This window comes from Hippopotamus amphibius, chromosome 7, assembly GCF_030028045.1.
Source record: "Hippopotamus amphibius kiboko isolate mHipAmp2 chromosome 7, mHipAmp2.hap2, whole genome shotgun sequence".
Classification (NCBI taxonomy): domain Eukaryota; kingdom Metazoa; phylum Chordata; class Mammalia; order Artiodactyla; family Hippopotamidae; genus Hippopotamus; species Hippopotamus amphibius.
The window spans coordinates 37,925,358-38,190,086 of NC_080192.1; the positions used below are offsets into that span (position 1 = coordinate 37,925,358).

General features: G+C 35.1%; 1 protein-coding gene across 1 annotated transcript; it reads right to left on the reverse strand.

Moving 5' to 3' along the window:
* Window positions 1-5,409: 5,409 nt before the first annotated feature.
* PTPRQ (protein tyrosine phosphatase receptor type Q) lies at window positions 5,410-202,930 on the reverse strand. Its single transcript, XM_057740406.1, has 45 exons — window positions 202,877-202,930; window positions 202,416-202,527; window positions 201,507-201,733; window positions 199,089-199,158; window positions 193,985-194,184; window positions 192,637-192,886; window positions 190,934-191,062; window positions 188,030-188,176; window positions 181,913-182,085; window positions 172,689-172,869; window positions 171,132-171,293; window positions 170,854-171,033; window positions 170,146-170,253; window positions 169,353-169,634; window positions 160,324-160,506; window positions 159,865-159,966; window positions 156,070-156,190; window positions 144,422-144,582; window positions 143,567-143,712; window positions 139,465-139,633; window positions 137,674-137,964; window positions 137,134-137,409; window positions 136,578-136,729; window positions 132,168-132,309; window positions 129,225-129,494; window positions 94,306-94,629; window positions 76,740-76,861; window positions 71,526-71,712; window positions 68,198-68,442; window positions 65,601-65,667; window positions 62,482-62,640; window positions 61,701-61,923; window positions 60,073-60,146; window positions 50,645-50,744; window positions 47,781-47,909; window positions 32,263-32,289; window positions 31,528-31,609; window positions 28,341-28,431; window positions 23,375-23,451; window positions 15,944-16,078; window positions 15,623-15,748; window positions 14,632-14,780; window positions 11,162-11,297; window positions 5,693-5,816; window positions 5,410-5,447 (listed from the first exon to the last, which is right to left on the reverse strand). The coding sequence occupies exons 1-45, from the start codon at window positions 202,928-202,930 to the stop codon at window positions 5,410-5,412; spliced, it is 6,903 nt and encodes a 2,300-aa protein (XP_057596389.1).
* Window positions 202,931-264,729: the final 61,799 nt, after the last annotated feature.

A 264,729-nucleotide genomic window follows, 5' to 3' on the forward strand; every position in this document is an offset into this window, starting at 1 on the left:
TGCCATTTATTAGTGATTTCTCTTTCACCTCAGTTGTTATCTCTTTTCTGATAGAAAAAATGGTCAGGGGACAGAATTCCACATCAACCTCTGATAAGATATCTTGTTACATAATAGTTTCCTCCCTAAAGTGCTTAATTCTAAGTGTAATTTTTAGAAAACCAAGACTTCATTTAGAGCAGGAGTGGTTAATTCGAGGACAGTCTTTTGTTTTTTACCAAATGTGAGAAGGATCTTCAAAAACCTAAACCACCAAAGAATGTTTGCAAAGTGTTACCTAGGTTTACTAAAAGCTTTCTTTCTTTTATTTTTTTTTTTTCCTTCAGAGTGACTCTTTATTTTTTATTTTATTTTTTTTGGGGGTACACCAGGTTCAATCATCTGTTTTTATACACATATCCCCGTTGGATATGCATTTTTAAAAATTTGTCTTCTTTAATTATCCTCATTAATATTGTTTTTAGTGTATGGATCTTGCAAATACTTTGTTAAATTCTAAGCATTTCATATTTATGGATGCTGTTGTTAATGGTATTTTTAATTACAATTTCCAGTTCATTGATTAGTATGTAGAGATAAAATCGATTTTTATATCTTGATCTTATATCCTTTAACCTTTTTAAAGCTATTTATTATAACTCACGGCTTTTTTTTTATAGCTTTCTCAGGAATTTCCTCATACATAATTATACTCTCTACTCATATAGACAATTTTGTTTCTTCATTTGCAAACCTTATTCCTTTTGTTTTCTTTTCTTTCTTTTTTCTTTTTTTTTTTTTTTGCTTTATTGTAATGGCTAGAAACACCAATACAGTGTTGAATAGAAGTTGTGAAAGTGGGCATTTTTGCCTTTTTCTTGCTCTTAGGATGAAGGCCATTAATATTTCACCATGACATTAGCTCTAGTTTTTTTTTTTTTTTTTTTGTATTTGCCCTTAATCGGGTTCAGGAGGTAATTTGAGTACTTTGAGTATGTCATTCCATTGTCAGTTGGCTTGCATTGTTTCTGAATAGAAGCCAGAATATTTTCTCATCTTTGAAACCCTCAATAGGTCTCTATTTTCTTTGTTGCTTTTAAAAATTTTGTCTTTATCGTTGGCTTTCAGTAACTTGATGATGATGTGCAGCTTCCATCTTTACTAAATGTGGTCTCAGGCACATCTATTACCTACATTATATTTATCTGTAATATGGGACACTGCAGATCTTAGAGGATTTCATAAGGATGATGGGTGTAAAATATTCCAAAAAGTTTATAATTTACTAAAATGACTTCTCAGTCTAATACTTTCAGTAAAAATTAAAGTAATTTAAGATTGTGATTCTAAAGAAACAATCCTGTTAACAAGGGAGAAAAATGCTTTTCATCACATTCTATTAAGTTGCAACTTTGTTTTCAAATGACTATATTGCAGACAGTGATTTAGTATGTCCATTTAACACACCTGAAATGGAAATTTTCTTAATTTGTTTTCCAGATCACATTTTATGTTATTTGTATACATGTTTATTCACTTTAGTCCAAACATTCCTTGAGAATGCTTAGTCATCCATGAAAAAAAGAAGTATCAGTGATTTTATTTAGCAGAAGTTAGTATAACTGCCATAATTTTCTCTTTAATGTTTGCATGTGAAACAGACATACAACCATGGAACTAATATCACAAATATAATACAATCTTAAAATGGTGTGCATTATCTTACTGATAAACATTGCACACTGTCCAACCTCGGTGAAAAATTATCTTTGTGGAGTTCTCTGTACTTTTTGAAATACTTTCAGATGTGTGATCTAATCTATTCCTCAGAACATCTTCATAAACTGATGGGTATATGAGTCTTGATTCCAAGTGGAAGCTCTATGCATATTCATGGTGTCATATACCATGAAATATTACTTATTCTAAGAAGGCAAGCTGTTTTTGTCAAGATTATGCTTTATAAACTTTTCTTATCCCACATTTTAACTTCTTAATATCATTCAGTTGAGAATTTCAGATCATTTTGTGTTGCTGGCATCAAAAACAGCACTGTGAGTTTTCTACAAAAAATGGACCTATCACAATAATGTCATGGATGTGTAGTTTGCCGAACTTAAATTTCATTTTTAAAATCTAGTGTTTAGTACCAGATGTGAAGAGTGAATCATCATCTCCTTTACAAAGAGGGCAAGGTTTAATTAGCTTTCTCAAAAGACTTATTATACATTTCACCTATAAAGTGAAAGAAGAAAATTATGCGTTTTAAAGCAGGATGAAAGTAGAGGTGATACCCACAGCTGCTCTCGTTTCTGGCAAACCATTCTGAGAGGCTCCAGTTTCATTTGGTTCAGATGAAACACATGTTGCTCATTTATTGTACATATGCTTCAATGTATTTTGACAAATATGATCTAAAAATGTTACAGATGTTCCTTATTATTTTTATTTGCACTTAGTAGCCAGCTATAAAATTTGGCTGTAAACTAGCATTTTCGCAATATAATTGAGAGAAAATTTAGTTGTCGTTAATATGTAAGTTTCAATTCAATTTCAGTTACAGTTTTGTGATGTAGCTAGTGGGCTATACACATTTAACAGGTGCTCTGTTATTTTTTTGATAATGAAGACAAATCTTTTTTAACGTGGTTCAGATAATTTCAGGTGGAAATAAAATTATTCTGATCCTGTCTTTTAGAGATTTGCTATTCAATGTATGTCCCGAGCTCAGGCAGCAATATTATTACTTGAGTACTTTCTAGAAATGAAGAATCTTAGGTCCTATCATGGACCTACTGAAGCAGAATCTGCATTTTAACACAATCCCCACATGATTTGTATACACATTAAAGATTGATAAGCACTCTTTTAGAGGAGGCCTTATATTAACACTTTTATATGCACACACATGCATATACATGAGTCAACCTATTCTGTTCTCTGTTTTATATAGATATTATAGAAAATGGACTGAAGTATTTATTTTCTTATTTAATATATTTAAAAGTAGATTCCCCATGTTTTAAAAAGAAAATTATGTGTCAGCCCATGATAATATATATATATATTTGTGTGTGTGGTATACCAGGTATACATATGTATATAAATATATACATGTGGTACATTTATGTATCTATATAAAAATACATATCTGTATTGTGATATAACTGCAAAATTTTTTCTATTATTTATCTAAGATTCTATTCATATTACCTGTACTTCCATGGATGAAAGTGATAAATAATTACTTATATTACCATTATAAAGTCTTAAAATTTTAATAGCAGCATATTATAGGAAACATTTAATTTTTCTTCCAGATTTGGAAGTAAAACCACAGAACAAACTTATACTCTTCTCAGCTCGAATTACCAATTTTGTGTTAAGGATACAAATAATCCCAGTGCTTGTATTCATGTATGGCGAATTTTAGATCTGACATTGAATTCAAAATTAATTTTCTAGATGTGTCAAATTAAAATTTTTAAATTGCTCGTGTTAGCAGTTGTGGATGTGGGTGTTTCTCTAATTTTCTTTCCATCATATACTTAGTTTGAAGATTAAACCTTTGTCTTTCTTCTATTTTCCATTTTAGTTATTGATTACACTTCTAGAAATGTGGACTCCTGGCAATAAGACCTGTTAAACCAATTATAATAAAAATCAGAAAGAAAACCTCTTTCACAAGCATTAAAAAAAAAGTAGATTCCCCAGTACTTTTCACAGGCTGTTATCTGCCTTCCATGAATATAAAAATCCATGTCAGTAAGTACTAGCTTACCACACATTTTCAATGACTGACATATGAAGCAAACTGAAGAACTTCTCAAACTTAAATCTTTTAGAGTTTTCGTCATTTCTTATTGTTTTCTGTAACTTTCTGTAAACTTTTGGTTGGAACATTAATGGATTGTATTTATTTGCACACCCTTGCCATAAAAAACAGAAGTATTACTTTTAAGACTATAGGATTTACTTTCTTAGATAATAAATTCAATTTTAAAATCGCTGTCTTTGGATACCTCAGGAAATAATTATATCTTAATTATTTATACTACATTATATTATATTGTACTTATATTCTTCATTATGTTATGATAATTATTAATTATATCTTAATATGTGATACAGAATCAAATTTATGTTTATAAGGACCTCTGAAATCATGCTGCAGAGTAACTCAGTTCCTGAAAATTCAATTTTATTGGCCATAACATTTTCTATATGTATATTCCAGCAGAAATAAGCATAAGATATGTCTTACCATAAAAGAAATACAATAATTAATACTATTTTCTGACCCTTAATTGAAACCTATGACAAAATAATTTCATATAGTTCAAAATTTACTTAGTACATTGTTACTGTCTAACAAAAAGGAGGGTGAATTATTTTCTTCTAAAAAAATCTCTAATTGTCTGCAATCTGGTTAATTTCTTTGTGTTCAGTTCCACCAGATACACTGCTCAATAATCAGCCTTGGGAAATGAAATAAAGATGGTTTTATGTAATCTATTCATAAGTCTCTGGTTGGCACCACAGCAGCACATCATTGGTTTACAAACTTGCAACACATTACATTTTTATTACTATTTTCATACATTTCTGCTGAAGAAACCCTTCAGAGTTGCTATTAGGTTGACTACATACCTAATGGACAAATACTGGTACATTTAACTATTTAAATATACAATATAGTGGTACATCTTGTTCCCGAAAATGTAGAAATGTAGACAGGCTAGAAGAGTACTCAGCAGCTTCATATGAGCAATTGCGCTGTTTAATTTTTCCTTTTGTTTATTCAAACTAAAGATTACAGTGCAATCGAAATAGCCCTAAGTGTACCCGAAGAGCTACTGTGTGTTGTATAAAGGCTAAGTAATCCCGGCAGTGTCAGGGGGTTACTGTTCAGCTGTTCGAGATCATGAGATGATATCTCAGCACTCATAAAACAGAGGATTCAAAACACAGGGGCATACATGGAAGTACAGATCATTATGACAGTCCTGGAAGTTATCCACGAGAAAAGTCAACACCCTGGAGGCCAAAATAACACTACTGAATCAACATTTACAACTTTTGTTCAAGATCAAATCCAATATGTAGGGAAAATTCACATTGAAACATTAATGTAAGTATAATAATAACTTTATATTTGGCTCAGTCCCAAAATACAGAAGGCTTCAAAAATCTCTGGGATATCTCTTCTTAAGCATTTTAAATGTATAATATTTATTCTGTACAAAACAGATCACTACCCTGAATTAGCTATTTCCTAGAACTATTCATAAAATGTCAATCCATTTAGCAAGGCACAGTGAGGGGAGCATAGAGATTTAAGATTGCACATTTCAATTCAGAAGAATAAGGGGGTATTTTGGCCCCTGGGATTTGAAAATACCTTCCAGTTGTAATCTTCGGTGTGAATATTTACATGGTGGTTTCTTCCCATTCAAGCTCAACATCACCTATAACATAAAGTAACGTCACAAGAGACAATTGAAGTTAACGGTTCAAAAGATTTAGATGTTTCATGACAAAAATATAGTGTACATGGAAAGGCTATTATCCTAACCTGGATTAGAGAGAAATTTAAAAATTGATATGTGTGCTAGCCAAGCTTCTAAAACATTTTCAACATATGGTTATTATGAAGTTAACACTCCTTCTATAAGTGGTAAAGTAGTAAATTGGTAAACATTGCATCTGTTACCTTCCATGGTGTCCAAAGAGTCCATCTTTTGAAGTGCTGAATAGTTAACAAAACAGATGGGCTGATTATTTCCTTTACTTGATAAGAGATCCAGAACGCACTGATGTAAAAAGATATACTGTGCCTAGATACCAAAGAAAGGGTGGTTAAATAAATGGATGGGGTAGGGATTTTTCTTATGGGAGGGGCAATAATTTTACAGTGAAAAGTAATATTGAATTCAACAAATGTTAAATAGCTAAGTTAGAGGCACAGAATTTACCATGAATATAAATGATTTTCTATCATTTCAAACATAAGGTTTGCTAAATTCCTGTGGCTTTTTGTAGTTTCCAGTTTTTTTAGATACTGGTCATTAAATACCAAGTGTTCATATGTTTTTCTTACTGTGATTATAAAAAGTAGCAGATTATATTATTTAAATTTGTTTATGAGTTTCCTTTTTCCTGTTAGGCACAATTGAGTAATTTTTCTTATAAATACTTTTCTTGTTAGAATGGCTGTTGGAATGCAGATGCTAAATTTACTTTCAAAAGCTGTGACTGAGAATATCTACACACTGTCAGCATATTTAAAATATGTTTAACAATTCTGTTAATCACCCAACATTTGGCCTACTTAATGTCAAGGATCTGGTCTCTATTTGTAAACACAAGGCACAACTCCTAACATTTCATCTAAAGTTTGGATTAAATTCAGTACCATCTGAGTTTTTTAAGTTTATTCAATATAATTCAATAACCTGTTAGTATTTCTGGGTTTGGACTTTCCCAAAGGTAGTTAAGGTTTCATAGAAAAGCACCCTCATTTTTACATAGGGAAGGTACCTGAAGTGAAAGAAACATAACCAAGTGTTACACACACACACACACCTGATTTAAATAGAACGTCCTCTAAAGTGACCATCTTAAGAAGTTATATTCATGTCTATTTCTGCTGTACCTCAAAACCTTTTTGGAACTTCTCTATTGAAACTGTCTTCAGAAGCTGTTGGTCATTATTAGCAATACCTATTTCTTCATGGATTACAAAATGTTTCACAAACGTATCATCACTGGAATGTCAGTTCTATGAGGACAGAACTGTGTCATATTCACTGCTATATTCCCATTGCCTGTAATAGTACCTGGAATGTGGTAGTTGCGTAATGAATGTTTGTTGACTTAGCCTCATTTAATTCTCATGGTTAGCTGATCTTCACCATTTAAAGACAGACTTGATTTGGAGAACATCCAGAAGTCATTAGGGATCAAGTTTGTAAGTGAGGTAGATGGTCAAGTTACATAATTCAGTTTTGGTAAGAAATGAAGGATTGTTATAAGCTAATAAAAATTCTATTGAAATTGCTGTTAAATTTCTTCCCAAGGTAATTCCAAAAGAGTGTTTTAAAATATACATCACACAGGGGGTAACATTATTGGCAGAAATATATCGACATAATTTCTTTGAAAACAACAATCATTTAAATTTATGAGTTCTGGTATTTAAAAAAACACATTTGAATTTGAAGTCACATTTGATATGTGAAACTTCTGACTGTCCCAATCTCATCTTCTCCACTGGAAAGAATGATGGGTGTAAACTCTGCCAGCAGGGCAGGCTGAGCTCCACAGGGCAGTACTACATTTTCCAAGCTCCCTCTGCTGTGGTGTGTTATTGCCAAAGAGGCAGTGAAGAGTTCAGTTCCCGTTTCTACCCTAGATAGTCCTGTTACCTTAAGAATTAAACTTTTCTGATGTTCAGTTTTCTCATCTCGGGGATCAGAAAAGCTATGTTGTGAGATTTAAGGTCAGCCATATGTGTGTGTATATACATATGATATATATATATATATATAAAATCTGCCAAAAAAACTAGGCACCCAAACTATATTATTCTTTTTTCTTCTACCTCAGAAGTTTACATTAGTCAGTTTTCAAGAGAACCAGAGCAGGAAAGGGATTCATCCTGATTAACCTTTATTTGAGGCAGAAATAGTATCTCAGGATATTATCTCACTGCTGCGTATTCTCTCAGAAAGCTCCTTCAGATCTCTTGGGGCTGCTGTGAACTGTGTTTTGGTAGACAGTGAAAGAACTTTAGGTACTCTCCAGGGTCTGGGCCCTCTGGTGTCTTTTAGCTGAGGTTCCCACCTCCCCAGCCCTGGCCATGGCTACTGAAGTATGTGCTGAGACAGCATTCTTTGCAGAGATTGGAATCATTCCCAAGTGCAATAGAAGAAAATAAGAAACCACTCTTGTGCAAGGCAATGCTGGTTTGTAAGGACTGGAGCCAGGATGTGGTCATCTTCCTTTTTTGCATCACAGAGAAAAGACAGTAAAGAGCATAGCTTCTGGGAACAAAGTCGGGTGAAAGAGAGCTTTGGAGTACCATGTTTTAAGCAAGGATCTGGGAATTGTGACATATCATTTACAAAATAGAGGCTAGTTATTTAGTAAACATGGATGTGCCTTAATAACCTCTTATGGAATGGTTAACCATACTTTTCTTGGATATCGTTTAAGATGTACTTATTTCAAACACGCCAACTAATGTTCATGACTTCTACCTATTGATTCAGTGAATGTTTATCAGGATTTTAATGAACTGCTACCTTTTTATCCCAAAAAGCAATTGGCACAACTGTATCATCAGACATTTACAGCATGCTTGGTGCTTTAGATACTTTCTTATCTTTAATACTGACCATAAACTTGTGAAAAGTGTAACATAGCTATTTTACAAAATAGAGATAGCTCAGAAAGGTTAATTAAAGTCTCAAAGGCAGCAATTGGCAGGACTGGAATCTGAAATCAATTCTCTGACTCTAAAATTCATGCTCTTTCCATTCCCCTACCCAACCTACAACATTTTCCTCTGGCTGTTGTTATTCCAGCATAATGTATGAAGTTTATAGCATATATTGAGTACTCAATTGTGTGAAATTATTCACAGGCACTCTTGAAAACACTCTTTACAAAGTTTGGTTCCACAAAGTTGTAGAGCATGACAAAATTCAACTTCTGTTATTTGAAGATCGAATCTGGTCTCTAGAAGGACATAATATCCCAATCATTTCCCCCCCTCTAACCTATCCTAGAGAGCCAGCCAATCTCGATCAATGCCAAGAACATCGATCACCCATGCACATGTGTACTCAGGGACATGGGAGGAAAATGTTAGTTGTTTATCCTTGTTCTCAACTAAAAACAAGAATTTGTGTTTTATAATCATTAATGGTTGTATTGACATTGAAGCCCTTAAAAGACGCCTGGATAAGAAACAGCTACATAATTTGTGGGAACCACTACAAAATGAAAACATGAGTTTCCTTACTCAAAAATTATTAAAGATTTTCAAAACGGTGGCAGCAAACATTAAAATAAGTGCAAGGTCCTTTTGAGTGTGGGAATCTGTGAGACTGCATAGGCTGCATACCCATGAAGCCAAGCCTGGATGACTTCTAAGTTTCCTAAGGGAAGAGTGATGCTTCACCCATGTGCTCCCTTTCAGCATATAAGGGAATGCATGTGGATTACAGTACCTAGTTTTACGTAGCCATCACATAATTGAAGTGACTTAAAAAGATTCCTACAAAGAGACTGTGAATTAAAGGTAATATTTATCAGGCAAACAAAATGAATGACAAGAAAATGGCAGGGCTGACATTTTTCATATTCCTAGAATAACCATCTTATAGCCTTACTATGAGGTGAAAACAACACTGTAATCAGATCTGACAAAAAGCTAGATTACTTTTTAAAAAATGATAACTTAAAATATGTATTTAAAACCACCATTGAAACAATTATTTTCTGCTAAGTATATATTTTATCTTTTGAAAATACCTTATGATAATATAAGGCATCACTGTTAGCAAGGTTGTCAAAATTGCTTATTTGACCTTTATCTCATGTTTTTCAATTTCTTGTGTATGCTACATAATTGCACAATCAGCATTTTAAAGATAAATATATATGTATTGGAGTTGAATGCTCAAACATTTCTCCTGAAAGGGATGTGCATTCCAAAAAGTTTGGATGTCTCTGGTCTAGAGCAGTGTCTTCCTAAGAACATTAATGTTCCATGACATGGCATTATAGGTTTTGGGGTCAAAAAGGGTTCAAGGATTTCATAGTCATATAAGTTTGGGAAATGTTGTCTACAAGGGCTCTGTATTTATAATTGTCAATGCACATTAGCAGAGAGGCTCTAATTCTAAGAAATTCTTTCTCAACTTATTTTAGCAAAGAGCCTGTTTTCTCACACTTTTAATGACTATAAAGCCACTTGTATTTTCTAGTAGGTAGCCTGGAAAATACCATTATAGAAGATCTATATATTTACTGTGAGAAAAATCTCTGTGTAGCATAAAAATGTCAATCCAAAGATAGGACAAGAAGATCTTATGTATTATAGTTAGACAGACTTGGGTTTGAATTTTAGCTCTGACTTTTTTAAGTAAGTAATTTATTGATTGGCTGTGTTGGGTCTTCGTTGCTGTGCACAGGCCTTCTCTAGTTGCGGCAAGCGGGAGCTACTCCTTGTTGTGGTGCACGGGCTTCTCATTGCAGTGGCTTCTCTTGTTGCAGAGCATGGGCTCTAGGCGCACGGGCTTAGTTGCTCTGTGGCATGTGGAATCTTCCCAGACCAGGGTTCTAACCCGTGTCCCCTGCATTGGCCGGCAGATTCTTAAATACTGCGCCACCAGGGAAGTCCCAGCTCTGACCTTTGAATATCACTAAATATTCCTGGAAATGTGCTTCCCTTATTTGTAAAGCAGTGACAATAATACCTAGTCCATTGATTAGTTTCATTGGCCCTGCCTTACAAATAAAGAATTAAATAAGATAATACATGTAAAGGATCTAGTATAATACTAGGAACCTACTAGACACTCAACAGGGTTTTTAGTTTCATTACCATTATAGTGTATGATTTTTTTTTAATGACAAAAATCTATTTTTTAAAATTATTTTTGTGTGAAAACCAGAACGACAAAACAAACAACTCCCAGTTAGTTGACAATATGCTATAACAAACATTATTAGTACTAACAATAAAAAGTGATAAATATGGACAAGTGAAATACATAGAACCCTGTAAGTTACTATTTTAAACTTTTCCCAATTACAGCTTCTAGCATGTTTACAAAAGAAATTAATTTGATTCATCTGAGTTTCCCAGACGCTAAAAGCACATCCATTTTATGAATTATTTTCTATATGCCTATCAGTATAAACAAGTTAGGATGAGTAGTCAGTAACAGTGCTGAAGGATGACTGGGGCATGTGGGTTTCAGTTCTCATATAATCTCCATCAACTGCTGTCATTAGAGCCCACCCCCACCCAGAGGTTTATAATGTAGGAAAAGAGAGTGTGTGCTTTGCAAATATAGTTCAAGTCCATGTCTAACCATATCACTGCCACTAAGATCTTCCCAGGCAGAAATTCTAGAGCTGATACTGCTTGAAGTTTTAGATATCTTACCAGATTTTGTACCATGCACATTCTTTCACTTCTCAGTTCGGCTACTAATCCATATATATCCACAAAATCATGATCATTTATATGTTGTGTTAAGTGGTCCAGAGCAATGAAAACTCCAGTTCTTCCAACTCCAGCGCTGCAGGAAGAGTGAAATTACATGCAAATTATTCAGCAGGAAGCTTGTTCATGTTGATGGTGATGAGGAAATAAACTATGATAGCACTAAATTATCAATAGTTTTTTTTCTTCTGTGGAGGTAGATTTTCTGTGCAGTTTCTCTGGATTTATGTTGTTCCCAAGACTGTTTAGACAGAGCAAGATGACTGTCATTAATATTCTATCAAATATTTGAGTTTTTTTAACCAGTTGAATTTTCCCTCTTCTTTCATAATATTTTAAGGGATGTAGTTGGAGAAGTATGGGGAAGATTTTTTTAAAGTCATTGAAAATTATTAACACCAGAAACTTTGTATTGAATATATTTTTGGTTACCGATAGGAACGCTAAAGATGAAAATGTCAACTATAATATTTAGCCCATATAGGACTTCCTCAACATAGCACTGATAAATAGAGTCTCATGTGTTCTTTTCACTTTCCTTAGAATTTTCTTTTCCTTCTTATAGGTAATAAAATTGGAAAGCTATTTCCTTTTAAGAAATTAGTTTAATACCAAAGGACAGGCATGTGCTACATATACACTGTTAATCGATAAACCTGATAAGATTTATTCAGAAATTCCAATTAGAAAGACAAGGCTCCTAGGTACTTAAATGGTTAATATAGGAAGTAAATCTGAAAAAAAAAAAAAGACATTTGAAAGGTCACCTTGTCTTATAAATGTCACTTTGAACATCACGAAACTGCCATTTTTGTAGGTAAAAAATATTCAGATGTCGACAGTGCCTATGACTCAACCTAAGAAATAGCATTACAATATAAATCTGACCACAATAATACACACACATGTGCCCCAATGGAGTGATCAGTCATTACATCATTCAGTGTATTTTGAGGGTCAGATACTGTCCTAGGCATCTGGGCTACAGCAGTGAACAATACAAGGTCCCTGAACTTAATGGAGCTTATATTCTAGAGAAGGGAGAATGGTAGTCCACACAAAAGAGAAACATTCATAGGATATACCCAGCGGCAATAAGTGCTGTGGAGAAAGATAAATTAGGTTAAGGAGGTAAAAGGTGACAGGGGAGGATAGGGTCATCAGAGAAAGGTTCTCTGACAACATAATATCTGAAAAGAAGCTTGAATAGGGTTAGGGAGTGCACCACGTGGCTACCTGGGAGAGGAGCTTACGCCCAGAGGGCTCAGGAAGAGAACAGATCTGAGTGGGAGACTGTTCTGCGTGTCCAAAGAAAAGCAAGGAGACCAGGGTGGGGAGAGTATGTGAAGAGTGATGGCGGGGCAGGGATCAGAGTGTTTGCTGTTGGGTTGAATGTGGACTGTGAGAGGAAGCGGAGAGCCAAGGATGAGTCTAGGGTTTCTGGACCAAGCAGAGTGGACTGCTGTTTACCAAGATAGGGATGAGAAGGAGCGAGTTTTTGGAGATTGACCCAAGTGTTCCTGTTTTGGGTATACCAAATTTTCAGAATGTTGTGGTCATTTAGGTTGTCACATTGAACTGGAAGTTAAATGTGTAAGTCTAAAGTTGAGGTGAGAAGTTGGGGTTGCAGATAACCATTTAGTAGACAGTTTTAAAATGATATTTAAAAGATGATTATTAATATATGCATATTTTTTCTCTGGTCTCTTATCTATTTAAATCACAAAGGAGGAAACTACTCTTTTTTGAGGCTGTAAGAGAGAAGGTGCTTTTCTTTTTTAATGGATTTTTAAATCTAGTATTTGAATCCAGTGGTAGTGTATATGTAAAATATGGAGAAGCTGAAGGCAGTTTACTGTCCATTTTAATCATCAGTGATGCCAGTTTTAAATCAATCACTGACTTTATAAGCAAACTGTTATTCTATTTATACTATATTCTGGTTGTTAAAAATTTTATGTGACTGGAGGGGATATGGAATTGGGAGGGGGGTAAGAATGAGCCTTTTACTTTTAATTCTATATGCTTTTTAAATGTAAAAAGGTATCTCATAATGAGCAAGCATTTATATATTACTCTTATAATTTAAAAAATGTAAAATATTCCTGGAAAATATAGACTCATTGAAATTACATGTTGAGTTTTTTCCTCTAAAAAAGTTTAAACATTGGATGGATTAATATTTTCTTACATATTTAACCACATTAATTATAGTATATTCACATTAGAATAATTATCCATCAGTTACTTGTTGGAATTATTATAAGTAATAATTACTTTATTAATGTGGTTAAAAGATTGTTAGTGAAATTTTTTTAATGTAGCAAAAGATACATAACATAAAATTTACCATTTTTACCGTATTTAAGTGCACAATTCAGTGGCATCAAGCACATTCACAGTTTTATGCAACCATCACCACTGTCTGTTTCCAGAATATTTTCATCATCCCAAACAGAAGCTCTATATTCATTACAGTAACTCTCCATTTCTCTCTCCCAAGTCCCTGGTAAACACAATTCCACTTTCTGTCTCTATGAATTTACCTCTTGTAGGTACTTCATATATAAGTGGAATCATAATACAGTATATTATCACCCACTTTTTCTCTAATTTACAAACTACAACTGTTGAAGAAACTCATGTTGAGATTGATTTAGATATATCATGTTAGAAATCATAGAGCATATCAGCATGTCCAGCACTCTGAATGCTAAACAACTGTAAGCTTTATTTCTTTTTTGGGGGGAGTATTGGTATTTCAGTGGTATAAAATACCAATGAAAATAAAGAGGGGAAAAATCTTAATTTATAGTCATATTCTGTTTATCATCTTCAAAGAGCTAGGTTAAAGAAAGATATTTGAATAGTTTATAAAAATTTAGAATCATGCTTGTGTCGGTCACTTAATTTGATCTTTAAGTTCATTTGCTTCTTTGTAACTCAAATCTAGAAATTTGCTTTTATAAAAAGTTTAAATTAGTATAGTAGACTAATATCAACTGAGATAATGAAGGATCAGATGTTTATTCATAAAATTCAAAAAATTCTACATACCCACACTCATGGACATCAGTAGTGGGCTACAGATTTTTTTTTTTGTTTTTTCTTTAATTTGAAGGCCTTCGAGAGGTATAATCCAGTCAAGATTTCAGGAGAATTCCTGTACCGGGATATATATTTTCCCTTGCACACAGTCATTACTCATTTTATCTCTGCCACCTAACCTTTTATAAACTAAATCTTGATTTGTTATAACCAGTGAAATATCTGAAAATTAAAAGCTGAATTGAATCTACATTAACATTCTGCCAGAAAATCAGTGCTGTTGTGATAATAAAAAGGTCACACTGAGTTTAAATACCATTTCTAGTGTTTCATAAAAGGTCCTAAAAATCTCTCTTTTTTACCTGCAGTGAACAACCATAGGTGTGGTGTCATGTGCTCTGCTCGCTCGAACCAACTTCACAAAGTGAACTAGAGGGGTACTGTTTTCAGGAACCCCATGCTCAGGCCAAGCAGTAAAGTTACACTGTCGAATGGTCATGCAATCCCCATGCTAGACAAAATGACAGATTAAAGAAACATGATAAAATTATTTAAGTATCACAATGAAGTTTGAAAACAGCTGACTTCCCAGGTTTTCAAGGTGATCTTTTAAAATGACATTTTACCAAACAGAAGAAACTGTGTTTTCATGATTTCCTATGAAAGAAGTCTTCTACTATTGCTACAATAAAGAAAACTGCCTTTCAGTATGAATGCAAACAATGAGAAGGCTTGCAAACAGATGATAATGTAGGATATATGTATTCAAATGTAGTGTAACATTTTGTGACACCAGAATAGTAGATTTTGAACAATTTTGACCTAACAATTTAAACACACTCACAAATTATTCAAAACACAAGTATAGAGTATCTGATAATGTCATAAAGTATAAAGATCCTTACATCATTTTCTGTGTTTATAGGCATTTACATTATATAAGTGTGATCCTATGCTATCACTTCTGTGCTGGTTCTCAATTAAATAGAAAATTCAATTATTAGGATGTAGACACAGGTGATTTCAGAAATTCTGTTTTTAAATCAAATTTATAGTTTCTTCATAACATAAACTTGGTGACATAGTTGTTTCCTCCTTTTTCTTCCCCTTTATACCTAGGACTTTGATATTAACTCGTTAATATGAACTTTAACTGTATAATTTGGAATTAAACATAGTGACATAGATATTGAAGGCAGAATGCCAATTCAAAACTTCTATTTTGAAAATAATAGAAAAGCATTATTGAATATACAGATATTAAGAAATATGTCTGGAAATTAATTTTACTTTAGACATTTAGAACATTCATATTTTATATCATGTTTGACTTCCCCTCCTTTTTTTTTTCACCCTTTCAATTTTCAGATCTCTGATGGTCCAATCTATTTGAACATCCTCCATTAGCTTTGTAATCACTATATCTCCGAAGACAGTAACTGGTTTGTTGTCCTCTGGCCAATACTGATGGCATCTGATCTGTATTCAGAGAAAAATCACCAGTCATAAGAACCATCGTTTTATATATATATAAAATATCACAGTTATCGCTGCTAAGATAAAACTGCCTTATAGATGTCCAAGTCATTGATGACTCAAAGTATTAGCTAAAATTGTCACACATATGTTAACACAATTGTAAAAGTTCTGTGAAAGGATTTTTAAATAACTTACCCGCCCTTTTTCAAAACACTGTGTTAGCATTACTAATGTTTTTGCTCTGGTTTCCCACACCATTCTCCAGAAGTCCCCAACTGTTCCTGGTAATGGACCTTGAGTAGCAATAAATTCATTTGGACATAAGTAGCCCTGGAATGATATAATTTCAAGACTGCATCAGTATTTACATATATACATATATAAAATATTTTTTAGTTTCTGAGCAACATATGAAAAAAACATACTAGCTGTAAGGTGACCTAATACTTTAAAATATTGTATATGTTTGAATGTTAAATAATAATAGATACTCAAAATTTCCAACGTAAAATTTTAACCTCACAATGTAATATACTGCACAACTAAATAACTGTTCTTAAAATTTATTTCTAACTTTGAATAAAACAGTAAAGACTAAATAAAAGTAATACCACTTTATGGCAGACAATATGCTAAGCATCTTATAGTTAATATTTCAATTAATTTGTTTCTTATAAAAACCTTGTGAATTAGAACTATTATTATCCTCATCTTACAGATGAAGATACTGAAGCTAAGAAATGTGAAGTAATTTGCTGTAGGTCCCACAGTTGGTAAGGTAGTCTGAATCCAGAGCCAGCTGTCTTATCCACTCCACTAAGTTATTGTCATATATTTAAGGATTGTGCAGATATTTTCATACTCCTCCTCCAAGAAATTACTGATCTATGTAAACTAAGGCATTAGCAATTATTCTCCAGGGCTCCAAACCAAGAGTAATGTGAATAATAAGAAGGTTCATTTAACTAATGGAGGACTTGAGATTTGTCTCAACCCTATTATGACAGCTCTTATAGATTTTATCAAGTTATTCTAAAATTCAGTCCATTCACTTGGAATGTAAGTATGCCACTTGAGTAGTGTCTGTGGATTTTTCTTAAAGAAAGGTACTGTATAAATAAAAAATATTGATGAAATTACATCTATTTCTAGCATCAAAATATTTTCAGAAATGAGGATTAAAGGTGAATTTCATTTTTAATTTGGAATTGTCTCAGTAGCGAGAGAATATAGTATTACACAGAATAATATACATTTTAAAGCTTAAAAGGCCCTAAAATCTAATCCAACCAGTTTATTTTACTTTAAGGAATAATGAGCCACTTTAGGTGATTTTGCCAAAAGCACCCAGTGACAGTTTCCGGGATAAAATCTTGAGTCTCTTAAATAAATTGTATGCTAAAGCATTTCTGTGTTTCCAGTTTCATTTGAAATATGTAATTGTTTTACATATACGTTTTGTGTTTTTTTTAAGGTTAAAAAAATAATATATAGTCAAGGTAGAATGTTTGGAAAATTCAGAAAAATACGTAACACAATGTGGAATTTTTTTTCCTGCTATTTTTATTTTTTATTTATTTTTTAAAGCTCTTTATTGGAATATAATTGCTTTACACTCTTGTACCAGCTTATAAGGTACACCAAAGTGAATCAGCTGTGTTTATACACATAGCCCCATATCCCCTTCCTCCCGTGACTCCCCCCCCACCCTCCCCGTCCCGGCCCTCTAAGGCATCACCCATCATAGAGTTGATCTCCCTTTGTTATACAGCAACGTTCCACTAGCTATCTATTTTACAGCTGGTAGTGTAAATATGTCTATGCTACTCTCTCACTTTGTCCCAGATTCCCCTTCGCCACCCCCCCCCCAACCTTGTGTCCTCCAGTCCATTCTCTGCATCTGCATCCTTATTCTTGCCCTGTCACTGGGTTCATCAGTACCTTTTTTTTTTTTTCTAGATTCCATATATATGAGTTAGCATACAGTATTTGTTTTTCTCTTTCTGGCTTATTTCACTCTGTATGACAGACTCTAGGTCTATCCACCTCATTACGTATAGTTTCATTTCATTCCTTTTTATGGCTGAGTAATATTCCATTGTATATATGTGCCACATCCTCTTTATCCATTCATCTGTTGATGGGCATTTAGGTTGATTCTGAGTCCTGGCTATTGTAAATAGTGCTGCAGTGAACATTATGGTACATGTTTCTTTTTGGATTATGGTTTTCTCTGGGTATATGTCCAATAGTGGGATTGCTGGGTTGTATGGTAGTTCTATCTTTAGTTTTTTTAAGGAAGCTCCAAACTGTTTTCGATAGTGGCTGTACCAGCTTACATTCCCACCAACAGTGCAGGAGAGTTCCCTTTTCTCCACACCCTCTCCAACATTTATCGTTTCTAGATTTTTTGATGATGGCCATTCTGATTGGTGTGAGGTGATATCTCATTCACAGTGTGGAACTAATCTGTAATCTCACTATCCAGAATGAAGCACCATTAATATTTTAGTCAAAAAAAATATTTTAGTTAATTTCTTTACAGACTTTTAATATGCACATTCCTCCATTCAAATAATATTTGTGAATACCTACTGTGTGCCAGGCACTATTCTAGGAGCTGAGGATTTATCACTGACTAAAATTCCTACTCTCATTTGTCTTATATTCTAGTTAGGAGAAATAGACATTAAGCCTATTAATAAGTCTATTAAATAAACAATTTACATAGTTTTTAAAAGTGAAGTGTTGTGAGAGAGTTTTCAGAAAATAGGGTATTCAGAAAAGACTCATTGGTGAATTCTGAGGAAAGACTTGAAGCAGAAAGGGAGTAAGCCCTTCAAGACCCAAAGGAAAAGTATTCCAGGTAGAAAGTCAAGTGTAACAGCATTAAAGGAGCGATGTGTCTGAAATGTTCTAAGAACAGCAAGTGGCTGGAGTGAGGGGGACAATAATAGAAGGCAACATCGGAAAGAACAAGGGAGGAAGGATAACAGTGCTTTGGACCCTAGAGTAGGTAATTATAAGAACTTGGTTTTTTACTCTGAGTGATATGGAAAGCCACTGAAAGATTTTGTACATAGATAGTGTATGGTTTAAGAGTTTTACCCTGGTTTCTGTAAGACAAGCTGATAGTGGTTTAAAGGAGAAAGAGGGGAGAGTAATGAGAAGGTTATTGCAACAATCCAAGCAAGGGTGTAGTTTGGGTGGTAGCAGTGGGGATTGTGAGTTGTGATAAAATCTGGATATATTTTGAAGACGGAGCCAAGAGAATTTGCTTATGGATTGGACACTGGGTATGGAGTCAATAATGATTCCAAATGAAGATAGGGAAAACTTCAGGATGTGCAGACTTAACTTTTTTTTTTAATTTAAGTACAGTTGATTTACAATGTTGTGTTTCTTGTGTAAAGCAAAGTGATTCCGTTATACATAATGTAATATGTATTCTTCTTTATATTCTTTTCCATTATGGTTTATTACAGGATATTGAATATCCTTCCCTGTGATATACAATAAGACCTGTTGTTTTACCTATCTTATATATAGTACCTTATATCTGCTAATTCCAAACTCCTAATTTATCGCTCCCCTACTGCCTTTCGCCTTGGGTAACCATAAATTCGTTTTCTATATCTGTGAATCTGTTTCTGTTTTGTATGTAAGTTCATTAGTATCATATTTTAGATTCCACAAATAAGTGGTATCATATGGTATTTGTTTTTCTCATTCTGAACTACTTCATTTAGTGTGACAATCTCTGGGTCCATCCATGTTGCTGCAGATAGCATTATTTCATTCTTTTCTTATGGCTGAGTAATATTCCATTGTATGTGTGTATGTATGTATACACACACACATACACACACATATGCCACATCTTCTTTATCCATTCACCTGTCAGTGGACATGTAGCTTGCTTCCATGTCTTGGCTATTGTAAATGGTGCTGCTGTGAACATTGGAGTGCGTGTATATTTTGGAATTAGAGTTTTCTCCAGATATATACTCTGGAGTGGGATTGCTGGATCATATGGTAACTCTGTTTTTAATTTTTTAAGGAAGCTCCATACTGTTTTCCACAATGACTGCACCAATTTACATTCCCACCAACAATGTAGGTGGGTTCTCTTTTCTCCACACCCAGGATAAGCAGATTTAAAAGGAAAATCAAGAATTCATAATGGACATATTAAACTTGAAATCCCTTTTGGATATTCAAGTGGGAATATAATGAAGGCGATTGGGTATATGAGTTTGGAATTCAGAAAGAAGTCCAAACTAGAGACATAATTTCCGAGTAGTTAGCAAATAGATCTTACGTAAAATCACAAGAATGGTTGAGATCATCAACAAAATGAGTTTGGAAAGAAACAGTAAATTGAAGGATTGGGCTCTAGATAATTTCAGTGTTTGGTGGCCGAGGAGATAAGAGAGAACCAGTGAGACAGATGAAAGAGTCAAAGCTGTAGATGGAAAATTGAGAGAATGGTGTCCTGAAAGCTGAATGAAGAGAGGGTTTTAAGGGTGAGGACAATTAATTGTAATCGATCAATTTATAAAATGTTTCTCCTAGTTATTTGCGTTTCCCTTTTTCAGGGATTCAATGGCCTTTGGAACTATAATCTTCTGTCAGAGTAGACCAAATCTAATGTTTCTGATATGATTACAGCTCATTTGCATCATGGCCTTTAATCTTCAGTCTCTAGCTATGGTAAAAACTATCCTCAAATTGAAGTAATTTCAGGCATCTCAGGTTGACAAGAGAGAATTTGGGGTGGCAGGTTGGGGTCTTTCTCTTGTCGCATTACATAATGTCCTTATTGTTAGCTTTCTTGAAAACATTTCTAAACTCACGTGTACAATTAGTGGTTATTTACAAGGATACAGTATCTGTTTTCCTCCCTACCTCTTTCCCACAGTCTATCCTTAATCAAAAATTTCCAGTCTCTCTTGGAGTCCTGGCTTCAGGAGCATAATTCCCAAGAACAGCCAAGGGCAGAGAGATAAACATACAGTAATCTAATTACAGACCCGGGCCTGGATTTTCCTAGTCTTAAAGTACATCCTTCAGACCACCTACTGGTCTTCCCATTTCCCTTCCCCAGACTTCAGTGTTTTTCTTTTCCATCTAAACACTAGTTATTTTGCTTTCTTCTCTACCTCCCTCTATAATTCTTCTCCCTAGTCCTGCAGCTTCCAAAGAAATAGGAACCCAGAGGTTCATTTGTAGATGGCCTGTCTTTTGCTCCTGGAACAAAAGTGTTCATGAAATTTCAGATGGAGGTGAGATGCGACAAAAGTGGAGAGTGGAGGGAAGCTGAGGTGTCAAACATTCATTCTGAGAAGTCTTCACCATTTCTGAGGTGAAGACTGCCTGAATTTGAGGATGGAGAAGTGAGAGGCCACTAAGGTATTATGATTTTGTCTGTTTCAATCTGTTCCTGACATCCCAGACAGAGGAGATTTCCCCAAAAGTGAAAGCAGTACAGTATACTGCCCACTCCAATACTGAAACCTGATAATATAAATTGCTTTCCATCTGGGCCCGCTTACCATGTAGCTCAGTAATGATTACGCATGTCATTATATGTGCATCATAGTGACGTTGTTGTAAGATTTATTATATTACAACATCACTTGACCACAGCAGAATATATATACATATATTAATATATTCAGACTTAGTTTACTGCTCATCCTGCATTATCATCTTATGGTTATTTCCTAACAACTTACAATATTTAGAGAGAACACTGGGGGTTTGTGAATATTCCTTTGTTTATGTAGTCTATGTGATTCAGTTATACCCCCTAAAACTGTCTGGTTGCATTCCAATCATATTCATATCCTATACTGTCATCCCATAACTGGTTGAACATTATAGGATATGAGCTATTCATTTGTATCTACTTATTGGTGAATAAAAATGATACGAATCAATCGAGCACTGATACAACAGTTTGTTCTTGCTCTCTTCTATGGTATCACAAAACATATGATCATTAGAGCATTGATTAAGTTTAAATATCTAAATGTATATATACCTCATTCTACAAATCAAAGTAAAACTTTCTTCATGCTATAGGGTTTTGGATACAATTAAAATTGGTAAGCACAAGGATTTCACCAAAATCTTTAGAAAAGAATTATATTTTTTTGGGAAATCAATGATTTGATAAATGAATAAAATGTGTTATCACAATAGTAAATTTGTGTGGTTTTCTTCAAAATAGATTTAAAATTCTAGCACAAAAATAGGATGAAATTTAAAGGATGCCTTAACTTCTACAAACCCCCTGTTACTTGTCCTATTAAGAAATCTCAAATGCTCCCATTATTCACTTCTTTCACAATAAGACTCAATATATAACTGTAATTTGGAGTAATTATCAACCAGCATAAAGTTTAGAATGAATTCTTCTTTTCCCTCTTAACAGAGGCTTGGGGAGAATGGAACATAGGACAGGTTATGATTGATGTTGGGGAAAGGAGGGAGCATCACATAAGCAGAACCCTAGTGGGACCAAACGAAATGGCAGGCCTGGGTGAGAAGACTATGAATAAGAATAAAACAAAGCAAAACAAAACAAAACAAAAAAAACAAACCAATGGGGATGTGGGCAGTAGAGGAAACCTCCAAGTGTCTGTAGAGTCACAATGAGAAGCATGATTAACCCTGCTACACATTAGAATTGAAGTCTGTGGTGAAAATATAAGGGAGCATACTTGTTTTTAAAAAACAGCAGTAGATTTGAGTAGTTCAGCATTAGAATCATCTGCCTTAAGGAGGAAGTAGGTCAATCAGTGCCAAGAGAGGCTAATATCTAATTATCAGTAATTTTTCAGAAAGATTTCCTGGGTGAATGGTTGGATTAAGTGACCACAAGAGCCATTCCTACTCTGAGATTTCTTGATTGTGTCAACCCAAGTGGACTTCTTGGGTGCCTCTAAGGTTTCTGTGTACCTTTGATAGTGGGGAGCATTGAGAGAACAAAAGAGCCATAGAGAAGGAGAGAGAGAGACCCCTAAAACACTGGTTTATTTAATTTTCAATCCAATGCAGCAAGCATTTATTATCTGTGATGTGCAACATAGTATATTAGGCATGTCAGCATTCACCCTATGTTGGTTCACTTAAGATTTGTTTACTGAATAGCTACAGTGGAGTGCACATTTTATAAGTAGCTGAGGATGGGAAGAAAATGGCATCATAGTCCCCTTGAAGGACTGAAAATCTAGCAGGGAAGAAGAGTATAATAGGGTTTTATATTATATGGACATGACTGTATATTTGATTAATTTTTCTTGGAAAGAGAGGTTGGCCGACCTCATTGTGTACAGACAATATTCTGACAAACATAAGAAATAGTGGAAAGACCAGGGGATATGTAGCTTGAAGTTGTACATCTGCCACTTATTAGTGAAATGATAATTGGGTAAACTGCAGTCTCTGTTTGGAGCCTCCATTTCCCCATCTATAAAATGGGGCTACATAATGTTGTAAGGAACTGGTACATTAAATTCATAGAGGTTGTAATGAATTTCTTGTTTAAATAGTTGGAAAAGTAATGTTATTGCAGTATTTATGTTTTATAATAATATATATTAAAAAATAGCAACTTACAGAAACATAGCTGGCATTAATATAGTCCGATCCTGGAATGCTAGCATCAGCTATCAGCTTCACTCTGTTATTGTTATCTAGAAGAAAATATAAGAAATTAATGCTAATTCACTTTTTAAATTGCCACTACTTTCTTATTATAATAGTAATACAAAGAAGTTCATGATATAACATCAAAAAATTACAGATGGCTATAAAATTTTAAAATAGAATTGCCCTCTTATTCCATATTTCCACTACCCAGAGACAGTGACTTTTAATATGTTCTTCTACTTATTTCCAGGATTTTATATATATATATTCATAAAAAATTAACCATGAGTGGGGCAATATACACTCTTCCACAAAATATTTATCTGTCTTTCCATATTAACATAAACAGTGATATCTAGCTCATTATTTTAAAAAGCCGTATAGTATTTCAGTGTTTGAATATAACCTACTTATTTACCTCTCTAGGATTATTTAAACTCATCTCATTTTGTTATTATAAAATGCTGAATAAATAAATATAACTGAACTTTTTGCACATATTGGAGTCTATTTGTAGAATACATTACCAGCAGTAAAATTCCCAAATCATATTGTGCATCTCAAATTTTGAAAGATATTGACAAATTGTTCTCAAATTACACCGTTTCACTCTGAACAAAAGTGCTTGAACAGTTCAAACAACTGTTTCCTCTTACTTTCACTGCCATAGTATTAAACATTTTAATTTATGACCTTTTGATACATACAAATTGATGTCTCAATATTTATTTTGATTTTCTTAAATATGAGTGAAATTGAGCTTCTTTGCTTCTGTCTTGGCCATTCTAAATACCTGTTCTATTAATTACATTTTCATATTATACTATTTTTCTATTTTTAAAAATACACTAAAAATGTTACATGTATTGAACTTTTCTTTTGGTTTGTCATTTGTCTTCGCCTCTTTCTATTAACCAACTTATATGATAGCTATCTTGCCATACATAAAATTTATATTTGTAATTAAATTTCTCATTATTTTTCATTATGGCTTCTTGTGTGATACATACAAAGGTCTCTGTCACACCAGTATTCTTATTTTCACAAATTCATTCACAGTTTCTTCTGGAACTTTAATAGAGTTTTCTGCTTTCGTTTTAAATATTTTGATTTTTGACCCATTGGGCTTTTTTTTTTTGTTTTTTAAACAGAATGAGGTAAAATCTTTTATTGCTTGTTTGTTTTGTTGACATTTGGAACAACAAATAGTCCATCCTTACCCCCTTGTTTCAAAACACTTCTATAATACACTAGTTTTCTCTATGTGTTTAGGTCTATTTCTGGACCATTTTTACTCTTCCCTTAATTTATCTGCCTATTCTTTCTTTAATACCAAACTTTTAATTATTATTCTTTAGACTATTTTAAGGTATGGCAAAATTAGATACTCTTTACCCATTACTTTTCTTCAAAGAAAAGTATCAAAAATTATTTTTTCCTGAGAATTTTTACCAAGTTGGTATTATAATTGAAATGTCCAGTGCTAATTTTAACTAGACAAGGGAATTATATAAAATATCTATTACTGCTTAATTATTTAGACTTTTTTGTTTTGTTTTGTTTTTAATCTTAATGGGAAGGCACTCAGTAGTGGAGGAAAAATAGGTAAATGGGTTTGGGTTTGAATTCCAGATGATCTGTCTACCATTTACCACCTTGGGTTAATTGCTTAACTTCTCTGTTCCTTTGTTACCTCAGCTATAAGATATATTTATAATATTTATTTTGTAGAATCCTCTGAGGAAAACTTATATGAAAGCTTATAGAACTTATAAAGCTGTATAGAACACAAAACACATTTTTATGTTCTTAAAATTAAGCACATGTTATATGGTAAATGACTTTGCTCTACCATTAGTAATTATAATGACCTGACCAATGTGTTTGAATCTAAAGAAGGGGGATTGTTCAAGTATATTTATGTGAATGATTTATGTACCAGAGATTTTGAATTTGGTATGATCTGTCTATTTAAATGACATTGTGGCCAGTCATGTAACTATGGAAGGGAAGCCATCAGGTTTCTATTCACTCGATATGCCTGCTTGTAACTATCTGAGTCAACAGCAAGCTAAACTTTTTTTCATGGTGTTGAAACACTTCTGAAGGTCATAGTGTCCTGTCAGACAGAGATTTGGAAATCTCTTCTGCACGCATTTGCTGCTAATTCTAGTATCTTAAAGCCCTGTAAGCTAATATCTTCTAAAATGCACTGTGATATTTGAAATCCTACTTCCTACATTACTCAGGGGAAATAATGAATCTCACTTGGCTGGCTCAAGTTAAAATTCAGACTGTATTGAAATGAATTTATTCTCTATGGGAGAAAAAATCATTTCTTCAGCTTTATGGCTTCTCTGCAAGAACAGGGGGAGAATATATTTAGTTTACACATTTCATTTTCTTATTCCATGTATGCGTGTGTGTGTGAGAAAAGGGTCGGTTTGTCCATATAGGTGGATGTGAGTTTACATCTTGTCTTCCAACCCAGGTTAGGGAAGTGGGTTTCTTATCTCCAGACCATAGACCCTAAGGGCCTATTACTAAATTTTATTCACCCCAAAAGTTAGAGGATTTTAAAAATAAGCAATCTATTGATTACTAACAATCATAAGAAGTAATATTTATTTGAGCGCTTCCTGTGTGCCCACTTTCCTGGGCAAAGTGATTTACATGATTATTTCATCTACTCCTTAAAGTTATGAGGTTGACATCACTAAGTAATACGTCCAGTCACTAAAGTAGTTAGTAGGTAAACAGAATTGCGGCCAAGGAAGTTTGATAAGATGTGACCCATATGTTCTCAGTCATTTTACTATACAGCAGGCAGTATGTATTAGTTGAATTAATAAATCATTCTAATAATATTCTTGAAAAATATTCTGCCTAACAAAATTATTTCTTATACGACCTCCAACTCTTTAGGAGGGCAGTTAAGAAAAAGCTTTCCCCTAAAAATCCGTTAAAGGATATTGAGTATGGATGTAGTATATTAGGAAAATTACCCTAAGTTTTCTGTACTGAAATCAAGAAGAAAGCAGAAAGCAGTCGGACATTATCCGTTTGATTCTAGAAAAGGTGAAAAATGCATGCAATCTTTATAATATTCCAAAGCATCCTTGATTTACAACATAATTCCATCACTAGTTATTTTTTGTCTTAGCTTTAGATATCGGGATAGTCTTACCCCTCAGTTCTCCTTGTTGTTTTAAGGATGTCTATTTAGTTACATTGAGCACTCGTATTCTCTTCTTATGCTGTAAGAGCTAGCAAGCGAGCATTGTGTGACTTTATGGCCATTATGTGAACCCAGAAAATAATGCATTGAGATCTTAAAAGATGAAAATGTCACATTTTCAAAAATGTCTAACATCAAATTTTTATATAATTTTTAGAGTCAGATACTCTTTGGTCTTTGGAAATAAGTTAGATATATTTGATTTGCTTATATGTAGTGATGTACATTACTTCAGTCAAATATATAATTGTAAATAAATATTAAATATTCCATAGTAACTGTCCTTCAGTCAGACTATAGTATTTGTTTTCACAGAATATCACTACGTAAGCATGAAGCAGAGGGTCTGAAGAAAATTTAGGTATAGGTGAATATAAAAACACGAGAATTTCCATATCTCTTAAACTTATGATGCATCCAACACAAGTTAACACTCTGAAAGGGAAAACAAAAGGACTTGTTAAAAAAGGTCATGCCACAGGACTTGAGAGATGTAATACTAGCACTCCTTATTTCCTACAATAATGTCTTATTTGTCAACTTACTCTTAAAGTCATTTACCTTTGATTTGTTTTGTTCCGGGAAGGATTTTAGGTGCTTAAAGCTATTTGTATTTTCATCCTTTTCTAATTCTTGGGAATTAACAGATTCCATTAGATTACTACCTCCTATATCATGTTTCCCTAAATTTGTTTACTTCATGCCTCTAGTTCTAGAATAACAGAATATGGTCCATTTCTTCGTATCCATAGCCTTCTCTAAGTCTGTGTCTTTCTAGACAGAAGAGTTCAATTTTTATGCGTATGAAATTTTCTCCAGTATAGTTTTGAAGAGGCATAGAACATAGAAAAATATCAATACACTAACTCTAAAATTAGGAATATTTAAAACTCTAGATTTTGAAACAAATTGACAATATTTCAGAGCTTAACAGATAACACTTTTTAATTTCATAATATAAAAATGTATTGAATCAGAATACAGTTAGTAGGAACATATGTTGAAAAAATATATCAAACATATAGCTATTATTAGCAGAGGAATGTTGTTTTTTCTTTCACATCACTGCTAAGTCTTAAGGCAATAATATGGTTTCTTTTTTTTTATATCAGTATACACATTCTTTTTAGTGACATATAAGGAATAATAAGTGTAGTATGTAATGTGGTTTCTTTTCTTCTTGATTGAAAAATGAAGCCATGTTTACTATGCTAAGGCACAAGCCTGCCTCCTTTGTAAAGCCAACCCTGGTTAAGGATACGTTTACTGTGATCTTCAACGAGTATTTTGCAATGCATTTTTTAATATTCCTTAACAAAGCACTGCCATGCTCTCAGAGAAACTAATGCACAAAGTTACGTGTGAACTTTCTCTTTTCATTTGAGAACTAGATCTGTAGGAAGATATTAGAGAGGTTCGTTACTGGGGTTAAATTACAAAGCTAAGAAACTACTAGATCTACAGTTTCTTACACCTGCATGAGTGAACCTTGTGTGAACAAGCTGAAAACCATGTACATTAACTTTAATAAATTTTAACAAAGCAAAAGAGATACAATTTAATAGTTGCTAATAAAACGCATTATTATAATTCAATTAATATGTAAAATATACTTAAGAAAAAATGCTAAAATGCATTTGGCACAGATTTGAAAATGTTTCATTATCTATAACCAGGAATAGTATGTACACATACATGGTTTTATGTTTGGAAAGCGGTTTTTTGCTCTGTTCCAAGGCAGATCAGCATCAGTTGAAGAGAGATCCTGAAGAAATTTTGGTAATTCCTGTGGATTGAAGTCATTTGCAAAGTTTAGATTTATTTGAGAGGTAAACAAGAAGTTCCACTTAGTAAAAGACTATTCTTTATTCTAAATCCTTTTACTTTTAAAATAAAAACAAATCTCATAACTGCAGAAGCAAGGTCAAATTAACAGTAATGGATTTACATGAACTTTCACTGAAGATATCCTGAATAGAATTGGTCAGTTGGGCTACTGCTTTCTCTGGCATAATTTCTTTGTCCTTTGGGAAGCTCTAAGATGTGGCAACCATGTTAGTAACTCCTTTTCATACTTTACTAATGGTTTCATCAAATACACACTGTGTATGATTTAATATTTTAACATTTACTTAGGGAAAGGGAGTCAGTGATTTATTTTTTGTTTTTTTCTCCTCGGGCAGTGTGATTTCATGCCTATTAATTGATACAACATTGGTCAGTTTGAGAAAATGCCAAAGGTCAATTCATGTTCTCAGTGGGCATTGTTAAATCGATAGTGGAATGCAAAGGTGTGATAAAGAATTATCAGAGGAAGGGTCAAGATCTGTTATGGACATTTTGGTGAAAAATCATGATATTATCCATTCATCATTAAGAATGCTGGTGCAAGAAAATATGTTCATTATTTTGTTGAGCTGATGATTTACATTTATGAAATTTGTATTTTCCATATTAGAAATGTCTCAATTTACCCAATTCCTTAAAAAGTGTTAAAAGCAAGGGTTTCTGCAACTTTTTCAACATTATTCTAAATTATTTAATTGGATAATTTTCCCTTCTCCCTGATTTTTCCTCACAGAGAATTCTGGGCAGTCTTTTGCATGTCTGTGTATGTGTTAGAGAAGAGGGACAGTGTTAAGCATCTGAATTCTGGTGTTTTGGCACCAAATGCTTAGAAAAAAATTTTTCTACCAAGTGAGGAATCCTAGAACAGCTTCCTTGTGTCAGGTTTTGGGAGTATATGTCAGCATATTTATAAGACACAAAGAAATGGAGGGGGAAAGGAAGATGAACTGGAATCACCTGAAAAGTGGTTTTTATATTCTGTAGTTATAGAAGTTTCCATTTATAGATTTAAATGACTATGGCCTTGATAATTAATACCCAATTACTAGGTTGGTTGTTTGGATAGTAGTGTTACACTCAGTGGTCTTATTCTTATCGGAGCACACAGGGCCTCAACCAACCTTTCCTATTTAGCTCTTTCTCCTACTGTTCCCACTTTTTAATGGGATCACAGATGAGTGGAACTGTTTTGCATCCTTATGCTTTTGCATTCATTCTCTCTCTCTTTTCCCCTTTATCTGCTCATTGGACTTCTGCTCCATCCTGAAGTTCATCTGGCAGGTCACCTTTTTGTGAAGTCTTTTCTGATTGCTATCCAGAGTCGATCCTCACTTCTTTCTGCATGTCTCTATCATGATATGGTGTTATTTGGGGGTTTTTTATACATCTGCAGTTCTTATCATAATATGAACTTCTTTATGGTAGAAGTCATCATTATGATAGCAGATATTTGTGCCAGCCACTATTCTTAGTATTACACACATTCAATCAGTTTAGTATTCACAATTCAGTAAGACAGATACAGCATTTTACAAATGAGGACACTGAAAAACAGAGTTTAAGTGATTTGCCCAAGGTCACTTAGCTGTTAAATGTTGAATCCATATATATCATTGTCTGTCACATAGAGGAGCTTATTAATATTTAAGGTATAAGCAAATAGACCTGAGTTACAAGTTTTATCAAACATATGCATCAAATATGCATTTACTAAAATAATTTTGCTTTAAAAATTAATACAGCACCAGGGCTAAAGCAGTTAAAAACCATGTTCCTTACATATGAATATACCTTTACATATATACACATAACCTATATATTTAAGTAAAAAAACCCAAGTATTTAAAACCATGATCTTTAAAAAAGTTAAACTTTTTCAGGATATTATATGTGAAAATGTTATTGCTAATAAAACTTTTCATCTCAGTCATGTATAATGTAACTATATTCGCTCCTATTCTAGTGAAACTATCCTTTTGTTCCTGAAAAATTGAGAGTTCTTGCTGTATAAATGCTAAGAAGAGTTTCATGGTACCATTAATTTTGTTAAGTCCAGACCAATATTACTTAAGAAGCATAACCAAAAAGCTGTAGGAAATACCATTAATCTTCTCACATTTTTGTTATTATTCCCTGGGAGACTGAAATAATACAGTCCTGAATTCTTCAAGCCAATTATTTGATTCTTTGTTCACACACTAAAAAATTCATGAAAAAATAGAAATAAAGTTTTCGGTAACATTTAGAAATGTTTTATTTTTATAATACAAAATAACAATCTAAGTTAGGAAGGAGGCTCACAAGTTTTAAAATAGCTTGTAGATCTAATACATGCCTTATGTTTTAATGTAATTTCAACTTTATAGATATATGAAATGCTAAAAGCAATAAAATTAATCTTAACTTTAAAATACTGTTAAAGTGACAGGTTCTGTTCTCCATAATGTGATATAGCATTTATCCATGATCACTTAAGTAATACCTGTGTTTTATAGACTTATTTTTATCTGTTTTTTATTTTTAGACAGTTCTAAAAATAACATTTTTTTAAATAATTTCTGGAAACATCAAGTTTGGTTCTCAGGTTCATTTATACCACTCACATAAACTAATGTTAGGCAAATATGAAATGGAATTATTTAGTTTCTAAATCTAAAGTAGTTATTTAAATATAAAACAGCATTTATGGTACCACCCAAACCTCGTACACATAGAAAACCCGATGCATACAGCATTCTAGAGTCACATCTACATCTGGGTGACAGAGCAGAGAAAAAAACGGGGCCAGGCTGCCCTTGCTGGGGAGGTCTGAGGAGGAGCACCTTTTCCTGACACAGTAGGTGAATAATTCTGTTCAGGTTGCACCAGAGGCTGCCCAGTGTAACCTTACTATCCAAACAATCAACCTGGTAATTGGGTATTGATTATCAAGGCCAGAGTCCTTCATGGCCTTGCAAGTTTAAACTGGACATGAAATGTGACACATGAAACGACTGGAGGTCTGGCAATGTTGTGACAACTGCTAGTAACATACCGAAAATTCTTCTTGAAACTTTAGGTTGTTGTTTGTGCAAAGCTCTTCGACATGTTGCAGGAAGGATTTCTTGCTTATCGGCCTCCAGGCAAAGAAAGGTGAAAATGGAGTCATGTTAGGTTGAGTTCTTTCCCTTTAGCATGGGCACTGCCTTTACAGGTGACAAGTCAGAGGACAAGGGACATTTCAAAAGCATACTGCCCTTTAAAGTCACTCTGTCACATTTATAAAATTAGCTTTCCCCCTTTAAGTTCACTTTCTGTATATTTCACAGTACAGAAATCCTTCAAATTTTAAGTGACTTTAAATGAATGATTTAACATTTTAGTGAAGAACGTTTTTCAAGTAAATGTAAGGGCATAAAGTTATCATTGACTCCTAAAGCACATAATACCTCTTTGTCATACAGAAAACATTTTATACATTACAGGGTTTTAGAAGATATAAAATATTGCAGTGACCTCATTCTCATAACGACATGGTTTTTAAACCCTAAGGAGTTTAAATATCCCTGTATTACTTCCCAAGCTAAAATACAGACATGCAGGCTTCACCCCAGAGAGAGAGAAAGCATTTCTCCAGTTACCATGCAATTAGTCATGCTTTTATGATTTATATCCAGCTTGGAGGTTTTTCTAACAAACATACAAAAAAGGAACCACACATTAAGATACATCGAATCAGGGAATCTAGAGTTGATATTCAAAAAGAAGAAAAGATATTTAACAAACTTACTTGATGGATTTTCTATAACTAAGTAACCTGCAACAGAGATTGTGTTAAATGCATTATGAGTTGAGGGTACAGCTCTTTCTGAAAGAGTTCTAGATTAAAATCAGAAAAGGAGGATAAATCAGCAATGTATGTAACACGCTGTGCCTTTAACTAGTATTTGATCATTATTTTAAATTCCATGTCATTTTTGAAATTATATTATTTGGACCCAAATATGGCCAAATAATAACTGGGCTACTTTCTCAAGCTAAGAAAGTACTCTTTTATATTGTTAGGCATTTGGGTCATTACATCAGAAACAGGTCACTTTTTAATATATTGCATAGTATTTATTGGTCTAAAAACGTTAATATGAATTAAATTTTTTTCTTTGTTTATAAAGAGTGCTAAATCAGGGAGAGTGAATCTTTGAAAAATGACATCAAATTGCCTAAGTCTTGTTTCATGAGTGAGTTTTCATGAGTATATATGATAGTCATTTCAGTTATTTCAGATGTACATATCTTTTGTGACAGTTCATTGGTCAAGTTATTTATACTGTGAAAAAAATTGAAATAATTTTTAACAGCTAAATAGACTGTAACAAATTCAGAGATGGGAACATCTTTAATAACATTTGTCATGCACAACAAATTAGCACTGCAAAAAACACAAAAGGCACAAAGTATGATGAAATAAAATGAAGAACATGTACCTTTATGACAGCTTTTAATATTAAAAACTTTAGGGATGATTTTACTATATTTCTTAAGTGACAGATATTTACAAGAGGATGTGGTTTTTGAAGTAAAGGACAAACAAAAAGATTGAAAAATGTGGCTTAAATACTATGAAAATGGTCACAAAGGGGTATGTTCAATGAAGAAAACATGAGTCAAAAGAGTGTATTTTATTACAGTACAGGGATTGGTGAAAAATAAGGAGGTGCTGGAGCAAGTATTATCGAGAAGAATGGTAGAATACTTGATTAATGCTATAGGTGTCCCCAGGCAGAAGGAAGTGTCTCTCAGCATCTTGGGGTATAACCTAGTAGAGCAACCCATAATCACCATAGCATCACAGTGATAAATAGCAATGTTAGAGTGAAGTCTTGGTGGAGGGGCTTGTGGGCTTCTCACAATACCTTAGAGTGATTCTAAGGATGCAACAGAGAAATTCGAACTCTAACTAGATGGATATGGAGATGGCTGAGTGGGATATTGAATCAGAAGAATCCTTAATTTGGGGTCAGGAAAACAGAGTATATGAATTGGAGGCCCTGGAAAGATTTCTGACACATGTAGTGGGGACTGAGGCCACAGTCAATCCCCTTTGAAAATAATTACCCCTCAGCAAAAACCAGCCAAAAAAAAAAACAAACAAACCCATGAGCTAGACTCACACTACCCAGTCCCTTTAAGATGCCTGATGCTCCAATGTCCCTATGCCATGATATTCCTCGGAAATAGGAAAGGAATGAAGGTCAGGTTGAGCAAATCTTAATGAATGGAGTTTAAGATAGAAGTGATGAGATACATGAATTGGCAAGATCATTTTCCCTGCTGCCACGAGAAATAGAAATTTTAGAGTTGTGTGGAGATCATTTTTATAATAGCAGGGAACATTATTCAGTTTGTGACTGGTAAAATTCAGACACTACAACTGATTGATGACAGGCTCATGGTCCACCTACTTAAGGATTGTCAGACAGTCATCCTGTAGTGGGGAGATTCTCCAGAGGATCCAGGATTATTTGAGGTAGTACTGGCAAAAATATTTTTACTGGGCTATCTAGAATGTGAAATAGAGCTAGTTTGTAGAGCAAGAAATAGCTGAAGCACCAGGTTATTATTCAAATCCTTGTGTATTTTCATTAATGATCTATTCTCATTTAGAAATTATGATTAATACTTTTTAGTCAATTTCATTTCGGTGAAGAACTCCACAAAAGGGTGCTTTTATTTTACTATTATTTTATTTCGCATTTGAAAGATCTCTCTAGAGATACTGATTTTAAACTGTAACTGGCTAGCTGTTGGATTTGGGTGGGTACTTATGAATTCTTTTCTTATAAAAACACAATGCCTTTTTTGGCTGCAAATACTGATCCAACAGTTATTATCTTGAGCAAGTTACTTAATCTTTCTTAGTTCCTAATTTAGAGAATAGAGCAAATATATATAAATCAAGCTCATATATATTAAATGCTAGGAAACACCCACCCCTGGCTTTGGAAGCAGTGCATAAATGTTAGTTACTATCATTAGTGTTATGATTGCTATTTCTAGTTTTATTGTAAAACTCAAGCTCCTCCTACTGATCTGTTCTACAGTTGATACTGATATAAAGAATGACTTTGTTTCTAAAAGAATATTCTAAATTTTACTCAAAACTCAGAAGACTAGATTGCACTAAATTTAGCAGCAAGATTTCCTATTGTATTCTTCCTAATCAGAGTCCCAGTATAAAGCGTGATCACAAATATTTTAAAGCCAAGTTTGGTTTTCTAGTTCTCAATTCAAATTCTAAATAAATCCCTAATAATATAAAGGCTATAATAATTGGGCTTTCATATTATCATGTGAAAGCACTTCTAATCTTGCCTGCGTTTATTACATTATTCCTTATAACTACCCTTCGCATTACCCTGTTTGCACTCCAGATATTTTCTTACTCTCAGGTTCTACCATTCCAGGTGTTTTCCCACAACCGGATTCTGCTGATTGCTTAATAGCCGATTCAAGTGTTAACTCCTCCATGAACCTTACCCTGTTCTATTACAGAGAAAATAATTTCTTCCTTCTATGAAACTAAATTTCTGTGGACAAATCACCTCCCACCTTCTATTATGGCTATATAAGTACATATATTAAGGACACATGTATTGAGGTTCATGTATGCTTGAAAGCAGGGGAAGGATTTAACACTTGGCCTACTGCAAGTCCCTCATAAACTTATTTGTAGTAGACAGTGAATAAATCATTGTTAAAGATACAATTGTGGATGAATTGAGACTAAGAGACATAGTAGGCTAAATACAACTGCTCTGATTATTATGAGAGAATATCTGAATTAAATGAATTTTCCACAAAGATATTAAGCAATTGAGAATTCTCAGAAGGTCCATCTAAAAGGTTTAAATAAGTATGATCAATAGATGTATTAATAAACAGTATACAAATCTAAATAAAGCCATATCAGATCCTCTCACATTAGAAGTTAATAGGTGCTAGATAGAAATTACATGAACAATAAAATCACTCTTGTCTACACAAGTAATTAAAAAAATAGGTTTTAAAACATAAGATCTGTTTGGCTTTATGTATTTTTCAGTATCACTCTCTTTATCTAAAACCAATCATTTTACATAAGCTATTCTTCACATTTGTATTTACATAATGTGAGAAACAAGGCTTCTAATAGGCTTTTTTTATGTAATTTTCCAGTCTATGCTTACCTTACGTTTATATGTGAAATGAAATCAAAATACCTATCTGGATAGCTTAAATCAAGAAGACATTTTGGCATAAATTACCTGTTTGAAATAAAATTAGTTTTTTTGTTTTTGTCTGTAATCCGCATGTCATTGCCTTGATAATTAGCCTCATAGTCTATGAGTGTATTTTTCTCTTAAGTATTGGCTGCATTCTAAATTTTATTCTTCTTTGAAGTTTTAAAGTTTTATTTGTAAATAGGAAAAAACAGTAATTTGGACAACTTATGCAGGGAATTAGAAAAGAAGGTGGCATATAATATGAAGAAAATGCATTGACTTGTTACTGATGAAGAAATTAAATTCCTTTAAGGAAAATTATTTGGTTAGATAAGCATTAAAAAACCTCATAGAAATTAATGTATATGAAAATCAACAATGTTATTTCAGAAGGTGTGCTATTTTCAAATAAAGTGATCTATGGAGACACTCAAAGAGACTCAAAAAACTTTTTTATTAACGTTTTAAAAAAAACAAAAAATTGTTACATGGAGAGCATTTTAGACTGGTATAGTACTCTTATTATTTTATTCACTTACAATAGTGAAGTATACTGTCAAATCATATTCAGTTCATTAGTGTATAAATCAGTTTGGGAATTGTCCAGATTTCAACAAGATAACTGACCATTTTCCAATATAAAGGGCTAACCACTTATTATTATGTGAATCTTAGCTTAAATCCTATGCCCTTTTGTTGAAAAGGGTATTATTTCATGTCTGGGCTTATTTTTTTTTTCAAAGTCTATCAAAAACTTAAATTCCACTCAGATTACTCTTGACTGATCCAGAGAGGAACCATTTATTTATGTTGGCAGTGGTGATTGAAGACCATATTGTCACAGAGACTCAGCTTTACCTCAGGGTCAATTAGTTGAAATCTATAGGGAATTAAAATATAGTGCAAATAGAGGGCCATAGATGATAGCCTATAGATGAGCAGCTTAAATCAGCATTACCAGTGGCATAGGACAAATTGAGAAACTGTGTTTTCTACTTAGTTAAGTTAGGTTAAAAAGAACCTCAGATTTTATTGCTTTAATGTAAAAATATGTATTTGTCACACTAACATGTACTTCATATTCAACTAAAGATTTTTGAAGAAACTGTCTTTCTGGTAAAACATGTTAATTGATCTTTCCAAGCTTTGTAAAATATTGAGTGTGAGGTTTTTAGTTTATATATTTCAATTCACTAATCATTCCAACATATACATTTATTTCTACAATGATATTCTGTTACTTATCCAAAGCATTTACTGTAATGCTTTCAAAGGGATCTTAATTTTTGTTTTTTCCTATTGTTTTTATGTGTGATAGGCTTTAAAAGAGTATCCTTTCAGACCCTCCTCCTTTCTTTTGTCAAATCATCAATGACTTTTCTCTGGTCCTCAATACAAATAAAAAATATTATCCCAACCAATGGCTAGTACTGTACAGTTGACTCTAAAACTTCACTTTATAAGGTAAACATGCCACCTAAATAAGTAACATGTTTTTCTCATGTAATTAGAAAAATAATCAATTAGTAAGTGATACCTAAGTACTTTCTCAGCATGTCTCCTTATATCTGTAGGGACAAATAGGTTTTAAAGGAGCTTAGCTCTTTGAAGGGCAGCTCGTTAGAGGCAGTGCCCCTTCCTTTTTCATCACAGTATTTCCAGTGCCTGACACTTGTAGGTGCCCAATTGATATTTCTTTTATTCAGAGAAGGTGAAATGGACTTTTAAATACGCATATGAAAGCAACATTCTTTCTAACGTCAGAGGTGAGAGAAGATTTCTGGGGTGGCAAGAGTTGAATTTTCCTTATTACTAATCCTCTCCATGTTAGCACATGTGAAAACAAATTCTTGACAGATTCTTATTTTGTAAACGACGTATTCTAAATTAAAACTGTGGTCATCAACCTAGGACAATAGGGCAGAAGCAATAGAGAGGATGAAGAGACTGCCAACAGCTGTGTGAAGAGATAGGTGAAGGTTCTCAGTGAGGGGAGATGAAGAGGAGACAGATGACTTAACACCATCTAAAAAGTCCTGATAGCCTGAGCTGTTAGCTTGCCAGGCAGGTAAGCACAGAAATTCCTCTGTCAGGGATTAGAAGGTGACCTCAAAAAACTAGATTTGAAAGAAGACCACACCTGTTTTAACTATCGTGATTTATGTAGAGGTGTTTAAAAGTTCTGATTCACCCAAACTATTAAGTTTAGTTCTATCAAAGTAGAAGCTCTGACTGAGCAGGACACTGTTCATTGATTCTAGGAGAAGAAAATGTGGTGATAGAAGAGAGAGAATGAGGGTTTGATAAAAATGGAAGCATTTTTCTCTGAGATACTAATGGCATAAAGCAAAAAATAAAAGTGAAAGGATTTTGTTTAATGATGACAAAGAAAGAACACTGAGCAGAGTTGCTCAACCAGACTATTTGTGAGTCTGGAATGCTGAGAGGTCAGCTTTGAGTGCTGGCTGCAAATGGATATTTTCTGTGTGATGTGATCACTGAAATCTTTAGTTCAAGAGTATCTTACTTTGACAAATGTCTGAATCTAATCAAGCAGGTCCTTTGAGGAAAATGTATCTTCATGAAACTATTTTAATTCTGTCAGTGGGAACTTGGCAATTAGTTAATAAGAAACTAAAACGAGGTTAGCTATGAGTCCAAAATGCAGAATGTGATTAGAGTAGAAAAGGGCCTGGCTTCCTCGGTTTTAATCACGCTGAGTACTATGCACGGTCAGTGAGAATGTCAGGAGTCTTGGCCCCATCCAGCTTTGTGGCTCATGGGGAATAAGTCCTCTGTAGTAGATCTGGGATCTTGAAATCAAATGCATTTTCATTTTCTGCCTCCATTCATATCCTTTACATGAAAAAATTGAGTATCTCTGGGGCATTCAATCAATTGTGGGGTCCCTGCTAATGCTGACATTTTGCTAGGCTATCTTCAGGATGTATACAGCGATTTTTATCCTAGGATACAAATGGCATGTCTGGGCATTAGGGGGTGCCTGAAAGCATGCACAGTTGGCTATCCATTGGTCAGGGTAGAAGTCAAAATTCTATGAAATGTGCTGCTGGGTGTATGCCCCTGAGTCAGAGGACAGGGAATGTCATCGTTTTGGTCCTTACAGATTACCATCTGCAGTAGTTGAAATGAGCTTGTGTGAAGTGTGAACCCAGACTCCACGCATCAGAGAACTCAACTCTTGTGTCATCATAATAATAGGACAAGAAGCATGTGAAGAAATCTAGGTAAAAACTTATTTTACTATCAAAGTTAACATGTATAACACAGCAAATTCTTAGGACATGCACATTGTGAGTCAATGTGCATTTTGATTAAGGTTAACTTTACCATATCAATAGCATGCAGCATCGCAGAGGACACTTAGTAAGTAGAAGGTTTAGAGTATTTTGTTTTACGTTTTTTTTTGGCTTTGGAAAAAAACAGCATATTAAATAACAAAACACTTCATATCATGTATTTTAAAATACAGAGCACACCACCTAAAAAGATTAAAATAATCACAGCAGAGCTCTGCATCTCCATAGTAACTTACTGGATGACAAAAATCTCCTTTCGTCTAAAGAAAAATGAAGAGTATCTGGAAGTAAAGATTCATTATTTATTTAGTATAAAAACACATTACATTGTTTTTGATTTGCTGCTATAAGAACATGAGCATTAAATACCTTAAATTTCATCCTACTGTAGTACATTTCTTGTCGCAAATCCACATTTTGTCCAGACATTTCTTGTCTGGATTCACGTATTTTTGCCATTGCTTGCAAAATAGTTTAAGACAGAAGTAAAATTAATGACCAGAATCTGTCAAAGAGCTGGTGGCAATTAAAATGCTAATAATTTTACAAAGAATTTCATATATCCGTCAAATTTTATGTATTCTTACTGAAGTCACAAGAATTGCACTACTAAAGATTTTCCAGTTTCTGCAAGATTGAACCTACACTAAAATACCATCATTCCTTTGCCCCATATCACTAGAGAATAAGTAATTCAAAAGAAGCAGTTCTTCCCTTAGGATCATTCTCTGAATAGAAAATGCTACTTGAAGAAGGATATCATGGGCCCTTATCTTATGTGGGTTTATACAGATCTCATCTAGTATACTTCAGAGTTAAATACACATGCGTGTGCGTGCGCGCACACACACACACACACAATTATAGGTGTATGTTGATACTCCTCAATCAAACTGACCTGGGCTATCATCTTGACTGTCCTGTTTACTAGATGCATGACCTTGGACAGCTACCTAAATTCTCTAGGCATCTTCTATTTTTCATCTGTAAAATGAGGGTAAAGAGTGCCTACCACAAAAGATTGAATGAGTTGGGTGAGATCATTACATACAAAACTTAACAGATAGTAATTGCTCATGAACAGTAGCAATTACTGTGTTAGTAAACCTTGTATATGAAAGATTGGGGTCATTTTTAAGTTTACAAGTAGTATAAATAACAATAATACCAGTGTATTTTGCTTTACAGTTTACAAAACACATTCTTAGGATTCTTTTAAATGGTAAGCTTCCTGAAGGCATACATAAGTAATAAAAATTTGACATGCAAACTTCTAAAGTTATTGAAGGAAGAAAGATATTCTTCAAATAGCCTTTCAATTCTTTGCTTCATTTAATTGAGAATTTTAATTCCATTCATGATTACTTGATTGTGTCTTGAGTCTTTTTTTTTTTTTTTTTTAATGGCTGTGTTGGGTCTTTGTTGCTGCGTGTGGGCTTTCTCTAGTTGTGGTGAGTGGAGCACAGGCTCTAGGCACACAGGCTTAAGTAGTTGCGGCATGTGGGCTCAGTAGTTGTGGCACATGGGCTTAATTGCTCCACAGCATGCAGGATCTTCCCGGGCCAGGGATCGAACCCCTGTCCCTTGCATTGGCAGGTGGATTCTTAATCACTGCGCCACCAGGGAAGTCCCTTGAGTATTAACATAATGCACCATTACATTCATTCAGCTAAAATAGGCAAGATAACTAGTATGGAATGGTGCCCAAAATCTGGGGGGAAGAATTGAGGACTAGAAGAAAAGGAATGTCTGTCAAATAAGAATATTAGTGACATTGATTAATATTATTCTATTTTTCTTCTGATTTAGTCACCAGAAGAAACAAAACTTCTAACTTAATTAGGTATAGAAAGGAGACAGTGAGAATTAAAAAATTTTTAGCCAATAGTATCTTTATCTTTTGAAAATTCTGTTGGGTTATTTAATTTTAAGTGTTATGACTCCCTTGGGAAGGCAACCTGTGTTACAGTTAAATTAGTTAAAAGCAAACCACAGGGTCAGTTAGGCTCAGCAATGTTTTTCCCTTTAAAATTATATCTTTATTCCTTTAAACTTTCCCAAGAGTTTAATCCTAGATTCAATATAGGGTATTTTTTTAGAAATATTGGTAATCTGTACAATTAAAATATTGTATTTTTTCAACTTCACTGGAATTTTTTTAAATTTAAGTATGGTTGAATTACAGTGTTGTGTTTCATGTGTACAGCACAGTGATTTCATTATATATATGTATATACACACACACACATATATATATATATTTTCACATTCTTTTCCCTTAGAGAGTGTTACAAAATATTGAGTATAGTTCCCTGTGCTATACCATAGGTCCTTGTTGGTTATCCACTTTATATGTAGTAGTGTGTGTGTGTTAATCCTAAACTCCTAATTCATCCTTTGCCCCTCCCTTTCCCCTTTGGTGACCATAAGTTTGTTTCTATGTCTTTGAGTCTATTTCTGTTTTGTAAATAAGTTCATTTGCATCTTTTTTTTTAGATTCCACATATAAGCGATATCATATGATACTTGTCTTTGACTTACTTCACTTAGTGTGATAATCTCTAGGTCCATCCATGTTGCTGCAAATGGCATTATGTGGTTTTTTTTATCACTGAGTAATATTCCACTGTGTGTGTGCATGTGCACTCGTGTATATATGTCACATCTTCTTATCCATTCATCTGTTGATGGAAATTTAGATTGCTTCCATGTCTCAAATGTTGTAAATACTGCTGCTCTGAATACCGGGGTGCATGTATCTTTTCAAATTAGAATTTTCTCTGAATATATGCCCAGGAGTGGGATTGCAGGATCATATGGTTACTCTATTTTTAGTTTTTTAAGAAACCCTCCATACTGTTCTCCATAGTGGCTGCACCAACTTACATTTCCACCAACAGTGCAGGAGGGTTCCCTTTTCTCCACACCTTCTCCAGCATTTACTGTTTGTAGGTTTTTTGATGATGGTCATTCTGACCTGTGTGAGGTGATACCTCATTGTAGTTTTGATTTACATGTCTCCAGTAATTAGTGATGTTGAACATCTTTTCATGTGCTTTGTGGACATCTGTATGTCTTCAATGGAGAAATGTCTATTTAGATCTTCTGCCCACTTTTTGATTGGGTTGTTTGCTTTTTTGTTATTGAGCTGCATGAGCTGTTTGTGTATTTTGGAGTTTAATCCCTTGTCAGTCACTTTGTTTGCAGATATTTTCTCCCATTCTGTGGGTTGCCTTTTTGTTTTGTTTATGGTTTCCTTTGCTGTGCGAAAGCTTTTAAGTTTAATTAGGTCCCATTTGTTTGTTTTTATTTCCCTTACTCTAGGAGGTGGATTAAAAAAAGATATTGCTGTGATTTATGTCAGAGAGTGTTCTATCTATATTTTGCTCTAAGGGTTTTATAGTGTCTGGCCTTAGCTTTAGGTCTTTAATCCATTTTGAGTTGTGTGTGTGTGTGTGTATGGTGTTAAAGAGTGTTCTAATTTCATTCTGTTACATGTAGCTGTCCATTTTTCCCAGGACACTTACTGAAGAGACTGTCTTTCCTTCACTGTACATTCTTGCCTCCTTTGTCATAGATTAGTTGACCATAGGTGCGTGGGTTTATCTCTGGACTTTCTATCCTGTTCCACTGATCTGTATTTCCATTTTTGTGTCAGTACCATACAGTTTTGATGACTGTAGCTTTGTAGTATAGTCTGAAGTCAAGGAGCCTGATTCCTCCAGCTCCATTTTTCTTTCTCAAAGATTGCTTTGGCTATTTGGGGTCTTTTGTGTTTCCATACAAACTGTAAAATATTTTTGTTATAGTTCTGTGAAAAATGCCACACATTAATTTTATAGGGATTGCATTGAATCTGTAGATTGCCTTGGGTAGTATAGTCATTTTGACAATATTGATTCTTCCAATCCAAGAATATGGTATATCTTTCCATCTGTTTTTATCATCTTCAGTTTCTTTCATCAGCGTCTTATGGTTTTAAGAGTACAGGTCTTTTGCCTCCTTAGGTAGGTTTATTCCTTGGTATTTTATTCTTTTTGATGTGATGATAAATGGGAGTGTTTCCTTAATTTCTATTTCTGATCTTCCATTGTTAGTGTATAGAAATGCAACATATCTCTGTGTACTAACTTTGTATCCTGCAACCTTACTGAATTTGTTATGCTACTAGTTTTCCGGTGGCATCTTTAGGGTTTTCTATGTATAGTATCTTGTTATCTACAAAATAGTGACAGTTTCACTTCTTCTTTTCCAATTTGGTTTCCATTTGTCTTTTTCTTCTCTGATTGCTGTGGCTAGGACTTCCAAAACTATGTTTTATAAAAGTGGTGAGAGTGGGCATCCTTGTCTTGTTCCTGTTCTTAGAGGAAATGCTTTCAGCTTTTCACCATTGAGCATGATGTTAGCTGTGGGTTCTCCATACATGACCTTTATTATGTTGATGTATTTTCCCTTTATGCCCAGTTTCTGAAGTTTTTATCATAAATGGGTGTTGAATTTTACCAAAATCTTTTTCTGCATTTATTGAGATGATCATATAATTTTTATTCTTCAATTTGTATCACTGATTGATTAGCAGATATTGAAAAATCCTTGCATCCCTGGGATAGACCCCAGTTGATCATGGTATATGATCCTTTTAATATAATGTTGGATTCAGTTTTCTAGTATTTTTTTGAGGATTTTTACATCTGTGTTCATCAGTGATCTTGGTCTGTAGTTGTTTTTGTGTGTGTGTGTGGCATATTTGCCTGGTTTTGGTATCAGTGTGATGGTGGTCTCATAGAATGAGTTCAGAAGTGTTTCTTCCCCTGCAATTTTTTGGATGTTTCAGAAGGATAGGTGTTAATTCTCTAAATGTGTGGTAGAATTTGTCTGTGAAGCCATCTGATCCTGGACTTTTGTTTGTTGGAAATTTTAAAATCACAGATTCAATTTCATTACTTGTAATTGGTCTGTTCATATTTTCTGTTTCTTCATGGTTCAGTCTTGGAAAGTTGTACCTTTCTAAGAATTTGTCCATTTCTTCTAGGTTTGATTGGCATGTAGTTGCTTGTAGTAGTTTCTCATGGTCCTTCGTATTTTTGTGGTGTCCGCTGTAACTTTTCCGGTTTCATTTCTAATTTTATTAATTTGGGCCCTCTTCCTTTTTTTCTTGATGAGTCTGGTGAAAGTTTTATCACCTTTGTTTATCTTTTCAAAGAACCAGCTTTTAGTTTCATTCATCTTTTCTATTGTTTTCTTTGTCTCTATTTCTGCTCTGATCTTTATGATTTCTTTCCTTCTAGAAACTTTGGGTTTGGTTTGTTCTTCTTTCTCTAGTTGCTTTATGTATAAGATTAGGTTATTTATTTGAGATTTTTCTTGTTTCCTAAGGTAAGCTTGTATGGCTATAAACTTCCCTCCTAGAACAGCTTTTGTTGCATCCCATAGGTTTTGGATTATTGTGTTTTTATTTTTTGATTTCCTCCTTGATTTCTTCAGTGATCCAGGCTCAGCAATTTTAAAGAGACAAGTCTACGTTACCAGTGTGTGTATGCTCATCTTGCTAATATTTCCTGCTAGAAATGTTTCTCCCTTCAGTGTGTTAATGGCTGTGTTTTGAAGGAGCCATCACAAAACGTACTTTTGTTCATTTGTTTATCAAATAGCAAAACCCAAGAGTTATTTTCTAATCTGCTGAATGTGGAATAGATGAGCACAAATATTAAGTATTCTTCCTAAGAAATACAGCTTGTGTTCACTAAACTTATATAGAAAATGTGCATAATGAAATGTCATTATCATTCTAAATAAGAATTTAAAACATTTTCTTGGCATATCCCAGAATGTTCTCATGGATTTATAGAGTATTAAATCTTTGAATTTCATTCTCTTTCAAGAAGAAAAGAATGAGAGAATTCTTCAGGTCCTTTTTGAAACAAGGTGTAATATAATCAAATCCTGAGAGTTTATACATATAAAAATTATAGGAAGAAACTTAAAATGTATACAAATATACACGCAGATTATAAAATAATTTCTTAACTACAAAACCGTAAATCCAAAAGAGGATTAGTACGAACTATTGTAGTGACCATTTTTGGTCAACTAGATAACAGCCTAAAATTAATATTTTAACTACTGAATAGATATTTTATCATTTCTGTTCTGGACATGTTAAAGACATATAACACTGAGAAAAACTGCAAGTCCAATTAGCATGAAGAAAGTGGGAAGCTTGGAAGGAAAAGAATATGCCTATGCCTCAAGTAAAAAGAGCATATGTTAGTTGGGCAGATTTAAAGGAAATTCTCTACTTTCTTTCTTGTAAATAACAAGGACATATGACGTAAGTTACTCAGCAATTTGGACGCTAACTCAAACTCCTTGATTCTTCACTTTTGGAATCTACCGTCAGTCTTTGTGGCTCTACCCTCATCAGACATTGTATGGCTTGAATAGATGTAGATTTTCCAACACCTGAAATACAGGTGAAGAGCTTTAGAGCCTCACTGAAGAATGACTGCATGCATATGTGCACATGGCTAATTATGAAAATTACTCTTTTTTCTAGTTTTATTGTCTAATGTATTAGTGACTTTATTAACATGAAAAACCATCAATAATAATTTGTAGATAGATCTCTATAATGAAAATAATTCATTACCCAAACCACATGATAGTTATTTTAATAAATTTCTGTAGTAAATCCAACAAAGCATATAGTATGTGCGATTAGAATTACTAATAAGAAAGTTTTTACAGTCACAGTTACTAGAATCATAGCAAATAAATGAGAAAGCAAAAAGCATGAAAACTAAAATTTCTAACTTTGCTATGACTAGTGGTAATATATACCAGTGTTCTATGTGCAAAAATAGATAAAAATTATTTGAAGTATATTTTAAAGGCAATTCTACATCCATTTACAAATAAAGTGACATATATAAACAATCTATACAGTATTTGCCCACCTTTTCCATTAGCTGTCATGACAGTCATTGTTTAAAAAATATGTATCTTATTCCTTTTTGATAATTGCTGTGTTCAGCAGTGGAGTAGGGGGCAAGCTGTGAAAACACATAGAGCTTAGGGGATCTGACCTCACATAGCCTCTTTAGAATGGTAACCTCCTCAAAAAAGAATACTTTCTCCAATACTGACTGGCTTTTTCACTTTAGCTCCTAAAGATCTACTTACTAAAGACTTTTGGGGGATTAATAAAGATTCTTAAAAAATGCTGTAAAACTGTTTGGTTGCTTAGAAATTCACATTTTAGTATGACCAGACTCAATTGCACTCAAAGATTTGTAGTTTTATCCTTTGTACACTTTCATGTGTTGAAGAAAGAGATGGAGGTCCCAGGCCTGAATTGAGAAAGGAGTGTGGAAAGGGAGTTGGGCCTACAGGGGTAAAGGATAAGAAACTTCCTTTTACTATGCAGTACGACCCTTATAGAACTGAGACATAGCCTAATACTAATAATGCTCTATTGCTGCTATGATATAACTTTGGCAAGTTACCCTACAAATCTATTGATCACATATAGAAAACTATGTCCTGGTTAATATGTACCCATCTTACACATAGTCTTTGGAGCACTATCCATTTTAGGTAGGAACAACCTGTATTAGAACATAAAAAAATGTAGGTAAATATAAAGAAGTTTTCATATCCAACAAACCAAATTTCTTTGTGATTTTGAATAACTGAAACTGAGTAACTTTCATTTTGTAGCATGTGGAGGGACCTTGCTTATCAGATACTTCCCTCTATAGCACATATTAGATATTTTCACATATGCTGGAAATAGTTTTGCAAAGTCAATCTATTAGGTAAAGACCAGCTTTGGTAAATGACAACTATAAATGATAAATTCCTTTTTAAGTTTAAGATCTTTGATGACATGTTTTCAGAGTTAGTAATAATTTCTAAAAATTTAACACAATGCTAAAATACTTTGTAACAGTTGTCATGTGCTTGAAAGCATCACAAAATATTGAGGCTGATAAGAATCTAAACTTAAAACAGTCTGATGATCATTTTTATAAAATAATTTTGTGAATTATCTTAATAGAAGTTTTTTTAAGTATGCCAACATTTTGAATAATTTATAACTTTAAAAGAATCTAAAATTATCTTTACAATTAAGCACTCTCCTTTTTCCAATACATATTGATGCCATATTTAGTACACATGTTTTTACTTTTCCTTTCAACGGTAATTTTCACTTTGTATTTAATTCTTAAATACTAAGCAATTTAAAAATGAAGTGTTACTATACAATTTAGACTTTTAATGTAATTTTATACTAAAATAAGGAGCTATAAAAAAGGCTTTTATAAAAATATGAACAATATCAAGTAGTTACAAATTTAACTTAATTTTTGATTAAAAAATGTAGACACCTCCAGAAAATCCAGTGTAAAAAAAAAACCAATCATCTAAAGAGAATTATTAAACATAATTTTAAAGGTTTAATGTGTACAAATATTTGAGGGAAAAAAAAGCTTAGTTGAACATTAGAGTCCAAGGTTCATATTGAACTCCAAGTATTGGGAAGATTAAGTGATTCTCTGAACACCAGTGAGAAGTGTGTAGAAGATGGAGGTCACCCTTTGAAAGAAGATCTCTGTGACCTGTGTAAATAGGAGCCCCACAAACACTTCCAACAAGCATAGGTCAGAATAGGGTCATGGCTCCAGGCCCTCTGGACCACTGTTCGCCCAGAGGAGTGTGCTCACCGCGTTAATCTCTCGTCCTTCAGTTCCAGGTCTGCCACTGTGATGAGCTGATCCAGCTTGAATTTAGTGTCAATAATTTCTGCATCCCGAGGAGAGTATGTCCCACCTTCTTTCTGCTTCTGTCGAATTCTAAAATAAGTGTAGTGAAGTCCAAGAAGGGAATCATAGAAAGCACATGAAATTATATTTAGTTTTCTTTTTAAGAAAAGACATTAGTCAAATAATTTCTTTGTTGGGATCACTTCTCTGAATATGTTGCAGATTTACAGCTACTCAACTTCTTTTTCCCTGTTTTAATTCCATAGAGTGTATTCTACTCTGACTCTTTAACATGCTGTTTTTAATGAGAATTAGTTCATCAAAGCCCGAGCCATTGGCACATTTAAAGCATAGAACAAAGGAGACTGAGGCCGTGAGCTTATTTCTCCTCCCTCAAGATATCTCACAGATTTGTCATAAAAAGGAAATATGCCAATGTGGAGATAGCTCACTGCAGTCAGCATCAGTGCTAAAAGACAACACTCCATTGTTTTTGCATACATGAAATGTTTTCACATATGTGAAAATACATAAAATGTGCTTTGAATAGTCTCATTGCCTTTTTATAAAAAAAATTGTCAAGTATATAATATCTAAGTATAATGTAATTATATATTCTATATAATCTAAGAATATAATATATAACTAGAAAACTCAGGTTCAAAAATGTCACATAAATCTGAATCAAATCAAAGTCTCTTCATTTTGAGCCCTTTATGTGCTTATTTTTATATGACATGGTATAGTACAAAGTAATATTTAGCTATTCTCTTTTGTACTTCAAAAGTGTAATATATATTATGATTTATGTGTTGAGGATGATATAGAAAGTATAACATATGGTCCTTATGCTCAAAGACATAATTTAGTTGAGAAGTAGGATCTAAATGTAGAAAAAGCATAAAAAAGAAAAAAAAACTCAATACAACTTATAAAACAGTAATTGATTAGTTATATAAGTGATTACCACTATTAGTGTTTAGAGGAAATAAAAAGGAGGATTTGACTTGAGCATCCCAGGAGGAGGAGGAGGTGCACATTTCCGGTCAACTGAACAAAAGCAGAGCTGTCTGGAAACCTGCGGAGCGCTCAGGTGAGAACAGCCTCTGCTGGCTGAAGAGCCGGTATGTAGGAAAGTTGTAGGGAATAAGAGCGGGCCATTTCTTGCCACAAAAGGAGCTCATCCTGTAAAGAAACGATCTTAGAGCGGAAAAACCAATATGAGTGCAGTGGGTGCACATCCCTCGGGGACAAGGACCATATCTTACACCATAAGAGCTTAAAAGTGCCTAAAATAATGATGTTCTCTCAGCATCTTCTGGCTGAATCTGAGAACACTATCTGGTATAAGAAAAATATCTTTCAAGAGCCCTTCAAATTATCCATCAAAATGATAATTTAAAAGATTTAAGATGAAACAGAGGATGCTTGGCAAACAGAATACAGGACAACATTCTTCAGATAAAATAGAGCCTATGGAGCTACTTAGGAAATTAATATAACGGTTATTTTTACAAACATAAGGTCCCTTTAATGCAGCAGTCTACCTTATGAAACTACATTTTAGAATCACAGCTAAGATTTCCCCCAAGGTCCTATAAACAACAGGGGAGTTGAGAGACTGATACTGAGAAATTGAAAGGACACTTAGAAAACATGGTACAGATATTTTGGTAAAGTAAACATGAGAAAGGGGCCCATCATATAAAGAAGTTGGACATTTTTAAAATGTTGTCCTTACTGGAAAAATGATCTCTTCTGCACAAACTCTAAAATTTAGACCTGATTAAAATATTTTTAATTAAACCTTTCAGAGTTACAAAATACTCAAAAAGATGTAGACAGCCTGGCACTTTCTACTTTTGTGTGATCATTTTATTGTCGCTTAGTTCTGCATCCACACTTCTTTGCCTTGCTTTAAGATATTTGGAGCTGGACTCCGTAACATTTCTTCTTTGCCAGGTGGCAGGACATTAAGCCTCGTCAACAGAGGCCACTACAGTCATCCTGCAAGTCAGTAGGGTCAGGGAGATACCTCCCTTGAGTGTTCTAGTGCTGCATTATTATTATTCATTGTGGAAGCCCAGTAGCCCACCTGGATGATCTCGAGCTGCTTCTAAAGTTCATGTTCTCTCCATTGGTGAATGATTCCAAGTAGCTCCAGCCCACCCACAGTCAGGCAAGAGTGGGCTGTTTCCTCTGTCCCATTCCAGCCTGCCTACCCTCCAGTAATGATGGGTAGCTTCTACAGATCCGCTCCAGCCCCTTCCTCTCTCATATTTCTTTGCCCAGTGACAGGCTGCATGTGCCTGTGGTAGCCATTCCATGACAAACTTGGGAGTGAGACTTCTTCTAGATGTTTGTTCATTTACTGTCCACTCCCCCTTAGCCTAGAGAGAGCACCTTTGTTGCATTTGCTATTTCTGGATCCCTTAGTGTTTTCTTTGACCCCTTTTACTAGTTACATATTTCTACTAGTTAACAATTCTTCTTTATTATTGTTTCCCATTCAAGTGGCCATTGTGGCTTCTGTCTCACTGGATCATGACTGAATGATGTCCATAGAGCAGTGGTCCCCAACCTTTTTGTCACCAGGGACTGTTTCCACGCAAGAGAGGAGGGAGCAGTAAATGATTCAGGAGGTGCTGTGAGCGATGGGGAGCAGTGGGAAGTGGTAGAGGAAGCTTCGCTTGCTTCCCTGCTGCTCATCGCCTGCTGTGTGGCCCGGTTCCTAACAGGCCATTGGACTGCTACGGGTCTGTGGCCCAGCAGAGTTGGGGACCCCTGCATAAAGCATCTTAGGAATAAGTACAAATAAGTCTTACCTTGCAAATGCAAAAATAGCTGTTCCAAGAAGGATGATTGAAAGGATACACAAAGTGACTGAAAGTATAATCTCTACAGTTCTTTCTGAAAGGCCTTCACCTGAAGAGGAAGAAGTATAACATTATCATTATTATTGTATGGAATACTATATTGGGTCTAAAATCAGAAAAATATTTTTTGGCATATTTCTCATTAATGCTAATAAAATACACAAATATGCTTTTCTTCTAGATCTTCTAACTTTGGGGCTCCATCCTTTGTCCTCTTCTTTTTTTCTATCTAAACTCACACCCTTGGTGAGCCCATGCAGCCTCATGGTTTTTATTTTAATTTTCATCTGTATGATAACTACTTTAATTTAAGGAACTCCCAATTTATATATCCAATTGCCTACTGTACAGCTTTACTTAGACGTGTAATTAAATTTAAAAATCAAAATGTCCAAAGCTGAACTCCTATTCTTCCCTCCTTTCTACCTCTTAGTTGATGGCAACTTCATTGTTCTAGTTGCTCAAGCCAAAAGTCTTGGAGTCACACTTGACTTTCTCTTTCACAGAACACATCCAAAATCTCTGAGGAAATCCTGTTGTCTCTATTTTCTAAGTATATACGCTTTTCACTGAAAGAAACTAGGGAAACTTGGAGAGATAGTAATTCAAAAGTGTAATTAGGGAACAAAAGGAATTTGGGACTTCAAATGGGGCAAGAAAGCTAAGAAACTATCAAAGGCTAATGGTATGGAAAGAAAAAAAGATCTTGAGGTTCCTTCTGGCCAAAGATGGAACAATTTAAACTTTATAATGACTAAAAACTGAAACATTGAAATACAGTCAATATAAAAGTCCAGGAGTTCTAATATTCAGTGAAAGAGAAATGAAAATTAAACCAAAAAATACTAATTTGTAACCTCTGGTTTTAGCTAAACTACTTTTTTTCACTCTGAAAATTTGTAATTAAAGGTAGAAAATTAAGCATTTTTCCCCCGGCTCTCTCATATGAACTGTTTTTTATGAATTAAAAAAATAGCCCTAGTTAAGGAGATAAAGCTCCTTACTAGAGAAGAATTGTGTTTAATAAATGTGGAAGAAATAATAAAATTAGAAATTAATTTTTCATTTCTAATGAAATAATCGACTCAGGTATAACAATCATAAAGGCATCTTTAAATAATTAGGAAGAGGATTGATAGGGACTTGGATATTTAGGGAATGTCAAATGATCGCCTCACAGATTATTTGCTGGTTATAACAAGGGAAGAAACAACTTTCCAGTGAAGGATCATGCTGTCATTGCCATTAAACTTACTGATCAATTTTTAAATCAGTGAAAATCTGACAACCAGATATTATACACCTCCTGATGTGAGGTATTTTGATCTATGCAGCAACACCTGTAAAGAATCCCTGCCAAAAATGTTCATTGTGAATATTTGAACCTTTAGATCTTATCTCTAGTTTATAAGAAAGTAGGGGAAGGAGCTAAAAAATAAAATGACCAGTAAAAAGCAATCAGACAAATTCAGAATATGGAACCTCCCACAGGAAAACTCATCTGGTTGCCTAAATGAGTCCAGGGTATAGGGGGGGAAAGAAGTCTGTTCTAGATTAAAGTAGATTAAGAGACACAATAATGAAAAATGTGTGAATCTCTTGTTTGATTCTGTTTCAAACAAACTATAAAAAAAAATCAGAGGATGATTTGAAAATATATATGGGTTTACATAATATCAAGGATTTATTGTTAATTTTGTTTAACTGCAACCATATAATAAAAACATACTTATTATAATATGCTAGAGTATTTTGGAGTGGAATACCTAATGCTTTCTGTGATTTACTTTAAAACTTAAGAAGTAAATGACATGCATAAATAAAACATGTGGCAAACTTAAAAATTATTAAATTTAACAGGATATTTGGGGGTTCATTATCCTATTTGAAACTTCTGTGTAAGCTCGGTTCACTTCGCACTACCTCTGCTGCAAGCATCCTGATCAAGGCCACCATCCTGTTTTGCATGAATTCTTAAGTCTTCCTGTATCTACCCTTGTCCTCTTTCCATCTATTCTCAACATAGTAGCAAGGGTAATGCTTTTAAAACATTACCTCTCTATGTAAAATCCTCCCTATCTCTCACAGACAAAAATCCAAAGTCCTTCCAATGGCCTCTTAGCCATAGGTTGATGGCCTCTGGTCCCTCGTTAACTCTCTGGTTCCCTGTTATCTCTTTGCCTTCCCTTCCAGTCTCCACCTTGCTTACTACTCTGGAGCAGCACTGGCCTCTTTGTTGTCCTTGGGACACACCAGGTCACTCTTGATATAGGGCTTTTGGCCAGCTTCTTTCTGTGCCTGGAAGGGTATTTCTCTTGTAGATCTGCCCATTTAGCCATTTCATTACCTTCAAGAATTTGCTCAAATATCACCTACTCAATGAAGCCTACAATGACCACCTGTTACTGACTGAATGTATATGTCCCTCCAAAGTTCATGTGTTGAAACCCTAATATAAATACAATGTAATGGTATTTAAGTAAGGAAGTAATAATTAATGTTATATGAGGTCATAAGCATTGGGCCATAATCCGATAGAACTGGTGTTTACTTTTAAGAAGAGACACCAGAAAGCTAGTTCTCTCCCTCCGTGTGCCCATACTGAGGAAAGGCCATGTGAGGACATAGCGAGAAGGAGGCCTTCTGCAAGCCAGGAAGAGAGCCCTCACCACATACTGAATTGGCTGGAACCGCACCTTAGGCTTCTTGCCTCCAGAACTGTGAGAAAATAAATTTCTGTTGTTTAAGCCACTCAGTCTGTGGTATTTGGTTATGGCAGCCCAAGCAGACTAAGACATTACCCTATTTAAGATCGAAAGCTACAACTCCTTAACTTCCTGCCTTCCCCTTTCTACCTCCTCTGTACTCTGTTCTACTTCTTTTCTCCATAGCCCTTTTTAACATTTTATAATTCATTTATTTATTATCTTTATTACCTTCCAGAATGTAAGATCCCTGAGGACAAGAGTCTTTGTTTTATCCAAAACTGTATTCCAAGTCCTGACAATAGTATCAGGCACGTAGCAAATGCTCAATAAATATTTTCTAAATTTACTGATAAATAAAAATATTGATTTTTGAAGTAGCAATTCTGGCCATGATCATATAGTGGTTAGTACTCTGTGTTGTGAAGTAGGAATTAAAAATTTTCAGGTTGACGATAAGTCATTAAACCAAATAAGAATATGTAAGTTATTAATCAGTTATTTTGATGCAACTAGTAATTATAATTATAACCAATTTTAAGTTATATAACATAATTTTATGTAAAAATTATTAAAGTCAAGTGACAAAATAGGTTAACTCTGTGTAAAATACTCAGGGATTAATGTTTCATCTTTTTTCCCCTGGATTGGTGCTTAAGAAATGTTAACAATAGGAAAGAGTTTCTTCGGCTGTTCTGCATGGTGGATTTGAATGAATACTGTACCTTAAATAGTTATCAGAGTTTCATGGTCATCTATAATCTCCAGCTGAATTTAGAAGACTCTAAAGGAGCATGTAGCTCATAAAGTATTTTAGATATACTTTTTTCATGCATTAAAATATAAATGGTTCGTTTCATGAATTTTCACATGCTGACTCCTAATTGGGTATGCTTGGGAAAGGAAACATGAGGCTGAATGAAGAATCATCTTTATCAGGTAGTACTGAGTCACTGGACCTTGGAAACTACTGGGAAAAAATGATTTCATAGACCACAAAAAATTTTCAGATTAGATTACCATTTCAAAGCACTAGCCAAGTGAAGTGAGGAAATGACATATAATGTATTAATAAACAATAGGTAATCCTCTGGGCACTGTATTACAAATGTACTGAAGGACAAAATGTACTATGATTGTCCAGTACAAATTTTGATTTACTGCTATGCATGTACCCACAGAGCATTACCAGTACAGAATGAAGTCACTTTATCCTTTCACAGAAAATGGAACTCTTTTGCTTGAAAGTATAAACATGATTCTTTTTTGTAACATGTACAAGTCATTTCCTGACTAGACTTAAAATCCTATGAAAGGTCAAATTAAATTGTTTTATTTGCATAACAGAATGTACTACTCTAAGCAAATCATAATTATAAAGCACTGCCTAATTTTCATAAGTATTATCTTTTGATTAAAATTATCATTATTTAAACTTAGCTTATGGATCTGACTTTTTAAGCCAGTTTTATATCTCTAAGAAGAAGTTTGAATTAAATGAGTTATAAAGGTCCTAGGACAATGTCTGGCTCTTGATATAGATACATATTACATGAATAATAATATTAAGAAGATCTTTCATCTTAAAACAAGTTCTTATGACAGAACTTAAGTATTAAAAATTTTTTCTCTTTTAGCCCTGTACTGGCCATCCAGGATATTCAAAAACTGCACAAAGAACTTACTAAAAGTCATTCCATTTCATAATTCAAGAACTATATATTAAAATGCCCTACATAAATGTTATTTTCATACATCAGATTGTCAGAATATTAGAAGTAGACAATAAACAGTTGTTTCCAGGGTGTAGAGAGAAGTCACACTTACTATTTAAAAAAAAAAAGGAATTACTGCATTTTTATGTGTACAAACGAAGCATACTTGTATATAAACGTTAGCCTCGAAAAGCTAAGATGAGAAGGTGAAAACAGAACAGCTAGAAATAATTTAAAATGTTGAGAAGAGAAAATGGTATAGCAAGGATAGGAAGTCTGTGGGAACAGAAAAATCACTGATAGTAATGAAATCGAAAGCTCCTTGGGCACTTAGTGATTTCCAGACAACACAGTACAGTGGTTGCAAGCACAGCGCTGACTGGAGACAGACAGCCTGGGTCTAAAAGCTTGTGCTGCCACTTCCTAGCTCTGTAACCTTGAGCAAGTTGCTTAAAGACCCAGCTTCAGATTTCTTATCAGTAAATTGGAGGTATCCATAAATAGGAAATCATGTGATAGGGTTGTAGTGAAAAATACATGAGGTTATATAGAAAAACACTCACAAAGGGCTTGGCACGTAAGTAAGCAGTGTTTTGTATCTTAACTAATAACCTTTCATATTCATTAATCTGTTCATTCATCTGATTTCATCTCCCAGTTAGCTTTTGAAACAGATATTATTCTTCTCATTTTGGAAAAAAGATTGCATAAGTTAATTTGTTAAGTAACTAACCCAAGTTCACATAAATTCCATATATGCCAAAACTGCCTGAAATATGCTTGTCTGACTGCAGAGTTTTACAAGGTTCACCATCACATTACCACTGCCTCGTTAATATCATAAAGCTTTCCCTGTTCCTCTGGTGCTGGTATCTTGGGGGCAAGTGATCCTTTAGCTGCAGAAAATACATAGTGACTCCCTATTTCTGTTCCCAAGTGAGCATATTGGAACCTTTCATTGTTAGCACAGTAATTAAGTGAGAAGTGTTATGACCAAAGAAAACAATCACAGAGTGCCTTTGCCATGGGTTTAAGGTTTCATCTTGTTCAGCTTTAATGAAGCCCTGTGAGGTGCAGAAAGGAGTGTCTGGTTTTCAAATCACAGGAATCCTCTATAATTAAACCTTGTAATCAAAACATTGCCTACAAGCAGGTTCCATAAACTGACGTGCCTAAGCAGGAGTCTTAAAAGAGAATTTAAGGATTCTTGTGAATTCTGTTAATAAAAATCCTAATGCTCAATCCTGAGTGAAAACAAAATCAAGTAAGTTGTCCCCATTATTCCTAAGGCCATAAAGATGTCCCCAAGTGCAAACTCCCCTTCCACCTTATCGGTCCTCATTCAGCAAAGCCCTGTCTGGCCCCTGATTGCTGTTAGCCTTTTTCACTAAACTTAAACATTTTAGTCCATCAGTGATTTTTCTGCCCCTAATTTTAACATCCAAATAATAATATATATATAGGCATATCACTGTATCAAAATGATCTGTCTTGTAAGTGCATGCCCTATATTAACTTAGAAACACAGCCTTGCAAAGGCACTTAAATCCTGAAGATTGTTTTGATAGGCAACTCAACTTGAAGCTCATTCACTGCCTGTGGTGTGCAAAATACCAGTGAATGACTGTACATCCAGTGGTGGTTTGATGACCTAAAAGGGACCTAGACTTTTTTCACTGAAGTGTGAGATACACACATGAGTGTTGGACAGGTCTGGTACAAATGCTGGGAGCCACTAGCCTCTTGCAAATGCTATCCTATATCCCAGTACATGATACATTTGAGAGAAAAAAAGGACTCAAACTTGCTTTGTACTCTTATGATGACACCAGGGATGTTATACTAATGCATTGTACTATTCGCTTGCCCTCAGTCTCACAGCCATGAAACCATTCTTGCCACTGACCACTGACCACTGTAGAAACAGTCAACTTTATTTCCTTTTTGGGCCCTTCTACTATATGCTCCTCGGCAATGTTCTTTTTCCAAAAACTGTATGACTCCATGCCTTTATTAAGGTCAATTATAGACCAGCACCTTTTCTGGAGGGTGCTCTTTGGTGTCTGACTCATCAGAGTGAATCTGATATACACAGAACAAAAATATTCAATAGCCAGGTAAAAAATCAGTGTGAGGCCAGAAATCAATAGTGTTACATCCATTAACCAGGAAAATGCTGGGCTACTTTGCTGGATATCAAGCTCCAGCAGTACATGCCACATTCCAAATGTGAACATTTCATTTCACTACAGCTGAGGGTTGCACTTCTTTTAATTTCCTCTGTTCCTGCCTGACATTGTTTTACTAGCTACAAATAACTATCTAGATAGCAGAATTCCGTGTGGTCAGAGTAAGCATAAGGGAGCAAAAGCCTATTATAAAGCTTCTATGCATCAGGAGAGAGCCCATGGAAGGCCACCCCAAGGAGGAGCTTGAAAGGCTGTCCTAGTGTCACTGGTCTCCAAATAACATATGAACCCTGAAAAATTGATTGTAGATACGTGGGACCGTTCCTTGTCACCACCCCTTACCAACCCAATGGCACTCCACCGACTGCACCCAGTCTGTTTCCCCAGTCCCTCCTACTCTAACCTTGGCAGGATCTGGTGCTCTACCCTTCATTACACACCTTACATCCCCTTATACTCCTGCTGTTACTAGGGCACACAGACATTAGCACCTGGGTGACTGGGGTGGTGGTAGTGATTCCAAAAGTGGAATCAGAGAACTGATGGTGTATTTCTTCTGTCTTCTAGAATTACTTATTGTATTCCACTGCCTTGGCTGTGAGAGAAAAGAAGACAACGAAGGCCATCGCTGAGGAACATCTTGAAACTACCTGTGGCCATAGTGATGGATGAGGCCCACCCTTGGCCAAAGGAACGCCATTTAGCAGAATTTGGGAACCACGTCCCTGCACACCATGGTTCCTGATGCTTGGCTTTCCCTCTTCTTTCATCCCTATTAACCTAGATGTCTCAACTTTACCTTTCAGATAATTGACTGAATATGTGGTCCTCATGTCAATGATCTTTATAAAACCAGCAAGCTATGAGATGAATAGCACATAACAAATAATACAACAAAGTGATCTCTTTTTAGCACTGCATCTACAAAATGTCACCTCTCTAAGACATATGAGCTAATCCACTTGTTCTGTGTTTCTTATCTTCCATCATAAATACACCGGGTCACCATTTAGCTGTGATAACATGTAGTTTCTGAATGCTATAACCTAAAGAAAGTTGTCTTGATGCCATCAAAACATTTACTGTGGTGGTGGCAGGGTGTGATAAACTCACCTATCAAACGAAGAAACGCTTGACACAATTTCAAAACCACAGGTCTAGTCAGCCAATTTAAAAACAATTGAATTATTACGTAAAATTAATCAAACTAGTGATTTTACGGAATTAAGCAGACAGCATAGCCAACGAAATTTATGTTATTCCCCCATAAACATTAACGTAGGAAACCATGTGCCACTTCATTTCTTCAAGATCCAAAGTTTCCTTAACTTACGTGGAGGCTGCAGAAACTGGCTTTTTATACAATTGATGTTCTACAACCAGATGAGAATTTCTAACTAAAAATGGTGGAACATGTTCTGTCTTCTTCCAGCCATAACTATCACTGAAATTTATTGCATTCATAATATACCGTGGGTGTGAACAACACACGATGTTCCACACTCTCAAGCCTGATACAGAGGAAATACGAAGTTGTGATTTCCTCAGAGAAATCCTAGGGAAACAGTTTCTCCTAAGGAAGTATATTTTTAAAATCTTTCATTATAACCTATCCAAAAAGAAGCTATTAAGCATTTAATATTTTATTAAATATAAAATATTAATATCTTTACCTACATTATTTTACTAAAATCTTTCAAGGCAGATAACATTCCCATTTTCCAAATAAGGAAACTGAGGTTTATAGAAATTATTTTCTCCAGTGGTAGATTTGAATCCAGGTCTAAATCCTGCATTTGTAGTGTAATGGTTATAACATTTATGCCAGCAGAGCCACTTACTTACTTAATCTGGGCCATGGTTTCCACATTTATGAAAGGGTTTCTGAACCTCAGCACTGTTGATCACGGGTTAGATGATTCTTTGCTGCAGGCCTGTCCTGTGCACCGTAGGACGTGCAGCAGCACCCCTGGCCTCTCTGCCCACTAGATGCCACTAGCTCAGCCCCCACAGTTGTGACAACCCAACCAAAAATGGCTCCAGACGTTCCCACATGGCCCCTGGAAAGTAAGATTGCTCTGGTTGAGAACCACTGAGCTACATTAAAGGACAGTTGTGAAGGGTCCATCAGTTAGTACATACAAAGGGCCTCAGAGTATGTCTGGCACAGAATATTTACTGTTAGATATGTCCATGGTGAAGGAGGAGGGGAAAGAGAAGAAATAGAGTGGGGAGAAGAAGGGGGAGAAGGAGGAGAAAAGGGAGAAGAAGGAGGAGAAAAGGAAGAAGAATCAAATATATTTGCATATGACTAAATTGTATTTATGTTTTCTTCAGGCATGACTGGGTGGATATAACTGAAAAACTCATGAGAGAGTTGATCAAAAAGAAAATAAAGACTGGTAAGCGTCTAGCTTTTAGGATTACTTCAGGAAAATTTTCATAATCCTTTTTCTTTCTTATGACGTAAAAATGTTTTACATATAAGATTACATATTAAACAGCCAAATAAACATTTGCTTAGTGTAACATTCCTACACATCAGACCAAATACCATATTGAAATCTATGTCCAGGTTTGAATAGATGGAACATTCATCACTTAAAACAGTACTACAAATACTCTTTTCTCCTTGGGATAATTAACCTTGAAATGATTTTATACTTGAGAACATTCAGCCATGGATTAATACATTTCCTAATGAATGTTACAGCTGTGATTAGCGTACTGAGGTTATAAATAAAATTAAACTACAAAATACGTCTTACCTAAAGTCTTAACAGGATCAGAGTAATCAGAGTCAGTAAATTGTCCCATGATATTTGTGGCTCTAAATTTAAACCTATGAAATAAAAAGCAGTTTACATACCATACAACTATTTTTTTCTGTGAATAATAAACAGCTGTGAAAAAGATATATTTTTGTTCAAGAGAAAATTAATTTACAAAGTATAAACTTGAAAATCAGTCACCATCAGGACAAATAATATCTTTACGTGAGATGAATAATTACCTGGGACATGGACCTCCTGAATTTCATGAGAGAGTGACTAAAAATCTGACCAGAATGAAATAGTCAGCAGGTTAATCAGATGAAGTAGATCACCTCCCTCATAGATTTATTTGGTTGAAAGCACTGAATGTCTGCATAAGCACACTTTATAAAATATAACTGTTGTACCTCAGCCACCTTTGAAAATGCCAGTAAGCCAGATTTAGAATGGACATATAAAACAACTTGTTCAAATGTAAACAAATGAAGAAGAAGGCTTCTTTATTCTGCATGTGCATAGCTGTATTTTCACTTTCTGCTCTTTCATGACATATGAAATAGAAAATGGATGCAGAAGAAAATCAGTCTTAAAAATCACTGGATGATTCTGTCACCACAGAGACAACCGAAATTTACCTTATCTTAAAACTATGAACCTACAAGAATTTTAAAACATAAAACCAATCTACATTAATAAATTGCACTGCATAATTTAATCTCAAATTCTTATGATTTTATGGATTATAGGAAATGTTTTGGAAAAGTTATGCAAAATCAACAATTCTTGAATAGATATTAAACTTTATGGTGTATCATTTCTGTAAACTGTTACTGTATGATCATCAATTTCAGGCCATAACTTAGTAACTAAAATAATTGTACTTAATAACAGATGATAGAGCATTCTTTTTTCGAATGCCTAACTTCTCTAACTTTTCTAACGTTAACTTGTCCAAGGATGTTTATGAAGAATTTAATAGTGCTTTAACTAGCAGGCACTATTCATGACACAAAAATAATAGTCAATTTAGTAGGAGAAAAATAGCCAATTTAGCAAAGCATTTAATAAAGCTAAAATATCACCATTGGTTTTTATGTTAGATTATTATAATCTACACAATACCAAGTATTAAAGCAAATTGTAAAGATTTCAATCCCTCATTCAATTGTTTGATGGTATGAAGAGCTGAAAATGATTGCTGTAAGTGAGGTAAACTGAAGCCATAATTAACCGAAAGACTAGGATCATGTTTCTAACAACCTGTACATTAGCATGCATGGCAGAAAAAGGAGTGAAAAACACACAATATTACACGTTAGTCACATTACCCGTTACAGAAAGAATTAAATTCTCCTACCTCTGTTCTCCAATTTGCACACTTTTTCATATTGCCCTTAGTCACTTACATGAAACCATAATTACTTTTAAGCTTGCCTACTTTCCCTACAACTGTGCATTCATGGACTGTAAGGACAGTGCCTTGTTGATCTTTATCATGCATCAGCTCACGACACGTCATGGTGCCAGCGCTTACTGGAAAGATGAAGGGAGGGGTAGATGGATGGATGAAAGTTGTCAGCTAGCTTGCTAACCTGATACATAGAAGACACAACTATACTTACAAGTATTGCTTTTTTGGTTTCAGAGGGCCATTGCAGATTTTGTCTTCATTGCCAGGAATCATACATGCATTATCAGCACCTATGATGTAAATTTCTTCATTGCCACTAAACTTTGTCTTTCCCTCTGTACACGGGGGATTAGGAAAACCGTCATTTGTGATATATGGCCTTGGTTTATTAAAATATGCATCATACCACTTTGTTACATTTCCGTCATGCTGAGCTGTTTTCAGAAAGAAAATAATGATTACAAGTAATATCCAAATGTATTTTCACATTTATAAGGGGTGCTTCTGTAATTGCATGAGGAAAATCTGGATGCAATGTTTGGCACTCTGTGAACCACCAGGGATGATTCAGCTGATCTACCTGGATAAGAAGGGAACTCTATCCATCCCCATCACACATGAACCCACAGGCACTGTTGTGGAGAATGACTTCTCAGAGAAAAAACATTCCTCAGTCAAGGGTAACTCTCTCTTTCACACCTACAAATAAGCTATCCATCTTGCTAAAATCAAAACAATCCTACCAGCATATAGAATAAATAAATCACATATTTTAACCATGCCTTTTTAAATTTTGGTAAAATATTTTAGGCATAAATTAATGATCAGTAAAAATAATGATATAAATTAATAATATTGACAATCTGTCAAGCGCAAGAGATGTGCAATAATCAGGAGTCAACCTTATATTACTAATTTCGAGTTGGAAAGTCTTTAGCATTCAGCAATTCACACGCTACGATTTAACACGATAAGCTGGCATGTGATGATACCTCCTGCTTCTGCTACAAGCACCTGTACGTTTTTGATTGGTCCATGATCATCATTGTAGTAACATATTGGCATCCTGATTGTAATTGTTGTTGAAGTCACAAGCAGTTTTCCTGTGGCATCATAAATAGGGGTTGGTTTGGTTTTGGGTCGTGCTGGAGCTGTAAACAAAGAAATATCACTGCCAACTGATTTTTTATTTCTGCAGAGAAGAGAAAATCATTTTGAATTCTCCTTTCATGCAGGTAATTTACAGATAAAGTGATGACATATAAATAACAAATGAAACAGATTTTTGTTTGCATACAGCAGATATTTAGCAATTATTAACTGCTAATGATATAATTATATATTTGAGACTTGCCTAAGATAATGGTGCCCAGGTGTGATTTTCAGACATCTGACTTCTCTTCATATATTAAAAAAATTCAAACTATATATAAGTAATTTTCACAAATGTATTAAATCATACTAATATTTTAGTGTTCTTTTTTTTCTTTTACTTCCTTTAGCTGGTTCACCAGTTTCTATTCTAATCATGCTGGGAGCCCTGTCCTCCAGTTATCCATACCAGACACCTGGATAATATCCTCTCATATTTTTCTCTACGTTCACATAATCATATAAAAATTCAAAAAGTCACACATAATGGATTCTTCTCACTGTTTGATATGCTTTAATGGGGCTATATTAGTATTTTAATTACCCCACATATTGCTTTTATCACTTAACTATGACTTGTGTAAATCTAAGTCACCAAGTACAGGCCTAACTCATTCTTCATAAAGACTATGTTGTATATCACAGTGCAACTGCATCATATTTATTCAATCATTCATCTAGTGATGGAATTCACTTTCCCTTCAGGTTTTGAACATTTGCTTCACTAATCAGCCTTATACATTTAGCCTTATTTACTGATCCTTTTATTGCTATGGAATATATTCCCAAGGGCAGAATTTCTGGAGCAAAAGACACATATACTTTTAACTTTAACAGATTTGCCAGAATAATTTCTAAAAGTGCCATGATAATTCACATTTTATGGTCAATGCATACAAGTATCTCCAAAATCAATACCTGTGGAAGCTCTGTTTGTTTCATCTTACAGCCTTTAGAGCATCAGTAAACTGCTTAATCAAACTTCAATTCTCATATTTATAAAATCTTTTTAAAAAGCCTCTCGACAATGCCATAAATTTGGCAATATCATTTCCATTTTGCAGATGAGGAAAATGGCCTCATGCCACATAGCTATAAGAGGGAAACATCAAAACTTGAACCAAATCTGACTTGACCCTTTAGCTCACTCCTCTGAGATATAAAGGTGGTGATGATATTAGATGTGTAGGAAGTTTATTGGGGAAAACATCTCTGAAGGATAAAGGGGCAGGGAGCAAGAGCAGGTGGAAAGATCATAGACCTGACACATGAATGGAGAGAAGGAAGGAAAGAAAGACTCAGCAGGAAGGATTTCAGGGAGTTCTGAGAAATTTTGAGAGAGGCCACTGGGGAGTCCTCAAGACAAGGTTTCCAGTTAGAGGAATCTGGCATTGGACAGTGCTATCCAACTTGATATTATCTATTGTCACATGCAGATTTAATGAGAACTATTAATCCAGTATCATTCCATGTCATTAATAAAACCATGCACATTACTGGAGAAAAATTCATTTCTCCAGGACCGCCACTGCCACCAGTACTCATATAGCTTCTCTAGATAACTCGTCTTGAGACTGTCTGCCCTATGTAAGGCATGGAAAGTCAGAACTAGTGATCTTTACTTGAGGAGGAGTGGAGTATCTGAAATGGGAAATTTTACTAAATAAATATAATGCATCTATTGTTACCTGTATACTGAATATATGACTGTGTCTGCCACTGAATAACAGAGAAATTAGGATGGTATGATGTAAGCAGTAAGTAAACTCTTCTTTATGAAATCATTTTTAAAATAGCTGATATTTTTGAAGACTATGTATTTGTACATTCCAAGTACATAATTTATCAACTAAAAGCAAATAACACATAAATAGTATTACAGTTATATAAACTACCCATTGATGAAAAAATAAAATATATCAACTTCTTCTTATAGTGAATATTTCTTATTCTGAACAATGCTAGTTTCCAGACACTGTCCCATGGCTTTCTCAAAGATTATCTCTTTTAATCCTCACAACAACCTATGAAGTAGGAACGACTATTATTGCCATTATACAGGCTTCTAGGCATTAAGAAACTTGTCCAAAATCAAACAGGTATTGAGTGGCCAATCCAGGATTCAACCTCAGCAGTTTGACTCGACTCAGCCTAAAGCTGGCACTTTTAATCACTGTGCCGTGCTATACTTACCAAAGACTGAGAAAAGCTGCTTTTGGTTTTAGAGAGAGGAGCATCAGGTGGAATTCTACAAAAGGTCAATATACTTTTTTTTTTTTTAATCTCTCTGCAGGTCTTACACAGGTTTTTACAGAAGAGCAAAACTGAGTGCATATTTTTAGTCTTAAGAAGAGAAGGCACCCTGAATGGCTGAATGCCCCTAAAGTCCTCTTAATAATCTTTTATGGGTTTTGTGGAACTTAATGAAGGAGGGAGTCTCCAAATTTTTGTATATTTTCTATGAAAAAAATCGCTGTCACTAATGAATTGATAGATCTACTTTACAGTCAGAATCATAAAGTTGATTATCTGGTAGTTTAGTAAACACTGTTTGATTAACTGAAAGGAATCTGACTTTCAAAATAAAGATCAGTCAAGGAATCTAACTAGAACTAGTCAAAGTCTAGTCATAGGTAACTTAAAGGAGCTTTCTTTTCAATAAAATATAAAAAACATTAAATACAATTATAAACTTTGTCTCCACAAAGTTTAAATTTAGCAGAAAAGAAATCTAAGAAAACAGTGGGCATTCTTTAACATGGTAATATGTACCATGATTTAGAGATTTTAATTATAGCTTTAATAAGCATACATTATTATTTATTACCTAATGTATGCTTATTATGTGCATATGCACCATTTAAAAGCTTAACTACATCCTTAATTCTAATACAGAATACAAATTATAATTACTCTTTGATTAAGACAATAGCATTTCATCGGAAGGCAGCTCATGTACCTTTAATATCCATGGTTATTCTCATTTGAACCTTTGGCCCTGCACCAGCACTGTTGATTGCATAAACCTAAAACAAAGAAACATCTTGTTATTATTTTCAAATTATTGCACAGGTGTATGTATAACTGATTATGGTTATATGTCATTTTAAAACGACTGCAGTTCTGAAAACCGTATAGTCTGTTAATTATATTTTCTTGCACTCAATATACTATATGGAGGAAGAACATTAGCAATAAAAATAGTTCTTACAACTGATATTCTGGTGCTAAGCCCTGACAACAAAGGCTGAGTGACCTAAACAGCCCTATTACAGAGACCAAGAAAGATGTGGCTTCAGTTTGAACCCGTAGGAGGAAAGAGCAGAAAAGTCACTCTGTCTACACTCTTCATCTACTCTAACATCTGTTCCTTCTCTCTGTAGCTAGGTAACTCCGGCTTTCTTCAAATCTATATTGAAGACTCCCTTTTTTTCCTTCTCAGAGATGAAACCTTATTCCTCAGCCTTCCAGTTTTCCTGTATTAAATCATCCCTCTGAAAGTTGGCCTCTATGCCCTGCTTCACCCCTGCCCCAAAGTATCTGACGCTATACCCTGCATAATGCAGCACATACACATAAAGCATTTCTGTTTGTATCTACAGAGGGTGATTTACACAAATGTGAGTCCTTTCAATTAACTTTGTGCTTAGGAGGCTGCAGACACAGGCCCTACTTTTATTCACTATGTAAAATAAAGACTGTGTTCTTGGCCAGTTTCATTGTATTCAATAAATATAATTCACAATATATCTTTATTGGAATTAATAAATTTGTTTCATACATTAGTGGCCCACCCTCCAGCCCATGGATAGTTTCGGAAGTATTTTGATTGAATTAATGATATATGTGATGTGGTAGGTAGAGTAAATAAATCAAGCCCATAAAATGTGGCTTAAAAATACCTAAAGGAAATATTTATTGGTGGATGTAATTTTAAAAAGTACTCAAAAAATAAAAATAAAAAGTACTCAAATGAAAAGTGATGTTACGAACTGCTTAATTATTTTTATTTCTTTACAATCTAACATTTAAGTGAGATAATAAAATTGGGCAGTGCTTCTCAACTTGCAGTGGGCAAAGAAGTCTTGCAAACCCTGTTAAATGAAGATCTGTAGGGTTTTTTTGTTTTTTATTTATTTACTTATTTATTTATTGGCTACATTGGGTCTTCGTTGCTGCACACAGGCTTTCTGTAGTTGCGGCGAGCGGGGGCTACTCTTCATTGTGGTGCGTGGACTTCTCATTGTGGTGGCTTCTCTTGTGGTGAAGCATGGGCTCTAGGCGCACAGCCTTCAGAAGCTGCGGCACATGGGCTCAATAGTTGTGGCTCACGGGCTCTAGAGCACAGGCTCAACAATTGTGGCACATGGGCTTAGTTGCTCCGGGGCATGTGGAATCTTCCTGGCCCCAGGGATCAAACCTGTGTCCCCTACATTGGCAGGTGTATTCTTAACCACTGTGCCACCTAGGAAGTCCCTGATCTGTAGGTTTTCATTCAGTAGGTTGGAACAGGTATGAAGAAGTTACACATTTCTAATAAACTCTCAGATGTTGAGGACACTACACTTTGCAAATAATCAGATTTCTTTTTCTTTAAATTATGAATTTGTCATACTTTATTTCCTGTTTTTTTCTTTTATTTGCAAGAGCCAAAACTATTATAATACTTGCTACCTACCATAACTATTAATATCCTATATAGAAATTACTATTCTTATTACTAATGTTTCAGATAAGTAAACTGAGGCATAGATTTGAGGAAATTGCCCAGAAAGAAATCAGCAGAGCCAGAATTTGAACCTAGGTCAGTTCATTCTCTTAACTACCCCCTTCTCTCTAACAGATCTTCTACCGTGGGGATCCATTTAATGGTACGTGCAGGAGGAATCCCAGCAAGTCAGATTATATAATGAGATATAAAGTGCGTAAGGGAAACAACACAAATTATTAATGACAGTTTTCTGATATTATTATAAAGAGTTGATAGGAAGATTAGTTACGGAGCTACTTAAATGTATACAGTGAATTCTATGTTGCTTAGAAGATGATTTTTTGAACTATGCGATTCTATTTGAAAATTCCAAGACATGGTACAAAAAGTGAAAGGATGAAAGAAATTGTGTATGCGTCTGTGTATATGCATGAACTGACATAAGTATTTACTTTAAAAAATGTATAATTTTGAATGAAGATATAAGATATTAGTTTTAGTAATAGATGTGTGAAATACATGTGAATTTCAATCACATAAGTAGTAATTTCTGTCTTTTGCCTTTGAAATTTGCTTTTCCATTTTCCATTTATAATCACACAGAAACAGTTTTCCTTTAGGCAGAATTCTCTGTGCAAACTTTTTTGTTATTTACATATTTTTACAACACTTGCTGTATTAAAATAGGAAATCAGCAATTTTGTTTCTCCAAATCTGTTTTCAGTTGGCATATCTTAAACAATCCCACAAAAAGATAGGAAAAATGTATTATGTACATAAGCTGCAGTATTTTTGAATGCTGAGTTTGTAAGACAGGTGAATAATTAAAAGCGATGTATACTTACACTGATGTTGTATGTATGTCCACCTTTTAGTCCTTCTAGCATAGCAATGACAGATGTGTCAGTTTTCTGGATAATACTGAGGTTGTGAATCTGGACAGCCGTAGGATCATCTTCTCGGTAGACCAAAGCTTGATACACTTGGATATTTCCATTAGGTTGAGAAGGAGGAAGAAATGTTAACTGAAATTTTGTAACTTCATCTGGTATCTTCTGAAATGTCATGTTGTTAGGTGGATCCTTAGGGACTGAAATGAAATATTTAGCAATTAAAATTTTTTTTTAATTTGTATTCATTTTGATCTCCATATAAAACTGATTTGCTTCAAATTTCTGTTTATAAAGAGTATTATACAGATCATTTAAGCCATTTAATTATGAAAGCAAGCCAAATGGCTAATGCATTATAGAATCATTGACATCTATAGATCACAGAAATCATAACAGTTATCCAATTTATTTGCTTATTTATTTAGTCTTTTATATGTATTTAGATTTTTATACAGAATGCATTTCTTTGACACTCTGAAGTTAAAAATAGTGTAGACTCACAGGAAGTTGCAAAAGTCATACATACAGTCCCCTGTAACTTTCCCCCATCTTTCCCCAGTGGTGACATCTTACATAATTGTAGTTTAATATCAAACCTGGAAACAGAAGTTGGTACAATAATGTTAACTTGACTATAGACCTTATTCAGATTTTTCCATTTTTCAAGCTTTCCTGTATTTGTGTGTAGTTCTATGCAATTTAATCCCATATACAGATTCCTGTAACCATCACCAGAAACAAGATACAAAACTATTCTATCACCATAAAGAAATGTCCTCTTGTTCTCCCCTTGTACTTGCACCCCGTGCTTCCCCACAACACTCCGTAGTTTTGTCATTTGAGAAAGACAACAGCACAATGACCTTGAGGTCCATCAGGACTGTTGTATCAATACTTCATTCTATTTTTATTGCTGAGTAGTGTTTCACTTTATGGATGTACTAGAGTTTGTTTAACCATATAAGAACATTTGAGTTGTTTCCAGTTATTTTATTGTTATTACTAATAAGTCTTCTATTAACATCCATATACAGATATTTGCATGAACATTAAGTTTTCAATTCTCCGTGATAATTGCCCAAGAGTATAACTGGTGAATCATGTGGTGAGTGCCTGTTTAGTTTTATAAAACATTACCAAACTATTTTTCCATTGTAGCTATACCCTTTTCGATGCTCACTAGCAATGTATGAGAGATCCAGTCTTTCTGCATCTTTTCCAGCATTTGGTATTATCACTATTTTAAAAATCATTCTTTTATCTGTTGTAGTAGATGCATAGTGATATCTCATTGTGGTTTTAATATGTATTTCCCTAATAGGTGATGATGTTGAAAACCTATCTTATCATGAGTTTCTTTGCCAATCATATTTTCTCTCTGGTGAAGTGTCTGTTCATGTTCTTTGTCACTTTTCTAATTGGATTCCTTTTAAATGTTGAATTTTAATATTTCTTTATATATTCTAGATATTCCAGTTTATTTTTTTTTAATTTTATTTATTTATTTATTATTTTGGGGGGTACACCAAGTTCAATCATCTGTTTTTATACACATATCCCCGTATTCCCTCCCTCCCTTGACTCCCCCCTCACCCTCCCTCGAGTCCCCCCCCAGTTTATTTTTGATAAGTTACCCTAACATAAAACTAGCTAAATGTCAATAAATTATTATTTTAAAATGATACACGAGGATAAAATTATTTTATGAATAATTTTATGAAGGACTAGTTTTTGTTGTACTATATAATTAGTGTTCTTTAAATAAATGACTCATTGAATGAACATATCTATTTTGATCACATTGAAATAGATATAATCTTCCATTTTAAGTAAAGAATTTCCATGAAAAGGCTGTTAATATTTGGCTGTCAGTGGTTCAGATATTCAGATATTCTTGCAAACATCCCTAGAGATAGTGCCCTACGGCAAACAAAAAATAATAAATAATAGTGAGAAAAAAAGATAGAAAAGCAGGTAAACATGTTATTGTGCTAAATATCACAAAGTGAAAAAATGCATAGCTGAAATAAAGGTTAAATTGGTTCAACACACGTTTTCACAACATTTGCTGTTACACATTTTTATGATACATAAGAAATTTTTTTCTTTTTATAAGAATTGTTTCTCTAAAATTAGGATCAGCTTTAAAGCTGAATAAATGAAAGAATTATCTGAATGCTAGAAAGAACTTCCTATCCTCCAAATATCTTTCCTTTGAATGTAAAATTCTACTCTTAGAGGTTTAGTAAAAATTTATTAAACTATGATATCCTTAGAAGAGGCAGCACATTAAGGTTTGCAATCAACACTTTATGGTGTGAACGTGAATAAGTTTAGCAGCGACTTTCCTCACAGATAGGTAGAATTAGGGAGAATTGCAAACAGTATAATAAGAAAATAAGTACCTGGAATACACAGGGCCACAATGGAAACAAGTAGAATTTTAGGGTGCTGAGGATAAGATATACTTTTCAGTTTAGAACCATACGTTTATAGACAGTAGAGTATATAGCATAATGAAAAGACTAGCTAAAAATGTTTTTACCTCCTATACTTACCTTACAGATAGCAACAAATAGACTATAGCAACACATCCCTTCATGTGTTCTTTCCAAAGACATACCTGGTGGCAAAGAACGTCAGGAGGATGGGGCAAGCGAGTTCTGGGAAGCTGACTTTCCACCTTAAATTCTTATTGGTTACAATCTTATTATTCATTCAGACCCTGTTCATAGGAACTTGAGGAAATCTGTACGGATTCTGACATTTATCAAATAGATTATATAATAAAACATGTCACTTAACTAAGTGAAGAAAATAGACATGGTAAACGTAGCCTGGGTTCTAATTTTGAATTCTAGATTATTTAATAATAGTGTTATTACTTTAATGTGCATTTAAACCATGGGAGAGAAATAATTAAAATGGAATTTAAGTGACGCTTTATTGGCTATAGACAGTTGGAAAAATCATCTCTTAGGCAAGGTAACTCAACTTCTGAAATAGTGTTTAAATAAACGCAAAAAAGTACAACTGGGTACCTTATTATGAATTTATTTTTGTGTTTACAAGTATCGATTATCCTACAAAATTCCACTTTGCCTCAAAAATGTAAATACAAAGCTTCACTTTTGTCAGTCACAGTGAGTCACTGAATTTTATACTTATATGCTTAAAAAGTTTCTTGTAACACATATGCTTTGTAGGGTAAGGTGTGAGAAACTGTAAGAAAGACTCCTAATTCAGTCAATTTTTAGCAATGATGAAAGATACACCTTACCTGATTCGAAAGTAGTAACAATCACTTCAGCACTTGACTTTCCTTCCACATATGCAGCACTAATATTTCCAGTGAATGCAGTGATCACCACAGAATACCTTGTGAATATTTTCAAATCTTTAATTTCTATGGTTTTATTTTCTTCATTTGACTTGATTAAGGAAATATTAAATTCATCACTGTCTACCTATAGGAAAAAAATAGCTAACCATTAAAGGAAGCAGCACTTGAGATACAAATCACTAAAACATAATCATAGAAAGCTATGTGTGGTACATTTTTCCAGTCAAGATTTAAAATTCCTTTTATTTACAGTTAGACGGTCCTGGGAAATCCAAAGTGCTACTTTAACAGTTTACTAATTAGCAATTATTTCAACAATTGAAAGTAAAAGGAAAAAAAAAATCAACCAACCACAATTAATCACAACAAGTAGAAGTCATCTCTGCAGTCAATGAAACTTATACTCCAGTGTTTTATAGAAGAAAAAATATAGGTTGGTACCCAACCATCAGGGGTTTGAATCCCAACCTGGTTAACTCCTGTCGCATTTGATAAGTCATTTATGCTCTCTGTGTCTTACTTTCTGTGTATGTAAGATTGGAGTGATAATATCTATTAATAGTATTTTGATGATTTAGGAAAAACAGATCTGAAGTAGCTGGCACAGAAATTTGAATTTTCTTTTACCATGACCAACAAAAATGACACACCATTTTGCAACATAATTCAGGATGTGTATGTGTGTTTGTGTGTATGTGTATTCTTTGTAACTGAAAACCACTTTTCAGAAATACAACTTCCTTCTGAAATGCGCTTTGATATTTTCTGCCCTTTTTAATTTTATTCCAATTCATTTACAAAATGCTTGTCCCAATTGAAGTTTGGAAAATTGATCTAGCACCAGGCAAGGCACTAGGTGAGGAATCAGTTCATTAGTGTAGATGTTATAATTATTAAATGTGTACAAATGAGTATGCTTAGGTATATTAGGTATAGTTGTATAATTTATTAAAACATAGTCTGTCTTTGATGGAAGAGTCTGGCCTGTTCCCTGTAGGGATTAAACACAACTAAAGTTTCTAGCACTCTCTTTCGTGCTAGAAGGGCTTTTCCTGAGATGAAGGACAGAAAATTCGAAATCGTATTATGCCTGCTTCTCTCAGGTACTTGACTTGAAACACTTAAAAACAAGTTGGATACACTGTCCTCACGATCAAGCTCACTTTCAACTTGACCATCTCTCATAATTTCGAAAGATTTTTTTGTTCAATATGTTCTTCAAATGCTCTTTTCTAAGAGCTTTATTTTAACTAAAAAAGATGTTGCTATGAGAAACACAGCACAAGGCGGATATGTGATATCAGTATTGCAAAAACTCAAACAGATCAAACCATGTTGAGACAGAGCAGTGGGGGAAGATGTTCCACTTCTAAGATGGCAGAAAAACAAATCCGTGTAGGAATCCAATTGATCAGGTGCATGGACCCCCTGGTAGAAAGTATGTGTGTATTTAATCGGTTGTCAGTATCTAAATATCACATACAAACCAGGCTTTTTAAATTTCCCCTAAGACTAGGCTTATATTCATGCTGGGTAACAATTATCTAAAGATGAGTGACAGGTTGCCCCTATAAACGGGGCAGGGGTTGCCAACTCATCAATGCCTCACCACTTAGCTTCATTTTGACCACTCTTCATGTTCCTTGCCTGACTAGCTATTTCAGCTCTGATTTTAGAGAGTTGAGCTGAATTCCTTACGATTCCATAGCCACTTGGTAGCTGAGATAGGATTTGCTCCCAGGTCTTTGAAGAGTCCAGACCTCTCTAAACTACCACGTGGTCACAAGGCCTGATCTTATAAAGTAAAATTAAGTTATTCCAATGCCTCCCATTAAAAAATGGATAACAAATAACAAGTAGTAAAATATGAAATAACATGCATGTGATCCATATCTTAAAAAATATATAGTAAAATTCAAAAAGAATACTGGGCTCTCACATACAGAATGTAGAAAAATTCATTTTCTTTCTTTATTGAACCTACTGTGTCTTTGCTATCATTAACTATTATTTGTCCGCTTACCCAGGACTGAAACCTCAGACCTTTATGATCCATCATTTCTCTTCAATCAATTCCAAATTTGTTTACTCATATTTGATCATCTATTATTATGATGAACTGTCTCGCATTTTTTTTGAAGTGTGGTTGTTTTATATACATTGTTAGTAGTTAGATTCTGGTTCTGTTTTCCTCTCCTTTCCCTGCCTGCACCCTTTCTCACCTAATACATCCCCATTTATTCTTACATCCCAGAACAAATTTAACTTTTTCTGTGCAGTCTCCTCTATATTCTATGTCTCCCATAACAGAAACTTTAATTACTTTGTTACTTTATATTCTAAAAAGACTGTATACCTCACACTCTATAATTAGCTCTTTATATTCTGGTGTCATTCTCTAGAGTGTGAGCTACTTGGAAGCAGAACTTTGTTTTCTATCTTTGTCTTGATGAAAAGAAGCTACTCAGTGAGTATTTGCCAAGTTAAAAAACAAAGGGCCACAAAATGCATTAATTTCCAGTAGAATCATGCAGGATGATATCTGAGTGCATATATCTTTATTCGAAATGTCAGTTTTTGCTTAATTTGAGTCCATTCAGGGAAGAGTTTATGCCCTTGTGGCAAAGGCCAGGCTGCATCATAAGTCCTAAATTCAATGACATGTGTTCTTTGGCCTGAGAGCCAATGACTTTTGAAGGTAGATAGTTACATATTCATGAAATGAGCTTCGGATAAACTCTATGAAGACAATGACCACGTCAGACTTGTTCATACCCAGCACCTAGCACAAGGCTGGCATTTGAATGTACTTAAAAGTGTGTTGAAAGAATGAGGGGAAGAAGAAACAAATGACAGCTTAGCTCCAGAATCCCAGGAAACTGTGATGTGTTAGAATCTGTTTGAATTTTTGCTATCTTTGATCCCAAGGGGTTTTGGTGAGCATATATTTCAATTTGGCAAATTTTATTTGCTGTTTGATGGTTTTTCCTATCTTCCATCACATCATTGTCTGCTGGTTTTAGCCAGGTCTTTACTGTTTGAGAAGTTAGTTATCCTCTCTGTGCCTCAGTTACCATTTATGCAAACTGAAGATAATATTTACATCAAAATGTTATTAGATATGAAAAGACAATGTATATGAAGAGGCTAAGTACCTGAAACAAAATAAGCAATTACAATATTAGTTATCTTTGCATCCTTCTCTCTTTCCCTTGCTTATTTTTAACCTCAGTAAGAATGCTAAGAGAATGAGGGTATAAATCACTTTTTTAAATGTTTTATTTTTCCCTCCTTTAAACACAACCAAATTCCAAGAGAGAGCTATTTTCCCTAATAAAGTGTCTTTTACTTGATAGAGCACAGCGTTAACATTTTATAATTTGCTTTTAACGCTAATTCCCAGAGCATTTGTCATTCGTGCTGATTATTTCTGGCTAATTATTAACTAAAAATCTTCACAAATATGCTCTCAAAAAGGAACATAAACTGAAGAGTGAATGGGAGAACAAATGTATCAATAATCCCTTAAGTCTTCTTTTAATCATAAGTCTTTTGAGACAGAAGTATTTCCTTTAAGAAATAATATAAAAAATAATATAATTTTTAATATAATTTTAAAAAACCATAAAAGTTAAAAACGAGATGGATAGCAACAGCAAGAAGGGAGGAGAATTCACCATGAATTACCTAATTTAATGCATCAGATGCCACCGGGAGACTGCTCATCAGGCTTCGTAAAGCTCAAGCAGGTGCCAAGGAGATATTTCCAATTCTAACCCTAGCAAACAGCTCTGCATTTTTCCATTGTGGAGCACACTGTTTTAGGCGAAAGGCTTGACTCTCATGCTTGGGTCTCCTTCCGTCTGGATGGCTACTCCAATTTGGTGTCTTGAGAAGCCTCTTATTTAAATATTTGTATTTCCCAGGAGACTGTCCTTGGGTTAGTTCTTACAGAAGTCTTACAGAAGAGTCTACATGTTCTCTAGTTATCTATAGTTAATCTCATCTACTCATGTGCTATAGTTAATCTCATCTACTCATATTATTTCATCTATCACGTAAACACCAGCATTTCCCAAGTCTGGGAATACAAACATCCTCTCCTGAACCACAGATCCATAGGTAATACTGCTACTGGGCTCTCTTCACCTGCAGGACTTCCGAGCATCTTAAAGTCAGTACATCTAGTACTGAATTCATGCCTTTCCTCTACAAATCTGTTCCTCCTCACAATTTTCCAAGTCACATATCTTGAAGTCATCCTTGATTATTCTTTTCACTCACCATCCACAGATTTTTTTTTCACCAAATCCTGTAGATTTAAATTATTTTTCATTCTGCTTCCCTCACTCAATTTCCTATGTCCTTATCTTTTCTTGTCCAGTTTTACTCTTGTAGTTTCCTGTCTCCTTTCTGAAGTTTGCACTCCCAGGACTTCTCTAAAACTATTCTCTACCGTGTGACCATACTGATCCTGTAAAATAGAAATCTGTATCCTAACACTGCTCTAATTCCACAATTGGCACCCCACTGCCCTTATCATGAAACCCACACTCCGTAACATAAGTCTGCCTCCAGATCTAGCCTCATCTCTCAGCCTTTTCGTCTTGAATGTTTTGACCAAGGATGCCTGAGCTACTTGCTTTTGCTAATTTTTCACACTTCTATTACCATTTCCTTTTCATGTTCTGCTTCAATTATTTTCAAAATCAAGCCCTGATGTTATCTTATTTGGGAGATATTTCTTCTAATGCTTTGTCCATTCTCTTTTTGTATTATGAATTCTTTTTCACCATATTTTAAACCAATATACTATTATCAACTTAACCTCATTTATATACATCATCTATACCCTGAGGATATATACAATAATAACCATGGTGATAATACTTCATTTATATTTATCAGCACTTACTATATGTCAGGCAATATTTTAAGTTCTTTATGCATATTTACTAACTTAGTCCTCAGAAAACTTCTGTATGCTGAGTAGTATCAATCTTTATTTTACAGATATGGACACTGAAATACAAACAAGTAAGCTGCCTGAGGTCTAACAGAGCTGAGATTAAAAGTCAAAGTCTGGTTCCAAAACCTATATTCTTAATCATGCCTTATACTGTCTTTTGCAGAAGGTAAGACATGCCTTACCGATTTGACATCTATCAAATAGAATGTTGGTCCAGTAATAACAGCAGGTTCACTCCAGCTGATGTTGATGCTGAAAGGTGATGTTGCTACTACATACACATTTTCAGGAGGACCATCTGGAGCTATGAAAATAGAAAAAAATCAATTACCTTGCTACACTGAAGCTAGTATTTGCCACAATATGATAATAGAAAAGACATAAAAAAAGATAATCATAATAAATTAATTATACATTGATTTATAGTTCACAGGGTGCCAAAAGGCATTGGCAAATCAAAAGATGTAATTCCTTTCAAAATAATTACTATACATAAAGAACTTCCATATGAGAAATTAATGGTCATAAGTACATGATTTTTAAACTTGAAATAACACTTTGAAAAGAAAGCATTACTATTGCTAAAATAAATCTTTTTGAACAAATAAATATTTTATTTTAAAATAGTTACCCTAACAATGTTGTTTTAAGAAAGCCTGCAGAAATATATTTGACTACAGAAAAGTGGAACTGGTTGAAGTGAATTATATTTAAAATGTATTGTCTTATAAATGTATCAATAAATTGTGTTGGTTTATTGTTTACACTGAGGGGGGTAGCATAGGAATAGGTTATACAACTGATCTTATTATTACAAATGTAAACGTTTCCTGAATTCATTATGATTTCAAACAATTCTTTAACTTGTCTTACTTTTATTATTGTTGTTTTCCCTCAAGAGTGCAAAACAAGAGATAATATTTTAAGGAACTGACGGGTGAAAACCCGTGTTGAGATTTCGATTTGTGAAATGACGAGGAATTAGAAGAGTTTTCAGTACGTTGAAAAGGATTTAGTCACAGTTAACTTGACATAGACATCGACCTAGAAACACTGCTGTACACATCTCTGTCCTAGCGTGGCCCCTAGTCAACTCCAGAGACATTAAAAATGGGGAGATGAGCATTTCCCAGCATTTCTGACTTTTAAATCCACATGAACAAACATTACTGAACAATATTATTCCTTAGATCCTGAGAAGGTGTAAAGAAGAAGATAAAATATTCATTTCCTTAAATAAATTTATAACAGCAACAAGCTGTATGATCTTGGTCAAACAAAATTTCTGGACCTCAGTTTCCTCTTCATATGCATATTTCACAGTGTTTTAAAAAGAATTACGAACACAAAATGTGTGAAAGAAGCCCCTTAGTTTAGTGTTTGGTCCTTTTGGTCAATTAATACAAACTATTATAACAAAGGGTAAAGTAAAGAACTAATTAGAAATACAAATAACCTACTATGAGAGGGCAAAGGACGAAGTGGTGAGTACAGATGGGCAGGGAATCAAGGTAAAGCTGCAGAGAGGAGCTGGGGATTGAATAGACTTGGAAACACGAGAAGGATTTCAGTAATCAGAAGGGCAGGTTTGGGGGCACTTCTTTGCTAAGAGGGTCATAAGCAAAGCCACCAAGATATAAACAACAGGGTCCACAGACAGATAGAATTTTATTTCTGCAGAATGGCTTTCTATGGTAATCTTATGTTTATTATTTTATACACTGAAAAATATCACTCCAAGAAGGGGTCAACACACTTCAGCAGACTGTCAAAGGAATCCATGGTACAAAAAATTTCAGTATCCCTAAGTTCAAGGAATAGAGCTATCACAGAAAGACCAGTGTCCACAGAGGGATGGGGCAGGGAAAAAACCTCAAGTCATTTGGGAACTAAGTCAGGGAGCACTTGATTATTATGTTAAAGGGTTTAAAGTTCAGTCTCTAAATAACGGGATGTCACTGAAAGTTTTGAAAAGGGAAGTACTTTTCTAAGATTTAGAAAGAAATCTCAGGCAGTCATGAAAAAAATAAGTGCTCTGAAGCAATAAGTCCAGATAGGCTATTTCCAAAAAGCCAGGTGAGATCTGATGAGACCTGAAAGTAGAAGCGTTACAGCAGGTAGAGATAGGAGATGAATCCCAGAGTCCTAAAAAAATTTAATAAAAAGAACTTAAGGGCTGACTAGATGTGAGATAGAGGATGTAGTAAAAGCTAATTCATATATTAATACTGGGGGAGTATTGATAGAATTCACAATAACAGCACATTCAGGAACAGACAGTAGTTTTGGTAGGGATCAGACTATGGCAGGAGATGATAAATTTGGATCTGCACTCATTGTCTGACATACTCACAAGGATTGAGATGCCTACCTGGCAATTGCAAAGATGAGCCTAGAACTAGGGAGACAGGACCAAGATGGAAAAGGGGTTTTAAAAATTTTCAGATAATTCCTTACAAATTGGGATAGTATAAATATGGCAAGTATATCTGGCTCAGGCGAGTCACAGGCACTGAAGAAAGTCAAAAAGTTTACTTCAACACCAGGTAGGTATTTAAGATGCTAACAGTAGTGACAGTCTTTGAACTATGAATGAGTTATTGGTACTTAGAACATTTCCAAGACAGATGATAGTGTGTATTTTGGAATTTGGGTGCCCAACTCAGCCCATGAAAGTATTTTTTAATAGGAGCATTGAAATAATTTAAAGTAGCATTCAAATGTTACTATAGAGGAATTCAGCAGATAAAAGAAAGTTTCTGTGCGAAAATGCCTTTGGTGTGACACATACTTCCTACTTGTACATTTCCTGACCTTTGTCCAATACTCTGAATGTTGACTCAGAGATCCAGCCTATATGGCATCCAGGGGAGAGAGTGAGAAGAGGATGCTCCAGGATTCAGAGGTGTGATGGGCTGAGAGGTGTTAATAACAGTGACAGAATTAGGTACATAATTTCTCTGGTGACTAATGTAGAAGAGATCATGGAATCTCAGCACTGCATGTCCTGAGATCTTCAGTCTTATTCTAACTTTATGATCCTATATTTAGGAAAAATGCCTCAAATTGTAGCATAATTCATTTAGATACATAACAAATGAGAGCGGTAGGAGGTCTCCTGCCACCCGCACAATTAAGTGCTTTTGGATGCCTTCACTGAATAAGGCATTTCATATTCAAGAGTGGCAACTCTCTTTCCTTCCCAAGCTGGACATTCCTTAGAAATGTTGTGCACCCCTTAACAAGTAGCAGCTTAACAAACAGCAGCTCTGAATCACTTTACTCACACTGTTAAATGAGGTGTGGATAGGCTTCAGGACCAGGTACACCATTACGGATCATCATTATACACTTTCCTCATGGAGAAATCTGCTTTGAAAAACCTAAGATGTCCTGTGTGTTTCAATGGCCTAATTCCTGCCTTTGACTCTGTAAAAGGGGAATGGCTAGAAGCTAAGCAAACCTTTATTAAGGTGTTTATTAATCAATAATTAATATTTTAATTATCTACCCTTTATGAATGTTCTTGCAACACCTGTCCTCTAATTCTGTAAGAACCATTGTGGAGAGGAAGAATTTCCTGACAGGCCGCACATCTGAAGTGGTATGAGACAGGACAATATTTCAGCCTACCTTTCTCTTTATTTCTGCCCAAATGTTCTGTTGGCTTTTAGGTGAAATTTACGCATTTATCCAACCAATAAATATTTATGGACCACCTGCTATGTGCCAGGGACTGGGAAGACACCAAGCCTCTAGAAGTGATCAGGGTAGTTGTAGACTATCCACATAGAGCTTCCAGTGTGTACCTGCTCTTCCTCACTCAACAATTGCTTATTGAACACCTACTCGAGGCAGGAATTTGTGAGGTGCTGGGGAAGAAGGGAAAGCCAAAGAGACAAAGATCATGGAATCTCTATTTCAGTGGAGGGAGAAAAATTATATTATAAAAAATTAGATAAATATGGGGCTTCCTAGGTGGCACAGTGGTTGAGAATCTGCCTGCCAATGCAGGGGACATGGGTTCGATCCCTGCTCCAGGAAGATCCCACATGCCGCAGAGCAACTAAGCCCGTGTGCCACAACTATTGAGCCTGCGCTTTAGAACCCGTGAGCCACAACTATTGAGCCCCTGTGCTGCAACTACTGAAGCCCACGCATCTAGAGCCTGTGCTCCGCAACAAGAGAAGCCACGGCAATGAGGAGCCTGCGCACCACAACAAAGAGTAGCCCCCACTCACCGCAACTAAAAGGAAGGCCCGCGCACAGCAAAAAAGACCCAACACAGCCAATAAAATAAATTAATTAATTAAAAATAATTAGATAAATATGTAACATACAAGTAAATTATATACTGTGTTAGGAAGTGATAGGTACCATGACGAAAAATGAAGCAAGGTAGTTGGGCTGGGAATGTGGATAGGAGTTACTATTTTAAAAAATATGGTAGTCAGGCTATGCCTCTCTAAATAGGTGACATTTAAAGATTTGAAGGAGGTGAGGGAACATGGGAATGTTTGAAGAAGTAGTGTCACAGGGAGGAGAATGGCCAGTGCACAGGCCCTGAGACAGGACTGTGCCTGGTGTGTTCTGGGAATAACATGGACTCCAGTGATGCTGGAGCCAAGTAAGTCAGAATGAGAGTCAGAAGCCAGAGTTTAATAAACTAATATCCTGAACTAGAAGGAGCCTCCATAGATTTTGATGCTTGGTAACTCACTCATTCCAGGAAGATGGGCCAAAATGCATTATATCAAAAGAGGACAGGTAATCTCCAGAATCCTATTCTAATACCTCTATAACGTATATAAACTCAATGGCTGTCAGGACTGACTGCACTTTTAAACTTAACTCATTCTGGCAGGCAGGCAAGGTGGTACATTATTGTTGCCCAGATCACATGGACGGCTTACGGAGAATTTTCTGTAATAAAAAAGTTGATGAGATTTTTCTGTGACTAAACTGATGGCAGCTTGTTTTTAGAAATATTTTCAGGAAATATTCTTTTATGTCTGTGTATTCTCTGCTCTGTAGTTTAGATCTTTGGGGTCTCAAATGAGGACAGATTCAAAACCATTTCCCAAGGAAAACCTTATCTAGTCTTGAAAGTATGTCTGTAGACCAGCTCAGAAAGCAGTATGCCGCCTTGCTTCAACTTCTCGTCTTTCATAGTAAAATGTGAACCCTGCAATCATTCCTTTAATACCAGCAATCAAAGCCCTCATCTGGGAGTGTCTGCTACCCCAAGCAGAGCTGAGAGAAAAATGACATTCAAAGATCATTCATGGTACATACTAACACTTGAACTACTAAATATTTTAAGTTCTATGCACTAATCAATCATTATAAAAAGGCAGGTATTCAGCCCCTCGCTGAGCTGTGCTTTAATTCTTGAAGTTTCCTAAAGTTTTTTTCTTTCTTTTTAAGAAAAACTCACTCTTGATAATATTTGCCTTTTCAGTATACTTGATGAAATTTCCTGTTTTGTTACATGTGTTCCCTGTGTTAAATCCTTTATGAAATATTTCTCTTAGAACATATTATATTAATCTATATACTTGAAGATTATAATATGATGGAATAAGAACTCCTAAATCTGAAATAAAAAACAAAAGTAAACACATACCTAACTAAACTGATATATGAATATATTATACGCATATAATATATAACAATGTATATTTCATCTCTGTAAAGCAATGAAAGATAAACATTTGATTGACGGATATTTTAAGAGAAATATTTAGAACACCAAAATGCTCAAAGTATACTATAAAACAGCATCTAATTATTTTAATACTGTCCAAATATTATAGTGTACTTTTAAGCAAATAACATTTTTGTTTCTTTTAGGCAATTTTCTCTTGGAATTTATCAAAATTCCAAAAATGCATAATAAAATAATTCTGTATTACCTTTCTCTTTTATTCCAGTGTGTAGTACACTATTATTAGAGTTACAAAATTACAATTATGAACACTTAAAGCAATAAAGGTATGGGGAGTTGAAAATATGCCAGTTTAAAAGCTTAGTAATATATAAGCATCTTTGGGAGACTTTGTTTGTCTCTCCATAAACTGTCACATTCTGATTTAGGATTGTTTGTGAAATGAATCTAGTCAGTAATGGGCCAAGATATCACTATACCCTTTCCCTTATAAATCACAGCAATTTACTCAGTAGGAATGATCTATCCTTATTCTCTCATTCCCCATAATCCAATCACTTCCTCTCATAAGCACTTTTCCCCTGGTTTTCGCAATAATGCATTTTCTGTAACTAACAACCATCATTTCCTGATTATCATGCTTCTATCCTTGCACAGGAATGTGGGTCTTATGTGGGTCAGGGTCATCTTTCCCATCCATCTGTGTCCCCATGCTAAGTGTGTTAGCTGAAAGGTGAGTCTGGATAGACCATCATTTTGCCTAGTACATATAAAAGTTTGACTACCCCCAAGTCTATGCCACTTTGATTAAGAACCAACAAATTTTGGTGTGTCTAATACTATGCTTTCAGAATAAGCACATTCAAAGAGTTATTAGTAACTTTGCCTTCTGCGGATCCCTGTAAATTTTATTTAATGATGAAAAATGTTGTAGACAATACTCTATGGTTTTTAGTGCATGCTATAGTGACCTTCCTAAAGAATAAACATAAATAAATAAATGACTTGACAGCAACTCAAAAGACAAAAATTCTTGAGCTCTGTACACATGTGTGACTTACATTGTCTGCTCATCTATTTGAATTTAAGTTCAAGTTTATTTAAAGGTCCTTCCCTTCAGGGTATTTTAGTTTCAGGATTTGATACACTGGACCATCAGATTCCTACCTACCGTCATCACTAAAGGAAGGGTTCCCATTCTTTCTCAGCTTATACACATATTAACAGTCTTAGATCCACACCATACCTGAAAGAATCTGCTTTAAGTTTTAGATGTCTCTCAGGACTAAGGGAAATCTAATTGGCTGGGTTGTTTGGGTGGATTTCTTACATCTTAAACAATTCAGGGCATCAAGGGCCTTGAAGAAGTTCAGCAGTTAGATTGACCATATTGACACAGGCCAAGACCATCTCAGGACACATCCCACTGGTTACAATACTGCACTAATTGGCTATCCTTTGCTGGTGTTGAATGTTTCCCTAGAGCCCAGTGATTTCACTGCCCAGTATGAGATACTACTGTTGGTGTATGAAATATTTCCTACCCTTTTACAAGACTTTAATTTTGTTTTATAGTTATATTTCCCAACAGCAAGATAGTAGAACAAAGGGAAAATATTACAGGCGTAAGAATCTGACTTATTAGACTGTTTGATGAGTACTGAGAATGATTCATGGATGCTCACGGTATTAGACTTCATTGTGTGACCACTTTCTCTGATGCTGAATAAGTAATTTTCTGAGTCATTTCAGCCTAGCTTAAGTGGGAAAAAATTCAAAATTCCAAAAAACTCTCACTTCCAATACTAGCCATGCCAGGTAAGAACGAAAATATTCTCATATTAGTTCTATTGCTTTTAGGATCAGATAACACAACTTTTTCTAGAGTAGCATTACGTTTATAAAACAACTTTCTGCAACAGTGGTTCTGAGAATGTGGTCTCCATACCAGCAGCATCAACATTACCTGGGAAGTTGTTGGAAAAGTAAATTCTGAGATCACACCCCTGACTTACTGAATCAGAGGACCTGGACAGGGCCCAGCACTCCATGTTTTAACAAGCCCTCCTGATGATTCTAATGCCTGTGGTACAAGTTTAAGAGCCACTGCTCTACAACATCAGGATACCATTGGAAAAAGCAGTGGCACTGCTCTTCAGATCATGTGCCCAATGATGAGATGTCCTGGTAACAAGGTTGGAAAGGGGAATTAAATTACTGCTTCTGTGAAGACTAGGGTTGTAGTTAGTGGTGAAGGGCTTAGGAGCTGGTGATAAACATGGAAATATGCATCCAGCCAACAGACACTCCACAGACTGGTCTCCTCCTAACTTTTCTGTATTTTAATTCTGAATAAATCGTGAAGAGGTTTCTCCCTACCATCACTCCCTCTCATTCCCAGAGTTTCTAGAGTAAGAATAGGTCTCCATGTTCCATAAGAACATAAGAAAACGTCATCATTTCTATGGTCCCTTGAAGCTATGTGTAGGAACAGCCTGGAATAGTTCAGATAAGGCCATCACCATGACAAAGTGTTAGGGCTGGGATAAATGTTGCTACTTAATCCTCCCATTCATTGTATGCAGGTATAATCAGGGTAAAGTAACTATCAAGGGTATAATTAAAGAGAAAAGAAAGGAAAAATGTAGTTAGAGGTTATGTGTGTTAGGGCAAGTCTCACTTAATTTGTATGGGAATGGAGATGGTTGGATTATGTACTAGAAGTTTGTACACTGTCTCCAGGTCTTTCTTAGTCTCAGTTTTCAAAGCTAATAAAAATCACATACTGATTACCCTTTAAATTTCCTTTAACTGTTTGGTTTTTAGCGCTTTGTTGAAAAAGACATTTCATTTGTTCATACAAATGGGGATTTTGAATTATTTGTATTTATATTTTGGAAAACTTGCTTAATAATCTGGCAAAAGGGGTTGTTGTTTTTTTTTTACATTAAATATAGAGTGGATCTAATCAAAGTTACGAGCTTTTACACAGCAAAGGAAACCATAAACAAAATGAAAAGATAACCTACAGAATGGGAGAAAATATTTGCAAATAATGTGACCGACAAGGGCTTAATATCCAAAGTATACAAACAGCTTATACAACTCAACAACAACAACAAAAACCAAAAAAAAACCAAACAACCCAAATGAAAAATGGGCAGAAGACCTACAAAGATGCTTCTCCAAAGAAGAAACACAAGTGGCCAACAGGCACATGAAAAGATGCTCAACATCGCTAATTATTAAAGAAATGCAAAACAAAACTACAATGAGGCACCACCTCACACCAGTCAGAATGGTCATCATTTAAAACTCTACAAATAACAAATACTGGAGAGGATGTGGAGAAGAGGGAATTTTCCTACACTGTTGGTGGAAATGTAAGTTGGTACAGCTACTATGGAAAACAGTTTGGAGTTTCCTCAGGAAACTAAAAATAGAATTACCATATGATCCAGCAATCCAACTCCTGGGCAGATATCCAGACAAAACTCTAATTCAAAAAGATACATGCACCCCTATGTTCATAGCAGCACTTTTCACAATAGCCAAGACATGGGAACAATCTAAATGTCCATCAACAGATGAATGGATAAAGAAGATTTGGTACATATATACAATGGAATACCACTCAGCCATGAAAAAGAACGGAATAATGCCATTTGCAGCAATATGGATGCAACTAGAAATTATCATATTAAGTCAGAAAGAGAAAGACAAATACCATATAATATTACTTATATGTGGAATCTAAAATATGACACAAATGAACCTATCTATGAAACAGAAACAGACTCATGGACATAGAGAACAGATTTGTGGTTGCCAAGAGGGAGGGGGTTGCGGGAGGGATGGAGTGGGAGGTTGGGGTTAGCAGATGTAAGCTATATGGAATGGATAAACAACAAGGTCTTACTGTATAGCACAGAGAACTATATTCAATATCCTATGATAAACCATAATGTGAAAGAATATTTAAAAAAAGAATGTATATATATATATATATATATATATGTATAACTGAATCACTGTTGTGGAGCAGAAATTAACACAACACTGTAAATCAACTATCCTTCAATAAAAAATTTTTAAAAATCGAGTCGAATGCTTTACTAGTTTAATTTTATATGCATTCTGTTATTTCCTTTAAATTATGGTTTCCCCTGACTATCTTCACCTTGTAACCTACTTAGCACCCATCCACCTCTTAGTACTTGCATATCACCATGAGGTTTTGCCCAAGTCTTAGTCAAGATCTAAGGGCACAGGCTCTACCCTAGAAATGAATGAGGTTTATGAATGATGAATCAATGTGTGTAAAGTTCTTAGAATAGTACCAGCACACAGTAGTAAACACCTGATAAGCTTAGCAATTGCTGTCACTATTCTTAACTCTCCAGCCAAGGGGTCTCAGCTCAGTTACTGGGCCCAACCAAAAAGTACTCTAAACTACCAGACATAGCAGTCCTATGGTTTCTTCAGAAATGGGAGTTTTCCATAGTCAAATCAGAGTTCTCCCTACTTCCTTAATAAATGCAGAAGAAAACAGAGCTAAAATTTTGTTGGCCTAGGGCCTAATACTGAGGCAAACCTGAACTGAGCTTAATGACCAGAAATCACAAAGAATTAAACCTACTTCACACTTCTTTCTGAACCAAGAGAAAGAAGATTCTCAGAAAGGCAAAATAAAGTCAATTCAACATGAGATTTGAAGTTTGAGATGAGAAAGTGGGAGAATTCATTGAATTTTTAAAAGATAAAATACAGCTAGCTATTATTGGGTGAAAGATTTTTTTTCCTCATTTTTTCCTTTTAATAATCAGGCTTTCTATAATATTGATGATTTAAAAAATAATACAGTGATCATTCTTATCCTTTGATTTTTAGCGATTTTGCTGAAAAATAGTGCTTCTGTAATAGGACTTCAAAATATTTTTATTTATATTCTGGAAAGCTGCTTAATAACCTGGCAAAAGCTCTTTTAAATTAAATATACATTTGAATGCTTTAATAAATAATTTTACATGCTTACTATTACTATTTCTTTGAATTATGATTTCACTCAAATATCCTCTCTTCGTAATCATACTTAGCAGCCCAGATTTAGACATTGTTCCCCTTTGTTTTCTTCATGGACTATCAATCACAGTTTATTATCTCAGTTACTCATTTAGATACTGTTAAAGCTTCAATCCACTCTGAAACAGACATTTACTATTTACTTTCACTGTTTGAAATCCATCTCAATTTATTATAAGCATACTTCTTTCCTATATGCAGTAATTCATACCTCATGTTAATTAAAGAAAAAGAAAAAATCAACAGTATAAAATAGACTGATTTTGTGAAATAAAAGAAGCGGAACACGTCAAACATGAATAGAAACTGACTGGGAGAATTTTAAGAACCAAGCAAATATTTGAAAGACAAGTTATAGACAGAAAGAAAATCTGAAGAAAAATAGTATGAACTATTTTGCAATGTGGAGAATTTTGACATTGAAATACTTTCCAGTTAAAGTCAGATGTCTTCCTTGAGTCCAAATGCCATATTCATTCAGTCTTAGATATTGAGTAGGCATGAAGAGTAGAAACCTACATAAGACATGATTACCCGGTCAGCTCTGCCTTTAAGGAGCTCAGAATTCAACAAGAGAGAGAGATAAACAATTATGATGTAATACGTTCAGTATTTAGAAACAACTTTTGGAAGGTGGGAGTGGACAGAGGAATTTGTAGAAGGCTTTGCAAAGGAGATGTTTGGTCTCCTTTGCAAAGAAGAGGCAGTGGTCTCCAAAAGAGGACTGAAAGGACAGTTAGAAAGAATAGCAAAGATTCTGGAGCACAAAGGAGAAAGAGCAAAGTATGTGTGGGGAATATAAGCAAAAATCATAAGTAACTGTATAAAGCATACTAAAAATATAAATTTTACACAACAGGAAAATAGAAAACTACCAAAGATTTTAACAGAGGAATAACAATACGTGTATTCAAAAACTGTGTTCAGGTGGAAGGTAGAGAAAATGGGAACAGAAAGACCATTTAGATATCTTTTGTAATAATCTGAATTTAGAGACTCTTAACAGAGAAACATAAACAAATTCAAGAAATATTTATCAGGGAAATTCAGTGGGACTTAGATATGAACTTGGGGATGGGGATGGCTAAAAAGAATTAAGAATGATTCCTAGATTGCTGGCCTGAAGAATTAGATGAACAATGGTACTGTATCGTGAAACAGGGAACAAGCAGGTAGGAGAAGGCTTGCAGTGGGGCAGGAACAGTGGTAGTAGGGGGTTTGAGATGTCTGTGGAAACCTAAGAGGTCATACCAGTGACTTCAATCTACAGGTCTAGAAGAGAGAGATGTTGTCTTGAATTACACATTTGGGAGTCTTAGGCAACTAACTTGAAAGACTTTCAACAGCATATAATTAATTTTGCAGAAGTACAACCATCATCTCTAGAATAAATTATATTCACTTCCTTTACTAGCAGCAGGATAGAGCCTATTCTAAAAAACCACTGCCACCAAATGGGCTTCTTCATGTCATGAATTGTATTTTTCTATTTATTTATGGCTAACATCCCTTCTTATCATTGTATAATTGCTTCTTTATAGAAAGGAGACTGTCTACCTCTATTATGATAGCATTCACCACATTATAAGTGCATTACACCATTTAGAATATATTAAGAAAAATAATTGAATATATAGTAACTCATCAACAATATCTCATTTTTAAAATGTTAAGGAGTGCTTTGCCCTTGATTTGGTTTTTCTCCTTTTTAAATCATAAAGTTGCATTCCTTGGAAGCTTCTTTGATGAGGCATGTTTTGCTGAATTTTTTTTAACCTAACAGATGTTTGGGTAGTTAAAATTCCTCATGAGTATGGTATCCTGTGGTTTTCACAACCTAAGTGTTACCCCAGGAATTTTCCTTTCTTGCTGTCTTCCAGTCCTGGTGGTCTATAGGAGATGCACATTATAAGAGTCCCATTTCATTCCATACTAATTTCACACCCATACTCTTTTAAAGTTGTACATTTCCTCAGCATTATAAGTACCTATCGTGCACCACAGAGATATTCAGCAGCTTCCCATTCTATATTCCTCCCACACACACAACTCAAATTGCTTTTGAGTATAAGGATAATGAGAAAACTAAGAGAGGAGTAAAATAATCCGTAAGATTTTAATGTTTCAAGTTAAATATTTCTGCTACTTGTAATTTCTGTGCTTATGTTTGTATCTATACACACTCAGCATGAAGTAGAGAGTAACGACTATTATACAGATGATTTAAGGAGAAAAGCAATTTGGCTTCAATTATCTAGATCGGAGTACGTGGGAGAAAGAAATGTTAGCTTGAGCTGGCTGAATATTGTTTCTTTTATTCACTCCAGTGTATAGTGGCAGATCTAGATTCAGAAAGTAACCCAATTTAATTCTCAGCTTGCATTCCAACTTTGCTCCCTGCATCTTCAATTTGAGTGCTCTTCTTTATGAGCTCAGAGAGAGTTAATACAACATATTCTCTTATTCTACAAGTCATTTTAGAACATTTTATAATATTTATTATTCCGACAGGGTGGTCTTTTTATTTGAGTTATTCAAATGTTGAATAATTCGACCTCAAACTAACCATCAATTGCTAGTTCCTTATCAAAGAAGCTCCAGGTTTTGATAAGAAGTTCTGGGAGGAAGTGCTTGGGCACAACTTGATGCCATTTGAATAACAGGCACAAATATGAAATAGTGATTTTATACTAATTTATATTGTTTAGTGTTTTCCATAATTCAGAGAAATCATTCATTTTCATATTTTTATTTTCTTATATTGCAAAACAACATAGCATTTATTTTGGAATCAATGATAGATAAAAAATTTATTAAATTTCTTCATCCAAATTCCTTTTTATGCTCGCAAAATGTTTGTAATGCTTCTCATGTTTGGTATGCAGAATCAACATCTAGGCATTACTTACTTTTAATCTTAAAAACATTACTGCTCTTTAAGAGAAGTTGTTGCTTGACTGTTCTTATTTCTCTTATACAGTGTGTTAGGTCATTATATATATTGTGGTGCAATAATATATGTAGTGTCTTTTTGTCTTTCATATAAGCATTTGATATGAAATGGCATTTATCTCAGAGTCTCTCTCCTTGGCTTAATAAATAAAACTTTTTTACTGTACATTTATGAAATTCAAATATATTTATCATTAGAAAAATGTCCCCTTCATTCCTGAGACTAAATGAAGAGTGACCAACTCATTTTCATAACTTTCAAAATTAAAGTAATTCATTATTCCCACCCCCATATGAATACTCAACTGAAAAGCTAATAAGTTTGAGAATGCCAAGAAAAATAGTCTGTTGTCACAAATTCTGAAGTATATAAATCTTTTCACTTTTCTCTCTTAATCACAGTGGTAGGAAGGCAACTTTCCATGTATCTCCTTTTCTATTTTATTGACAAAGAATAGAGCAGAAAATTAGTTCTTAAGGATAAGGAAAAAATAAAAGGGAAGAGGAGTAGCATAGAAAATCCACTTAACTACTGATACATTTTTTCACACCCAAGAATTCTCTGATGGAGAATTCTAATTGTGGCAGTGAGATACTAGACCGAGAGAGAAGAGTCCAAAGGCACTCTTTGGACAAGTCATCAAGTAAAGATCTGGGAGCTGGAGTGAAAAAGAAGCCAAGATTATCCTGTCCATTACATCAAGAACTAACAAATCAACCAACTAACCACCAATGGCAAAGGAACACATCCTAATAAAAGTAGAAAAATAATGCTATTTTTTTTCTAAAAAAAAGCTCACACTGATTGTGAAATATTTGAAATGTCCTACCATTATTCTTTTAGACTAGAAGAAGCAAAGTGGAGTAGTAGGGAATTGAAAATGACCAAGTTCTAGTGAGTGGGTCATAGACCTGACTCGGGTGGAAGCAATGACATTCAAGTGGAAAGACTCCCAAATTTTCAGAATAAGAATGAGGGATTCTTTAAAAATCCAACTTGCCAGTTTCATTTACCAGCTTTTGAATTGGTCAGGTTATATGTTGTTTTATGCTAATTGAACATCTTCCACCATCCTGTCTAGAGTACTTGAGGAAATGATACATTAGAAATTCCAATTCCTGGCTCACTGTAGCAGGTAGAAGCAGTTACTATCCAAGTGAGATGCTTCATATGGGAGTAGGATGGGAACGCTTAGTGGCAGCAGACGCACAGGCATGATCTACTTTAACCAAAGGTAACAAATTAGCTGCCTACAGGCCAGATGTAGGCTACTGATGTGTTTGGTTTGAAAAACTAAATGTTTTTGAATTTAAAAATTTTGTTACAGCAAGAAATTGACTATTTTCACATTAAAAAATATAACTTTCCTATTTCTCTGAAAACATCCTAAATCCTAATAGCGTAGCTTCTCTGTAAGACAATAACCAGCCAGAGGTGTCTAGAGGTTGCCCCTGTGGACAGCGTAATCTGTTAATCTGCCATGGTTTCCAGCACTCCCAGTTGCCTTACATCAGCCAGCTTCATTCATTATGGTACCTGTCTGATGTCTTCAGGGGACTTTCACATGTATTCATTCAGTCAGTGTCCCATTTTTCTATCACTTGTAATTTCGGTTATTCTTACTGGCTGAAGCAACTAAAATTCCTGACTTTACCTATGTTCTAATTGCTAAGCATTTGTTTCTTTGATTATAATAGTTATTTCTTCTCAAAATTAATAGGGTCAAAACAACCATAATTATTGACTAAACCCCACCTGAATTTGATTTTTCCATATTTTCCTTTCCTTTGTTAGGGCACTGTCATCCTCTCTATCCCCTGCATTGGTAAACAGTTCATCCTGCCTCACCCATTTTAGCTTATTCAATAAAGTTTAACTCGTTCAGGAAATGTTTATGGAGTGCCTACTGTTGCCAGGCACCTTTAGAGTACTTGAGGAAACGATACGTTTAGCAATGGTCAAGACTGCTTCTAAAAATAAGCAAATACATACAAATAATAATGATCAGGTAATTATAAATTTTCATTAAGATTAGATGATATTCTAGAAAAAACTGCACAGCTCTTTTAGATTGGGTGGTCAGAGAAATTCATTCTGAGCAGGAATCATTCAAGCAGAAGTATACATTATAAAAAGCTGCTCATGCAAAGATGGACATGGGAAAACAATGCAATCCAAACGAACAGGGAGTGCAGAGTCCCAAGTTCTAGGACTTTAGTGTGTTCAAACAACATAAAACATATCCAGTATGAAGGGAAGAGAACTGTAAGCAGGGAAAACGATGATGGATGAGGTTAGAGTGTTAGCTAAGAGCCAAGTCACACAGGGCTTTGTTAATCATGTTAAGAAATTTAAATTTTATTCTAAGAGCAATGGAAATTCATTGAAAGGCTTTAGACAAGGAAGTGACATCATCTGATTTACATTTAAAAAGATCAGCATGAAAGTTAAGGAGGTCAGTTAGACTACTGCATTGGTAGCAGCAATGAAGGACAGGAGTGATATGACAGTAATACAAATGGAGGCATGTGTTTACACAGCAGGGTTGAAATAAGTCATCGGCGAGTAGAAGAGGAAAAGAACGCTGCCTAGATTTTCATTTTCTGCATTTGGACGATGAAAAGGCTGTGTTTAGACCATGTTTCGAGAGGACATTAGACAACCTGCCCAATGACGTCGGTCGGTCTGGTAAATATACTGATTGGGTTCTAGGGAGCAGTCAGAGCTGGCAATAGATACTTGAGAGTAATCACTATATAAGTAGACTTTAAAGCCATAGGACAAGATAAGGTCACTTAAGATCTCACAAGCATTGTGTGTTGATAAAGAAAAGGGCCAACTACGTTATGTCTGAACACTCCAACACTCAGATTTAAAAAATGAGACAGAGGGCTTCCTAGGTGGTTGAGAATCCGCCTGCCAATGCAGGGGACACGGGTTCGATCCCTGCTCCAGGAAGATCCCACACGCCGCGGAGAAACTAAGCCCGTGTGCCACAACTATTGAGCCTGCGCTTTAGAGCCTGTGAGCCACAACTATTGAGCCCATGTGCTGCAACTACTGAAGCCCACACACCTAGAGCCCGTGCTCCGCAACAAGAGATGCCACGGCAATGAGGAGCCCGCGCACCACAACGAAGAGCCCCCCACTCACTGCAACTAAAAAGAAAGCCCGGGCACAGCAAAAAAGACCTAACACAGCCAATAAATAAATAAATAAATTTATTTTTAAAAAAATGAGACAGAGAGAGGGAGGGAGGAAGAGAATGAGAGAAAATAAGCAAAGGAAACTGAGAGCTATCAGGGAGGAAAGAGGAAAACTAAGAGAGCCGACCTTACAGAAACCAAGAGTCCAAGAGCCACAAAGAAGAGAGGTTGGACAACTGTGTTGAAGGCTGAGTCGTCTGTATCTATCTCAAATGTTGAATTGCATTAACAAACATTATTTGAACATTTACTATATAGATATCATGCCAGGTACTCTGGGGAATAGTAACAAGAGACACAGTTGGCAACCTAAAGAATGAAGCCTCTAGATCAAAGTTTATTTCATTATTTACAAAGTCTACAGCAGCATCTATTTGTCACTGAAACTCTTGTGTGTGTGTAAGCCTAAAGTCATTGAAAAGGTGGTAAAGCCTGGCTTAAAAGCAGCACGGCTTCCAGATATGAGGGGGAAATGTAGGCTTAGACAAAGGGTACTTCATGACTATCAGTACAGCCTAATGAGAGACCACATAGAGGGCCTATCGCAATGCTTTTTGCAATATAAGATCCTAGGATCTTGGTACAACTCTGGGAGTTTGAGGAAAGCCCTACTAACGACTGAAATTGAGTTTCCCGTTGGGATTCAACTCAATTAAAAAAAGTGCTATTATGCTTAATAATGTTGTTTAAGCAAGTAGGGCATCAGTTAATTTTAAAATATAAAACTAAAGTTACAAGAGCAATCTTTACCTATATGTTGAATGACGTCTACGGAAAAACATTTAAAGAGCTTTTTCTTGAATGCAAAAGTACATACACATACACCGGACAATACTTACGAGCAGGCAGGGTTTGTGTGAATATCCAGCTTGAAGCATTGCCATAGCCGGCATTGGTGCTGGCAGCCACTTGGAATCGATACCACCTAAATTTCTTTAAATCATACACTGTCTCTTCAGTTAGGTCAGCTTCGTAAAGGTATTGAATTTTTTGATATTCAACACAGTCTTCAGATTCCCATTCTTTGCATTTTTGAGCCCGAAGTTGAGTGGTAATCTTGTAATTTTGGAAGTAGCCAAAGATAGTGTCAGGTCTCGTCCATGTCAATGTTGCACTAGTCGACTGAACGTTAGAAAAAGCAATATTTGTGGGAACACTGGGAACTAACAGTTAAAGGGGAAAAAATGGAAAACAATGGGAATTATCAAACACTGTGTGAACAGGGGGAAGAAACAGGATTTACGAATATTTCTTTACTCTGCACCTAGTGGTGATCTCTTATTACAACTGCCCTTAGATTAATATCCCCACATTTAATGAGCAGAAACTTAAGGTGATGCTTCAGAGAGAAATGTTTCAAAGGGTTAGGGCAGAGGTCCCAAGCCCTGGGTGAGCGAGCGAAGCTTCATCTGCGGCTCCCCAACCTCGCATGACCGCCTGAGCCAGCCCCAGCCCACCCCCTGTCCGTGGAAAAACTGTCTTCCGTAAAACTGGTCCCTGGTGCCAACACAGGTAGGGGACTGCTGAGTTAGGGGACAAGAGAATTGTGATGTTTCTATTCCTAATTTTGCTCCCAAATTCACTCACAAATTGCTCATAAAACTTTTTGTTTCCTTATGTAAGCACTAGTACAAAGGAAAATTGCATGCTCATATAATCCTATGCACTTTCTGAGGTATGGTCTGAGTTTTTAATATTCAGTTCCCAAGAAAGACATTCTTATATTTAAATGATTAGATAAACACAAGCACATCCTATAGATAGTAAATGCTGGTTATAAAATAATTTAAATGATTATTGAATGAATGAATATTTTATACAATTAGTTAATTTTTATCTTGCACATATTTAAAATTAGTGAAACCCTTTCTAGAACCTCATCAAGCACATTGACATTAATACACAGAATAAGGTATCTGTATATCACCTACCATCACATGATCCTATTTGGAGTCATTTATTACATTTCATATCAATCACTGGTTTGCTAAATGCATATCGTGTGTCAGACTCTGAGGCTGGTGTTAGGAAATGAATATATATATACACATAGGCTTATGTCTTGTTTTCAAGAAACAGCCACTTATTAGACAAGTAATATAAGCATGTTATGCTGAGAAATATAAAAGAACAATGAATTAAATGACACGGGAACTTTTTCCAACCGTGCCTGTCCTTGTATATGTGCCAGGACTTTTGCTCAGAAGGCTGAGATAGGGAGAATAGCAATGACTTGTGTGAAAATCACACGATTCATAAAAACTATATGTTACTGCACACATTAAAGATAAGAAAATTAATAAATAAATGAGTTGGAAAATTCATTCATAAAAAGCTCATTCATTTCTAAACAGCATATTAATTCAGATTTCAATAACTGCCTAATGAGCACTTAATTTATGCCACGTACTACCGGAGGTGCTGGGAATGCAATGAACAAAACAGACAAACGTCTCTACCCTTGTGTGATTTATATTCCGGAGGTGTATACACAAGTATAAATAAGTATTATGTACAGTATTCTGGATGATGATTTGTGTTATGGAAAAAAATAAGAAAGGGAAGAAGGAGAAAGAGTTCCAAGGGTAGGGAGATTTTAAACTGAGTAGTCAGAGAGAAAGCCTCACTGATTAGGAGACATGAAGTTCCTGATGAAGGTGGGGAAACTAACCATGTGAATTTTGGAGGAAGAACATTGCCAGCAGAGGGAAATGCATGATTGCAGGCCTATGTTGGAATCATGCCTAGTGTATTTGAAGAATAAAAAAAGAGGCCAGCGTGGCTAGTATGTGTCGAGGTCTGAGAAGAAACACTGAAGGCTCCATTGTATACGACATTGTAGAATTTTGTTCTGACTTCCACTTGAGCAGAGGAGTTAGAGGCTCTAAATTATGTTTTCACAGAATCACTCTAGCTAATGTGTTGAGAATAGACAAGGAAGAGAAGGGTGAAAATAGTGAGAGTAACTAGTAGGCTATTGTAATGTCAATACAAGAAATCAGGATGGCCTGGACCAGGATTGCAGCAGCAGAAATGAAAGGAAGTATTCAGATTCTGAATATGATTTGCAGAAGAGCCAGCAGGATTTGCTGATGTGTGACATGTGAGGTAAAAGAGAAAGGAGTATAAGAAAGCTCTAAGGTCTTTGGGTTGAGCTAACAGAAAGATGAAGTCACCATTAACCAAGAAGGGAATGACTGTGGAAGAAGTAAGCTTTGAGGAGTAAGATTAAGAATTTATTCTGAGCATGTTAACTTTGAAATGCCTATCAGATACCCAGAAGGAGATGCCAAATAATAGATGGATGCATGGCTCTGGAGTTCTATAAAGAGGTCTGGACTTGAGTTAAAAATTTGGATTTCCTCTTAATTTTTTACGAAATTATCTACAGACCTATTGCTTATATGTTTGCCTAAATCTGGAGGAAAAGAGAAAGTCTAATGCAATGGAAAACAAATAGTAGATTACTTAAAGCCATGTGATCAGATTCAATTTGTCTGTTTTCAAATACTAATATTAATCATCAAATCTTACTGTATTTAATTGAACAGTAACCTTTAAAAAAGTAGCTTTACAAACAGAACACTTGATATATGACTTACAACGCAATCCCTCTTCTATCTTTAGTTGTGCATAAGAGTAATTAGAGGAAAAGTTATTTTACAGAACAATTACCTTTATAGATGAAGGTTTAGAACTGGCTAAAAAATAGAATTTTCATAATTTATTGAAATCCCTCAGCCACTAAGTTTGAATTCAGACCAGTTGGAGATGAAACACATTTTCAAAATATTCTAACGCAAAGCAGAAAAATACAACTGATTTGGGGGTTCAGGAAAAATTTTAAGAGAAAAGTTTGTGAGAGATTTCACTAATTGTAAAGGTAGAGATTCAAGAAGGGAGGTGATGTGATCTAAGCCAAGTTTGACTATAGCTTATAATTCACATTGGCAATAACAAAAAGAAATAGTCTGGGGACAAACTATGTCACAGGATTATAGATAGATTGTCAGGCAATGGAAAGCTACCAAGGTGTCAGAATGAGATGTTCAGAAGTACATTTTATCAAGTCCAGTCTGATAATTGCAAACAGGAAAAGGGAAAAATTCATAGATCATTTGATTTGTTCAGCAAAGATGAAATAAGAAGATAGCAATAGGAAAGAAGTGAATATTTAGATCTATTTTGGTGGTAGAATCCATAGAACAGGCAAACGAATCAGAAGATCACAGAATCAGAATTTGAAGGCAGCTCAGAAATGATCTTGGTCAACCTGTCTTTTTATGTCTGACTTTTAAATTAATTAATTAATTAATTTTATTGGCTGTGTTGGGTCTTTTTTTGCTGTGTGCAGGCTTTCTTTTGTTGCAGTGAGTGGGGCCTACTCCTCGTTGTGTTGCGTGGGCTCCTCATTGCAGTGGCTTCTCTTGTTGCGGAGCATGGACTCTAGGTGTGTGGGCTTCAGTAGTTGCAGCACATGGACTCAATAGTTGTGGCTCATGGGCTCTAAAGTTCAGGCTCGATAGTTGTGGCACACGGGCTTAGTTTCTCCGCGGCATGTGGGACCTTCCTGCAGCAGAGATCGAACCCGTGTCCCCTACATTAGCAGGCGGATTCTTAACCACAGTGCCACCTAGAAAGCCCTATGTCTGACTTTTACAGAGGCAGACGTCCCCCAAGAATTTTGGTACATACACCTTCTTCCAGGTTTTTAACCTATCACTGATAGGTGCTGATGCAAAACAAAATTTTGCAGCTGTAATTAAGAATCTATCTCCTTTCTTCTGACTGCTGGCTTCGCGGGAATACGATTCGGAAGTTAAGGGTTTATGCAGGTGCAAAGCGCGCACACCAGGATAAACCAGCACAGTTTCCCAAGAAGTGCAGAATATGAACACAACTCAGCTCTCAGTGTCATTCAAGGATGTAACTGTGGAGTTCACCCAGGAAGAATGGAAGAAAATAGGCCCTACACAGAGGACCCTGTAAGAGGTGTGATGCTGGAGAACTACAGCCATCTTGTCTCATATATATGTTTAGAAATCCCTAAATAGGACAGATGCATTGGGAATGCACGGAAGGACGCAGTCATTCCCACAGAGAACCAGCTGAACACCAGCAGACGGCCTCGGACACCGGAAAGGGCTGCGGAGAACCTGACATAGCCGACTGAATATTCGTCTAATCCAATACTTGGACATTAGTCTGAGGCTTGGACAGTCTTCTATAAACACCTCTATCACCAGGACAAGCAACCCCAAAAGCTTGGACAACCATGAGGAAACAAAGAAACACCATGCAGGCAAAGGAGCAGGAAAAAAACCCACAAGACCAAATAAATGAGGAGGAAATAGGAAAAATGCCTGAAAAAGAATTTAGAGTAATGATAGTAAAAATGATACAAAATCTCGATAACAAATTAGAGAAAGTACAAGAAACAGTTCATAAGAACTCAGAAAAACAAACAGCAATGGATAACAAAATAACTGAAATTAAAAATACTCTAGATGCTCTAACCAGCAGAATGACTGAGGCAGAAGAACGAATAAGTGAGTTGGAAGATAGAATGGAAGAAATAAACACCACAGAGCAGGAAAAAGATAAAAAAATAAAAAGACTAGAAGACAGCCTCAGAGACCTCAGTGATAACCTTAAACGTACCAACATTCGAATTATAGGCATCCCAGAAGAAGAAGAAAACAAGAAAGGGTCTGTGAAAATATTTGAAGAGGTTCTAGTGGAAAACTTCCCCAACATGGGAAAGGAAATAATGAACCAAGTCCAAGAAGCACAGAGAGTCCCATACAGAATAAACCCAAGGAGAAATACACCAAGACACATATTAATCAAACTAACGACAATTCAACACAAAGAAAAAATATTAAAAGCAGCAAGAGAAAAGCAACAAACAACATATAAGGGAAAACCCATCAGGATAACAGCTGACCTTTCTACAGAAACTCTGCAGGCCAGAAGGGAATGGCAGGATATACTGAAAGTCCTGAAAGAGAGAAACCTACAGCCAAGAATACTTTACCCAGCAAGAATCTCATTCAGATTTGAGGGAGAAATCAAAAGCTTTCCATACAAGCAAAAGTTAAGAGAATTCAGCACCACCAAACCAGCCTTACAACAAGTGCTAAAGGAACTTCTCTAAGTAGGAAACACAAGAAAAGGAAAACACCTACAAATACAAACCCAAAACAATTAAGAAAATGGTCATTGGAACACACATGTCAATAATCACTTTAAATGTCAATGGATTAAATGCTCCAACCAAAAGACACAGACTGGCTGAATGGATACAAAAACAAGACCCTTCTATATGCTGCCTACAAGAAACCCACTTCAGACCAAGGGATACATATAGACTGAAAGTGAAGGGATGGAAAAAGATATTCCATGCAAATGGAAGTCAAAAGAAAGCTGGAGTAGCAATACTCATATCAGACAAATTAGACTTGAAAGTAAAGACTATTAAAAGAGACAAGGAGGGACACTACATAATGATCAAGGGATCCATCCAAGAAGAACATATCACAATGGTAAATATCTATGCCCCCAATATAGGAGCACCTCAATACATAAGGCAAATGCTAACAGCTATAAAAGGGGACATCGACAGGAACACAATTATAGTGGGAGACTTGAACACCCCACTTACATCAATGGACAGATCATCCAAACAGAAAATAAATAAAGACACACAAGCTTTAAATGACACAATAGACCATCTCGACTTAATGGATATTTATAGGACATTCCATCCAAAAACGACAGACTACACTTTCTTCTCAAGTGCACACGGAACATTTTCCAGGATAGATCACATCTTGGGTCACAAATCAAACCTCAGCAAATTCAAGAAAATTGAAATCATATTAAGCATCTTCTCAGACCACAACGCCATGAGACTAGATATCAATTACAGGAAAAAAACTGCAAAAAATACAAACACATGGAGGCTAAACAATTCACTATTAAACAACCAAGGAATCACTACAGAAATCAAAGAGGAAATCAAAAAGTATCTAGAAACAAATGACAACGAAAACACAACAACCCAAAACCTATGGGATGCAGCAAAAGCAGTTCTAAGAGGGAAGTTTATAGCAATACAGTCCTACCTTAAGAAACAAGAAAATGATCGAATAAACAACCTAACCTTACACCTCAAACAACTAGAGAAAGAAGAACAAAGAAACCCCAAAGTGAGCAGAAGGAAAGAAATCGTAAAGATCAGAGCAGAAATAAATGAAAAAGAAAGGAAAGAAACCATAAGAAAAATAAATAAAACTAAAAGCTGGTTCTTTGAGAAGATTAACAAAATTGATAAACCATTAGCCAGACTCATCAAGAAAAAAAGAGAGAAGATGCAAATCAACAGAATTAGAAATGAAAAAGGAGAAGTCACAACGGACACCTCAGAAATACAAAACATCATGAGAGACTACTACAAGCAACTATATGCCAATCAATTGGATAACCTGGAAGAAATGGATACATTCTTAGAAAAATACAATCTTCCAAGACTGAACCAGGAAGAAATAGAAACCATGAACAGACCAATCACAAGTACAGAAATTGAGGCAGTGATTAAAAATCTCCCAACACACAAAAGCCCAGGACCAGATGGATTCACAGGCGAATTCTATCAAACATTTCGAGAAGAGTTAACACCTATCCTTCTCAAACTCTTCCAAAATATTGCAGAAGGCGGAGCACTCCCAAACTCATTCTATGAGGCTACCATCACCCTGATACCAAAACCAGGCAAAGATGTCACAAAAAAAGAAAACTACAGACCAATATCACTGATGAATATAGATGCAAAAATCCTCAACAAAATACTAGCTAACAGACTGCAACAGCACATTAAAAAAATCATACACCACGATCAAGTGGGGTTTATCCCTGGGATGCAAGGATTCTTCAATATACGCAAATCAATCAACGTGATACATCATATCAACAAATTGAAGGATAAAAACCATATGATCATTTCAATAGATGCAGAAAAAGCTTTTGACAAAGTTCAACATCCATTTATGATAAAAGCTCTCCAGAAAATGGGCATAGAAGGAAATTACCTCAACATCATAAAAGCCATATATGACAAACCAAAAGCCAACATTGTTCTCAATGGAGAAAAACTGGAAGAATTCCCTCTAAGAACAGGAACAAGACAAGGGTGTCCACTCTCACCACTGTTATTCAACATAGTTTTGGAAGTGTTAGCCACAGCAATCAGAGAAGAAAAAGAAATTAAAGGAATCCAAATTGGAAAAGAAGAAGTAAAATTATCACTCTTTGCAGATGACATGATACTATATATAGAAAACCCTAAAGACTCTACCAGAAAACTGCTAGCACTCATTGATGAGTTTAGTCAAGTAGCAGGATACAAAATTAATGCACAGAAATCTCTTGCATTCCTATACACTAACAACGGAAGAGCAGAAAGAGAAATTAAGGAAACTCTCCCATTCACCATTGCAACCAAAAGAATAAAATACCTAGGAATAAACCTGCCTAAGGAGGCAAAAGATCTGTATGCAGAAAACTTTAAGACATTGATGAAAGAAATCAAAGATGACATAAACAGATGGAGGGATATACCATGTTCCTGGATTGGAAGAATCAACATCGTGAAAATGACTGTACTACCCAAAGCAATTTACAGATTTAATGCAATCCCGATCAGATTACCAATGGCATTTTTCACAGAACTAGAGCAAGAAATCTTACGATTTGTATGGAAACGCAAAAGACCCCGAATAGCCAAAGCAATCTTGAGAAGGAAAAATGGAGTTGGTGGAATCAGGCTTCCTGACTTCAAACTATACTACAAGGCCATAGTGATCAAGACAGTATGGTACTGGCACAAAAATAGAAAGGAAGATCAATGGAACAGAATAGAGAACTCAGAAGTAAGCCCAAACACATATGGGCACCTTATCTTGGACAAAGGAGGCACGAGTATACAATGGAAAAAAGACAGCCTCTTCAATAAGTGGTGCTGGGAAAATTGGACAGCAACATGTAAAAGAATGAAATTAGAACACTTCCTAACACCATACACAAAAATAAACTCCAAATGGATTAAAGACCTACATGTAAGGCCAGACACTATCAAACTCCTAGAGGAAAACATAGGCAGAACACTCTTTGACATACATCAAAGCAACATCCTTTTTGACCCACCTCCTAGAATCATGGAAATAAAATCAAGAATAAACGAATGGGACCTCATGAAACTTAAAAGCTTTTGCACAGCAAAAGAAACCATAAACAAGACTAAAAGGCAACCCTCAGAATGGGAAAAAATAATTGCCTATGAAACAACGGACAAAGGATTAACCTCCAAAATATACAAGCAGCTCATGCAGCTTCATACCAAAAAAGCAAATAACCCAATCCACAAATGGGCAGAAGACCTAAATAGACATTTCTCCAAAGAAGACATACAGATGGCCAACAAACACATGAAAAGATGCTCAACATCACTCATCATCAGAGAAATGCAAGTCAAAGCCACAATGAGGTATCACCTCACACCAATCAGAATGGCCATCATCACAAAGTCTGGAAACCACAAATGTTGGAGAGGGTGTGGAGAAAAGGGAACTCTTCTGCACTGTTGGTGGGACTGTAAGTTGGTACAGCCACTATGGAAAACAATTTGGAGGTTCCTTAAAAAACTACAAATAGAACTACCATATGATCCAGTAATCCCACTCCTGGGCATATACCCAAAGAAAACCATAATCCCAAAAGAAACTTGTACCATAATGTTTATTGCAGCACTCTTTACAATAGCCAGGACATGGAAGCAACCTAAATGCCCATCAACAAATGAATGGATACAGAAGATGTGGCATATATATACAATGGAATATTACTCAGCTATAAAAAGGGATGAGATGGAGCTATATGTAATGAGGTGGATAGAACTACAATCTGTCATACAGAGTGAAGTAAGTCAGAAAGAGAAAGACAAATATTGTATGCTAACTCACATATACGGAATCTAAAAATGGTACTGATGAACTCAGTGACAAGAACAGGGAAGCAGATACAGAGAATGGACTGGAGAACTCGAGGTATGGGAGGGGGTGGGGGGTGAAGGGGAAACTGAGAAGAAGCGAGAGAGTAGTACAGACATATATATACTACCAACTGTAAAATAGTCAGTGGGAAGTTGTTGTATAACAAAGGGAGTCCAACTCGAGGATGGAAGATGCCTTAGAGGACTGGGGCAGGGAGGGTGGGGGGGAATCGAGGGGGGGGCGTCAAGGAAGGGAGGGAATATGGGGATATGTGTATAAAAACAGTTGATTGAACCTGGTGTACCCCCCAAAAAAATAAAAAAAAAAAAAAAAAAAATCTAAATTGGTTTACTTTAAAAGAGGAGGAGATAATCCAGGAGGCCTGATTTTATAACGAGTCCTTTAAAACCAGAGAGTTTTCTTCGGCTAGTTACAAAAGAGGAAGTTAAATACTCTAAGCAAGAGATAAGATTCAGCGTACAAACATTTCTCCACTGCTGCCTTTGAAGAAGGAAGGGGCCACCTGATAAAGAGGACATCTCTAGGAGCTGGGAGGACAGCCCTTAGCTAACAGCCAGTCAGGAATTGGGATCTCAGTCCTACAACTGTAAGAAACTGAAGCCTGCTATGAAATATGTGAGCTTGGAAGAAGACCTGCACTCCACATGACAATACAGCCCATGGATACCCTGATTTGACCTTGTGAGACCTTGTGAGACCATGAGTAGAGAATTCAGGTACAGCATACCAGGACTCTGACCTACAGAACTGTGCTAATAAATGGGTGTTGTTTTAAGTCACTAAGTGTGTGATAATTCATGACATAACAATAGAAAACTAATACAACTCTCCTCTACCAAATGATCAAATCTTTACTTATCTAGCCTATACTCAAAATCTTGATGGGCTTTATTTTAAAATTGATTTCCGGATAGCTCTATTAGTTTGTACAGGCTTCATTATTTTGAACTGATATCTACTTTCCTATAAATCCTAGTTCTACACTGAAAACCCACCTCAAATAGGCCTAATGCTATTTTCATCTCCACTTTACCCCAACATATATACCAAAGCTCTAAAAAGGGTTTTATTCTGCAATAATATCAATAAAAAGATTGAGCAATTACCCCAAAATATGTATTTATATACATAAATGCCAACCTACATATTAGACTGTGTCTCTGAAGGCCTAGATTCTTAGAGCAAAATAGGCATTTAATAAATATTTTTGAAAGTATGAACAAATGAATAAGAGGGTATAACAGGAGACTTGACTTAAATAGATGGTAAGGAAAGGATTTCCTGATCAATTGTAATTTAATCAAGCTCTGACAGATAAGATGTAACTTCCCAGGTGAAAAACATCAGGATGTGTTAAGACTGTGAGGAAGAAGAGAACATGGTGTATTGGAAACACGTAAAGAAGGCTGCTAGGGCCACAAGGAGATGAATAGGAAGATAGAAAGTTGGAGATGTAGGCCAGAATCAGATAATGTCGAGCCTTGTAGACTGGATTCAAGATTTTTAGTTTTACCTTAAGTGCAGTGGGAATGCTTGATAAGTTTTATATTGACTTTTCATTTGCATTAAAACCAGACTCCGCTCTTCCCCATGAGAGCCAAGACTATGGTCCAGACATTTCCCTTTCTTTCCAGTCTGTCAATGACTACCCCTTTTGTGTTTCAATTTCCTTTACCTAGGGTTTACTAAGCAACTAGCGGTGGGAGGAAAAAAGGATGCATTAGCTATCCAATGAACGGGGGAAGGCAGAGGTGGCTACCCTTTCCCCATATTCCAGCAGGAGGGATGAATAGATGCCCATGGCTCTCTGACCAACTTTTCTATCTCCTCCAGTGTTTAGATTTTAGGAAAGAAGATTTTAGTGGCAAAGTTTGCCACACAGTAAAAAATTTTCAGCAGGTTAATATTGGTTCACAGAATCCACTAGACTCCAAATAAGTGTTACAGAGAAGAAAAGGTCTAAATAGGACAGTAATTCGACAAAGAAATTAGATCCATACAATAGTTCAGTTTTAACCTGGCTAAAGGAAGAGTAACAATATTTGCAATTGCTTTCCATATGACAGGCACAGGGATGGGCCTTGCACAGGACACCCAGACTCTGGTACTATGGGCACTCAATAAGAGTGGATTATGTGAATAAATCACGGTTCATGAAACAGTCCTTCGGTTTTCGTGTGATACAAAATTTTGTCCACATTTTTCACTCAAATGTATTCATAAAGATGAATCAGAAATAAATCTAATCCGAGGCCAAATATACAGCATAACTTGTGGACAATTTTTTTTAACAAGGCTACCTCAGACGAATGCATAAATGACCAGCAGTAAGCCTCATTTATATCCAGCATCTTCTCTTTTGATGAACTGTGTGTTGAACTAGACTATTTCAAGGCAACTGCCCTATTGAATTACAGATACAAAAAGGATTACACTCATTTTAGCATGGAGAATCAGATTTCCATTCTTTAAGAATGACTAAAAACCTCAAACTTTTTCTATCCACAGATGGTACTCATTTGAACACATCATTCCATGCTTCCTGGAATAATCATGCAGCTTGCTTAGATTTTCTAAACATGACTGAACTGTGATGAAGCGATCAACATTCTCTGCCAAGGTATTCCGTAAATTACATTTTTATTCATAAATTATTCTTATCGGTGAAATACTTTCATCATGGTTGAATTGAAAGTCTGTAGATCTATACAAGTAAAAATCTGTTACAGTTTTAATGCATGTCAGTTTTTAGTGATTATTAGTATATTCCACTTAAAGATGAAAATGTGTATAAAATGTAATTATTCTCTAAACTTCTGAATATCAAGTATTAGAAGCAGCTAACTTCTTATGATAGGAGGGTAGTTTGTATTGACTTCTCACTGACCTGGTTAAGTATATTAACATGGAAGACCAAGTTTCCTTAATTCTTTAGTCAAGACTATATACATTTATCTTCAAACACAGATATACTCTCTTTTAAGCAAAACAGATGTCTGAAAATTTTATATTTATAAATATTTATAAAACTTACAAAAGTATCAGCACAATGTTTCCTAGTTTATTAGGAATATTTTTGTCTCTGCTAATTTTGAACAAACACACAAGGTACAAATGTGTGATCTGAGCATACACAAACAAAAGTACAATTTACTAACACTAACATAATATGGATCAATATAAACACAGAAATGCCTGAAAAGTTGAGTGCAAAGAAAATTTTGCAAATCAGATATAAATCTTGCACTAACCTGAATTTAATCAATATCATTTACTAGACATGCAGATTGAGTGGTATAAACCCTTTTCAATAACATATAAAAGTAACTTAGCTAATAGAAACTATCACAAATAGAAGATGCCAAAAGGAAGGCTCAGTGGAAGGAGAGGATCTGGGAGCTGTCACTTGAAGGAACAATTGGTGAGATGAGGGAGAAATAATGTTTAAGTAGATTAATATAGGAAGAGATAAATGGCAACAAGATGCTTGTCTTGGTCTGGGAAGTATACCAAATTGAAGAAAAGAAAGTCTAAGGAAGTCCTAAGAAAATAGTTGGGGGAGCACTATCAAATGTGTTATTATTGAAAGGCACTGAAAGTTTGAGAGATGCATTTAGATGACTACAGCAGGACATAGAGAAAAACCAACAGAGATTCATTGGTGACGTACAAACTTAAAGAAAATCCTGAGCCTCCATATAGCTAGTTATTAGGAAATGGTAAATGTGATAGAAACTGGTTAGATACTGTATATATGCAGTACAACGTAGACTACAATAACAAAGAATAATTAGGAATAGATCTAAAAGGCAAAATAATAGCAAAAATGTGATGATTTACTGGGCAGAGAAAACTATAGGAGTAAACAAATGGAATAAACCCAGGAATTAGGTTACTAGATCAAATGTACACTGTACACTTGCTAGAAGTAGGCTATGATTTGGCTCTGATGTTACAGAAAGTAATACAAGGGGGAAAATTAAGACTGTAAATCTCTGTGACCATAAATAAAGACAAATTAAATGAACAAGAAACGTAGTAAGCTCTGATATTGAGATCAAAGATATATTTCTCCCCCAAATCACAGAAACAATACCATATAATTTAATAAACAATATCCTCAACATCCTTATATTAAATACTAAGTATGTTTAACTTGGCTCTTTCTTATAATGTCTCTCAATGTGGGTAGGTGGAATAATTACCAAACACATTTTTGTAAAACTATTTCTTCATAGGTTCTAATTATTCAGTTCAGGTACACTTCACTCTGTCAGTCTGGCTTAATCCAGAGATAGATTTTGGAGTGGCTGAAGCAAAATTTACCAAAATATGCTACATAAACGTGATTTTAGTTGATATTACAAAGCTGAGAATATGCAAAGACGCACTCTTATTAGTATGCCCAATTAAATCATTTTAAAGTATTCCATTTGCATGAAAGGGAACTGAGAAAATATCTATAAACAGGACTAAGGTTTTCTAAAATAATTTTTAAGTGTCTTGTCACAGTGCATGTATAGATGGACAATTGGGGATTCAAAATTCCATGGACCATAGCTATAATAATATTAGTTTTTAAACCAAATATTATTGAAACATAACTTATTTATAAAAATATCTCAGTAAAACTTGTGGGGGAAAATGTCACTTTTTTTGGGAGAACGCAACAAGGAAAATGATGATACATATTCTATTTGGAGGCAAAGTGAGCTGATTTGTTTTATAGAGCCATTGACAGCTCTATATAGCAAGTCGTCTCGTGAGAATATATATCAAAAATGACAACTTTGATTTGAAATAATTTATCACAAGCAGTTCTTAGGGGAATAATTATACAGCAGGATTAATCATCTATTAAGACCACTCTTATAACACCTGGAGTCTAAATTGAACCATTGACATTGATGAAGAAATGAGAAAGACATACTGGTTAGTGTTGATTTGCTCGAGGATGGATATGAGTAAATAAAATGCTAGTTTCATATCTTGTTAGCATGAATAAATAGAGCCATCTAGGGAGGAGAAGCTTAGGTTAGAGGAAGAGCTAGGAAAAAACAGTTTGGGATAAATATTTATATATAAGCTTTGAAACCATGAGAGTGAATGAACATTTAAGGGGGGTAGTATTTATAGTATCAGAATAGCAGATGATAAAAAAAAAATACTGAGTCTCTGTCAAGTCAGTAGTTAATCCAGGGTAAATTAGAATAGGAAAAAAAGATTATAAAAAACTCACATAAGCCAATAATGTCAGGCATACATTGGCACTTAAGAAATATTTAACAAATGAATAAATGAACAAACGAATGGATGGATACATGGATATATGGATGAAAGCATGGATTTCAAGAAGAAAATATCACCAACACCATCACTAATGTTAACTGATGAACAAATGTCACCAATGCTGATTATAATCAAATGCAACTTAAATCCATTCTTTTCTAAAGACCGGCTGTACAGAAAACCTTGATAGAGTAAACTATACAAAAGGAGTCCTGGATCTAAAGTTTGGGGAAAGCTCTGTAAGACAGAAGAAGTTGGATTTTTGAAGAATTCCATGAGAGAGAGAGAAAGAGAGAGAAAGAAGAGAAGAGAGAGAGAGAGAGAATAAAATGAAAGGAGAGATTTAAACAGAGAAGCAATTGATAGAGGAGAAAGGATCAAAGGATAGAGTGAGACTGGAGACACTGTGAAATAATGTAGCCAATAGAAAAATTCCAGATTGCCAAAATATTTTTAGGAACAAAAATACCGTTTAATCTAAAGTCATGTATATTATTGTAATGTAAACCCTTCCTCTAGGTACTCACAAAATGTTTGGTAAGGCTCTTATACATACAAGTGCACAGTGTGCCTAGAATTGTCAAAAATTTTTGAAGTAGTCAAAAATTTATATAAAAATATTCTATTATCCAAAACTAATAAGTTTGAGGGATCTGTTCTGATGATGCCAGAATAGCTTGTGTCACACTAATCCTTCTGCAGATAACAACTATAAACTCTGTGGGGGGGGGGGGGACAGTTTCTGGCTTCTGGTGTCAGGGAATGGGATGGAGGATTGCCAGAGTAGTTGAAGAAGGAACAAGCCACAAAGGGGTTAGACCCAATTCTGGGTGTAAACTCCCCAGAAATCCTTGGCCAACCTTATAATTGTGAAAGTATGAAGGACATGCCAAGAAGCAAAGTGGAAAGCAACAGATGAAAAACTTACTAGAAATTTTAGTTGCTTCCCAATGCAGAGGAGATAAAATTCAGAATTTGAATCCCACCAAATTAAGGAATTGGTCAACAGCAGGCAGGCCCCATTATAAAATCCCAAAAGGGCCATACATTTACTTTGCTTTATGTCCCAGGATTAAGGAATTCTTTCTATAAATAAGGTTGAAACCAAGGTCACACATTTACAAAACTATAATTCAGTAATTTAATGACCTATTAGAATAAAAAACCAACACCCTTCAAAAGAAGATAACAAAATCCAGTTTCTGCACAATGTCACCAACAATGTCCAATGTAAGTTTAAAGATAACTAGGCAGGCAGGAAAATTACTACCGACAGGAAAATGTGACTCGTAGTCAGGAGGAAAAACTGTTCTACAGAAAGAGATCACAGGATAATGCAGGTGTAGCAATTAGCATTAAATTAATTTAAAGAAACTACTGTAAATATTTTATTTGACTTAATGGAAAAAAAGCAAATGGGGAATTTCAGCAGAGAAATGGAAATAGGAAACCAAACTAAAGGGAAATTCTAGAATTTAAAAGTGTAATACCTGATATGATATGGGATTTGGCTAACACCAGATTAAAGAAGGCTGAATACAGTCAATGAACATTACATCACATCAATAGAACTGCAATCTACAGAACGAAGGAAAAAAAGTGAAAAAATTTAATAAAGCCTCAGTCACTTAACAGGTTAGAATTAGAGTCCCAGAAGAATAGAAGAGGGCAGAAAAATAATTAAAAAATAATGGTCCAAAATTTCTTAAATTTTATAAAACCATTAATTTACCAATACAAAACTAAGTGGGCCCACAGCAAAATAAATGCAACAAAACTCACACTAGCCATATTATTGTAAAACTGCTTAAAAGTAAAGATAAAGAAAAAAATCTTGAAAAGTGCCCCCAAAGTAATATTTCTTACACAAGAGCTAATGATATAAATGGTAGTTGACATTTCATCAGAAATAATGAGTACAAGAAGACAAAGGAATTACATCTTTAAAGAGAAAAATATTGGGTAGAGGGACTATCAACCCAGAATTTTATATCCACAGAAAAAATCTCTCAGTGAAAACAAACTAAATCTTTCTTCAAATAAGTAAAATCTGAGAGAATTTGATGCTAGCATACCTGCACTAGGATAAATTCTAAAGGGAGTTCTTTAGCTGAAAGGGAAATGATATCAGATGTAACTCATAACTACTGGAATAGAACACCAATATTAATTACATGGGAAATATATGGTCTTAATTTATTTAAATGTCTCCTGGCTCTGTAAGTAAAAATAATACCATAAATTGTGGAGTTTACAACGTAAATATATGTAAATCATTTAAATATATAGATATCAAATGTATGACAAAATATATGGAACTGTACTTTTGCAAAGATCATATACTTTATGTGAAGTTGTACAATATTAATTTAAATACAATAACCGAAGAAATTATATTGTAATCCCTTGAGCAACCACTAAAAATAATGACAAAGACGTATAGATAAAAATCCTATAAAGAAATTAAAACAGAAAGCTAAAACCAGACAGTTAACCCAAAGGAAGGCAATAAAGAAAGAACAGAGGAAAAAAAAGAGCTAGAAAAGAAATAGCAAATAGAACTAAACTAACTTAATAATGACTTTAAATATAAATAGATTAAATGCTCCATTTAGAAGACAAAGATTGTCAAGATAAAAATAAAAGACCCAATTATATGTTTCCCACAAGAGACATAATTTGTCCACCAGACACACAGTTTAAATATGATACAAATAACTCAAAAGATAGAAAAAAAAAAACAAAGCAAACAGTAAACTAAAGAGCATGTGCCTATATTAATATCGGACTAAAGAATCTTTAAGACAAGGAGTGTTCTAATGATAAAAGAAATACTTTATAATGATTAAAGGGTCAGTTAGGAAGTTACAATTATAACTACGTATGTGTTTAATAAAAAAACTTTGAAGTACGTGAACCAAATACTGACAGACTTAAAGAACAGACAAATCCACAATATATTTATAATAGTTTAATATTTCCTTATCAATAATTGACAGAATAATTTTTGCTGAAAAGTGGTAAGAATATAGATTTGCAAAACATTATCAGAGTGAACTAATACACAGAACATTATGGACAACTGAAGAATAGACATTGTTTCAAGTGTGCGTGTAAGAATATTCAACAAGATAAATGATATGCTAAGCCATAGAAATTGTCCCAACCAATTTTAAAAAATTGTGTTACAGACATATTCCCTAATCATAATGGCAATAAATTAAAATTGATGGCATGCAGATATCTAGAAAAGTCCAAATATTAGAAATTAAACATATTTTTAAATAACCACAGCTCAAAGAAGAAATTTCAAAGGAAATTAGAGAATATTTTTATTCATAGTAAAGTCAAAATTTGTGATATATAATTAGGAGATTTATAGCTGTAAATGATTATATTTGAAAGGAAGAAATGCTTAAAATCATTATGTAAAGTAAAATAAGCTAGCTACAAAAAGATAAATACTGTAAGATCTCACTTATGTGTGGACTCTTAAAAAAAAACTCATGGAACAGAATAGAACAGTGGTTGCCAGGGGCTGGGGGAGAGGAAGGGGGGTAGTGGGATGTTGGTCAAAGGGTACAACTTTCAGTTATATGAATAAGTTATGAAAAGCTAATGCACAGCATGGTGACTATAATTAACAATGATGTATTATATACTTGAAATTTGTGAAGAGAGTAGATCTTAAGTGTTCTCTCCACACACACACACACACACAAAAGGTAAATATGTGAGGTGGTGAATAGGTTAATTAGCTTGATTGGGGGAATCATTTCATAATGTATACATATATCAGTGCATTGCACTGTATATCTTAAATATACACAAGGTTTATTCATCAATCATAGCTCAATAAAGCTGGGGAAAAAAGACAGAAGTAAAGAAAAAGATTATGATCTATATCTTCATCATAAAAAGACAGAAAAAAGAGCATATTAAAAGCAAAATATTTAAAAGGAAGAAAATAATGAAGATCAGGATTAAATGAATTAGCAAATAGATAAATAAAAGAGAATATTAACAAATTCAAGTTAGTTCTTTAGAAAAATTAATAAAATTCATAAACACTTGTCAAGCCATATATAAAATTATACTGTATTTGATCAAGTGTGGCCCATCCCAGGAAGGTAAATTTCATTTAATATTAAAAAAATTAATCATATTATTTACCACAGTAACAGAATAAATGAGAAAAAAGCATATGATTGTGGGCATCTACAGACATCCTACAGCAAACATCGTACAAAATAGTGAAGGACAGATGCTTCCCCTTTCAATTAGGAACAAAGTAAGGATATCTACTTTTACTACTTCTATTTAATATAGTATCAGAGAGTCTAGCCAGTGCAATATAGTAAGAGAAAAAAGTTATAGGGTTTAGAAAGAAAGAAATAAAAATTACCCTAATTGTAGATGAAATGACGTTTTTAAATGTAGAAAATTCTAAAGCAATATATAACAAAAAACCTTCTGGGACTAATAAGCAAATTTAGCAGTTGTAGGATACAATATCAATAAACAAAATCAACTGCATTTCTAGATACTACTTCAAACAACTGGTGATGAAAAATAATTCTATTTCACATAACATAAAACATTAAATAAGAATAATTTTAACAAAAGACATGTAAAATTAATTTGCCAAAACTACAAAGCACTGCTGAAAGAAATTAGAATCTAAAAATGGAGACATATACCATGTTCATGGATCACATAACTCAGTATTAAGATGGCATTTCTCCCTGAATGCATAAGTAGATTAAATGCAATCCCAATGAAAATGCTGGAGAGGGTGCGGAGAAAAGGGAACCCTCCTGTACTGTTGGTGGGAATGTAAATTGGTACAGCCACTATGGAAAACAGTATGGAGGTTCCCTAGAAAACTAAAAATAGAACTATCATATGACCCAGCAATCCCACTACTGAGCGTATACCCTGTGAAAACCATAATCCAAAAAGAAACATGTACCATGATGTTCATTGCAGCACTATTTACAATAGCCAGGACATGGAGGCAACCTAAATGTCCATCAACAGATGAATGGATAAAGAAAATGTGGCACACATATACAATGGAATATTACTCAGCCATAAAAAGGAATGAAACTGAGTTATTTGTAGTGAGATGGATGGACCTAGAGTCTGTCATACAAAGTGAAGTAAGCCAGAAAGAGAAAATAAATACTGTATGCTAACTTATAAATATGGAATCTAAAAAAATGGTACTGATGAACCCAGTGATAGGGCAAGAATAAAGATGAAGATGTAAAGAATGCACTTGAGGACACAGTGTGGGGGCGAAGGGGAAGCTGGGACGAAGTGAGAGAGTAGCACTGACATATATACAGTACCAAATGTAAAATAGCTAGCTAGTGGGAAGCTAAAGCTGATGCATAACACGGAGATCGACTCAATGATTGGCGATGACTTAGAGGGGAGAGATAGGGAGGGTGGGATGGAGTCACGCGGGAGGGAGGCCATATGAGAATATATGTATAAATACAGCTGATTCACTTTGTCGTACAGCAGAAACTGGCACAATAGTGTAAAGCAATTGTACTCCAATAAAGAGCTTTAAAAAAATGCCACAGGGTTTTTGGTAAAAATTAACAAGGTGATTCTCATCATTAAAATTTATATGGAAATGCAAAGAACTAAAATAGCTAAAACAACCTTGAAAAAGATTAAGATTTCATTTTTAGAACCTACACTACCTGATTTCAAGATCTGTTTGTTATAAAACTGCAGTAATCAACACAGCATGGTATTCATAAAAATAGACAAATCAGTGGAAGAGAATATATTCCAGAAAGAGATTCAAGTGCATATGATCAACTGATTTTTGACAAAGCTACCAAGGTAATTCAATAGGGAAAAAGAAAGTCTTTTAAAATAGCTTTGGAAAAATTGAATAAATATATTAAAAAGGAGCTTTAAATCATACCTCATACTACACATACATACAAAATTCGAGATGAATTACGGATATAGATATAAAAGCTAAAACTAAAAAATTTCTAGAATAAAAGACAGGATAATATCTTCATGATCTTGAAGTAGACAATATTTCATAGTACACAAAATGTACTAATGTGAAATTAAAAATTGCTACTTTGGATTTCATCAGAATTAATCTGCTTATCCAAAGGTACCATTAAAAAAACAAAAAGTCAAGCCATTGACTAAGAGATATTTGTTATACATACATCTAATACAGGATTTGTATTCAAAATATATAAAGAATTCCTATAACTCAACACTAAAAAGAAAAGCAACTCAATATTAAATGGACAAAGTGAGAGAGTAACATTGACATATATACACCACCAAATGTAAAATAGATAGCTAGTGCAAAGCTGCTGCATAACACAGGGAGATCAACTTGATGATGGGTGATGCCTTAGAGGGCCAGGACAGGGAGGGTGGGAGGGAGTCTTGGGAGGGAGGGGATATGGGGATATATGTATAAATACAGCTGATTCGCTTTGTTGTACAGTAGAAATTGGCACAACAGTGTAAAGCAATTATACTCCAATAAAGAGCTTAAAAAATTAAAATTAAAATTAAAAATAAAATATATGAACTAAAGACTTGAATGGAAACCTCTCCAAAATAATAAAACAATCCTCACTTTGCAAGTTCTAATATGCTTGAATTTCTGTTTTTATGGTTTAATTAAACAACACCTGTCTGCCAATAATGGGTTAAACTTTGTTACCTTTATATATTAACTATGATTTCTAATGTAAATTATAGTGTACTAAATGTTATTTTTGTTGCTTTTTCATTTCCTATATATTTATAACTGACAGTAAGAATTTTCAATGTAGTGACAAAAAGTTTTGAAGGTTCTGGAATAATCATCATTTTCCCTATTGATTATTAAGGATGCTTTGCACACATTTTACAGACAGTTTTACAGTCATTTTTATGGTCCCACACTACCAGGTAAAGCAAAGACTGACTTTATACGAATTATCTATAACCATGTTAAAGGATTTAACATCATTAGTCATCACTGAAATGAAAATTAAACTTACAATAAGACAGAAGTTCTTTTATACCAGCTAGACTGTCTAAAATTAAAAAGACTGATAACACCAAATGCTGCTGATACTGAGAAATAATTGGAACTCTCATACAATGCTGTTGGGTGAGTATTTAAAATAGTACAACCACTTGAAACACATCAGTTTCTTAAATAAACATGCATCTGGACTATGACCCAGCAAGTCCACAAAAAAGTTTTATACCAAAGTATCTATAGCAGTTTTATTCATAACACTTAATTTGGAACAAACCATATGTACATCAAAAGAAAACAGACACACAAATAATGGGATATTAAAATGATGGAAAATAATTCAATAATAAAAAGAACAAATTACTGAAACCCTCAACAACATGAGTTTCACAATTATATTGAAAGAAATAGACCAGATATAAAAGGGTACATATAGCTCAAGAACAACTGAAAGTAATCTATGTTGATTGAAATCAGGATAGTAGTTGCTTTGGGGAGCGGGTGTCCAAGGGAATTTCCTGTGGAAGATGGAAGTATTCTATATGTTGTTGAGTGGTGGTTACATGGCTGTATGTATGTGTGGAAATTCATTTAACTGTACAATTAAGTTCTGTGCATCTCACTATATAAAATAATTTCCAAAAAAGAAAAAAATTTCCCATAATTAGAAAATGTTAAAGAATGAAAAGAGCTTTCCCACTTAAATGTAACAATAATATTCAAAGTAAGTTATACATTTACATATCAACAGAAAGTTAAAATACTAGAAACTAATACTTTCTAGCTAATATAAATCTAGACATTATGGACAAAATTATGAGCTTTATTGTATTTCTCATATATCCATACTAGAAAAGAAGCCTTATAGATTAGTCCGAGTATGTCAACAACTACTTTTAATTCTCTTTTTGTAACTGTTCAATCTTCAGGCAAATTTCCCAACAGTACTTGTAAGAATAGCATTCTATCCAGCTTCTAGGGAGTATGTCTCACACAGCTAATAATTTCTCCGTAATAACATCCTAAATACAAAGTTAGTTTTAAATTTCAAGGCTAAACTTTAAAAAAGTGAGGCTGTCATACATAACAAATATTAATGTAGTTACATTTTAAAAATTACTAACGGAATCTTGGCTTTTAAAAAATCCTATCTAAGGACACGGGGTTGGGGGGGTGGGGTGAAGGGGAAGCTGGGACGAAGTGAGAGAGTAGCGTAGACATATATACACTACCAACTGTAAAATAGCTAGCTAGTGGGAAGTTGATATATAACAAAGGGAGATCAACTCGATGATGGGTGATGCCTTAGAGGGCCAGGACAGGGAGGGTGGGAGGGAGTTGTGGGAGGGAGGGGTTATGGGGATATATATATAAATACAGCTGATTCACTTTGGTGTACCTCAAATCTGGTACAAGAGTGTAAAGCAATCATATTTCAATAAAGAGCTTAAAAAAATCCTATCTGAAGGAGGCTAATTTAATTAGTAATAAATGTCAGAAAATCGGGCTACTGATTTTTAACATATCCTTTAATTGGTATAGATTTCATTATTGTGATCCATATGGAATTATACTTATTATCTAACACTGAAAAGTGTTTTTAAAGTAATAATTCTTCATAATAAGGTAACCAGGCACCGAACTAATTGGTGAATCAAGGATGCAGTGACTAGGAGGTGGTGAATATTCAAATTACAATGATAGCATTAATATACTAAGAAATGTTAACTTATCTGAATTCTGGCTGCTCTTTATGCATGTCTTATATTTATAAAATAGCTTCCTCCCCAAAAGTTGTTTTCTTATATACCATGAAACTTGTAATATATTGAGGTTAACAATAATTTGCACAATCTACTAATTTTAAAGCCTTTTCTTTATATTCATATTTCATTGATTTTTAAGTTGTCTAAATTCATGTAATATTATTAATAAAATTTTGCTATAATTAAAACTCATTTATTCTACATTTCAGAGTTTTTCCACCATTAGTACATGTTTTCCCCTCAAGTTTATAACCTCATAGAAACAAGGAGCTCATTCGTGAAGCTTTCAAGTCATATGATTACCAGAAAGAAAGAAAGAAGAGGGGCTTTTGCATGCACACACATGCATAATTTACTTAAAAAGAGAAGTAAAAGAGAATAAGAAAAAAATGAGGTGAAATGGAGGAGGAGGTTGATATGTAAAGGCTGTTATGAAAAGTATCAACTACAGCTGCATTGGACAGGAATGGAAAATAGGGTAATAAGATATGCCCCAGTTCCTAAATAAGTTAATAAAAATGTTGCTTGAAGAACAGCTGGCTTTAGCTGGAGCTGGGATGAAGAAAAGAGTGGTTGCCTGGAGTCTACTTAATGAAAGGTATTAGAGCATCAGTGGGGTCAAGGAGAATTATGAAGAGTAACTCAGATTCGTTATTTTACAAAAGGAATTACACTTAAAAGGACTTTTAAATTTATAATTTAGAATTTGATACCTAAGACACAAATTCATAATAGCAAACGTTACACCTTTGGAAGTGATCCAAGATAAAAATTGTGATATGTGAATAGAAAGTATAAAATTTCCCAGAATGGCTTCAGTATTTTACAGATCTTATTATATTAACTCATATTCTTTTTAGTATTATAGATTAAGCACATATTTGATAAAAGAAATTGAGTTTTCCCAAATTTTAAATCCATATATGGACAAAGGTATGTACATACATATATATGCATATACATACATATATATATATCCCTGCACAAATTAATGAAATTCACATGATGAACCTGAATTTTCCCACTCCATAATGACTCTATTTAGATATTGTGAAGTAATGAGAAAAATATTTTAATTCCAATAAACACAAATGATCAGTTGAATTTCTAAGGTAAGGGATGTATCATAATATAGTAGAAGAGTTCTGGATTAGTAAGAGTTCTGCTAATAATTAGTTAAAGCACACTTAGTAGACACTAAACCTCTGTGCTTCATTTTCCATGTTTGCAAAATGAAATGGCTGAATGGGGTTATGTCTGAAATCCAATGAAGATCTAAAATTACACAATTCTAAATTTTAAAAGCACAAGAATATAATTTTGTTTCATCACAGTCTTCCCAGTAGTCTCTGGCATAGTACTTCACATGTATTTAATAACTTATACTTGAATATATGGATAAAAAGGGTACCACATATGATATTAAGCATACCCCCACAACTGAACGTCAGGCTTTGAAGAAGATGGAGTAGACGTATTCTCCCAGTTCCCTCCACTAAGTACAATGAAAACCTTGGATATTAAATATAAAACAAACATAAGAAGACTCTGAATGGTGGTGAGAAGGCAAAGCAACTAGGGAACTCAGGACCCAGGCAACAATGCAGTGGTGAGCTCCCTGGGCTTTCTTTTAGCCTTGTATATCCCCAAGGCCAGCAATCTCCAAATGCCAACCAGCTCAGACCAAAAAAGCCTCAGTAACAGCCTCCTCCCTTTAACAGAGTAAAACAGTGCAGCCTAGAGAGACAGAAAACTTTTAGATAACAACAACTCTACCCAAAAACTACAGAAAAAGGCTGTGGTACCTGTCCCTCCCATGACAACGAAGGTCAAATGAAGAACCTAGTCTTCTGCTTTCACTAGGCAGTAGTGATGTACCCCAACCATCCTTGATAGAGTGAAGCAAAATAGGGAGCCAGAACTTTCACTCTTTCTGGAGGTAGTAAGACCCCTTCATGTGTCAGTGGAGAATATGCAGGAAGAATATGAGGCACTCCTACCCTTCTTAGTGGAGGCCTGGTAGGCAACCCTCTTTCTCATGCCCATCCAGCATCCTCCCCTTGGGTGTCAGCAGAGGCCAAGTTGGAAATTTGGATTTCTACCCACCTCTGGCAGTAATGGAGAGGTGCCCTCCTTTTCTCTACCAGAGTGCTATCAAAGGAAACCATCACAAATTTAATACCCTTAATAGTTATGACTATTCAAATAATCTATTTCATATTAGCTGAGCTGTGGTCGTTGCGATTTTAAAGAGTAAGTTCATTTCCTCTAAAGTGTAAAATTGTTGGTATTATTCCCATATTATCCTTTTGATGTCTGCAGTGTCTGTAATGATTTCATTCCTAAATATTGGTAATTTGCGACTTCTTTTTTTCTTTGTCAGGCTTGCTAGAAATTTCTCAATTTCATCTTTTCAAAGAACCAGCTCTCTGTTTAATTGATTTTTCCTACTGTTTTTATGTTTTCAATTTCATTGATTTGTTTTTATTTTTATTATTCACTTCTTCCAGTATATTTTCCTTTTCTTTTTCTAGACTCTAGTGGAGGGGTGGGGGAGCTTAGATTATATAATACTCGTAGATCTGAGATGTTTCTTCTTTTCCAATGTATGCATTTAGTGCTATAAATTTCCCTTTCTCCACAGCTTTAACTGTGTTTGAAACATTTTGATATATTGTATTTTCATATCAATTCAACACTATTTTAGTTTACTATATCTCTTTATGTCTCTTGAGACTTCCTTTTTGACAAAGGTATTACTTAGAAGCACCACTTTTTGCAACTGATTTGATATACATTTCAGTTCCAACTTTGCATCTTGAGAGCATGTAAACATAATTTTAAAACTCCCCCAAAAGAGATCTCCACGCCTAGATAGTTTCACTGGGAACTCTACCAAATGTTTAAAGAAGAATTAACACCAATTCTACACAATCTCTTCCAGAATTAGAAGAGATTTGTATTATAAAGTATTCCCTGATACTAAAACTAGACAAAGACAGTGAGACTCATCAAGAGAAAAAAGGGACAGGGCTCAAATCAATAAAATTAGAAATGAAAAAGGACACCACAGAAATACAAAGGGTCATAAGAGACTACTACAGGCAACTATATGCCAACAATCTAGAAGAAATGGACAAATTCTTAGAAAGGTACAATCTCCCAAGACTAAATCTGAAAGAAATAGAAAATATGAACAGACCAATCACAAATACTGAAATTGAAACTGTGATTTAAAAAAACTCCCAACAAACAAAAGTCCAGGACCAGATGGCGTCACGGGTGAATTTTAACAAACATTTAGAGAAGAGTTAACACCTATCCTCTGAAACTATTCCAAAAAATTGCAGAGGAAGGTATACTCCCAAACTCATTCTATGAGGCCACCATCACCTTGATACCAAAACTAGACAAAGATAGGGAGAAAACAAAAATGAAAAACTCCACAAAACTACGGACCCATATCCCTCATGAATATAGATGCAAAAATCCTTAACAAACTATTAGCAAACAGAAATCAGTAACAAATAAAAAGAAGCACACCATGATCAAGTGCAGTTCATTCCAGAGACCAAAGGTTTGTTCAATATTAGAAAAATCAATCAATGTAATCCACCATATTAACAAGCTGAAAAAGAAAATTACATGAACATCTCAATCAGTGCAAAAAATTTTTTTATATAACATTCTTGAAATGACAATATTCCAGAAACTGGAGAACAAATTAGTGGTTGTCAGAGGGTTAAGATGAGCAGAAGTACAAGGAGGGTAGGCAGGAGCTGGGTGTGGTAGAAAAAGGCAACATGAGAAGTTATTCTCATTGAAATATCCTTTATGTTGCTTGCATTGATATAAATATGGTGGTTGTGATATTGTACTCTAGTTTTATGAGATGTTTTATGATTGGGGGAAACTAGATAGAGGGAACACAGGATTTCTCTATATGATTTCTTATCTATGCATGTAAATCTATAACTATCTCAAAATAAAAAGTTTAATTAAAAAGTATACCACAGAAGACATGCCTTTCTTGGATATTTTACCACATAATTGTCTAAAAATAATTTTGTGGCTGAAAGTTTCTACTTAAGGCACCCAAAGTATGCATATTGAGTGTTCATTGTGTCTCTCTCACTCTTCCAGGCCTGTATATTGATTGATTGATTGATTCATTCATTCTTTCATGATATACTTACTGAGTATCACGTATGCGAGATGCACTTCTGGGCACTGGAAACAGGTGTGAACTGCACAAAGGAGAATCCCTCTTCTCACGGAGCCTGCATTGTAATGAGGGCAGATCCATAGCCAATGACACATACGACAGAGAAAAGTGAAGCAGGAAAGAGGGATAGAAAATTCTAGCTGGGAGGAGTTTCAAATTCATAAATAAGTGAGATCCTCTTTGAAGAAGTGGCATTTGAGGGTGAATTTCTAAAGATGAAGGAGGAGACACATACATTACTAGGGAAGAGAATGCTAGGTTGAAAAAGGACCTTTGGGGCCATTAAAATAACTGTGGATTTTATTCTTTGTGATTTGGGAGATTCAGTAAATTTTTAATGAACAGATCCTTCTCCATCTAAAGAGATCACTGCAATGTTTTAGGAAAATGGCCAAAAAAACCATCACTGTTTTCAGAGTTCCTTATGTTGCTTCCTACTCTAAATTTAGCAGAGTTCCCAATTTTCCATGATATTGTATTCAAACTTCTGCTACAATTACACAAAGCAAAGTCCACTTGAGTTACTCGCTCTCACCTCCTGTACTCTTTTCAATACAAAACCCCCTAGGCAGACTTCCATCTCAGCCTGACCCCTTGCATTACATTCCTTTATTTTACTGAGTGTTTTCCCTTGCTGTATCTTGGAATTCTTATTCATTCCTCTCTCTCGATCTCACTACTTTCATGAATAGTGATGGGGCCACAGAGTGGCTTACCATGAGTGCTTTAGAATACCCCATTATCTTCAGATCTCCCAAACCTCCGCCATCTAAGAGTGCTCAAATAAAAAGAAGGATGTTCTCTGATATGTACAATTGACATTTTCTCATAGTATACTGAGGAACAACAAAAAAGAATATTTAGAAAACTTGGCTATTTTATTGATCTATATCAGGTAATCTAAGTAAACATCAGTGTACCTGACTATGAAATTCAAGTTTCAAAACCATTTTCATCATCTTCTAATTAGGTTACTGAGTCTAAACTTCTCCTATAAAGCAGTTCTGAAGCCACCAATGAGCAACATCTAATTCCTACTCCACTTCTTCAATACAGCCTTCAATAAAATGTATTTCTCCTGAATTCCTATTTGAGTCAATCTTCAATCCACACAACTGACTAACATATTTACGTGGGTTTGTGTTTAATTGCTCTATATTTATGAGAAATGTCTTTATAATAATGGTGGAGTTATTTGGACCTGCCGAGCCAAGATCATCAATGCCATTTGGGATTCAAACTTGGGTCTTGAACCCCAAACACAGCCTGGACATAGTAAGCATGTGAGTACATATTGGTCAAATGTCCACCATACCAAAGTATAAAGAATGCTTTTCATCAGGTGTTCACTCTTAAGGAAAACATTATATTTAATAATGTCTATACAAAATATATTTTGTAAAGCATTTGAACTTCAATTAAAGTAGCAATGTGACAGCTATTTCTCTCTGATCCGTGACAGGCAATTATAATGGCTTTTGTGCTCCCCGCAATTACTGACTGGTAAGTAGAATGTGCCAATTCACTTGCTTAAGAACAAACAGGATCACACAATTTTCTTGCATGTTTGACTTCTCATCTTGACTGAGGAGAGCAATGTCAGTGGGATGCAGACAAAGGAAAAAGTAAACTTTTGAATTAGCACATTAATTTGCAACCTTGAGGAACACTTTTACTGCCCACATTCACTGTAATAAATGGTACTTAAGAATGGTCTGAATTCTTATAAATGGTATAAATATTTTATTTTTTTAAAAAGCTGGTAAATGAAAGGCAGATTTAGCCATAATCACAGTTTACCCAGTAATCTCTATGCTGCTCACAGAGTTCCACAAAATAGGGATCCAAATAAAGTACATAACAAATACATTTCTTAAATAATTCTTAGGGGGATGGTGGTCATGGCTTTGTACAAGAGGCTTGAGAGTTTTCATATACACTATTATTAAACAGTACAAGATATCTGAAAGAACCAAGAGTAGAAGGGGAAAAAAACAGGGAAATTAAACACACTCCCATTCACTGCTGATCCACTAATATATTTGCAAATTCAGTGGACTTCCAGTAGGTTCCTCTAGGTGCCTAATATCTCCTATTGCACAAAAAGAGAATAAAGAAATCACTGCTGAAAAGAATATGCCTAAAAACCACAACTGCATATTTCACTTTCCCTCAATTAAGTTTTGGGCATCCAAGGGATATAGCTTATTTTCCTCTTTTAATTCTAAATTATTGAACTTGGAAGAGCGTTGAATAAATCCAAATTGTAAAATTATCTTCCAGAAAAAAGGAACAAGTTTTCAAACTCAATATTAAATTACCACATTTAGGACCTCCTAGGTGGCGCAGTGGTTAAGAATCCGCCTGCCAGTGCAGGGGACACGGGTTCGAGCCCTGCTCCAGCAAGATCCCGCATGCCATGGAGCAACTAAGCCCATGCACCACAACTATTGAGCCCATGCCCTAGAGCCCATGAGCCACAACTATTGAGCCCATGTGCCGCAACTACTGAAGCCCACGTGCCTAGAGCCCGTGCTCCACAACAAGAGAAACCACTGCAATGAGAAGCCCACGCACCACAATGAAGAGTAGCCCCCGCTCATAGCAACTAGAGAAAGCCTGTGTGCAGCAATGAAGACCCAACGCAGCCAGTAAATAAATAAAATAAATAAATTTATTAAAAAAAATTACCACATTTACTAAGATTTGAAAATAATATGAAGAAGTGCATGCATTTTGAACTAATTTGCGATCTTAAAAGTTAAGTCTTGTATGCATGTGAACTTGCTGTAATATTTGTATTGGTACATGTAATATACCTGGACCTAAAATGCTATTAAAACGACCAGGTTTTGGGGCCTTCATCTGTATTTGCCCTATTCCAACGTGTTTGACTGTGACAATGGAAACAATTTAGACATTGAACACTAACCTCCTCATAAATTCAGTCATCATGATGCATGTTTAACTGTGCCCAATATGACCAAGTTACACTGAGAAAAATACCCAATAATCCCTGGAAGAAATGTTAAGGTCTGACACTAGGAAGTGAGGGAGTGAGCCAAATTTGATTTTACTTTATGTCAAAAGTAAGTACAGAGTCAGTGACTCAGAGCTGACTTTACACTGTGACTAATCTTAGACAATCATCAATTAGAAGTTTGCAACAGCTATAAAACTGCTTCCATTCTGAACAATGAATCTCCAGTTCTTACTAATGTCTTATCAACAAACAATTCATGTAAACCCAGATAAAAGCAAATTATTTACCTAACAAAAATTGTAATCACAAATACAATTACATAGTAGATCTGAAAATTAATTTTAAAGATAAACAAAGTATTTAAATATTTTTGAAGCAGCAATTAATACTCATGTTTCATATGAATGACTCTCCTTAATTGAGAAAACTTTTACATTTGTCTGGGATAAAATATCTATAATTTTGCCTGATGGAAATGTGGAACTAATATATTGCAGCGGAGTAACACCCTTACGAAAAATTATTAATTTCATGAGAAAACAATTCATTTTTTTCTTTTACAAAAACTTGAGTGCCTATAACACCCAAGGCTCTTTGCTATGAACTGTGAGTAGAACAAAGACAAATAAGACATAATCCCCCCAAGCAAAGAGTGTACAGTGGAATAGAGTGGTTCTCAAATTTCAGCACTGTCTCCCCCCATATATCTTGTTTAAAGGAAGATTTGTGAGTTTTATTTTCCAGACTCTGATTCCATAGGTCTAGAATAGGGCCTCAGGGATGTACACTCTGATGCAGGGAGTCAGAAGTCCAAACTTTGAGAAACAGTTGTCTTTAGTAATAAGGGAGTACATAATATATAGTACAATATGTCTAATATCATCCTAATTCATTGATTTAGAATTCCTTTAATCTCCATTCATGTGGTCTTTTAATCAGGAGTTAAAATCCAATTCAAATCCTTAATTAAAGGACTTTTTTTTTTTTTACAGAGACCTATCCTTAAGTTCGGGTGGCTCTACTTTGATTATGTGTCTCTGTTCTACTAATTGAACTTCTGCTTCATTCCTGTGACTGAGCAGTCACCTTGAATACCAGTGGAATTGATAATAATGAGTCCTCTGCCTTGTTTTCTGAGTTCCAAATCTTTCAACCATCTCAGAATTACAGTCCTGTCTTTTGTTGCCAGTTCTCTAGGACTCAGCTCCTATTCAATTATCAAGACTATTTTACCTGGTACTAGACCACCCTGATGCAGACCACCTGCCTGCATTTGAACATATTTCCTTCTCTCAGACTCTGCACAGCAATGATCTGCTGCCCACCCACTGGGGAAACACCTGCTACCCCTTTCTGGACCTCTCTGACACTGTTTGCCTGTCCTCACTGCTACATATCACCTGCCATCAAAATTCCTGGGTAATCTAGTCCAGTAATTCACAAACTTTCCAGAGAATCATCAGAGAGATGTGTAAAAGTACAGATTCTTGGGCTTCAGCTCTTGAGGCTATGATTCAGCCAAGTCTAGGGTGAAGTCTAGGAATCTGTAGTTTTAATGCTTAGCATGTCATTGAAGACTTAAACACACACTCACACACACACATTTAAGTTGGACTTTTAAGAACTAATGCAATTTTGTGTGACGTAGAAAGGGAGCAGGACAATATAGCCACAGGATGCAAAGCAATCAGATCATGAAAAAATATTGAGTATGTTTAAAGAAGAGAATCTAATCAATTATTAGCCCATAGCAGGTGCTTAATAAGTGTCTTTTGAATTGAATACATGAAATCTAATGTGCTGAATAAATAAAGTTTGGCAAGAGGTATCAGCTATATGAAGAGATGCAGTGGAGAAATGTAAGAATGAAAAGCTAGACAGAAGTCAGATCTAACTGGTAATGAATTCTGGGGTATTTTGTACACAATAAGAATGAATAAAACATGTGGAGTATTCTGGGCCATCTCTTACACATAGCGCCTTTCATTATCACCTCTATGCTTCAGATACCTAAATCTCCATGTCTACTTCTTACCCTTCAGGTAATAAAATTCAACAGCCAACACATAAATGGCCTAAATTGTATGTTAGAGCCAATTCAATCAAAGTAAGTAGACGGAAAGATGGTACTGATGGGCAGGCTGGATGAGTATGGGTGACAAGACCACTTTAGGGTATTATTACAGGAAGCAACAAGTCTGATATAAAATGGGGGCAGTCAAGTTGAATGAGAAGGGGCAAATTACAGAGCCATGGCAGAGATTGAATTGATAAGCTCTGACTGTATGTATGAGAGATGGGAGGAAGAATCCCTTAAAAATGTGAGGCTTGATCCCCAAATGATTATAAAGAACAGGTATAGAAAAGTGAGGAAGAGAAGAAGAATTCATGTTGCATAAATTCCATTTTGAAAATGTTTAGGGTTGATATACCAACCAGGTCCTCGGTAGAAATTTTCTAACAATTTGTGTGGCTGTCGGGGTGTGTGTGTGTATGTGTGTGTGTGTGTGCACACGTGCATGTGTGCACATGTGTGCACAAGAGACAGAGAAAGAACATAAAATGCAGGAGAAAGGAGATTAAATTGATGGAGTTATGGGATTTCTGTGATGGTGCAGTGGTTAAGAATCTGCCTGCCACTGCAGGGGACGTGGGTTCCAGCCCTGGTCTGGAAGATCCCACATGCCGCAGAGCAACTAAGCCCATGTGCCACAACTACTGAGCCTGCACTCCAGCGCCCAAGAGCCACAACTATTGAGCCCATGTGTTGCAACTACTGAAGCCCGTGCACCTAGAGCCCATGCTCCACAACAAGAGAAGCCATTGCAATGAGAAGCCCATGCAGCACCACAATGAAGAGTAGCCTTCACTCACCGCAACTAGAGAAAGCCCAAGCACAGCAACAAAGACCCAATTCAGCCAATAAATAAATAAATTTATAAAAACAAATAAATTAATTGATGGAGTTATGTTCTAGAGGAGACATGAGTTTGAAACAAAGATGAGCAGTTAGATTCCTGAAAAGAGGAAGGCAATGACATTCCCAAGGAAGGCTATCTTGAGAGCATAAGTAAAGATATGGGTAAATTTTGAAGGAAAGCAAATCAATATCTTTGATGCTATTAGTAAAATGAATAATAGCATCAAAGATGGATGACAGTGGGGGTAGACCATGTTCAGAGCAAGAGCAGAATTTTCCTATGGAAAGTTGATAAAGTGTAAACAAGGGGTGTGTGATAGATTATGGAGGAGTTGGGAGAGTTAGAGAATAGCTGAATGAGGTAGAACCATTTACATTTTCTCCAGCACTATTCATCAGCCAGCATCTAGTGAAAACAAACAGTGGGGTCCTTTCGGAGTTGGGAATCTCCTGGAAGATGAGTCACAATGACATGGCTTGAGATGTAAGGAGCAAGAGATAGTTGTTGAAATGCATCCATTCCAGATGAATAGAGAAAACACTGAAGTCTCCAGAAATGTTGCATTGAAAGGAGGAAAAGAAAAAGATGCTAAAATCAGAGAGAAAGTACACCATGTCTTGAAGTTCTGTGGTTTATAGCCTCAAAGATAAAAAAAAGTGGAGTAAAATTGGGTGATGCTGATTTCAAAAAGAGGAAAGGGTTAAAAAATATTTCGAAGATAAGGATCTAGATGTGCCAGAGGTAAACAATTATGTCAATACCTACAGTCCTCACTAGAGAGGGCCTCCAGGGAAGTACCGTTATCAGGAAGGAATCAAGTTTTCATTTATATGAAGAGGTACAGTATTAGAGAAGGTAGAAGATGAAGGAGATTATTATGATAGGAGGGATCACTGTTAGGGAGAGTAAGAGTTTTCTTCTTTATAAGAATAGAGCTTAGTGACCTAGATATTTTTATTCCAATAATACAAAAGATGAAGGCTGGTATGAAGAGAAGAAAATATATAAAAGTGAGTCTGACACTGCAACTTTGGAATTCAGGGAGGCATCAAGAATACCATAAAATCAATTAAAAAAAATATATGTGTGTGTGCATGTGTGTTACATATTCATTCCCTATTTTAAATTATAATAGAGCATAACTCAGTAAGTTTGGTATTTGCATAATAAGAAACAGATATGTGTAAAAACACAATGAAGCGGATCTTTCTCCTTTTTCATTCTTTCAATCTCCCATTGCTGTGGAGGTGGTTCACTGCATCACCCAGCTGGTCCTCAGGTAACATGTGGGATAAAAAAGTATGTGTTATATTTTTTAATATTTCTTTTATAGTTTTAGATAAATGTGCTATAAAGGTTACAAATGTTACTGACAAACATATGACACAGTCCGGGAACCATTTATGTGTTTCAGGTTAGTCCACTCTTTCAGGTAAATTACCTGCTTCAGATCAGTTACCTGTTTCACGTTAGTTACCTGTTTCAGGTAGCGTGCTGATGTTGCATGTGCTTTCATCGCCTTCGCCAGCTGAGGTTGAAGCTCTTATTTTAAAGACATACGAAGTATTGGCGAGAAGTTTCATGAAAGTATACGTGTGATCTTGGGGAGAGATTTTTGTAGCATTCCTTTCAACTGTTATCATATAATGTGTAATTATTCCGTTTGCCTTTTTGGGTGGATCCCACTTCAATAAAGCAGACTGCCAGCTAGTTGCCATACACTGTATGTTCTGGACAACATCTGGAACTTAAGAGAGAAGCAAATGCCCAAAGTTAAAATTTATACACATGTAGTAAATAAATTATTTCACCATGCGATTGCTAGATAAAGTCATGTTTAGAGACAAAATAAAAATTTAACATATCAACCTTTCAATGTATACTCAAAAAATTCTTAACATGGGCTGAATCAAGTGGCAGTTGGCCCATTTTCTGTTACCATGTTAATCCTTACAATACTGAATCCATCACTGACTATTCTTCTAGGCCCAAGCAGCAATCACAACCTCAAACCCTCAGAAGCAACTGTGTAACCAGCCTCCATCTCAGGCAGCGGTTGAAGCCTGCCCTCTTTATCTCTTAATGGGAAGGAGCAGTCTTAGCCATACGTTATGATGGAACTTCTTAATGCAAAACGTAGACGTAGGTGCCTCACTGATGTGGCACAGCTGGGCCTAGCAGTGCCAGGAAACATGTAACTAAATTCGGGGTTTTGCTTATATATTTAGATGGCTTCTTTGAAAGAATTGTGAAGACCTGATCAGCACTTTTAAAAAATCATTGGAGGGAAGATTGAAATCAGCCTCAATTTTTAATTCAGTCCCAGTTTTTTCTAGAACTTCCCTGAATTTACTTGGCAGTAACCCAATTTCTTAGAGGCCCACTATATTTGATAGATCTGGTGGAAGAGCAATACCCCAGCCTACCAGAGTGATCCTCAGAGTGGGTACTTCTCAGGAAAATGTCTGATTATCTAATGTCCCCTAATGTTAGCAGAGCTTTTTTTTTTGTTACAATAAAAAGAGGATGCTATAAAGAAAATCTAAATATAGTCAATTTGTGCGGTTCAAATAACAAGCAGTAAAAAGAAACGACCTGTCGTGCAAAACATAGTTAGTTAAAGAATATTCAAGTAATCGTTGACTTGTTCACATTTCTCTCCTCTGGCCTAAATTTCTGTCTTTACCAAATCCTTCTTCCTCTGTAAGGTAAAGGCGTCAAAACTAAAGGAGAATAACTTAGGGGGTGTGTGGCATTTAAAATGAAAGAAAAAATTCCTCGGCTGATCCAGGGCTCTCACAGTTAAATACAGTTAATTATTTGCTTCCTTATTTTCAAAAACATATACCAATATTTTCATAAAATAAATGAACAAGAGACTGTTGACAATTTTCTTAAGTGTAGATTATAAACCTGGATTTTGTGAACATCTATTTTACTGACTCTCTAAACTTAAAAACAATTAATTAACCAGCTGATATTTTAACACTTCAAGCTGAAAATTTTATTTAACCAATCAGGGTATAGGATTTTGTGGAATTATTTTATTTTACTGGTAAAAAAAATTACTGGTTTACGGAACACTGTCTGCAAGATCAGATTGATTTTTATCAATCTGATGTGGGCATAAATAGTTAAATTTTTTTTTTCTTTACGGGTTTAGCATTTTTCTATAGTATCACTCATTTATGATATACATTTCCTACAGTCATGTGCACTTTGCCCTAGAGGTCAAAGGCTGACATTCCAGTTCAGTTTCTTCACTAATTTTCTCAGCCCTTTTCATCTAATCTGCCTGAATCGTGGCTTCTTCATCTGAAATACGGGACAGTAATATTTTTTGAGTACTTGTATGTCCAACACTCTAATAAGTGCTTAATGTGGATCTTTTCAAATATTTTTCACAACAATCTTTTGGGTGGCTACTGCTAATGTGTGTTTCATTTCAGTTAAAGATATAGAGGCTCAGAGGAGTCACGTGCCTTTGCCAAGTTTATACAATTAGCAAGCCTCAGAGGTTGTATTCAAACAGACACTGACTTCAGAGCATGCACTTTTACCCACTATAAATACTATTTACTTAGCCTATCTTCTAGGCATGCCAGGAAAAAAAAAGTATCAAGTATTCATAAATTAATGTAAAATGGTTAATTTATCAGTAAGTGGTTTCCAATTTCAATTTAGAGTCACTAAAACGAAAAGAAATGCATCCAGAGGTATAGGGAAGAAGTGACTAGAACAGGAGGATCTTGTGCTTATTCAAAATCATTGACCAAAAAAAGAGTGAGGAAGCGTTTCCTTTAAAAATATGGTCCAGTGGAGAGAAGGAAAAGTATTAAATCATTAAAGCAGTTATAAATTAAAACCAGTCAGTACACATTAAGCTGTGACATGTAGGTGACACACAGGTAAGTTGTTTAATTAGACCAATGGGATTTCATAGTCTTTGTAGTCCCCTCCACATGTTACAAATGGACTGTGGGAAAGTAATAGCTTACACACTGACCAGTGCTCTTCCAAATGTCACAACACATCTTCTTTAAAAAGTTACAGTTTTTTTTTTCATGAAAATATAAATCAACCTGTTAAAAGTGATTAATGGTTCATTTCTCCTTTTTTGCCCAGCTATCTCGGATGGTACCAAGAATTAGGTAATTTTTACATATATCTGGAAGCCTACTTTGTTCCTAAACTAGTCTTTTATTTCAACTTCCTCAGTTCAAAATGAAAAGCCATGTGTAAATATATATCTATTTGATTGCAGACAAGACGACCCAGCCTAGCCTTAAAGCACTGAAATTCAGCTTTCCTCTGAATGAACAGTTAGATACTGATAGTTAGTCACAAAAACTGAGAAAGGAAAGGGAAAATCATTAAAATACAAAATCAAACATTTTAGGATCCAAAAACCATGTCTAACCTGACTCTTGGGTTGTGAATTTTACTATGTTACTAAATTGATTGCCATTTCCGACTTTAGTAAAGGCAGATATCCTGATAGAATAGGTGCTGACTGGTTCCAGTCCAACAAGCTTGGCTTCAGTTTGAAAACCGGAAATATTCTGAAAAGCAGAAATAAAACTCTTAGTCACAATGCATCATCAAAAAACTTATTTATAACTGGAAGAAATATTTAAAACATCAACATTATGTCTTCTGTGTGTAACCTGTGATTTAGTAAGCATTGGTACTTTTAATTAAAAATTTAAAAATTAAACATTTTGTGCGTGTCCTCCAGGGTGTTCTCAGATGATGACACAAAGATGAAGTGGACGACCCTCTCAGCCCTGAAGAATCTCATAATTGCCATTTGTTTAAAGCTGAAGTGTTTTGTTTTCATTTTGTCTCCCTGATTTTACCTGGAATTACATACTGATTACTTCCTTTAATTCTGCTAAAATTAAAGTCCTCAATTGAAATCCAACTTATGAGTGGTCAGTGGTACTTAATTTTTCTTGACTTCATCTAAATTCATTTTTTAATTCTCAGTAGCATTCTCTGTCAATTAATTTATTCGTCAGCTATTGTATCCTAGGCACTGGGAATACAGCAGTGAATGAAACAGAACCTCTGCTCCTATGAAACTTAAATTATGAGTTTTCCCAGACAACTCCTAAATTTCTAATTTTAGCCAATCTCTTAGGAAAATGAAAAAAAGAACAAAACAGTTATCACAGTTATTCAAAAAAGGTTATGCTTTCTCACAGAAAATTTTACCATCAAATATATAGCCTTCATTCAAAGAGAACTGTCCCAACCAGAAGAGCACTTAAGATTAATAGTTATCTTACGGAAAAAGAAGACAATCTCCTATGTGGTATAATTTTAAGAATATTGTATTATATCTGATCCAAAATATAAACCACTCTGACATATATATTAAACATTTCAATGGCAGAAATTTAGCAAGAATACTAATTCTCAGGGCACTCACAGTTAGAATCATATTTTAAATTAATCTCTTCCAAGTCATTGACATACTTTATGAACTCACTGTATTATACTATTTCCTTTCATTCTTTTGCAATTACTATTTACAAAGCACACTGTTAGATAACCAGGAGATTATAAAGATATATAAGACATGGTCCCTGTCATCAAGGAACTGTTATATTAATTAGAGAAATCTACCAGCAACTGCATACTCAGAAGAAATTAAACACAAACAGGTAAATGTTGACTTGGGTTAGGAAGGGTGAGTACCCAGAGAAATGACTGAACTCAATAGATTATAATTAAAAGTGTAACTTATTGGATAGTGGACAGACTGACAAAGTAAGTTGTAAGATGGTAACATGGGTAAGGAATATTTCCAAACATAACAGTTAGAACAGAACTTTTTACTGAATAAATAATTTCTTTCAGTATGTGTGAGTGACCCACGTTACCAGCAGACCTGGGTCTTATAATTATCTCCAAATGGATCAAACTGGATTGACTGGGATGGCAGGAACATTTGGAGTGGTCCTGGAATTATACCTCCACAAACTCACATATAATTTGAAAAGATAAAAAAAGAAAAGGAAAGAAAAAAGAAACTAATAGTTGGGACACAGAGGTAGCTGAAAACATAAAGGAAAACAGAGCAACACACTCATAGAGAAAGTCACACAGAGGGAGGAAAGCCAATAAGAAAACTAGATGTTGAGAAAGGAAAAAAGATGGCATGAGGATACATTTTAAAGGAATGTGAAAGAAAATAAGGTTATGAAAATTAATGGAAGACAAAATAGACGTAAAAAGGGATAACTAAAAGTTGTAGGTTTTAAAGGAAAACTACTCCTTCCACCCCAAAAAGGATATCTTTAATACTTTGTGATATAAAGATTATATTTTTTGCTGCTAGTGAAATTTCAATGGTAGCATTTCTATTGAGAAAACAGATGTCTAAAAATCTTAGAATATAACTTATTCTCACATTCAGGTAAAGGAGTACTCTCATTTCAGGCTTAGTGCTATTACAATGTTGAATGGAATTTGTCCTTTCTAAAACTGTACAAAAACAACAATAGCTACCCTGTTTATCATATGCTGGGGATTGTTCTAAATGCTTTATAAAGATTTCCCTTACGGTCTTCACTTTTTAATGGATGCATCTTTACAACTCCCATCTTACACTTGAGGAAACCGAGTCATAAGAAGGTAAGCAACTGCCCTAAGGCAGCAAGTCTCAAAGGCAGGGTTCTAACCAGATAATTTGATGCAGAGTTCTGAATTCATGACTATGCTAATGATGTTGATGGTAGAGGTCTCTGTTCTCAGGAAAAGATCACACACACACATCCACACTCCAATATACATACATGTATTTTGGATTTGGGATCAATATAAATATGATAATAGAGACTATTATCTTTAAAATACAAACATAAAAAATGATTTATTTTCCCCTTTGATAACTACTTACCAGTGATCCATACAGACAAAGCACATTTTAAGATGGAAACTATTAAGATTAGACTGGAAATAGATACTAGAGTGCTAGAGACTTAGTGCCATTAATGGAATTTCACAGTGCTGGGAAACAGATTCCACATTTATGAAGAAATACAATTTGAATTCTACTCGGCCTATCAGATTTTAAAGTAATATCTTGATTTCCAAAAAGAAAGTCATGATTCCTTATGACATAACCTTACTCACTGCTTTTGATTTTTACTATTCACTTTGTAAGCTACACATGCTAAAAAAAAAAATGATTTACCGTAAGTAATAAATTATAATGCATGTAATATTGGGGACAATGTTTTTTATGCAGAGCTTTTGCAGTCTCCTGGCTGCAACTAAAGGGCATTCCAGTACTTCATTTGCCTTTGGGAAAAAAATAAGAACAGTTTCTCAAATAAATGCTAGTTAATTACAACATATTTTGGCAATTAAATGCTAGAAATCATATAGTTATATTTGAGACCCTTTGTTACATCAGTTCTTCGGGCATTTCTCATTGATTCTGAAACCTAAAAATGGAGGCGTGAAAGGGTGTTTAGCATTGAAACTAAGCAGAATTGAAAGAAAAAGAATAATGATAATATCTTAAAAGACCAATTAGTGTGGGATTATACGCTATCTAGGAAGGTTAACAGAAGTCCAGTATAAACACTTTCCTGAACAGGTTAAAGACATTCACTTGGTACTTCTTTTAACAACAAATACAATAGTCCCCTCTTATTCACAGTTGCATTTTTCACGGTTTCCGTTACCCACAGTCAACCATGGTCCGAAGATATTAAATGGAAAATTCCAGAAATAAACAATTCATAAGTTTTAAATTGTGAGCTGGTCTGAGTTGCATGATGAAATTGCAAGCTGTCCTGCTCCATCCTGCCCAGGGTATGAAGCAACCCTTTGTCCAGCATTTCCCACCCGTTAGTCAGTAGCCTTTTTGGTTATCAGATTAACTGTCAGCGCAGTGCCTGTATTCAAGTCACTCTTATTTTACTTAATAATGGCCCCAAAGTACAAGAGCAGCGATGCTGGCAATTCACAGATGCCAAAGAGAAGCCGAAAGGTGCTTCCTTTAGGTGAAAAGATGAAAGTTCTCAACTGAATAAAGAAAGAAAAAAAACATATGCTGAGGCTGCTAAGATCTTCAGTAAAAATGAAGCTTCTGTGAAATTCTATGAAATTGGGAAGAAGGGGAAAAAAAGTATAAGTCTTGCTGTTGTACCTCAAACTGCAAAAGTTATGGCCATAGTGTGTGATAAGTGCTTAGTTAAGATGGAAAAGGCATTCAATGTGTGCAAGAAGATGTTTTGAGAGAGAGAGAAAAAGAGACCACACCCACATAACTGTTATTACAGTTTGTTATAATTTTTCTATTTTGTTATTAGTTATGGCTGTTAACCTCTTACTGTGCCTAACACATAAATTAAACTTTATCATAGGTACAGATGTATAAGAAAAAACATAGGACATACAGGTTCAGTACTATTCATGGTTTCAGGCATCCACTGGGGGTCTTGGAATGTATGCCCCGCAGATAAGGGGGAGGACTGTAGAAATATATTACACTTAAGACAATAACAGGTTTTAAATAGTCTGAAAAAATTTACTGTATACTTTCCAGCATTAACAAATGGTGCAATTATTTATTAACTTGTAGATATCCAGAAGTTACAAATTCTAAAAAAAAAAAAAAATGCTCTATGAGGTATTCCACTTCCATATTTGACAAATGTTTTGCTGTGTTTTCTGCAGGTATCCTTCAATTGTAGGAAACCAAAAAGATGGTTCTTGTGTTATTTAAAGCAGTCCATTTTCCCCCTGTTGTCAAAATATTTTAATTTCTAAATTTTTTTGAAATAAACATATGGTGTTATAATCAACCTACCTTATAAAATATAGTATCAGTTTCATGTTCATGAATTTTTAAACTATATACTTTAACAATACCGCCTGGAACAGGACTCGGACTCCATTTCAGCCATACAAGGTCTGAAGTGTAGTTGACTAAAGTCAAATTTTGAGGAGGTGCTAAAGGCACTGTAGGAAAACACATTATAAAACTTATATTCATAACATTTTTAGCAGAAAAATATCATCGTGACTCTAGCTTCTTGAAGACACTAGTTAAGAAAGATTTACAAACTGATCATATTTTAATTTCAGAAATAAAGAGCATAAGTAATCACGCTTTTGTACTTGGAACTCAGTAGTTCCAAAGTAGCTTTAAACAGAACACTTTGTTCTGAAGCTCAAATTAAAAAAAAAAAATGTTCAGCAAAGCAGATGAATAATTGTCAGCCTGTTGCAAAGCAGATGAATAACTATCAGCCTGTTACAAATAGACAATCAAATATCCTTTCATTTTCCATGCTGTTCCTTAAAAAGAGAGAGCAAGTGCTGCAACAGTGAAATCATTGGAAGAAGTATGGATTCTGGCTTACCTGACTCATCTGTGTAAAAGAAAAGAACACTGGAAGGACCGAGTCCTTTTATAGTTCTTGCAGCAGCAAAAAAACTATATAACGTAAATGGTGAAAGCTCTTCCAGTATTACATAGTTATCAGAAGTAACAAAAGAATAATTCTCACTTGGTCCTTGTAAAGTTAAATCATAACTTATTATTGCACCGTTTGGTTTTACTGGGGGATCCCACGATAAGAGAACTGAGGTAGAGGAAAGGTTTTTAAAAGTGTTGATTATTGGTGAAGTTTCTGGGACTATAAAAGAAAAAAAGAATATTAAATGAAACAAAAGTGAATTAGCATCAAAAAGAAGAGGCTTTAATAATAATGGGACAAATTTATCAACAGGTAATTATTTCAATTAAGAAACTTTGAGCTTATTGTATGTCTTGAAAGGCTAATTACTTAAGAACAAACAGAATCTATGTAGTGATAAGAATAATGTTTTCTATCAGAAAGCAATGTAAATAAGAGAATGCCAACAATCTGCTTAAGGGGCAATAAAAGGGTCCAGCCTACCATCTTCTTCAGTTTTGATGTGTAGTTGGGCAGTATAGGTATCAGAGAATCCTTTTTCTGTTGATGGAGTGATTTTTAATATATAATCAGTATATTTTTCCAGATTATCAAAATACATGCTTCTCTCATACGTAACTAGAGGTGGTCTCACGTGGCGAGGAGTCTGCTGTGAGCTCAGAGAAACATAGTAGTAGACTAGACCATTTGGTTGAGACGGAGGGCCCCAGCTTACATTTACTGCAGTTGATGAAATGGACTCATAAGTCAGGTTTCCAACAACTCCTTCAGGTACTATGATAGGTAATGTGCAAAATATAAAAATCATCAGTCACCCTAAGTAAAATGTTAGTCAATTCACAAAATGGAGGATAATTGTTGAAATGGCATCTACTGCATCACCAGCTCTTACATTATTTAAATCCACATGTGGTAACATCATCGACTAAAAAATATCTTCTAAATAATTATATTAAAGTTATATTAAAATAATTCAAAATAAACCCTGTCATCTTTAATACATGTGAGAATTGTTTTATACAGTATTTTCTTGGCTTTTCTTTCCTACAAGATGGAGATTGAGTCTGTGTATGAGATTATGAGTATGTGATGGAAATTATGTGTATGAGATTACGAGCATGGCGTGTGTGTGCATGTATACTCAGATATTTAAATATTTTGATAAGGTATATCATCTAAACAATATTTTTAGTTCCTTTCTTCTAAAGATCATCCTTATTGTACATATGAAGTCATCCAGGACCTCTCACTGGGAATAGTGCACAGTAAGTGTTTATTATTCACAGTGCTATACTAATAATTGATAAAATGTTATAGTTTAGTGAAAACCCTGGGAGAGATCTGCATTTAAAGAATGCCTGAAATGATACTGACCACATATTGCACTAAACATTTTTGCTAAAGACTCCTCAAACTTATATTTCCATATATTTTATCATATTTACTGTGCTGATCAATGAGTTAACAATTTAAAAGATTGTTTCAACAGGGAAAGCATTCACTCCTCATACTTAAAGTATCTGTCAATGTATAATCTTCAAATAATAAACATGGAATTTTACTCTCAGCAGAAATTTAGGTCAATATCATTTCTCAGTAAGACACCAGTCTTTTAAAAATAAATGGACCACAGAAACAACCACAAGAAGAGAGAGACAATGGTCCGTGTATCATCGTATTCTTGAAACTGAAACCTGAAAAACAGCAAGAGCTTCAATCATTACAGTTTTCTGAATACTCAGCACAAAGAGGATTCTGCAGAAGCCACAAACGAGAGACTTCCAGGGTTAAAAAGATATCTTGGGCATATTAGTCACAAACACAATAAGAACAAAGATGCTGTATAAAGTCCTTTGTGGGTTCAAAGATTGAAAAGGAAACAAGTTGCTAGAGAGAAAAAAAATGTCATTTCTAGAGCAAGTGGATATTAAATATTGGAAAAATCCATCCACATACGCAACAGTATTTTTCATGCTCATAACCGATGGCTGTGACATCTTTCAAAGCAATAAAAGTGACAGAATTTTTACAAATGGATGGTAGCAGTCTTCATGAATAGAAAAGTCTGTTACTATTGTAATAGGATGACATTACATTACATTGCAATTAATATAGCTATATTAAATGCATTTTCAAACTTCCATGACTGGTTAAATGTGCCTAAATAAAATATAGATTTTATTACCAATACATACAAATAGAAAAATTCTGAAATAATTATAAAGTTTTAAATTAATCCTATTAAAGATTAATAAATGCTTTTCGTTTACATACTGTCTTGATCTGTGTATACTTGAACTATGTCACTGCTTTTATTCCCATTTCCAACTGAAGTACTTGCTGTTACCCAAAATGTATAGTAGCTGAATATTGCCAGTTTATCTATTATTGCAGATACGGTCATATTGTCAAAGTCATTGGTTACTTCATGGAGTGTAAAATTCTGAAAAATAAACATATTGTTTTCATTGTTCAGAATATCTTTTTAGTATAACATGAGCATTTCAAAATTATTATTCATGGATTGGTTGCCTAAGTATTTTAATATGTTAATTTTTTGAGGAAAATAAAGAATAATTTTATTGCAATAATTAAACTGGAAATATGTTTGTCCTAAAAGAGGAACAGATGGTAGCAGTCTTATTAAATCAACACACAGAGTAGCAAAGAGTAAAATCTCCAAGCTTAGCTCCCCGGGGGGAAAGTCCAGTGGAGAACTGGAAATAGGCAACGTGCTGCTCAGTGTCATTTTCCCTTACGAGACATTCAAGTATTTTTCAAAACACTGACTATATACTTTTAAACAAGTTTGGGAGTATTATAAAAATTTTAATTTTTTTCTCCCTAGTAACAGCACAGGAATTACGAAAGTGTTCACCTCTTTCTATGAACTCAGATGGTTATTATTCATCTTTCATAAGCCCTCTTTTTTTCTACAATCATGTAGAGAAATGGGAAGGCAGTTGGATACACTCTCATAAGTGCTGAGTAAGAGAAATTTTAAAATTCTCTTGCTTGACTCCTAATTATATTTGTCCCAAGGACTTTTTTGATAATTAAGGAATTGCAATCATTCCCTCCTTGACCAAATTTTAAATCAAAACACATAGTCAAAATCAATTCTAAAATAAAGGAAAAAAGACTTCTTTAAAAAGTCATGTAGGTAATTAAATATGAATTTTAAGTTTGAATAATTTTATAATAATGTCTGTCTATGTCAAGAAATCTGAATCATTCCAATCTGCACAAAGCCCTTGGAGCCCAAAAGACCTGCGTTCAATTCTGGCAGTAGCCCTGGATAAATTATTTGATCACAAAGCTTCTTCTCCTTCAGCTGTAAAATGAGAATAATCATTTCCACTTCACAGAGGGCTTTTGAGGATTAGATGACATAAAGCATATAAAACAATACCATCTCTGGCACACGATAAAAAACCAATAAATAGTAAAAAGTTCATTTAAATTAGTAACATAGGATAATCAATTTGAGTAAAATTTATAGTTATCATGGTTCTGCAATGTATCAACAAACTAAATTCAGCAAATTTTTGTAGTTCTTTCCCAGTACAGGGAGCGGGGGAGAGTGTCATGAAAGATCTACTTCAATTTTGTGGTGACTCATTTAGGAACAGACAAGTTAAAACATTATTAATCTCACACAAAATGTGATCTGTGAACTTTAATATCTTCCAACACATCTACTTTACACATGGCATAACTGGCTTACATAAGTTATCTCTTAAAGTATTAATGTAGCTTTTTGATTTTTCTTTGCTATAAAATTTATTCTGATTACCTATGACCTTGATGCCAATTAAGTAAAACAAATTATTTTGAATTCCCCAGAAGTTATTCATGCTGAGTGTGAGTAAACATGCACAGACATGTAACAAATTTAGAATTAGATCAATTATCCAGATGATTATTCCATTCATCTATTTATTTTTGGAAAAAAATGTCCTGTGGCTCAAATGATCTAATTAAGGCTTATTCTTTGTGTATATAAATACAGTCGGAAGGTATTTAGTAAAAACTTATCAAATTTGATTCATCAACCAGTACTTCACTGAACACTTTTTAATAAAAAACACTATGTCAGGCAAACTGAGGAGACATAAGTGGGTAAATGTTAAAATGTAGAAGAGGTAATACACTATACAAATCACAATATACCACCATTGGAGGAGGAACAAGAGGTATTGCCAAGTAGTAGCAAAGAGATTAAATTCCACAGAGGCAGAAGAAGGAAAGATCACTTCATGACAAACTCAAGAGCTCCAGAATTGTAACTAAGTACGGAAAATGATGTTGGTCTGTTATAATAATTTTATGTTCTATGATTAAAACATTTATTGAGCATTATGATACAGTACCAGAGGACTTCAGGGGATGGAAAGACAAGTGTCACATACAACCCTTTTCTTCACGTTATTTGCTGTGGGATGAGGCAGCTAAGATAAGTAGCAGATATCAGGAACAGAAAGCAGATATGATGTGCCACGCATGAGATATGCTACAAAGTTCTAGGGGAAGAAGAAAGAGAAGGAAGAAAACAGCCATACACCTATTCTGCTATATAATTTTCATTCTGAAGATCTCTTCTATTCTACCAATTCAAAATAGAAAATTAAGTAGTGAAGATATTTATGCTATATTTAACATTAACTTTAGAAATGAATTAAAACACAGATGAACTTCAAGGAATATGAGAAATGTTTTGACATCATTAGCCTGTGCCCTCTTGCAGCTGTCACACTTAAAAGCATTCTTAAGATAATTTAATAAAAGATTACATTTTCTAAGATAGATGAATTGCAAATGGTATCATATTATATACTCAAGTTTGAATAAGAAGGTTCATAAAATCATGTGGAAATCATAGTTAAACATTTAATTACACTTAATTACTTAGATGTGGACAAAGAGAACCAAAACAGAATCAGATACAAGCAATAAAGGAAACTGTACAGAGGCAAAACATTTGCTAAGATTCAAAACTACTGAATTTTGAATACTGAATATTGGTTAAACGCATGAAAAAAATCTGCAATTTGAATGGCCTCTATGACATAATGACACATTATTAAATTTGTAAACACACTGTAGTAAAAAAAAATAAATTGCATACTAATCCCCATTCTTCCCCAAATACAGCAGAACAAAAAGGAATAGCAAAAAATTGTTTGATGTACAGAGGTAAACAGGTCCTCTTTTCTTATGCAATCCCACTCTTAGAGAGGGCCTTGAGCAGAATATAAAAATTGAACCAACCTCTGGACTGTCTTTTACTCACTGCTGAGTATGGCCTAGGACAGCTTACAAAGTTCTGCTCTGACCCTATTCATTAGTCCAAACCGTACTAAAGCATACTTTAGTCCCAGAGATTTCTGCTCACATGAACTAACTCTAGTGGCTAAGCATGGGCTGTTAATGGAATTAGGCAACTTAGAGTTACTAAGACTTATCTCTATCCTCCTTCTACTTAAAAGGATACAAACACTTAATAATGGTCAGAGTCATAATCAACATGCAGTCAACAGTTCCTACCAGTAAGGTACATATTCTGTAAATTGCAGTATTTCTTCTAAATTAGTGTTTTCCAAATTATATTCCAACTCTCCCCATTCCTGATTCAATCACAACCAGTCCAGTTTTATTCTTTTCCTATACTAGAGTTCTGTGAAATAGTTTAGAGTAATAAAGGAATTCAGCTGAAAAATTAAAACAATTTCTCCAAGTGAAATGCATTTCAGCTACTTTTATAACGACTATTGTTCAAATCCCAGAAAGTGTCCATCTGCAAAGTGTACAGCCCTATCACCGTGCATACCTCAAGTTAAATAAGCACATTTTAGTAGTTTCATTACATCTGACACTAAGTAATAATGGGGATGAGGATGATGACGACCCCTCCTGCTAACAACTGAAAACATTTTTAGAACTGAAGAAAAACACACAAACACATCCAAATGTGAAAACCATTTATACTATACACAAACAAAAAGAAAAAAGTTTTTAGCTGAGAAATAATTGAGTGTAAATGACATCATTAACTCTCTAGTGAACACGTCTTGGAGAAGTGGCCCTCAGGGCCATATTTATATACAGAATTTTTAAAAGGTGGCAGCTTCACTGTTGGTAACACATTTGAAGCTGATAGAGAAACGTGTGTGTTTGAGTACATGTATGCGTGCATAGACAGACAGTTTAAAATGTACTTATTTCTCCACCACATTTTTCTACATCAATGGCGGTTCTCTAAAATGTCTACACAAAATTCTCAATGTAAGATAAACGACTTTTTCTACCACGCCAAGTCTTTATCAACAGAGCTGAAGGATGTAAGTCAAGAAGTAGGAGAAAACTCAGGTCTTACCTGCACAAAAGTACCTGAAGTATTTCTGTAATAAACAGAATAATATTGTATAACCCCATTAGGCTTTGAAGGAGGCGTCCAGAAAAGAAGTATTGCTGAAGAACTGAGGTTTGCATAATAAACATCTCTGGGAGGATCACTTGGTGCTAGGAAACAAACAATCAAACCAAAAACTGTACTTGCGTCTCTAAAACATGTGTGAAATGTTCTAAATGTTACCTGTCTTTGATAAGTTATGATAATTGTTTTAAAAATTAAGGATAATATCTAATTAGAAGTCAGAAATGAAATCCATAAGGCTCACTGGCCCATCCCTGTAACACTCCACTACAGCAATATCCAAGCAGAGGACAGATGGATTCCTTACTCATAAAACACTATCCCAGTTCTAAAACATACCTACTGTCCTAGATTTGAAAACAACATTATGACCAGTTTCCAACATAGAATACATAATATGAAATTCTAATTTAACTTCGAATTTTGAAATTGAACAATAGAGGGCAAAGGCAGAGAGCTGACCATGTGTTTCACTTTGTTTCATTTAAAAACACACTAAATACTTACTAAGGGTTGAGTTCTGAGCTGAGTGCATTTACAAATATAAATTCATTTAATCCTCATAAGGACCCTGTGAGGTAAGTAATATATTGTTTCCATAATACAGATGGGAAATTGAGGCACAAAGAGATTAACTAACTTTCCCAACATCATGTAACTAGAGAGTGACCGAAAAGCAATTTTGCATGTAAGCAGTGACAGACATTAGGTTTAATAAGACATCTTTGTATATAATGCATTTTTTTTTTCTGAGTAGGATATTCTTTTACTTGGCCTACATCCATAGGAACTCACCTCCCTCGGGTGTTCGGAAGTTAATGATATTGCTTCTCATGTTCCCATCACCAAATCGGGTGCTAGCTGTCACATAAGCACTATATTCAACATTATAGTCCAAATGTGAAAACTCTAATGATGTTTCGGTTACATTAATAGTTTTTAATGATGATCTATCCCTAAGAGGAAAAAAAAAGGATTATCTGTACAATTGGCCTTGAAATTAAACTTACAGTTACATTTTAAGCACAAGTACATTAAAAATAAGCAACATTTATGCGCAGATATTAATCCAGACTAATGGGATAAAGATGCTACTTATCCTGAAATGCTTAAAAGAGCGAATTTCAGAATAACTCAGTGAGTAAATTCTTTTGTTTTTAAATATATTCAGTAATTCAATCAAGTGTTAATAGGATGTTCATATTAGAGTTTGCTTGGACTGTTTTTAATGGATCTCTAGGAATTCTGTGTATTCAAAGTAATTACAGCATTCTTTTTCATACCAATGTTTTAGTTGTTCAAATATTTGTTCTTTTGAAGTGCTGGGAAAATCCAATTTATACCATATAATTTATCAAACACATTTTACATATATTGTGCAAAAGTAACATTTATTCCAGACCAATTCAAATCCATTTCAAATGATAAATACCTGAATAGTAATATCTAAAATAATGAGTATGGGTTACCTTTTATTTAATTAGAAACAAGATTTAAAATAATATATGTATAACAGAACAGGAAAGCAAAAAGCAGAGCTTACATCTCTCAGTCAGTTTAAATCTTAAATGTATCTAAAAAATCACTTCAGAAAAGAAAGTAAATATTGACTCAAACTCTCCAAGTAAGTACCAAAATCCCAGGAGAGGGTGGAAATGTCTAAAGAGCATACTGTTTCTAAGTAACACAGCACTACAATTAATTTCAGTGATGTTAATTCAGTTTCCATAGAATTGGGTGTAGATTAGAATCTAAAGAGAGAATATGTTTATAATGGTGCTGAAAACTGTGCATTTTGAAAAGAAATTTAGATTTTTAAGAGCAATAAAATTAATTATTAAAGAATTTAGATAAGAAAATATGATTAATATCACAGAAAAGATACAGATCTCATGTAATCTCATTTTTTTCTTCTTTAGAAACACAAGGCAACCAAGAGGTAAATGGATAATTCCCTTTGAATATAAAATGCTTTTTCTTTACCACTGAAATATCTGAATCCTTAGATCATTAAGGGGAATAATAGATTTTAAGTGAATTAAGGATATCCACAAAGAGATACATTTCAGCCATGGTTTTACCATTACAAAAACATTAATTCACTCTAAATACAAGTATGGTTATCTGAAAAATAGCTGGAAAGCTTACCATAGTGAGAAATATGGATTCAGAGTACACGATTGGAGACAGGCAGGATTAGCCAGGCAATTCAGTAATTTGAAACAGTTTCATCAGACATCTTTTTGCAGAAGCCATAGAGAGAACTGAGTTTTCTCTTTGACTTCGCTGAGACTAGAGGAGAGAACCCTTTAAAACTCTTAATGCTGTGGCTGTTAGGCTATTAGTCTGAGAAAGATGCCTTGTCATGGAAACTTTACCCAATTCCATACTCCTGTCATTGGTCACAGGTCATTAGAACACTACAATACAGCTAACCCGATTCAGATCTCTAAAGCTACAAAATTAGCTAAAGCAACCTAATTGCATTATATCTATTTCAAACTTTTCTTTTCAAGCATATTTTTAATAGTGTCTGCTGCATTGTGTGACTACCTTCTCTCCCTGATCTTCACAGAAAATATTGCAGGTAAGAATCGGCCTACAATAAGAAAAACCCCAATTATGTTCCATAGATAACACAGAATCAAGGCAATTGCCTGGAAAACGCAAGTCAAACATAAATTTTGTCTTAAATATGTGGATAGTTCAGTAAAAAGAAGACAGTCTTCATAAATTATCTGAATAACAAACTCAATAGTCAACCTCAGTTAGCATATACAGATTGAGTTTCCACATCCACTCTGGTTTATCTCCAGAGACATAACAGTGCTAACAAAAATTTTTCAGATACAGATATGGCTTGTCTGTTTGGGGTTTGTTTGTTTTTCTTTTGGAGTTTCGAATTGTGGCTGATATTTTAATAACTATGGTAGAAAAATATCTGAGCACAGATAAACTTCAACTGAAGCTTCAACTTCTGATGCGAGTTCAAAACGTTTCTTGGGTACATAAGAGCTGGTTTGCCATAAAACTGAGAACCCAGAAGCAGGAAAAGGAGAGAGAAGTGATGCTGTTCCCAAGGACCTGACTCCACCGTCCTTGCTCTTATGCTGTTGCCAGACTGGAGGAAACACACAGAAACCTGTGGGCTGAGGCCTGAGCTCTTTGCTCTCAGAAAAGCCATCTCATGAGCTATCCTGCAGTTCAGAGGGTCACTTCCACCCATGCATGAGAAACCCAGCTTTGATGCTGCTGTAATCAGCTGTTACTCCTGGTTTCAGCTGGTTTAGTTTAAAAATCTCTGTTTTGTTCTTATTAGTTTAAAATATTATAATAGGATTATGATGTGTTCCACTATAGTGTTTTATTTCTAGCTATAAAAGTATATCTTCTATATCTTGATTTTTCTCTTATGTTAATAACAATTATCTATACCACTATTTTTTTTAAATGCCTAATTTGGATATATCATAGTTCTTCAGTCTTCCCTCTATAAATTAATATTTAGGTTCTCTCCTTTTTTTTTTTCTTTAGTTATTACTAACAACGATGCAGTAGTCATTCTTACTCAAATATCCTTCCATAACCATACTTTTATTTCTGCAGGTTAAATTCCCAATACTGTGAGTCAAACGGTTTCATAAAATTTTCATTTTAATGATAATTGATAAATCATTATTATTTGGAGTCACAAGTATGCAAATTTTTACCGCCAGTCTGGATATTAATCTTAATTTCTGCAAATTTAATTGACCAGGAATATTTATTTAATTTGCACATCTCTGACCATGAGTAAAATAGATTAGCTTCTTATTGGTCATTTGCAGTCCAATTTTTAGAATAACTTATTCATACATTTTCTTTTATATACTTTTAGTCTTTTAAATGGAAAACAGTATATGTCAGGGAGTTAAGGAGGCACTGTTCTTCTAGAAGGTGTTCCAAATGAAGAAAGACAGATACCTTCCCCACCCTTTCCATATTTAGTAATAAGATGTATACAATCAATATTCAGCAAAATTCACTGAGCACCTATTTTACCTAAGGAACTATTAAGTGGATAAGAGGCCCTACCCTCAAAATACAGAGACAACGCAGTAAATAATTATAAAACAGTTCATTAATAATAGTGTGATCCCCTTAAGGACAATAATTTTTTCCCCTAGTGGCTAGAAGCAAAGAAAAAGAGAAAGAGATGAGTGAGGAAATTAATTGTGACCAAAGAGCGGCAAAGGAGAATAAAGCGCAGCCCCGAGAGATGCAGGAAACTATTCACTACAGAGTGAATTTGTGAGGTCTGAGAGTAGAATAGGGAGTTGAGGAGGGAAGAGGAAGAGAGAAGGCCCACCTGACAGAGCAGGTCTAACTTACATATCCAAAGTCATAAGCTGTGTGGAAATGGAAGGAACATGACTGCCACACAATACTTAACCTATAACATAGATAACTTAGAAAATCAGCCAAACCTCTCACACAGTGCAGATTTTAAAACTGAGAAAAACAAAAACAACAAACAAACAAAAACCTTAGGGAGTCTTCAGTGCTATCATTTTACTGATTTAATTCTATAAACTCAATATAACATTTTTAATGCCTTTTTCAATGTGAGAAATCAAAAGAATTCGAATGACTGAAATTATTCTGAATATATACAAGATGGAGCTTTTCTGTTTGTCTACACTCATTGGTAACATCGAGAAAATGTCCTGGGATGAAATTAATGGAGTCTTTAAGATGAAGTTATTTCCTAGTTAACTTATACTTCTTTTCAAAGGACGGACCACATTTTGACATTTAGGGCCTAAAGGAAATTCTAGAGCTTAAGAGCAGTTTCTTTGCTCTGCTCTACCAATTCCTTTGCTCATTTCTTATCACAACAAGACTATGCTAAGCAACCATTGCCTACGAGGAATCGTGAATACCGAAACCATATGGAAAGACTTACACAAAATTCCCCATTAACCCAACTGTGAACGTGAATTGCTTCCTAGACTAGGGTTTGAGGCTCTTTGAAAGGTCATGGTCTCAGTTCTAACCTTCCGCATTTGATATTTTGTTCCATGTGGGCAATCTACCCTGATGATACATCCGTTCCTGTACATTCCAATAAATTTATTTTAAAAACTTTAATCTGCTATTATCTAAATATTCTACACTAAACCTTTCACTCACTAAATACCACTCCCCCAAATAAAGGATTTCAAGAGGCATTTACTTGACTCTATCAAATCATTTTCTCCCTCACATGAACCAGCAATTTCACTAATTTTCCCACTCTAAGGACACTGGTCTTCTATGTTGCATTTACTCTAGAATATTTACTCTTCACAGCTGGACTGTATCAGGACGTTAATAATTATGTATCAAAGAACCCCAAACTAGCAAGGCACAAATAGCTACACATTCTACGATCCTAAAGCTTTTCTAGAATCTCAGAGAAAGTCTGTCAAAGTAGGGTATTCATTTATTGTTACTCTTATTCCTGTTGTCATCATTTGGTTGGTTGGTAGATTTCATTTGATTTGGCTTGGCTTTGTTTTGTTTGTTTGCCTTTAGCAGAAAAGACACATTTACAAGATTAGAGGAAAAAGCCACTATGAAGAATGATATTGACGCTCATTTACACACTTAGAAACCATCCTCTTGAAGCCAACATAAGGAATCAGGGTCCAGAAGACAGGAGGAGGGACTGTACTTAAGCTGGAGGAGAAAGATTTCATCCCCTGAGAATGAATGTAATCCCTCAGGCCATAATAAAGACTTTGGATTTTATTCCAAGAGTAATGAAAAGTCCTTTGGATGTTTTCTCCTGGGTGTAATATGAGTAAAATAATATTTAAAAATCCCATTCAATACTGAGATTCATTCTTCTCTCTCTCTAGATAGACAGACAGATAGATCCTCATTGTGTCCTCAAGTCTCCGTGTAACTCTCCTACCCACCCCTCTGTTTCATCTCTTTCCACTTTCCTCCTGTGTCATTATACTCAAGACACAGGGCCATCTTGCTGTGGCCCACACTAAGCTTCTTGCTGTTAACCACACTTGATGAAATTATTTGAGTTCCTACATCCAGTTAGTACACTCCTGTACTGTCCAGCTAAATATGTCATTACATTGCTTAAGCCAATTTAGGTTGCATGCAATCACTCGAAACTGAAAGAATCTTGACTAACACTTATTCCCACTGTTTAATAGTTTCTCCTATGCCTTGACCCTGAGTATTTGCACCATCATCATCACTCCTCCCTGGACTAGCTTGCTTTGTCCATTTGCCATTTAAACTGTGGGGACCAGTAATTCAACTGGTTTATATATGAAACAGTATGATTATCCTCTCATAATGGATAAGGTCCATCAACTAATACAGACCAATATCAAGCCAGTGTTTTTTTTTTCTTTTTGGTACAAGTATGCCACATGAGTTGATGCACTAAGCTTAATTTATTATAACTCCATTAGTCTATCACAAATGCTGTTATCAAACTAAGACTTCCCTAATCCTATAAGTATACTGTTGAGTTTTTAGAACAAAGACCAATTATGACGCTTATTCCTAGTGATTTGGGGAAAGCATGATTTGGGAGTAATACAGATCTGGTTATGACTCTAGCTCTATCATCTACGTCTGTAATCTTAATCAACTCCTTAACGTCATCAAGACTTAATGTGCACAACTATAGAATGGTGATAATATTCTCTGCTTTATGGTATTGCTGTGAAAAAACAAATAAGAAAATATAGGTAAGAAACCAAACACAGCATTCATCCCCAAATGTCAACTACTACACTATCGCAAGATGTTTTGTTTCCCAATCACAATCTTTCCCAGCTTTGTACATTTCACAAATATGATGAGAAGACCCCTGAAATTGAAGGTATGAAAACTCAAGATCCACACAGACAAAATACATGACTAAAATGATTTAATTTAAGACAGAGTGTGGTGGGATCTGAAGTTAACTGCAAAGCAAATGCTCTACCTAAAAACTGCCTCTATTCAACCCCAGCTGATTTTTTTTCCCATGGGGAATATGGCAAAAGAATTCTGATTTTTGTAAGAAACAAAGGAAGCTGAAGTTTCACTAGATATCTACTCATTTTAAAATACTGACATAATTATATTCAGAATTTATTAGCAGGTAGCTGGCCCAGCAAAGCATGGGTGGCCTACCGGTAGTTTGTGTGTCACCTCAGTACCCAAGCTTCATCCAAGTCATTCATGAAAATGATTAGCAAAAAAGAGCTGAGACAGAGCTCTTAACATCCCACTAGAAACCTCAAGTTAAACGATCAAAAAGCATCCTTACACTCGACCATGCCGTCCATCTGTGTTTGTATCTCCCACCATCCAAATCCGGCCCCACTGTTTCATTTCTACAATGCTGCTTATCCACTTCTTGACACAGTTCACTCACACTGCCTCCAAGCCTTCATATCCTGTTCCCACTGAGATGTTCTCCTGACTTATCAATCTGTTTTTACCAACTTCAAATGGGAGGTAAACTCAGGAAATTTGAAATGGCCCCCTTCCCATTCTGATTATTGATCTATATCATATGTTCAAACCATTAGGTAGTTTTAGTAGAGTGAAAATCTTTTAGAAAACTGGAAGAAATAGGACTAAGCATACCTTTTTAACATGACGAAAGCCATTTTCAAAGGTAAGCTTTTAGGTTACAGGGGAAATTATTTGACCAGTGATATTTAATAAAAAGCTGCAGTAAAACTGTTTTGGCTTCCTAATATATTGCTCAAGTATTATACGAATTATTTTTATATAATTTATATATATATATTTTAAAATTATTTCACATGGGCATATTTTATCTCTAATTAGTCTATAATAATTTAAGGTTCTACATATTTTTTTATCTCCCCACAGAGTTTAATAAACATTTGTCTGACTGACTGATTCAGAGTTACTTCTCATAACAACTGCTCAGAAGATCAAGAAACATTTAAAAGCCAAGGTTTATATATAAACTAGAATTTTCAGCATCATTTTCACTCCACAGTCTTTTAACTACATCTTATGGGCCATTCACTTAAAAGTTTTATAAACAAGGAAGAAAACTACTGTTACATTTTACTGAGAAGCAAAATTGCTAAACAAATCCAAGTTGAATTCAACTATAAAATAAATAAGTTGTATAATCAGTTTACTGGAATACCACACCACAATCCAAAGTGTATTAAAAGAAAAAGTTTAAAGTGGTCTAATAAAAATTCTTTTATTTAACAGTGGTTGCCCTAGGAATGAAAGGATTGTCTCTCATTTGAAAACATGCAAACATAATTTAACAGCATAACGGAGGAAAACGTGCTACTTAGATGACAAAAGTTATTTCACAAAGCAAACTTTAGAAGAAAACATTATTTTAAAATGCACTAGGTTAAAGCAGATTCCAGAACACACTATCTACAAATCAAATGTGACTCACACAATAGTGGTTATAAAATTTTTTGCGCAATAACCCTCATGAGCTATTTTGTAAAGAAATACTCATGACAAAGGGAGGAGTCACCCTGTGTAACAAATATAATAGGTAACCTGAAATCTGCAGACATACTGAAAATAGCAAATATCCAAAGATGTTGTTCTTAAAAGAATTTGGTAGTTACTGAAAGAACTAAAAGAATGGAAATCGAGAATTGTGAGAGAAATATGGAGCCCTGAAACCGGGAGCTCTGCTAACAAAGACAGCCACCACTTACACAGTATTTTAAGAGAACAACACACACAATCTAGTGGCAGCACCATGATTCAAACCTATGTCTCTCTGACTCAGAACACAGGTGCCTTATATGAGGGTACATGTCTCCTATTCTCCCAATAAAACTGATACGTCAAGAGTTCCGAAAAACCATTCGTGATTAGTGGCAGTGATACGAAAGAACCCAGGATTATGACTATCCCTTTAACTACAGTGGTTCCAACAGGTATCTTAGGTAAGAAGATGCTGGAAATTTTAAAATATCTCTGTATATACTCCATTACCATTTATATATTTCAGTCTATTTTGGATAATATTCTTGAACATGCTAAGGTGTTTTTCCTTTTTTGTTTTTTCTTTGTAAGACCTAATTCTATCCAACCGAAGTTTCCATTGTCTGGAAAAGCATCACTACTGTTATGCAGAAATGGAAAGACAGTAAGTTTATATTAAATTTTTAACTCTTAAAATATATTCTTCATTCATCCATCCATTCAACAAATATGTAGCCTTGGTTACAAGCCAGGGGACTTCCCTGATGGTGCAGTGGTTAAGGATCTGCCTGCCAATGCAGGGGACACAGGTTTGAGTCCTGGTCCGAGAAGATCTCACATGCTGCAGAGCAACTAAGCCTGTGCACCACAACTACTGAGCCTGTGCTCTAGAACCTGCGAGCCACACCTACTGAGCCCGTGTGCTGCAACTACTGAAGCCCACGAGCCTAGAGCCTGTGCTCTTCAACAAGAGAAGCCACTGCAATGAGAAGCCCACTCACCACAATGAAGAGCAGCCCCCACTCACTACAACTAGAGAAAGCCCACGCAAAGCAACAAAGACCCAACATAGCCAAAAATAAATAAACAAATAAACAAATAGATGCTTAAAAAAAATTACAAGCCAGGTAGTTTTCTGTTCCAGATACAGCAATGAACAAACCAGATCTTGAAGCAGATAGGATCTCAATCTCTCTCTGTCTCTCTCTCTTCTCTCACCCTCTCCCTCTCTACATGTGGTGTGTGTTTGTGTGTGTGTGTGTGAAATAAAGCCAAGTTCTATTGAGGAAAAAGTGTTTTCTACATTTTCTTTCTATATCGAGAGTCAATTCTGCATAGTTTTAGACCATACAGTTTTATAATAAGTCATGGTATAGAATGGAGGAAGCATATGCAAAAAGAAAGCTTTCAGCAGTCAAGAGAAAGAAAAAGTTTTGCACTACTAAGAAAAGGTGAGAGAAAGAACAGGACAGAGCCTTCAGATGGGAGTGTCCTGGGATCTTAAATTGAGGGTGGGGTGGTGAAAACAAATGAATAGGTTTGTGAAGCAAACACCAGCGTAGAGCTCCTTCTTCTCAGGATGGAAAGGAAAATGGCAAACCTCTTAGAAAATCTCTGTCTTCAATATGGCATTGCTATTTCTAGTAAGTAATCATGTCCAGTAATTACTTGTGTCCTGTAAGATCTAAGGGCTCTTCTAGCAGACTACCCAGAGCTAGGGAATGGCATGGAAGTCTTCTTCCCAGTCCTGCACACTACAGATAGGTTCAGAGAAAACAACTGAGAACATCTAGCTCCCTGAGGGTTGAGACAGACATGCTAAGAGAGCCAGGGCACCAGAATAAGGCTGAGGTTGGATCAAGGCTAAAATAGAAAATAAAAACCTTGAAAATAGAAGCTATGATGGCAGACGGGTCTCAGAATGATTCCCAAAAGTCAGGCGAGAAGAGCCACAATATCCCAAACTTGAGATCCCCTCATCCCACTTTCAGTGAGCTTCATCTGTACCTAGAATCCATCTTAGAAAGTGAGACAGAAAAGGGATACCCCTTGAAAGAGGAGAGGAAAAGCACTACTGCGGAGCTGACCTCACGCAGCGTGATCACTGTGTAATCACTGTGTAGAGTAATGACATCGTTCTCACAGTGTAGGGCTGGAACCCCAGCCAGAAAAGTGTCGATTCTCATTTTCATTAACTTTTGTCACTTTCAATTTTATTTCTAACTTAGCAAATGGTGTCAAAAATCTCAGAGTTTTCACCCTTTGATTAAAAAATCTAGAAGTCATCATTGATTCCACTGACTTGTTTCTCTTTTCTTCTCATTCCCACAGCCAATCACCAAATCCTATCAAGCCTTCTTCCTAAATGTAATAAAAAGCTGCCCACTACTTTCCTTCATCCCAATATCATCCAGACTACTAAAATAATCTCCTACCTAGTAACCCTGTTAACACTTTTGCCCCCTACAATTCATTCTCCATAAGGTATCCAAGGTGCTTGAAATTCTCTAATAATTCCCATTACAACTGAAATGAAAACCAAATCCTTACAATGGCTTAGAACCTGATCTTTGTTGGCCTCCTACCCTCCAGTATAGCTCTCCTCTGTCTCTCTGTCTCCAGCAACACTGACCTCCTCTATGGTCTGCAAAACAACACGTGTGTTTCCCCACAGAGCCGATGCGGTTGATGTTCCCTCCTTCTGTAGATCTTCACTTGACAAGTAGCTCCTTCTTGTCATTCAGACCACAACTCAATGCCACTTCTTCAAAGAGGACTTCCAAAACATTCTATCAAAAGTAGCCCTCTTTCCCCTGGTTTGCCCTCATTTGTTTATTTCTGGGTATATAATCCACTTATCTCTTCAGAATGTAAGCTCCTGAGGGCAGGGGTCTTGTTCATAGGTACATAGATACTCTATCAATATTATTGAATGAAGGAATGAAAAACTAAATCGATAAATGAATGAGTAGGGTAATACAGCGGAATGGTTAGCTTTTCTCCCTGCTTCTCTTCCCACTAACACTCCTCATGTCACTCCCAATTTTGCCAAAGATTAAGCACAATGACTAGGAATCAGGCAATGAAGAGTATAGGACATGTCCTAAGGAGAATTACGCAAAGGGTTTAAAGAGGGATTGGCGGAAAAAAATCCTAATTTAGGAAAGAGAAGAACGGAATTTTTTTAAAACAGCGTAGCCTCTCACTCAATGATGGACCTTCCAAGTGAGGAATGTAAAAGTAAGAAATGCCTGTGTTCTATAAAGCATTGTGTAAATTGTATTTTCTGAGTTGAAATATTTAAAATACACTAGGAAATATGTTACAATGTGTAACCGGTGAATTCTTTTATGAGGATTTATATTAGATCAAAGTGAGCATTTTTATATATTGAGTTTTCATGAAGCAGTACAGCCACGTTACCTGATGAGAAGCACTATAGGATTACATCTTTTTCACGAGTGACTAATAAATAGGCAATTAGGGTAAAGGTGATCGGTAAAAAATAAATACACTGCTTACATTTTGATGGAAAATTGACCTTAAATAATAGATTTCTGGAGAAATATCTTTGACTTAAATTTTAGTTTAAATTATTCTCCTCAAGGAAACTTAAAAAGACAGTGACATAGACAATATTGGAGTAAAACTGAAAGCCTTTGTATTCACTTAAGCTGACCAGCCCATGACGCTGAAGGGCAAAAGTTTAGTGTAATTACGCATAATACATATTTTTTTTGTTTTGGTTACAAAAATCATACTATTTGAGTATGCTGGGACCTCTACATAATATGGGAAAAAGTTGTTTCTTAATAAAGGCATATTAACTAGCCTATTAATAATCAGATTCCTAATGTACCTTCACAATCTGAAATTTTAAAACTGCATTCCTATTATGTTCCAGATTAATACTTGTTCTCAGAACTATTTCCAAAAAAGAAAAAAATTCTTACCAGACATAAACTGTGTAATAGAGGATAATTCCATTTGGCTCCAGGGGTGGTTGCCATGACAACTTCACCGTGACACCAGACAACTGTTTTACAGAGAAGTCTTGTGGGGGAGAATCAGGAGCTGAAAAGTTAGGGTATAGGATAATGCATTTTATTAAACATATATAAGAAAAGATTAAAATAGAAATGCACAAGATTTTTATTATGAACTTTCTGGTAAATGAATCAAGTACAGTGCCTTTCTCCATGGGCTTGGGAGACTGTTTACTTTCAAAATGAGATGATAAAAGAAGATTTTGCATGGTGGTGTTAGAACATCTGTTTCTGTGATTCAATGGAAAAAAATATTTCATGAGAAAAAAAGAACAAGGGTTATCTCACTGTGATTCACCTACTGTTCAAGTACATCTTGGTAAACTATCATCCTCGAGTAAAAAGAAAACTATTGGGGTGAATAAATAGGCAGTAAAAGAGCTCCGCAAACAATAAAAAGAGATGGGAAAAGACCACGCATCCAAGAAGTGGGAAAGTGATGGGCATAACATTGTGAGAGCAATTAAGATGACGGACCTCACAAAGGAAAACTATATTCCTCAGTTTCAGCAGCGTCATTAAACTGTGAAATACTCTCAAAGTCTGTTCACTGAGTCTTCAAGATTGAATGGTTTACAAAGGAAATGCCAATGGAGTGCATAAACAAGAATACAGACATTTTAGGGTCTACTTCTAATTGTACCATAATAGTGTAAGAATTCAAATATTTTGGCCATTCTGGATTGAATAAACACTAAAAAAAAATTACTGTAAACTAATTAGCAAGTTTATATTTCCACTTCAATAAAACATTTAGGATGGCACTTCTCAGCTGCTATATAACAGCATAGTCGTGTCTTAGAATATTAACACACAATTTTTGCATGTAAAAGGGTATAGATTACTACAATCTTGATCACTGTTTTAGTTATGCATGGAAAGGGAACTTATAGCTAATAGAAATTCTGAGAATTTGTTCAGATCTTTGAACAATGTTAATTTATAGCTTAGAATTTGCACAGATCACTTTTTCCAATAATCTGGAGAAAATGCTGCCCGAATTATTAGATTTTCTTTCTGATTTTTGGAATAATCTCAACTACTGTGTGTGTGTACATACACGTGTGTGTGTATTTGCATTATTTTGGTAACAATGCCTTTTTATAAAATTTATGGAGCAGAGAAAAGCTTTATGAGATGAGTTCTACAGAATAATGGTGACAGCTGTATTTACATTTTCAGTTGGTATTCTCTCTGGCACTATAATAGAAATGCTATCAAATATTGATTATCACAAGAATCCACACATCACTTGCACATGTCTTTTTCCCCAAGATACGAAGTACCTCTAACTGAGAACTCTCATTTGTCAAAACAAACACCTACAATATTTTTTTCTGAATACCACTGAAAATGTAACTTTTGTTTATTCTTGGAAAAAAAGGATTTTAATCAAAAGTAGCACTGATATAGAACATTATATGTTTTAACTAAGCATTATTCTTCTATAATATGCTTTAAGATGTCTACGTGGAATATCCGTTCTTGGTGTTTTATATTTAATCTTCAATATATTCTTGGGCATTTTCTTTTTTATGTAAAACATTTTATTGCTAAATAAATGTAATTAACATGCCTTTTTAAATAAAATACTGCATGTCTACTATAGCAGACTAAGTTTCAATCATTTTCGCATTTGTTAAAATAACCTTTGTATTCAAAAGTACAATCTAAAAAAATGAAGTTGGAAAAATTAGAATAAATAAATGCAGTATCTTTTGCAATCTATCCAAGTCATCGTGACAGAGCATATGAGGATAGACAAGAAAGGTCTTCATCAGGCTCTCGCTCCCTCTGCTCAGCGTGACCTTTCCTTTCCCTCACCCTCCCTCTGCTAGTCTTTCTTCAGGTCACAGCTTAAACATAACTTAATCAGCTACATTTTCCTGGATGCTTCAGAGTAGCTAAAGTTCCTTGTTTTTTTGTCCTGGTGAACACTTATACCAGTAATCAGAATAATAAAAATTATTTGTCTACACATTTGTCAAATTTAGATCTCTTCTACTGAACTTCAAGCTCCATGAAGGCAAGACGCTCCTACTACCCAATAAAGCAAAGCTTCTTGGGCCTTTATTCTAGATTAGCTGTAATTCTTCTAAATGAGGTCTTGTTCTTCACCCTGTTCCTTAGCAATTATTTCAATGACTGGGCCAAGGACCTAGATGGAAGTTTATCATAACCTGTCATTCTTAACAGCCCAGGTAATTTGGATGCATAGTATAATTTGAAACTATTGACTTGAGTGGTAATAAACTCTGCCTGTTCAAAATATATGTTCACTACTAGTCTAGTTTCCTTCATACAAGACCTCAGATTCTTACTATAGGAACTATTTCATTAGATTAGAAATAAAGTGGGTACTATGTCTATTAGGGCATTGCTAAAATGATTTAATACATCTTTCTTAGACATTACCTACGATTCAAGGAGAGCTAACTTTCTTCTCTAGCCTTTAGTCATTGTCTCATTGGGAACATTTATTTATTTGGTTAATTTTCACTTTGAGAGCAAGAAGAATCTATGAGAAAAATGAAAATTTGGACAGGTAAGTTTTGCTGAAGAAACAAGCACGGTAAGTAGAGGCAATAACTAAGGAAGACTAACCCTTGAGAAGACTTAGAAACTGGGTTAATCAGTTCTAAGTTTCTGGAACTGGGGGTAGAAACTAAGATCTATCAGTTTCTAACACTGGTAGAGCATCTTACCAGGATCCTTTCGTGAAGTAACTTGGTAGAGGGGAAAGTAGAGAGGGACCTGAAATGGGGGAAGAGGGTTTCTGAAGTCTTTATTACTTGGAGTAAAGTAAGAAAAATGCAGAGAAAAGTCTTTCTTCTTCTAGAAGTACATAACGTACATTTTGTCCTGGTGAATGACTAGAATCTGAACATCCACAGAGTGCAGCTTAGTGTGAATTTGGGGAGACTTGAGAGGGTGAAAAAAAGATACTCTACATGTTACATCCAGACCTACCCCTCATGGCAATGGGACTTTCTTTTACAGAAGAAAAACAACATTCTCAAAATATTCAATGTAGAAAACAAAATGCAAATCCAAATCCCAAATATATCTCTCAAAAGTAACTTTCTTAGCATGATATATGCCTATAACTTGGTGAAGTAGTATTGAAAGTGGTCTCAGTAGTAAAGTTGATTTTATTCAGGTTAGGAAAAAGTATGCTTAAATATTCAATATGAAGGCTATTAACATTCAGGAATAGCATCTTGGCAAATTATGTAGAGAAATCTGGAAAATAGCCTGAACTCATTAGCAAGCTCATCGTAATAACAATAAAAAGGTTGCAGCTTGACATAACAGAATCTACTACAAAACTTACGTAAATGTCTATTCTTATGAATGTTAAAGTTGAAAAACACAGTCGTAACATACACTGATTCATGTTCAAACTATTCACACCAACATTTTAGCCTTAAAAATTCCCGTGGAAAAAAGATATTACTGATTTTTTACAGAGCATGGATGACTTCAGAATAAAAAATGCATTTTATACCTGATTTTACTGAACATAAATCTGACTTTGCAAGCTTCTTTTAAACCATGACAATGAAATCTCTGTATAAAGCTGGTACAGTACACAAGTGCTACTCAAGGCTGGGAAATTCTTACATTAAATCTTCATTTTATATACATGTTTTCTGAAATGTGATGAATTCAAAATACATCATTATTCACTGCTACACTTACCATCTTCTTCAGTCAGCACACTTACAGGTGCACTCCGAACTCCTTCACCTTTGAGTGTACTAGCTGACACCTCAATCATGTATTGTGTATACTTCTTCAGTCCTAAATAGCAATAAAATAGATAAGACTTACAAAATATCCCTTAATTATACCCAAGAAGCAAACTATGAAATGTCTCAACACTCTTCCAAAAGTAAAAACTAAATGAAAATGTAGTTCTTGGAACAGTAACTCCTATTATGAAGACAAAATATTAAAAAAATGAGGAAAAGAACTGACTTAGCCTTTCATGTGACCGGCAATAAAATCCTAGTTTATTTAACCAAAAAGCCGGAATTGTCACACCCTGTATAAAACTAATCACACTTAACCATTTCTAATAAAACAACAAGCTAATATTTTATTGTGGCCACTCTATCAATATAAATGTAAATATCCAACATGACATATATTTTTTACCTTTAATGTTCTGGGTCAGAGAGGTTGTATTTATAGTTCTTTCCTCATTTCCGTTACTTTTCTTGACATAAATTGTATATTTTTGTATAATTCCATTGGGACTATTCGGGGGAAGAAATGATAGCTCGATCTCTCCAGAGGAAATATTTTTGTAAGTAATATTTTCTGGTGCACTATCGGGCACTGGAAAAAACACAAACAGACATGCATAAAACAATGCCACCCTAGTAGCACATGCTGCTGAGGTGTTCACCCCAATGGATTAGGATATGTGTATATGAACACTAGAGCGTGATTATAATAAACATCCTAAATGCAGTAAAATAGAACTAAATTATAGGACTTACAACTGTACAAGACAAATTCCATTGCAAAGAAAATTCATATTACAACTCTACAGAATAATGTTTATAGGATATTTTTATTAAAATACTTGAGACTATATTAAACTGTCTTACATTGCAGTACATGTAGATACAGCAGTCCCTTGGTATCTGCAGTGAACTGGACTCCCACTCCCACCCCCTGTGCGGATACCAAAATTCAAGGATGCTCAAGTCCCTTATATAAAATGGCACAGTATTTGCATATAACCTATGGACATTCTCCTGTATATTTTAAATCATCTCTAGTTTGCTGATAATACCTAATACAATGTAAATGCTATGTAAATAATTGTAAATACCATGGAAATGCTATGTAAATAATTGCCTGACAGCACGCATCAAATTCAAGTTTTGCTTTTTGGAACTCCGCAATTGTTTCTCAAATATTTTCAATCCACAGCTGGTTGAATCTGTGGATACAGGGCCCGCAGATACAAAGGGCTAACTGTATAAGAAGGAGGGCTGAAAGACACTTAAAAATTGATTCTGCCTTTCATTAATAATAACATATAAATGATTAATAGATTAGATTTGATACACAACAAGACCTATGATAAGGATCCTCTCCTAGATATAAGGCTGCATATAATGACCTGGTAATAAAACAGTCTTCTAAGGATACAGGATATCAATAAATAAAACTAGTTTTCTGTATCTACTACTGTTCTTATTATATTGAATGTAATGGCCACAAAATGATTCTCTACATATATTCAAATACTAATACTACATGTGGGATTCCAATTCTGCCAAAACATTGGAATAAATAAACACTAAATTGAATGACTATTATAATTAAAAGAAGTAAAACTCTCCATAAAATTAACATTTTTCTTGTAAGGAATTGTAGAGCTGACAAGGAAGTTAGAAATCTGTGGTGGTCCAAAAACAAAAGCAAAAACAAAACAAAATAAAATAAAACAAACAAAAAACAAAGTGAAAACAGGAATCCTGAGATGGAAGCTGGTACTGAAGTCCGCTCTGTCTTGGAGGGTACAGGTCAATCCTGATGACTTTGAGTTTCTGTATTAACAGCTGTGTAGAGTACCAGAAAAATAATATAAAGCCTTGGGCCAATAGAAGGGTAAAGGATATCCCTGCATCAAGAGGTGGAACCCCAGAAGAATAAAATTTCAACCAGGGCCATGATATGGGCCAACCCCAGGGGCACCTTGAATTCTTCTGCAGTGTGCCATAGAACTCATTGAGAGTGGTAGCTCCTGGGCTTGTGTAATGTGGTGCATTCACTCTCAAGGACTCGGCGGGTGAGAAGTAAACCCACCGTGCAAAAGAGGCCAGAAAAGTAACTTCTTTCCTCTCACCACTCCTCTGGATGAAGAGGTGGAACAGAAAGAACAATTACACATTTCTGGAACTGCAAGCCTATCCCTATGAGCGGGTGTGGCCCAAATCCATGGTACCCATATAGACTGCAAAGACCTCTACTGCAGATTAGAAATTAAAGTGAATTTGTAATACTGAGTTTCCATTACTCAAAAACAACTAGCAGAAGCAAACACACATCCTCTCTGGAGAAACTCAACTTCAACTCAGTCCACATACATTTCCCGTAGATACAGTCTCAAGGAATATGAACTCACTGATGAAAGTCATGAAACACACAAGCAAATCAGGTACCAATAGTTAAAGCCAGCAAAGAAAAAGGAAAAAATACACATGCACACACTCACACACACACATACACAGAGCAGTCAGACTTCAAAAGAATTCAGATATTGAAATTATCAAAGAATAAAAATACAAATGTTTAATATATTTCAAGAAATCAAACATTTGAAAGTATGAGCAATTCTTAGATAATAATAAATAATATAGATAACCAAGCAGGCTTGAAAGAGAACCAAATAGGACTTCTAGAATAGAAAAAAAAATTTTTTTTAATTCTCTTGATGCATTAAAAAAAAAGCAGATTAGATAGTGAAAATTTTAGCAAAAAAATGATAGTATTGAATAAATTATCAAAAACTAGCTCAGAGAAAAAGTGTAGAGAATATAAAATGGCAGTTAGGAGACATAAAGGATATACTGAGGGGGGTCTAAGATAGTAGAGAAAATGAAGAAGAAGAAATATTTGAAGGGATAATGGCTGGGACTGATCAAACTTGTTAAAAGATATCAAGCTTCAGAACAAGGAATCCCAATAAATCCCAAGCAAAATTAAAAAAAAAATCATATTTAGACACATCATTGTGAAAGTACAGAATTCCAAAGAAGAGAAGACCTTAACAGCACCAGGAAGAAAACAGATCATCTACATAGGAATGACAATTAGACAGAAAAGTGACATCAATTGAAAAACTACCAGAATTCTATACCCAGAAAAATTAACAAGAGCAAAATAAAAACACATTCAGACAATTAAAAACAGAGAGAAAGCCATCAATGCAACCTCAATAGATGGAACTATAAACAATGCACTTTAAGCAGAAAAATATTTGCTGGGGATGAAAAATCATAGTTGGAAAGATAATCAGGTTTAAAATCACCTTCATACAACAATAACAATAATGACTAACTTGAGGGTTAAATAATGTAAACTAAATATGTACATATTATTGCCATTATAGAGTCCTGCTATAAGTCCTTTGCTTTAAATGAAAGAATAGAACCTTTTTTATTGGTAGTCTAAATACAATGGATATAAAAAATGCAACTAATAAATTTAGTAGAGAAAATTCAAAAGCCTTAAAAGTGTAGAAACAGTACCCCCTCTCTCCCATTGTTACCTGTTATGAAGTGTATTGCATCTAAGGCAGACTTAATAGGAAAAACTGACATAAGAATGTTGATATTTCTGAAACTTTGGGAAGAACTGTTATTCAATACATAGCTCGATATAGCAATATATTCCTACTATCCCTTCCTAAACACTCAAAATCTCTACTATCTTTCCAAGCCAATGCATTAAATCAAGAAAAATCCTCAACAACATTCTGAATGTTTTCTTAGTCTTCTGGCTCTAAGTGAAATCTTGGACCTGCTTGAGAACACTATGACTTAGCACTGCTGGGTAACAGGTAGTTATTTGTGTTTCTCTCATCATCCCTATGACCAAAGGGCCTGAAAGTCAAGTATTTGTTTGTTTGTTTGTTTGTTTTGGCCATATCCAGATATGTTCTTCTTTCTTCTTCCTGAAAAACTCGAGGTGTTACCCCTCCTTTAAGACAATCATCTAGTGGTATCTTCCACTTCTCCAAGCATCCTAAAAATTTTATCCCTACTTCCTTTCTACCACTCTCATAGATGTCAGCATTGATGGATACGATCTATGCAATTCCTTGAACTCTTGTATTCCTTGAGCTGCATAATTCCAATAATCTTTCCTCCACTTCACTCTAACCACTAGCTTTCATGGCAACACCTGAGGCCTTGTCATTACCAATAACTGCCAGTATTCCTCTCTTTGGCAACCACCCACCTTTCCACCTGACTGACCCTCGTATTGCCAACCCAACAAGTCTTTGACCTTCAACAAATCTTCACTGTCCATCACCTCCCTTACATGTTCATCTCCCTACTTAGGGTCAGAGTCCACAGTCTATCACTGAAATCACTCCCTAGCAGTCTCCAGCAGGTCCTTTTTCTATCTTGCTTTTCTTGTAAGTTTCCAATTTAGGTTAAAATGAACTCGGGGCTAGTTCTACATCTGCAATGTAACAGCTGAAAATGTCTGAATAAAATACCACTCTATGTTCACTAGCCTCATTTTAATTTATAACCACAAATCTCAAATCAAACTTTTTCACTGCTTGGCAGCCTATTTTTTTTTTAGTTAATTCAGTCTCCTACTCTATTATGTATTAATATGTTTTCACCATCTTTTCTCTCCACAAACATCCAATATCCTCTCCTCCTCCTTCTTCAAAGTTGATAAACTTGCTTCTCATTTCATTGAGAAAATAAAAACATTGAGGAGAGGACTACATATGTTCTTACCACTCATCTTCCTTTAACTGCCTTCTCTCCTTATTCTTTTCTAGAACATAGTCCACTTCTGCACTAGATTCCACTCCATCTACCTAGTCAGACTTTAGACTTGACATTCTTTCCTCTCCGTTGTATTCTTAGTTTTTCTCTCTTCACTGAATTATTTCTATCATTGTATACATTGTATACATGTGAACACACATCAGCTATTACTCCATTCTATCAACATTCCTCAAAATTTGCCTTTACTCATTTTCTCCACTTTGTGGCCTATCACGCTCTCTTAGTCCTGCCTCAGTTAGGCATCTCCCCCCCTTTTTTAACCATGAAACCTACTGTTATGGAGTCATCAACGACTTCCATCTTGCCAAATCACTAATCAACTGCACGTCCTCATCTTACTTCACTGTCAGCAGCATTTGACATAGAAAATAAATTGCTTCTACTTTAAAATATCTATTCATTTGACTTCCAAGATATGACCTTCTCCTGATTTTCCTCCTACCTTACTGCCCACTCCTGCTAAGTCCTTAACTGGCTCCTCCTTGACTTCCCAAAGTCTCCATGTCCTATTGCCTGAGGACATAGCTGTATACTTCTTTTCATCTCTATCTACACTCACCCTGATGTGACTTTACCTCATCCCTTGACTTTGAATACCAGAGATGTGGTGATGCCTCTGAATTGTATATTCAACCTGGATCCTTTCCCCGAGTTTTAAACTTATACGTCCAATTGCCTTCACGACAGGCACTTGACTATTTCAAACATGTTAAAAACATGAACTCCTGAATTTTCTCCAACCTGATCTCTTCCCCAGACTTCCTCATCTCAGTAAATGGCAACTCCAAGGTACTCAATCCAAAAACCTAACGGTAAATCTTGAGTTTCCTCTTTATTGCCACACTCAGTATATTCAGCAGCAATCTTTGAAAACTGCAAATCATATCATGTTCTTGTCTCCTAATTCTCCAATAGCTTCACATTAAAAGTAAACACCAAGTTTCTTAGTTTACCCAAGAACCTGCATGGTCCACCTCTGCCTGTCTCTCTCCCTCCTCATCTGCTAATTCTATCCCCATAGCTGATACTGCTCAAATGACAGAAATGTCCTGCTCTTCCTCAAACACATCAAGTGCCTTCCCACTTCAGCAACTTGGTAATTGCTATTCCTCCTTCTGGAACGCTTTTCTTCCTTATCCTCATCTAATTAAATCTCATACATTATTAATATCTCTAGGCAAGTATAACCTCTTCAGAGAGGCCTTTTCTCAGTCTTCTCTCTCAAATAGCCTGCTCACTATTCCATAACTCTTTTCTTTCCCTGATATTTTTTCTTCAAAAAATTTGCCAGTACCAAAAATCATATATACTATTTGTTTACTGGTTTATATTCTGTGACCCTTCTAGAATGTTAAGTTCCAGGAAGATAGAAATTTTGCCTTATTTACTGCTGTCACTCTAGTGCCTAGTTGAGTGGTGGCACAAGACGTGGAATCCATAAAAATCTGTTCAGTGAATGAATAAATATGCTCAAAATGATGTGGAATATATTTAAAACAAGAAAGAAATGTACAGCTAAGGAAAATAAGTAAGATTGAATTGAATAGCTCTTTAAGTGCAAGGGAAAAAAAGGAACTAGTGATGCTATGCTTGAATTTTATAACGCAGTGTAACTTCTGATTTTGAAAAATTCTCAGTGGAATTTGCTAAGTTGTCTCTCTGGAGTTAACTGCCTACCACCAGTAGTCAGGATATAAATATGCATCCCTGACCCCAGGCTGATATCCTTTGCATTTTTATTCATTTATCCTTAGGGGATAAGCAACGCTGGATCTTCATGGAAAACAAAGCAAGGCAGACTTAATGACTTAGTGATTTTGGAGAGTAATGACGCGTTTGAAAGTTTTCTGAAATAGCATAGTGTTTCCAATTGTAGAAGTATCATGTAAAATAGACAACTCATGAATAAAAAGTAATTATTATATCAGTTGGAATAAGCTGGCTCTATGAAAAACTGAAAAAAAAAAACAACTTAGTTCATGATGCTCTTAAAATAGAAAGTGGGAGGTTACCTCGAGTATGCCGAAAGGTTGTGTGGCATACACAGTTTTAATATTATATAGTGAAAGTAATAAATGCCATTAATTAACATGAATAAATTTATCCATTAGTGAATGTTGCCCCAAATCAGACTTATTCACGGCCTTTGGTTAAAGGCTTACTGTAAAGAAAATCATGTCTTAAAAAAGGAAAGAAAATATACATATACAGATCATCAAAGGGTACTTTGTATGGGAACTTCATGTTCTATATGTGCTTATTGTGCCCTAAGGATGAGAAAATATAAACTAATCTCAAGTTTGTTTATTGACGGCACATTCTATACTTAAAACATACATAAACATGCAAACACACAGTTAATGCACACACACATACATACACACACATGCGAGATCAATCTTACATTGATCTTTCCTGCTTGAACATAAGAGTATTTTACTTCCAAGCATTAGTAAACTCTAATTCCCCAATCAATCTAAAACCTCTGAATAACTTATTCTTATTTGTAATTAGCAGCATTAACACATTACTGAGTTAGCACAGCTCTCAATTCCTCATGAAACAATATTGAAACGTGGGATCTTGTTTTTTATAGTAAGAGTACAGAGTGTATTTATTGTACTTAATAAGAATATTGAGCTCTGGGAACAGACAGTTGCTCATGAGCACATCCTGCTTCAAATGACGTATTGAGACTCTGCTTAAAATTCTAGCTTCCTCTTTTGCAAAAAGAACTCAGGCTGGTGGCTCAATTGTAGCAAACATGATCTAGGAAAAGTCATTAATGTAGATTCCAATGCCTATGAAACACCCAGTAATTAATATTAACTTTAGGAGGGTGGAAATTCATTTTCTTTTATAGTGCTAATATAGCCCAGTAAGGGTTGGTATATTCTAAATTATTTGCTGAATATTTGTTGAAAGGATGAACCTCTCAGACCTAAGTTTTTCATTAGGAATGGAGATAATAATACCTTATTGCCTTATTCTAGAATTAAAAAGACAATTTTTGTGAAAGCTATAGAAGAGCCCACACATGGTATGTTGCAGGTAATTAAAACATGCTTCTTTCCTTGACATGGTGTATAATGAAACCAGGTAGAGTAGATATTTTTCTCAAAAATACTTATTTTAAGTATAATATTTATAAAAGCAATGAAGCATGCCAATATATATAATATCAATTAAATTTCACTATAGTGGGTAACTTATGACGATAAAAAATGTTCTTTTTAATTACTCTCTTATTCCTGCCGTTGCAACTATTGTCATCCTCTATGGTCAATTTTATGTCATTTCATTTTATGAATTTCTGTGACTAGTCTCAAGAGGATACTTTTGCTTAAAGGTAAGCCACTTTACTAAATTCCTAATTCTTCAAGCTCAGGGACAGGGCCTCACTTATAGCATCTGGTTAAACTATAAGAAATTGCTCATATTTGGCCAATTATGACATATAGGAATAGCAACCCCATATGGTTCAGCCAGTAACTAAGCAATAAATATTTATTTTCTAAAATGTAGGGATAAAACAGTAACTTTACATTTAGTTTTAATTCTAGGCATGCGCTAGAGAGTCTGCCTAAAAGTGGTGCTCCAATATATGATAAGCATAATATAAAAGATACACTAAGATTATCAAGCAAATGTCTTGCTTTGTGCTGCTTGCTCTTGTATCACTGAAACTGAACACAATTCATTCTTTGCTTGCATTATTTACTTTATATGGGATACATCCCCTGGCCACCCAACAACCTCTATAATGTCCATTCCACCTGACTCCTTAAGATTCAGGTCAAATGCTACCCCCTCTATGAGGCTTCCCCAAGCATGTCCTTTCTGTGCTCAGACTCTGCGCCTCTATCTATATACATACCTCAAGAATGTATATAGACTATAACAGCTTCATCAAAGAACGTATTTACAAAATAATCAAATTATTTTTATTTAAAATATATTTAAAGAAACCTTATTTTTCTCTATTTTAAAGAGAGAAGAGTTTACGTTATCCAACTTTGAGACAGCTTATGTACTGTGTTAACATAACTGATAATATAATTTCTAAGTAAAAACAAATTCAATCACTAAAAACAGAATGTATATAGATATGTATGTGTGTCTATACACACACATACATAGAGAGAATTTATGTATCTGTAGTCTCTACACATCTATCTATAGATATACATCTACATACATCTTTACATACATGTACATAAACACATATATGTATAAATATAGATACATCTATATCTATAGCTAGATGTATATGGATGTATAGAGAATGTATATAGATTATATATAGTATAGGAGTCTGTTCTTATGAATGTGTCCCTCTATTACCTAATTTGAAAGCAACCAAATTTACAGGTACGCTGAAAGGACCTTTGATTTCTCAGCTATTTCATTTGAAAAAAAAATCTCTGATTTTTATTCTGGAGTTCCCTTATATGTAAATCAGACTTTAAAAATTCGCACAGCAAGTCTTTCCCTACACTTTACCAGAAAGAGCATTATCAATTCCTGGATCATACAAACCAGAATGACAGACTTTAGGTTATGTAAAATATAAAAAATATGGCAATTATCTATGTTTACTTCATTAATATGTATTAAACAATAAAAACTTACCAGTCTCAGAAGTCCTTACAGAGAGTAAAGAAGATAACTGATTGCCATGACCAAATCTGGTATATGACCTTACAGAAATGTTATACAGGGTGTAAGGTTTTAAGTCTCTTAAAATTATGTTTGTTGTTGAGGTGTTCTTCATGAATAAGGTATCTATGTTTTTATAGAGCACTTCATAAGCAACAGTAATCCCATTGGGTTTCTCAGGTGGCAACCACTTCAAACTTATTTCAGTAGCAGTAACATCAATAACTTCAACATCTTGAGGTGACGATTCTGGTTCTGGGGCAAAAAAAACAAATTTTAAATACATGTATTTGTTCACGCTTATTGCTTCAGACACTAAAGGCAGCATGAGGTAGATGGCGGTAAGCATACAACACCACTTGCTTCTTTTTATTAAAACTGCACCTGATGGCTTCCTAGGTGGTGCAGTGGTTAAGAATCCGCCTGCCAATGCAGGGGACAATCCCTGCTCCAGGAAGATCCCACATGCTGCGGAGCAACTAAGACCATGCGCCACAACTATTGAGCCTGTGCTTTACAGCCCATGAGCCACAACTATTGAGCCCACGTGGTGCAACTACTGAAGCCCACATGCCTAGAGCCCATGCTCCGCAACAAGAGAAGCCACGGCAATGAGGAGCTTGTGCACCACAACGAAGAGTAGCCCCCACTCACCACAGCTAAAGATAGCCCGCACACAGCAAAAAAGACCCAACACAGCCAATTAAATAAATAAATAAATAAATAAATAAATTATTTGGAAAAAAAACTGCTCCGATATTCTTACCGTCTTCTGGAGTTCTCACAAAGATGTCATTTGCTTCAGACAAAGAACTTTCTCCAACGTTGGTTGAGGCAGCCACTCTCATTTTATATTTTGTGTATTTCTTTAACCCTATAAGGACAACAGGCAATTTGTTTAAAGTCCTTAAAATAATATTCTTGGATTAGCGCCACTTAATACAGGACTAGTGGAAATAACTTATTTGGGAGATTGGTTCTCTAAATCAGCCTCCTTATAACCCCAATCTCTCAAACTTCCTTGGGATGAAAGCCTTTCCATCTGGATGATGTTTTAGTTTTTTCCTAAAATATTAAGGCAATAATCTGAAGCTGAAGAAATAATTTTTGGCACACTGTAAGGAACACAGTTGATTTGGCACAAACATCACGTCAGCTCCATTACTTCAGCTGATTGTCACATACAATCAATCAAGCCTTCAATAATGAGTTATTTTGATGCACCAGGCATAAAATCCCCTTGGTTAAGCATATTCTTAGGATACCTGTGATCTGATGACTTTATCTGCAGATAAATATAGTTTAGAAAACACATCTAATCCAGTTATTTCTGCAAGTATTTTTCAAGATATCCATGGGAGCACAGCACAGCAAAATCTGGAACGATGCAACACGTGCCCTGCAGTGTTAAATGCCATAGAGAGATGTGCATTTTCCATCAGAATAAGAATGTCAAAACAAAACTTTGTTCTACCTGTTATGAGAAAGCTGTTATCTATAGTAGTCATCTGGAATGCTCTGTTTGTATCCAGTTCCATTGCATAAATTGTATAATGAGTTATTTTTCCATTAGGATATTCTGGAGGATCCCAATATAATAAAATAGATGAAGAACTAATATTTTTATAGTTTATAACTTGAATGGAGCTTGGCACTTGAGAAGAAGAATGAACAATTAATATGAGTGAAAAGTATTACAATGTACAAGAGGAATAGTTGCAGGTAATTATTTCAAAGGAAATACATTCTTACCTTGCTCCCGGGTCCTAACATTGAGAACCGTTGGTGGTCCTTCTCCCATGATGGTGAAAGCAGATACACTAATCATGTGTTCAGTGAAAGGTACAAGTCTCCTGATAACATAAGACAGCTGTTCAGCAGCAATGTCAGTGATATATTGATTCCTTGAAGTTCCTATTTGAAATCAGTTTTTAAAAAATTAAAAAGATGTTTGGCTTTGTGATCAAAATCATTTTTGCTCACACAGTGAAATTTTAAACTCAGTTTCACATTATTCATTAATCTCTCCATATAATCTGTTATATGAAAGGTAGATATATAATTAAAAATAAATATGCAGTCTATATCCCAACAATACACATAAATAGTTTGTGATAATATAGTTTTGCTAGTTGTTATACACTATCCCAGAACAAGAGATTAGTGTTTTGAGAAAATACAACTTTCTAAAAAAGACAGGCTAGATTTTTTTCCAAAAAGACCATTGGGCAATAATATCAAATTGAAATATTATAAAACAATGCTGCATTATAATATTAAAATCATAGAAATAAGATTTTATTTGGACTCAAAATTCACCACACATTTGCTAAACCCATTAGTGATTTAAAGCAAGCATGCTTATAAAACTGCCACATAAATATGTCTGGACAAGGATTTCAAAAAGTGTTACTGTTTTTACATATTCAGAACTTGTGCTTACAATAATTTAATTAGCATTTAGGCCAAACAAAATATTTAAGGAAACTTTCATATCAGAAATCATGGGCCTCAATTTTTAGTGTCTTCTAAAAATTGTCTTCTTTGCTCAGGAAAAACAGATCAGTAAATGAAATAAACATACATTGAATGCAATGTGATACTTTTGCCTAATTCCACCATCAATAAAATAACACTTTTAATTTGGAATGGAACAAATACCAAATCAGAGAAAAGGCAACAAGAAAAAAAATTTTTTTTCTCACTTAGCATTTTAGAAAAACCAGAGAGATAATTTAGATCTGTGTCTTCTAACCAAGTATTTTTAATTCCCTATATATGACACTCTCCTTTTAGAAACAATAAGATCCATTGACCCTGAAGAGCAAGTGTATACACTAATGACATCACCACATCGTTGGGGTCACCTACACCTGTTTATCACCCCATGCACTAGAGTTGTAACTTTCTGACCTATTTACCTTCAGTGACATTTGAAAACCTATTAGTCAAAAACTGCAGAGAGTGTGAGGCCTGTAAATGATTTGAAGATATGTTAATCCCTTCCCATCACACCTGCTTTGGCAACTGTAACAACTGATTGTCTATGCAGCTTGGCTAGAGACTCTAGGGTGCTACTTTCTCTGGGAGGAAGGTCAGATGGGTTAGGAGGGGCCAGCTCCTGCCTGTGTGGCATTTCCATTTGCTGCATGAGGTTATCCGAGAGTTAAAGAAGAAAAAACTCTGACTCCAGCCCATGGACCATTAATAATCGGTTTGAACTCCCAGCTAAGGTTCATATCTGTGCTAGCTAGTACTGGTGGTTTAAATACATTTCACAGAACAATAACAACAAAAAAATGCACCTACCAACTGTTGGAGGCTGGTCTTCAGCTCTGCTCCTCACAGGGAAGTTACTACGTGGATGACTGTTATATGCAACTGAAGCAAGCGAGTACAGCTCAGAAGACATCTCTGCCGAACCCTCCAATAACCCTGCCATTGACTCTACTACGTTCACAGTTTCTGGAGCCACAGGGTCGTTTGTATACTGCAATTGAAATATACTGCAATTGAAAGGCCACTTGTGACAGTTACGCTTAATAATGGCTTTGATCAAGCACTAGTTTCAGAAACTAGTCATTTTGGAATCATGCTTTTTTAAGATATTATTTCCATGACTATTGTCTTCTTTACATTCCAAAATTTCATTTTTAAGCTACTAATAATCCTGCATCACTGTAACCCATTGTGATCCATTCCATATCTTAAGAGACCAGTACTGTATTGTGGGAAGAAGGGGATAATTTGTTTCTGACTTAAGTTAGCGTCTTTATAGTAAAATTAGACATCCTCGTGCAAAGGTTTCATAACCAAAATATTTTAAGTGCTCATCCCTCAAAAATAAGTGTTCTAGGCATACTGCCTTATTAAGATGTGTTTTGCTTTGCCATCTACATGTCCTCATTTGTATACGAGGTGTGAGCAGCCTGCATGCCTGCTGGATACATGCCGATAATAATAGTTTAATCTATAATCGAGTGAAGTTACAGCCAAGAACAAAATTACATGGCAATAGGTTTCAAACAGAGTTCAAGGCAGACCTATCCAAGGCTCTGGATCTAAGGAATATTTTGGGTAACTGTGATTGTTCCTAGATGCCATAACATACCTCCTAAGTGTCGAGTTCACCAAAATGGCAAATAAGGAAGTGAAAACAAAACATCAGGAGCAGATCACGGATATACACAGTAGAGTTTTATGTTGGGACAAGAGGACTCTCTCCCTTCTTTCCCACACAGCATAACAGATTGAAAGAGAATGAGAAAATCTGAATATGGTCTAGGTTTTAAATGATACCAAAACAATATTAGTGACTGTGTGATAATGGAATTATTGAATAAATTTAAATGTCCATGTTTTTTAGAATCCATACTTATGCACATAAGAGTAAAAAGATATGGAGCCTGGAATTTATTTCAAAATAGCCCACATCAAGAGCAACAACAACGAGAGAGAGCAGAGGCAAGAATGGCAGCATGCTGATAAGTACTGAATCTAGGTGATGGGTTAATGGGGACACGTTACACTCTTTTTTTTCCATTTATACCAGTTCAAAATTTTCCAAAATAAATGGTTTTGGGGGAAAAAAAAAACTGTTACAAGAACTACTCTCTTTTTGTCATTTCCTTTTCAAGTTCAGCTTCAAAACTCACCTCCAAACCCTTTTTTAAAAAAAGAAATTATTCTTTTCTTTCTCAGTTCCCTGCTCATGTACCCTCAGAATTTGTAATTAATTCATGATATAGATTTCATTTATTTATAAAATTTTGGTACACCTGTGTTTTATTTACCTTACATGTTTTGGGGTTGAATTTACTCCTAGAGTCAAAAACAGGCTTTTAATTCCTTATTAACATAAAGCACTAAGTATTTTTAAAAAAATAGTAGGTGAGCAGGAAAAATATCAGGAAGGCAGGAAATCTGAAGGCAGTGTACTTATTTAACTAGCTACAAAGACAGTTCATTTAAATTTTAACTTTTATGAGAAATAAAAGAATGGTGAAAAGATGCAAGGATATCTCTAGTTCTCCAGATGATGTTTATAAAATAAAATTATCTAAACCTTGTTACATCTTTAGCCAGAAAAGTATTGTGATAAAAAGCAGGGAGATACCAGTAAGATTTACTCTAAAATTATTGTGATAAAGCACTCTGGATAAGAACCTTATATGGGACAAACTAAAGAGCTTCCATTTTCCAAGGCACACTTCAGCTCTGCCTCCACTGGGAAATCAGAGAAGGCATGAATCACAAACACATAATTCAGAGATGCTCTGGTATTCCAGTCAATAGTTTATGCCTGAACCACACAGCTGTTTCCACTATCAATCAGCCACCCTTTGAGAATCCAGTGTACAAAGCATTATAGAGGGTACAACAGGGTAATACAAAGAATTTCCCCTGAACTATGATTTTGCATTAAATCTCTCAACACTTTATACCAATGTCAGATAAACTTTTGAGAGTTAAACCACAGTAGCCCATCAATTAACTAAGTTAAGCATCTTTGTTGACAAACTACTGTTTCAGCCTAAGAGCTGATCTGAGTAATTTTGACCATCTGAATTTTCCAAATTCATTGGAAAGACTCTCCCTAACTACAAACGATTTGAATACTGGTTTCGTAAAAACCCAGAATATTACTAATTATCACCAAGTGTGCCATGTTGTGAATATTTTCCACACTTTGCCTCTTTAAAAAAGGAATTAGGATTTGTAGAGACATGGATGGACCTACAGACTGTCATACAGTGTGAAGTGAGTCAGAGAAAAACAAATATTGTATATTAACACATATGAGGAATATAGAAAAATGGCACAGATCAATGGTTTGCAAGGCAGAAATAGAGACACAAATGTAGAGAACAAACATATGGACACCAAGTGGGGAAAGTGGGGCAGGCGGGTGGGCGGGCGGAGGGGGAGGGCGGTTGGGGAGGAATGAATTGGGAGATTGGGATTGCCATATATACATTACTAATAAGAAAAAAAAAACAAATTGTACACTTTAAATATATGCAGTTTATTGTACGTCAATTGTATCTCAATAAAAGTTCTTAAAGAAAAAAAGGAATTAGGTATTAGGTTTTTCAAAGGATGAAAAAGAAATAATTTTAAGAACAAAAATGATGGGAAAGAATCAGAACTTAAGAGAGTAATGAGAAGGGACTGAGAAGTAGGAGTGGAAATGAGGGATAGAGAAGGGAATAAGGGCCCATTACAACTCGCAAAAGTTTGGACTCACTGAGTTAGCCCAGCATCCTCAACCTCAGCACTAATAACATTCTGTGTTAGATAATTTTTTGTCATAGGGAGCTGTCCAGGGCATTGTAGGAAGTTTAGCAGCATCCCTGGTCCCTACCCACTAGAAGCATCTTCCCAGTAGTGACAATGAAAACTGTCTTCAGAGTTTGCCAAATGTTTCATGGAGAGCAAAACTGCCCCTAGTTGAGAACTGAGCTAGGGAATGTCACAATTCATCAACATGAAAGGCTTCTCATATGCTACCTAGGAATCTTTGGAATCTATATGAAAGAATCAGAAGTCTTCAGAGTTAAGTTCCTAATCCACCTGAAAAAACCAACCTGATTCTACATGTAACAAGTCTTCATTATAGCTAATGTGATTTTATTCCAAAAAAAACAACAACACAAAAAACCTCTATTATGTCTATCAATTTCCATTCACTAGAAGTCTGTTCAATTGAATTAATGAAAATTTTGACTTATTCTTGAGATGCTTCTCTATTTTATTATAAACTGTAACGTGATTTGTGCTATTATCAACCAGTGGTAAAAAGCAGTTTATAATTAGCATAATTTTGGAAACCTTCTGGTGGATATTATTCTGTACATTTTTTGGGTGACAAATCCTTAAGTCTTGATCCTATTTATGTTCTTAATGCTCAATAAAGTAAACTTATCTCAAGCCTTCCTTAACTACTTTCAAGTCCTGTCCTCAGCCTCATTCTGAAGCAAGTGGCCAAGCATTTAGCTGGCTTTCTTCTCATGTTCCTCACTGACAAACACTGATACACTTGAGAAATAGGTTGGATGAAAAGATGTATCTATACAAATCTCAGAAATCTGTAACACTACATAGCAAGGCAGGGTCTTTGAGGAGAAAATGCCCCAGGTTTCGATTAGAGTAACAAGCACAGGATGAGATCTGAGTGTGAAATTCAACTAGAGAGCAGTCCACGGAGAGATGACTTTAGGATTTTTCTAATTTTTGTCTTAGCAGAATGAGTCTCCCAAAGAAATTAATTTTATTTTTTTCATCGATAGAAATAGAAAATTTACACCAAAGGAGAAAATCATTCTGCTCAATTTGGCTCTGGTCAAACTACATATGGAATATTGTGTTCAGCTGAGAAAGAGGCTCATTGACAAATTGGAAAATATACACAGGAGGGTAATCAATAGTGAAGGACCTGGAAACCATGACTGATGAGAAACTGAGGATGTTAAGAGAAACCATGACCCTTATCTTCAAATGATAAAAAGGTAAATCACTGTGCATTGTTATTACTACAGAGATTAACATTTAAAGCTACTATGTGTCAAGTGCAGTGCTAAATACTTTTACCCATGTGATATCACTTCATTATAATCCAAAAGGAAAGATATTATTATCTCCATTTTATAGTCATCTGTTCAAGTTCACAAAACTAGTCATAGCAGAGGTAGGATTGGAACACTTTTCCCTGATTGCAAATCCCAAACTCAAAGTCAATATAAGCTACTGTGTGGGTCTAGAGAGGAGAGATGGGACAAACTGGTAAACATTAGAGGACAAATATTTCAGTCCAAAACAGTTAAAGAATAGGGTAGTTTCTTATTTGTCTATGTATGTTCTGGACCCATCATTGTGCCTAGAATTTTAGTTACCTAATAAATGCATATCTGTTGGACCATAAAGAAGCATAGTTTAAAATTTATAGAATAGGAGCTGCTTTTGTGGTAGTGGATATCCTGCTGTCAGAGTTGATCAAATATTTTAGCAGAGGCTGGATTCCCAATCATTTATTAGGCATGTTACAGATGACATTCATATATAAGCTTGGAAGTTGAAATAAAAGTCCTCAAACCTTGAGACTGAATTTTCTAAGGTATTTTTTCAAATATGTATTTAAATATTGAGAGTAAAATCTTATACTTATTTCAGCATGCTTAAATAACCCCTGTTTTTTAAGAAACAAACAAGTCATGAGAGGTCACTGGAAAAAATTTCAATAAGGGTGATGAGATCAGATCAAGCCTAGCACAGGATCATTATATTTTAATACTTTTTTTTAAAGTATCACCATCATGATATACGCACATGGCTAAAAATACAAGAGGTGATGAAGGACTTACAATGGAAATATTTCCCTGTCTATACCTTCCCAATTGCAAGCCTTACTCTCCAGAAGCAACACTTTCTTTTGAGATTTTGAAATCAATGTTTTGTTTATTTTTAATTTGAAATATAATTGACCTACAACATTATATTACTTTCAATGTACAACATAACGATTCAATATCTGTATATTTGTTGGAAGCAACACTTTTAATCATTTCTTTTTTCAGTTCTTATGGTGTTACTTCTAAAATCACTAGCTAATATGCTTATAACGTTCTGTTAAGGCTCACTTACTTTGGACAGTATCAATTGACTTTCTGCTAAGATAGTAAAGAATTAGCTTACTTAAATAGATGCATATTCACGTTCCCAGTCCATTCTCATTTTTTATTTAGTTACTTTCCTAGTTTAAGTAATAGACAAACCTGGGAAGATTATTCTCACCGACACATGAAATACAAGACAGTGGAGAGACTGCAGTGCACAGCCTCTCTCATGATCCCTCCACTGTCCTTACCTCCTATTGTTCATGCTTCTGTATAATTCCTTCCTCTTGGGTGGGAACTGTGATTTGCATCTAACCAACGGAATAAGGCAAAAGTGATGGGATGTCACTCCCATGGTTAAGTTATATGGACTCTCCTCACTAGCTTGATGAAGTAAGCGGCCAGGTTGGGAAAGTTTTGTGGCAAGAAACGGGGAGACTCCTATTACCTAGAGCTAAGGGTAGTCTCTAGTCAAAGGGCCAGCAAGAATCCAGGGCCCTCAATTCTACAATCAAAAGGAAATTAAATCTGACAGAAATCTACGTGAGCCTAGAAGTAGATTCTTCCCTAGTCAAGCCTCCAGATGAGAACACAGGATAGTAAGCTCCTTAACTGCAGCTGTATGAGACCCTAAGCAGGGAACCCGCCTAAGCTGTCTGGATTCCTGACCCATAGAAGCTGTGAGATGATAAATGTGAGTTGCGTTAAGCTTGTGGTAAATTGTTATACAACAATGGAAAACTAATGCAGTAAGCTAACAAAAATAGTCCTGGCAAGATTATGCAATCCTGAGCTGGGGTGGGGACACAGGAATGGAATATAGAGGTACAAAGGTCACATTTGGGAGGCAGAAATAACTGGCCTTAACATTGAGTGGCTACTGCATGCTAAGTATAACCAAAGTCAGAGGTAATCCCAAGGTTTCAAGCCCTCATGTAGAGAGGATAATGGTGCCATCATCCAAAAAGAGAGGCATCAGGCATATAAAAATGCCATAAAAGTCTCCCAAGTGCTTAGACAATGACCTCCAGATCAGAGATCTGTGGTGTGCCCAGCTCAAAGGGTTAGGGAATTCTGAGCCTGTTATTTAGTATCTGGGTTTCAAGTCAGCCTCTCTCCAGGCCTTGTTCTTGACCGCTAAAACTATTAATTGCCTTTACAGACTTTCTTCTTGTGTTCCATGGGAAACTTTACAGGTCCCCATCACTGTCCCAGGATCTCTGTCTAGTATCTGTCCTTCATTCCAACTTCATCTCCTTGTTCCAGTCAAGAACCAAGTCCTGTTATCCTAAAAAGGATGCTTTTTTGTTTTGTTCTGTTTTATAGGGGTAAATGAGTTTAAATGTGGTAAGCCCTGGCAGAGCTTTCCCACAAATGATTGTACTTAGGGATGCAGAGTGTCAGGGAGAAAAATCATCACGGAAAACATGGCAGAATAGTCGTGTAAATAGGAAGCAGTGATTGAAAGTGTGAGGCTATCAAAAGAAAGCATAATGACATGGCTGAAAACAGAACTCCCTGGAATACCCTTATAACGAAGGAGTTAGAAAACTGTAAAAGAGCTAGCTTTTTTATCTTATTCATTTTTTCATTGCACAAGGCCAAAATTTTTGCAAAGTCACAGTATATGAAAGTGGAGCAAGTATTAGGGAGAAAATAGTTGTGTCAAAAGTTGGAGAGTGGGAGGCAAATGGATGGATTTTGGAGGAGACGAGGAAAATGAGGACAGTTAAAAATATATAACCACCTTATTTGACACTTACGAGGTCACTGGTGACTTCTAACAAGATTTCAAGGATTTAAAAAATTCTTGAGACAAGGTATGGAGGCTACACTCTGAGAAGTCTGAAGAGTGACTAGAAGGGTCCTTATCCTACATCAAGGTCAAGAAAAAAGATAATAAATGAGTGCACTAAGCCAGGCATTTTATCTGCTACCTTCTTTACGCCTCACTTTGTAAAGAGGGTATATAAGCTCTGCTTTAACAATGAGGGCAGCTAGTCTCCAAAGGTTGACTTGTCCAAGGTCACAAGGCTAGAAAAGGGCGGCGCCAGGGCTAGGCCCTGGTTCACTTGGATTTAGAGCCTCTGTCATGTGTCTTCCCATATCAACCTCTTGAAAGGTGAACCCAAACACCAGTCACACGGGGAGGCAGGTTTATCAATAACGGGCCTGATCTGATGAAGAAAGATACAATCACAGAAATAAAGAGAGGTAAATGTCTCCTTTGATTGAGACCTAAGGAAACTAATATTGGGTACCAACGAGGGTGAAAGGTCCAATGCCACGATTAATAATTACAACAGGTTACAATTATTTAGCACCAAAGTTACCATATGCCAGGTATAGTTCTAAGCTCTTTACACACATTAATCCATTAAATCCTCACTAACAACTCTGTGTTATAGGGACTCTTATAGTCCCTATTTTAGAGAAGAGGAAACTGAAGTTCAGCGAAATCAAGCCTACTAAACCATCAGTAAGGGCAAAACCAAGGTTTAAACCCAGCATTCTGACTCCTAGGTCCACGCACCTAACCTCTCTGCTTACAGCCCAGTAAGCGGCCAAATTAGGATATAAACCCAGATTTGTATAGTACCAAAGCTCACATTCTCTCTACTATGTCACAGGGATTACAAATAATATAAACAGAGGCAGAATCATAAAGAAGTCTTTCTAGAATCTCTTAGTTTCAAGAGAAAAAGAGGTGTGGCTTATCATGCAATAGATGTCATTAGCAGAAGTGGGAGACCTGACATCCAGTCCTGAAAAAATGAAGTATCTAATCTAAGGCCTCCTCAGCAGGAGCAGAGGGTTAAGCTTTTGCCCTTTGCTTGAGTGGTCAACTAGAGTATCAGAGAAAGCATAAGTCAACCTCTTCTGCACAGAGGAATGAAGTCAACGTTGGATTAACCCTAGGCCGGAGATGTCAAACAACTTGGAGTAGTAAGTCCTGGGTGGCCAGGATGCATTACGCACATAGTAAGGTCAACTTTCAGGCAGGTGTCAGAAATGGAGGAAGGCTGGGACTAGAAATAGAATGGACAATATATGTGGAGAAAAATAACAGTGCAGCTGGAAGCAGCAGTGATTCTGAACCAAAGGAGTGGAACCTAAGTGCTAAACAACCATCAGGTAGTGGTGCAGTGATTAGTACACTCACTGGTCCTAAGCATATTTAACTTTTGTGAGCCCCGGGAGCCACCAATATCTGGATGCAACTGGTCTGGAGTCTTAGAGGGAATTCACAGGTGAACAGCTGGCTGGATGAGGTGAACCTTCATTCACAGTGAAGGAAAATCACTGCTGCCTATACTTTTCCTAACAGAAACAAAGGGGAAAAAAAGCCTTCCAGCGCGAATAGAAGCAGGCACTGTCTTCTTATTTGATATCTATGAAATGATTTCATCACTCTTATTTAGCTATTTGATTTGTTTAATCAAATGTATATTGCTTGTTTGTTTTTAAATGAGACAGCTTTGAGAAATCTGGCTTCCTAAGATTAAGCAGGACCAACCATTTGTCAACAACAGCTACTAAAATCACTGTGCTTTCTTTGGCAACTATTCCAAATTGCAAGCACAGCCTTAGAAGGAGTATTTAAATCATAACAGGAGTTTCCAAACAATTCCTTAACTTAATTACCATAATAATATTCACTATGGAAGTACCTTTAGTCCTGCTTAATTGCTCAATTAACATTTTTCATATGCTGAAAAAGAATAATAGCACTTTAATAATATATGTCCTAAAATGAAATATGATGAGCTAGATTATCAACATAGCCTAAATTTACTTCACTTTGTGCTTTGAAGCTTGTCAAATATTTTATGTTTGTGTGTTGGCAAAGATTTTTCCAAGTTATCAGGGCCGAAGCCAAGTAGAAAGGACTCCTCAAGATCAGAAATTAAAGTACAATACCTCATCTTTTCCTGTGAGCAAAGTATTTTCCAAAATTACTCCTGTCTCAGAATCTGATACTTTCACTCGATATTGGTTAATGATTCCATTTGGTTGTTGTGGTTTCTTCCAAGTAATTCTTATTTCTGTGGCTTCTACTTCTGCAACTTGCAAATCAAATACTGCACCTGGAACTAAAAAGAAGAATAAGCAGAGGTAAATTTAAAAATACGTTCTCAAGTTTTTAAAAATTCCCTGAATTCTTAGTTCATGATTGAAGATATATAAGCAATTCTATTAGAAAACAGACTAAAACAATTTACTAATTTATTAACAATTAGATTTGTATCAGATTCTTTAAAGTTAAATTTCTACACATCGTTCTCAAAATGTACACAAGAAACAGAATAACATGGAATAATTTTCCCAAATCAAAATGTCACAACATTTGTTCAAAACAAATTAGTAAAAATTAAAAGAGAAAGTTGTTTATGACTGATGAATGCCCATTACAAATCTTGAAGGCTTTACAAAAATTACAACATACCAAAAGATAATATCCAGGACTTGCTAGGTGGCGCAGTGGTTGGGAATCCGCCTGCCAATGCAGGGGACAAGGGTTCGATCCCTGCTCCAGGAAGATTCCACATGCTGTGGAGCAACTAAGCCCGTGTGCCACAACTATTGAGCCTGTGCTCTAGAGCCGGTGAGCCACAACTGTTGAGCCCATGTGCCACAACTATTGAAGCCCATGCGCCTGGAGCCTGTGCTCCGCAACAAGAGAAGCCACCCACTACAATGAGGAGCCCGCGCACCACAATGAAGAGTAGCCCCTGCTTGCATCAACTAGAGAAAGCCCATGTGCAGCAATGAAGACCCAATGCAGCCAATAAATTAAGTAAATAAATTAATTAAAAAAATAAAATAATACCCAGAATATTTTGAGTGCAATTACATGTAGTTGGTAAACTCAATTAGGCAATTTTTAATTTATTATATTAAATTGTTTGAAGAGTTGATTAATTTTTGTCTGCTGATTTTACAAATTAATTATGTGACTCTCAAATTTCAGATGCCTCACTCTTCACAGTAGTAAAGAAAAAGAGAAAAACAATTAGTTAAAGATAAAGCACCAAGTACTTAAATTCTAGTTAGAAAGTCACCAAGTGGTGATCATTTTGTAATGTATAAAAGTATCAAATCACTAAATAAATAAATAAATGTATGTATGTATGTATGTCACCAAGAGCAACATTTAGGAAACCTCCCAGAGTCACTGGAGTAATGAACCAGAATAAACCTGCTCTGGGCACTTGTCCACTTTTGTTTATAGCTCACTGATTATAAATAGCCAATTCAGCCCTCTACCTTTAGTTTCCTTATCTGTAAAATGGGTGTGATTAAAACTTTCCTATCACTATACAAGGTTACTGTAAGGAACTAATTCAAAAGATTATATAATATGTTGGTTCAAGAAAGAGAAAATGTGATGTAAAAATATTGTCCTTTATGATTAGGATGTGGTCACACATTAATTCCCTAAGCTGAGATATTTCACATAGTACAGGCTTAGCAAACCCCAGTTAGAATAAAGACACATTAGGGGTATAACACAAATGAAGAATGGCTCTGTTCTTCCTTAAGATAACAAAAAGGAATTGAAAATTAATGTCACAACTCCCATCAATATTATTTATAATTAATGAACCTAATTAAGTTTAAGTTAACCATGTAGTAAATGACTGTAACCATGTAGTATTCCATCTTACAGATTAAGAGTTGGGTATTTCTTTTTTGTCTCTATGAAGTAATCAGTTAAAAAAAAAAAAAAAAACTCCCTAGGTACTGTAACAATGTAAATATTTCTAAATGCTTGTTGACTAGTGAATGGATAGATGGACGAATTCTGGACTAAGAGGGTATTATTTATTACAGTCAAATTTCCAGTGTTCAGTATGGGTAAAACCTATGCTCAAAACTAAGAGACAAACATAACATGGGTACACCTACAAATTGCCAATTATCTGAACCTCCTTTTCTAAGGACATATCTCTATATAGAAGGATAACGTTTTAGATTGATTTTCCCACAGTTGTTCTTTCTAATCTGAAGGAAAAACAGCTTAACCTTTGAAAGATTGAGGAAGAGTTCTAGGCTAGAACCCTACAATCACTGATTGACTCACTCATCATTCAACACACTGAGGACTCATCATATGGTCACCGTTCTCGGCACTTGAGGACAGAGGGAGGAATAAGACAGATAAAAGCCTTTGCACAAGTCACCTCTGACACGTTTTATTTCATTAACAAACATTATTCCTAAAGCTTATAGTTCTATCATCATATTTACCAAAATACATTTTTCAAGAGTAGAGGACCTTTCCAATTAAGCATGTAGTGTGAAAACAACACAGTCATTTAAATAGCAAAATTTCAATTCAACCTTTGACATTTTATTTTGAGGTCACTATGTAGATGGACTCTTAGTCAGTATTGTATAATAACATAAATCAAAGAAGAGATCTGGCACTTTTCCATTTAATTTGAACTCATGTAGAATCTCAACTGAAGAAGCCAGTTTAATAACTATGTTGATCAGATTCGTCAGGTAACTAAACCCTGCCTACTGTAAAATAAGTAAAATGGTCAGTCCCATTTGATGCAACAAAAATCACCCAGTACACCAGTATATTTAAATTGTACTGTCTCTTATTCTGTTAGACAAACCTAAAAATAGTAGCAGACGCTGTTTCTTTATCTTCTAATTTCTATTTTTCAATATAACTTAATAAGTATTGCCCCATGACACTAATGCCTAAAATTACAATCTAAGATTAAGTGGTTCTATATTACTCTAAAAAATGTACCCCAAACTCATGTATGAATGACTGTAAGGCTATCTCTTTTTTTTATGAAAGAAGAAAAAGCTTAGGGGATAAAGGAAATGGAGTAGACAGCATCATATCTTGTCTTTAGAAAGATACTTGATATGTTACACCACAAATTCTTATGGGGAAACCAGAGAAGTGTGGATTAGATCAAACTCCTTTAATATTGATACCAAATTAGCTCAGGAAAATCAAACACACAAGGCAATTATTCATGGTTTGGCATCAATTTTGAAGATGTTGTCCCCATGGGGATGACCTAAGAACAATTCTCAAGTCAATACATCTATAAATTTTACTAATAAATGGGAAACAGAGTATACATATGATTGGTAAAAAATATTCCAAATGATTTGGAGTTTTCAAATGAAAAACTCCTAGAAAACAATGACGTGGAGACAAATGGCATTGGGGTACAGAAAATACATTAAAATAACTTTTGCCATTATCTAGCAAATTAACTTCCATTAGAAGTGAATTTTGCAAAAATCTATAGAAAAATAAAAGTCATGGAGAATCCTGAAAAACATAAAGTTGACAGTTTCTCAGTGATCTCCCTACAAAGATATTACTACTATTTGCAGAAAGCAGCATATTGAAAAAACTGAGGACAAAAGTTTTCACTTCCATAGTACTTGCAGGGGAGTAAATATGGATTTCAGTACTTTGTTTGCTTTCAAGAAATGATGCTAACCTCCTTAAAAGATATTTGACACTAGTGGCAGAGAAGTGTTAGGGGATACTGAAGCAACAAAATTTACTTAAGATTTTTTTAACCCCAATACAAATAACAAGAAAATCCTGTTGCCTATGTTATATTCAGCAGATTGTCTCATTTTGGAATAGGCAACTATGATATTTTGTAACATTGGAGACTATTAAATTATCATTTTTTCCAAAACCATCTCATCTTCATGCCTATGTAGAAATCTGAACAGTAGAGTATTAAGTGATATGTAGAAACATTATGAAGCACACAGGATAACTGTTTTAACAACATCATGTTGATTTTCTTTGATTATCAAAGTAGAATACGGACCACATCATTCTCAGGGTTAATGAAACTGGCCCCATTATAATGTGAAAGCACATATGTTCTCTAAGAAATGAATTCAATATTTTTCTATGAATAGCTGGAGATTTATTAGTCCCTCAGTTGTCTTAAAATATATTAATTTAAAAGCTGGTCCTAATTAATTTTTTAAAATAGACTATAGACGACTTTTAAATACAGAGAAGAAAATAGAGTAACTTTAATTAGAACACACAGAACCCTGTTGTATTAATGAATACCAAGAATAATCTAAAATTAAGGTATCAATTTTCATGGAAAGTATATAGTTCTAATGAGTTATTAGATTGGTCTCATATAATTTAAAGATTCCTTTATGGCAGAGTTTTAATTAGTGGGGCCAGGATTAATTAGTGTTGTCAGAGTCTACATTCACTGCATTTGCCCCAGCTTTTCCACCGGAACTCCTACAGCTGAACTATTCCTTGAGCACTCCACAGAGAAGCAGGCATGCAGAGGTAAGAATTATGCCATGCCTGCCCTCAGAGAAACCTACCTGTCGCCTGAGAGTCACCAGGATGTGGTCTACGTAGTGAGAAGTTCAAGAGGCAGTAGGATAAAACTCAGGGTAAGCTGCTCATTATACAGGGCAAATAGAGTCATCTATATTCAAAATAACTAGGTGTGAAAAATAACCCATGTGAAATATCCTGAACAATGCCCCTAAAATTCTACTTATTGTTTTGTCAATAAAAAAATGCAGACATAAAGAACGGGAAATAAATGCTCAAATGGTATCCCAAATAAACAAAAAGTGCACTGTATGTGGCAAGGTATTACCTATTTCCCTATTTTGGGTCAAATGCTGTAGGCCAAGAATGATGACAATAAAACACGAATCTTAAATTGTGGATTCAGTTTAGGAGCATCAAAATCGGCTTGACTTGACAGAAGATTAAATTTGTTTAATTGCATAACAGGAGACTAGAAATCGGTCAATTGGGTTGGTTGAGCAAAGACCAAATTCATGGGCTCTAAGACCGACGAGGGCCAGACTGCTCTTTTGTGTTTGACAGCCATCCATAGATCTGTCTAGATTTCTTGAAAATGCTTAAGAGCAGGTATAGGTGAAGGTGGGAAAAATTTCAGGTCTAATGGAGAAGACGTACAATGCGAAGACTCTTTTGATAGAAATGCGATGGAAAAATTTTGATATGAAAACATGGGAACATGTTGTTTATGTGTGTGCCTCTCTTCTTTTAACCTATGTATTGATATCATACACACATTAGGATTTTCATTTGAAATCAATATAACGTAATTTTTACATTCTTTCGATAGCAAAATATTATCAAGCGTTGTTCTTTAAAATGGGGGAGAAGTACAAAATTCCCTAATAGTTGCTGCCCTCTCATGGTCAAACACGTGAATGATTTATCTGATCAAGGTACGCCCAGCCCTGTGTGTGCGTCTGCGTGTGTGTGCGCGTACGTGTGTGTGCGCGCGTACGTGAGTATTTAATTCACAAGGTACTGTATGCTAGCTATCACAAAATCTGAAAACTTCTGGGTGAATGTGATTGTAAAAAAAATTATGGGTTTTCCTAAATAATTACAATATCTAAGTAGAGATGAAGGCTGTGAGCAAGTTTGGTGTGAGCCCAGAAAACAGGTTGTGAAATATGCTAACATTTTCTTGAACACTACTGTTCTCCAAAGACTGTGATGTTTAATCTATACAAATAAAAAGTTTCTTCAGGAGAAATTTTTAAAAATAATTTCAGAATATTCTGGGAAATTTGCATTATGTACTTTCCAGGAATCCTCACTTGCTTAGAACATCCTTTTGACTATAAATATACTTTGTTATAGGCATTGTGGGGTATATGGATTTCTCTGAACACTATTTTGTGGGAAAATAGTCTACATTGAATAATGTGGTTTACATCGTGTTAAATGTGTTTATTTGTTTAAAGTCCTCTTGAGAGTTTGCCGGTGTTCATTGTGAATCATGCAGGCTGATACGACATGTGCTGGTTCCTGTAATGTTTACTTGATCTTTGGTCTCTTATTATGAAGCACACTATGGGTTTAGTGTTCTGAGGAACACGTTCAGAATGTAGTACTCTGATAAGGAAATAACGTGAATTAGGTAAATATCAACCAAATGGCTTCTAATAAAATGTTTAACCAATGGATTAAAATTCTCATTAACACACTAGAGGAGGTGTTCTTACCTTCTGGAGGCGTGAACACTGAAATATTTGATTTGGGTCCAATCCCTGCGCTGGTTTCAGCCGCAACATACACGTCATACATTGTAAATGGTGTTAGATTAGTGAATGCAAACTTAAGGTCTTTTGTACTGTTATCCAAAATTCGACCTGCAAAAAGCAAAAGAAGTCTGGATTATTTACTCTTCAAGCATGTAATTCCTCTCACATTTAAGAATAGAGCAATTAAAGTGTTAACCTATGCATTAACATTCATTATTAAATTTAAAAAGTGAATATACTTTAAACATTTAGCTTAGTATTGCATTGATTTCAATTTAATTAAAATGGGGAAAAAAACCATGAAAATCTTCCTGTGTTTAAAATTCCTTTCATGTAAACATAAAGCACTGTTAACTATCATGCTATTTTTTGACATATTTAAAAGGAACACATTAGGTTTTACCAACACAAAAACAGTGACAGTGTTTGATACTCAGATTCATTCAATTAAAATGCCAAATGTTCTTGCTATATTCTATAAAAAGATATATTTAGAAAATTTCTCTAGTTTAGCTTCTGAGCAAAATTTCTTAACTGAGCCATCATCAAAATTCCTTAAATCCTCAACTTTATCCCTGAATAGTTCTTTCCCTTTCTTGCGCTGAACCCTGCCTGTTGCCAGAGACCCTGCTTTTGTTCCCTGCAGCCACCCTGAACGGTGGTGATCAATTTTTCCCCACAGCCCTCAAGTGACTAGACCTTCAGGAGTGGTATGTGTTCTCCTTGCTCCCTTTTGCCCTGTCAGACTATTTTAGCTCCCTCCGTAGGAAAGCCGACAGCTTTAGCTCTCATGCCATCAGTGACATCCACTGACTCCCACCGTTGCAGTCATCTTCAGACCGCAGGGTCACTCACTCTCATTCTGGATGGTTTAGCTCCTGCTTCAATGTCACTTTCTTCAAGGCTACCATCTTAATTTGTAGTGATTTCAATATCCCTAGAGATCATCCTTAAACCACTCCAAGCTCTCCTTACATAATCTAGTCCTCCACCTAATCTCAGTCACCCCCTCACGGTCATAACAGACACTGCTATCACCAATAACTGCAAATCCTCCATTATCTCGATTTCGTGCAGCTGTCTCTGACCACGCTTCCTGTCTCCTGATCAGGACTCTAGAAGCCAGAACCAACAATTCTCTAAGTCCACCTGGGACCTCTAATCCATTGATCTTACCACCTATTTTGTTTTGTTTGTTTCCTCACTTGATGTCCACTCTTTATCCAGCCTCAATGTCATTGTCAGTAATAATCATTGCCTTACACAAGCCCCCTCTTGTTGGAAAGAAAAACACAAATTCACTCTAACTGATATCACCTTGTTCATTACCACCCTGCAAATGAACCCTAAATGGTACCCAGCACCTTACTCAACTTTAGTATAGTCACTCTCTACTCTTCTAGATGAATATTTACACTTTTTCTTCCCAGTTGATTGTCCTCCTTCTCATTACACTGGAAAATTTAATCACTCAGAAAGATGTACCACATACTCCCACCAACACAACTACCTATTTACAGCATCCGCACCCATAAACTCTGCTTTACAACCTGTTACAATGGACAAACCACCTGGATTCTTCTCTCAAATCAATCCCTACGTCTGAGCAAAAGATCTCATTTTCTGCCTACACAAAGACATCTTTCCAATAATTCTTGCCTTTCTCATATCATTAACATATCCTTTTTTCTTTATTCGCATCAGCAAACAAACATTCTTTACTTGTTCCCTCTGAAAAGAAAACCTGTCAACTCTGCTTACCCCCCACCCCCACGTCCCCCTTCATTCACTGCTTCATTTTATGGCAAAACTCAAGGGTTGTCTATTACCCACTGCTGCAATGCTCTTCTCCCGTTCTGTCTTCAATCTACCCCACATACTCCATCAGAGCTGTTCTTAAGATCGCTAATGACCTCCATGCTGCTAAATTCAGTAGTTACTAAATACATTCTCTTGACTTATCAGCTTCACAGATAAAAGAGTGCTTTGCCAAAATTCTGTAAAATAATACCAATAGAAAAGTTGTGTCTGGGTATCCATGTGTGTCTATGTACTGAGGGGGGAGGGGGAGAAAAGGACTACCATATTTTTAGGCCTGCAAATATTTCAGAGTTTTAGGAGCATAAGGTACTCAGGGATGAGCAATAAAGGTTACTCGTGTGACTCATGATAGATTCCCAGAAGTTTCAAAATGAATAACTTGGACATTTGTCAATTTTTCCACTCTTTCAAATAAATGATAACGTGAGTTTTTGTTATTTCACTACTCTTTGAAATAAACTTATTTCATAGAACCACAGAGTCCAGATTATAAAAGAATTATCGAGTTTACTTAAATTCCACTAATATAGTTTTTGAACCCCTTAAAACAGTCAACAAGTGGATGTCCAGCTCCTCCTTGTTCATAAAGATGGGGAATTTGCTACATTATGAAGTTGCCCATATTACTTTTAGAGAGCTCCAATTATTAGAAATGTTTCTTTCTTCTAAGCAGAAGTCTGATTTAATAGAACCAAAGCACATTGTTCTTTATATATTTGCAGTCAGAGTAAGTCAAGGTCCTCCTGTTCAAATATTTGAAGACATGTATCTCCTCTAATACTTCTCTTCTTGAGGGGTTATCCCTTGTTCTTTCAGCTCCTTGTCATGAAATATGGGACATGGACAATGTTTTATCATCCTTATACTTATTTATGGTTTTAAACAAAAAGTTCAAAGAGCCCTAACCTTCCTTATTACTTTTTTATTATTTGCTTCAATTATAGGGTCTTTTAAAAGTAGCTATATTTTTAAAAAGTTTGATAAGAGTAACATTTTATATAATTCTTACTCCAAAAGGTAAACACAAAACTGATTAAGACTTACCTGATGGTCCATATAATTCAACTCTGTAACTAAATTTTCCTGTTACTATAGTTGGTGGGTCCCATGAAATTGAAAAGGACTTCCCTGTAATGTTGCCTGTTATACAGTTTTGTGGTGGTCCTTCAGGCACTAAAATGATTACAGAAAAAAAAAGAATAAATAATAGACATTTAAAATTCAAAATCACCTTATTAAATACACAAAATAAAACACAAAATCAGAGGAAAAAATAAAATGTCATACAGCAAAGCGCTTTTTTTTTTTCCAACTTACGAGAAAGAAAAAATAGGCTATAATTGAAGAATTTGAATAAGTGGTGGACCATTAGATAAACTTCTTATTTGCAACAATTACTATTTTTACTTAATGCTGTATATGATTGCATAGGGTGTTTCATTCCTATATAGTTCATTGTACAGTTACATTGTCTTGAAGCATTTATACGTATTGCATTCAACAAGCCCTGGGCACCTGGCTTTTGATAAAACACAGGTAGAAGCGGCAAAGAAATAACTCAACCTTCAGAATCTGTTGGCAGTGATCTTACTTTTTGTATCAATATCTATATTTGGTTCTGAGAGGAAATTTATAACCTACATTCTAATGTAACATTTGTAACAAATAAAGATAATAATGACATTTTAAAATAGTCTGTTTTTCATAGATGTTTCTACATTAAAAAACTTTCTTTTAATTGAAATGAAACATTCCAAAAATTTTTTAAAACAAAGTTCTTGTCTACCAAATTTCACTTTATGTGAACTTCATGAAATTCTTTCTTTTTTTTTGTATGAAAAGGAGTATGGAAGAGGAAACGATCTGATTGAAAGGTGTTTAATTCAAGAAAAAACTTCAGCTTACATGTAATTAAATGATAGGACCTGACATCTATGTAATTAGAAAAAAATACTATGTTTTAGTGAAATTACCCTACCAGTAATAATTTCCAGTAACCTCAAAAATTATTGATCACAACTGAATTTCTGATACTATATATTAATATGACATTATGTAGTATGGTTATGTGTGTGTGTCTCTCTCTATATATGTATATATATGAATGCTGACATATTATCATAATTAAATATATAAATACCATACCTAGAAATATGTACTCTTAGAATGTAGTAGTAATAATAATGTCTAATCATACTCATTTAAGTACTAACACTATCTCCATAAGGAAGATACTATTACTGTCTCCATTTTTCACACAAGGAACCTGAAAGAAATACAAAGAGGATACAGGTAGATATTTTTTGACTACTGCTTTTATCTGATACTGAATGTTAATTGCATGATATTTCTGCTCCTGCAGGTGTTATGTCCACATCTAGCAATAGCAATATCAGTGAGAGAAGTCATCTACAGATGACTACCGAAGATGCAGGACAGAGATGATTACGAAAAATTGCTGGGGTCACAGAATGATAAAAGCCGAGCTTGGGATCAAGGCTGTTAGCTCAAGAGTCTCTTCTTTCAAATCTCCTTTCTCATTTTAGATGCTTATGTTCGTATCATAAAAGAGTATTGAAATTGAAGATGCTCCAGAAGAGATACCTATTATTTGTTATTAGGGAGAAAAAGTTACTGAAAGGGAAGGAAGGTTTTAACAAAAAAATCTACATTTAAAAAATGAAAGTTTATTCTATGAATAATTTAACTTTTTTTCCTACAAAAAAAAAAAAAAAAGGAAACCATACCTGATTCTGGTGTTCTGACGATTGTACTATCAATATAACCTGCTTCAGTTGTAACAGCAGAAACTTCAAAAAGATATGTCGTATAAGGTCTCAAATGTGTCACTACAAAACTGATAGGCTCTTTCCACACAGAGCTAATCTTACTCCGTGTCAACGTGCTTGATGAGTACGTGGTACGCGATGGAGGCGTAATTCTCCCAAGGGTTGGAGAAGAGCTGGTTGTACTCCATAAAAAGGATTCATTACTCTCCTAGTGAATAAAATAAACATCAATGGGAAAATAATGTGGTATCACTTGGTGATGATGATAAGGGTAATTCATTTTTTTATACTACAAATATTATTCCTAATTTGTGTGTGTATGTGTATGATTGGGTAAGAGTTTAACAGATTAACTTACCCATTATAGCTACAAACAAATCTGCAATTGTCAATACCATCAATACCACTGTCCACAGTTTTCGGACAGAATATATTTATTGCATTCTTTATACCTTAATCTTTCTTATGAGTAGGATTTCATGTGGCTTTTAATAAAGGGATAACTACAGGAAAATCATCAAGAATTTTAAAATTCACATTAAAAGTGCAAGAGCCACAGAGATGAAATGCTTTCCCTTTTGTGAAATTTCAAACTTATGCCACTTTCTTACTGTTACGATCATTTTTCCTCATACATATTCAAAAGATAAAGCTAATAGAACATGTGTGTATATGTGTGTATATGTATTTATGTGTATTAGAAATATATCCAAATTAAAAAAATATTTTGCGACTTCCATAACTTAAAACGTTTAAAAATAATTTTGTTTCTTCATCAATAATATCACAAACATAACCAAAATTAACTGTAAAAAAGCATTATTACGCTACTTCCAGGGATTTCCCATCAATGACTAGAGTAGCAACACATTCTTCACTAAAGATGATACACAACAAAAACAGTCTACTTCTACAAGCTTAACCTTGATATACCCCTCCCCTCCTCTCCTGTCACACAGAAGTATTATCTTTTTTCCAGTGATCCCCTACGCTTTCCTACTTCAGGGTTTATAAAGTATCTTCCACCCCACATAATCTCCACCTATCCTTACCCCAAGGCCTATCACAAATGCCATGCCTATCATGAAGGCGTTCCAGAGCTCCCTAATTGATCTGACATCTCACTCTTAAATTCTCAAACCCTTCTCTTATTCTAACTTGACTATAGCCAATTGTATATGATACTATAAGTAATCAAATAGCTAATAATCACTCTGGTAAAATATACAGTATCCGGATGCTGGAAACTTCAAGATGTAATTTACCTAAAATTTCTGAGACATAGAAAATGTTCCATGATACTTACATTACATTCTGGCAATTTCCCAGTCAAAATGTCCTCTACTCTGATTGAAACATCTTTCACTACTATCCCACTCCTGGCATGTTTGACACTAATCTTGAAGCTGGTAATTTTGCCATTTGGTTGCTGAGGTAAATACCAAATCAGGTTTACTGCAGAATAGTTAAAGGCTTCGACCGTGAGATTTGCCACTTTTCCTGGAGCTGGGGAAGTGAGAGGGATTGAAGGAGACGAAAAACACTGTTAAAAAACTTAGAATGGCATTTATATAATTTTGAGATGTTACACTTCCCATGTTATATGAAATTAAATACATAACACATTGGATAAAATCTACTCGGGTAATACTTTTGAAACATATTCTTGGGTATACTTTTTGAATTGACTTTTGCCTAAAATAAAGAACTGGAAATTGGGCCCACACAGTTGCGTTTAAGAGGCAAAAAAGCCTTACTTCAGGATTATTTGGCCAGTACATCCATCAATAAACTATTTCAAATAAGTCTGAAAAAATATTCAATCAATAGTTGCTTGTGGTTATGCAAGTTTGAATAATGAATATCTTACTTTCTGAAATACTTTCGAATTATGTAAATTCCTTAGATAATGAAGTGGCAAACTCAAACAATTATCCAACCATTCGCACCAGAAAAGCACATTTCTGGAACGTATGTAAATATCTAGTGTCTAATATAAAATGGATACCAGCCAATTGACTGTGATTATTATATTTTGACTTTTATACACCCTCAAAATCAACTTTCATCAGAATTCATACTTTGTTCTTAATTATTAATAATCTGCATAATAATAAGCTATATGCTATTTTAGTTGGGATGAGACAAACATGAGGCCAGAGTGAAGAAAAACATTGCTTATTAATTCGAGGTTAATTGTACAAAACTGACAAAGTAAATAATCAAGGTCATTTAGAATATACAACAACCACAACAAGTCATTATTGAAAGAAATAAAAACAAAACAACATGTTTGGGGGTAAAACAATATAAATAATAGTAGAAGTGCCTAGAATTGAGAAATCAAACAACTAGAGTTTAGGTGCACATTGTAGAGAAGAATACCAAACTGTGATTTGTAAATGAAACCGTATAAATTATATAAGAAAGTTAGGTCCTGAGCAGGACAGCTGTATGTGAATGATATGAGTTAAACAGTAGAAATTAAGAAAACAACAGCTGCATTTTAATGGAAAAAAATACAACAATTTGGGAGGATGATTAATCATTAATAATGGATGGCATAATGGATAGAAATTTTTTTCTTCAAGAGAAACTGATCAATGGAATTAAAGCTTAAGAAGTACAATGGCAATATGAAAACTCTGATACTAAAGATTTAGCACTAAAATTTCTTTTGGATGGATAAAAAAAGCAAAATGTTTGTCAAATATATGATGCCATGGAATTATAAGAATCAAAGCTTTTATCACTAATCTTAATTGTTGTTTTAAGTTTCTGATTTGTCTAAAGTATGCAAATTTTATGAGAATGCCTGAAATATATATCAATAACGGACTGCGTACAGGCTGGCACGTTTCCAAATTGGCCTTAACAACAACCAGGAAGAACTGTCCAAGTGTACAGAAATTTGAATTTATAAGGTAACCAAACCTTTATTAAATTCTAAAACATGATTTCAAAATATCTTTTAAAGTAGACCAAATATATTAGATAAAAATTAATTAAATCTGTAATACAACATTTAGTGAAAAAGAGGTTATTTTTATTAACTTAAACTTACATTATTTTTGCCTCAGTAAAGTCTGTCTATGTGTTTTCCTTTTTTGACTTCACAGCATCTGAAGACTAATTCTGGCTCTTTTCTCTAGCTGACAGCTCTTCCCCTACTTTAAATATCCTAGTTTCTACTTCTGGATTTTTAGGTACCAAAATCCCATCATCTCTTGATATTTATACAGTAAATTTATCAATCTTGACCTAAAGAAAGATTCAATACTAAAGTTCTAAAAAATTCTGTTTATAAAGTCACTTCATCTTTCAGATAAGTCTTCTGCACACTTTGAAGGCATATCTAGACAAGTAACTTGTGTAAATATATAAGCATGTGAAACTAACTAAAACTTTTCAAAGCGTACACTATACAAAACATGCATTTTCTTGAGCCAGAAAAAAAGCTTTCTAAGTCAAATATAGAGACTTCTAAAAGAATTTTCCTACATTTCCAGGGATCCATCAGGTTAGAAATGAAGGTACAAGAGATATTTCTAATATTTTAAAGCTAAAATTCTGTATTTGTCTGAAATAATGCTGTGTGGGAAGTAAAAAAGTTGAGATTTTTGTGCTTGTGGATGTGGTATCAGCTCAGTACAGTATAATGGGTTACCTTTATACTTCAGCAGTATTTTTATTCATGGAGAAAGAAATTATTTCTGGTTTAATAATAATAATGCAATTTATTTATTCCACAGAAATTTTTCTTAAATTTAAGTTCTGTGTAGCATAAATAATAAAAAGGAGTCCTTGAGGAAGAACTTGGATATAACTGATCTAGCTAAATTTAGATTTACATTTTTACCTCTTGACATTTTTTTTTAAAAAAAGATAAGACAAGAGTAATTATGTGATTATGTAATCTCCCCAAGAAAACACAGCAAGTCAGAAACAGAGAGAAACTCCTGTTCCAGGATTATTTTCATGCCATCCTGGAGTGTTAGTTTGTCCCAAGCATAATTTGCCAAGAGAGCAAATAACTCTAGAAATTATATCAGTTAGCAGACTATAAAATATATAAAGTTCAAAATACTGTCAAGTTGAAATCATTATCTGCATGTACCAGGCTTTATCAGAAGGTTTATCAAGATGAGAGTTTTACAAAAAGACCAAACTATTTGCTAAGTCATTCAAAAATTATTCCAATTATTTTCCCGAAAACTAAAAGCATAAGTAATACATTTTCTTTTATATCCTAGTGAATATGTAATTTTAAAATGATAATTTTCCCAATTTTTACTTATGCTAATAATCTGAATGTCAGTTGGTTCAATATCAACAAGAAAAATACCTCACGAGTCATTAATTTCTAATTTTAAATAAACTCTAGAATTTTCTCTTAATTCTTTCTATGGCATAAAGCATGCATTCAGATGCTTCTCTCAATGGGGTCTCAAATAAGAACTGGGCCATGGTGCTTCCCTGGTGGTGCAGTGGTTAAGAATCCACCTGCCAATGCAGGGGACATGGGTTTGATCCCTGCTCCAGGAAGATCCCACATGCTGCAGAGCAACTAAGCCTGTGTGACACAACTACTGAGCCTGCGCTCTAGAGCCCACAAACCACAACTACTGAAGGCTGTGTGCCTAGAGCCTGTGCTCTGCAATAAGGGAAGCCATCACAATGAGAAACCCGTGCACCGCAACGAAGAGTAGCCCCTGCTCGTGGCAACTAGAGAAAGCCCGTGTGCAGCAACAAAGACCTAATGCAGCCAAAATAAAATAAAATAAATAAATAATAAATAAATACAACTCTAAAGAAAAAAAAAACTGGGCGATAAAGCTTGTTATGTGTTTCTTTTAACATTGACGATTGCCTAACCCTCTCTAGATATACGAGGCCCATTTCAATTTATCCCTTTGGCAATGAGCCACTGGATGTTCTTATTTTTAAATGTGTAGAACATTTATAGTTGCATAAGATTATAGAAATTGTTTTTATAGCACTTCTCACCAATCTATTACTCAGTAACTCATTTATCTTATCCCACCAGAACATAAGCTCCACAGGAAATATTTGCTATTGATTGGAGATGCTATTATTTATGCCATTTTTCTATTTATTTGTTCTGACTGTTTGCTATTATAAATTAACAACTGAATAACTAAATAAATAAAATTACCTCCATTCCATAACAACTTATTTTTATCACAAAGCTTATGTTCTACTAGGCTAATATATACAATAAAAAAGTTAGCAAGTAAATGTGTTATATGTCAGGCTGGTCCAATGGAGAAAAATAAATATGTTGGAAATAAAGATGGACAGAAGGAAATAGGGGCTATTTTAGAAGATGTAGTCAGGAAAGGTAAAGTGAGATCTGGATCAAGTGGGGAGAGATTTCTACGGATATTTAGTGAAAGAGTATTCCAGTCAGAGGGTCTAGCAAGAGAAAAGACCCTAAGACGAAGATCTGTATGGCTGGAGCAGATGGAGGGAGAAGAGAATGGTAAGAGATGAAGTCAGAGAGGGGAAAGGGCATACAGAGCACTGTAGGTCATGCAAAGGACTTAGGTTCTTGCTCTGAATAAGACAGGAGCCATGTTAGGAAGAGAGAAGTAACATAGTCTAGCTTCTGTTTCAAAAGATGATGTGGCTCTTGCATGGAGAGTAAACTATAGGCAGGTAAGTTGGAAACATGAAAACCAGCAAGGAGACTTGTGATTGTTCAGGGAAGAAATGATAGTGGATTACATAGAATGATTAACAAATAGGGGTGGGATTCAGGATATATTTTGATACAATGCTGACAATATTTGTTGGTAGATTAGAGTGTACTAGGAGAGAGAGGAATCAGGAATAATATCAAATTTTTCCTCTCAACCACTGGGAGAATGGAAGTAGCTTCAGTTAGTTTGGTAATGACTGCAGTTATGCAATAACATGATAACCATTATAATCCGTATTTCCATAAGTCTAATATCATAATAATACTTATGATTTGATGTTAAGAGGAAAAGGCAGGATATAAACTTGCATAAATGGCACAAGCCTATTCTCACTAATATAGAGTCACAAAGACATATATTCACAGGAAAAAAAGGATCAGCCAGAAAGGGACCAAAGGGTAATCGGGTTTTTTACATAACAGGGCCATGGATAACTTTCATTTTGGGTTTTATTTTTGTTTTTTTCAAAGTTTTCTAAGATAACACAGTGTTTTTATAATCAGAAAGAACAATATATATTTTAATGAATAAATTTACTATCCAAGAAGACTCTAAAACTGATTGAATGGCCATGCTGTTGAAAATTTTAAGCATTTTAATGCCAGATTTTGTTCATATCCCTATTTATTTTAAATGACAAAAACTGATAATGAAGTTAATTCAGAAAAAAAGACTTAGGAAAATCACCACTTTCTGCAGTTTGGAAGAGAAATGGGTCACTAAACACTCCAATGCCAGCACTGTTTTCAGCAGCAACCTAGAATAGACCAAAAGAATTACATTCAAGCTTCATACTCTCTAATTAAACAGAATCTGAAATAATAAAACTTTGATTTGTCCATAAGTTAAATGATAAAGATACTTTCCTAATTCCTATAATACTCCCAAAGTGGAAGTAAATATAGAGCTATTCCATATTTCCATTTCCCTTAAGGATATATTTGCCACATACTTTAAAACAACAGATTTCTCAATTCCTGATGGAGAAATTAATAATCAAGTTTAATATCTATTCATAGCAATAACAATTTCAGTTACTATTTAGTAAGCAACTTCTGTGTACCCAGAAATTGATTAGGGATTTTACACATCTCATTTTATCCACGTAATCAAAATAAGAGATATTATTGTCAACATTTTACATATGAGAAAACTGATTGAGAGAGGTCAAGTAACTTGCCCCAAATGACACAGGAATAAGTGGAAGAACCAGAATTCAGTTGAAGTTGTGCTTATTTCTAAAGCTCAGTCTCTTTCCATTATATTCACTCTATGTAAGACACCATGATTATTTCTGTAATAAACATGAGACCATATATATGGTATCTGACTTTAGAGTTTACAATCTAATTAGGCAAATAAATACTCAGGAAAACAATTTTAAAAATGAGTAGGTCATTTAATCATTTAGACTAAATATTCTAGAATTTAAAGGATGGAAAAATTGTTTTGGCTTGAATAGTCTAGTCAAATACACTAGAATAGACAGAGAAAGTGTCATAAATGAGAACAAAACTCTTAAGCTTTTCCAAATGACATAACTGGAGCCAGACAACCTTGGTTTAAATTGCAGCTCTACCAGTTCTCAGATGAATAGCTTTGGGCAGTCTGCTTAACAGTTCTAAGTCCTATTTCCCTTTACTTTAAAATGGGAATATTAACGTATCTATGCCATAAGATTGTTCTGAGGACTAAATGAAATAACACATGTAAAATAGGATTTTCCCCATATCATGTAGATTTGATATCTACATTTGAAGATATCAAATATACCATGTCAAATGCCCTTTGGAATTCTTCAATGGCTAACATTTATTTGAATAGAGTAAAGGGCACAACAATGATTTATAAAGTGTGGGATGAAAAAAGAGAATAAGGGCTTCCCTATATGCCTGAAATAAGAGAATTCAAACGAATAAAACTTCAAACTCCATAAAAATAGATCTAAGCAGAACTAGGTTGGCTAAATCACTTTTCTATCAGTAATAGCTTCTTATATCACGTGAAAATGCAACCTTTATTTATTATCCTGAATAGTATATCTTAACATATAAGTTAATCTGAATGTGGGCTTATTGATAGAAAATATCTGCATCATACAGTTTCCAGATATCAGAAAAGGGTTGCCTACTCTTTAACTCATGTTTCTGCAGGGAAATAAGCATCAAATCTTTGATTCTGACCAGTGTATAAGTAAAAGTTTATTTTTTTCTTTTATCCTTTGGGGGAATCCCTATTCTTGATATACGGTCTCCTTTCTTATTGTATTTGATTCTGCAAATAGGCATACTTGCAACAAGATTTTAAAAAGGCAAGTATCTCTTTTTTATCACTTCTTCCCATCTAGATGGCCATCTCAGTTATGTATGATCACATACTTACACAGCCTTTTCTCTACAGTCAAGATTCAAGGAACGTATTGACATGATACTAAAAATAGGGAGGCATGAGAAGATACCTGTATTGTTCACTGTCCCCTGGAAATACCAGGCATGTCTCTGAATTGTAAACATTTTCATAGGGCCTAACTAATTTTAGGACTGCTTTGTAAGTGCTCTTCTTTATTTAATATTTAAATAAGATGTTCTTATATTTTGCATAGTTAACATTGTAAAGGCATAAAAGTTTTTATAAACATAAAAGACACCATATGCACTCAGGAAATATTTGTTGAATGGAACCAAAATGAATGAATTGTTCTTTGAGAAACTGGTTCTTTAGAAACTTTCAAACCATTATCCAAAATTTCAATAACATACATGGAAATACAAGAGAATTAAGAGAAAAATAACAACTCTAACTTCAAATTTGATTAAGAAGTAGAATATATGTGCTTATAAAGCCTAAACTATTTAATTTAAACTTTATTTTTTAAGAGTCACTAAACTAATGCTTTTTTAAAAAGATAAATTATATAAATACACATAAAAATGAAAAGAGAGTATAAAATTTGTTCAAGTTTTAAAAGCCCAGGTGGGCAATGAGGCCATGACTCAGACGATCATTCTTCAGTCACTTGCAGCAAAGGCTTGACCTGGTGGAATAAAGCTCCTTCACTTTTAAATTAATGAATATTTTAATACTAACTATTTACAAAATAATTACCTTGATTTCATATGTTGTTCCAGGATTAAGATTAGTAAGAAGAACTTCCAGACTGTCTGGCTTTGCTCTAACTTGTGTGTATGCTGCTTGCATCCACGGACAAACTTCCTTATATTTTACAAGGTAAGATATAATCCTTCCATTCGGGTTAGGTGGTGTATTCCAAGATAGAAGAATCCCAGCAGATCCAACTCTTTCCCCTGCTAGGAAGACTGGAGGCCCTGGTTCTATTTAAAAAAAAAAAAAATCATGTTGTAATAAGGTTAAACAATTATTGTATTTTCACAATCATATGTAAGAAAAATATTTACAAATTGTAGACTTTTGAAGTTCCCAAAGACTAATGGTCTCATAAGTGTAAGTTTATCCTCCCTAGAGCTTTGTTACCAGGAGAAAAAAAAAAAAAAGATTAAATGCTTTGGGGAATACCAAAAACATTCTTTCATAAAGAATGTAAAAAATGGAATGCTACTAAATACTACATGCCAAATAGACTTTTAACGCCAAAGCATTTTTTAAAAAAACTTACTTGATGCAAGGCTTATACACAAACACTAAGAAAACAAGAACCAGTCTTACAAACTGAATAATTCTTTCAGAGCAAGTATAGTGAGTTTATTTTCATGACTTTGTATTATTTAAATATTACCATTAACAGTGTCTTTGATCCATTTCACAAATAAGTATAGAAAAATTATCTTTGCCCTTTGAAAGTAAAGGAAGATAACCACTAGAATGCAGGTTCTAAACAGATCACTTTCTTAAGTTTCCATTTTGCTTTAATTACTAAACTGTTTTCATGCATCCAATGCACATATTGCCAATGTAAATATTTCCATCCAATAGACTAATAATGGCTCCAAGTACTTTGTAAAAAAGAAAAAAAGGAAATGAAAAACATATACTTACTTGTCACATTCGTTGTCACTGTTCTAGTAACAGGTAAGCTGTATGTTGTAGCAGAAATGGAAGAGATGGTTACAGCGTACCGTGTACCAGGAACGGCATTAGAAACATCAACCTAGAACACCAAAAACAAGCGATTGTGTTAAAATTCTGAAAAGCAAGAAAGCTAAAACAATAAATCTACCACAATCAAAAAAATAAAGTAACACTTCACTACATAACTCTGCACTATTTAAGGTATCACAATATGTTTCCTATTACTGTAAAATATAAATTTGTTATATCACAAAACTATTTAGCAAATAACACATAATAAAAACTTATAAAACATACTGCGTTATCAAAGACTAAATCAGTATTTCCGTCTATCCTAGTTCATTGTCACAAGAAACAACTATTTAAGAGTCTTAAGAAACCTACAGTCCATTGCTTAGCCCTGGCATTTAAAAGTGTGTATAAAATACCTGTGTCTCTGAAGTTCCAATAAAAAGTAAAAGAAAAATGATAAGAAAATCCATCATTATTACATTTTTCAGGCAGTGGAATCACATTGATAGCTCTAGAGAGAAATGTTGCCTGCATTAATGATTTAAAGACAGATCCTCCTGGCAAGTGCACAATTAATGAGCCTGGATTACTCAATAGCTCTGCCCTTTCTTTGTTAAACTATTCATGAACTCTTGGATGGTTGGCTGTAGGTTCAGGGTAGGCTTAAAAAAAGAGACACAGACGTTGCTAAGGTAACAGTCCACCAATGCTGAAACTTATACTCATCAATTCAGCATCAGTGTTTCTGTCTTCATCTTATGCTTTTAAAAAGTCTCAAAGGAGTAAGTTTTCATGGTGGATGAGTTTCACAAAGAACTTTACTATTTGGACAAAATATAAATATAAGTTGGCTCGGCAAGTATGAGAATGAAAACTATACCTGATATTCTCCACCTCCAAGATCTTTGATAGTAACAAAGCCGCTGTCAGGAACAAGATCCACGTGAAACCCGTCCACAGAGCCAGAGGGCAGACTCCAGCGCAGAGAAAAGGAATGTGCAGAAATATTGAAGGCTTGAAGTTTCTCAGGTTTTTCTGGTTCTGATATTGAAAAATAGAGGTTTAAAATAGTTATTCTCCTAAACCCTCAAAGAAAAAAGGAAAATCAATAGTCTCAGGGCCTGGTTTCAAAATAACCACATTGCTAGAAAGCATCAGATCTTTAAATTAGCTCTAGCTCTGTGTAGGTGTTAGGCATGTATATCTTTTAAAACGTCTAGTTCCTAAGCTTAATTATCAGAAATGATATATCAATTTATAGATCTGTTTCTGAGATATTTCTTACCTACTAAAATCTGTTGGTTGAACAGATTGTTTTTTAAAGCTTATGCTCTAATTGAAAAATTATATCATTTTAAAAACAGGTAAGTACAAACTACTTATCCAATTACCTGGATATTTATCAAACAGAAAACAATTAGAAAAAAAATCAAAATCTGCCAAAATTTTTAAAGGACGAGCATTTCTGATGAATATTTAGTTAGGTGTTTCTTTAGAAGAAAATATAAGTTTTCATATTGCAAATGAAAAAAAGACAGTTTTTAAACAGTAAGTAGTAATTGTTCTAGCCATTTCAACCATATTTTTTCTACCTTGGCTTCCACTGTTTCCAAAGATTTGTTTATGCTACCTGTACCTACTTGAAGGGAGTTTTCTACGTAAAGGTCTTTGGATTGATCGCCAATGAGTCAGGTTTGTACTCTTCTTATCTTTAGTGCAGATTCCAGACCAACAATATAGGGAGGAGGGAGAGAGATTATGAAGCCAAGCACACGAAAAACATCCTGATACAGACCCAATCTAACACTATTTCCAAAAGAAAGGAGTCTGGAATTAGTCACTGAACTCCATTTATTATTTTAAACACTCCCGCCCCCACCCCCAACAGAGATGACTTGAAAATTGATATATTAAAAAAAATAAAGTGTACATTTCCTAACAAAACTGATGGGACACAATGCATAAAATAGATATCTTAACAGGTCAGTTTCCTAGCATCTTTTGGAGGGAGGTGTGGGGGGATATACTTTTAGAATGTTTTTTTTTTTCATCTCCTTTGAAAAGTTCCTTTAATGGTTATAACTGTCTCCCTAGTGGCCAAAGCTAATATTGATCAATTAATTTTCACATGACATCCTCAAAGATACATTCTCTTGGCATCACCTCCAAGTTGTCCAAGCAGTGAGCACTACAGTTTTATAATAACTCTAGAAATACTGCAAACTTAAGGTGAAAGACCAGAGAAACACCTAGTTTGTGATGGGTAGAATTTCTTTGCTGTGCATAGCTGCTGGCATTTTTCCTGGATGATTCTGCACACAGATCTATGTCCTCTGTATTCTCAAGGGCACACAGATCTATGTCCTCTGTATTCTCAAGGTTGAGCGAAAAGAGCTTGATTCTCCTCATCAGCCCACATTAAAACGGACAAAAGTCCAACATGACAAAAGTCCAACCACCACTCACATTTACCGATTTATGTGAGGGCCAATACTATTTCTTCAAGAGTCTTAAGAAAGTAACTTACATTCATGAATTCTTAGGCAAGAGCTGGGATGAGACTTTGGAAGAAAAATGAAGATAGACATGAGGGCTGATCACTGAGATGGTGGTGAGATAGGATGTCGTTTCCTAGACTGTGGTTTAAGATTACACATTGGAGAACCCCTGGCCAGGGATGAAGTGTGTCTCACCAAGAGAAGGAAGAATATATTTGTCTGGAAATTTGCCAATCTGATAAAAAGAGAAGGCCTGGAAGCTTCAGGACAGTTTGGTAAAGACCTTTCAAAGCAAAGTGAATAGAAATCCTGGAAATGGACAGAATTTAAAGTGACTGAGAAAACCAGCCTGGGCTGTGGGATCCTTTAGAAAAGAACAGTCTATGATCACGTAGGCCCAATAAAGACTTTAGACCCTAAATACAATGGAAAACATTGAAAATTTTTAAGCAGAAAAGCAATCTGACTTTTTTTTTTTAATTTTGAAAGATTACTCCGGAATATGGGATATAAATTAGAGAGGGGCAAAAGTGGCAGCACAAAGCCAGTTAGTAGGATATTGTGGTAGTCTGAGCAGAGAAGAGGGAGGCTTGCCCTCAGGAAAAGGTAGTAGAGATGCAGCAATGCTTAAGTCACTGTGAAAGAGCGTAGCTTCCTGAATATGAACTGGAAGATTCAATTACCTGAGACAGATTCCATAACAAGTACATGATTTACACAAATATCACTCTCAATCTAATTCTTACTAACCAATAAAAATCAGATCATGAGGTGGATTTTGAGTTCTAAAAGAAAAAAATATCACAGTGTGTTCAATTTAATCAGGGCTAGCAAGAGGAATTCTAAGCCTAGTTAGTTTTTTTGGACCAGAATTTTCCAAAAATTAATCCTTAGTACCATAAATCCCTAGAATTTCATAGATGTCCTGTGATCAAACCATTCTGTCAAATAATTCCTTTTCTAAGTTAAACAGCTTCTTTTATTGCAGGATATCAGAGCCTTAAATAGGCTTAAATATGTGTCTTGTGATTCTCTAAAGCATCGCTGTTTGATAAAAATACAATGTGAGCCACATTAAACAAGTAAAAAGAAACATGTAAAATTAATGTTAATAACATATTTTATCTAACACAAAATATCAAAAACATTTCACATACAATCAATATGAAATTATTAATGAGATAGGCACTTTTTTTTCATACTAAGTCTTCGAAATCCCATGTGTCTTTCGCACTTAGAGCACATCTGAATTTGGACTAGTCTCATTTCAAGGCTCGATGATCAGGCATTGCTAATCACGGTATAATGGACAGTGCAGCTCTAAAGCATATTTCAACTTTTCCCCTTAGCATTTCAGTAAACTTCCACAACTGCATTTTGAGAAGCTGAGAAAAAACAGAGAAGTATGACACTATGATGTCTATATAGGAAAACAGCTCAAAAGAGTTAAAAGGACCTCACATACAAAGTTAATAAACTATAGTGGATTAACATTTGAAACAGAGAGTAAGAGATTCAAAATGGGAAAGCAAGCTTCTTAGGGAGCTCCTCAGTAGATTCTGATGAAAGAGTGTATACAAAATGAGACCAAAATGTTACAAACTTCAGAATACCCACAAAAGAGTCAAGCAAACCTATCGAGGAAACAAAGCCTACAATGGACAGATGTTTTAAAATAAAATGTGAAGACTCAGAAAGTCCCATCACCACTATTATTAACTTTTATTTATAATTCATATGTGCCAACACTGCATATGATAAGCTTTTAATATCACATTTAAGTCTTTTCATAATTTTTCACAGGTTGGGCATAATATATGTTCTGACCGAGCAGACACCTGACATGCAGAATAGTAAGAAGTAACTCATATCAAGTCTATGACACACTGTGCACTGCGCTCAGCTTTCTCACTCATTGTCTTCTATAACAGCCGTAACAAATCATAAGGAGATACTATGGTTATTGTCATTTAAAATGAGAAAACTGAGGAACAAAGAATTTAGGTAACTTCACCAAAGTCTCCAAGCAAATAGGTAAATAGTAGAGCCTGAATTTGGACTCATGAGCAATAGCTTCAGAGCTCGGGGTTCAATCACCATGATAGCTGTACCCCTCTAACTATCACAAAGTGGCTTATGAATAATAGCATACCAAAAAATTCTCAATGTATTAACATTTTAGAAAGGATTCAAGCATTAAATAGGATGACTTATCATTTTTCTTTCAAGTCTAAGTTATTAGTTGAAGTGACCTCCAATTCAACTTTAGGGGACTCCAGCCAAGTATGTCCTATGTCAAGGCAGCATTTATTTATCAAGTTCCTGTAGCTTCTTCATATTTTGGAAATGGGCTAGGTATAAATTATAAATAAAATAAACATCCTCTAATAAGTCAGCATCATATTAGGTGCCAAAAGTGCCTAAAAAAATCAATTTTTAGTAAGGGCACTAGTCACAGGGCCTGCAACTGGATAACTGCATTTAAATCCTAGCTTTGCCACATAAATTAAGAATTTAGGCAAAACTCTTAACCTCTCCGTTTCTCTCCAGCCTCATCAATCTGAGGATAGTAATCCTCCTACCCCACACATTGTTGTGGGAATACAAGAAGTTAACATATGTAAAATGCTTAGAAGAGTGGTTTGAACATAGCAAGGGCTTAATAAATACGAGCTATGATTAATAGGTATTGTTCATTCTGCTATCCTTCCCTATAAACCCTGGTCATCTCTTAGTAAAACCATGCATGACTGCTATTTCATTTCTTAGCTTTAGCTCCCTCTTCATATCCACTCAGTGCTCTGCCCAGCATCTCTCCATAATCACTACTCTCTCCTTTATAAAAAGTAGGGCAGTAAAACGTCTTTCTGCTCCAGAGGTCCATCAGAAAACCTAGATTACCATCCTTTCCCATTTCCTCTTATCAGCTCACTTCCCAAATCACTGCTCTCAATCACCTACCTCTAATCTCTCAAAACCATCACCTAAACCACACGATCCAACCAGAACATCAAGTTTCTGCTATTTCATAAAGTGCTCTCTTATTTAATTGTAGTGACTACTGATATTTGATATCTTCCATGAAACTTTCCTAATATTGGAATTACCTTGCTCACTTTTTCCTCTGACCAGATTATAAGTGAGCAAATCCTGTCACTCATGCTAACCACACTATCTCCTTGACTGGTGCATAAGCAAAACATTTTATCACATCTTCTTTCAACCTTTGTTCAGTGGACTATTTGATTTTTCCACCCAACCACAGATCGGTGCTTATCATATATCTATTCTGATTTTTGCCAACTTATGGCAATTTCTGGGCTTGTGGGGATGTCTAGAAAAAAATTTGATTGTCACAATTGAGAAGACCCTACTGGTATCTAGTGAGTAGGGGTCAAGAAAGCTGCTGAACATCCTAAAAAGTACAGATCCACACAAGAGAGAATCACCCAGCCCAAAATGTTAATAGTACTGAGGTTAAGAAAACTTGCCATAGTCTAAAACTTCTACAGTAAGTCCAGTTTTAATGTCTTTGATTGTATACTTTACCTACTGCAAAATACTGAAGAAAGAGACATTCATCACTTAACACATGTGCTTTTTAAGAAATAGTAAAGATGTATATTATATATTGATATATAATATAAAAATAAAGTGTAATAGAGTGTTTAAGAGCCCTAAGGAATCTGAGAGATCATCAACACTATGTTTACTAAGTAACGTGCCCAATAGTACTCAGCTAGCAAGTGTCAAATCCAGGAGGAAAGGTGGTGCATGATTTTTAAACTCTGCTTTCTTTGTATTATCACATATATATCACATGTAGGAGAATAACAGTGTGTAAGATAACATAGAGTAATGGCCTCCCAAGAGGCCCACATTCTAAACCCTGAAACCTGTGAATATGTTACGTTACATGGCAAAAGCGACTTTGCAGATGGAATTAAGATTATGAACCTTAAAACAGGGAGAGCAACCTAGATTATCCAGATGGGCCCAATCTAATCACAAGGCCCTTCAAAGCAGAAGAGAAAGAGGAATCGATGTAATGGGGAAAAAAGGAAAGAGAGATTTGAAGCGTGAGTGCAAGCCAACCCTCCTCCGTTGAAGACAGAGGAAGAGGATCACAAACCAAAGAGTGAGACAGTCTCTAGAGGGGGATCAGATCCCAGCTGACAGCCAGCGGACATCATGACCCCAGTCCTACAGCCAACAAGGAACAGAATTCTGTAAATGACCTGAACGATCAAAGAAAAGGACTCTCCTCTAGAGCCTACAGAAGGGAACACAGCCTTCCCAATACCTTGATTTTAGCCTGATGACAACCATGTCAGACTTATGTCCTACAAAACTTTGACAAAATCAATTGGTGTTATTTTAAGCCACAAAGCTTGCGGCAATTTGTTACAGCACCAATAAGAAACTAATATAGTGTGACACCCACATAACAAGTGTCTATAGGCTGAGTTATCATCATACGTCTGCTTTGGGTTATCTGTCAGATCCACAGCCTTAAAGATAATCTAAGAGTAATCTCATTAGTTATTATTGCAATCTTGCTCTCTTTTGAAAAAGTTTAAATATTAATAGGTTTCACAACTTCATTTTGATATAAAAATGATGCTTTAAATTATTCAGAATATGACTTTGTTCTCCTATAAAAACAATAAAATCTTGCAATGTTGAATTGCCTACAGTTCCACAAATACACCCTATCGTTTACACCTTCATAATTTTGCACAGACTGTTCCCTCTCTCTGTGAGTCCTCCTTTCCACACACCCCACATGCCCTCTAATCTGATTAGGAAACTCTTTATCCTTTTGCGGCCCCAGAGAGCCTTATCCATCCATTCTATGAAGGTAACCATTCCCTTTCCTGCGCAACCACAGTAAGTCTTAAATACTTCCACTGCTTCACCTAATAATTTGACTTAAACTATATGTATTTCCATGCTTCTATTCTTTACTACTCTCCACAAACCCTAAGACTATGCTTTTTCATGTGTATAACACAGAGTAAAATATCAAGGACAAAGAAAAAGGTTTCAGGAGAACTGATGATCCCCAAATCAGCCATCTAATTTCACTAGCTGGACCTCTTATCTGGTCTGAAACTATATATAGTATTAGCTACATTTACTGAGCATTGACTATGTGCCAGATGCTATGTTTTACAATTTACATCTTGCCTATATCATCTCAAAAATCTTCAGAATATCCCAGTAAAATGAGTATTTTTACCCTCCGAAATATTCTACAGACTGTAAAATTTCAAATTTCAAAAAATGCATTGAAATTTTATCTTGAACAGTACAATATGCAATACAAATGTGAATTTGTTAAATATCAAAAAGAATCTGTATACCTGCAACAACTCTGATGAATGTACCAGATCCTTCAACATTGCCTCTCACTCTGTGTACTGTGATATTATATATTCCACCAGGAGTCAGATCTGTAACTGTGTGCTCAGTCATCATTTCCCAAATAAGATATTCTTTTGCAAATGTTCTGTTTGATATATAAATCTTGTAATGAGTGAAGTTAGTCTCTGTTGGGTTCCACATTAAATTTGCAGAAGAAGTATTCACAGCTTTCAAGGTTAAGCCACATATCCTGGATGGTTCTATTGAAAAGGTAAATATATGTAAAAATAAAGCAAACATAAATAGTATAATTTAAACATCTATGTAATAGTGCCTGAATTTATTCACGTACAATATGCCTTACATGTTCAGCTCTCCAAATACAGAAACAGGCTATCATATATACATAGTGTTATTTTAAGTGACAGATTAACATCCTCCCTAATTCCCAAATATCTTTCCTTAATCAATCATGAATCACCTCCAATAGTCATTCCTTTAGAATAGTGCCTCCTGAGTGCTTGTAGCCAGAAATATCCTTCTGTAATACAGTTACAGGTTTGTTAGCTACCACCTAGTAGATAGCTAGATGTTGGACGAGGATAAAACAGAATAAGTTAGAGAGGGTGTGAGGGCCAGAAGTAAGGGCATTTTCAAATGTGGCTCTTCCAGTTACAACCAAGTTTTCAGCATTCCTATATCACTGCATTTTTAATCCATTAATCAAGTGAAGTAATATTGTTTCTTGCATTATCATTTGGTCTCCACGGAGAGGGGATCCTGTAGATGTCATAAACTTTCACAAGAATTGTTGGTGACAAATACTATTACTCCACCCCACTCCAAAACATTATGAAACTGATTTACAATGAATTTACAAACATCAGAAAAAAAAGATGTTCTCTGCTTATCAAACTCCTACCTCAATAGAAAATGAATTGCATTTCTATCATTATGACGTTATGTATAATGTGTGTATATGTATGCATATATTCCATACATGTGACATAATGATATGTATATGACATACATATATACATGTTTGCTTCAATTTATAAAAAAAATTCAATGTACTTCTCAGTACATTTAGACAAAGACTTTAAGTTCACATATTTCTTGAGAGTTCTCTTAATCATATTATGATCATTATTCCTTAATTATCAAGCTTTACGTTTAACAATAGCTTTAATTATGCTGGGCCAAAATACTTTCAGTTCTTACAAAACTATAAAGCAAACATTTTACTTATGATATTTCCTTACTTGTAGCCACATTTTTCATTACAGATATGCTGTAATCTTTGCCTCTGACTGTCTTCACGTGGAACAGGTATTCCACACCTGGCGTCAAATTCTTTACTTTGGCTTTGTTGCTATAAACAATTATTTTAAATAGTTTTTCATTTCCAGATGTCATACAATAGGATATCTAGAGAAAGAGAGATAATTCACGTTTTTCATGATTTAAAAAAGACAGATTTGTCACGAACTCCATACCAGTCACATCACAGAAATTAATACTGCAAGTTAGGGGTTGTGATCCTCCCTATCTTCACCAAGAAGTAATCTGGAGCTAGTTGAGGATGAAGAACTTAGTGAAGTTCACATAATGGTAAGTATAGTGGACTAACGTAGGAGTTTACATACTAAAAGACCAATGGTCTCCAAGTGTTTCCAAATTTCATATATTTGTGTATATATATACACATATAAATTATTTGTACATATGCATAATATAATAGCTATGAGTGGGACTTTTTTACCTGTTGGTCACCGGAAAACAAAAACTGTTTTGTAAAATATCATGCATGCCCACTCTCCCAACTCCATGTAAGCAGAAGACAAGAGGAAGTGAAGGCAGATATCACTGAAGTTCCAAGTCTCTGACTTTGTGGAGAATGCCAGGGCTTTCTCCTGGCTGCCTAAGCGATGGGAAAGAGGGTGCTTCTGCCCACAAACCACAACTCACTAAATGAGGAGGGCCCCATGTGCAGCACTGTTATAAACGGAGGGTGCCTGCTGGAGAGAATGACACATTCCAGCTGCAAGCAGACTTTTGGCTCATGTACCTGGTTGATCAGAGAAAAAGGAAATTGGGAAGCGCCGAGGAGCAATTTGCATACCCACCTTTGCCCTGACAAAGATGCCACAGTCTCCCATGGGCCAAGTATGACCAGAGAGTGATCGGGCTTGAACCATCTTACTAGTACCCCATCCAGGAAGGCTGGCCCTTGTGCAAACACACCCAAGCATCAAAAAGAAGTGGGATACAATGCCAGTGGGAAGAGCTGAAAGTAGCTGGAAAAGACTGAGCTAGAGCTGGGTCTGTCATATCAAGGAATTGGGTAGTGGGGATAACCCCAGGCCCCTCCAGATAACTCACACATGTACCTCAGGAGAGAGCCAGTAATTGGAGGGCTGCTAAACAGATGTCATGGATAGCCAGTCAGTGTTAGTCAAGGGAGTAGTTTAAAAAAAAAAAAAACAGCAAGAGAGAAAACAACAAAAATAAACACCTGGAATAGAGGTGGCACTTCAATTTTTTCTTGACTGAATGAATGGGAAGTGTCACATTTCATCGTTCGTTATAATCATCTTTCATTATAGCCAATTATTCATTAAAGATTTGAGAACTGGCATTGCCTTCAGAAATTTTCAGTGAACTGATCTGATAGTTCCAATATCCTGGGGATTAAGTCATTAAAAGCTACTTATGACAATCTTTACTTCATATTTCATGTTTGTGAAAGAGAAAGATACTTCTAAATGAAAGTAATCACATTAATTTTATAATTTAAATTACATTATGCTTTAAAAAACACTTGTTATGTGGTAACACAGAAACAAATTTCCTGGGCAGACATGTTTATCTCTGTCTTGTGGGAAGAGTGTTTTGTTACTGCAGGAAGATAATCATGAGGTCTAGAAGCATATCATTGCTTATTGATTTATAAGGTGTCACTGGCAATTACCTTGCTTGTCTGGTATATGGGAAGATAGCGAACAGAATGCTGAGAACTTCTGGTATGAAATGGTAGCGAAAAGTACCACGTAGCAGAGGAAGAATATAGTCTTAATGAAGTGCTAAATCCAGACAGACAAAGAATCATTGTAATGCATTAAGGGTTAAAAGAAAAAGAAACTGACTGCAGTGATCTCATTATAAAACAACATAAATTTTTCAAAATAAATTTGTAAAATAGAGGTGTTTCCCCAACTATGTGAACTGGAAACATCCAGTAGAAACCAACTGAAGAAAACATAATTTGTGCTTTATTTCTACTTTTAAAGCATAGTTTGAAGACCTGAGATGATTAATTTTAAATGATTAGGAAAATGATCCCAACTATGCAAGTACACTTTGCCAAGCAACCAGGATACTGTTGCTTAATTCATTAAAATTTAATAAATAATCTCACTGGTTGAGAAAGACTAGAATAATCATTAGTGATATAATATAGTTAATAAACATAATCTGAATTCAAAAGATTAACATGATTTCTTAAAATGTTTTACTTAAGAAATACATAAATTATAGTCTCTGAAAAAAAATGTGTTCATATAAAAATAGTAAAAAAGTAATTCTAGGGATATATATTTTATCTGACAACAAATAAGTTTATTGTCTCTGTTAACCCCAAGGAAAGATCATCTTTTCAGGCATTTGCCTTGAAATATGAGAATTAGGACAAACAGATAAGGGTAAAAAATGTGGACCTTTTACAATTAACATTATAAATGCCTAGAATTTTCTCTAGAGAATACCTACACTAAATATAGGAATGAATTAAATCATTCTAGAAAGAAAAGAATTTTTCATGAATCATTTATTATTCAGGATGCCCCTATCATTGAATGACACTGACAAATGACAAAGAGAATGCTCCCTCCTGACTCTGTGAACTTATTCAGGTAGAATATCCTCTTCTCTTTTCCATGAGTCTGAATCGTACCTGTTCCTAAAAGTTCATCTCAAGTTCTATCCTTTGCTGGCAACTATATTCAGTACTGATATCCTCCCTCCACAATTACCCCAATCATATATGGGAACACTGTTATGTGAAATTTTATTTATTTACCAAATATTGGGTTGGCCAAAAGGTTCATTCCATAACATCTTATGGAAAAACCCAAATGAACTTTTTGGCTAACCCAATATTTATTATCTATTACAGGGAAAGTATTATTCTCAGTACTAGGTATTTTATGGTAAACAAGACAGAAAAAAGCTTCTGATTGTAGGGAGCTTACATTCTAAGGGTTAACACCTAACAACAAGCAACTCAAGAAACAAATGAATCCCAGAGTGAATGGAAAGAGTGATTTTATTTAGATTAGATAATCAAGGAAGGAGATGGGAATATAAAACAGAATGTTGCTCACCATTTAATTCTACAAGGATTAAGTCATTAGCCACTGCAGTTGCTGACCTACAATATACCCTGAAAGGAAATTGGGATGCAAAGCAGAATGAGGTACTCTGTGCTTTGGAAAACTAGACCCATCAGAAAGTTAGATATATGTCTTAGGAAGAATTTTAATGAACACAGATTCTTACATTTTCCCACACACAGAAAAGCACTAAAATTAACTGACACATCTGTGTCTTGTGACTAACTGTAACCTTTTACTGAGATGTATGCTTGACTACATGTATTTCCTAACCCCAAATCATATATGAACTTTCTTCTCCCCTACCTCCACAGAGCAGTTCCCTCAGACCTACTTGAGAGGCTGTTTCATAGGCTATAGTCCTCATTAAATTCCCTGAATAAAACTGAAACTCACAACTCTTACTTTGTGCATTTTTCTTTTAGTTGCTTAGATGATTCTTGAGCTGAGAATCCAATGATAGGAAAAAGTCAACCAAAACTGGAGGCAAGATATCCATGCAAAATGAATGTGAAGCATAAAAACCTTGCAGTGGGGATGTCCTTGGCATGCTGAAGGAACAGAAAGAGCGTCCCATGTGGTAGCAACATGGTAACCAAGCAGGCAGCATAATTAGATGAATGTCCAATCAGGTGAGCTCTTGGAGACCAGGGCAAGGAGTTTGGACTTTATTTGAAGGTCAATGGAAATCTAATGGAGGTTGTTAAACCAATGAGAGATACTATGTTTTGAACAGTGCTCTCTCACTGTCTTCCTCTTTCTCTCTCTCTCTTTCTGGCTGTTATGTGCAAAGTAAATTATACGGAAGTAGAGAATGGAAACAGAGAAACCAGTTAAGTGGTGAGAGGGTATCATCTGTCATCTAGGCTGCTGGTCTCAGTAAGAAATGATAGTGACTAGGACAAGAGTAGTGTAGTGGAGATGAAGAGAATGGGACACATTAAGGATCCCATTTCGGGGGTAGAAGTGGCAGAACCAGCTGATGGATTGAGGGATGAGGGAATGGGAAGAATCAAAGATAACTGAGCAAGTGATTTCAGGACAGGGTCCTTTCCTGAGATGCGAGAGACTGGGAGGAGCTGGGGTGGGGTCACAAGGGACAGATAGAGCCTTGTAAGCCATGGTAAGGAATCTTTTAAGCACAAGAATGACATTTTATTTTACTTTTAAGAAAGAAAACTCTGATGGCTGTGTGGCAAGGGAGAGGGTAAGGAGGGATTCACATCAAAATTGACCTTCCTCCAACCTAAAGGTCCATCAACAGATAAATGGATAAAGAAGATAAGGTATATGTACACAATGGAATACTACTCAGCCATAAAAAAGAATGAAATAATGCCATTTGCAGTAACGTGGATGGACCTATTGTATTAAGTGAAGTCAGACAAAGACAAATATCATGTGACATTGCTTATATGTGGAGCCTAAAAAAATGATACAAATGAACTTATTTACAAAACAGAAATAGGCCCACAGACATGGAAAACAAATTTATGATTACCAAAGGGAAAAGAGTGGGGAGGAATAAATTAGGAGTTTGGAATTAACATATACACACTACTATACATAAACTAGATAACCAGCAAGGACTACTGTATAGCACAGGGACCTATACTCAATATTTTGTAATAACTCGTAAGGGAGAAGAATCTGAAAAAAACACATGTATGTGTGTATAACTGAATCACTTTGCTATATACCTGAAACTACCACAACATTGTAAATCAATCACACTTCAATAAAAAGCAAATTAATTTAAAAATTTTTTTAAAAGTTAAGCTTATGAAATATGAACTGTAAAAACTAAAAGCAGGAAAACTAATAATTCATTCAGTCATCAAAATATTTATTGACTTCTGTGATTTTACAAGGTGTGGTAGGCAGTATGGTGGAATGGAAGGATTAAGGCCCTGAATTCCTTGCTTTGGATCCTAACTTCACCTCTGTTGTGAGACTTTGGGCAAATTTTGATCCTATTTCCTCATCTGTCAATGAAGATTATTGTTATTCTATAGAATTGTTCAGGGAATTCACTTAGATCATGTGTTTGGCAAGTGCTCTGACATGCAAATTCTGTGAGGACAGGGCTTTTTTTACTTGCTTTGGTCACCAATATTTTACCATTATTGAGACCAGTATCTGACAATAGCAGAAGTCAATAAATATTTTGATGACTGAATGAATTATTAGTTTTCCTGCTTTTAGTTTTTACAGTTCATATTTCATAAGCTTAACTTTTAAAAAATTTTTACATTAATTTGCTTTTTATTGAAGTGTGATTGATTTACAATGTTGTGGTAGTTTCAGGTATATAGCAAAGTGATTCAGTTATACATACATACATGTATTTTTTTACAGTGTTAGCTTGATGTGGTCCCATTTGTTTATTTTTGCTTTTGTTTTCCCTGAGCAAGGAGACAGATCTAAAAAAATGTTGCTAAGACCAGTGTCAAAGAGTATACTGTTTTTTTTCCTGAAATTTTTACAGTTTCAGGTCTTACACTAAAATTTTTAATCCATTTTGAGTTTATCTTTTTATATGGTATAAAAAAGTGGGCCAGTTTCATTCTTTAGCATGTAGCTGTCCAATTTTCACAACACCATTCATTGAAAACACTGTCTGTTCCCCATTGTGTATTCTTGGCTCCTTTGCTGTAAATTAATGATGATATAAATGTGGGTTGGGTTCTTCATTTCTTTCCATTGATCTGTGTCTGTTTTCACGCCAGTACCATACAGTTTTGACAACTATAGCTTTGTAGTCTAGTTTGAAACCAGAGAGCATACAACTTCCAACTTTTTCTTTCTTAAGACTGCTTTGGCTATTGATGGTTCCATTCAAATTTTAGGATTATTTGTTCCATTTATGTGAAAAATGACACCGGTATTTTGACAGACATTGCATTGAATCTATAGATTGCTTTGGGTAGTATGAACATTTTAAGAATATAAATTCTTCTTATCTGTGAACATGGTATATACCCTTACATTTATTTGTGTCATTTTCATTTTCTTTCATCAGTGTATTACAGTTTTCAGAGTACAAATCTTTCACCTCCTTGGTTAAGTTTATTCCTCAGTATGTATTTTAATCGTTTTGATACAACTGTAAATAACATTTTCTTAATTTCTCTGAAAGATTAATATTGGTGTATAAAAATACTACAGATTTATGTATATTGATTTTTGTAACCTACAACTTTAATTCATCAATTAGTTCTAATAGTTGTTTGGTAAAGTCATTGGGGTTTTCTATATATAATATCATGTCATCAGCAAATAGTGGCAGTTTTACTTCTTTTCGAATCTGGATGCCTTTAACTTTGTTTACATGTCCGACTGCTGCGGAAAGGACTTTTGATATTATGTTGAATAAAAGTGGTGAGAGTGGGCGTCCTTGACTCATTCCTGATCTTAGAGGAAATGCTTTCAGCTTTTCACTGTTGAGTACAATGTTAGCTGTAGGATTGTCAAATATGACCTTTGTTATGTGAAGGTATGTTCTCTCTCTACCTTCTTTGCTGACAATTTTTATCATAAATGGATGTTGAATCTTGTCAAATACTTTTTCTGCATCTATTGAAATGATCATAAAATTTTTATTCTTCATTTTGTTATTGTGATGTATCACACCAATTGATTTGTGGATGCTGAACCATCCTACATCCCTGGGATATATCCCACTTGTTTATGGTGTATGATCCTTTTAATGTGTTGTTCAATTTGGTTCACTAATATTCTGTTGAGGCTTTTTGCATCTCTATTCATCAGTGACATTGGCCTGTAATTTTTAATTCTTGTAGTGTCTTTATCTGATTTTGGTATCAGGGTAATAATGCTGGCCTCCCAGAATGAGTTTGGAAGTATTCCTTTCTCTCCAATTTTTTCGAATAGTTTGAAAAAAGTAGGTGTTAACTTTTCTTTAAATGTTTGGTAGAATTCACCTGTGAAGCAGTCTGGTTCAGGACTTTTGTTTGTTGGGAGTTTTCTTACTAATGACTCAATGCCATTACTCACAATCAGCCTGTTCATATTTTCTACTTCTTCTTGATTAGGTCTTGGAAGATTGTGTGCTTCTAGGAATTTATCCATTTCTTCTAGGTTGTTCAATTTATTGGTATATAATTGTTCATAATAATCTCTTATGATTCTCTGTATTTCTGTGTGGTTGATTGTAACTCTCCTCTTTCTTTCCCTTCTTATTTTATTTGGGCCCTCTCTCTTTTTTTTTTGATGAATGTAACTAAAGGTTTATCAAGTTCATTTATCTTTCAAGTGAACCAATTCTTAGTATTGTTGATATGTTCTATTTTTTTTTAGTCTCTATTTCACTTATTTTTGCTCTGATCTTTATTATTTCCTTCCTTCTACTAATTTTGTGTTTTGTTCTTCTTTTTCTAGTTCCTTTAGGTATAAAGTTAGATTGTTGGAGATTTTTCTTGTTTCCTGATGTAGGCCTGTAAAACTGCTTTTACTGTGTCCCACAGACAATGTTGCAATATTGTATTTCCATTATCATTTGTCTCCAGGTATTTTTAAATTTCCTCTTTGATTTTTTTCATTGACCCACCAGTTGTTTAGTAGCATGTTACTTAACCTCCAGGTGTTTGTGTTTTTTTCCAGTTTTCATCTTGTAATTGACTTCTAGTTGCATACTGTTGTGGTCAGAAAAGATGCTTGATATGATCTCAATCTTCTTAAATTTACTGAGACTTGTCTTGTGGCCTAACATGTGATCTATCCCAGTGAATGTTTCTGTGTGAAAAGAATGTATATTCTGTTCTTTGGGGGTAGAATGTTCTATATAGATTTATCTATTAAGTCCATCTGGTCTAATGTGTAGTTAAAGGCTAATGTTCCCTTACTGATTTTCCATCTGGATGACATACTCATTGATGTAAGTGGGTGTTAAAGTCCCCTACTATTATTATATTACCATCAATATCTCTCTTTATGTCTGTTAATATTTATGTATTTAGATGCTCCTATGTTGGGTGCAGAGGTATTTACAATTGTTATATCATCTTCTTGGATTGATCCCTTGATCATCATGTAATGTCCTACTTTGTTCCATTACAGACTTTATTTTACAGTCTATTTTATATGATATAAGCATTGCTACCCCAGCTTTTTTTTTCATTTTATTTGCATGGAGTATCTTCTTCTAGCTCCTTACTTTCAGTTTGTGTCTTTAGATCTGAAGTGAATTTCCTGTGGGCAGCATATACTTGGATCTTGGTTTTTTATCCATTCGGACACCCTAAGTCTTTTGATTGGAGCATTTAGTACATTTACATTTAAATTAATTATTGATAGGGATATACTTATTGCCATTCTTTAAATTGTCTTATGTTTGTTTTTGTAAATTCTTCTTGATTTCTTTCTTCTCGTCTTGTTCTCTTCTCTTGTGATTTGATGACTTTTTTTAGTGTTATGTTTGTATTTCCTTCATTTCCCTTCATTTTCTGTGTATGTTATAGGTTTTCAGTTTGTGGTTAGCACGACGTTCATACATAACAACTTATGCATATAACAGTCTATTTTAAGTTGATGATCACTTAAGTTTAAAGCATCCCCAAGACACATTTTACAACCCCCTACAAGCATTTTTGCTTTTGATGTCATATTTTATATCTTTTTATTTTGTGTATTGCTTAAATAATTATTTTAGATATAGGTTATTTCACTACTTTTGTATTTAAACCTTCAGAGTAGCTTTTTTTTTTTCATAGTAGCTTTTACAGGTGGTTGATACACTATCTTTACTACATGTTTGCCTTTACCAGTGGAATTTTTTCTTTCATAATTTTCTTGTTTCTAGTTATGACCTTTTATGTTTAAAGAACTCCATTTAACAATTCTTGTAAGGCTGCTTTAGTGGTGATGAGTTTCCTTAGCTTTTGCTTATTTGGGAAACTTTTTATCCCTCCTTAAATTCTGATTAATAACCTTGCCAAGTAAAGTATTCTTGGTTGTAAGTTTTTTCCTTTCAGCAATTTGAATATATCATGCCAGTCCCTTTTGACCTGTAAATTTTCTGCTAAAAACTCAGCTGAAAGGAGGGATCCCTTGTATGTAACTACTTGTTTTTTTCTTGCTGCTTTTAAATTTTTCTCTTTAACTTTTGATATTTTAATTATGTGTCTTGGTGTGGGTCTCTTTGGGTTCATCCTGTTTGAGAGTCTGTGCTTCCTAGACTTGGATGTCTGTTTCCTTTATCAGGCTAAAATTTTTTTCAGCCATTATTTCTTCAAATAGATCTACTGGAACTTTCTCTCTTTCTCCTGCTGGGACCCCTTAAAATGTGAATATTGGTATGCTTGATGTTATCCCAGAGGTTCCTTAAACCATCCTCATTTTTTAAAATTCTTTTTGTTCTGATTGGGTGGTTTCCACTACCCTGCCTTCCAGATTGCTGATGCATTTTTCTGTATCCTCTAATGTGCTATTGATTCCCTCTAGTGTATTTTAATTTTCAGTTATTGAGTTCTTCAGTTCTGACTGGTTCTTTTTTATATTTTCTACTTTTTTGTTCAAGTTATCACTATATTCACCCATTCTTCTCCTTAGTTCAGTAAGCATCTTTATGACTACTACTTTCAACTCCTTATGTGGTAAATTGTTTATCATCATTTCATTTAATCCTTTTTCTGAGCTTTTGTCTTATTCTTTTGTTTGGAAGGTTTTCCATTGTCTCCTAATTTTTCCTAATTCTCTGTGTTTGTTTCTATGTATTAGTTACATCAGCTACATCTCCCAGTCTTGAAGAGTGGCTTTATTTAGAAGGTGTCCTGTGATGCCCAGTGGTACAGTCCTCCCTGGTCACCAGAGCCAGGTGCCCCAGGAGTATCTCCCATGTAAGCTGTGTGTGCCTTCCTTTTGTGACTGGGCCATGCTTGCTGTAGGCCCACTAATGGGTGGGACCGGTCCCCAGTGTGACCAGCTGTGAGGCCCAGCTGCAACTGCTTCAGGTGCGCTGGTGTACAGAACTGCCCCCCTCCCCAAAGTGGGAGGTGCCCATCAAGTTCACCTGCTGGGTGGGGCAGGTTAGGAGCCACTTTGGAGAATCTAGCCAGGGTGGTGGCTGGGTAGGACTGGCTCTCAGGGAATACTGGGGCGGGGCACATGGTGCTGGTTAGGTTGATTGAGAATGATAGAAATGGTGCCTGCCAGCACCTGCCAGGTAGGTGGAAAGAGAGTTAAAAAAAAAAAAAAATTGTCCTGCCAGCACTTCCATTCCCAGAGAAAGCTCCACCAGATCCCTGCTCCTCCTGCACACACCCTAATATTAGTCAAAGAATCTTCTTGTCTTATAACTTAGCTGCTTTTCAAGCTGCTTCCTCTGCACTGGGACTCAGAGTCTGTGAGTTTGTGTGTGAGCCCTTCAAGAGCAGAGTCTCAATATCCCATGGCCCTCTGGCTCTCCCATACATAAGCCCCACTGGTTTCAAAGCCAGACGTTATGGGGCTCTTCTAACCAGGGCAGGTCCAGTGCAGGGAAGCCCAGCACAGGGCTCGGACCTCTCAGTCCTCGGGGCGGGGAACTCTGTGGTTGTGACAGTCCTCCCACTTGTAGGCCGCCACACTGGGGGTGTGGGTTCTGACTAGACTGCCTCTCTGCCCCTCCTACCCATCTCAATGTGGCCTATTCTTTATACCCTTGGTTGTAGAAAATCTGTTCTGCTAGTCTTTAGGTCATCCTCAGAGATAGTTATTCCATATGTAGTTGTAGTTTTTGTGTGTCTACGGGAGGCAGTGAGCTCAGGATCTTCCTACTCCACCATCTGGATCCAGACTCTCTATAATCTCCTTATTTTAAAACTTGCTAATTAGCAAACTTAATTCCATCTGCTTCCCTTTTGCCACGTAATATAACATATTTCAGGTTCTGTGAATTAGGCTGCAGATCTTTGGAAGGCCATCGTTCTGCCCGCTACATCCCTCTTTGTCTTTATTACCAGCTGCTATAAATAAACTTTTTATGTCTATCATATGACTATTATCTTCTTTCTCTTATGAACTGTAATTGTTAAGAAACTCACGCTCAAATATAAAACCCAGATGTACTAATTAGTTCAAGTGTCTTGTAATTTTACTGCTCTGGCTCCTTTTAGATTGCATTGATTCTATAAATTATTAAATTTCATATTTTTTTCATTTACAGGAACACCTTTTGTTATATCTACTCAAACTCTAATGACTCTATAACCCCATCACCCATAGACCCACAGCCACCATTTTTACACAACATGTGGGCTACAACTAGAGTTGACTGAAATTGGACTGGGTGTCTACAATTTGGAATAATCCTAGTCTCTTCCTTGGGAATTTAGGGAGCATCTGTGTTTCTCTGTGGTTTATAACACACCATTTGTGCTTAGAAGTTGTGTGTGGCATTCTTCCATTTACTGCATGGATTGCTTAGCAGAGAAAGTCAGTCATCAGGAAAAATAAATAAAAATAAACTAAGGCTGATGAGCAGAAAGACACAGACAGACAGTAAGAAAATAATCCCTGGGATCTCAATGGCCTTCAACATCTGATTCCAGTTCTTCCCAACACCTAGTTATATTCTTTGCCTTGGTGTCCATGAGGTGCTTTTTCATTGATACAATAAATTTTCATTTCTTAAACTATTTCAGGTTGTTTTCTATTATTTACAACTAAAATTACCATCTTCTACCACTGTGAAAGTATAGAAAACTTGTTTGCTCCCATAGAACGCAAAGCAATAGGGCTATCCCCAGAAGCTTACTCTCTCTGCAAGACACACAATGCAGGATGTAGGGTGTGTATAATGTCTTCATGTGATGTCAGGTTACATTATTAACAACAAAAAACAACAAAAACGTATGCATTTACCTCACAGACATAGTTGAAAAGCAGCTTCTCTGTACATCTTTCTCTCCCACCCTCCGGGCTGCAAGTCTCCACTCTCAACTAAATCTGTAGGATGATGGAAAGGGAGCCTGCAGCACATCACCTGGCTTTAACTTCTGGAATCTTTGCTGTGGCCAGTGAGGTCACAGCAGCACTATCCTCTAGCACCATCATTCCTTTCCTCACATTTCTGTACTACATATGCACATGTCTATCTCTATTGAAAACTCAAGTTCATTTAAAGTCAAGTACCAGCTTTTACTTAAATTTGAAAACCTCCCATGACAACTTTGTACTTTTAAAGCAACAAACAGAAAATTTACTTTGGAGAAAAACCTTACAGTAAAGGAGTGGTACCATAATTTCTTAAACTATTAATGTAAAAAGGAGGACAAAAGGAGTGAAATAAAGGCCTCAATAAACATTGAGGTTGCATCATAGCAACTTTACCTGAAACTTTTCAAAGCCTCCTTGTGGGAGTTTCCAAGACAAATATATTGTGTTTTCTTCCTGCCCCAAAATCAGCAAATCTGATGGTGGGTCGGGATCTAGGGCAAGGAAATAAGACACAGAAATGAAATCTTTGCGAAAAAAAACAAAACATTTGTATCATCATGTGATCTATACAAGACTGATAACCTTGACTGTCACACTATGGAAGACAGACAGGATACACAGGTTTTTCTAGCCAGTTTTAGCACTACGTGATCCTGTGCAAGCTATTTACCCTGATTCTCAGTCGCCTCATCTCTACAATGAAAGGAAGAAAAAAATTTTCTAGAAAGCCTTTTTCTGCAATAAAATTATATAAAGTATGGATTTTCACATTCATCTTTCTCATAGCAGAATTCAGCATGAAGTTGTTACAAGTGAGATTTTTAACTTAGAATTTTATGTACTGCATAAATTAAGAGATATATCTAGCCCCCTTCCTTAAGTTTCCAAACTCCTTTTCCCTTTAAACATTTTATTTGAGAAGGTCCTAGAAACTTATTTTTCAAATCAGTAGCAGGTCTCTATTTCTAATTTATATTTCAAACTGAAATGTTGTATTTCTTTCCTTAACTGGAAAAAATGCAATATTAAAATTTTATTGGAATAATCTCATATCTAAAATTCAAATTTTGTGTGAGATTTTTTTTGTCCTTACTTACTTATTGATTTAAGTCTATTAGAATTCAATCCAGAGGTAGATTTAAAACTGTGTCACTGATTCACAATCCTTTTTACTCTATTTTTCTTTGATTTACACTCCCTTTCAACAAGACTTAACGTACTATTCCCCCATATTCCCATAATATATTTTAGTTTTATTTTGTACATTTTGTAATATTCCATCTACTTCCAAATGGATTTGAGGTGACTTTCAAAGAAAGAGAGGTATAAAAAGACCAAAAATTATTAATATACAAAAGAAGACAAAATTCAAATTGTAAAGTGGGAAGGGTGGCAGAAAAAAACTTGCCAGGTTTGTGTGGGAAAACACAGCCAAAGGAACAACCTCTTAAAATACAGAATGGACTATTAAACCTAGGGGAGAAAGGAGGCGCTTGAGGTCCAAACAGAGTAATGATTTGTACAACGCGATAGAGCCAAGAATGGGTAGTATCAGTCCTTCCTGTAACACAGTGGCCTTTCCACTAATGCAGAGTGGTTACAGGGACAGAATTTGATGTCAGGGAAATGTTGGTTCAAATCTCTGTCATTCTGTATAAGCTACTGAAATTCTCTAAGCCTCAGTTGCCTCATTTGTAAAAAAAAAAAAAAAAAATACATCTCATTATGATTAGTACAATGAAGATCATGATTGAGAATTCAGTGACATAAAGCACAGAAAATGCTAAGCAAAGTGCCTGACAAAGAACAAGCACTCGGTGTGATCACGGTAACAATAGAGACGAGGATGACAACGGCGATGACGCTACTGACAGTGATAATACCAACCAAATCTAAGCAGCAATCCAAGACGCCGCCACTGACAGAAAACAACGAACTATCACTTTTTCAAAAAGCCTTTTCTCGTCTATTGCTGATGTTTCTTAGGATGCTCTTTATGAGAGGCAGCAGAGTGTCATATCAGTTTGGGAGTTAGAGACCTGGGTTAAGTCTCACCTTCGGTAATGAGTTATGAACACCTTTGAGCATTTTAGCTAATTCAGGGAGGTTCAACGCAGTAACTTAAGCACATAGTACCATTGCTGGTATATAATAAGTGCTCAAAAATTTTAGTTTATTTTCCAGGAATTGAGTTGACTGCTGCTGCATTTTCCAGTGCTTTCCCTTCCTCCACACTGCAGATCCTGAGATGAAGCCTCCTTTCACACTGATAGGGCATGGGTACTTGAACACAAGTTCACGTGACTGTGACCCACAAGTGACAAGGCTCTTCAGAACGTCTGCATATGTTCAGGGCGGGCATATGTGTAAGCGATACTAATAAGGTCAGAAGAGGCAAACTGAACCCAAGAAACGCAATTGAAAAGACAGTGCCATCTATTTTTTCTAGTTCCAAGCTTTTGTTTTTCATAAAATGTTGATACAGTCAAAAAATTAGAAAAATATTGAGTATTTCATGATGATAATACCTTAGGGTTTTAGAGTACCTTGCATAAAGAGCTTAGCATTTGATTTTAGTAACAAGATTTTATACCTAGGCAGGAATAATTATTCTTGTCATTTAAGTGAGAACTTCATAGTTTTGCCCAATGTCACATAGTTTTGCCAAGGTCACAGTAAATGACAGAGAAAGGAATATAATTCAGGCATCCTCCATGTAAATGAAGTGCTCCTTCTCTCCAACCTGTAATGTCATAGACCACTACTATAGTAATTGATTGTTAACTAGATATTGGCTTTAAACACAACTATTTCCCTTATTTTCCCTTAACCCATGAAAAGTTAATTAACTATAAAATGAACTTACAAGTGCTAACCATGAGGACAGTAGGATGGCTTCTCTTTAGTCCCTTGGTAGCTATAATGCTAATTAAAAAGTCAGTCCCTGGAGGAAGGCTGTTAAATGTGAATGTCCTACACATTAAACAAAAATCACATATTAAGATATCTAGCTCAGACATTTGGAAAACTTCATCTTTTCACACTACCTGCAGAAATATATATATACATATATATAAGTTTTGTTTTTTATTGTCTATTATAGAAACAATTTGCTACGCTTACACACGAAAGGTTATTTAGAAAGCATGGCTTCTTACATGGAGACATTTAAGTCAAGAAGTGTCTATGTCATACATAAAAACATGATGATCCTGAATTATCAATACTATCTATTAGCATAAATAATTCAGTACTCTACATCAGATTTAGTTATTCTAATCACACTGTAGTTCAAAAAGTTGTCTTCCAAAGTGTTCTAATTTCTATTTATGCCAAACCACTAATATCACTTTGTAAAAAACACAAAGTGTTAACCTCGTGTTCCATGTAACTTGACATAATTTCTTTTCAATATTTTCATACCTTTTTGTGGAAGGCAGGATTTCTTCTTTCATTAAGCTTTCACTGGATATTGAAATAATGTATCCATCCAGAAGACTTTTGGCTGAAGGCCAGCTAACGGTTACTGCATTTGAGTTCCTACTATGATTCATAAATTCAACCGCACTTGGGGCTATATCATTTAAAACACACACATAAAATAACATTTTCTATCATACAAATCACCTGTTTTGAAACCGCCCTGAAATACTCTCAGGATTTGTTTGACTCTTTGCAAACTCTGAGGGTAACCAAGACATTCCTTGATATAGAGATATACATGAGAAGAAAAAAATCAAAATAGTGAAAAAAACCCAGTAAGAATCATTTTAAACTTTGAAACAGAGCCAATATGTACCCCAGCAATGTTGTACTCAGTATTTCCCTGCCACTATACTGTAGGAAGAGGTGATAGCTTTTTGGTCTTGTGCAACAACCAACCTCAGAAATATTTAATGATTTTTAGGACTCATCCTAATTAAATACCAAATAGTGATAAGGTTAATCAGCAGGAAAGTTAATTGCAATCTAAATATGAAATGTTTTCCTTATTTTCTGAAGGAAAATGTTAAAATAGTGTATAATACATATTTCTCCCCTTTGAAATTCTTCCACGTATAAGAAAGGAACAAAATTGCCAAGTTATTCTCTCTCAGTTCCATTCTATGTTATTATAGTAAAAGGATACCAGACATGACCAGTTTCTAAATATATAAATCAATGTTCCCATACCATCAGTATCAAGAATAACTAAAATAGTTATTTTAGCAGAATAGTTGACAATTTTTTTTCACCTAGATTTGAAAATGTACACATTTTGCATACACCCTTCCTAATCATCCTTTATTTCATATGACTACCACGGAATAAATCACCATCTGCCAACGGGAGTAAGTTGCTAACACTGGGGAAATGGCATTTCATTGTGTATTTAACTGAAGAATGGAAAAACTAAATCACAAATGGAGACTGGCCAGAACCCAGACAGGTAGCAACTCTACTGTCTGGAAATAAACACACAAAAGAGGTTGTGCTAATTCATAAAAGGGGAAATAGAAAAAAGGACAAGAAGCGACACTGCCTACCCACAAAGAAAATTCAGGAAGAATGACTATTTATTAAATCTTCTCTATAAGAACCCAATAAATATTTGAACACTGAAACTTACATAATGTTATAAATCATTGGTACCTCAATAAATAAATAAATAAATAAATAATTTTTAAAAGAAATAAAATAATATATAAAACCAAAGCATTTTTATGGAATCCTTCTTATCATATTAACAATATTTTAGAAAACCGGAAATTAAAAAAAATATTTGAACATTGAATAATACCTAAAGTGCTTACATAGGCTGTACCTGTCTGTATTTCTTTTATGTAGGGAGAACTGTCTTTAAAACCTTCTTTTTCAGTGCGAATTGAAAAGGTGTACACTGTGGCAGGATCCAGGTTAGAGAATGTTGCTGCTTCATGAAATACCTTCTGGACCTATCAATCCAAAACAATAACTTACCAAGTGTTCATTTAAGAACTGCTCCACAATCAAACACAAGCAAAACAAAAAGGTCAGGGGTTATTTGGTTTCACTATTATCTAATGTAAGAATGCAGTAATACTGGCTTCAGCCTGAAAGTTTAATTCCTCTGAGAGCCCCTTATAACATACCATGAAAGCAGCAGCACAGTTTACGCATGTGATTTCATAATGCTGAAAATTCCCATCAGCTCGATTCCAGAGAATTTCAATGGAAGAGTCTGTAACTTTGCCCTCGTGGATATCTGACGGTGCTTCCAGACCTACCCAAAACACACAAAATACTTAAATTCCTCCTGGATATTTTCTAACCAGGTTTTTCTTTTATTTACCCCTTTAAAGAGAATAAAAAGCACAATGTAAAAAAGGACAAAAAGTTTATTAATGAATTCTCTATCTTAATTAAAAATATCAATAGTTGTTTATACCTATGACAGCTTATAAAATATGATAATCATTGCAATACTCAGAATCATTAGAAATACCATTACATGCAACTGACTTTGATGCTGCAGTAAAAACTACAGAAGTGCAAATTCACAGTAGCAAATGCACAATATTCAAAGCAGGAAAAAGAAATTAAAGCTTTCTGAAACTATTAGCATAAGCCGAAAAGACAAGAGAGAGAGAAATACGAAGCCTACACAAAGAAGTAAAAGAATCTCTTTGTATCAAATATTGCCTGAAGTTAGAAACAAATTTTATTTGATGAGTTTTAGTGTTTAGGTTGTGGAGTTTAAAGATCTCATCTAGCATAAAGGAAAAAAATTATTTTAGAAAAACTGAAAAAAAGTCAGCTTTGGACTATCATCTTATATATTGGTATTTCTGCTGATTAATATAATGATATTGATATATTCAGATGATCAATTACTTAAAGAACTGTCAACTGGAATGCTGCCCACAATGATTCATAATATGAGAGGCAGAGAATACAGATATAAAAAGTACATAAAAATTATAAGCAAAAAAATATAAACATACACTGAGCTGATTATGAACACGTTAAAATGCTATTGGAATAACACGATTTATGACATCAGTTTGAGATTATTTTGTGGGAAAATTGAGTTTTAGACAGTAATGGAAGGATTACAATTTGGGGGAAGAAGACTTATTGTGGTATAATTATATATGTGAAGATGTATAGTCAGGAAGTGCAAATCATGAAAAATCTGGACATTTATTTATATTTATAGGCAGAAATATAATGTTTTTAGGACACCACGTGATTTTTGTATGGCATTTATTACTCTTTGCCATTTATTTTTACATTAAGTAGATGGATATCTTAGATAAATTTTAAGTATCCCAGATGTTCAAAATTAATGTTTGTAGAATTTTTGAGCAACTTAAAGAGAGGATAAATCAAAATCAACATAAATCTCAAAATGTAAGTATTGGTATGAACAATTACACATATTAATTTAAAATATTCAAAGATTCCTTAAAAAACTAAAAATAGAACTACCACATGCCCAACAATCCCACTACTGGGCATATAACCAGAAAAAACCATAATTCAAAAAAAACACATGCACCCCAGTGTTCATAACAGCACTATTTACAACAGCCAGGACGTGGATGCAACTTAAAAGTCCATCAACAGAGAAATGGATAAAGAAGGTGTGGTACATATATACAATGGAATATTACTCATCCATAAAAAGGAATGGAATTGGGTCATTTGCAGAGATGTGGGTGGACCTACCGAGCGTCATACAGAGTGAAGTCAGTCAGAAAGAGAATAGCAAATATCGTATAATAACACACATGTGGAATCTAGAAAAATGGTATAGATCTTATTTTCAGAGCAGAAATAGACACCCAGACATAGAGAACAAATGTATGGATACCAAGGGGGAAGAGGCTGGGTGGGAGGAATTGGAAGTATCAGTGCATTACTGATACTATGTATAAATAGACAGCTTATGGGAACATACCGTATAGCACAAGGAGCTCTATCTAATGCACTGTGGTGACCTAAATGGGGCGGAAGTCCAAAAGGGAGGGGGTATCACTGTGTGTGTGGCTGACTCATTCTGCTGTGCAATGGAGGCTAACACAGCACTGTGTAAAGCAACCCTACTGCAGTAAAAATGTACAAAGAAAAAAATAAAATAAAATATTCACATACACACTAGTTCTTTCCAGACAAATGGCAGCATGGGGAGAGCACATTTAGATTACATGCTTTGAGAGACACTAGCAGGGCCCCTAGACTCAAGGGCCCAGTTTTCATAATCTGCCTAAAAATTACTCACATTCCTCACTCTTGGATTAAGTCACTGTAAATTCAGATTAATATGCAAGTATGTTTTTTGTCAATATGCAGGTAAGAAAAAATTAATGACCTCAATTTTAAACAAGGTTAGCACTATCTGTATACTTGGGCATTTAAAGATTAGGCTCAGTAATGAGGTTTTAGCAACTGTTTTAAAGGATCTTTGAAAATGATTGCATTAAAATGAATGTATACTACTAATTTGAAATGGCACACAAAATCAAAATCAAGAAGAAGCTTAGCCAAGTTCTAAAATACTTACATGTTTTTACTGCAGGCACATAATACATATTACTTAATTCAGTCCCACTGATGGTGGAAACAAAGAAATTATATTCTGTGCCTGGGGTTAAATTGTCAACAGTTATTTTATTGTCCTGTTTGAAAAGTCTGGTTACATTTGGCCCTCTGTCACTTGCAATATGTACGCCATCAAACACTCCAATATCGGGCATCTGAACAAATAAGATCACGGAGTTACTGTGACTTTCATAAGGGATAACAATTTGAACTGGTTTAGGCTCTGAAAGATAAAAAGAGATATTTATAATTAGCGTTTTCTTAAAATTTTCATATTTCTCTATATTATATCTAGCATGTTCTAGAATTTGTGAAAAAATTAAATGCCTATGTATTAAACTTATGTTTTAATGAGTCAGCATTGGACAGAGAAATAAGGCAAACATTCTGAAAGACCATACATACATATATACTGAAAGGACCCAATTGACTTTCATTTTTGATTCTTATTAAGAGTTTGAAAAAAAAAACATAGAAACCTAAGATTTTCCCACTTTTTTCCTTTTTTTTTTTATCTATTTAAAAGAAAATACTTTTGAAAACCTAGGTACTAGGAGGAGTGCTCAAATAACGTAAATAAGGCCAGACTCCTGCTTTTGAAGAGTTCCCAATCTCAGAAAAGATATGTTCAGATGACTGACTAGAGTCCCAAATGGTTAGAGTGACATGAACAAAAGGCTGTTGAGAACAGAGGAGGAATCAACAATTCTAGCTGAGATAATTGGGGAAAGCTTTCCAGAGTTGATGACAATGTTTTATCTAAGCCTTGTAGGATAGCACAAGTCTACCAGAAAGAGTGTGCATGGTGGGGAGAGGTAGTAAGGAGGAAATCCCAGACCAAGAGAAAAGCATCAGCAAGGCCTGGAAACCAAAAAGGGCATCACCGTGTATTCAGGGAATACCAAGTTCTTCCAACTCTTTACTAGCAGGGTAAGGTACTACTCACTAGTCCTTGGCAACTATCTTCTGGTTACTAGTCTTTAGCAAGTTACTTAGTCACTCTGCACCTTGGTTTTTCCATCCCTAAAATGGGAAGAACACTAAGTATCTACTTTGCAGAGTTCCTGTGACAATTAAGTGAGAGAGTGCATTTACGCATGTAGTGCTCAGAGCAGTTCCAGGCACAGCGCCAACACTGCAGGTGGTTCAAGCACTGGGTGTGGGACCGGGCATGAAAGGGCCACCTCTGAGGCTGGCCACTGTCTGTGAGAGGCTTTGCATGCCGTGCTCTCAAGGTCAGACTTTACCCTGTCTGCACAGGGATTCTGAGCACACATTTCATTTCATTTTTAGGAATATGATTCTGGCAACAGTTTGGTGGAAGCAGCCATTTACATTTTATACCCTCCCTGACCTCTATTAAAGAACTTTGTTGTACCGCAATCCTTTATTCTGCTATTTAGAGTAGATGTGAAATTTTAGATAATTTCTATTCACATTATTTTTCCCTCAGGTCAATTTTAATTTCAATTCTATTCTTAGATTATTGGGATACCATCTAGTATCTTTAAGTCTGTCTTCCTTCCAAATAGATATCTTCTTCTAAAATATACATTCTAAAAGTTTTTTCCCCTCCAGAGAATAATTAGATGGCCTTTCCTTTTCAGTTTCTTTTTTTTTACCCAGCGACATCTGGTTGGATGCAATGGAATTTGTTCTAAGTCACTGTTAAATATTTGACAATGTGATTCTGTCACTTTACCCAGAGCCAGTAATGTCTAAAAGGATTTAAACACACATCTATAATTAGAAATATAGAACATAAAATCTGTGCAGTATCTCCATCAATCCATTTGGCTGTAATATATAACCTTCCTTTCCTGTTCTTGGTGGGTATGAGGAAATGTTCAATATACTAACCATAACACATTCCATATGGTATATTACTGGGTTTCAAGGCACTTTTACCATGTTTTTCTTTTTCCAGTTATGTTTACTTTTCTTTTTCTGTCATCACTAACATTTTTGGTGGGTTTCCTCTTTAAATTCCTTACAGCTTTCTTCAGCTACAAAGCACTCGCAGTAAGCATGGCTTTTCCGAGACTAGCATGACATCCCACAAGTATCCAATCCATCTGAATCTGTGAGCAATGATCTATGAAAACTTCTAAATGTACTTTGAGCAAAAATTAAAGATCTGGGGATTGGAAATAAGTAACAGGTGTACTCATGGAAACAATTCACTCCCATGCTCTTGGGTGCTGAAAACATTTTCTAGGGAGAGACAACACTTTAAGTAGGCATAGTTTACTCTAGGTTCTAAAAGTATACAGAGTCAGTGACATTCCCTCCAGTGGGTAAATATAAGGTTTTACATCAATTGCACTTGTCCAAGGAGATGTAGTCAATGGTGTTAACAAGTGACATGTTCAAGCAGAGGGGCACCAAGGTTGGAAAGGTATAGAATAGGATAAAGCTATTCCTTCTCTTCAAAACTATACCCTGAACTTCTGAAAACTCAAGTGGGAAAAGATTTCACTTAAAAAAAAAAAGGTATTGCCATTTCTGTTGGATTCCAGCAGGTCTCCACCTCTGTGACTATGGCCTCCTTTCTTACCTATTTTCGTGCAAAAGCTTTTTCAGAAGTAGTGGCAGCCCTGAGGGCTGTATGAGGTTTTTTTCCCAATGAAATAAACTGAACTAGGCCAAATTCAAAGGCTTTTATTATGGGTAAGTTCAAATGAGGCCTCAGGGATGCCCAGTCTATCTTAAAATTTATATTTCTAAATCGAGGGGGAAAAAAGAAAACTCAAACACCAGCTCTCCTACAGCTCTTTTTCCCTCAAGAAAACTTGGATGTCATTAATTCCTTAGACAAAGAGAGACCACATAAACAGCTAAAACAGTTTTACTTCCCACTATGGATGGCCATAGCTCCTCAATGCCATCACTCTAATCCTGTAAAGAAATAAAAATTATAACAACCACAAAGACTCTCAAATAGCTTGCTTGGTGTCTGAGCCCTTAAATTATATTAACTTCATAAGGGAGATAAGATTATTGTAATTCCCATTTTAGGGAGAAGAAAACTGAGGGCCAAAAATGTTGAATGACTTTCCAAAGGACATAAATCGATCATCACAGAGCTGGAATTATAACCCAGGTAATCTGGTTCCAAGGTCTCTTGTCATAAGCACTGCCTTCTCTCAAAGTACACATTTTATAGTTCAGGCGCACAATAATAACGAGATGAAGTTTTGTTAGTTGCTTTCAGAATAACTAAGAAAGAGACAGAGAGAGAAGGTTCAAAGGGGAAAGGAAAATGAAGGAGTGTGTAAATTTTATTTTTTTCTACATGTCTGTAACATGTAGAAGCTCATTAAAAGGTAAATGTTCCTCTATGCTTGACAGCCTCAAAGTGTATGGAAGAAAGAGAAACAGGACATAGTAAATAAGAGTTATCGACAACTACTTATTGAATGAATAGAAGGAAGGAGTTCATTTCCACCTCTGCATCTTTGGATAGGTTAATATTTACTTAGTTATCTTGACACAAGTAAAAATGATGAATGATAAATAAACAGGTGATGCCAAAAGTGATTACAGAGTATGAGAACTGAAGAGAAAGACCAATGGGTCTATAAGAAATAGTGGAGTACTTGAAGGAACTAGAGAAAATTCACCAAGAAAATATAGACACCACAAGCACCTAAGGAATATTTCCAAATGGCCTTTCACGTGAATCAGGGAGTAGATCTGCTTTGTGATACTCTGGAGAACAGACATGGCTCCAAACAAGAGGAAAATTACAGGAATGCATTACGAAAGGATCCGAGGAATTATATATCCTATGAGGCACTGGCCAGAAAATCTCTGTTCTAACGTCAAACTCTAAAATTGTATTATTGTTCCTAGGACTTATTTATGTTAATCCCTGTTTCATAATCCTTGTTGGATGGTGACTTTATAAATAACTACTTGAATTAAGCAGAGTCGAGAACTACACATACACCTGAAGATAGAGAGCTGAATAAGATTTCAAAAGAGCTCATTATCTAGAAAGGTTAGCTTTGATTTTAGATGGTAGATGGGTTGAAATATGCTAAGTTCCCTAGAGTCAAAGGAGAATAAGGCTTTAGAGATGAAAATCAATTTTAAAATATACTCAATGATTAAATCTTGTGGAGCAAAAATCTAGGCCCTGAGACAACATGGGGAAAATCTAACCTCATACTGGTAATAATTGGTAATGACTGGTGGCTCTAAGACCACAGTTCATTTTCCATTTATGCATTTTAATTTTAGGATTTCTGTTCTGACTAAATTTGCATTGGGTTGTTTAATAGACATGAAATAGGTTTTTGTTTGTTTTTAGCAATATTGCTTTCTTAGATGTCTCCTTTCTCATAACTGTTTCCTATGATAATTATCTCTAGGTAGGTTTTCTTAAAAATTTAAGTTTGGCAGTATGGAGCTAAATTTAGGTTTAGTCTTTGGAAGTTAAAACAGGAAGATTTCATGCTGGTTGAGTGTGGACACTGCTAAGACACAATTTTTTGAACCAATTCATTTTTTCCATCAGGCTGCCCTTTTTGTTAGCCAAAAGGCCTGTGAGGTCCAATGAGCTTTCCTTCCACAGAGTCACCACCATTCACCAAATCAGTCAGGTCAAAACCCCAGTTTCTCCCTTCCTCTACTCACCACAAGCACTCCAGCAGGAAAGCTCAGACATCCTACTTCCGTAATATAAAATGTGTCTACTACTTTCTATCTGCGTTTCCCCATTTTGTCCCCCGTAATCTTTTGCCTAGATTCTACACCACCCAGTTTCCCTACTTCCATTCTCGCCCCTGTACAAATCATGCTTTGCACATATCAGGAGGGACATTTTGTAACATAGGTCACCTTGTCACTCTCCTGCATAAACCCCTCAATGGCTTCCTATTGCCCTCGGAACAAACTCAAAAGCATGGCCTACAAACTCTATGTGCTCTGACCCCTGACTACGTCTCCAATATCACTTCCTACTACCCTTCTCCTCTTTCTTAGACATCACATATTCAGGCCTTGTTCTTAGATACACCAAGTTTCTTCCTGTTTTACAGGCTTCATGCCAGCTGTTTATGTCTAAAGTACCCTTCCTCCATCTTATTCTGCTCTGGTGCTGTCTTATGGTTTAAGCCTCCATTCAAATGCAACTCCTTCTATCACAGCCCATCTCCAGTAGAACCCTCCATCCCTCTTCAGTCACTCTTGTAAAACAAGGAATGTCACTTGCCATACTGCTCCACCGGGATCAAGTCATCAACCAGTGCAGTCACTGATCTACAATACATCCTGAAAGGATTTCAGGGTGAAGAATAGGACAAAGCATTCTGTGCTTTGGGAAAACAGGCCCTTAAGCAGTTAGATATATTTCAGGAAAAAATTTTATGAACCCACATTCTTACATCTTCCCATATTTAGAAAAGCACTAAAATCATTAACTGAGATATCTGTTCCTCATGACTAGCAGTAATCTTCTACCAAGACGTATGCCTGATTGCACGTACCTCTTAGCCAAAATCACATATATACTGGCCTCTCCTCCTACCTCTTTGGTGCAGTTCCTCAAAGCTCTCTGAGAGGCTGTCTCCCAGGCTGCAGTCCTTAGCAACATCTCCAAGTGAAACTGAAACTCACTGTTCTTACGTTGTATGTTTTTATTTCAGCTGACACTCTCTATGACATCACTTTTCTCTTTTCTGTCTTCATATTTATCACAATTTATATTACTTCATGTATTTACTTTTCAATTTTTCCTTTTCTTTCTTCCTTCTTATTAAATTTTCAATAATTACTTTTTGAGTAAATTAATTTTATTTGAGAAAGAAAATGGAAAATTGTTATTTGTCCTAAACCTTTTACACACTGCCAATATTTCCTTCCAGTGTGCTACAGCATGCCTTTGTGGATGCAATAAAAATTATAAACACTTAGAACAGTGCCTGACACATAGTTATATAAGTCCTTACATTTATTAAATCAGTTATTCTCAGGACAACCCATGAAACACACTATTATTTTCTCCCACTTTACAAATTTGGAAACTGAGTCATAAACAGGTTAAATACATTGCCCAGGGTTACTCAAATAGTTGAACCCAGATTCAAACCTAGGTAATGTGACTTCAGGATCAAGTTCTTAATCATAAACAATGCTGCCTTTATACAGGCATAGGACATTTTCAGGATACAGGGATGCGAATTGCTCCAGATCCTGAAGAAATCCATTTGTTGTAAAAAGGTAAAACCTGCTACCAGACGGATCTATCAGAAACTGTTTTACAACACCCCCAAATCAGCAAATATCTGTTAAGAACGAAAAGTATTTGATTCTCACTTAGAGTTTGTTGAATAGTTACCAGCTCGCTCAAGTTCCCATTCATCACTGTTGCCATTCCAATGTCATATGTCATTCCAGGGATTAAGTGATCAACCTTGAATCTATTAGCATCCTTTACAAAAATCTTCCTAACTTCTCTCGTATCTGATATGGATTTGATTTGAATGTAGACCTCATGGCTGTCTTGTGGGGGTTCCCACTGAAGAATTATACTGTCCTCTCCCACATCTTCAAGTTTAGCATAAACTTTCTGAGGTGGATTAATACCTTTGAGAAACAGATAAATAAATACATACATTTTAGTTTATTGTCAGCATTACTCATACTATTAAGAATATCTCAATTCAATATTAATTCATGTTTAAAGTAAATGTAACAAATTCTCATGTCACCATGTCTTGAAAAGGACTAAATTTTACAGAAAAAAAAAAATATGTCTTTGTTATTATTGTGCAACTACTAGAGAATTTTCTTAATACTCTTTTGTAATAACCAAAGAGATACTTTGGCTTATCTCCTTTATACAATTTATTTGAATATCAGGCCTTGTGATTTTTACTACTGCACAATTCTCTGAAAATTGTAATGCCTTCCTTTTAGTCTCATTGTCTTGTGTCATATGCCTCCCCTAAATTTTAATAGTTCTTGGGCACAATGACCAATCATTAGTTCATGTCTATAAGGATAATTATGCAATTTTAAACTGTTCAATAGTTCTACTTTAAAAGATATTTAAAGAATTCTCTACGACTTTCATAATTACTTTGTTTTCAGAAACTATAAGGTGATTTTTAATGTTTTGAAGTTCACCTCCTTATCCACACAATTAAACGCTATACTTTAATTTCTTGGGAAAATATTCTGGGTCAGACCCATAGTCTATTCATTCCATACATTCATTTCACAAAATTGGAGCTGGCCTGACTTTAAGTGTTGAAATTGATTACGTATGTAAAATTATCACAAAATGCCAAAATAGTCTAATTAGAAAAACTGCTCACAAGCTTCTACGGTGAAACAACGGCAGGTATTTTTGCTTACATACCTACAAAACTTATGAGTCTTTTTTAGTCCTATAATTACTCAAAGAATTTACTATCCATGCCTGTGCATTTTTATGTGAGAAAGTCCATTATTTTTTCCACATTCTCAAAGGCTCCATTAACCCCAAAGAGTTAATTTTAATGAATAAAACACTCTCTATATCAAGGCCCTTCATGTTGTGTGCCCAGCTTATGTTTTCTAGACTCTCACCACATGCCCCCCTGTACTCTAGCCATGCCAATCTACTCGCCATTTCCTAATGTTCGGTTGCCAGTCTCATGGAAAAGCCTTCTTTGGCTTTTCCATGTAAGGCTAGGTAGATGTCTCTTCTTCAGTCTTCTCTACGAACATGCTGTTTGCCCTACTCCCAACATCCTTCTGCCTCCCCACTCCCACCTGGCTCACTCCTACTCTTCCTTCATGACTCAGTGCATCACTCCTCTGGGAAGATTTTCATGGCTATCCTTGTACTCCGAGTCTGTGTTAACTGATCCCTCTCTATGCTCCCATAGTATCAAGAGCGTAAGCCATATAATAACAATTATAATACAGCATCATCATTTTTAAAAAATTTGTCTCACTCCATTAATATGTAAGCCCTCTGGAGGTAGATACTAGTCTTATTCATCTTTGCATACCAGTACCCATTGCAATTCCTGACACTAAAACATAATCTATTGAGTGAATAACGAATGAAAGAAATGAATATTGTTTCAACCTTAGGAAAGTAAAAGAGCACTGGGTCACTAAATCCTAGACATGCACTGCTGTGTCAGTTTACAGTCAACATACATAGCAAATGACACAATTAAATGTGCAGACTCACATGTATCTCTCTCCTGTCCCTCTACTAAAACAGGTATACGCCATGGAAGATTTTAATGTGACTTCAAAGTGAATGAATCTGTGAGAAATCCTCCTGGCCTGCCTGTCAGTTAAAAATGAAAGCATCTTCCTAAAGTGTAAAGGAGTCAATCAAGCATTTACCAATTGACAGATGCTTTGAGTGCAGGGAAAACATCTGCTCTCTGATATCCAATTAGAAAAATACTTTTGATTAGGATTTGCAACACTGCACGCATCTTAAGCATTTGCATTCTGTAAGCATGAAATAATATATTTTATTATTTACTTTACAGTTTATTATTGTTATTATCTTCAAAGAATCCCCAGTATTCCCAGCCAGTATGAGAAGGTTAATCAATCTATGTCTGTGCACGTGCAGTTTTTGTTCTTCCTCCCTCGGTTCTAAAGTGTTTAAATTTTAGCTGGTGAAGTGTCAAAGAACTTTGCATATAGACATGTTAAATATGCATGCACAAGCAATACACCGTTACACACACTGGGATAGACTGCCAAAATGTGCTTATGGACTTTTATAAATAAGTATCTTTGCTTTCCAAAAAGATTGACTTATACTTAATGGGATAAATAGAAGGCTTAATTAAAAGATAGATTACTTTAATGATTATATTCTAGACAATGATTCAAAAATGGCCATGTGGATGTGAGCGGAGATTAGAAATGCATTTGCCAAAAGTCCCGGGATGACACTGCCCCCTAGAGGTCAACTCATAAGACTGCGTGAGAAAAAGAAGGCCCAAGTAAAGCTGATTAAATGTGCAGATCCGCTTGTTGGATCTAGTACCGTTAAAGAGAACTCGGTGAACTAATCTTCATCTCTTAGGATAATTTATTTTCCAGCAAAGGCTGTGATAAGAAACATGCCTTCTAGGAACTGGTAGGAACAAAGCAGATGTTTAAGGAGTTCATGTAAATCTAAATGAACTTAGTCTTTAGAATCCTTGCTTAGCATTGCGATTTGACATCCAAACAAATGTTCAACTGAGATTATTTGTACCTATAAAAGGATCAACACAGTTAAATTTTGGCAGAATAGTATTTCTAAAAATGCAGTTTGTATTTTTGATCAAAAGGCAAAATGTGCCCATGACTTACCTGTAATGGCTGAAACAGGTTTCTCAAAGCAGCTGAAAGTTCCTCTTTCTGCTACACTGAATAGATAGATCAGATAATGATGGAAAGATCTGAGACTTCCAATTGTGGTTGATGTGTTGAGTTTTCCAACAAAGACCTCTTCTGATTTGTTGTTTCCAACATCCAAAATAGCCACAAAATAATGATGAAAAGATACAGGATCTGGAGCATCCCAGTGTAAAAATATTTCTGTGGGGGTCACATGAGTAACTGTGACATTTTGGGCTGATAATGGACCTAGGAGATGAAAAGAAACCAGAAAAATATATTATACCAGTGACATGGTTTGGCAGAGTCATCTCTCACTTCTCAGTACTTTCATGATACTCTAATTTGGAGAGAAAAAGAACACTGGATTTGAGCCCTACCTCTTTCCAATTTATATCTCCAAATTCCTGAGTAACCTACTCTCTCTAGTCTCAGGTTTGTTTTTTTTGTTGTTGTTGCTGTTGTCTTTAGTATAAAATGGAGATGATAGTAGTAATTATGAAAATTAAATGAATAAGGAGGGTAAAGCACTCGGCAAAGTGTTTCGCACACACTACTGTTCAATTTTAGTACAAGCACCACCAAAATGGTACTTCTGGCACTCGGTGATCATGCATCGCACGTCTTTTACTTCTGTCTTGTCAGCCCAGAGCGCAGGGATTTTGCATTATTTATTCTTCATTTCTAACATCACCAGAAATCTGGCATTCATTCTCTTACAGAAATATTTTCTGACTCCAAATTGTTTCATCCAGTGCCAGTGATTTTCCTAGTTAATCCCTCCAGATTAATTTTCCTAAAACAGCACCTTGTCCATATCAGTCTCACACCTATATCCGTTCCCTACCTTGCCAACACACAGATATGCAGATGCATTCTTTTTGATTCTTTCTTTAGAAGCAATAGCTCAAGAGTTAAGATAAGACCATCTGGGCTCCTGGATGCCTGTGTGACTTAACAAAGCGTGTTAGTCTAGTCAGTTTACTTAACCTTTCTGAAGCTCAGTTTTCTCATTTCTATATAGCTCCTCCAAAGGTTGAGATAAAGACTGTGAACTAATGTATTAAAAGTGTTTGTAAAAGGTAAAACAAGTCTTAGAAACTATAGTCTTCATGGATTTCCTTTGTTTCTAAAGTCAAATCCAACCATCTAAGACACAGATCCCCGGCATGCCACCTACCGCCCAAAATGATTTTACTCTCATGCCCAAGGATCTCCAGCCAATCCACACTGTTCTTTTCCTACAAATTCCCATCTACACACTTTTGCTCACAATGTGCTTTTCTTCCTTCAAGGGTGACTCTAAGCCTCTCCTTCCCATGAGTCTTCCCTGGGCACCCACCCTCTGAATTCTAGAAAGCATTTATTAAATGTACCACTGACTGGGAATTTTAGGTAATTATATTTTCTATACAGTTTTGTTTGCATTTAATTTTATTCCTTACTAATTCTCTCCATTGTAAGTCCCTTAAAGTGGGATGCATGTCTGTTTATCTCCTGCTATTAGCACATATCGAAAATTCAGCTTCCCCCAAATTTATTGGTTATCTACTGTGAACTGAGCACCAGTGTAATTGGTACTATAAAACAAACAAGATATAGTTCCTGCCCTTCTGAGTGTACAGTTTAATAGGAAAGCCAAACATATAAATAGATTCATTGTAATTTAAAATGGTTAAAGAGAGAGATTTCCAAAAATGTTATGAGAAAATAGCAGGCCCTCAGGAATTTTGTGTTAATGATGATATCAAATATTTGAAAAATTATACTGTTAGATGTCTTGTAACTTACGTGTTTCAACAATGAATACTGGACTTAAAGTAGTTTTTGCCTCCCATTCATTTATTGCAGAGAATAAAAATCTGTAAACACAGCCAGGAGACAGTTGGGTAATTGCTTTTTCTGTAGTATTTGGGGGCACGCTTTCAAAATGTGGTTCTTCTGTATAATCTAAATAATATTTAATGATAATTTTATACCCCAGTTTCAGCCACTTATTCAAATTATTCCAACCACTCAAATTATTCCAGCTAAATACAACTTCAGTTGTTCCAACATCCTTTATATAGAACAAAAGGTTTTCCTGCGGAGAAGGTGCTGAAAAAAATGTAAAAGAATTATTTTTTATTAGAAATCATAATTCTATCTTTAAAGTAATAAAAGATAGATGAATGAACATAAGAATACTAATAAAATAATTACATTCATATTCACAAATATATGGCAAGGGAACATAACAGAAAAATCTTGTAAAGAAATAGTTTGGTCCAGTTGCATTTTGCTGTAAAATGTAGCAATCTGTTTCATTCTTGGGTAGCAGTGGAAAAGAAAAGATTTCATTTTTTTTAAGGCCAAAAGCTGATCCATCTGTCCATGTGAGATGACCTTCTTTCTGTAAAAAGATGTACAAATTAAGCCAGTTTATAGGTAAAGTGTCATATCTTCAAATTGTATATTTGAAGATTATTAGATACACCTATATTATAAAATTTTCTAAGACTGGTAAATCATCAACCAGTTTCACATTTTTAATGTAGATTTCCTTCATGATGAAGATTCTGAGCTGGAGACAGAGTTCATTTTCATTTACTCATTAGCATGTCTTCAGAAGAACTGCTAAATTTCACATTAAACCTCTACTTTCTCATCTGTAAAATGGGTATAATGATAGAACCTACATCTACTTTGTTGTGAGGATCACAGGCAGTGCATGTGAAGGGCTCAACACAATGCCAGGCACAGAGTCTTTATTCCTCAGATGTTATTTTGTTTCAAGTCATCAAATAAGTCTTAAGTATCAGAGGAGGTTGTTGTTACCTTTCTGCTAAGGATGTCACTGGTGAATATCATCAACCTCAACTATCACAGGTAGTGAATCTATCTCTAGATAGTCACGTGGCTACTCTTCTTAAGGAAGAAAAGTAGAAGCTTTGACAAAGACATACCTGGAGTCTAATCAATATTCCTGCTGCTTACTATCTACTCTCTGACAACTGCTAACCTCTTAGAAAGGAAATGTTTTCACCTATGCAATAGAGCTAAGCATGACTACTCTGCATGGCTGTCAACAGGTTTAGAGAGTATGTATGCAAAACACCAGGCACATAACAGCACCTCAAAAACAAATACAATTCTTATAGAGATAATGAGCTCTGCGAAAACAGAGGCTATGTTCATGTTGTGATTATGACGCTACCCCCAGCATCGAGCACAGTGCCAAGCTAGTTGCTTGGGTAAGGACTAAAGAGACCTGCTCCCACCAGGTATTCTAAAGAGATTTTAAAACAGTACATTCCAATTCCACCAAACAGAATGGAGGAATATCGTTTCCTCCGAGTCTGTTTTATTGCATGTATTGTACTGCCATTTTGAAAATGGACTGCTCAGAGGCAGTATGGTCAAGTGATTAGGGCATGAGTGTTGGTCAAACAAATACAGGTTCAAGGCCTGGTATGTCCATTTATTAGCTATGTGACCCAGGATATTTCTGAGTTCATTTTCCTTATCTATAAAATGAGAATAATGATACTGCTTATCTCATAAGGTTGTTTTGAGAACTCAGTGAGATTTACCTATGTAACCCTCCCAAAGTAGAATACAGAAACTATTAATCTTTCATTAAGTTCCTACTGAGTGGCCAGGTCCCAACTGGAAGCTCAGAATACAATGATGAATAAGTCTTTATCCTTGATGTCCAGTAACAAATTCTCATTTACTCAGAATGGGTCTACTGAAAGGGGTGATTACTTTCTCAATCTACCACAAGGAATACGACCCAGCAGGTAACTCTGATGTCAACCTCAAGAGACCAGCTTAATGCAGAAGTCATAGAGCATAGTGGTTAAGATCAGACTCTGATGCCTGTCCACAAGTGCCCCAATTTCCTCTTACGTCATACAAGTAAATCACATAGAAGTGCACTTGGCACTTAGGAGACGCTATAGGACTCAGCTATTATTACAAAGGAAGCTTTTTTTTTAATAGTTACTTTGATGTTTCATTCACTTCCCAAATTATTTTTAAGTATCTTAGAGTCTGTATCTTAGACACCTTAGAAAAATTCATAGCAACCACAAGGATGCCTTGAGAGCCTCACTTTTCTATCATGACCATATGACCTAGCTTTATAACAGAAACCAGTAACCATACTATTGGAAGAGAGCATTCTAAACAGTTTATAACCACCATGCTAACAGCAGGAAGCAACTGTATCTACTAACTGGCCTACTTGGAAAGACACTGGCACTCTGGGAGGGGGACTCTGGAGATGAACTGTGGTTTGAGGAATCTTTATTAGAATTTCACTCACTGCCTATTAAAAGATAAAGGAAGCTCATTAAGGGAATGATGAAAATGCAATTAAAAATTGCCAATAGTTTGTCCCAAGCTTATGCAAAGTTCCAAAGAAAAATTGGTATCAAACTGAGAGAATTTGCCTTGGTTCACTAGAGATCAGGATATCTCATGGAGAACAGATTTTTGAGTGGCAGGAAATAAAAGCACATGGAACATCAAGAAGAAAACACAGACTAGACAGATAATTGTGTTAGGTCTCAAGTTTTCCTACAAAATGTTGCACAAAATGAGATTTCATGAGCTATTTCATAGTATTAGGAATGTTTGGAGAAAAATGTCACACACTCCTTCTTTTACTGGTATTGACTAAAATCTTCAGCTCTTTCTGTATCTCTTTTAGTAAAACTGAACTTCATAAACCTGTATGTCTACAGTGAAAGAAATAAAATGGAGACCTCCATGTTTTCAGGTTCACATTATTATGTTGTTCACAGAGGTGAGAAATAGAAGAAGTGGAGCAGGTTTGATGGGAAGGAGGTAACAAGTCAGTTTTAGCAATACTGAAGTGGAAAATTCCAATGTGGACTAGACAAATATTTGAGAAGTGGTTTAGGTGGTACATTAAATGAAGAAATGGATACGATCACTCAAATGAATTTAAGAGGGGTCTGGGAAAGACCAAAATGAAAGCGAAATTAAGTAAAGAAATACATGCCAACAAAAGAGATTGAAGGAGGTGGGGAAGGAATGAATAGACAGGATACAGAGGATTTTTAGGGCAGTGAAAATATTCTGCACCATACCAAGATGATGGATACATATTATTTTATATTTGTCCAAACCCACAGAATGAACACCAAAAGTGAACCATAATGAAAACCTTAGACTTTGGGCGATAATGATATATCAACGTACGTTCCTGGGTTGTAACAAGTTACTACTCTGGTAGGGGATGTTGCTAATGGGGGAGGCTTTGCATGCCTGGAGGCAGGGAGTATATGGGTAATCTCTGGACCTTTCCCTCAATTTTGCTGTGAAACTGTAACTACACTAAAAAAGAGATTGGAAAAATAAAGAGAGAAATAGTGTCTGGTTTATAAGAGGTACTCAATAATGGGATTTCCCTCTGGCAGTCCAGTGGTTAAGACTTTGCCTTCCAAATGCAGGGGGTGCTGATTCCATCCCTGGTTGGGGAGCTAAGAAGCCATATCCCTCATGGCCAAAAAACCAAGACATAAAACAGAAGCAATATTGTACCAAATTCAATAAAGACTTTAAAAAATGGTCCTTTAAAAAAAAAAGTACTCAGTAAATACCTATTGAATGAATGAAAGAAGGAATCAGTGAATGAATGAACATAGATAAAACAGTTTTATCACACTGTACATGTTTCTTTATATCTACTGACCTTCAAATCGTTAAGACCAGTCCATATTATTATTTGATTTTTTGACCTGAGATGTGAAAATATAAATTTTTTTTCCTCTTCATTTTTTATATCCACAAGGTGTGCAGAACTTAAAGATAACTTACAATGTTGCTGGGCTATATTCCATGGCTTATTTTCCTTGCTAATCCTATAACAGTTATTTTTTAATGCTACCCATCCTTGTGAACATGAACCTAGCAAAAGAAAAATGCTTTGTTAAAGATGGATTCAGCAATATAGCATTTCATAATTAATTACATTTCTTAACATCTACAGAAGTTAATTGTGAAAACCTCATAGTATTAACTGTGCACTTTCCCTATATTTCTCCCAAACCAATAAAAGTGCTAAAACTGTTATTATTCAAGTAGTAAATGAATTACTACCAACTAAAAGAGTTTTAAGTAGCTATAAGAATTAATTATGCAGAATTATTGTCCAATTACAACACAAAACCACAGATGTTTTTCTTTCTAAATTACTTTAGCTTACTCTTCCTCTCCCTTACTCTTGTACTGGTAGAGAACATTTTAAGTACATTTCAGGCTTCTTTTTAATTTAGAGAGCTGGACAGCATGCTTGCTGAGAATTCTGCTGTCACTTGACTTCAAACGGGTTCACCTTCCAGAAAAAACTGGAATGCTGGCCACTTAGCCTTTTCTCCAAGATTACAAACCACAGAAAGACAGGAAAATATCAGCCTGTTCAGAGTAGAAACTGTACTACAGCTCATGCTGATGCTTCATCAGTGCCCAACCCAACAGATTAGGAAGATGTAAGAAGGGTCTCCTGAACTGTTGTCTTGTTTTTTCATAGGGGAAGAAGAAGAATGGGAAAAGGGAATGCTTTAATTATATTAGTGTCTTTTTATTACCAAAATATTTTATTATAAAAATACTGTGGTTCACTGATTATTTCTATAGATGGTATTAAAGTGGGACTCAGCCCATCACAGAAAGTGCATTGCCCCCATTCACCATCTATGACTCTGTCCTCTTCTCATATCTTTTCCTGTCATGTGGGGGAAGGAATAGGGAATAGAAAGACACCAAAAAATTGAACATAATCACCTCCCCCTTGCAGTATTCCAAATTTGGGTCAGGTCTGATCAGGGATGAGTAATGGAGAAACTTTAAATAGGATGAAAGATTTATATATAAATATGTTTTTTTTCCTTCCGTAAAGATAGATTTATTTGACTCAGTTTCTTAAAAGAACTTTCTTTTTGAAGATACAGTCCATTGACATACCGTAAACCAACGACTTTGGACTAGAATATCTCTAAATTCCATCACATCCAATTTGCTACTATGTTTCTAAAAAATAACTTGAGACCAGAGGAACTGGTAGTTAGCTCTCTTAGTCTGCTGAGCTACACTTTTCACCTTTTATTAGATATGAAGGCCCATTGCATGCTGGGTGTGCTAATGAAAGATTTATATTTTCATATTGGATTTTAACGATCTTTTAGTATCTGAAACTGAGACTGTTCATTGATATATTGAAGTCACCTAAAAAGCCATGGAATCTGTATGAACAATTGCCAGAGTTAAAGAAAAGAGAACCCACTTGGTTCAATTTAAAAGAAGTGGTGGTAGAAAAAGTTGGTTCTTACCTTCACCCTGCTAAATCCAGCTTGTTTAATAAATCAATCAAATATCAGAATAATATAGTTAGAAAAAGAGGACTATGTTAATTCACTTACAAGTAGTTTACAGTGGTTAATACTTGGCAGAACCAAATTTTTAAAAGCTGCCAAGTTATCTACAAAATACATAATAAATATATTAATTAATAATAAATATCTACATACCTGTTTCAATTTCAACATCCAGTCTCTGAAATATATTTATAAAATCCAAATGCAACTGTTTAAATTCAAATGTAAAGACATATATGGTGGCAGGTTTCAAATCATCCCACTCATAAGACATGATATTATTTTGCATAATTTGTGAAGAATTATTAAGTGATATTGACGCTAAAATGTCATCAGAAGATAGCACACTCCAGTTAAAAGAAACACTCGTACTTGTTGCTATTGTTTTAATATTTCTAGTCGATATTCCACCTAAAAGATCAGGAGAATGATTAGTACGGTTTCAAGTAAAATTGAATGAAACACAAAGGATATTGAACTACAAAAGATTCACCATGATGGGAAAACATTAACTATAAAATCTTTTCTAGACTATATGGGAGTTTCTTGTACTCTATTTAGAATGAATGAATTAGATTATAATGCACATTATAGCATTTTAAAGAATAATCTGGATTATGTGTAACAACTCCACTATACCTATCTATTCATATTAGAACGTTAAATGTCAAAGCTGAAAATCGTATTCTTACCTTAGTTTACAATTTCCTTTAAATTTAAATTAGAATCAAAAAACAAAATACTATCATGATGTGATTTTTGATTACCATTACAGACCTGTTAATCACTGTAAAATTCAAATGATCTGGTAATAAAATTTTTTTTTAATTAGGTAAGATAGCCAAATGATACATACATATTACTTACGGGTTTGAAATGACTTTTCACTTAAAATTTGTCCATATTTTACGGACTGTATAATGATGTGATAGTGTTCATTTTCTTCTATTGTTATTATTGATTTTGGAGGCTTTTGTGGGTCTGCAAGAATCCTTTTGACATTCTATAAATAATGAGATTCACCCGCTTAAGAAATGTTTATTAACCCTAAGATGCATTATAATTAGAAGTTTGACTTCTGTACATCTTCATAAGAAGCAATTTTTCCAATATGAAATGCAAACATAAATTATTTATTTACATAAAATATTACTTTTTAAATAGTTACTCTCTGTGTAGTATATAAATTCTAAAAAGGAAAATACATAACCATTCTGATGATGAAACAGTCAAATATTATTATTATTTTTTTTTAATTATTTTTTTGGGGGTACACCAAGTTCAATCATCTGTTTCTATACACATATCCCCGTATTCCCTCCCTTCCTTGACTCCCCCCCCTCGAGTACCCCCCACCCTCCCCGCCCCAGTCCTCTAAGGCATCTTCCATCCTCGAGTTGGACTCCCTTTGTTATACAACAACTTCCCACTGACTATCTGTTTTACAGTTGGTAGTATATATATGTCTGTGCTACTCTCTCGCTTCGTCTCGCTTGATCAACTAGTTACTGAAGATATTTCATAAAATGCTAGCATTTATATATTAGTAAAATTAAAGACACTGCAATAACTATTAAATTCCTATTTATGATGTAGCATTTAGTTACAACAAATTTACACTATGCTCACTTTTATCAGAGCCAAAAAATAAAAGATGCCTTACTTTTTGAGCAAAATTATTAACAATTTGGTATTTTAAAAAATAAAATTCAGGACTTCCTCCCTTAGGAAATTCATGCCATTCAATAAAAATTGTTGTTGTTTGTTTATTCTTTGGTATATAATGGAAACTTGTTGAGATCTGAAATGGGAAAAAAAAGTAACAGTAAATAAAAATGCATTCTTGGTTATTTTTTTATAAGCAAATTTACAAAAATGAAACCTAAAAGATAGCAAATTATAATTGAAAAATATTTCAGTAACATTGATTTCTACACATAATTAAATAACATCCATTGGATACTCCATCTATAAGCATAGTTCGGGAAATAACTTAAGAAAGGCAAGTAAACATAAAAAAGAACGAAATAATGCCATTCGCAGCAACATGGATAGACCTAGAGATTATCATACTAAGTGAAGTAAGTCAGACAAAGAAAGACAAATACCACATGATATCACATATGTGGAATCTAAAAATAATCATACAGAGGAACTTATTTACAGAACAGAAATAGTCACAGATGTAGAAAACAAATTTACGATTACCCAGGGGACGGGGGGTAGGGGAGGGATAAACTAGGAGATTGGGATTGACATGTACACACCACTACATATGAAATAGATAATAAGGATCTACTGTATAGCAGGGTGAACTCTACTCAGTACTCTGTAATGACCTATATGGGAAAAGAATCTAAAAAAAGAATGGATATATGTATATGTATAACCAATTCACTTTGCTGTACAGCAGAAACTAACACAACATTGTAAATCAACTATACTCCAATACAAATTTTTTTTTTTTTAAAAAGGCAAGTAAAATGAAAGCAGGCAAATTTTAGATGTGTGTTTCTCAAACTAGCAATCACCATGATCCTGGGGTCCGGGAGGAGGAAGAAAAAAGTCACAGGGCACCCTCGTAGCATGTCAAACTATGTACCTGATGATAATGGATTCTTGACAAAACACTTAGAATGAAATAAGTTTGAGGGCAAAATGTTTGACTGAGTTATTTTAAAATCTTGGTTCATTTGTAGGTGAAGAAAAATGTTAGCAATTGAGGCAAAATAGCCAGACCACATTATCAGAGACCCTTTATGTTCCCGAGATGACAAAAAAGAATTCGACTCTCAAGAAAATGATACATTCATCAAAATTCCTACCAAAAACAACTTTAAGATGCCTAATTATACCTTGCCTTTTACCAAATTCTGATCTCTCTCCCTCTCCACTGATTATCCCCCAAAACGATTTGCAAGCAGTGAAAACAGCTGCCACCAACATGCATATATTTGTGCAGCACCTAGCAAAGAAAATTTTTCTTAGGTACTGAATGTAATATTTAGCGTTACTTCTCTTCAACATACCTTTTATTTTCCAAAATGGATAGACTCAGTGCAATAGCTTCTCACCCATTAATTATTCCACAGAAGGTACATTCAAAAAATGTCTTACCTTAGCAATATATTGTATCCAGAGCAGTAGAATAATTGATTTCTCCATCTGGAAAATAAAGTATATTGAGCTCAATTAAACGTGTATATTTTTAGCTTCAAAACTAAACTATTGCAACATAAATACTCTTGATTTATACCCTATGACACATGGAACCTATCTCAGAGTAACATCATCTGATGCGATATTAAATTTTTTTTTTGAGCAAAAAAAAAAAAAACTAAACTATTGGATATCCTTTAGGTTGTGTATTTTAATGTCATGTCTTTTCAATTTAGACTGCTCATTCAACAAAATGTTAAGGCATTAATAAGCACGTGCTTCATAATATTATCCACCCAATAAAACTGGAAACATCAGTACCTTTCAACAAATAAGAGCAAAACAATTTGTTTCTTGGAACTGTTATAATTAAATATAAAGGAGGTGTTAGCAATAAAATGAATTATCAGGCAATTACACAAAATTACATTGCATTGTGTGAAACTATTTAAGCTTAATTGATGAAAATCCAGAACACCTACACACTGTTACTTTGTTGGAAGTAAGTCCTCACATTTTAAAATTATACCATCGTTATGAAAAATATTCCAAATACTGTGGATGAAATTGAAACTTAAATGGAACATTTAACATTCGTTTCAACTTATTTTTAAAATGCATTGATCCAAAAAGCTTGTGTAAATTTTCCAAGGAACCTCGAGTCCTTGGGGACTTAAGAACTTTCCCATTCAACTTAAGGTATAAAGGGAAAAATAAACACCTCTGTATTTTTTCTTAAAAAAATACATATTTCTGAACCTGAAAAAATATCATTTTAATATTAAACAGGTGACCAGGATCAATTTTAAAGCTCTCTAAACTCCACTCTAAAGCAGGTTTCTTCCTACAAAATCTCCTGCAGGTCTTCTTAAGCAGGTGTTCACTGGGGATAAAATGCAACCCAGTTAAAAAGAAATACCTAATCATTCAACCCACAGACTCCTCCACAAAACTGCAAAGCTTTAGCCCTGTTCATTTTTCTCAGCAACCTGTTACAAGTTTTCCACTCGCAAAAGCTGTCAAGTAGAATTTCGAAGATTTGTGTGCTATATAATAAGAACGCCAAAGTGGAAAGATCACTCCCTGCTGTTTGCTCAAGTCCAAATTCCCGCTCAAATTCAGCTCTGAGTCACAGGTTTTGCTCCCAAAGTGGAGAAAGAAAGTAGGTACCCAAAGGCGCGCGGTTTTAGAAACAGTCCCAAACTTCTGACCAATGGAGAAAAGAACAGAGTTTAAGAAAGGGCGGGGGTTTTAAGGATGGTTAGGCTGGTGGAGAAAGGAAGAAAGACCAGAGACCTGGACGCCAAAGCTGGGTGGGTGCCGGCTGAGTCCGCAGCCCGCCCTGACCCAACCCAGACCCTGACCCAGCCGCGCAGCCCTCGCTCTGCAGGTTTCGCGCGGCGCGCGCTGCGCCCGGGTGACTGGGCGAGGAGGCGAGGAGCCGGCCACCGCACCCACCTCGCGGCCACCTGGCGCTCCTCTACCCGGCCCCTCGCAGCGAACCCCGGCTCTGCTCCAGCTCTTCCCGCGCTGCTCCGGTGGAGTTGGTTCCAGCTAGCCACGCCCTCTTTCTCCGCGAGGTTAATTAAGTGAAGGTCTCCATGGAAACGGTGAGCGAGGGGAAGGGAGAGGAGTGGGAGGCGAGTCCCAACGCACTGATGTGTGGAGGAGAATTACGCTACTTGGAAGAAGGGAGGAAAGGGTAGGGCGATGAAGGAGAACGCGGATGGGCCTCAGGAAAAACAGAAGTCAAGTGCTGTGGCTGTGAAGCATCCCGATTTTGAATTAAGTTCATCCATGCGGCTCTGTATGAAGCCGCCTTCTTTCATTAACAGTGGTGTGGTCTGTTTGTTTACTTATTGTTTGGTTTTTTGTTTTTGTTTTTGTTTTTTTTGCAGCGTTTGACCGTGTTGATCGAACACTTCTTCCATCCTGAGATCTTCTCGGCTTCCCCCAACATCACCCTCACCTGGTTCTTCTCTCTTAGTCCACATCATCCTCGACATGTGCAACTTAAAAATTGACTTGGCCCATGGTGCCTTTGTTACCACTAGGGTCCTTGGATTCTATCATTGCTAGGGACTGGGATTCTTGGACCCCTTATTGATAAGAAGTAATTCAGGCAAAGTTTTGTTGGGACTCTTGTTGCAGCAGGAGTGAGCAAAAACAAGTACCAGGTGCCCTTGCCCCCTCCCTGAGTGGGGGCAAGCTGATTCCTTAGATGGAGTGAGGGTCTAGGTGTGGCTTAGGGGGTCTGCCCCCTCCCCTTAGTGGTGCTGTGTGCAGGGATCATGCACAGTATCCTGTTGACACCACGCTTTTGCTCCTGATTCCTCAGACGTGGAATTTTTGTGTATCTTGTTCATAATTTTCCCCAACTGCACATGCATGCAGTTATTTTTAGTCTCTTACAGTTTCTTTGTATTTTGTTAACCAAGGAGACGTTTGTCCAGGTGCAAGCACTGCAGCAAAGGGTCCCAGGTCCCAGGTTTCAGGTCCCAGCCTGTCTCATAATCAATAGAAATTGAAAAGAGGCCAGAGGAGGAATTCAGGCAAAGCTTTATTGGGCTTCACTGGGGCTCCTGCTGCAGCTGGAGGGAGTGAGAACAAGAAACAGGTGCCCTTGCCCATTCCCGGAGAGGAAGGGAGGAGCACTGGATCCTTAAATGGGGGGGGGGTGGATTGGTGGGTCCATCAGAGGGGTGGCTTAGGTGGCTTGCCCACTCCCTTGGTGGTTCTCTGTGCAGGGCTCATGCACAGTACCCTCTTTTGTTCTTGGCACCTCGGAAACGGCAGCTGATTTGTGGCCTTCTTATATCTTACTGTTCATATTTGCCCCATCTGTGCATTCATGCAATTATTTTTAGTCCCTTATAGTTTCTTTGTATTTTATTGCTCTGCATTGGTCTGGGTGCATTTGCAAGCACTCCCAGGTCCCATCTTGTCTCACCTTCCATGAGTCGGGGTTACTTCCTTCACTTTTATGATTTTTAGTCATATTTAGACTCCCAATCATTCCATCTTGGATCTCATTTCTTTCCGGAGCCTCGGAGCAGTATCTACAGGTCTGCACTGGCCATTTCCACCAGGATGTACCCCGCAGGCAACTCAAAACCATCTTTCCAAAGCTAAATTCGTGACCTTCCCTCTTCCAGCCTTTCCTGAGCTGAGGGTCAGCCAACCAAACCAAAAAATCACCAACTCTACATCCTCAGATCCTTTCTCTTGCTACCCAAAGCCAACTTGTCCTCAAAAATCTCTTTGGTTCTCCTTCTAAAACATTTCTTGGGGTGATTACTTCCTCTCTCTTCCCACAGTCTCGGGCTTAATTAGCACATTGAAAACTGAATTATCTTTCTCTCTGGACAGTATGTGCCTTGTTTAAGAGTTGGAACCTCAGTTCAGATCCTGTGGCTCCATTTGTTAGGCAGGAAGTTAGCCATGAGCAGCCAGGCAGCCCCACAGGCTGAATGCCCAATAGCCGCCTAAACCCGCCAAGCAATTTGCCAACCCTGCCCCAAACACACCCCCATCAGTGCTCCACAATGGTCAAGGGACCGGAAAAATCCCCTACTGGCTGACTGGAGGGACTTTCCCCACTGTGGCTCACGAGCACACCTCACGCTATCATGTCCATTGATAAATCTGGGGGGCCATTAGGTTCGTTAAATGTTCATAAATATTCTATGAATACACATCTAATTATAACAGACTGAAATATGGGAAGGACATGCGCAGCAGAGCCTCTCGTTATATAACCTGCAGCTGTCAATCAAGACTGTCAATCCACGACCTCCTGGATTATGCAACAGCCTTGCCTTAAAAACTCTGCACTCCAGCCCTCTGGGGCCATTCCCTTCTCTGGCCTGGCCCACCTCTCTCTTGAGGTGGTCTCTCTATTCTCTCCTTATCTTCCATAAACTCTCTTGCAACGGGTAAGACATCAGATTCTTCTCTGCGTCCTTACCAAAAACCAAGGCCCACGCGGGGAGGAGTCTCCAGACACTCCTCCACTAACACATTTACTAGCTGCTTCTCTCTCTGAAAAGTTGATTGTGGCCAAGAGCAAGCTTGTAAAGTGCTTAGTAAAGTATAAACACTTCATAGAGTGACAACTAATATTGGTTCACTGGGATTACTGCAAATAAACACATATTTGGACTATCTATATGCTATCCCCAGTCTCTCCTCCACACGGTTAGCTAGTGTGATCTTTCTGAAATACACACATGAGCATACTTAAAAGCTTACTTTTAGGTGCTTACTTAAAAGCCTCTTCAAACTCTTGGTTGCTTACAGTATATCTCTGGCCAAAGTCACTTTTCAACTTCACCTCTCTCCTCTCCGCCTTGGCACCCTAATTTATACCCTCAATGAAGTAACAGGCCATAAACCTTTGCACCTCTTTTTTCCTATAGAACTTTGTTTACATTGTAACACAAAGTTTTACTTTTTACAATTTATGTTCTCAGCCAGGTTAGGAACTTCATGATGACACAGACTATGTCTTAATTCAAGCAGTTATAAATGTGAACTATATTTGTGTGTTTTACTTCCTGAGAGCCCTACATATCTTTAGTCTTTAAAAAGTGGAATGTGTCAAGGCAGTATATCATAAAACAGTTTCATTGCCAATGAATTAGCTTTTAATCTTTGAGAAATATGATCAAATAAAAATCCATCAAGGATGTTAACTGAACTTGCTGTAGTCATCACCTCACAATATACACATGTATCAAATCATTTTGCTGTAAACCTTAAACTTACACAGCATTATAAATCTTGGCAGGGAATAGAAAAATCAGGAAACTGGTCTAAAAACATAAAATAAAAATCCATCAAGTGACAAATAAAAATTATATAAAGTGTACATATTTCATATGGTTTCCTTGTCACACATTTGCTATGCAAACAATTGCATTTTAAATAAACAGCCATCAAAAACACTGTCACCTTCCGTAGTCTACATGTCTCTCCACTAGGTCAATAAACTTGGTAGCAAGTTAATCAATGGGTTTTCTTAAAAAGCTCTCCTTCCTGAAGGGTTGTCCTATCAAATAGTGTGGCCTTGTTCCTGCCTTACCCTTTTATTTGGCTTAGGAACTTAGGCATAGAGAAATGAAGTGAAAGATTCAAGAAAATTATGGGTCTTTTCTTTTGAGAAAAGGGCAAGGGTAGATTTTGTACAATTTCAGGGCATTTATTCTTAAGGGAAATTATTCTTCAGATGGAGAAACACATGAAAGTCACTTAAGCAATAATGGAGATCACTAACATCTTACAACATGAATTCCCTATTAGGAAATATGTTGTTTGGGGTCTTATTTACCTACCTGTTATGAAAGGAAACCGTGGTCTTCACCAGAAGCTGGGTGGACATATCTGCATCCAGCGCTGGTGGAAACATGACAAATATACACGTAAGCACAATACCCACCCCTTCCTCACATTTAAATTCTGTTTATCCAGTCAAAAATATTTAGTGGGTATTATACGCAAGCACAGTGCTAAGCACTGAGGAACTAGCAGCAGGTGCGACTAGGCTTCCCCTTCATGGAGCTTCAGCTCTAGTGAAGGAGCTGCTGAGTGTTGTGTACTCTGACTCTGTGCGTAACCTTACTCCTCCTGGTTCCTGCTGTTACTATCTAAATCCCGGTCCCTCTTTCCCTGTCATCTAATCTTTTGGGTTCCTGAATCCAATTCAAACATGTGTGGTGTGTGTGCTAAAAGGGAGACACTTCCATAACAGCAAGCAAAGCTTGGAACACCAGCGGAGTGTCCTGCAATTCAACTCGTTCTGACACTACCTACCCAGAAAAAGCATCAAATTCCACAGGTGAAGGGCTCAGTCCTACAAGACTGACCTCTGACCCCTGAGCCAGCTGCAAGCCTAGGTTTTTAACTGTGCTTCTGGCCAACCAGCTACAGATTGGAGGTGGCCACGCACCCTTCCTTGGGTTCGATTTATTTGCTAGAACGACTTACAGAAACCCACTTACGAGATCACCGATTTATTATAAGAGGATATAATTTAGGATTGAAGAGGTGACTAGGGTAGGGTGTGTGGGAATGGGTGTGGAGCTTCCGTGCACTCTTCAAGGAAGCCATTCTCCCTAAATTTCCAAGTGTTCAACCCAGAAGCTCTTTAAACTCTGTCTTTTGGGGCTTTTACGGAAGCTTCATTACAGAGGCACGATTGATTAACTCATTGGCCATTGGTAATTGATTTAGCCTCCCCCCTCCCCCGCCAGAGGCTGGGGGCCAGCTTGAAAGATCAAACCATCTAATCACGTGATTGGTTCTCCTGGCAACCAGTTCCCTCCCAAAATTACCTTATTAACATAACAAGAGACACTTTTAGGGCTCTCATCACTTAGGAAATTCCAAAGATTTTAGGAGCTCTGTGTCAGAAATGAGGACTAAGACCAAATATATATTTCTGAATCACAATATCACATCTAGATATTTGACATCCCTTCATCTCTTCTTATTAGATTGATCTAAAACAGGTCTCCCTATCTCTAGTTTTTCCCCTGCTTTAATCCATTTTCAACTGTCTTCAGGTTAATCTTCCCACAGTAGTCGGTTCTGATAATGTTAATTTTCTACTCACAGTGTCTTTGATGGTTCCTCAGCCTTCCGAACACCTTACTCTGCCCATTGAAGTCTTCCAGAAACATTTTCAGTTCACTTCATACATTCTTCAGTTCTTTTGGTTTTTTTCCTTAAACGTTCCCTTCTATTTCACCTTGTTCATGAAACTTTTCCTGGATACTCCTAACAAGAGTCATATCCATCTCCTCTGTGCTTCTCTGGCCTCTAATGGATGGTTCATTGAATTGTATTTTTTATATAGTTATCTGTGGACATCTTAGTACCTCTACCAGACTATAATCTCCCTGAAGGTAAAATTTATGTCCTATTGACCTTCATATTACCTGTGGAGCCAATCACGATACCTTATATAGTAAGTACTCTACAAATATTTTTTGAATAAATACTTGTTGAAGGAATATTATAAAACTCTACTCTCTCCCTTTTCTAGGTGACACCACATTGTAAAGGTTAAAAATATTTCTGGAAACAGTGAATAGGAATTTTAACATGAACTATGCCACTCTGGAAAAACCCATGCATGATTTACAATATTACTGTAAACTTCTGGTTTTGCCTTAAACTCTGAGTCTTTTTCAGAGTCCTTTACAATATTCATGAGAATCTTTCTTAATGTTGCTAAAAACAAGACAACAGGCCCCAAATGGAGTCGCTATGCTAAGCCCCACATCACCAAACTGAGACTTAATTAAGTTTTAGCTCTCCCAGATTGACTGGAATCTTAAACCAGTCAATCAGGAATAGCCTGATTAGCACCCGTTAGGTAATCTGCCTGATCGACCCCTGCCATTCCCTAAAGGAAAGTGACCTTGTCATAACCAACTGCTTTTTTTTGTCAGGTATAACTTCCTTGTTCCTGATCCCTTTTGCCTATAAAAGTCTCATTTTGTACAGCTACTTGGAGCTCCTTTCTGTCTGCTAGATTGGATACTGCATGCTTGCATCCTTGAATAAAGCATCTTTGAATAAAGCCAATAAGATCCTTGAATAAAGCCAATAAGATCTTTAAAATCTGCTCAGTTGAATTTTGTTTTTTAAGCTATGCATTAATCTTTAGAGTGGCCAAGATTGATCACATTCCAAAGTGTATAAAACTGTATTGTTTTAAGAAATAAATGGAACCATACTTAAAAATTAAAGACCAACATAAAAACATTCTTCCTTAAATCCTCTGAGCTGGAAAAATTAGTGGTACTATTGTTTGTCTTTCCTTGTCTCATGCTTCCCGTTCTTACAGATCTTTTAAAATTTCCTCTTTCAAAGAAGATATTTTACTTACAGTTTTCTCACAAAAACAACACTTTTATAAGTTTATATGTAATCAAAGTGAGCTATGTTTCCATCACTATTTCATGGGAAGCTATTGTTGCTATAGAATTCCTCAGCTTTATTTTGCTGGCGTGAGTTAAAAGAGAAAGAAAATAAAAGATGGATTAGCAGCATTTTTTCATCTGTGTTTGATTTCTTAAATGTGATGCCAAAAAGATTGGCTTTTTAGTTCTATAACTAGAATTGGCCTTTTCTACAATGTAAAATTTCCTAAAAATGTGTTATTATTTTTAGCATATTCATTTATACAATATGAAAAGTATTTATTTTGATCTTTCATGAAAGTAATTATCCAAAATAATCCAAATTAATTTACTTTGAGGGAAAATATTATATTTAATAAAGTATTGTTTGCTGTGCTTCAGAATCCAAGATTGAAATTTGGGTTTATCTATATCCATTGTGTAGACTAAAATGCTAATGGCATGTTGAGAATTGGGACTAAACAAAAAAGATCTTCATCTCCAGGATGGGGGTGGTTGTGAAGTAATTCAGAGGTCTGGTCCATTAAGTTTATAATAGCTTTCTTGCTAGATTTGTTAACAAGTATGCCAGGATGTTTTGTGCTTTTTCCACAAAACATGTTGCTTCAGTAAAGAATCTTTGAAAATATAGTTTTGAATTATGCATAATAATCCGTTATGAATATGCTATAATTTATATAACAATAACCAAACTGTAGCATTATAGATTATTTATGTTGTTTCCAACTCTGGGGCACCATTAAGAAAATGCTTAAATGGATCTTCAAGTTTAATATTGGTGTATCACCAGCACTTTAATGTATGCCTGGCTAATGTTTCTCTAAACAGTGAAGAAAAAGAAAAATATAAAAACAAAAAATTCAGAGGGACTTCCCTGGTGGTACAGTGGTTAAGACACTGTGCTCCCAATGCAGGGGACCTGGATTCAATCCCTGGTCAGGGAACTAGATCCCATATGCATGCCGTAACTAAGACTGTGCATGCCACAACAAAGGAGCCTGCCTGCTACAACTGAGACCCAGCATAAACAAACAAACAAACAAACAGACAAATAAATAAAATTCAGAAACCAAAATTGCTTAACAGGACAAAACTGGTTTCAGAAGAAATTCTGTTATTTATAATAGATCAAAGTCTACCAGGAAAGAGGAAAGGAAATAACTTACAGCTCTCCCATTTCCAATTCCTTAACTTGGAGTTTTGAGATCTGTAAATACCAGAAACTGGTCAGGAAGCATATTGTTACAAAACTGCATCTTTCCAAAGTAGCTAAAGTTTCTTTCACTCAACTGTCTCCCTGGTCTTTCTATATCTATTCAGACATAGTAGCTTCCAGGAAACAACAGGTTCTAGCAGTATCCCACTGTAATTTATGAGCAGCCATCACGAGACAAACATTATAGATGAAGAAAGATGGCCCACAACAAAAGCAGTAGCTGTGAAAGAAGGAAATTGTAGCTTTTCATGAATTTTGACAATTTGGGTGATCAGAGAAGCATGAAAGTATGTAAGGAGCAGCCCTCACCTCTGTATCGTTGAGAAATATTAGGAAATACCAACTAGAATATGGGAAGTGAAATAGGAATTGACGTTAGCTGGAAATAAGAGAAGTCTCACCATTCCTTAAGTGGTAACAGAATATAACCAAGGGCAATCCATATAATCTATTCATTAATAAACAGCAAACGTGACATGGAAATAAGCTATGAGACATATAAAGAAATACTTCAAAGAGAAGATCATTGTAAAAAAATGATGGGAAGAGCACCCTGTTGCAAAATTCAGGGAAAAAAATGTCAGAAAATTTTTGGGTTTTCTCTGAAGCATGCAAAAAGACATGATTTTCATAAAACTATAGAAAAATACTGCGAAGAAAAAACAGTGTGGTATAAATAGAAAACAACCTGAGTTTTAAAAATAGTATAAAAGGGGATTTAGATAAGAAACAAATGCAAGGAAACTAAAAATGCATTCACAGAATTATAATTCATAATGATGGAAGTAGAGCAAGTATGAATATCTTTTATGGAAGAAAAACCTGAAAAGCTCTACAATTATGCAGACCAAAGACAAATAGATGACATGTAAAAAAAACTGTCGATATATACATAATTAATATTCCTGAATATAAAGCCAGATTAACTAAAGCTAAGCATATCAAATAAAAATATACCAACAATAGAAGAAATACTTCTTGTATATTTAGAAAAGGATTGTGTGAAGATTGGAGGATTTCAAAACATCCATAAGAATATCAATGTAGGGGAACCATGCCTATGCACATTTTCACACTATTGAATTCAAAACTGGAAGGAAAATTTCAATAAGCAAACATTCAAAGAAAAAGAAATAATAGCATCTATTATGGAATCAAATATCAGCTAGACCCAAACCTTTCTTCTGCAACAGTAAATGTCCAAATACAGTGAAACAATGTCTACAGTTTTGAAAGCAAACTATGACCTCAAATTTTTATACTCAGCTAATATATATCAAGTTCTTTTTAGATGTTAAACACTATACAGTAAGTGCTTTACAAGCATTAATTCCATTAGCCTTACGCTAATCCAAATGAGAAATTTGAAAAATATGAAGTGCAAAATTGTTAAATTTACTTAGAGTCACACAGGAAAAGGTATTAGGAGTTGAATTTGTACTTACTTGGTCTGAAAGCCTGAGATCTTAACTGTCATGATACACTGTGAGTAAAACCTTAGAAAATATACAATCCATGTACTTTTCTAGAGGAACATTACTTTGAGATTTAAATCAAGCAACCAAGAAATAAATCAAACATAAGAATTAAATAATGGAGCCATTGACAGTGATGGTAAGGATTATAGTTTACTCACATATATAACTATTAAATAGGGTTACAAAACTAAAGTTTATTTATTTGTGTCATATGTAGCTTTTAATAGAAAATATAGACATATAAGTTAATTTTGACACAAAATAAATATGATTGAGAAGGCAGAAAACTTAAATTCCATACTCTTTAGTAAATATAATTTTCTTTATTTTTTTAATCCATCTCAATTTTTGCTAATCTCTATTTTCAGATAATGATAACATTTTTGATAATCTAATACTAGAATTTTTTCTTTAATAACTATTATTGAATACAATTGACATGCAGTAAACTGCATATATTGAAAGTGTACAGTTGTGTGTACAATTTGATATTTTTATGTTAGCTAGAACTTCAAGCTTTCACTAGTTAGCAGTCGCTAGTGAAAAGTTGTTTCTTCCCCAAATATGCAGTCTAGAGGCAAGATTTCAAGCACTATAGCCATTTTTAAGACTTTATTAGAAAGAAGTGAAGGCTGGGAATAGACAGTTGCTAACCTTTCTGCAAATTAGCAAAGGTGCCTACTCATGGCAGGTGTGTCAGGAAAAGGCACAATGTCAGATGGATGAATTAGAAAATGCCTCCCCTTTCTTACTTTAAGAGTTATTAGAAACAGTCTCCTCCCTCTGGGAAGATGCAGTCCCAAAGATGGGTATTTGGCTTGGCAAGAAGCCAGTACTTTTGTGCAAAGCAAAGGGAATTTTATCTTCTGGGTAGAAACAGCCTCTTGTCATGACCTGGCTTGAGGAAACTGAGTCAGATTTTAGCACAACCTCGCCCCTCAGATGAGCACTTTAATACAGGGACCGAAATGTATGATATTCACAGTGACCCTGTCTGGGAATGTTAGCACCAATAGGATCGTAATCCACTTGGGCTACATGTAGGCCCTCTCATCAGAGCCATACTTATTCTGTATCTTGAAATCTTCTGAATCTATGTGTTGTAACCACACACGTTCTCAATAGATTAATTTTAAGAAATTGTTGGGATATCTAGATTTCAATAGTGTTATATTCTGTGTAATGTGACTGTTAATCTTGAAACATTGCATGGTAATTAATTGCACAGAAAAAGTTCTGAAACCTTCCAACTCCTATTAAGAGCCTTTTAGGCATCAGAGCCTCAAGGTACCATGTCTACCTTTTTTTTTTTTTTTCAACTTAATTGAATGGACTATATCAGTAGCTTGTTCACACTCATCTCTTAAAACTGACATGAATAAGAGGTTTCATTTTATTAATAATAACAATTTTTTAATGGAACAAAAAGTTCCAGAGTATATTAATTATAATATAACCTTAAAGGTAGGGACAGGTAAGTTAAAGCTTGCCAAATTATTTGTCCTGACAGGACACACTATGAAAGTACCACTAAGAGAATGGACAAAGAAAAAATGGACAAAAGAAGAAACAAAATAAGAATATAAAAAGGTTTGGATTCAGCAGCACTATACTAATGTGAAATGGCATTTTCTACTTACTGTATTAACAAGGACTTTTTTCTGTTTTTAATCTAGTGTTGATGATAAGAATTAAAAAAACTCTTTCACACTTCTTGTGGGATTAAAAAGTTGATTCAGCAGTTGTGGAAGACAAATTAGGCAATACATGTGAAAATTCTTCAGTATGTTGATGCCATTGGATCCTTCAATTCTACTTCATGTGGAAGGATTTATAATAAGGAAAATTAGAAACAAATTTAGTATCTATTATATACTGGTTAAATAAATTGTGATATTTACTTAATGGAAATGATACTATATAGAATATATAATTTCAACTGCAGGAAAACTTTTAAGAATATAAAAATTCTTTTTGATTGAAGTATAGTTTAGTCACAATATTATAGTAGTTTCAGGTGTACAACATAGTGATTCAATATTTTTGTAGTTTATACTCCATTTAAAGTTATTATAAAATACTGGCTATGTTTTCTGTGCTGTACAATATATCCTTGTAGCTTATTTATCTTATACATACTAGTTTGTGCCTCTTAGTCCCCTACCACTACCTTGTCCCTCCCTCTTCCCCTCTCCCCATTGGTAACCACTAGTTTGACTTCTATATCCGTGAGTCTGTCTCTGTTTTGTTAGATCTGTTCATTTATTTTTTAGATTCCACCGATAAACAATAACATACAGTATTTGTGTTTCTCTGTCTGACTTATTTCAATAAGCAAAATATCCTCCAGGTCTATCTATGTTGTTGCAAATGGCAGAATTTCATTCTTTTTTTTATGGCTGAGTAATATTCTATTGTATGTATATACCACATCTTCTTTACCTATTCATGTGTTGATGGAAACGTAGGTTTTTCCCATAACTTGGCTATTGTAAATAATACTGCTATGAACATTGGGGTGCATGTATCTTTTCAAATTTGTGTTTTCATTTTCTTTAGATATATTTCATTTTCTTTAGATCCAGTGGAATTGCAGGATCATATGGTAGTTCTATTTTTAATTTTTTGAGGAACCTACATATTGTTTTCCATAGTGACTGTACCAATTTACATTTCCACCAACAGTGTACTAAGGTTCCTTTTCTCCTCATCCTTGCCATCATTTATTTGTAGACTTTTCGATGATAGCTATTCTGACAGATGTGAGGTAATCTCATTGTGGTTTTGATTTGCATTTCTCTGATGATCAGTGATGTTGAGCATTTTGTTCTGTGCCTGTTAGCCTTCTGTATGTCTTCTTTGGGAAAAAAAAATGTCTATTCAGGTCTTCTATCCATTTTTAAATTGGGTTGTTCCTTTTTTTGATATTGAATTGTATGAGCCGTCTATATATTTTGGATATCGACCCCTTATAGGTCTATCATTTGCAAATA

What these genes read in the sequence shown, in the direction of transcription:
- PTPRQ (XM_057740406.1), bottom strand. Translation starts at nt 202,930, where the DNA reads ATGGATTTTCTTATCATTTTTCTTTTACTTTTTATTGGAACTTCAGAG. An exon ending in CGTCAGAACACCAGAATCAG is followed by an intron (nt 191,063 to 192,636) that starts GTATGGTTTCCT and finishes TAATCATTTTAG; the next exon opens with TGCCTGAAGGACCACCACAA. An exon ending in TGTGCTGACTGAAGAAGATG is followed by an intron (nt 156,191 to 159,864) that starts GTAAGTGTAGCA and finishes CTAACTTTTCAG; the next exon opens with CTCCTGATTCTCCCCCACAA.